Source organism: Bubalus bubalis, chromosome 2, assembly GCF_019923935.1.
Source record: "Bubalus bubalis isolate 160015118507 breed Murrah chromosome 2, NDDB_SH_1, whole genome shotgun sequence".
Lineage (NCBI taxonomy): Eukaryota > Metazoa > Chordata > Mammalia > Artiodactyla > Bovidae > Bubalus > Bubalus bubalis.
The window spans coordinates 123,965,797-124,254,154 of NC_059158.1; the positions used below are offsets into that span (position 1 = coordinate 123,965,797).

Sequence of the window (288,358 nt, forward strand, 5' to 3'; positions counted from 1 at the left end):
GGCCCCTTTAGCCTCCAGTAAGACTGACTCTCATTCTGGAATTCTCTCTGCTCAGGATGCCTCAGCATGAATGGCCCCACCAGTGTGAACCAGTTCAGCCAAATTGAGAAAGTAAGGAGCTTGGAAATCAGGACAAAAGGAGAGGATTTTGTAGACTTGGGACATTTACTCATTATTTAAAGGGCTGTGATGTGAAAGAGCAACTATCTTCTTGTGGGCGGATTTACCATGAAGATCATCAGGTTTAAGCTTTAGGGCTCCTGACTTGTATGGGCCCCTTCCAAGACCCTAATTCTCATTTTAAATCTTTAAATTTGTCTTATTTCACTTAAGCCACCCCCCCCCACCCCACCCCAACTGTATGGTTCTCAGAACTAACAAAACCTGGATCCACTCCTTTCTGTGGCTCCAGAGAGAAAACCAGGACCTAAAATACTGGTGGAAATCTAGAGTAAGGATGTTCATTAACTAGAGGAAAAATCTTTCCGTGGCCAGGACCATTCCACCAAGAGTGGGTTATTCTAGTTGGCACTTTCAACACCTTGCCCACAGTCATTCTTCCTAATAACACCCTGTCTTTCTTGCTAATAGATCTTTGACTTTTTAAAGAAGCTGATAATGAGCCCTTAATCTCAGAGACAGCAGGTTCTCACCTAAACCCCAAGTGTGAATTTTAATTGGTGTAAACCAGTGATGGTATCCCTTTCTCCTGCTATTTCAGGCAGTTAATCCCATTCAATGAGACAGGGTGTATTGGGACGTCCTTCCCTGAATTAAAGACACAGCTTTACTAGGAATTCCCTGGTGGTCCAATTTAGGACAATGAAGCAGGTTTATAAATATAAGACTCAACACTTTTACTCCTGTGGACCTGAGAGTTCAGGAAACTAAGATTCTGCAAACCATATGGTGCAACACCACTCTGCCCCCACAACCCCTGCCAAAAAAAAAAAGACAAGGCTACAGGAAGAGGAGATATTTTCCCCATTCCCTTTCATTTCTGAAACTCAGAAAGAAGAGCTGGAAACACTGCAGCCCTCCTGTGGTCAGTAGGCTAGAAGCATAAAAACCAGAATCAACATACTAAGGATGGCAGAACAGAAAAAGTAAGAGTTTAGGATTCTATAGGACTGTTGACCTGAACCACTATAGGCAGCCAACTACCTTTAGATTACTTGGGTTGAAAAAAAAAAAAAAAAAAACCTCATTTTTTTAAGCTACAGTTAATTGTGTTCTCTATTACTTGCAGCCAAGTGTATTTTTACTTAATTCAGTTGTGTTTAAGGAGACCACATTCTCTGTCTCAGGTAGGAGGCAGTTAGCGGGCTGCTGCTGTTGCTGATGCTATGTCGCTTCAGTCGTGTCCGACTGTGCGACCCCATAGATGGCAGCCCACCAGGCTCCCCCGTCCCTGGGATTCTCCAGGCAAGAACACTGGAGTGGGTTGCCATTTCCTTCTCCAATGCATGAAAGTGAAAAGTGAAAAGTGAAAGTGAAGTTGCTCAATAGGGTCCGACTCTTAGCGACCCCATGGACTGCAGCCTACCAGGCTCCTCTGCCCATGGGATTTTCCAGGCAAGAGTACTGGGTGGGTTGGCATTACCTTCGAGTTAGCGGGCTAATTCACCACAAAACAGGAATGTCGCAGAGGGTATCTATGATTGAAGAGAGGATTTGGTGAGGGGATGAATTGTTACAGGGAATAATCTTTCATGATCAGAGCACACCCTCCTATGACTTAGGTCCTTAGTTTTCATCCACCAAGATTTCATATTTCTTTCAACCTATAACAATCTTTCTCAGCCTATTTCTCTCACCCCAACGCCACCCTTGATGTGCATGCTGTATGCTAAATTGCTTCAGTCATGTCTGATTCTTTGCAGCCCCATGGACTGTAGCCCACCAGGCTCCTCTGTCCATGGGATTCTCCAGGCAAGAATACTGGAGTGTGTTGCCATGCCCTCCTCCAGGGGATCTTCCCAACCCAGCGATCGAACCTGAGTCTCTTATGTCTCCTGCATTGGCAGGCAGGTTCTTTACCACTAGCGCCACCTGGGAAGCCCACCACCTTTGACAGGGGACAGCAAAAATGATAAAGCGGAATGGGAGAAGAGGACCCTTTCTCTAAACTAGTGTGCTAGGCAACAATTTAGGACAATGAAGCAGGTTTATAAATATTGACAGAAATGTTTCCATTGTTTATCAGTAACAGAAAAAGTACAATACAGCTTTCACATATATAAACACTGATAATGCTTGGGTAGAGACAGCCCTGATAGACTGAGTGGATGGCACTCAAGACCAACAGTTTTCAAACAGTGTAATCTAATTCCTGGGTCTCAGGAAAGCTTTCCATGGGGTACATGGCCCAGATAGTTTTTTATAAAAACTTTTTACTATGGAAAAAAATGTAAACCTGTACATAAAAGGACAGAATATTTTAATAATTATATCACCCAGCTTCATGCCCTGGCCCTTTTTGGTTTCATCTATACATGAACCACTTCCCTCCCCCCATTGATTTCTGATGTACAGGGTACTGACTCAGTTATACATATATATATTAACTTCTTTCATTTTCTTTTCCATTATGGTTTATCACAGGATGTTGAATATAGTTCCCTGTACTAGTAGTAGGACCTTGCTGTTTATCCATTCTGTATATTACAGTTGGCCCCTGCTAATACCAAACTTCCAATCCATCCCTCTCCTACCCTCTCCTCCTAGGCACTCACAAGTTTGTTCTCTGTGTCTGTGAGTTTCTGTTTTGTAGATAAGTTCATTTGTATCATATTTTAGATTTCAAATATAAGTGACATCATATGGTATTTGTCTTTTTGACTTGCTTCACTTAATAATCTCTAGGTCCATCCATGGCATTATTTCATTCTTTTTAATGGCTACATCATTGCTTTTTTATTGAGCTAAAATTCAAAGATGACTTATTGATGAAGCTATTTTTAAAAAGTAGAGAAAGAAAGCTTCTCTACTTTAATACTGTAAATGGAAACAGTGACAGACTTTATTTTTTTGGGCTCCAAAAATCTCTGTGGACAGTGACTGCAGCCATGAAATTCAAAGATGCTTGCTCCTTGAAGAAAAGATATGACAAACCTAGACAGCATACTAAAAAGCAGAGACATCACATTGCCAACAAAGGTTCATATAGTCAAAGCTATGGTTTTTCCAGTAGTCACGTACAGATGTGAGAGTTGGACCATCGAGAAGGCTGAGCACCAAAGAATTGATGCTTTCAAATTGTGGTGTTGGAGAAGACTCTTGAGAGTCCCTTGGACAGCAAGGAGATCAAACCAGTTAATCCTAAAGGAAATCAACCTTGAATATTCATTGGAAGGACTGATGCTGAAGCTGAAGCTCCAATACTTTGGCTATCTGATGTGAAGAGCCGACTCATTGGAAAAGACCCTGGTGCTGGGAAAGACCGAGGGCAAGAGGAGAAGGGGTCAAGAGAGGATGAGATGGTTGGATGGCATCTCCAACTGGATGGACATGAGTTCCAGCAAACCCTGGGAGATAGTGAAGGAAAGGGAAGCCTGGTGTGCTGCAGTTCATGAGGTTGCAAAGAGTTGGACATGACAGAGCAACTGAACAACAGCAATAACAACTTTAATACTATTAGGAAAAAAAAAATAGAGGTGAAATCTTGTTCCTATCCCTGAAACTGACCTTGCCTTCTGACATGCTTTACCCAATAACAGAGAACAGAAGTGACTTTGTGTGATTCTGGGCGTTGCCCTTAGTAGGTCTTGGAGCTTCGGTTTTCACTCTGAGGGGCTTGAGTCATTTCAAATACCCTGCTGGAGATCCCAAGACAACCCAGTTGCTCCTAAGAGGCACCCCAGCTGAGATGCCACGCAGATGAGTGAAGCCCTTTGGGCAACTCCAGTTCCTGTTGAATTGCTCCAGCCCACAGCGCAGAGGGCAGAAGCCAGCTGTGCTTACCAAGCCCAGCTGTTCAGACTTGGGGTGGTGCAGGGTCAAACTAGCAGTGCCAGATCCTAGGAAAAGCCCTTCTTCCAGCCAGCAGGTCCTCCCCTGAACTCCTCGGAGCTCTGCCCAAGGTCTGGGGGCCCCTTCAGCTCAGTTCTGTCCTGTCTGACTTGCCTCTGTCCCAGGGCTCTTCCCTCTGCCCCTAACCCCTAGCCACCCTGCTTACCGAGCAAGCCATGCAGGGGCGCGCCTTCACCTCCTTCAGGCCCTCTCTCCAAGACTTTCCTCTTTCCCTACCAGTCTGTGTAAGATCACCAGCTCTGCCTCTGTCCCGGCTTCTAGTTTTCTCTGTGTCATTTAGCAATGCCTAACTCTAGTACCTGGGGCTTCCGCGGTGGCGCAGTGCTAAAGAATTCGCCTGCCCATGCAGGAGACACAGGAGACGCAGATTCAATCCCTGGGTCTGGAAGACCACAGGGAATTGGAAACGGCAATCTCTGGTGGCTCAGAGGTTAAAGCGTCTGCCTGCAATACTGGAGACCGGGGTTCGATCCTAGGGTCGGGAAGATCCCTTGGGGAAGGAAATGGTAACCCACTCCAGTATTCTTGCCTGGAGAATCCCTTGGAGGGAGGAACCTGGTGGACTGTATTCTTGCCTGGACAATCCCATGCATGGAGGAGCCTGGTGGGCTACAGTTACAGTCCGCGGAGTCGCAAAGAGTCGGACACGACTGAGCGACTTCACTTTTCACTTCCAAGTATTCTTGCCTGGAAAATTCCATGGACTGAGGAGCCTGGCGGGATACAGTCCATGGGGTCGCAAAGAGTCCGACGCGACCGAAGCGACTTAGCACGCACGCACGCATCCCTAGTGCCTAAGGAGAACCACGAATAGTGCTGAATTTTACTATCCGGTGACATTCACTTTCTCTTTTTCCTGCCAGCTCTGAAGGCCTACGAGGGCTCTTTATGCCCCGTTTATCCGTGGTATCGCCACTGTCCAGAATATACCCTGGCCCATCTCAGGCACTTCCCTGAATTCTCCGTACACAGAAAGGATGCAACATTCCCTGTTAAGCAGAAATATCCTATTTCCTGCCGCTCCCTTACTGTTCTTCTCGTCTCCAGAATACAGCCCGGCAAGTAAATATTTGCTGACTGAATTAATTTGTTGAAGGGCTGACAGCATGTCCTAGCGGTACCTGACGCCGGACTCCGTCTGCAGGGTTAGCCGCCTCTGTGACAGGACTAACGTGGGGGTGCCGCGGGCCGCACCCTCAGGGGACCCGGCTTTGGCAGCGCCCCTTTAAACCTGCGGTCAGCTCTCGAACCAGGTCGGCATCGCCGCTTTAACCCGAGCATCGCCCCGCCCCGCCATTTCCGGGGCGGTGTCATTGCCCATTTAAGAATGGCGTGCCCCGCCTCTAGGGCGGAGCTTAGGGGCTTTAAGGGAGGGGTGGTTGCGGCTGGGGTCCACCGGGATTAGTGCGGTGGGCTCGCCTCTGGCCGCCATTTCTCAGCGTTTCCCCGGAGCAGCCCCCTCGCCGCCTCGCGCGGCCCTCTCCCCTAGAGTGGCTTCGAGTGGTCGCTGCCAGGTAAGCGCGCCACCCGCCTGGCTCCTCACGCCCTCCTCGCCTGTACCGGGGCTCCGGCCTCGCCGGGGACCCTCAGGCCGCCCGGCGCTTCGAGGTCGGCAGCCGAACGTGTCCCGCGAGGGGCGGGCGGGCGGCGGCCGAGCGGCGGCCGAGGGGCCGGCGCGGAGGAAGGGAGGGAGGCCGGACGGGCGTCCACCTGCGGGCGGACGTGGCCGCTCCGGGACGTACCGAGGACTGGTAGCGAGCGCGCTGGGCTGACGCGCCCTGGAGGCAGACCGGCAGGTGTCCGGGGTGGGGGGTAGGGGTGTGGGGGCTCCGGGACCCGCTTTCCCCTGCGCCCCGCGGCCGGGCCCAATGCATGGCTCCTGGGGTCGGCTTCAGTAGTACCAGCCTTTATGGTTCTGCTGTCTGACCAGTAATAGCCGAGTCTTTTACACCTTTTGGCTACGTTTTAATATCGTGTGTTTGAATTTCAGAGTTAGGGAAAAGTTTCCTTTCATTCCATTTCTGTCCTGTAACAGGTTGCTGAATCTGACACAGTGGATTGTTTGTACATAAGCTAGTTCGCAGGTTTTCTTCTTTAGGTAAAGTTCACTAGGAAACCATATGTGTGATTAATTGTTGAATTAGTCCCTTGCAGATACTTTCTGTTTGGGGATGACTAGGATGAAGGGTGTTAATATCCTGATGGTGTTCGCTGTAGGTTGGCTTATAGCTTTGTCAGAAAGCAAGTACTGGAGACAGGGTTTTAGAACGACCCAGGGTGTTCTTATGGAGAAGGAAATGGCAACCCACTCCAGTATTCTTGCCTGGAGAATCCCAGGGACAGAGGAGCCTGGTGGGCTGCCGTCTCTGGGGTTGCACAGAGTCGGACACGACTGAAGCGACTTAGCAGCAGCAGGGTGTTCTTAACTTGCTGCAAGTAATATTTCCTTGGGGTGGGGGTAGCAATTGTTTATCAAAGGTTGCGTCCACCAGTCACAAGAGAGTGTATACGTGTCACGACAAACTTTTGAATTTTAGGTATGTATGAAAAAGTTAATTTAGGTGGTAAATGGATGACTTCGGTTTGCAGTTTCCCACTTAAACTCTTCCTAGTTCATAGCTGAAAAGTCAGGCGTAAGAGATTCAATACTATTTTAAAAAATGTGTGTGTGTGTGTGTGTGTGTGTGTGTGTGTGTGTATGTATACACCTACCATCCAAAAATTCCAGTGTGTCATTTCAGGCAAGTTCCTTATTGAGCGCCTGATACGCATATTGCAGTGCCTGCTGGGTCACCGTGGGGAACGAGTCAGACTAGGTCTCTCCTTGCGTCTTGGTGCGGCAAATACCCAGTAAAATACAAGTTGGTATGTTAAAGGTTACAAAGAGCACGCTAGGGGTACTAAAAGGAGACCCTGATTTAGAAAGCAGGGAATGATTTTCTGAGGAAAAGACATTTCAGCCAGAAATCTGAAGATGGCCATGTGAAGTGGGAGGCGGGGGTTAGGGTGCGGTGTGGGGGGGCGGTGTAGCGGGCGGAGTTGAAGGGGAAGGGGCATTCCAGAAAGCTGGAGCAGCTAAGGCGGAAAAAAGGGCCCCAGTCGAAAGACGCCTGGGCTGAGTGGAAGAGTTACTAGAGCGGAGCGAGCTGAGGGGAGTGGGCGCCGGAAGGGTCGGGGCGGAGGAGGAGCTGGAGCCGGGAGCAAGGCAGTTAAAGATTGTTAAGAGGAATCTGATTGGTGGTTGCTTAAATCCACTGCTGTGGCTTGGTGAAGGGTGCTGGGAGTGGGGGCGGGGTGGGGAAAAGTGAATGTGGCAAAGCTTTTAAAAACAATAAATTAAAAAAATAAACTTCCTAACATATTAATATATTCTTATTATAGAAAAGTTAAATACCTCTACACGACGCTTTCTAGAGATAGCCTCTTTTGTGTGTGTGTATATATAAAGTGTCTGTGTCAGCTGTATTTTATAAAAACAGCTGTGTTGTATGCCTTTGGATGAACCATTATTTAACTACTTGCGTGTTGGTAGAGGCATTTAACATTTCCTTAATTATGCCCTGAAAATTCTTGTTTCTGTGGCTTGAAGCGCATATGGGACATTTCTTTTTAGGATATCCTACCAGAAATAGAATTGCTGTGTGAAAGGGTGTGTGTGAACGTCATTGTTTTTCACATATCCTTTTCAATACTGGATATCTAGAGTCTTTTAAATGACAAGACAGTGTCTTACATTTTTAATTTGGATTTCCTTGGTTACTGCTGAGGTTGCACATCTTTCAAAGAGTATTTCTTTATTGCATGTCTTCTTTTAGAGCTTGTTTCTTCATATCGTGTCCATTTTCTCTCTTCTGGGTTGTTTGTCTTAACTATGTGCGATAGTTCTTTATTAACTGCATGTTAATCCTTCAAAATTTTTTTTTGCAGAAAACAATTTAACAGCCCATCACCCTAATATAATGTTTGTTTTTTCCTAGTACTTCTTTTACTTCTCTAGCACATCTGAAATTTGTTTTCATATAAGTGTTTTCATATTTTTTTAATTAAAAAACTTGTTTGTGGCATTGAGTTTCAAAATACATAGATATTAAATAAGAAAGAAGTTGTATTTTTCCTTAGCAAGTTAACTCTACTTGTATAATCAATCTTATTTTTATTTTATTTTTTTTTTTTTTTTGAATCTTATTTTTAAGATGTAGGATGAGGTGAAAGAAAACTTGTCTTATAATTCACTTCCTAGGAACCACAAAGTTGTAGTGCATTTTGAGCATTTGTTCCCTTAAAAAAGCTTTTTTATTATGGAAGAATTCAACATATACAGAAGTAGTCAGAAGAATATTAGTTTCTGTGTACCCATCAGCTTCAACAGTTGATGGCGTAACCTGGTCAGTTTGTCTCATCTCTTCCCACTTAACTCCCTTGTATTATTTTGATGTGAGTCCTAGAAATCATATGATTTCTTCTATAAATGTTTCAGTATGTATTTTTAAAAAATTAAGATTATTCTTAAAAAACGTATTTTTAATGCCACTATTTTATCCAAAAGAAAATTGGCAGTACTTTCTTGAGTATCATAAACAATCCACTTGGTGTTCAGATGTGTATGTATATAATTTGTGTCCTTAGAAAGTTCAGATGACAACTGTCATGGTTTTGCAAGATTATCTAATTACATAGGAGTATTCATACTTGTAAACTGAGGTTGTAATTCTCAATTTATAGCTACTGAATTGTTTTTAAAATGTTTTTAATTTAATATTTCAGCTTTTATTTTTATCATGTTTACAAATGCATTTGGTTTAAAACATCAGCTGGTTACGCAAGACTTCTTATAAGTTTTATATATATAATAGTAAATGTATGATTGAAAAAATATTTTAGTTTGAGATAATTTTAGACTTATGTCAAAGTTAGAGTAGTACAGAGTTCCCATGTATCTTTCACCTAGCTTCTCTCATTGACAACATCTTATAACTTAAGAAGAATCTAAAATAAGTCCACACTTTGTGATTATCTCTGAATCTGTAGTTTCCTTTGTATCTCTCTTTTTTTTAATTCGCTTGCTGTTTATTTCTTGAATATGCTGAATTAAGTTATAAAAAACAAATTCATCATGTATGTTTTATGATTGTATTTTTACTCAGCATCTTTTTAGCTGTGGTCTTTGATAATTTCTTTCTTATTTCTACAATGTGAGTTTTGCATAAAAGACCAAAATTTGGAGTCAGAAAATCAGAGTTTGAGCCCCTGTCTTCACTACTAAATAATGGACCTGGTCAATGGTTTAATTTCTGTGACTTTTAGTGTGCTTATCAAAATAAGACAATATTTTTAGGGAGTTTTTCTGAGTACCAATGGAGGTTGTTTACTCCAATCTCCAAAGTAAACATTTGATGCATTTGATGATGAAATGTACTAAGTGGCTAACTATTCAAAGTAGGAATTGTATCCTTCAGGAGCTTATGGTAAAGGAGACAGGCATGTAAATGAATAATTAAAATGGGATTAGTTAGACAAAAATATTTTCGTGGTTCAGTGAAGGTGTTATGGGAATGACTAACTCTTTAGATGTCAGAGAATATTGCTCAGGGGAGATACAGGTAGAGTTAAGTTAAAAGGAGCAAGTAGGGATCCTCTGACATAAGGGGGTTAGAAGCCTTAGGGTGACAAGTCTAGCCTTTTGTAGGCAGCTGAAATGAGACTGGCTAGCAAGGTCCAAAGGGAGCATTGTCCACGGGAAAAGAAGCCTGTGGAGGAGACTGGGCCCAGATGTTATGTATGAGTGCTTTGTAAACTGAAACACTATCCGAAATTTTAGCTATTTCTTTAAGGTATAAACAGATGAATGTACAAATGACAAGTATGGTGGCTTTGCCAGTTCACCTAATTATGCTGGAAGGTGGTTCAGCTGGTAAAGAATCCACCAGCAATGCAGGAGACCTGGGTTCGATCCCTGGGTTGGAAAGATCCTCTGAAGAAGGGGACGGCTACCCACTCCAGCATTCTGGCCTGTAGAATGTCATGGGGTCCATGGGGAGGCAGAGTCGGACATGACTGAATGCCTTTCACTTACATCCTTACTTGTAATGTGTGTACAGTAATCTTTATAGATACTTATGTTTTCATGTAATAGCATTTGTTTATTTTTAAATTAGCTTTTATTTTTATCAAGTTTATCTAGTGGTAAGAGTCATCTGATATGAAGTCTTCTTCCAAAAAAGAGCATTCTCCTGAATTTTTCTTCCTCCTTAAGGCAACCACTTTCATATTTTAAATAATAAGCTCATTGCTGCTTCTTGATTTTTAGTTTCACGTAGTTTCATGAACTACCTATTGAATTCCTACCAGGCAAGATGAGGATTAACTCTGTTTACCCTTACCTGTATTAGCCACCTCCTCTGAGTTATTGTTACTTTATACTTACGGTTACATCAGTATTAATGTTAATATATTATGACTTAATTATTAGCTGAGTCATAAAGTGCACTGTGATTATTTCCCTTTCTGCACAACTTGTTTTCTCTGTTATTTATTTCTTGGCTTAGTTACATGTACTTATTTTTCTCAAACTCTTCTTAGTTTTGGAAGCTAAACTTTAGATTAGCAAGGTAGTTTTTATGATGTTTTCATTTTATATGTGCTGTATTTAACCTCTTAATTATTTTGATTAACTTTAATGTTCTTAATGGAGATAAAGAAAGCATTAATTTGACATTGTAAAGAATTGTTTATATTATGTAGCGGCTTAAAGTCTGTAAATAATAGAATATGTGATAAAAACTTTCATTTGAATTATATTTGTATTTTAGCTAAAATAGGTTATCATTTTTGTGTTAGTACTATAAATGGTGAGAGAAGGAATGAAACTTCTTAGGATTGTTGTTACTATCAAAGGGCACCTTAGTGTATGGCATCGTATCCTAGTGTTTGTAAAGGTATATGACTGTTGTACACATAATTTATTGACCCGAAAGACCTGATGAACTTAATAAATGTTTACCCCTCTCTTGGCAGATTAGCTCCTTAAAACATAGTCCAGAAAGCTTAAAATTGCTGTGAGCTCAGTGCCGTGAGCTCTATTTTATGTTAAGGTCTTTAAAGTCGCCAGTTTTAATTTTTTTCAAATTTACTTGACCAGGTGTTTTTTTAATAACATATCTCTAATGTCCACAGAACGTTACTAAACTACGCCATTTGTCTGAGAGCAGACTGCGGGAGAATACTGACCCCTTTTTTCTCTTGATTTCGCAGTGACAAGATGTTGAGCTTCTTCCGCAGGACGCTCGGGCGCCGTTCGATGCGCAAACAGGCCGAGAAGGACCGGCTCCGTGAGGCCCAGCGCGCGGCCACGCACATCCCTGCGGCCGGGGACGCGCGGGCCGTGATCACCTGCCGGGTGTCCCTTCTGGATGGGACCGACGTCAGTGTGGACTTGCCGGTACGGAGGGCGGGCTGCCTTGTGTGTTCGTCCTGAGGTCACTTGCTTCTTCTGAGCTGGTACCTTCCCGGGGGCCGAGTTCATACCAGCTGGTGCGGTCAGGCGCCGAGGTGCACAGGTGCCTGGATCAGGTGGCCTGAGATACCTGGAGGGATAGTAAATGCTTCGCTGGAATTAGTGGCAGCTAACCTGAACTTTCAGATGTCAGGGCAGTGGCTGACTGAGTCCTCTGTGTGTGTTTGTGTGTTCTTTGGGATGGCGTTTCGCAGTGTGCTTTCTGGGGAGTTCTCACAGTCCTGGTTGAGCAGTTTTATTAAAGCAGTGAGACTGGGAAGAATAATGATACTTACAGGGGTCCCGTAAGACTCATAGTTCTCTGAACTTTTTTGTAATTTTCAAAACACTTTCCATTCCTTTCCTTTCCCAAGTACTTTCTCCACCCTTGGGTGTGCTTGTAGAAATTTTAATGGAATGAAGTGAGGAAAAGGACTTTGTTGATATCCCTCAGCTCTGACGGCCCATCTCTTTCTTCCTAAAGTAGTTTGCAGGATGGTTTTTCCATACACAGTAATCTTTATTTCAAGATTGGATGTTGTAATTATATTCAGATTTGGGTGGTTTTTTTTTTTTTTGCAGTTATGAGTAATCATAACTCAATGTGAAACAATCCAGTGTATTTGAAAGGACTTCACTTATTCCTAGCAGGTCTTTTTCTGAGGGAGGAGAGGTAGCTGTATGCTTTGGGGAGAAGTAGAGTTTCTTTCTGAACTGTTTGCTAATACCAAATCTTTTTCTCATGCCTTTGTCCTGTATAAAAAGATTTACATAACTAAGCTGTAAAATGTGTGATTTGAGGTGTCATTGAATGTTCTAGTATCTTCCCTCCCCATAGATTCTTTTTAGTACACACTCCTTCACCCAGAATGCAATTTTTAAAAAACCCTTTGTGCGAGGTGATGGCTTAAGTGCTGCTATAATATATAGTCCAATAAGTTCTGGAAGATCTTCAGCTCACAGAGTGAGAGGTTAAGGAATTGGATGACTTGTTTTAATGAATATTCTGATTAATTGAATAATTTAGAATGTACTAGTATATATCTTTTACGTTTTAAAAATAATGGCATATGATAAAATTACTCTTAAGACACAGGATATCTTGAAATGTTTTGAAGTCATGTTTATGAGTATTTATTATATTTATACATGGCTCAGTCACTCAGTCATCTCCTGACTTTTCAGCCCTGTGAACTGTAGCCCACCAGGCTTCTCTTGTCTGGAGTTTTCCAGGCAAGAATACTGGAGTGGGTTGCCATTTCCTACTCCAGGGGATTTTCCCGACCCAGAGATTGAACCCACATCTTTTATGTCCCCTGCATTGGCAATATTGTCCAGTATTTCAATATGTGATACTTTGTGAGGATAGTTTGCATATTCATTTATTTGACAAGTATCCTAAGAATTTTATATCCTAGTCTGTTAAAATATTCTTAGGTATGTGGCATAAAACTTGAGATTACTATATAAGAGAGTGGAAAGAAGACTATTACCCAGTGTTTGAAGTATGAAGTCTCAAGTTTGCTGATGGAGGAAAAGATACTAGGAAAGTAGAATTTGGAAAGGAGTTTTTTAAAAAGGCAGTGTATTGTGGAGGAGAAAACAGCACTAAGTTTTAAGGTGGTGGAATAAGTGGCTAGTGACTGGTATGGAATGGTTTCCTTTGCTTGGCGTGCTCAGTAAGGGCCTGTGATGCTTGATTAAGGCCCAAAATGTTAGCCAGCCTCTCTCATGCAGACAATTGTAGTGAAAGAGCCAAGAGTTTTAGATTTGACTCTCTGTGGAAGTAGAATAGTTGCCTTTTCAGCTCTGCAGTGCAGGTGAAACCCTAGAGTTAGTAAATTCTGGATGCTTGTGTGGATATAAAGTGGGCATATTCTCCCTCCCCCTTGCCACAGCTAAACCGCTTTGCTGAAGAAAAAGGCTAGAGGAATAGTGATTTCTGGGAAGAAGAGTCTTTATCTTTTTCTAATTTAGCTTTTCAACCATTAATTTTGGAAATTGAATGAAGCACATGCTTATTTCCCATTGGGGTTAGCATCAGTATTGATTGTGATCTATCAACACGGAACTCAGATGATTGCCCAGGCAATCTATAAGGGATTACCTGTAATTAAGTACAGAAATCTAGGTCTATTCAATTTTCAATTCAATTCAGTCGCTTAGTCATGTCCGACTCTTTGCGACCCCATGAACCGCAGCACGCCAGGCCTCCCTGTCCATCACCAACTCCCAGAGTCCACCCAAACCCATGTCCATTGAGTCAGTGATCTGTACACTTCAAATTAATATATACTGGTAGTAACGGTCATTTTCTTTCTTAGTTCTCCTTTCCTCTCAGAATTTGAGGAGGGATTTAAATAGCTTCTACTTTTCTTTTTGAAGGAACTAATGCCTTTTAGTAAATGATGAAGGCATCAGGTAGAAATTCCTAATTATCCCTGACTTTTAAACTTTCTCTTTGAAAATGCCACAGTATGTCCTTTGATTTATGAGGTTAGAATTGGTTAGTAAACAGCTTGTCTTGTAAAACTCTGCTTTTCCTGAGTTTTAAATTAATAGGAAATAGTTGATTAACCATTACATAATAATTTTTATATATCTACTGGTACAGATGCTGAAGTCTTTAAATTACATAGACCATTATATCTTAAAATAAATGAAAAATACCCCGTGTTCACTAATTGTTCACTAATGTTAACTAAGACTTAACATTATTATTATTTTTTTAATTGTTAATTCTAACTTTTAAAGACTTAACATTATTAAGATGGCAGTACCCCCAAAACTTTACAGATTCAATATAATCTCCAACAGAATATCAGCTGATTTATTTGTGGAGATAGACAAGCTGATTTTAAAATTCATGTGCAATTGCACAGGACCGGAATAGCCTAAACAATATTGAAGAAGAACAAAGTAGTAAGACTTATATGTCCCAATTTCAAGATGTACTATAAAGCAGTAGTAATCTAGATGGTGTGCTTTGCTGGTGCAAGGACCAATGGATCACAATAGACAATCCAGATATAAACCCACACATCTATGGTCAGTTGAATTTTGATAGGCTACCAGAGCCATTCAGTGCAGGGAAAAAGGAAAGTCTTTTCAACAGCCTTTTGTATGTGAGTAACACACACAAAAGAATGAAGGTGGACCCTTAACTCCTATATATACAAAAATTAACTCAGAATGGGTCAAAGTCCTAAACACAAGACTATAAAAGTCTTAGGGGGAAATATAGGAATAAATCTTCATGACCTTGGATTTCATACTAGTTTCTTGGATAATTACACCAAAAACATGAACAATAAGAGTAAATAAATTGAACTTTATCAGAATTATAACCTTTGTGCCTTAAAGGACACCATCAAGAGAGTGAAAAGACTGTTACATAATGAGAGGAAGTATTTGAAAATTATATATCTAATAAGTAGCTGGAATATGTGGAGAGTTGTTAGAACCCAATAATAAAAAGACAACCCAATTTAAAAATGGCCAAAGGATCTGAGTAAACCTTCCTCCAAATAGGATATATGCAAATGAACAAGCACATGAAATGCCCGACAACATTAGTTGTCAGAGAAATGCAAATAAAAACCATACTATTTCATACCAACTAGGAACGCTAGAATAAAAATGTCAGATAACATCAAGTGTTGGTGAGGAAGTAGAGAAATCTGAACCCTCTTATATGTTAACATTCAACAGGAATGTTAACGTGGTCCAGCTGCTCTGAAAAATAATCTGGCAGTTTCTCAAATGACTAAACGTAGTTACCATGTGATTCAGCAATTTCATTTCTAGGCATATGCCCAAGAGACTTGAAAACATGTTTACACAAAAACTTGTACACAGATATCCATAGCAGCAGCATTCTGGATAACCAAAAGGTAGAAACAACCAGCTACCTGTCAGCAGACCAGTGTATTAACAAAATATGTTACATCTGTAAATAGAATACTGCTGGACCACAAAGGAAATAGGACTGATAGCTTCTACATGGTACGTGCTACATAGGTGAACTTTGAAAACACTATGCTGGGTGAAAGAAGCCAGTGACAAAAGATCACACACTATGTGATTCCATTCATGTAAAGGTCCAGAATAGAGAAATCTAAAAGGGGGAAAAATTACATTAGAGGTTTCCTGGGGTAGAAGGGTGAGAGAATGGTGAAAAGGGTAGTTAGGCCCATAGCTGAAGGTTATGAGGTTTCTTTTTGAGGTGATGAAGATTTTCTAAAATTAGTTTGACTGTGTCTTTGAATTGTATACTTAAAAAAATATTTGTTAGGCTATGCCAGGTCTTAATACAGCATATGGGATCTAGTTCCCTGACCAGGTATTGAACCTAGGCCTCCTGCATTGGGAGCACAGCGTCTTAGCCACTGGACCACCAGGGAAGTCCTGAATTGTATAGTTTTAATGGGTAAATGATGTTGTTGTTCAGTTGCTAAGTCGTGTCTGACTTTTTGTGACCCCATGGATTGCAGCATTCCAGGCTTTCCTGTCCTTCACTATCTCCCAGAGTTTGCTCAAACTCATTCCATTGAGTCAGTGATGCCATCCACACATCTCAGCTTCTGTTGCCCCCTTCTCCGCCTTCCCTCAGTCTTTACTAGCATCAGGATCTTTTCTAGTGAGTCAGCTCTTCACATTAGGTGGCCAAAGTATTGGAACTTCAGTTTCAGCATCAGTCCTTCCAATGAATATATTCAGGGTTGATTTCCTTTAGGATTGACTGGTTTGATCACCTTGCTGTCCAAGGGACTCTGAAGAATCTTCTCCAGCACCATAGTTTGAAAGCATCAATTCTGCAGCACGCAGCCTTTTTTATGGTCCAGCTCTTACATCCGTACATGCCTACTTAGAAAAATCCATAGCTTTGACTATACGGACCTTTGTCAGCAAAGTAATGTCTCTGCTTTTTAATACACTGTCTAGGTTTATCATAGCTTGTCTTCTAAGGAGCAAGAGTTTTTGAATTTCATGGCTGTGGTCACCATCCTCAGTGATTTTGGAGCCCAAGAAAATAAGTCTCACTGCTTCCACTTTTTCCTCTCCTGTTTGCCATGAAGTGATGGAACCAGATGCCATGATCTTAGTTTTTTGGATGTTGAGTTTTAAGCCAGCTTTTTCACTCTTCCTCTTTCACATTCATCAAGAGGCTCTTTAGTTAGTATTCACTTTATGCCATTAGAATGGTATCATCTGCATATCTGAGGTTGTTGATATTTCTCCTGGCAATCTTGCTTCCAGCTTGTGATTCATCCACCACAGCATTTTGCATGATGCACTCTGCATGTAAGTTAAATAAGCGAGTTGACAATATAAAGCTTTGTCATAAATGATCTGGTATGTGATTTATATCTCAAAGCTGTTTAAGAAAAAAAACACATAGATTTTTTTTTTTGTATACTTATGTTTTATTCCACTTAAGGTTTTTCAGTAGTTAAGGAACATGATAAAGATGATACATGGCTTTGATTTAGAAGTGATATGGTTGATTTATTACAGGGAAGAGAAGCAAGAGACTAAAGTGTTAGTCACTCAGTCGTGTCTGACTCTTTGCAACCCCATAGCCTATAGCCTGCCTGACTCCTCTGTCCATGGAACTCTCCAGGCAAGAATACTGGAGTGGATAGCCATTCCCTTCTCCAGGGGATCTTCCAGACCCAGGGATTGAATCCGGGTCTCCTGCATTGCAGGCAGATTCTTTACTGTCTGAGCCACCAGGGAAGCCCCTGTACAGTAATAGAGACATAAGATAATGGGGCTGCAGACTAATTGTGGCTGTGAGTTTGCAGTGGAAGAAATGTGTTGTATGTGTATATGGGAGGAGGAGAATGAAGATTAGAAACGAGCAAAATATAATTCGAACTCTGGTGTAGAGGGTAATGTTGATGGTGTAGAAGATCGTAAAAGGGTAGTCGGGCTGTCCTGGAAATAAGGGGTGAAGTGGGGAAAAGAGCTTCAGTGGGATGTGTTTAGAAGCCATATTTTAGAAGGCTTAAAGGAATTATTGGGGACTGTCTTTTATTTTTTGGATGTTTTATAGTCCTTTGTACCTCTTGGGTGCTTAATAAATAAACATTATTTGTGTGTGAGGAAATGCATGAAGGGAAAATGAGGGGTTGGAGAATGGGGAAAAACCAGATTTGGCAGTAAAAGGAAGACAGGAAAACAACACGGTAAAAGGAAGACAGAACACAGCAGGTAGAGAATGGCTGCATGGGGAGATCTGGGTTTGTTTATGTGGATTTATATACACAGGTGGAAATGATAGGAGGAGTGTTCTAGGAGACTGATGGGTAGATGCTATCTTGATGCTCTTAGTCTTCATCAAAAAGAGGATGTGAAGTGAGCACTGGGTCTGAGTGAGGTGATGACCTAGATTAATTTGTTAGGGGAGAAAAGGATATAAGCAATGAGTACTGGTCTAGATTTAACTGAAAAATTGTAGTTTGCCAGAGCTGTGTGGATCTTTGTTTTCACTCTTTGTTTTCTGCTTGGTTCATATTCGGTAGCTGCAAGGTGAGAGAGTATATAAAAATGAACAGGATGTTGACCCTGGGATCAAGTATTTCACATCCATATTCTACACTCTACGGACACTACTGGACCTTCTTACTATTTGCCCAGGCATAGTAGACCACTTTGCAACCATGTGCCTTTGCACAAGTTTATACTAACTAGCACAGGAAGGAGGATTTAGTGTCTGGCTTTTTGAACAGTAACACAGATGTACTGATTCTTTTTTTTTTTTTAATTTAATTTAATTTTATTTTTAAACCTGAAACACTGTATTAGTTTTGCCAAACATCAAAAGGAATCCGCCACAGGTATACATACGCTCCCCATCCTGAACCCTCCTCCCTTCTCCCTCCCCACACCATCCCTCTGGGTCGTCCCAGTGCACCAGCCCCAAGCATCGATGTACTGATTCTTGAAATCAGAGTTCATTGGAGACCTAAAGTACATTCTAAGCAGAACTGCATTTTGCTAAGGCTCAGGTAAGACTTACTGGGGAAATTATAAACCGGTAAAATGCTCAAGTGATAGGAGCGAAGGCTGTAAGACTAAGCAAGAAACAGTTGTTGTTGTTGTCTAGTTGCTAAATCTTGTCCAACTCTTTTGGACCCCATGGACTGTAGCCTGCTAGGCTCCTCTGTCCATGGGATTTCCGTCTCCAGAGGGATCTTCATGATCCAGGGATCAAACGTGTGTCTCTTGCATTAACAGGCAGATTGTTTACCACTGAGCCACCTGGGTAGCTCAGGGAACAGTTAGGAAAAACTATTTTATGCCCTAGAATTTGCACCTTAATCTGTAGAGAAAGAGGAATAATTAAAGGGTTTTAAAGATGAGAGTGATGTTCTATTTTGCAGTTTTAGGAAGAATTACGTTGGCAGTTTCTGCCTCTTGATCTTCTGACTCTTGCCTGTCTTTGAGTGTCTCTGTTCTCAGCCTCACCATAGACTGTCAAGATTCCATATCTTTCTTCATTTTGTTTCTGCCTAAGGTGACAGAGTTGTGTTAACCCTTTACTACTTTTAGGCAGATTTAACTCACCTGCATTTCCTTGGCATTTTGTTTATACTGCAAGGATAACACTCATATTTATTGTGTTTAAACTAGTTGTGAATGATTTTATTCTTACTAAGAACCTTGTGATTGCTTGAGGATGAGAAATACAAGCATATTCAGCTATATATCTCTAGCGGCCAGTACGTAATAGATGTCTGTTCAGTAATTGTTAAATAGAATTGAATGATATACTATGTCAAAAATGTTATTTTCTGTAAACTAGTAAGTGCATAATGAAGTGAAAAATCTTTAAGAAAGTAAGGAATGAGAAAGAAACAAAAACACTAATTCAAAAAGATACATGCACCGCAGTGTTCATAGCAGCAATACTTACAGTAATAGGCAGGACATGCATGCAACCTAAATGTCCATTGACAGAGGACTGTATAAAGAAGATGTGGTACATATATACAATGGAGTATTACTCAGCCATAAGAAGGATGAAATTTTGCCATTTGCAACGACGCAAGTAGACTTGGAGTATATTATGCTAAGTAAGTCAGACAGAGAAAATCAAATACTGTATGATATCACTTATATGTGGAATCTAAAAAATAAAACAAACTGGTGAATACAACAAAAAAGAAGCAGACTCACAGATGTATAGAACAAACTGGTGGTTACCAGTGGGGAGAGGAAAGATGGGTAGGGCAGGCTTGGGGAGGGAACTATGAGGTACACATTACTCTGTATAAAATGAATCAGGATGTATTGTATAGCACAGGGCATACAGTCAGTAGTTTACGATAAGTGTTAAATATAACCTTTAAAGATTGTGAATCACTATTTTGTACTTCTGTAACTTATATAATATTGTACATCAACTATACTGCAATAAAAAAATTTTTTTAAAGACAGTATGTTAAAAAGAGACACAATGGGATAGATCCAATTGTTTTAGGAACTGTTTCCATGGTTGATAGTAACAGATTGATAGTTTTAAAAATTATGATTGAGTCAGGTGTTCACCTACCCAGGATATTATCAAGATCACATTTTCTGTCCAACTGCTGCTAAGCCTGGGCAGGAGAAGGTGCAGGGCTGCCCCTGCCTAGAAAAATCCTGTTGGAGGCTATGCTTCTGTGAACCAAAGGAGAAGGGACAGCGGTGAGCTTGTTGGCCCTGAACTGGAAGCCCTTTGTGTACAGAGGCCTGACCACTCTAGCTGAGTTCAGTAAGTTTCCAGTTGATTTAACCAAGACACGGCTCCAGATTCAAGACCAGAAGAATGATGCAAACCTCAAAGAAATCAAGTATTGAGCAGTGTTGAATGTGTTAGTGAGGATAGGCAGAGAGGAAGGCCTGAAAGCACTGTATTTGAGGAGTACCCTTCAGTGGTACACCAGGCTTCCTGTGGCGCCACCAAGATAGGCACCTACCAGAGCTTGAAGCGGCTATTTGTCAAGTGCCCAGAAGATGAAACCCGTCTTATAAATGTGGCCTGTGGAATTCTCTCTGGAGTCATATCCTCAACCGTTTCCATTCCAGCTAAAGTATTGAAAATTCAGATGGCAGCACAAAACAACACCCTTCAAGGAGGAAAAATAGGCAACTTCATTAACATTTACCAGCAAGAGGGAACAAGAGGACTGTGGAAGGGCATGTCCCTTATTGCTCAGAGGGCCACTGATGTTGGCTGCATGGAGCTGTGGGTTTACAACCTCACTGAGAAGCATCTGATTTTCTTGCGCCTGATGGGAGACATTGTGTAACCCATTTCCTCTCAAGCTTCAGCTCTGGATTGGCAGGGGCCCTGGCCTCAAACCCTATGTGGTGAGAACATGTACGATGAATTGGAGTCCTTCATGATGGCAGACGCCCTGGTTTCACAGGTACCCTGCATTGCTTATTATAGACATGGAAGAATGAAGGGGTTTTTTGCTCTGTGTAAAGGGTTTTGGTCAAGTTGGTTGAGACTTGGCCCTTGGAATATTATTTTCTTTGTGACGTACAAGCAGTTGAAGGTATTGAATTTGTGACAAGACTGCATGAGACATCCTTCTGAAAATGCTCACTTCTGAAATAGCAAAGCTTCCAGTCTTTCCTACTGCTTTACCCGCCACAGATGCTTAGGTGTGAGCAACAAGTGAGGACTGTGTTTGTGTGAATTGCTGTGTCTTGCTTGGCCTTGGGTGCTCTGCACCAGACATTTAATGGTATAAACTGTAACATCCAGACACTAGTTCTTACCATCCAAGTACCCTTCCACATCAAATATAACATGAAATGCATGTTTCTTGCTAAAGAAAACTTGCATGAAGGTCAAGAACTGTAGATCATTTCCTTTGGAGGGAGTAACTCCTGATGCATCTCAGATTGTAGCCGAGACTCCCAGATGTTCTAAAAAAGCTCATCCGAACCATGGAGTAGAGCCTCTGAGAAAGTGTCATTGTTCTGAACTTCTGGGGGGCTTTGGCTTTGTGTCTGCTGAAGAAGTTCACACATAGAGACCTGGTATACCTCAGGCATAAACAATGCAGGATATAGATCCCTGAAACATTGCAGTGCTTTGCAGTTTCTTATTTTGGCAGGGTCTTTCACTTATGGTAAGTGATTTTTAAACCTTTACCCCTTGAGGTTTGTGAGGAATTGTTGCAAAGTATTGATTTCTAAACTCAGGATGGTATAATATGTTAGCTTGGAAGGTGGCAAAGTCTGTTGGTGGGAGATGTTTTTAAGCAAGTTGGGTCCTTAGGTAATGTTCCTAATTTTATTTTTTTTCCTTATTTTAGATTTTAGCAAGTTTCTGTTTCCCAGTCTGTAAGATGAGGATGATAACCTCTACTGATATTGAGAATCAAGTGAAGAAAATAGTAGTTGCTACTACTTGACTTGTAGGATAAGTGTGTTTACATCATGCTTTCATAAAGCCATAATCCAAAAATAAATGGTCTGGTGTATTGAAGAGAATTATTTTATTATGAGTTTCTTCTGAATGAGTTCTTTGATAAAAGCCATGTGAAAGAAAGTGGTTAAGGTTTTATTATGTTTTCCTTAGCAAAAGGTTGCAAGTGAATCAAAGAGTTGGTTTTTCCAGATTTCCCAGGTTTCACTTTAGTTCTCATCCTGTTTATTAAAGTATTCCTTGTCTTGGACTTCCTAATCAGTTTGGATGGAAAATGATTGCTTGAAATTTGAAAAGCGATTTTTCGTGTACCTAGAGTTTGAGAAGAGGTATGTAGTATCTTCCTTCTTTTTCTGAAAATAGGATATCATTCTTTGCCGTGTTCATCTTACTCTTTTCAAAATAGTGACTTTGAGCGCCCCACGACCTTTACACTTCAAGAATACATCCCCAGGAAAGGAAATATTTAATATTTGCTTGGGTACCTTCGGTTCTACTCTTTGAGAGTAACTTAAATACATACTCACTGGGGCTCTAGGACAGACACTTCTGCAGTAAAGGCAGGTTCCCAGTCGGTCCAGTCCCTGGGCTGCTTCCTCCCTTGAAGTGACATGGAAGCCACACAGGTTTTTCTTGGAGATTGGACAATTTTCCTCACAATCACCTTGACCTTGTCTTCTTTGTTAATGCTGACTCTGAAAACAAGATTTTTGTGAAGAAGAATTTTAGTTCCAGTGGTAAGATTTAAGGCACGAAAGGAGGTCGGAGGAGCAAGTAGGTGTTGATTGCTTCAAGACTCAGGTGGAAGAACAGTTCTCCCTGCTGCTGCTGCTGCTAAGTTGCTTCAGTCGTGTCCGACTCTGTGTGACCCCATAGACGGCAGCCCACCAGGCTCACCCGTCCCTGGGATTCTCTAGGCAAGAACACTGGAGTGGGTTGCCATTTCCTTCTCCAGTACATGAAAGTAAAAAGTGAAAGTGAAGCCGCTCAGTCATGTCCGACTCTTCGTGACCCCATGGACTGCAGCCTACCAGGCTCCTCCTGCAGCCTACCAGGCTCCTCCGTCTATGGGATTTTCCAGGCAAGAGTACTGGAGTGGGGTGCCATTGCCTTCTCAGCCAGTTCTCCCTGACTAGCGCCAAATGTGATGAGGCCCTTTCAGGCCTCATCATCCCTTGTAATGAATCATATCTTTACAGAGGAATTTTTTTTTTCTTCTTACCAGAACAGTTCCACTGAGGTGAAAGGGTTTCTATAGAAAGGCTTTCACTTTTGCATTCCTTGAGTTTAAAGGATGACTATTTTATGAGATTTTTTAATGAGCCACTTTTTTTTCTTTTAATGTAGAAGACATTTTAAGTGTACGTATAATCCCTAGGACAGTAGAAGCAAGTCAATTTTGAAGACCATGTAAAGATTGGATACCATGCAATATTCATTATATCAGTTTGTTCAAATATGTACATGTTCGTGTATGTGTGTGTGTGTATGGTCAGTTGGTTCTGACTCTTTGCGACCCCAGGGGTTGTAGCCCGCCAGGTTCCTCTGTCCATGTTTACACCAGAATGAAAAGAAAGCTAAGCCTCACTGTAAAAGCAGATTTTTAAGATAAAAATATAGTATTTCTTTAGCGCAGATTTATTAAATACCTTATGGAACAGTCTTGTTTTGATTTTTTTTCTTTTGCTGCTTCCTGAAAAAGTAATGCAGTTGTTGAAGTTTCTAAGCCAAGAAAGAACATGAAGAACTGGGAGGCTCAGTCCCCTTGTTTCCAGGGCTGTGACTACAGGTCCCCACCTCCCCCCATTCCCTTGGGTAAATGTGGCCAAGGGATTTTTACCTTTTATAATCAAAATGAAGAAAGTGGATTTTTTTGTTTGCTTGTGGATTTGTTTAATCATTGATGCTAAGTATTGCCTGATTGAGATATAAGAAAGTTTCTGTTCTCTGTATTTGTTCATGTGTTGGAAATAGTGTATGTTATATAAAGACTATAAAACTTTTCATAAGCTTTTATATTTCGAGATATTCATTTAAACATAATTGGAATATGTGGGATAAACCTTGTATCATTATTTAATAAACTGGAATAATATTTAAAAGAAGACCACATTTCTAACTCATCAGTGATACATTTTTTTCCTGGGTTAGAATCAGAACTAGAACTTCTAGAACTGTCACCCAAAAAAGATGTCCTTTTCATTATAGGGGACTGGAATGCAAAAGTAGAAAGTCAAGAGATACCTAGAGTAACAGGCAAATTTGACCTTGGAATACAAAATGATGCAGAGCAAAGGCTAACAGAGTTTTGCCAAGAGAACACTTCTTGATGAAAAAGTTGTCTTAAAACTCAGCATTCAGAAAACTAAGATCATAGCATCCGGTCCCATCACTTCATGGCAAATAGTTGCTCAAACAGTGGAAACAGTGACAGACTTTATTTTTTTGGGCTCCAAAATCACTACAGATGGTGACTGCAGCCATGAAATTAAAAGACACATGCTCCTTGGAAGAAAAACTATGACCAACCTAGACAGCATATTAAAAAGCAGAGCCTTTACTTTTCCAGCAAAGGTCCATTTAGTCAAAGCTATGGTTTTTCCAGTAGTTGTGTATGGATGTGAGAGTTGGACTGTAAAGATAGCTGAGCACCGAAGAATTGATGTTTTTGAACTATGGTGTTGGAGAAGACTCTTGAGAGTCCCTTGGACTGCAAGGAGATCCAACCAGTCAATCCTAAAGGAAATCAGTCCTAAATTTTCATTGGAAGGGCTGATGCTGAAGCTGTAACTCCAATCCATTGGCCACCTGAAACAAAGAGCTGACTCATTTGAAAAGACCCTGATCCTGGGAAAGATTGAAAGCGGGAGGAGAAGGGGATGACATAGGATGAGATGATTGGATGGCATCACTGACTCGATGGACATGAGTTTGAGTATGCTTCGGGCGTTGGTGAGGGACAGGGAAGTCTGGTGTGCTGCAGTCATGGGGTCGCAAAGAGTTGGGACACGACTGAGTGACTGAACTGAACTGAGAATCAGAAATCTGAGATCAGCATACTGCAGTTAGCTTATTTACTTCTTGTCTGAGACTTAACTTTCATGAAACATTATGGTTCTTTTTTTAAAAAGTTACTTATTTATTTGGCTGCCTTGGGTCTTAGTTGTGGCGTGTGGAATCTTTCGTTGTGGTGCACAGACTGTCTCGTTGTGGCCAGCGGGCTCGGTAGTTGTGGCGCATGGACTTATGATCTGCGGCATGTGGTATCTTAGTTCCAGAAGCAGCAATTGAGTCCTTGTCCCCTGATTTGCACAGTGTATTCTTAACCAGTGGACCACCAGGGAAGTCGCAACAGTATAGTTCTTTTTCATGCTGACTAGACTGCAGATGAAAGTTTTAAAAATATTCATGCTATCCCTGAATTTCAGATTAAGATGTTTGGGAGGTTTTCATTTTGAGATGATGGATTTCTGTTGGATTAAGTGTTTTTAATGTCAGAAAGCTACAGATGCTTTGTGTTGACTATTGGTTGGCCCATAATTAGCCTTTGTTAAGGAGTTAATACATACCCTTCAAAAGATTTTTATTCTGAGAAGGCAGCCACCCAGCTGGCAGAAGCTCATTCTCTCTTTTCTCAAAACACAACCCCTGTTTCATGAGGCTGGCAGGTGATGCTTTGGCAGAATAAAAAGAGAGCCAAATAAGGGAGCCTGGCTCCCCTTTGGTCTTTGAAGCAAATAAAGAACGTCGATGGAATATGAAATTGGTTCTAGAAATGCACCTTAAAATGAAGATAATGAAAGTATGTAAGTTTGGTACCAGATAAGTAAATGCAGTGGGATGTTTCTGTGACTTCCTGATTTAACTTAGAAATACTTTGTATTCCTTTTAGGATCATTGCCATTTGCAAATTTTTTTTGCATAATTGGTATTTTCTATTTAAGTTTGTTAGCACTGCTCCGGGACTTAGTGATTGTAAGTATGATTTAAAATCAAAAGCTTTCTTTGTCATTTCCAGTAACAGTTATCGCTTCCCTTCCTTTGTCCATATTTCTCCTTTCCACCATGTTAGTACAACAAATATGTTCAAATATTTGAATTCATGTCTTAATCTTCACTTCCATTGTTATTCTTAATATTACATCTGCCTGCTGACTGTGTCCTCAAGAATAAATCATGATCAGATCAGATCAGATCAGATCATTTGCTCAGTCGTGTCTGACTCTTTGCGACCCCATGAATCACAGCACACCAGGCCTCCCTGTTCATCACCAACTCCCAGAGTTCACTGAGACTCACATCCATTGAGTCAGTGATGCCATCCAGCCACCTTATCCTCTGTCATCCCCTTCTCCTCCTGCCCCCAATCCCTCCCAGCAGCAGAGTCTTTTCCAATGAGTCAACTCTGCATATGAGGTGGCCAAAGTACTGGAGTTTCAGCTTTAGCATCATTCCTTCCAAAGAAATCCCAGGGCTGATCTCCTTCAGAATGGACTGGTTGGATCTCCTTGCAGTCCAAGGGACTCTCAACAGTCTTCTCCAACACCACAGTTCAGAAGCATCAATTCTTCGGCGCTCAGCCTTCTTCACAGTCCAACTCTCACATCCATACATGACCACAGGAAAAACCATAGCCTTGACTAGACGAACCTTTGTTGGCAAAGTAATGTCTCTGCTTTTGAATATGCTATCTAGGTTGGTCATAACTTTCCTTCCAAGATAGCACTCCCCAAAGTTCTCTAACTCTGTTAAGTCTTCACCTCTAAAATTTCTTAACCTAAATTCCCTATCCCTCTTCCATCAAACTCTTAGGGAGTGATATATTGTAATGAAAAGATATCCTTTTCAGTGTTATATTACCTTTTCCTTTGGAATGGGTGTGAATCACTGATGTGAAAAGTTGTTTGTTGAATGGGAAGTGATTGACTCTGGTTTTCTGATTCTTGGAACTGTCCTCTAGAACTCATCTACACCTCTACTAATTTCTCATAGCTAAATGGAGCTGACAGACTAGGGTTGAGCCCATTCTCTTGTTATACATAATCCAGAGAAGTTTATTAATCCTGATGACTATGGCCAAAATAAGGAGACAAATCTAAGATAAAGGACAAATTAGTGAGTTGGAAGATCATATTTAGAAACTCTTCTCATAAGAGGAAGGAATATAAGCAAAATAAGAAGCTTAAGAGAGAAGTTAAGAAATGGAAGATAAAAGAAGTTTCTTTTTCCCTAAGACTAGAACAAGGTTACCTGCTTTTAGCACTTTAATTCAGCATAATATTGGAAGTTCTAGCCAAAGCAGCTAGGCTAGGCAGAAAAAAGAAATGATAGGCATCTGAATTCTAAGGGAAGAAGTAGAATTACCTCTGTTCAAGATGACATGATCTTACAAGTGGAAAACCTTAAAGATTCCACAGTAAAACCATTAGAGTAATAAAAGAATTCGACAATGTTGCAGGATACAAAATCAAGCAACAAAAGTCAAGTGCCCTTCTATACACTAGTAATGAGCAATCCAAAAATAAAATTAAGACAATAATACCTTTACTGTAGCACCAAGGAGAAGAAAATACTTAGGAATAAATTTGACCAAGGAGGCAAAAAACATGTACACTGACAAGTTCAAAACATTACTAAGAGAAATGAAAAGAATATCTAAATACATGGAAAGATAGCCCATGTCTGTGGATTGAAAGATTTAATGTTATTAAGAGGACAGTGCTGTCCAAAATGATCTGTAGATTCAGTGCAATCCCTATTAAAATTCCAAGAATATTTTTTTAAGACATAGGACAGACTATTCTAAATTTATATGGAATCTCATGGGATTCCAAATATCCAGAAGAGTCTTGAAAAAGAAGGGAAAGATTGCCCTCGCATATCTTGATTTGAAAACTTAATATCAAGCTATAGTAATCAAAACAGTGTGGTTCTGGGATATGAACAGACATACAGATCAGTGGAGCAAATTGCAGGGTCTAGAAATAAACCTTCAAATATATGGCCAAATGATTTTCCACAAAGATGCTAACACCATTCAGTGGGCAAGAGTCTTTTTAGCAAGTGATGCTGGGAAAATTGAATAACCACATGCAAAAGAGTTAAATTGGATGCTTCTGTTATTGTTGTTGTTTAGTCCCTAAGTTGTGTCCAACTCTTTTGCAACCCTGTGGACTGTTGCCCGCCAGGCTCCTCTGTCCGTGGGATTTCCCAGGCAAGTATACTAGAGTGGGTTGCCATTTCCTTCTCTGGGGGCTCTTCCTGTCCCAGGGACCGAACCTACGTCCCCTGCATTGGCAGTTGGGTTCTTTACCACTGAGCCACTAGGGAAGCCCAAAATATTAACTCAGAATGGATCAAAGACAACTGTAGTATTGTGATTTACAATAAACATATATTTAATCTTCGTCCTGTTTCTGGCACAGAACTCCTAAAACTCTTGGAATTTTCTAAGTGATACGAGTCCGCAAAGTGTTTTTGATACGTTAATGCTGTGACTTGGAAAGCCCTTCAGTAACCAGCTGATGGTGGCTGGTTGCTAGGGGAACTAACCAGGTGATTAGAAGGTTGGAACTTTGGCACCCACTGCTACCCTAAGACCAGTTGGAAGGGAATAGGGGCCAGAAATTGTATTCAGTCACCAGTGACCAGTCATTTAATCCATCATGCCTAATTAATGAGGCCTTCATAAAAACCCCAAAGGACAAGTTTGGAGAACTTCTGGGTTGGTGAACCAGAACACTTCCACGTGCTTGGTCTCAAACTCCACTGGGACAGGAGCTCTTGTATTTGGTACCTTGACCTGTGTATCCTCTCATCTGGCTGTTAATTTGTCTCTGCTGATATCCTTTGTTAAATCTAGTGAGCAAACTGATTCCTAAACTCTGTGAACTATTCTAGCAAATTAATTGAAGCCAAGGAGGGGGTCTTGAGAACCCATTTAATAGCCAGTTGATCAGAAGCACCAGTAATAGACTGGACTGTGACTGGCATCTGAAGTAGGGGCAGTCTTGTGGGACTGAGCTTAACCCATGGAGTCTGATGCTGTCTCCAGTAAGTGTCAGAGTTGAGTGTGTCTGACATCCATTCTTCTTAATCTGCTTCTGTTAGGTCCATACCACTTCTGTCCTTTATCGAGCCCATCTTTGCATGAAATGTTCCCTTGGTATCTCTAATTTTCTTGAAGAGATTTCTAGTCTTTCCCATTCTGTTGTTTCCCTCTATTTCTTTGCATTGATCGCTGAGGAAGTCTTTATCTCGTCTTGCTGTTCTTTGGAACTCTGCATTCAGATGCTTGTGTCTTTCCTTTTCTCCTTTGCTTTTCACTTCTCTTCTTTTCACAGCTATTTGTAAGGCCTCCCCAGACAGCCATTTTGCTTTTTTGCATTTCTTTTCCATGGGGATGGTCTTGATCCCTGTCTCCTGTACAGTGTCATGAACCTCATTCCATAGTTCATCAGGCACTCTGTCTATCAGATCTAGGCCCTTAAATCTATTTCTCACTTCCACTGTATAAGCATAAGGGATTTGATTTAGGTCATACCTGAATGGTCTAGTGGTCTTCCCTACTTTGTTCAATTTAAGTCTGAATATGGCAATAAGGAGCTCATGATCTGAGCCACAGTCAGCTCCCAGTCTTGTTTTTGCTGACTCTATAGAGCTTCTCCATCTTTGGCTGCAAAGAATATAATCAATCTGATTTCATTGTTGACCATCTGGTGATGTCCATGTGTAGAGTCTTCTCTTGTGTTGTTGGAAGAGGGTGTTTGCTATGACCAGTGCGTTCTGTTGGCAAAATTCTATTAGCCTTTGCCCTGCTTCATTCTGTACTCCAAGGCCAAAGTTGCCTGTTACTACAGGTGTTTCTTGACTTCCTACTTTTACATTCCAGTCCCCTATAATGAAAAGGACATCTTTTGGGGGTGTTAGTTCTAAAAGATCTTGTAGGTTTTCATAGAATGGTTCAACTTCAGCTTCTTCAGCGTTACTGGTTGGGGCATAGACTTGGATTACTGTTGTATTGAATGATTTGCCTTGGAAATGAACAGAGATCATCTGTCGTTTTTGAGATTGCATCCAAGTACTGCATTTCGGACTCTTTTGTTGACCATGGTGGCTACTCCATTTCTTCTAAGGGATTCCTGCCCACAGTAGTAGATATAATGGTCATCTGATTTAAATTCACCCATTCCAGTCCATTTTAGTTCGCTGATTCCTAGAATGTCGACGTTCACTCTTGCCATCTCCTGATTGACCACTTCCAATTTGCCTTGATTCATGGACCTAACATTCCAGGTTCCTATACAATATTGCTCTTTACAGCATTGAACCTTGCTTCTATCACCAGTCATATCCACAACTGGGTATTGTTTTTGCTTTGGCTCCATCCCTTCATTCTTTCTGGAGTGATTTCTCCACTGATCTCCAGTAGCATATTGGGCACCTACTGACCTGGGGAGTTCCTCTTTCAGTATCCTATCATTTTGCCTTTTCATACTGTTCATGGGGTTCTCAAGGCAAGAATACTGAAGTGGTTTGCCACTCCGTTCTCCAGTGGACCACATTCTGTCAGACCTCTCCACCATGACCCACCCATCTTGGGTGGCCCCACAGGGCATGGCTTAGTTTCATTGAGTTGGACAAGGCTGTGGTCCTAGTGTGACTAGATTGACTAGTTTTCTGTGATTATGGTTTCAGTGTGTCTGCCCTCTGGTGCCCTCTTGCAACACCTACAGTCTTAACTTACTGGCGTTTCTCTTACCTTGGACATGGGATGTCTCTTCACGGCTGCTCCAGCAAAGGGCAGCCACTTTTCCTTACCTTGGACGAGGGGTATCTTCTCACCGCCACCTCTCCTGACCTTGAACATGGAGTAGCTCCTCTACTCATACTACTCTGAGGTGGGTCCCTCAACGCTGCTGCCACCATTGAACTCCTGGGTGCAGGGGGGTTGGACTGCTGGAGAGGCGGTTGGGGGGGGGGGATGCCCAAGTCGCGGTCTGCTCCCGGGCCTGATGCTGGGCACCCCGGGAGGCGCCGAACCCCAGGCCCGCCTCTGTGCAGTGGAGACAACACCTCCTCTCGGACCTCCTCAATCGCGTCACCTCCGTCCCAACCTAGCGTTCTGGACCTGGCACAAGCTTGGGGAAGAATACACAGAAGAACTGTACAAAAAAAGATCTTCACGACCCAGATAATCACGATGGTGTGATCACTCACCTAGCGCCAGACATCCTGGAATGTAAAGTCAAGTGGGCCTTAGAAAGCATCACTATGAACAAAGCTAGTGGAGGTGATGGAATTCCAGTTGAGCTATTCCAAATCCTGAAAGATGATGCTGTGAAAGTGCTGCACTCAATATGTCAGCAAATTTGGAAAACTCAGCAGTGGCCACAGGACTGGAAAAGGTCAGTTTTCATTCCAATCCCAAAGAAAGATGATGCCAAAGAATGTTCTAACTACTGCACAGTTGCACTCATCTCCCACACTAGTAAAGTAATGCTCAAAATTCTCCAAGCCAGGCTTCAGCAGTATGTGAACCGTGAACTTCCTGATGTTCAAGCTGGTTTTAGAAAAGGCAGAGGAACCAGAGATCAAATTGCCAACATCCGCTGGATCATGGAAAAGCAAGAGAGTTCCAGAAAAACATGTATTTCTGCTTTATTGACTATGCCAAAGCCTTTGACTGTGTGGACCACAATAAACTGTGGAAAATTCTGAAAGAAATGGGAATACCAGACCACCTGACCTGCCTCTTGAGAAACGTATATGCAGGTCAGGAAGCAACAGTTAGAACTGGACATGGAACAATAGACTGGTTCCACATAGGAAAAGGAGTACGTGAAGGCTGTATATTGTCACCCTGCTTATTTAACTTACATGCAGAGTCCATCATGAGAAACGCTGGGCTGGAAGAAGCACAAGCTGGAATCAAGATTGCCGGGAGAAATATCAATAACCTCAGATATGCAGATGACACCACCTTTATGGCAGAAAGTGAAGAGGAACTCAAAAGCCTCTTGATGAAAGTGAAAGTGGAGAGTGAAAAAGTTGGCTTAAAGCTGATCATTCAGAAAACGAAGATCATGGCGTCTGGTCCCATTACTTCATGGGAAATAGATGGGAAAACAGTGGAAACAGTGTCAGACTTTATCTTTTTGGGTTCCAGAATCACTGCAGATGGTGACTGCAGCCATGAAATTAAAAGATGCTTACTCCTTGGAAGAAAAGTTATGACCAACCTAGACAGCATATTGAAAAGCAGAGACATTACTCTGACAACAAAGGTCCATTTAGTCAAGGCTATGGTTTTTCCAGTGGTCATGTATGGATGTGAGAGTTGGACTGTGAAGAAGGCTGAGCGCCGAAGAATTGATGCTTTTGCACTGTGGTGTTGGAGAAGACTCTTGAGAGTCCCTTGGACTGCAAGGAGATCCAACCAGTCCATTCTGAAGGAGATCAGCCCTGGGATTTCTTTGGAAGGAATGATGCTAAAGCTGAAACTCCAGTACTTTGGCCACCTCACGCCAAGAGTTGACTCATTGGAAAAGACTCTGCTGCTGGGAGGGATTGGAGGCAGGAGGAAAAGGGGACTCAGAGGATGAGATGGCTGGATGGCATCACCGACTCGATGGACGTGAATTTGAGTGAACTCCGGGAGATTGTGATGGAAAGGGAGGCCTGGAGTGCTGCAGTTCATGGGGTCGCAAAGAGTTGGACATGACTGAGCGACTGAACTAAACTGAATTGAACTGACATCCATTCAGTCTTCTTAGAGAACGGAGTTAATTGCTTGGTTGTCATGAAGAAATCCACAGTAATCAGAATAGGTGTAGACCCAGAATGACTTTCAGGTGTGAGGGTTAAAACTGTAAAACTCTCAGAAGGAAACGTAGGGGAAAATCTCCATGACATTAGATCTGACAATGATTTTTTGAAATGACGATAAAATACAGGCAGCAGAAGAGAATATAAATAAGTTAGATTTCATCCTGAGAAACCTGTATCCAGGACAAGAAGCAGCAGTTAGAATTGGGTATAGAATATCAGACTGGTTCAGAATTGGGAAAGGAGTACGTCAAGGCTGTATATTTTGACCTTGCTTATTTAACATATATACAAAGTACATCATGAGAAATGCCATGCTGGTTGACTCACTAGCTGGAATCAAGATTGCTGGGAGAAATATCAACAACCTAAGATATGCAGATGACACCACACTTACGGAAGAAAGCAAAGAGGAACTAAAGAGCTCCTTGATGAAAGTGAAAGAACAGATTGAAGAAGTTGGCTTAAAATTCAACATTCAGAAAACTAAGATCATGGCATCCAGTCCCAGCACTTCATGGCAAATAGATGGGGAAACAATGGAAACAGTGACCGACTTTATTTTGGGGGGCTCGAAGATCACTGCAGATGGTGACTGCAGCCGTGAAATTAAAAGACACATGCTCCTTGGAAGAAAAGCTCTGACCAACCTAGACAACATATTAAAAAGCAGAGCCTTTACTTTGCCAGCAAAGGTCCGTCTAGTCAAAGCTATGGTTTTTCCAATAGTCATGTATGGATGTGAGAGTTGGACTATAAAGAAAGCTGAGCACTGAAGACTTGATGCTTTTGAACTGTGGTGTTGGAGAAGACTCTTGAGAGTCCCTTGGACTGCAAGGAGATCCAGTAAGTCCATCCTAAAGGAAATCAATCCTGAATATTTATTGGAAGGACTGATGCTGAAGCTGAAACTCCAATACTTTGGCCACCTGATGCAAAGAGCTGAGTCAGTAGAAAAAACACCCTGATGCTGGGAAAGATTGAAGGTGGGAGAAGGGGATGACAGAGGATGAAATGGTTGGATGGCATCACCAACTCAGTGGACATGAGTTTGAGTAAACTCTGGGAGTTGGTGATGGACAGGGCGGCCTGGCGTGCTGCAGTCCATGGGGTCACAAAGTGTTGGACACGACTGAGCAACTGAACTGAAGATACGCAGAAAATACCACTTTAATGGCAGAAAGTGAAGAGGAACTAAAGAGCCTCTTGATGAAGGTGAAAGAAGAGAGTGAAAAGGTAGGCTTAAAACTCAGCATTTAAAAAATGAAGGTCATGGCATCTGGTCTTATCACTTCATGGCAAATAGAAGGGGAAAAAGTGAAAACAGTGCGAGACTTTATTTTATTGGGCTCAAGAATTACTACCTTCAGTGACTGCAGCCACAAAATTTAAAGATGGTTGCTTCTTGGAAGGAAAGCTGTCACAAACCTAGACAGTTTATTAAAAAGCAGAAACATCATTTTGCCCGTGAAGTTATAGTCAGAGCTGTAGTTTTTCAAGTAGTTATGCACAGATGTGACAGTTGGACCATTAAGAAGGTGGAGTACTGAAAAATTGATGGTTTTGAACTGTGCTGCTGGATAAGACTGTTGAGAGTCCCTTGGTCAGCAAGGAGATCAAACCAGTCAATCCTAAAGGAAATCAGTCCTGAATATTCATTGGAAGGACTGATGCTGAAACTCCAGTAGTTTGGCCACCTGATTCAAAGAGCTGACTCATTGGAAAAGACTCTGGTGCTGGGAAAGATTGATTGCAGAAGGAGAAGGTGGCAACAGAGGATGTGATGGTTAGATGGTCTCACTGATTCAGTGGACATGATTTTGAGCAAACTCTGGAAGATGGTGAAGGACAGGGAAGCCTTGTGTGCTGCAGTCAATGAGGTTGCAAAGAGTGGGACATGACTTAGCTAAAGAACAGCAACATAAAAAATAAAAGTAGCTTACTTTAAAGGACATTCACTATCAAGTGAGTAAGAAGACAACTCAGAATGGTAGAAAAGATTTGCAAATTGTGTATCTCATACACAAAGATTAATATATAGAATAGATAAATACAACTCAGCAACAAAAAGCAAGTCACATCAAAAATGGGAAAAAGACTGGAATAGATATTTCTCCAAAGAAGATATGCAGATGTCCAGTAAGCACATGAAGCATGCTTAACATGACTAGGCATTTGGGAAATGTAAATCAAAATCACAACAGAGAGACTTTCCTGGTGGTCTAATGGTTAAGAATCCGGCTGGCAATGCAGGGGACACAGGTTCAATCCCTGATCCAGAAAGATCCCACATGCCATGGGACAGCTAAGCCTCTGCATCACAAATACTGAGCCAATGCCCTGAGCCCATGTTTGCACCCTAGAGCTTGTGCTCCACAACAAGAGAAGCCACTGCAGTGACAAGCCCACATAGTGCAACTAGAGAAAGTCTGAGCACAGGAACAAGACCCAGCACAGTCCCCTTCCCCCCCCAAAAAAAATTAATCATGTGAGATACCCTTTTACATTCATTGTGTTGGGTATTACCCAACAGAAAAAGAAAGTACATAAAATAACAAGTATTATTTAACAAATTGAAAGATAAAAACTATATGATTATCTGAATAGATGCAGAGAAAGCCTTTGACAAAATTCAACATCCATTTATGATTAAAAACTCTACAGAAAGCAGGCATAGAAGGAACATACCTCAACATAATAAAAGCCATATATGATAAACCCACAGCAAACATTATCCTCAATGGTGAAAAATTGAAAGCATTTCCCCTAAAGTCAGGAACAAGACAAGGGTGCCCACTCTCACCACCACTCTTCAACATAGTTTTGGAAGTTTTAGCCACAGCAGTCAGAGAAGAAAAAGAAAGAAAAGGAATCCAGATTGGAAAAGAAGTAGTAAAACTCTTACTGTTTGCATATGACATGATCCTCTACATAGAAAACCCTAAAGACTCCACCAGAAAATTACTAGAGCTAGTCAATGAATATAGCAAAGTTGCAGGATATAAAATTAACACACAGAAATCCCTTGCATTCCTATACACTAACAGTGAGAAAGCAGAGAAATTAAGGAAGCAATTCCATTCACCATTGCAATGAAAAGAATAAAATACTTAGGAATATATCTACCTAAAGAAACAAAAAACCTATATATAGAAAACTATAAAACACTGATGAAAGAAATCAAAGAGGACACAAATAGATGGAGAAATACACCATGTCCATGGATTGGAAGAATCAATATAGTGAAAATGAGTATACTACCCAAAGTAATTTGTAGATTCAATCCAATCCCTATCAAGCTACCAATAGTGTTTTTCAGAGAACTAGAACAAATTTCACAATTTGTATGGAAATACAAAAAACCTCGAATAGCCAAAGCAAATCTTGAGAAAGAAGAATGGAACTGGAGGAATCAACCAGCCTGACTTCAACCTCTACTACAAAGCTACAGTCATCAAGACAGTATGGTACTGGCACAAAGACAGAAACATAGATCAATGGATCAAAATAGAAAGCCCAGAGATGAATCCACGCACTTATGGACACCTTATCTTTGACAAAGGAGGCAAGAATATACAGTGGAGAAAAGATAATCTCTTTAACAAGTGGTGCTGGGAAAACTGGTCAACCACTTGTAGAAGAATGATACTAGAGCACTTTCTAACACCATGCACAAAAATAAACTCAAAATGGATTAAAGATCTAAATGTAAGACCAGAAACTATAAAACTCCTGGAGGAAAACACAGGCAAAACACTCTCTGACATAAATCATAGCAGGATCCTCTATGACCCACCTCCCAGAGTAATGGAAATAAAAGCAAAAATAAACAAATGGGACCCAACTAAAAAGCTTTCAATAAAGGGAACTATAAGCAAGGTGAAAAGGCAGCCTTCAGAATGGGAGAAAATAATAGAAAATGAAGCAACTGGCAAAGAATCTCAAAAAAATACAAGCAAGTCCTACAGCTCAATTCCAGAAAATTGAGCATGGTGTTCTGTCTTGGTGAAGGGATGGCACTTTATCAAATAGAAAGGAGATGTTGCAATAGAAAGTGTGGGAAAAGCAGTGGACAAATTGTTTAAGTCATCAAGTCATCAATTAAAAAGCAGAAACTGATGATTCAATAAAAAAGCCAGCTACATTTTTTTTAATAGGAAATAGTCTTAAATAATTTAAAGCTATATAAGAGAGGGACATGGATAGGACATATATAAAGATTGAGGATATGTAGGTTATATTTGTGGATAGTTAGAAGTTATTAAGAAGAGATGGCAAGAATACACAGAAGAACTGTACAAAAAAGATCTTCACGACCCAGATAATCACAATGGTGTGATCACTGACCTAGAGCCAGACATCCTGGAATGTGAAGTCAAGTGGGCCTTAGAAAGCATCACTACGAACAAAGCTAGTGGAGGTGATGGAATTCCAGTTGAGCTATTTCAAATCCTGAAAGATGATGCTGTGAAAGTGCTGCACTCAATATGTCAGCAAATTTGGAAAACTCAGCAGTGGCCACAGGACTGGAAAAGGTCAGTTTTCATTCCAATCCCAAAGAAAGACGATGCCAAAGAATGCTCCAACTGCCGCACAGTTGCACTCATCTCACACGCTAGTAAAGTAATGCTCAAAATTCTCCAAGCCAGGCTTCAGCAGTATGTGAACCGTGAACTTCCTGATGTTCAAGCTGGTTTTAGAAAAGGCAGAGGAGCCAGAGATCAAATTGCCAACATCCGCTGGATCATAGAAAAAGCAAGAGAGTTCCAGAAAAACATGTATTTCTGCTTTATTGACTATGCCAAAGCCTTTGACTGTGTGGATCACAATAAACTGTGGAAAATTCTGAAAGAGATGGGAATACCAGACCACCTGACCTGCCTCTTGAGAAATCTGTATGCAGGTCAGGAAGCAACAGTTAGAACTGGACATGGAACAACAGACTGGTTCCAAATAGGAAAAGGAGTTCGTCGAGGCTGTATATTGTCACCCTGTTTATTTAACTTATATGCAGAGCACGTCATGAGAAACGCTGGACTGGAAGAAACACAAGCTGGAATCAAGATTGCCGGGAGAAATATCAATAACCTCAGATATGCAGATGACACCAACCTTATGGCAGAAAGTGAAGAGGAACTCAAAAGCCTCTTGATAAAAGTGAAAGTGGAGAGTGAAAAAGTTGGCTTAAAGCTCAACATTCAGAAAACGAAGATCATGGCATCTGGTCCCACCACTTCATGGGAAATAGATGGTGAAACAGTGGAAACAGTGTCAGACTTTATTTTTCTGGGCTCCAAAATCACCACAGATGGTGACTGCAGCCATGAAATTAAAAGACGCTTACTCCTTGGAAGGAAAGTTATGACCTACCTAGATAGCATATTGAAAAGCAGAGACATTACTTTGGCAACAAAGGTTCGTCTAGTCAAGGCTATGGTTTTTCCAGTGGTCATGTATGGATGTGAGAGTTGGACTGTGACGAAGGCTGAGTGCTGAAGAATTGAGGCTTTTGCACTGTGGTGTTGGAGAAGACTCTTGAGAGTCCTTTGGACTGCAAGGAGATCCAACCAGTCCATTCTGAAGGAGATCAGCCCTGGGATTTCTTTGGAAGGAATGATGCTAAAGCTGAAACTCCAGTACTTTGGCCACCTCATACAAAGAGTTGACTCATTGGAAAAGACTCTGATGCTGGGAGGGATTGGGCTCAGTAGGAGAAGGGGACGAAAGAGGATGAGATGACTGGATGGCATCACTGACTCTATGGACGTGAGTCTCAGTGAACTTCTGGAGTTGGTGATGGACAGGGAGGCCTGGCGTGCTGCGATTCATGGGGTCGCAAAGAGTCTGACACGAATGAGCGACTGATCTGATCTGATCTGATCTGACCGATTAGAAATTACAGCTGAAAAACTGTGGACTGATCTGGTGGTCCAGTGGTTAAGTCTCCATGCTTCCAATGTAGGGGGCACAGGTTCCATCCCTGGTTGGGGAACTATGATCCCGCATGCCACATGGTACAGCCGAAAATAAAAACTTTAGTGATTAATTTAAAAATAGCAATATATACCTTTTGTAGGTTAACAAGTAACATTTTTATGAAGAGTCTTACTGAACAACATAGAAATTTAGTGAGAAGAGTGTTTGCAAATTTCTTTAATGCCTGATTTAATAGACTGTACTTAGAGTCTCTTACCTGCTGTTATAATACACTCTTTTGCAATATGTTCTGATTGAGGGTACATGAGGAGAATCCTGGGACCATGTGGATCTTTTGTGTGGGGATCCCTCAGAGTTCCTGAGATCATACTTTACAACCTGCTTTTTCCATGCAAGTTTCTTTATCACCTTGACTCCCTCCAGTTTGGTGACGTCTTGTTGATCTCAGTAGTTTACTGCTGTCTGCGTTCCCTCCCATCTTCCATTTCTGCTTTTGTTATTTCTCACTACATTCAAGTCCAGTTTAAGGCTGATCTTCATGTCTTCACTGACGATTCTAGTTTCAGTGACTCTTCTCTTTGGCAAATACAGTTAGTTTCACATGATTGGTGCTTAAGTGTTCTAAGTTTTTTTGTTTTCTCTTTCCAGCTACATTATAAAGCTCCTTTAAAATAGGGACCCTAAAAATTGAAAAGATAAAACAAGAGTTTCTCCTTACGTTAAGTGGTCGGTGTAGAAAGTAATACTTGTTCGTTGATAGGCAGTAGCACTGTCCAGGAAAGCAAATAATAGATCACAAACTCTTTTCTGGTCTTAAACGGCTTATTGGAAAACCATAGTGTCTTCCCCATTACCTGCTACATGGTTATGCTTTTGGTGTTGCAGTTAATATTTCTTTTAAGAGCTCTTTTGTAATTAAAACTATTTTGAATGCAGGCTTGTTGATCTTATAAGCCACTCACTGATTTATTTTCTTGCCATTTCAGAAAAAAGCCAAAGGACAAGAGCTATTTGATCAGATTATGTACCACTTGGACCTTATTGAAAGTGACTATTTTGGACTGAGATTTATGGATTCGGCACAAGTAGCGGTGAGTATCTGGTTTTTGGAGGTTCTAAAATGGGGACAGAAATGGAAAATGTCAGATGATGTTCTCAGTGCTAGAAGGTTACATATACTGAAATGTCGTCTTTTTTTCCTGTAATTTTCTCGGAATAACCCGAAGTGCTTATTTATTTATTTTTTTAAAAAAAGGTCTAACCCTAAGCCATATTCCCAGAGCATGATCTCTGCAAATGAGGCTTGGAAATCTCAACCACTGGATTGGTCTTGAGCAGACTAGAGTGAACGCTGTGTGAGGGGAGGGGGGTTTTTTGGGCTCTTGGGTGAATGATAGAAGTTCCTAGTTTGCAATTAAGGTGAATATTGAACTAAAATATTCCTAATATCCCTTCCAGCTCTGTGATTCTCTGTCTGTAAATAGATGCTCTTTGACCTGCATTTCAGGTGAGAGAACAGTGTATATAATAGGATAGGAAGTTGGGGGCTTTTCAAAGAATTTGTCCAGTATTTGAAAAAAAGTAGTGATTAAGATTGGAAGATGAATCAGTGGCCGCATCATCCACACTGAGCTGCAGAAGTGTTAATAATAATTTGGCAGTATTCTCTAATAACTGGGATTAGGCTTTTTCAGTCAGGGAGGTTATATTTTGCTTTACGAAGTTTTAATAGGAATATTATGTAGGATTGTTTGGAGTGGACAGAGATGAAAGTCAGAGTCAGTGCAAACATTTTGGGGATAAAAGTGATACTAGGGTCTAGAGTAGGGCATTTGCAGGGGTGGGGGGCAGAAGAGGGATATCAGGACATTGAGCCTTGTTTTCTGGACATCTGTGATGGTGTTTCTGTGTTTAGTGACACAATAACTGCAGAGTTTAGAACCACAGGAGCAAGATATATTCTATAAGAATCTCAAGTTCCTTGCGAGTGGGTCTGTGTGTGTGTGTGTGCGTGTGTGTGTGAGGGGGTGATATGGTGTGATTGATAAATTAACTGGAATACTTCTATTAGATACTTCACAAAACCCAAATTTCTTGGAGATGAACTCCTAGACTGGCTTTATAGAGCATCTTCAGTAAATGTACAGCTGTTAATAATGTCAGCTTCACTTGTTTTCTCTGATTTCCCCTGCAATTTAAAAAAAGCATGAGCATTTATTTACAGGGAATTGGTTAGGTAAATTTTGATACATCTTTACAATGGAATATCTGCAGCTCATTAAAAATGGTGATTTTTAAGTGTGCTAATTGACATGAATGATGTAAAAATTGAAAGGATTTATAAAATAACTTATAATAAAGCCCACTAGGCTTCTCTCTCTATAGAATTCTCCAGGTAAGAATACCAGAGTGGGTAGCCATTCCCTTCTCCAAGAGATCTTCCCAACCTAAGGATTGAACCTGGGTCTCCTAAATTGCAGGTGGATTCTACCACTTGAGCCACCAGGGAAGCATATAAAATAACTGAATTTTTCTATTTTTAAGGAATCCTGGGTTTATGTTCACACATAAACATGAAAAAATTTGAAAAACTATTTTCTCCAGTTTGAGCTCTGATCTCTGGATGGATGTTGTATAAGAGGCATTTCTCTTATTTCTTGTTAATCTTATTTCTTTTCTATTAGACGAAATCCACTAAGGGTAGGAAATGAATCTTAGTTACCTCTGCTATCCAGTATGTATTAAGTAATAAACTAGACTGTTTATTGAATTTAATTCTAATCTGCTACTTAGTTTGATACAGGCTTGGTTGACTATTGAGTTTAATATCATTAAACTCTCATCTCCAGAGAGTTTAAGTCTTACATTCAGATGAAACAACAAATGATTTTGGAGATAGATAGTTTGTACAGCTTCCTGTTTTTTTGAGGAGTCAATATTAGGTTTTAGGTACTTTCTTCCCGTTTCTTAACATATTTAAGTAATTATGAGAAGAAACAGATATGCAGCTGTTCCTGAATTGCATTATTTGTTCTTTGCTAATATCAGTCCTTACTGAATTACTAGATCCTGTAGTTTTTGCTCTCATTAGATTCACATGGTTATAACAAATGTCTGGTAAAGCCAGCATTAGAACTTGTAATCCCTACTCTTTTTAGTTTTTGTTTATGCCTCCCAGTGCACAGAAATCTAGGCATTAAGATTAAATTTAAATAGCATTACATTTTCCAGTCTCTACTCTGGCCAAATACTCGGTAAATTAAACTGTAAGAACAATAATTGGGAAATGAAAGCTATTAAAACTCAACTCTAGACAACACTTTAAATATTCTCAAAGTGTTGACTTACTTGATTCCGTAATGGTCTTAGGACATAAGTAAACATAGAGATAGATGATTGTCAGTTGTTTATAGTGTGGCCAGATTTAACCCCAAAAGTAAACAAAATTGATACTTGACAAACAATTCAGTTCATCAGTGAAGATAGTGAACTTGGTAGATCATGTGGCTTTTTTGGTGAGGATCATCTGTGTAAACTAAGTTAACCCGTGGTTTCCATAACTATTTATCATACTTACTTTGTTGACATAACTATGAAATCTAAAGGGAGTGAGAGTGAAAAAGAGCCAAGGAATTACATGCTACATTTTAACCTTGGATATGTGGCATGTCCATATTTGTAAAATTAATGTGTTAAAATTTAGTTTATTGATCATTTTAGATCAGCCCAAGATAGGTATGATTAGAATTATGCATTCATTAAGGAGATAGTCAAAGTGAATTGATGAGGTCATAGTTCACTTTTCTTCCTATGTAATCAGATGAGTTTGCTGTTTTTTAAGTTACTTACTTTTGGTTGCACTAACTCGTTTTAGTTGAAACAGTAGTGCATTTACAGAAAAGTTGCAAGAACAATATGAGTAATTATTTTTCTGCAATCATTTGAGAGTTGCAAGTATGATGTCCCATTTCCTTTGAATTTCCTACAGACAAGCATGTTCTCCTGCACAACTCAATATAGTCATCAAAATCAGGAAGTTATTGTGACATTACCACTATCTAATCTTCAGACCCCATTCAAATTATGCCTGAGAGTGTCATTTATAGGCATAGGTTCACTGTTACCAGTTGCTCCCCATTCCTCCTCCCCACAGCTCCTGGCAAATGCTAATCTTTCTGTTTGTGTGAATTTGCCAATGTTGAGACTTTCATAGAAATGGAATCATGTAATTTGTGGCCTTTTGAGTCTGAAAATGCACTTGGCATAATGTTTTCAAGGTTTATTCATATTGTAGCATATATCAGTACTTGATTCTTAACAGCTGAATAATATTCCACTGTATGGATATACCACATTTTTATTTGTTCACTGATACACATTTAGGTTTATTCATTTTGGGCTGTTATAAATAACACTGCTGTGAACATTTGCACACAAGTTTTTGCACTCAACATAACTCTTAAATTCTTTTGGATATGCATCTAGGAGTGGAACTACTGGATTATAAGGTAACTTTATGTAGAAGTTTTTGAAGAACTGCGAAATTGTTTTCAATAGTGACTGTACCATTCTGCCTTCCTATCAGCAGTGTATAAGGGTTCCAGTTTCTACATGTCCTCACCAACATGACATTCTCCCTTCTTTTTTTTAAAGATCCCCCCCCCCTTCGCCCCCCCCCCCCCAAAATGTATTTATTTGGCTGTTTTGGGTCTTATTTGCATCCTGTGATATTTGGACTCTCTACTTATGGCATGTGGGCTCCAGAGCTGCTCCATAACTTGTGAGATCCTAGTTCCTTCACCAGAGACTGGACCTGCATCCCCTGCATTGCAAGGCAGACTCTTAACCAGTGAAACACCAGTCAAGTCCCTCCCCTTCTTTTTGATTCTGATCATACCAGCTGGTATAGAGTAGTCTCACTGTAGTACTGATTTGCACTTCTCTGATAGAAAAGTTCTTCTCTGATAGCATCTGGTCATGTGCTTGTTGATCATGTGTATATCTTCTTTGGATAAATGTCTGTTCAGATTTTTTATCCACTTGAAATTTAGTTATTTCCTTCTTATTGAGTTGTAAGAGTTAAACTATTACCTAGTCCATAGTCACCAACATTTATACATATTTTCTTCTTTATCCATTTGGAGTTAATTTTGGTATAAGCTCTAAAGTAGGGGGGGGTCAAACTTCATTCTTTTACATGTGAATGCATGTGTATATCCAGTGATCCTAGAACCACTTGTTGAAAAGATGGTTTTTTCCCCATTGAATGGTCTTGGCACACTTATTGAAAGTCAGTTGAGCATAGATATTTGGGTTTTTTTCCTGGGTTCTGAGTTCTGTTACATTCATCTATATGTTGCTTCTTATACCAGCACCACATTGCCTTCATGTGGTGAAGTAAGTTTCAAACTTACTTACTTTGTAGTAAGTTTGAAAATTGGGAAATGTGAGTCCTTCAATTTCATTCGTCTGTTTTGAGATTGTTTTGGCTGTTCTGGGTCACTCATACTTCCCATATATATTTTGGATCAGCTTGTCTATTTCTGCAAAGAGGGCAGTTGGGAGTTTTGATGAGAATTGCACTGAATCTGTATATCTGTTTGGGAAGTATTGTCATCTTAACAACGTTAAGTCTTACACATGAATTATGTTTTTATATTTCTTAAACAATGCTTTATAGTTTGTTTACACATCTTTCATCTCCTTGGCTAAACTAACTCATAAACATTTTATTCCTTTGATGTTATTGTAATATGTAATTTTTTTAGTATCATTTTGGATTTAGTTTGGATTCTAGTATATAGAATTCATTTTTGTATATGTTTCTTATATCTTACAACCTTACTGAACTTGTTTATTAGTTTTTTTGTGTTTTATGTATAAGATCATGTTATCTACCAAAAAAGGATAGTTTTAACTTCTTCCTTTTTAGTCTGAATGCCTTTTATTCCTTTTTCTTTTCACTTAATCTCTTTTTCTTACCTAAGTGCCCTGGCTTGAACATTGAGTAAAACGTTGAATAGAAGTGTTAAGGGTGGTCATTGTTGTCTTATTCTTGATCTTATGGGAAGTGTTCAGTATTTCACCATCAAGTATGATGTTACCTGTGGGATTTTTCTAGATGCCCTTTATCATTTTATCATGAAATGGTGTTGGGTTTTGTTAAATGCTTTTTCTGCTGAGAGGATCATATGGTATATTTCCTGTATTCTGTTAATATGATATATTACATTGACTGTGTTTGATGGTATGTTGAATCATTGTTGCATTTCTGGGATAAATCGCACTCGTGGTGTAAAATTCTTTATATATGTTGCTTACTTTGATTTTGTGGAGGACTTTGATGTCCATATTCATAAGGGATATTGGTCTATAGTTTTTTTGTGTTTTTTTTCCCTTGTGATAACTTTGGTTTCAATAAGAGAAGTACTGGCATCAGAATGAGTTGGAAAGTCTTCTTTCTTCTATTTTTTTGAGGCTCTCCTGAAGGATTGGTATTAATTCTTCCTTCAACACTCGGTAGAATTCACCAGTGAAGCCCTGGGCTTTTCTAGAGCTTTTTGACTCTAGAAAACTCTAGCGACTCAGTCTCTTTACTTTTTACAGGTATATTCAGATTTTCTGTTTCTTCAGTTTTTAAACCAGGCAACTTTAGAGAGCCAAAGGTGGACTTAATGGATGAGAGGTTGGGATAATAGGAGTAAACCAGGATTATTCTGGCATACTAGGATTTCTTGTTAAATCACTAAGTCTTGTCCCACTCTTTGTGATCCCATGGACTGTAGCATGCTGGGTTTCCCTGTCCTTCACTATCTCCCAGAGTTTGCTCAAACTCATGTCCATTGAGTCAGTGATGCCATTCAACCATCTCATCTACTGTTGTCCCCTTCTCCTCCTGCCCTCAGTCTTTCCCAGCATCAGGGTCTTTCCCAATGAGTCGGCTCTTCACATCAGGTGACCAAGGTATTGGAGCTTCAACTTCAGCATTAATCCTTGCAGTGATTATTCTGGGTTGATTTCCTTTACGATTGGCTGGTTTGATCTCCTTGCTGTCCAAGGGACGCTCAAGAATCTTCTCCAGCACCACAATTTGAAAGCATCAATTCTTCAGCACTAAGCCTTCTTTAGGGTCCAACCTTAACATCCATACATGACTACTGGAAAAACCATAGCTTTGACTATATGGACCCTTGTCAGCAAAGTAATGTCTCTGCTTTTTAATACACTGTCTAGGTTTGTCATAGCTTTCCTTTCAGGGAGCAAGCATCTTTGAATTTTGTGGCTGCAGTCACTATCCGCAGTGATTTTTGAGCCCAAGAAAAAATCTGTCACTGTTTACACTTTTCCCCCATCTATTTGCCATGAAGTGATGGGACCAGATGTCATAATCTTTGTTTTTTGAATGTTGAGTTTTAAGCCAGCCTTTTCACTGTCCTCTTTACCTTCAAGAGGCTCGTTAGTTCCTCTTCACTTTTTGCCATTAGGGTGGTGTCATCTGTGTATCTGAAATTGTTGATATTTCTTCTGGCAATCTTGATTCCAGCTTGTGATTCATCCAGCCCAGCATTTCATGTGATGTATTCTGCATATAAACAAGGGAACGATATATATAGCCTTGACCTACTCCTTTCCCAATTTTGAGCCAGTCAGTTGTTCCATATAAGGTTCTGTTGCGTCTTGACCCCATACCAGTTTCTTGGGAGACAGGTAAGGCAGTCTGGTTGGTATTCCCATCTTTAAGAACTTTCCACAGTTTGTTGTGATGGAAGCACAAGCCAGAATCAAGATTGCCAGGAGAAATATCAATAACCTCAGATATGCAGATGACACCACCCTTATGGCAGAAAGTGAGGAGGAACTAAAGAGCCTCTTGATGAAAGTGAAAGAAGAGAGTGAAAAAGTTGGCTTAAAGCTCAACATTCAGAAAACTAAGATCATGGCATCCGGTCCCATCACTTCATGGCAAATAGATGGGGAAAGAGTGGAAACAGTGTCAGACTTTATCTTTTTGGGCTCCAAAATCACTGCAGATAGTGATTGCAGCCATGAAATTAAAAGATGCTTACTCCTTGGAAGGAAAGTTATGACCAACCTAGATAGCATATTGAAAAGCAGAGACATTATTTTGCCAACAAAGGTCTGTCTAGTCAAGGCTATGGTTTTTCCAGTAGTCATGTATGGATGTAAGAATTGGAGTATAAAGAAAGCTGAGCGCTGAAGAATTGATGCTTTTGAACTGTGGTGTTGGAGAAGACTCTTGAGAGTCCCTTGGACTGCAAGGAGATCCAACCAGTCCATCCTAAAGATCAGTCCTGGGTGTTCATTGGAAGGACTGATGTTGAAGCTGAAACTCCAATACTTTGGCCACCTGATGTGAAGAGCTGACTCATTTGAAAAGACCCTGATGCTGGGAAAGATTGAGGGCAGGAGGAGAAGGAGACGAGAGGATGAGATGGTTTTAAAAAATGATAATTTGGTAATTTTATTGTACAATAGAACTTTCCAATGTGTAAGTAATATATCTTAAGCCAGGCAAGAAAGTATTATTCTTTTGATACTAAGTGGTTTTAGGTCAGTACAGTCAGAATTTGCCAAATTTGAGAAAAATAACTGTAACAATTAATTGTTAATTAATTCAATTAGTGGTAACAATTTGCCAGAGAACATGTATGATTTATTTTGAAGGAATGATATTCAGTCTTGAAATGTCTACAGGAATCAGAAGAACAAAAGAGAAAGATGTCATGCATGTTAAAGAATGGGAGTTTTATTTACTTCTAAGAAGTATAGGTTTTCTTTTTTAGAATTGTGCTATATGCTTGATAGGTTTTCTTTTTTTTTCATTTAAAAAATTTTTAAAAACTTAACATTTTTAAATTGAGGGATAATTGCTTTACAGAATTTTTGTTGTTTTCTGTCAAACATCAACATAAATCAGCCACAGGTGTACGTATGTCCCCTCTCTCTTGAACCTCCCTCCCATCTCCCTCTGCATCCCACTCCTCTAGTTCGGGAGCGAGCTCCGCCCGTGGCAAAGGTCATGAGGAAGGAGGCTCGGCATACGCAAAGGCAGGATCGAGCCGCAGGAGTCCCCCTGGAAATTCTCGAGCATCTACCCCCAAAACCAGAGTCTGCCTACTTTCTGCTTTGTGCTCTCACCTACACCTCTGACTTTACGGGGGGGGCTGCTCCCCCACTACCTCTCTCTGAAAAAAGAGTTAGCTTACAGCTCCAGTTAATAATTCCTGGGTGTGACAGTGTTTTAACCTACAAACTCCTTTGGAAATCCTCTAGCCTGCCTGAATAGGTTTTTCCGGCCACATGTGATTGTTCAGAGCCTCCCAACTGTGAGAGGCAGGAGATGTTCTAAACTGTCTAAACACAGAGTCCTTTGAGTAGTTAAAAGATTGATTAGAAATTGTATTGGTGAAGGGTTTTTCACTTGTTGGGCCAGTGTTTGCTGCTAAGTCTCCATACTCCTTACCTGCTGTGTCCTTGGCAGTGTATTGATTGATATAATGGGTATATAGAAATGTAAGTAGTAACATTGGACCCTTGAGTTAATTCTTTTCTTGATTGAGCCCACCTCACCTTTGCCCTATAGGAATGCAGCTTTGTCTAATGCTTTTTTGGAGGCTGGTGCCTGACTTTGGAATAATCACCTTTAGAGAAAAATAAGTTTCTTAAAATGTTAACAGGCCTCCTGGCCAGAAGATGATGTAAATCACCTGAACTTTTGCATATGATAAGTTTGAAAGCCTGGCTTCGATTAGGACCAGGAACTGCTGTCCTTGCATGACTCCACCCCTTCCCCCATTATCCTCTATGCATAACTTTTAAGGTATAAAAACTACTTTGGAAAATAAAGTGCCGGCCTTGTTCACCGAAACTTGGTCTCCCCATGTCATTCTTTCTCTCACCTTCTGGCTGAATTATTCAGCCTCTTTTCTCCACTGAATTTCCTCACTGAGCTATCCTTATTTCAGCCTCTTTTCTCCACTGAATTTTCCTACTGAGGTATCCTCATTCTATTACTCTTTATATCCTTAATTAACGTTTAATTAAGCAATTGTTTTCTGATCCTCGCCGACGCCGTCCCCGCTTTGAATTCCCTTGATCCTCCAGGGCTGGACCCCGGCACTCTAGGTTGATACAGAGACCCTGTTTGAGTTTCCCAAGACATGTAGCAAATTCCCATTGGCTATTTTACATATGATAATGGAAGTTTCCATGATATTCTCTCCATATATCTTACCCTCTCCTCCCTTCTCCGCGTGTCCATAAGTCAGTTCTCTATGTCTGTTTCTCCTTTGCTGCCTTGGAAATTAATTGATCAGTATCATCTTTCTAGATCCCATATATATGCATTAGTATATGATATTTATCTTTCTCTTCTGATTTACTTCACTCTGTATAATAGGCTCTAGGTTCATTCACCTCATTCAGTTCAGTTTAGTTCAGTTGCTCAAGTCGTGTCTGACTCTTTGTGACCCAGTGGACTGCAGCATGCCAGGCCTCCCTGTCCATCACTAACTCCCGGAGCTTGCTCAAACTCATGTCCATCGAGTCAGTGATCCCATCCAACCATCTCATCTTCTGTTGTTCCCTTCTCATCCCACCTTCAATCTTTCCCAGCACCAGGGTTTTTTCCAATGAGTCACTTCTTCCCATCAGGTGGCCAGAGGATTGGAGTTTCAGCTTCAGCGTCAGTCCTTCCAGTGAATATTCAGGACTGATTTCCTTTTGAATGGACTGGTTGGATCTCCCTGCAGTCCAAGGGACTCTCAAGAGTCTTCTCCAACACCACAATTCAAAAGCATCGATACTTCGGTGCTCAACTGTCTTTATGGTCCAATCTTCAGATCCATATACAACTACTGGAAAAACCATAGCTTTGACTAGACAGACCTTTGCTGGCAAAGTAATGTCTCTGCTTTTTAATATGCTGTCTAGGTTGGTCATAGCTTTTCTTCCAAGTGTCTTTTAATTTCATGGCTGCAGTTACCATCTGCAGTGATTTTGGAGCCCTCCAAAATAAAGTCTGTCACTGTTTCCATTGTTTACCCATCTATTTGCCATGAAGTGATGGGACTGGGTGCCATGATCTTAGTTTTTTGAATGTTGAGTTTTAAGCCAACTTTTTCACTCTCCTTTCTCTTTCATTGAGAGGCTCTTTGGTTCTTCTTTGCTTTCTTCCATAAGGGCAGTGTCATCTGTATATCTGCGGTTACTGATATATTTCTCCCAGCAATCTTGATTCCAGCTTGTGCTTCATCCAGCCCAACATTTCGCATGATATACTCTACATATAAGTTAAATAAGCAGGGTGACACTGTATAGCCTTGACATACTCCTTTTCCTATTTGGAACCAGTTTGCTGTTCCATGTCCAATTCTAACTGATCATGATGGTCTCATCAGCAACGCAGAGCCAGACATCCTGGAATGTGAAGTCAAGTGGGCCTTAGGAAGCCTCACTATGAACAAAGCTAGTGGAGGTGATGGCATTCCAGTTGAGCTATTTCCGATGCTAAAATATAATGCTGTGAAAGTGCTGCACTCAGTATGCCAGCAATTTGGAAAACTCAGCAGTGGCCACAGGACTGGAAAAGGTCCGTTTTCACTCCAATCCCAAAGAAAGGCAATGCCAAAGAATGCTCAAACTACCGCGCAGTTGCACTCATCTCACATGCTAGTAAAGTAATGCTCAAAATTCTCCAAGCCAGGGTTCGGTAGTACGTGAATTGTGAACTTCCAGATGCTCAAGCTGGATTAAGAAAAGGCAGAGGAACCAGAGATCAAATTGCCAACATCTGCTGGATCATCGAAAAAGCAAGAGAGTTCTAGAAAAACGTCTACTTCTGCTTTACTGACTATGCTAAAGCCTTTGACTGTGTAGACCACAACAGACTCTGAAAAATTCTTAAAAGAGCTGAGAATACCAGACCACCTGACCTGCATTGTGAGAAATCTGTATGGAGGTCAAGAAGCAATAGTTAGAACTCGACATGGAACAACCAACTGATTCCATATAGGAAAAGGAATACATCAAGGTTGTATATTGTCCCCCTGCTTATTTAACTTATATGCAGAGTACATCATGTGAAATGCTGGGCTGGATGAAGCACAAGCTGGGATCAAGATTGTAGGGAGAAATATCAATAGCCTCAGATATGCAGGTGACACCACCTTTATGGCAGAGAGCGAAGAAGAATTAAAGCGCCTCTTGATGAAAATGAAGAGGGGAGTAAAAAAGTTGGCTTAAAACTCAACATTCAGAAAACGAAGATCATGGCGTCTGGTCCCATCACTTCATGGCAAATAGACGTGGAAACAATGATAGACTTAATTTTTGGGGGCTCCAGAATCACTGCAGATGGTGACTGAAGCCAGGAAATTAAAAGATGCTTGCTCCTTGGATGAAAAGTTATGGCCAACCTAGACAGCATATTAAAAAGCAGAGACATTAACTTTGCCAGCAAAGGTCTGCCTAGTCAAAGCTGTGATTTTTCTAGTAGTCATGTATAGATGTGATAGTTGGACTATAAAGAAAGCTGAGAACCGAAAAATTGATGGTTTTGAATTGTGTTGAAGACTCTTGAGAGTCCTTTGGAGTGCAGGGAGATCAAAGCAGTCTATCCTAAAGAAAATCAGTCTTGAATATTCATTGGAAAACTCGTGTGGAAGCTGAAACTCCAATCCTTTGGCCACCTGATGGTTAGAACTGACTCCTTAGAAAAGACCCTGATGCTGGGAAAGATTGAAGGCGGGAAGAGAAGGGGATGACAGAGGATGGGATGGTTGGATGGCATCACCAACTCAATGGACATGAGTTTGAGTAAATTCTGGGAGCTGGTGATAGACAGGGAGGCCTGGCATGCTGCAGTCCACTGGGTCACAAAGAGTCGGACATGACTGAGGGACTGAACTGAACTGTTGTTCCATGTCCAGTTGTTTCTTGACTTACATACAGATTTCTCAGGAGGCAGTTAAGGTGGGTCTGGTATTCCCATCTCTTGAAGAATTTTCCACAGTTTGTTGTGATCCACATAGTCAAAGGCTTTGGCGTCGTCAGTAAAGCAGACGTAGATGTTTTTCTATAGATGTTTTTCTGAAACTCGCTTGCTTTTTCGATGATCCAATGGATGTTGCAATTCTAATTCACCTCATAAGAACTGACTCAAATATGTTTTCCTTTTTATTGATATGTTTTCTTTTCCCATTTTTTGATAGATTCAGAGACAGAAAAACACCAACATGTTGATAAATTGTAGCTGACAAGTAGCCATCTGTTGATTTGTAGAGCAGTTGTGGTGAAGTAGGGAACATATCACTTTTCCCTCAAAAAAGGAATTGAAGGGGCAGTTACCACCTATCTCTAGCCATTTGTTGCCAAATAACTTTGCTGGATCTTCAAGTATTAATATTTTAAGAGAAGTTAGAGATTCATATTTTTAGAGTAAATCTTTCATTTTTAAAAAGCACTGGTTAAATTTTAAAAAACAATGTGACTGATGAAAGAAATCAAAAGAGGGCTAAATGAATGGAGAGGTATACTATGTGCATGGCTTAGAAGACTCGGCAAAGTAATCACTTCTTCCCTAGTTGATATTCAAGTTTAATGCCATTTGTGTCAAAATTTCAGAAAATCCTTTGTAGATACTGACAAAATTATTTGAAAACTTACATGAAAATGCACAGAATCTATAATACCTAAAAAACAATTTTGAAAAAGAAAAACAGTGGGAAGAATTCCTCTATTTAGCTTCAAGACGAATAACTGCTGTAAATAGGATTGTGTGGTATTGGTAGAACCACAGGCACATAGATCAATGAAACAAAATAGGGAGCTCTGCATGAGTATGGCCAGGCAACTGATTTTTAAGATACCCAGTGTAATTCAGTCAAAGGAGGGTAGTCTTAATAATTGTGCTGGAGCAATTGGATATCAAGCAAAAATATGAACCCTGACCTAAACCATATACCTGTATAGAAATTAACTCAAAAATAGTGTACATTAGTATAAGAAGTAAAACTATAAGCTTAGAAATATAAGAGAAGATCTTTGAGACCTGGGGCTTGGAGAAGAGTTACTAGGCATGATACCAAAAACATGATCATTTTTAATCAATAAAATGGATTTTATCAAAAGATTTTGCTTTTCCCCAAAGAGGATATATACAGATAGCAAATAAACACACGAAAGGATGTTCCTCATCCCTTGACATCAGGGAAATGTAAAGAAGACTTTGGTGAGATGTCATTACTATACATATGTGAGTACAGCTAAAATAAAAAATTATGATAACTCTAAATGCTTATGAAGATATGGAGAAACTGGATCTCTCAAACATTGGTTTTGGGAGTGGTACAGCCAGTATGAAAAATAGTCTGGCAACTTCTTAAAAAGATAAACTTACATATGACTCAGCAATTGTATGTGTGGTCACTTATTTCAGAGAAATGAAGACTTATTTCTTCACAAAAACCTGTGCATGATTGTTCATGACAGCTTTATTAGTAATAGCAAAAAACTTGAAAAAGCCAGTGTCCTACAGTAAATTAATGATTAAAGAAACTGTGACACATTCATATCTTGGAATACTACTTAGCAATAGAAAACAAGAAATCTGTTGACACACACAATTTGGATGTATTTCAAGGGCATTATGTGGAGTAAAAACAGTCAATCTCCAGAGGTCACATATCGTATACTTCGTGTATGTAACAGTCTCAACAAAATTAGAGATCAGGTTAATGCTCGCTGAGGTTTAGGGATGTTGGAGGTAGGAGGGATGTGTCTATAGAGTAGAAGTATGAGGGAGCTATTGGTGATAATGGAATATATCTTTATCTTGATTGTGGTATCAGGTCAGGAATGGAGATGTGTGATAAAGTGATGTAGAACTGTATAGGCACATTGTGCAGTGCCTGATTTTAGTAACTGATTTACTGTGGTTGTGTAAGGTGGAAGCGTTGGGGGAGAAAGGGGAGATAGGAGGACCTCTCGTTATTACAATTGCAGCTTTCTGTGAACATTTCAGTAAAAGAATGTAAAAAATATAGTGTGAACCAAACAAAACATGTCTCAGCAAAGATTTAAGCCTCTGATCTGTATATATGTTTGTGACCTCTGGTTGATGAAGTTTTTCAAACTTCATATTTGGAGCTTAGAATTTTAACTGGCCCAATCAAGTTTTTAAAGAAGAATGAATTAGGTAGATTTTAGACATTTATGTTCAGGAAAGGGAAACATAGGTAGTATTTCTCCTAATACTTGGAAAAAAAGGAAGAACACCACATCAGTAGTTATTTTTTGCCTTTTTCTTAAATCAGTTTAAGTATTGGTTTATTTATATATATATAACTTCACTTGGTCTCTGTGTAAAAATCCTAAGTAAAATAGCAGCGTACTATGTTTATTATTATATTTAACATTTTCCAATGTATTTATATTTAATATACATTATATATATTACTAATATGTATCATGTATTATTTATATTATTAAAAGTTTATACTATTGAATAAAATAAAATATACTATTAAAAGTATGAACAATACATAATGATCAGGTGGAGTGTATTTTCAGAAATGCAAAGATGATTCAGTATTAGTTGATATAATTCATCATGTATATCATGTATCATGTACATCATGTACATCATGTATATCATTGTATATCGTGGGATTGGTTCCTGTGTTTGCTATAAGACGTTGCTACTTTGTTGCTCAGTTGATGCTAGGTTCTGGCCATTGTACTTGCTCTCGGTGATAGACTGTAGTTTGTGTGATGTGTACCACTTCTGAACAGGAACCTGACACTTCATGTATGCTCATCTGCCTCTACCATATAGTTAAGTGAAACTGCATTTAACAAAGATGGACACTCAAATATCAACCACAAAAGAAAGATAAGTAACTCAGTGAGTTGAAGTTTAAGGCATTTTAGTTTACACAACACTCAGTGCAAATGGAAATGGAGGTGTTTGATCCAAAGTTGAGAGCTGGAGAACACTTGACTGGGGAGACATCAGGGAGGGGAGGTGTTCCACAAGTGCACCCTTGTTGGAGGCTGTGGCAGTGGATCCCTCCATGGTGGATCTCAGATCACTGAGCTAAGGGAAGACACAGTTCTTGTTCAGGGTTAGAATGCAACTCTTTCGAGCACTGCAGATGTCATGTGGTAAGCTCTGTCTGGCCTGCAGACGCTTGCTCATCTGAGATCAGGCAGATAATACTCTTCTCTCAAATTCTTATCAGATGGTTTTGGTGGCCTGTGAAGCCCCTTCTTCTTGGCACGTCATGGACTTTGACCTATGTGGAATTGACCTTCCTTCTCTTTGTGTTGTGGGGCTAGCTTAGCTTTGGAAGGTGTGCCCATCTCTAGGGATGGTGGTAGATGTTGGGCAGATAGGTGTCCCACCTGTGAGAACAGACCCGGTGGTTGCTCGAGGGCTCTACTATCTTTACAGTTTTGATGATTTAAATACAACAACTTTAGATTAATAGAGAAACAATAGACGCATTCCTACTCAAGACAATGTACCTACATGCTTAGTCCTGTCCAGCTCTGGCAACTCCATGGACTGTAGCCCAGCAGGCTCCTCTGTCCATGAGATTTCCAGGCAAGAATACTGGAGCAAATTGCCATTTCCTTCTCCAGGGGATCTTCCCAACCCAGGAATCAAACCTGTGTCTCCTGTGTTGCAAGTGGATTCTTTCCCCACTGAGCCATCAGGAAAGCCCCTATTAAAGACAGACAGGTGACAAAATGAAAGTGAAAGTGAAGTTGCTCAGTCGTGTCCGACTCTGCGACCTCATGGTCTGTAGCCTACCAGGCTCCTCTGTCCATGGGGTTTTCCAGGCAAGAGTTCTGGAGTGGTTTGCCATTTCCTTCTGCAGGGGATCTTCCCATCCCAGGGATTGAACCCAGGTCTCCCGCATTGTAGGCAGATGCTTTACTGTGTTAGTCACCAAGGAAGATCTTATTACCACTGCTATTAAATTATTTTAATAGAAGTAACAGCAAATGCAGTTGTAAACATTATAAACTTTGGAAAGGAGGTGGTGAAATGATCACTGTTGGCAGCGATTATTTGGATTGTTAGAACTTAAACAATAAAATTTAAAATAAATTTAAAAAATAAAAACTTAAAATCCAGCGATTGGATTGGATTGTTAGAACTTAATAAAATTCAATAAAGTAGTGGGGAGTAAAAAATACATAGAAATAACCTATATGTTATAAGTATACATATATATTCTATATTGTAAGAAACACACACACAGGCACATATATTTGCTAAACAAGGAGGAACTGTTTTTGTTAAAATAAGTGTATTTCCAAAATAGATTATGTGCTCTTCTTTCCATAGAGTGAATGTATAATCTGCTTAAGTCATCTACATTTCCATTATAAATTTGACTTTTAAGAATCCTAAGAAGGCATACTAATAATACACAGAGAGGTATTGTGGAAAATATATTTTAATGGCTCCTCTGAGCCTTCATTTGGAATTTCTTATAATACAGAATTTTTAAAAATAATTTTATTTTTGGCTGTGCTGGGTCTCCCTTGCTGTGTTGGCTTTTCTTAGTTGCTGTGAGCCAGGCTACTCTATTTTGCAGGCTTCTCATTGCAGTGGTGCCTCTTGTTGAGCACAGGTTGTAGGGCATGCGGGCTTTGGTGGTTGCAGCACGAGGCCTCAACAGTTGCGGTAACCAGGCTCTAGACTACATGTTCAACAGTTGTGGCATACAGGCTTAGTTGCTGTGTGGCATGTGGGATCTTCCCAGATCAGGGATTTTATGACTGAGCTACCAGGAAGCCCAGCACAGACTTTTAAGACCGAAAGAGTAATCACCCAGGTAGAATTTATGATGGAATCTAAAGCAAATTGAAGTGTTTTCAGTTAGTTGATCTTCTGTTTTCGTGGCATTGATTTTTAACATTTGTTGATTGGTTAAAGTGTTAAAATTTGCTTTAAAACAATAATTTAATGTAGAGCGTGAGCCAGGAGAAATATTTTTTGCAGAGGCAGTTGTTTGGAAAGACGGTTTACATTTCTCTGCCGCCAGCTCTTTGCCCTTGAGCAGCAGCAGTGGTGCATCTACCGCCAGCTATGTAGGCGTCAGAAGCCAAGAGTCATTCATTTGAAGAGCTGTAGGGCCTGGGGTGAGGGTGTATGTATGGTAGTGTTTTGGAAGCTTCCTAGGTGACTCTGTTTGATTTAGCTATGGCTGTTATGTTTGTAATTTCATATTATTTATTTTTTAAGATACACAAGTAAATAATTGTTCTTTTGTTCCTAGCTCAATAGGATGGAAATAAATGTAGCTTCCCATATTCTTTGAATTCTAAGTTTACCTACCACACTTTAGGAAATTAGGAGATTTATTTTGTTTTTAATGTACATGAGGAAGAAGAGCCATATTAGCTTCACTCTGTGCATCCAAAAGTCTATATCTGCATGTTCTTACCTTTATCTTCTGCTGTAGTTTAAACTTAACCCCTAAAGACCCTAATTCAAGGAAAATATTATCAGTGCCTGTCTCTGAGCTCTCAATTTTCCAGTCTCAGGGCTTGGAATGTGGAGGAGATGAAAGAAAACAGACTTGAAAATATGCAAACATGAACTCAGACCTTCCCCAGAGCATCACCAGGAACTCCCCCAGTTCCTGAATTTCACTTTAGAATGTGCTTGATGCTTTATCTGAGTTTTGGGTTGTGTTAAGGGAGTGCAGAGTGTAGAAGCTGTTAGATGCACATAGAAAGACTAAAATGCTTCCTTGGAAGAAAACTCTGATCCTTCGTCTCACCAGGAGAATTGTGTGTTTAATGTGCTTCTTAGACTTAGGGCACAAAGTAGAGACTACAGGTTTGCTTTTGAAACTAGCCATAAATGTTCTTAAACTGAAAAAATTTTGTTACAACCATTCAAGAAAGACTAGGTTGTTCTTGAAATAGTATTGGTCTAGCTTATGTTAATGTTTCCTTCTCAGTATCCCTTAAAATTTATTCTGTCAAAATTTGTGTTTAGCCTGTTGATTTTCAATCCATTGTTAATGTCTTTACTCTTTACTAACACACAGGTGTTTTTTTTTCCCTTTGAAGAAACTCTAGGAAATCAGAAACCAGTAATCTTGGGAGGTGGGGAGTGCATATGGTGATAGAAATTGGTATTGCAGGGGTTGGAGGGACTGTTGACTGTACACCTTTCAATATTACCAAAAAATTAACCTTATAAATATATTATTTATATACAATATTAAAATAAGGGGGGCCTAATTGTTGAGTAAAAATATGCTTGTTGTAGAATAAGTTGAAAATGTAAGAAAATACAAAGAAAAATTATAATCAACAATCTCAATGATCTAGATGTAACATCTCATAGATTACTTCGGTCTGAAAGAAAAGTTGTGTTTATATATACAGTGTTGGCTCTGGTGCTCAGTCACTCAATCATGTCCAACTCTTTGTGACCCCATGGACTGTAGCCCGCCAGGCTCCTCTGTCCATGAGATTTTACAGGCAAGAATACTGATGTGGGTTGCCATTTCCCCCTCCAGGGGATCTTCCCAAGCCAAGGGATCAAACGGGTTCTTTGCCACTAAGCCACTTGGGAAGCCCATATACAGTGGACCCATGACCAATGTTAGGGTTTGGGAAGCAGTTGAAAATCAGCGTATAACTTTGATAGTCTTCTCTGTGTCCAGGGTTCTAGATCTGTGAGTTCAACCCACCAAGGATTGTATGTATTGTGATTGATTGTACTGTGGTGCGTATCTAAAGAAAAAAGTCCACATATGAGTGGACCCATGAAAGTCAGCTCCTTGTTTAAGGATCACCTGTACAAATTTGTGCATTTTGACAAAACAGTTTATAATGTGTTGTTATTTGAATGAAAACAAAGTAATTAATAAAAACTAAAATTATTCAATTTTCCAGATTATTAACTATTTTGCTTTCATTCTTTTTCATTGCTGCATAGTTCTACATGTTGAAGTACTTGATTTCACCAGTTCACTATTGTTGGATATACAGATTGTCCTACTTTTCTTTGATTATAATTCCTTGTGAGTTAAACCATCAATAATGATTATTAGATGCATAATTGCTGAGTCAAAGTCACAGTTATTTTTTTTTAACCTTTTAATTTGCACTGGGGTATAGTCAATAACAATGTTGTAATGTTTTCAGGTGAACCATTCATATACATGTATCCATTCTCACCCTAACTCCTCTCCCATCCAGGCTGCCACATAACATTGAGCAGAGTTCCATGTGCTATACAGTAGGTCCCTGTTGGTTATCCATTTTGAATATAGCTGTATTTACATGTCTATCCCAGACTCCCTAACTATCCCTTCTCCCCATCCTTGCCCTCTTCTTCACATCACCAGTTAGGTCTCTAAGTCTGTGTTTTGTAAGTTCATTTGTATCTTTTCTGTTTAGGTTCCACATATGAGGGATGTCATATGACATTTCTCTTTCTCTGTCTCTGACTTAACGTCACTCCGTATAACAGTCTCTAGGTCCATCCAGCCACATAGTTATTTTTAAGGCGTAATCAGATTGCCTCCCAGAAGGTGTGTGCTCGTTTGTGCTCATTATGTGTATGAGCATCTCCGTCACTGTGGCTGCATGACATGCCCAGTTGACCAGCCACTCACTTACAAATTCATTGCAGTATAATAGACGGAACCTGAAGATAGACAACTCCCAGATTCCTGGTTGTGGGGAGAAAACAATATAGGGCATGTAAGTAAAATTGATCTCATACCCAGTATGTGATTGCCCTTAGGCTGTAGTAGGTATTTTGCACAATTTAAGTCTAGAGTATTTGAATATTAGGTTCTTGCACTTAGGCATGACGGGTGAGCTTTTCACTGTCCTAGTTGAACTCTTCTCAGCTGATAGATCGAATTGTATTCTGCCTACTGCTGGCCAAGCATTATAATGGAAGGATGTATAAAATTGAACATTTGCTAGATTAAAATATTCCTAAAAGTGGATGTCCACCTGAATTTATCAAAAGATGAGAGATGGTTGACTAAGTAGCTTGCACACTTGAATCCAGAGAAGATATTGCACCATATTTAACTGTCTCTCGAAATGTTTACTGACCATCTTGTGTTGACGTGTAGAGGTACTTTGCTGTCACACTAGCGGTTCTGTGAATTTCACTTTTGGATCTTGGCAGAGAAGGGGGAGAAGAGGCCAGGCAAATAATTGGCAAGAGAAGCAAATAGTTACAAGTCTGTTAACAATGAAGTCTTGTTTGCCCATGCTTGGCCTGTCTGGAGTTCTGAGACTGGATTCCTTAGCTCTGTGAACTGTAGCACAAGAGCACTCCTTTGGTTTAGGGTGCTTGCGACTGTAAGCATGCTGAAGAGAACACAGTCATGTGTATCTTAGTGGGATGAGTATATCCTGTCCCTGTTGCTGCTGCTAAGTCACTTCAGTCGTGTCCGACTCTGTGTGACCCCATAGACGGCAGCCCACCAGGCTCTCCTGCCCCTGGGATTCTCCAGGCAAGAACACTGGAGTGGGTTGTCATTTCCTTCTCCAATGCATGAAAGTGAAAAAGTGAAAGTGAAGTCTCTCAGTCGTGTCCGACTCTTAGCGACCCCATGAACTGCAGCCCACCAGGCTCCTCTATCCATGGGATTTTCCAGGCAAGAGTACTGGAGTGGGGTGCCATTGTCTTCTCCCCTGTCCCTGTTAGGACTTAGTATAAAGGCATTAATTGTAGGAAGTGGGCTAGGAATGGTTTATCAGTGCAAGTCTCTGGAATTGCTTCTTAGATCTGTTTGTGTTTGTGAAAAGGTTACAGAAATCAAGACTGTTACTTTTTTTTTTGGTAAAGCAAAGGAGCAAGGACTGCTTATTTAATAGAGTCTTGGTTGTGAGAAAGATCTAATTTTATAGTGTAAGCTCTTTCAAAGGCTACTACTTAGTGAAATTGTTATTTCACCTAACTTGGGGTTATGATCTGTTAATAAATCTCATAGTTTTATTACAGAATTGAACTAAGAATTAGAATATGATTATACATACTTCTAATTTTACCAGTTTTGAAAGGGTCCTCTTTTTTGGCAACAGTGAGAAAAACTAAGGGCAAAATTTAAAATAGCATGTTTATTACTAAGAGCAGATGAAATGTTTTTAAGAAGTCATGCATCTGGTTGTAGGTCTTTCTTTTGTTCATATGTGTCCTATGTTTCCGTGTTCTGGGTAGATTAGCATTCACCCGCACTCCAGTTTTTAGTCTCACTTGTGTTTTTCTCTTGTGAAATATTTCCTTCAGCAAAAGCATGATGAAAATTAACTTTTAGTAATTAAAATGTTAAATTTTCTCTCTGCTTAACAGCTAACTTTTTGTTTTTGTTTTCAGCATTGGTTGGATGGTACAAAAAGCATCAAAAAGCAAGTAAAAAGTAAGTGTTGAAAAAATTTTGAAAAAAGATGGAAACTGAATTATATATAATTGCATATTAGAAACTGGTTTCTCATAGTCGGGACATAAATCATGTTTCTGATGAGTTTCTTAGCATCTCCATTTTTCTAAAAATAATTTCAATCCGATATATCAACCCGCCCCTTAAATTATATAGGGTTGATGGTAATTAGATGCATGTAGTTTGTAGTTTGTTTCTAGAACAAAGGCTTGTAGTTTGGAAATGAGATTGAGTTCCCATGAGATGCTTAACTTCTGTTTAGTAGTTACTTACACTGGAATTTTTCTGTTTGCTATCTGCCCTGCTTTAGAAAGTATTTTGAGACTTTAAGGCTGTAACTTTATTTTTTTTGTTAAGACTAATGAAAAGAAGTTATTCCCATAAAATGTCAGTATTATTCCTAGTGATAGGGGAGAATACCAGTGTCCAGTCCATAGTCCCATCATGTTTTTTGTAGTACCAGATTTTAGGGCACCTCAACTTTTTTACAAAATATTGGGATCTCTGATAATATAGAGGTTAGTGAAGTGGTGAAGTGAATTGGAAAGGATGTGAGTGAATTTGCCAGGTGCAGTAAACAACAGGTGTTCTTTTTGCTCTCAAGAAATACAGCTCAGCAGCTTTGTAGGGCTGTTAGCATACACAGTCAAGACTTTTTTATTTGACATATTTGGCCAACTTTTGGAATTCTTCTGGAGCTGTCTGTTCTTGGGAGGACAGATGATGTGATAGTGCTACATGGTGGTTGGGACATTTAAAAAGTCTACTGATTGTGTTAGGCTTAAGCCTACAGTGTAACCTGAATTATTGCTGCAATAATCTGTTCTCTTTTGTCCACTTCAGTAGATGTTTGACAAGTTTACTGACTGAAAATCCTTACTATTTAAATACCTGTATTGAAAAAATTAACGCCCTCCCTTTTCTTTTAATGGCAGTTGGTTCACCCTATTGTCTGCATCTTCGAGTTAAGTTTTATTCCTCAGAACCAAATAACCTTCGTGAAGAGCTGACCCGGTAAGACCACTATCTAGAGTTACATACAAGAGTCAAGTTTCAGTTAGACTAGCCAAAGATGTTGGAAGATTACCTCAATAATTCCTTCAGTTTTACAGTTTATGAAATGGATACTTTGTCCTGGTAACAGGATACCTGACAAGGGAATTTCATTTTGAGACAGTGTTTTTTTAAGTGTAGGATGTTTTCCTTTATTTACCAATTTTGAAAATAAACAGTTGGTTCTCTAACATCCTGCAAAACTAACTAGCGAGTTCTGAAGTATCACTATCAACTCATGAATTTTAAACAGGGCAGTTGTGTTTTAATATATTATGTTTTTATGTTTATTGATATTCAAAATTATCTATTTTTGGCCACCACTGAGAGTTATTTCAGGTTGGCTCCTGACTTTCTTTTTTGACATACCATTGAGTAATGAAAATATTTAATCTTGATTTCTCTTGAATGGTCTTAAATAACTTTAAATAAGTTACAGAAACTGATTTTTGTCTTGCCTCCTTAGTATTTATCCATTGAGTCTATATTGCATTTCTATAACTCATGTACATGTACTACTTTTATTAAGTAAAAACTTGAATTGCTGAATCCCTTTAGAAGGGTTTCCTCTTGAACATTCTCCTGATGGATAAGAGTGTAGCTGTCATTTGTGTGTATGTAGCTGTATCCCTTTACATATGAGGTGGCTGTGTTGTCAGATCACAGAGCTCATTCTCAGAATTTGCTTTAAACCTTGGTCTTTTGAGAGTGTCCTGAACTCCAGTGCATCCTTCTGACGCTGAATGCCCCTTGTTTCATATTCTTTTTCCTTTATAGACTTTATTGTGGGTAAAGTTTTGTAATTAAGAATGTTTCTTCTCAAATTAGAAGGGCAGGATTATTTTTGACGGTAGATTATTCTGTTTAGTTAAATTTGTGCCTTTTATTTTTCTTAGGTATTTATTTGTTCTTCAGTTAAAACAAGATATTCTCAGTGGAAAGTGAGTATTAGTTTAAGGTAAACCATGTTTTCTTGAGTAGTTGAAAAAATAAGTTTATAGTTAAATATGAAAAAGAAGCAGTTAACATAAAGTATGTCTTATTTCCATTTATCATAAAACAGAGGTTGTGACATTGGCTTATTTAACACATTGATGTTTTGCTCTCAGATTAGAGTGTCCCTTTGATACAGCGGTTCAGTTGGCAGCTTATAACCTGCAAGGTAAGCAGTTTTTATGTTCGCTGTTAAGAGTGAAGGGTAATTCCTCTTTGTGTGTGTTTGAAGCCTCTCAGAAGATTCATACTGACATGCCAGAAGAGAAACACCTGTGTTTGTGTAATCTTGCATCAGTATCCAGCTCTGATTCCCTTGTTTCAGAGCATTGCCTTCTTTTCCTTCCCTTTAACTTTATTTGCTACCTTTCTGTCTAATAGTATTTTCAAGCAGAATTTGCAGTCTACTTGATAATTCAATACATGTTATGGTTGGACCCTCAGCACATTTTTTCTTTTTATAAAGAATGCAGGGATGTATGAGTAAATTGTTGCTGTAGCCACCTGGCTTGCTTTCTTTTGTCTTATTCTTAAGAATAAGTTCATGAAAAGAAATATTTAGCATGTATTTAAAAGTTCCTGATGGTTATTTTAAGAATTTTTTAAAAAGTGTTTTCCAGTCAATGAGATTAATGAAAAACTTACCCTTTTGTACCTTGTTACACTGATCAAATATTTGTTAAACTTAGGCATTTTCTTCTGAAAAAATGGACATTTTAGGAAAATAATAATTTGTCTTTGTTCATAAAATGGAAAGAAACATTTTGGCTGGACTATCTATATATATTAAAATAAAAATAATATTTAATAATTAAGACAATAATTTTATGCTTTTTTGGGGTGATTCTGTATTATCCCCAATCTCTCTAAATCAGTAGTACTTATTTTCCATTGTATGGGTAATAGACTATACTTTCATGTTTTATGATAAACCTAATCTGCTGATACTGTACTTCCATTTTGGAAATCATATTTTTCTGTTGATAGAGTAATTGGTGACTGAAGGAAATTTCTGGACTTCAGAAATTTGCTGCTAATGTAAAATGTAGTCTGTCTACAGACTAAAACTTGTTTTTTCATCTTCTGGAATGTTGAATGGATACTAGTTTGGAAGTGCTATACCTTTAGAACTGTAATGATCACAGTGCATAATTGCACGCATCTTTTCTTGAAAGCACATTTTTAATGTTCTACTAATTGCTGTGTGAGAATTCTGAAACTCTCAGATCTATAGAAAAGCTGTCATTTTCAAATCTGTGTTCCACCACTTATTGCTCTTTCATTCTGTGTCTCATTTTGTAAGTTTCATGACAGCCAAAATTTATACTTCTTGAAAATGGTCTTTGTGCATTTCTGTATGTTTAACAAAGCACTTATTTAAAGTAATGCTTACTAAATATTTACTGTCTGATTCATGCATATAGCTCTGTTATATTATCTCTTAACCCTACTTATATTTTTTCCTTAAATAAAATCTTTCTTACTTTCTCTTTTATCCATGGTTACCATTTTTTTTTTTGGTGGGGGGACAGGAAAGTAGGATTTACTGGTGGGCACAGGTAAGGAGGGGACAGCGCCAGGGCTCTCATGAGTTCAGGGCCCACCATTCGTCCAGGGAGCCACAATTAGGGATGTATTTGACCCACAGCCATCTGGGATGAGCTGTGTTTTCGAATTCGTCCATATTAAACTTAGTAAATCCCCCCTTCTTGGAGATGTGGATCTTTTAGAAGCCAGGAAACTTGAGCTTGCCTCTCAATAGGGCCTCAATCACAAGCCCCTTGTTCTGCAGCTTGACATTATGACTTGGCCAATGTGGACCCTAGCCTCTGTGCCCTGGGCTTTCCAAAGGTGCCCTGCATCCCTGTCTGGAGCTTATCAGCTCCAGTGTAGGACAGCATGGTGCAAGGGATGGAGCCCCACTCAGATGTGAAAACCATCTTTGCCACAGCTTTTCATCATGTACTTACTGGCACAAATACGGGCAGCCCTCAGGGCCTCAGAGTAGAGCTGCTCATACTCATCTGACACTATGGCTGCAGAGTGGGCGTGGTGCAGTTGTTTTTGTGATTCCTCGAAACTTCATCCTGTGTCTTATGCGTCTCATTGTCCTGTGTCTAAAAGTTTACCAAATCCTACTGATTATTAAGGTCCTTAAGAGTAAATTAACTGAAGTATTACTCCCTCTTCATAAAATGAGCTCCTTGCTTCTTGTTTATGACTTTTTTTTTTGCCCACACCTTGTGGCATGTGGAACTTTCCCAACCAAGGATCGAACCTGTGCCCCCTGCAGTGCAAGCGTGGAGTCTTTAAGGCCCACCATAGAAGCCCTCATTTATGATTTTCTGTTTTATCAGAATAATCTTTATCAGTTTTATCACACACTCAAGTTCAGTTTTTCATCACGATTTTAGTATATATCCTGAACAACATTATGTAGCAGATTTAGTTTGGGGCTTTTAAAGAACTTGTGTTCTACTTATGGTTGTTAGTGGGGAAAGAACGGGAGGAAGGGATAGTTAGGGAGTTTGGGATCCATATGTACACACTGCTATATTTAAAATGAAAAACCAACAAGGGTCTACTGAACAGCACAGGGACCTCTGCTCAGTGTCATGTGACAGCCTGGAGAGGAGGGGAGTTTAGGGGAGAATGGATACATGTATATGTATGGCTGAGTCACTCTGCTGTCTACCAGAAACTAGCACAACATTGTTAATTGGCTATACTCCAATATAAAACAAAAAGTTAAAAAAAGAAAAAACAAACTTATGTTCCAGACAGAAGAGCAATTTCTTCAAGTGAAGTGCAAGTGAGAATGTTTTCCAAGGTTGTTGTGAAGTTACATGACCGTATGTCTGCAATATGACTATTGTGTAAAGTAGATGCTTAGTAAAACGTAAGTTATTACCATTTTTAGGATTATCTCAAAGTAGGACTCGTACTTTTTCTCTCCATGGCCGAATTCTTTATCAAAATGGAAGTGTTTTAATTTAAGTAAAATATTTTTAAAGGAAAACGTTCTAAAGAACAGAAAATGAGAATCATCATTTTCCCTCCATTCCCAAACCCAGTTCAGAGGTAACCGCAGATGGACACATAAATGTGTGTGCACTATCCAGTAACTTTTCTTTTTTATTTCTTTGGGATTAATAATTTAAAATTCCAGGGGGACAGCAATTATATCTTACAGTGATGTTTAATGTCATGTTCTGTGCATAATAGCTTCTTAGTAGATGCTAGCTAATTGTTTTTTTAAAAGGATTGCTGAATATTTTTGTTTATACAAAATATACAGTCAAAATACAGTCAATATACAGTCAAAAGCTATTTCTCTGTGTAAGGCTAAAAGATTGTCAGAAGCTAAACATTGTACAGTATGACTCAATTAGGAGTAAGACATTTAATTGAAAATATACTACTAACCACAATTATATGATTTGTGCATACAGACAGATAAGTCACAAGTCTAAGCTGGATTTATTTTTGGTAATGGTCTGGGTGTTATGAATGCCTTGTAGTTTAAGAAAGTCTAATCTTCTATTAATAAGTGGGTATTGAAGAAGGATTCATCAGGAAGTAAACTTATTAACAAAACATGACCTTGTGAAACTTAACATTTGTAGCTGAACTTGGTGACTACGACCTTGCTGAGCACAGCCCTGAACTTGTGTCTGAGTTCCGGTTTGTGCCTATTCAGACAGAAGAGATGGAGCTCGCTATATTTGAAAAATGGAAAGAATACAGGTACTTTAACATCACCACAACAGTGATTTCACATTTGTTTTCTTCTAGTTCTCTTACTTAGCATAGAATTCATTGTATATTTATAATCATCTTAAAATTTATTATTTTTTAAATTTCAGAGGTCAGACCCCAGCACAAGCTGAAACCAATTATCTGAATAAAGCCAAGTGGTTAGAAATGTATGGGGTTGATATGCATGTGGTTAAGGTAAGCACTGTGTTGTGATGCTTTTTAAGAAAGTTATTCCTTCAAGACTCAAGGTAACTATGGAATCTCTTAGTATGAAGGAGAGTGTGTAATTTGCAGGGGCTCTACTGGGTACTTTGGATGTGTGGTTATGAAGATTGAGAGTAAATACTGAATGATGAGTCTCACACAAAAACTTGTTATAAGAAAGAAGACAGCCAAAATTTCCAAAAAGGTGTGTTTGTGGTTTTAAGTTGTCACTGTTGTTTTCTTTTAAAGTTTTTGAATCACTTTTTATTCTTTCACTTCATATTCATATCATCTTTTATCATGTAAGCTTGAGTAGGCTCTGTAAAAATGAAAATAATTTAGAATGTAAAGTTGAAGATTTGTAGCTTGAGGGGACTTTGATGCAAGCTGATGATTTTGATGAGGCAAGCTGTGCCTGCATACATACTAAGTCGATTCAGTCATGTCTGACTCTTTGTGACCCTATTGACTTTTAGCTTGAGGGATCCTCTGTCCATAGGATTCTCCAAGCAAGAATACTGGAGTGGGTTGCCATGCTCTTCTGCATTGCTAAGCTCTAGTCTAGTATAACTTACAGAGTGATTAGTTATTTTTAGTTTTAAAAGCTCAATTTTCCCAGAAATGCAGTTTTTTTCAAAATTTGTGACTAGATTTGGGAAGACTCTGGAAAGCTTTCTTCTGTGTGGCAGTATCACTACCTGTATGTCTTCCAGTGAACACATACATTAAAACTATAGTGTCTCAGTGAACTAAATTTGCATGAGTTTTCCTAAGAATGTTATTTTGGATGTTTTAATTGTTGAAAGCACCTTCCACATTAATATTAGCCTGTATGTAATTAATATAATTCAGTTTGAAAAGAAAAACAGTCCTTTGAAAATGTGAACCCTGCTTTATACAGATAAAGCTAACACATATTGCTCCCCTGAAATTAGGCCAGAGATGGGAATGACTACAGCTTGGGACTGACCCCAACAGGAGTCCTTGTTTTTGAAGGAGAGACCAAAATTGGCTTATTTTTTTGGTAAGCAGAGTTAATGTCAAAGATAATTACTGTTGTTTTGTTTTTTTAAATGAATAAAAACACTTATATGAAGTTAGAACATAAAATAGAATTTGAACATAGTTCTGACAAGCTTGTAAGTGAATTGCAACTCTCTCCTGTTATCCTCCTATTTATCTGTAATCCTGCTTCTCCAAGCCAGTGTTTAAAACTCTTAATTGCATTTTCCGTTAGTTTCAACATATGCCAAAATACGTACTTAACATAAATATTGTCTAGTTCTGTGTGTTAACTGTTCACATGGACACTCCCCCTGTCATGTGGTTATGAGGCTGTTTGTGTTTCTCGTTCCACGGTCCTTTTACTCCCTGCTCCTCACTGTATGCTGTGCTGTGCTTAGTCACTTAGTCATGTCTGACTCTTTGCGACCCCATGGACTGTAGCTTGCCACGCTTCTCTGTCCATGGGGATGTAGCCCCATGGACTGTAGCCCACTGGGCTCCTCTGTCCAGGCAAGAATACTGGAGTGGGTTGCCATGCCCTCCTCCAGGGGATCTTCCCAATCCAGGGATTGAACCCGGCTCTGCCACCGATTCTTCACCGCCTGAGCCACCAGGGAAGCCCAAGAATACTGGAGTGGGTAGCCTATCCTTTCTCCAGGAGAGCTTCCTGACCCAGGAATCGAACCTGGGTCTCCTGCATTGCACGCAGATTCTTCACCAGCTGAACTACCAGGAAATCCCACCCCTCACTGTATAGGAAGGAGATGCTAGTGCTTTTATCCTTCTTTGGAGCTATGCTTCTCTTTCTGAGTCCCAACTTCTGTCATCCGTATGTTGCAGTTATATTTGCATGTTACTTTTACATCAAGGGTAGATATTACTTGGATTTCATACCATGATTAAGTTCTTCAGGTTTTGTTTGGTTGTTTCTAAAAGCTGAAAATCAGGAAATAGTGTTTATATTATAATGTCTTTGTGGAACTGGTGTGAAGCTTAGTAGTACACTGGGGTTATATGTAGGGGCTGAAGAGGGCTCTTGTATATTATAATGTACTGGTTCGTCTGTTCCTCGGTTGTTTCCTCCTTCATAGCACGTCAGGACCCTTCACTTGAAGTCTGCCAGTGCCAAACTCAAATTCTTAAATACCCAGTTGCTTTAAATATAGGCCAGCAAGTAATAGTTTTAGCCTTTCAGAGCCTGCATGGTTTGCATGTCTCATTGCAAACTGCACTTCACATCTGTTAGCTGGCTATAGATAAGCAAATCCTGTATCTGTAAGAGCCCCCACACCTCTACTACCCTTTGGAGCTCTGTGGCTCAGAGGCCTCTCCTGGTAGACACAGAAGCCCCCTCCATGGCCTGCCTCCTTCCTCAAGGTTTCCTTACCCTCTTCTATCCTGCATGGGGGCCTGGGCTGCCTTCTTGGGAAGGTCTGCGGTGTGAAAGGATACTTCTCAGTAGAGCTCATCATGTGATACTGTTGTCTTTGCTCCTGTCTTTTTCTTGATCAGCTCTGAAATCCTTGAACTCAACTGGGAGTATGTTTCCTTTGTTATCCTAGAGCCTTAGCCTTTAGTCATCCCACACATCCCTTTAAGTGACCTGCCTTTGTCTTCTCCAGTTCAGTCCAGTCGCTCAGTCGTGTCCGACTATTTGCAACCCCATGGACTGCAGCACTCCAGGCCTCCCAGACCATCACCAGCTCCCAGAGTTCACTCAGACTCATGTCCATTGAGTCGGTGATGCCATCCAACCATCTTATCTTCTGTTATCCCCTTCTCCTCCCGTCTTCAATCTTTCCTAGCATCTTAAATTATTTCAAATTCTCCAGGGTTTCCTGAGATGGCTCTTTTCCAGTTGTAACTGTTGACTCTTCCAGGCTGCTCTATGTCTTGGGACTTGTTTTTCCTGTTTTCTCAGTTATGAATCTATGTTGTCTTTTTTTAAACTTTGAGGACATTTATTTGAAATCTGGCTGTTATTCTCATATTGTTATAGGCCCAAGATAACCAGATTGGATTTTAAGAAGAATAAACTAACGTTGGTGGTTGTAGAAGATGATGATCAGGTAGGAATTATATTGTATTACATATTTAACAGTGACTGTGTTATATGGTAACTTAATTCTCTAAAAGGGGAAACACACTGTTCTATAGTCATAGAACAGAAACTTAGTAAAATTAATAATGTAATTCCTCGCTTTATGTCACACCATCTTCAAACTGTAGTTTTCTGTCTTTAAGATTAAAGATTAAATAAAAGACTATTCTTGTTCCTTTGTTGATGAGTGTGTATCTCAAGTGTATAAAAAATTATATCTAAATGGCCTTGTGCCTTTAGTTCCTGATCAAAAAAGATTAATCAAAAAGATGTACCTAATATTTTTTAATAAAGCCTTCTATACTAAGGATTATCTGTTTTTCAGTTAAATCTAGTTCCTAATTGATAAACTCATAACAACATGAATGAATCTCAAATGAATTATGCTAAGGGTAAGTAGCCTGATTAAAAGATTATGACTATGATTCCATTCTGTGACAGTCTAGGAAAAGCAGCCCTTACAGGAATAGGGAATCACTCACTGATCCTTTGGGACTGGGTGTGTGAGGAGGCTTGACTGCAAAGAAACAGCACAAGGAATTTGGGGGTTCAGAGAACTATTCTGTGTCCTGATTTTGGTGGTGGTTGCATGACTCTGTACATTTTTAGAAACCACAGAATTGTGAGTAATTTTATTGCATGCCAAGTAATACATTGGAAATACATAGACAGATATAAATAAAAGCAAACAGGTCAAATGTTAAAAAGATGTGTATGCACAGTGAAGTGTGAGTAGGGCTACTTAGCAGAACCTGAAAAAAGGAGATCCTGAAAATTAGATAAAACAATTTCAAGTTTTTGGAAAGTTTTCAGTTGTATTACTGAGATACATGCAAAGGATTACCCTGTCACACAGCTTGGAGGAATATCAGAGACAGTAATCGAACATTTAAAAAAGAAATGTCTTGATGGCACAGATGATCATTATATTATTGACAAATGAGTTGAAAATGCTTCAGAAGAGTCAGGTTTCACATCTAAAGACAATCTAATTTACAAAATATTTTCCTTTTTATTTAAGCACAAATGTGATTAAATGATATTTGTATCTAAATCTAAAGGAATCACTCAGGAAGAATAAGATACAGTTCTGTATGATAAAAAATATGGTCATAGTTTAATTGGTGATACTTATTGGGCCATAAAATAATTGTACATCTTAGAATTGATGGAATTTCAGATTTAATCTAACACAGTATTAACTTCTTAGATATCTTTTTGAAGGTGTTTTATACATATAGACAAGCAAATGTGTATATCATTTCTGTGCAGAGGTTGCCATGCTTACGCACTGTTCTTCTGCTTATCCTTTTTAAACTTTATGTTCTAACTTGGAATGTTTTCTATATCAGTATGTAAAGTTGTTCTCCATTCTTATAAAAGCAAACTAAACTGCATAGTGTTCTAGTGTAGGCTGTACTCTAGTCAGTTACCATTAATTGACATTAATTGACATTGAATAAATATTAACTACATATAATTTATACATCGGCAAGTATCTATAGAATAATGTCCTTGAGGGGGATTTGTGGGATTGAATGGTTATGTGCATTTGTCCTGGATGTAGAGTGATCCTACCAACTTGCATAGTTTTCAGTGTTCAGGCTTACCTCTAGGAGGGAATTAATCGCATTTGTATCTGAAAGGTTAAAAAAAAATGGAATTTCATTGTAGGTTTAAATTTTATTTCTGGTTTTGTGAGTGATACTGAACATCTTGTCATACATTTGAATTACTTGATTTCCTTTTCTTCAAACTGTCTATTCCTTTGCCCATTTTTCTTTGGGTTATTGGCCTTTTTCTTACAGGTTTTGCCCTTTGTCACTGACATAAATAGTTTATCTAATAGTTGTTTGTCCTTTAACGGTTCTTATTGTGGGGTTTGTCATGTACTTTAAGACTTTTTAAATAGGCAAATATATTCATCTTTTATGGATCCTGGGTTTTATGTCACAGAAGTCTTTTCCCTGTCTTGAGAAAGACATTTTCTCATGTTTTGTTTTTTGTTTTATTTTTTCTTTGTGTAGTTTTTGTTGATACATTTCATTGAAATATAACATACATTCAGAAAAGTGTAAGAATAAATGTACAGCTTGTTGAGTTTTTATGTACACTTTTATGACCAGTACCAGGGTGAGAAAATAGAATTCCAGCAGAATAAGGGAATTTCCCTTGTGTGCCCCTCCAGGTCCAGTTGACCAAGGATAACTACTCACCTGACTTTTGACCTTGGTATAAATGTCCCTGACTGAGACTGTTCTCCTTGAGTCTTCCTTCTGTATTTCAGGGCTGTGATTGTGAGCTTTCAGCCCTGCTGTAGGAGGTGGCTGTAGTTGGCTCATTCCTACTGTTGTATAGTGTACAGTTATATGAATAGACCAGTATTTATCTATCCTGCTGCTAATGGACATTTGAGTTTTTTTTTAATTTTTGGCTGGTGTTAAGAGTGCTACCCTGAGCCCTGGGTGTGCGTGTGTTTGGCTTTTATGGAAACAGCTGGACTGTTGGCCAGTGTCTACACAAGTGAACTGCTCTCCCACCTGGAGTGTGTGAGAGTTTAATCTGCTCTTGTTTTGCTTGTGTTCAGTGTTCTCTTTCTCATTTCATCCATTCTGGTTGAGGAATCATTTTAGGGTTTTACTTGATGACAGTTTCAGTATAGCACTTACTTACATTTGTTGGATGTTTGGATATTCTTTTTTATGAAATGCCTGTTATCTGGGTGTCACTTCTTTGTGAGATACATATGTTGTAACTAGCTTCACCTTGGTTTGCCTTTTGACTCCTTTATTAGTATCTTTTCGATAAAAAAGATTGTAATGGAATGGAATGTAGTTTATACATTTTTTCCTTTGTGACTAGTGTATGTTTTGTGTCTTAAAGTATAAGGATCTCTGCCTGTATCAAGGTTATTAAGAAACTATGGATGAAGTTGATGAAGTATTTTAAATGACAAAATATTATTAAAAAATATACTGAGAAGTATAATTGAAACTGTTAACCATTTTACTCACTTTGATTTAACATTTTTGGCATTGCTGCTTCAGATCCCTTTTAGAACTAGATAAATTAATAAAAGTATATTTTATACAGCTAACGTCTAAGCCAAAGCTTGTCCCTTTCTTCTTCATTCTTTCAGGGTATCAATCTCATATTTTCTAACCTTTTGTAAATATAACCACATCATGACACATGGTAGAATGTTTTAGAAATCTGCATATATATGTATGTTACATATATTATATACATTAAGGTGGGTTTTTTTTGTTTGGTAACTTGCTCATTTTACCTAAGCATCTGTAGCCATGTAGTTCTAGTTCATTCACTTTAACCTATTTATCACATTCTGCAACTTGAATCACCAGTAGTGCAGTAGTTCATTTATCTTTTATTCATTTATCTATCTGTGTACTGTTTAAATAATGTTATTGTTTACTTGATTACATTTCTCATGTTTTGAACATTTAGGGTTTTATGCCAGTTTTTACTTTTATAAATGAGATTGAAGAAAATCTTGGGGTGTAAATTTTGGTTGTGAAAGTCTTCCCCTTGAGACACATTATAGCTTAGTTGTTACAAATGTAGGTGCTGGTGTCTCAATGGTTAGGTTCAAACTCTAGTTTCTTTTCTTACTAACTTTGTGATGTTGGGCTTAATTTCTTGATCCTCAGTTTTCTTATCTGTAAAATGGAGCTACTGATAGTATCTACTCATTGAGACAATTCATGTGAAATTCTTAGAAAAGTGGCTATGGATATTAACTAGTATAATTCGATTCCTGTGAGTATGGTTACTAGGACTAGGAATGTGGCCATTTTTAAGGCTGTTATGTATATTGCCATATCTTCTGTGAACCTTTTAATTATAATTATACATTCATTTATCCTGAAGTATGGCAGAGAAAGGTTCATTTAATATCTCTGAGAAATGAGATCGTGTAACTAGAGGAAACTCTTAGGAATAATTTTATATTGGCTGAGAAAATGGACAGCTTGATTTTAACTCTGCCTTTCTTTGTAGGTAGCTCTAGAGAGTGTCAGAGTTTCTGGGAGAAAACCAGATGCTTTATTAGTATTTGTTCCTTGATATTGCTGTGGTTGTATTTGTAGCTGAATAACAGGTGACAGGAGTATCTGAGTTAATAATTACCTCTGTTAACATCCGTTTCTTTTTCAGGGCAAGGAGCAGGAGCATACGTTTGTCTTTAGACTGGATCATCCCAAAGCATGCAAACATTTATGGAAATGTGCTGTGGAGCATCATGCCTTCTTCCGCCTGCGAGGCCCTGTACAAAAGAATTCTCATCGATCAGGATTTATTCGATTAGGATCACGGTTTAGATACAGGTGAATGTTTGTGGCTGTTTGCTGTATCTTTCATAGTTTCATAGAGGCCAGAAAATGTAGCCCGGTTCCTCATTTGCAGATGTGAAAACTAGAGCATAGAAAGATGAATCAGTTTGCCAGAGTTTTTCTTTGGCCAAAGTAGAAGAAAAAATGGTATATGTTGTTATTGGTTGTAATGTCCTGAAAAGATAAGAGAATATTGTAACAGTGTAATGGATTCCATATCCCTCTTGATGTTTTCTTTTTTTTTTTTTAAAGGAGTAATTTAACAGAATTTTTCCTATTAAAAACAGTTTAGTTATATAAAATACTGACCACAGTCCCTGTGTTGTATGCTATATCCTTGTAGCTTGTTTATTTTATGCAAAGTAGTTTGTACCTCTTAATCTTCTTCCTGTCTTTTGCCCACCTCCCTTCCCTCTCCCCACTAGTAACCACTAGTTTGTTCTCTGTGTCTGTGAGTCTGTTCTGTTCACTCGTTTACTTTTTAGATTCCATGTATAAGTGCTGTCATAGAGTATCGTTCTGACTTATTTCACGTAGCATAATACCCTTCAGGTCCACCCATGTTGCTACAAATGGCATTATTTCATTCTTCTTTACGGCTGAGTAATAGTCTATTGTGTACATCTACCACATCTTCCTTATCCTTTTATCTGTTGATGAACATTAATGTTTGCTTTGTGTATTAATTAACCCCTAGTTTAAATCCACTTAGTAGGAGTTTTAAGTAGTCTTTATCCAGCAGCTGGATACCATGTAGAAAATGGGTATGGTGTACTAGTGGGATATTAATCTGGATAATATTTCTGGTCCCTATAAACCTGACATTCCATTGTTCTTGCATACTCCATGATTGTTAGTCATAAGCTAGAAATGTTTTGGTTTACTCAGAGTAGCTTATTGTTGCTGAGTTTTCAGCATGTTTCAGTATGATTTAAAGAAGGAATGGATAACATCAGTAATGTGGCAAGTTGACTGTGTGTGGAATTCATGTAAGAGAGCTTCTATTTTACTTACATTAAAACGGGGGCATTTTGGAAAAATTTAAATGGCAATGAAGATAAGTATTAAATATTAAAATAGTTTTAATATTTCTGAAAAAGTCTTCTGAAAAGCATATCACAGTTAGAGAAAGTAATGGAAAATCTTGAGTTAATTGTACATCTTGCATTGAGAAGTGTGGGTGGGAAAGAGAGGCGTTCTATAAAAGCACAGATATTTCAAACTTACTTAATATATTATTAGGTGATGTGCATAATTAGGAAAAAACAACATAACTTGTGTTGCATCTTTCATACAAGCATGAAGAGTGAAAAGAATGGTGTGATAAAGAGAGTCATCAAGACTATTTTGATAAAGTTCAGGAGGGTTCTTTTAAGGAAAACCTCATTTTGTGTATCTGGTTACTGTAAGCCTGAAATTCTCTTGTTCCTGTTAAATGTCTCTTTTATTTTAGTGGGAAGACTGAGTATCAGACCACTAAGACCAATAAAGCAAGAAGATCAACATCCTTTGAAAGAAGGCCAAGCAAGCGGTATTCTCGACGAACTCTGCAAGTGAAAGGTGAAATGCAGCCCTGTTTCCAAGGACTGTTTCTTCCTGACAGTTTATCTTGTGCTGTATTATTGACTGGAGGGAAAGATGTCTCAGTCTTCTTACCTCTGTTACATCAGGAGTACTAAAGTACTCTTATTTAAATAATTGCATTTGCTTCTGGCATAATCAGTTTTTAAAAATACAAGGGGAAAAACTGCCCATACTGTTGCTGAGGTTAAGCTTGAAGCTAGTCACAGTTCCGGAGAAGGCAGTGGCACCCCACTCCAGTACTCCTGCCTGGAAAATCCCATGGATGGAGGAGCCAGGAAGGCCGGAGTCCATGGGGTCGCTGAGGGTCGGACACGACTGAGCGACTTCCCTTTCACTTTTCACTTTCCTGCATTGGAGAAGGAAATGGCACCCCACTCCAGTGTTCTTGCCTGGAGAATCCCAGGGACGGGGGAGCCTGGTGGGCTGCCGTCTATGGGGTCGCACAGAGTCAGACACGACTGAAGTGACTTAGCAACAGCAGTCACAGTTCAGACACTGTGCTAAGTTTGTGTTCAGTTTTTGTTCTTACTCTTTTAGTTCTTCTGTAGAACAACATCTTCCCTCCCTTTTTGACTTTCAGATCTCCCTTAAGTATTTTTTAAAACATTGGTATATAATGAATAAATTTTAAGTAAAGATTATTTTGTATTGTGTTATAATACTAAAGATTCTGTTAAGTGTAATTTTTATATTTAATCATCAGTGTACATTGTACATAGTCATTTCCAAATTCATAAATGTTCCTTATTGTTTGTTACTTTAATTATATAATACAAAGAGTGGTTTACTTTGACCAGTAAGCTACAACTTGTGATGGTTTCAAATCAGAGTTGAATTTTTAAAAATTATTTATTTGGCAGTGCTGGGTCTTAGTTGTGGCACTTGGGTCCTCGGTCCCTGTTGTGGCATGTGTGATTTTCAGTTGTGGCATGTGAGTTCTTAGTTGCAGCATGTGGGATCTAGTTCCCTAACTAGGGCTCAAACCCAGGCCCCTACATTGGGAACAGAGTCCCAGCCACTGGACCACCAGGGAAGTCCCCAGATTGCATTTTAAGTATGTCCAGTGTCAGAGTTATAAATAATTGCCATGATCTGATATTGGCAGTATCAGTTTTTTCAGAAAACTGACTTACAGTCATATGTTTTGATGTACCTATAAATTAAGTAATATGTAGCTATAAATGAAACCATTTCAGTTTGTTTAATATCCTTAATTACCTCATAGACTCCACTGATGATTTTTCGCTATCAGCTTATTCTGGAGGCTTGCAGATGATTCTTTTCTTTTTTTAATGTATACTTATTTTATTGCCTTATTTAAAAATTGGAAATAATTGTCATTACTCACTTTAATGGCATGAACCCTAGAACACTTTTGTGAAATGAAGATTTTTAAATATAGTGGAATGTAGCTTACAAAGCAGTTAGTCAGGGTTTACTTTTGTAGTCACTTCCCTTGGTGGTCCAGCAGTTAAGACTCCGTGCTTCCAGTGCAGGGGGCATGGGTTCAGTCACTGGTTGAAGAACTAAGATCCTGCATGCTGTGCTGTGGGACAAAAAGTTTAAAAAAAAAAAAAAATGGTAAAGCAGTTTATCATGTTGGAGGGAAACTAATGGGATGTTTTCTTTTTTCTGTCAGCAAGTACAGGAAAACCTGAAGAACTCAGGTGGGTAATGTCTTGCTCTTTAGGGGTTGATACTAGAACGTTTTAACATTTCTGTAGTTGCTGTCATTAATCCAACAAATATTTGTTGAAGGCCTGTCAGAGTGTTTCCTTGTCCCTGAGCATGGTAGACATGGCAGGGAACAAATGAATACATAGTGCCAGATAAAGTTGGCGCAACAAAAATAAAGCTATTTAAAGAAAAAGAGTGGGTTGGTTAGCTGTGCTATTCATATTGAGAATGACATACATTTGTTATTGGTGTGTGACTGAGGATATGCAGATGAATAAACTGTCACCCTTGCTCTCAGGGAGCTCAAAGAATGAAGGTTGATTTGTAGATAAGCAGTTCATTTTACTCCTGGGGTAAATCCCACTTGGTCATGGTGTATAATCTTTCTTTATGTTATATGTTGCTGGATTTGGTTCACTAGTTTTGTTGTGGATTTGTGTGTCTGTATCATCAAAGACACTGGTCTGTAGTTTTCTTGTACTGTCTTTATCTGGGTGGTTCTGGCTTCATAGAATGAGTTGGGGAATATTTCCTTCTAATTTTAGGGCAGAATTTGTAAAGAATTCTTTAAATATATGGTAGAATTCACCATTAAAACCATCTGGCCTGGGCTTTATTTATGTCACATTTTAAAATTTCCAGTTCAGTTTCTTGTTGTAGATGTATTCATATTTAATTTTTATCTTGAATCAGTTTAGGAGTTTGTGTTTTTCTGGAATTTTTCCATTTTACCTAAATAATCTAATTTATGGCATACAATTGTTCATATTTTTCTCTTTTCCATTTTATTTTTGTAAGCTTTGTGGTGATGTCCCCTCATTCAGGACTTCCCAGGTGGCACAGTGGTAAAGAACCTACCTGCTAATGCAGGAGACGCAAGAGACACGGGTTTAATTCCTGGGTGGGGAAGATCTCCTGGAGGAGGAAATGGCAACCTACTCCAGGATTCTTGCCTGAAAAATCCCATGGACAGAAGAGCCTGGCGAGCTACAGTCCTTGGGGTCAAAAAGAGCTGGACACGACTGAATGACTGAGCACACACACCCCTCATTAATTTCTGATTTCAGTTCTTTGAGTTTCGTTTTCCCTTGGTCACTCTAGATAAAGGTTTCTCAGTTTTGTTGGCCTGTTTGAAGAACCAGCTTTTGGTTTCATTTAGTTTCAGCCAGCTTTTGGTTTTGCTCTACATCCTATTTCGTTAACTTTCTCTCTGGTATATTATTTCATTCCTTCTGCTTGCTTTTTATTTAGTTTTCTTTTTCTGGTGTTTTTAGGTGGAATATCAGTTTATTGGGATTTGAGATCTTTATTGTTTTAATATAACATTTATAGCTGTGAATTTCTCTCCAAGCACTGCTTTAATCATATTTCATAAGTTTTGTTTTGTTGTATTTTCATTTTTATTCCTTCAAATTATTTTCTGATTTCTCTTGTGATAGCTTCTTTGGCCTATTGACTGCTCGGGAGGTATCTTGCTTAACATACACATTTGTATGTTAAATTTTCCTCTCTCTCTCTTTATTTTGTTCCGTTGTGGTTATAGAATGTACTTCACATGATTTTGATCCCTTTACAGTTGCCAAAGCCTATTTTATGGCCCAGCATGTAGTTTATCTTGAAAAATGGTTCATGTATGTGTACTTAAGAATACTGTTTATTCTGCTGTTGAGTGTCATGTCCTATAGATATGTTAGGTCTGCTTGATTGTTACTGTTGTTCACTTCCATTTCATCATTGATCTTGGGCTAGTCCTGTCCTTTATTAAATGTGGACTATTAAAGTCTCCAGTTAGTTGTCTGGTTCTTTCTTTGTGCTTCATGTATTTGGAACTTCCTAGGAGGTGCATATGTTGTTTATGATTATTTTATTCTTCCTCTCTTTTTCTAGTAACTGTTTTGCATTAAAGTCTACTTAGTCAGATATAAGTGTGGTCAGTCCAGTTCCCTTGTGGTTGCTTTTCCATGGCTTAGCTGTTTTTATCAAATTTGGAAAATTTTTACTTATTATTTCTCACATTTTTTCCCCTGCTCTTTCTCCTCTCCTTCCAGGACTCCCATTTCATGCACGTTGCTCTCCTGATGGGACCTGCAGACCTCCAAGTGTGTTTATGTTCCCTCATTCTTTTTCTTTCTGTCCCTCAGACTAGATCATCTCATTTGACCTACCTTCAAGCTACTGGTTCTCTTGTCTGCTAAAATCTGCTGTGTGTTCCTCTAGTGAACTTTTTGTTCCAGTTACGGTACATTTCAACTCCAGAATTTCTTTTTTTTTAAGATAATTTCTCTGTTTAAAATACTCTTTATTTGTGAACGCAGTGTTGTCATACTTTTATTTTTTCACATGTGGTTTCTTTACTTCTCAGGTATATTTAAAATAGCTGATTTACATTCTGGATACAGGGAGCAAATTGTCTTCTTGGCCTCACCCACCTGGAGTAAGGCTCCCACAACACTGAACACAGGAGAACCAGGAGGAGAGAAAACTGAGTTTCAGATTCCAGTCTCAGCTTTCAGACTGAGTAGATTGTCTTGAATAAATGTCTCCATTTGATGTATTCTTTTAATGATTTTTTTTTAAAACAATTTTCACCAGCCAAATATTTGTTTTGCTGGGAAGAGGATTTGCCCCATCTTCAGACCATGATTCTTGAAGTCTTGCTTCTGATGACTCAGTTAGTAGTAGTAGTGTAGTTTCATGTAATGCTTCTCAACCATTGGTGTGAAGCAGAGCCTCCTGGAATGCCTGGTAAACTATCAGATTCAAGACATACAAATCTGGTATCGTTCTCATTAAAAAAAAAAAAAACAAACAACAAATTTGTATAATCTCCTATGCGGCAGATGTATAACTAGAGCTCCTTCAGAAGGAGTTGTTTTGGGTGCTGAGTAGGATTGGTCTCACCTTGCCATGTCGTATTCAGTTTTGTTTTCATTTAGAAAACCAGTAAAGCCAGGCTATGATTAGTGACTCATCACAGAAGCACTCTGCTTTTTGAGTAAGGATTCCTCTAAAGTTCCTTTAGCTGTCAGTAAGCTGTTAACAATAAATAAATCAGTAGAGTAAGGAGAAAGGTGAGAAATTTTGTCTACTGTAAGTTTTTGAGAGTGAAAGTGTTAAGTTGCTTAGTCATGTCTGGCTCTTTGCAGTCCCATGGACTGTATCTCACCAGGCTCCTCTGTCCATGGGATTTTCCAGTCAAGAGTACTGGAGTGGGTTGCCATTTCCTTCTCCAGGGATCTTCCCAACCCAAGGATTGAACTCAAGTCTCCTTCATTGCAGGCAGATGCTTTACCATCTGAGCCACCAGAGAAGCCCTGTGAATTTTTAGTTAGGTAAAAACATTTTCTATGTTTTCTGAGCATGCACTTTAGTTTTTCTTGGGTTTATTTTTAAGCTATGCTTTTAAGAATGGTGGAGAAATGTTAAGAGGTGTTCTGTGTAAAGTATTTTATTTGTCTTTTGTTTGTTTAATTAATCATGTTTTGCTTCCCTGAAAAACAGGCTAGGACAGAATATTAGAACTTAAAGTGAAGAGGCTCTTGCATAAATGTAAAAGAAAGCATTCAAGCAGTGATATGTAGTTGAAAAATTAACTTATTTTATTTGCAGGAGTTTGTCCTCCTGTTAATTTTTCTGAAATATATATTTCTGACCAAAAAGTTAATATGACTATATAGTCTCTTTTCTAGAATTGAGATTGGTTTAACCTTAGTTAAATTTTACTGTGTCTTCCTGAGCAATGCTTTTGGCTCTGTAAAACAGAGCAAAAATGGGGTATTTAAACAGATACTTTATTACTTTTTAATTAGAATAAATTTTTAGGAATGAAATGTAGAGGAGGGCCACTCTCCTGAAAGTTACTGAGCCCTGCTCCTGACAGTGCTTGAGAGAGCCTGAGCTGGGACTGGCAGGAATGCCCTTTCATTCCTGCCCTTGGGTTTCTGTTTGCATGAGCAGCTTCTCCAGTGAACCATGGAAAACAGTACTGTTTGAAAAAGCACAACTATTTGACCTGAAAAACTGTGCTTGTTTGAATAACAGGTTTTTAAATTGGCTGAGGTTAGTTTCTAACTACTCCCTCATGGGTCTTGACAATGTAAACTATCTTAGGAACAGGTGACATTTTAAAGGACAGTTCACATTTCATTTATTAGTACTTCTTGCACAGACTTAGTGAACAGACTTGAAGACAGAAAAGAGGAAAAGAAGAAATGGTGGAAGAAATGATGCATAGAGAAGGCATTAGAGCAAAACATTTCTTTAAAAAGGAAGCTGCATTGGGTCAGTAACGAAAAGTAATCTGTTACTTTCATACTAGCGGAGGTGAAAGAATAGGTGCAGTGATGAGAAAACAGTGCTTCCTGTCTTCCATGTTGTTCTAAAACAGGGAGCGAGAGTCCTGTATCACTTACTATAAGTGCTTTTTTTCCTCTCATGATATTTCTTCATCTTTTACCTATCACCTCCTGGAGTTATTCCCAGTTCAAAGAAAAGCTTCAGAGTGTAACCAAAGGGCCACAGAGTAATGTGTCATTTCTGAACCATACAGATTGAGTGGGTTTTCATTAACGTGGAGATTAAGAGTTCTTAATATAATACAGTGTGTTTTGGGAATTACAGCAAGATTAGTAAAAGAAATTCTGCCTGACAGGTGTTTTGTTTCCCAGTGGCTCTGGCAACAGATTCTACACTAAACATATATATTTTTAAAGATTTTGTTTGTTTGTTTGTTTAGTTGTATTTGTCACTGTTCTTTGTGCTTTGCTAAGAGCTCCATGCAAATAAGGAAACTGCAGTTCAGAGAGCGAAGCTAGTGGTGCTGTTTGGATTTGAACCCAGGCAGTAGAGGTGCTTGTTCTGCTGACTTGACTTGTAATAGAGCTGTGGTTAGTAAAATATGAGATATAAAATGGTTACTCCTCCTCCCCCAGCCTTTTAGCAAGGCCTTTTCATCTTGAGTTCTTTCTTAATTGGTTTTCTTTCATCATCATTTACTTCTGTTTTGTTCTCCCTCTCTGAGAAGGCTCCTGGATCCTGTATTCAGAGTTTATTTTGTGTTTGTGAAGCTTTGCCCATTTCCTGTTGCTGGCATGACATCCTGGCTGGGTATGGTATTCTTTGAGGATTGCCATGGAGAACTCTGTGCTAGCCTGATACTGGCAGTGATGTGCTTTTACATCTCCTTAAATTCTTTGCTGAAGTGTTTCCTTGTCCTTGAAGGTCAGCAGTATAACAATAAGGAACTGAATGTATTTAATTCTGCATTTCATCTCCTTGGAATACAATGTTCTCGTTAAATCTATAGATTATTTTTCTCACTTTCAGAGAAGATTTTTTTTTTTTTTTTAAATGACACTGAATATATTTTCAGTTACCTTAGCTGAATTCCTTTTCTCGGGATACTAGTTATGCTCATTTTAGAAGGTCTGAAGTCAGTAAACTCTTTTATTTACTTTACTCTGTTGTGTCAGTATCTCATCTTTGGGTTCTTGTTGAATATTTGTTCTTTTTTTTGCCAGCTTTGAGGTTTGTTTCTGTTTATTATGTTGTATTATATGCTGAGTTTTTTTAAGTGCTTTTTTGGGGGTAGTGGGAAGGGAATGAGCACAGCCTAAACTAAAGATTTAAATGCATACTTACAAATCATTTGGAGGAGAAGGGTGTATAGAGAAACTTCTAAGTTTATAGTAAGGCCTATTGAGTTATAAAATGCTGAATGACCTTGGAAAATCTTTAGAGGGTAGGAATATACAGAAGAAGTGACAGGTAAGTTTGTGTGGGTGTTTGTACTTAATGCCTTAAGGAATCATTTGTGCAGCTGTCTTTATTTTGTTGTCTTTGACAGATGTTGTCCAGTGAATAAACAAGATTAATAGTGACTAATTAGATTAATAGTATATATCTAAAGCACAAGTAGAATACAGGTATATGGGAATATCATATGAGCAGAAAAGTGTTTGCCAGTAAAAGCAGATGTATTCTGGACATCATCCATTCTTAGTTTTGGGTGCTCATGGTAATTTTTTTCTTTTTTTTTTTCCCCATTACAGTGTTCACAACAATGTTTCAGCTCAGAGTAATGGTTCCCAACAGGTAAGAGAGTATTAAGCTTCTAAAACACTAGAACACTATCAATATGATAAACAGTAGTATTATTAACTCAGTTTTCATACTGGTGTAACCTCAGAAAAGTTTTGTGCATTTTCTTTTTATCTGTAAAATGGCTCAACAATATGAGACCTGTTACTTTATTCTCTTAAGATGTTAGAAAAGGTTTTAATGTTATAATAAAACATTTTCTGACCTTGTAAATCCTGTAAAATGAAAAAATACCAATATTCAGTTAGATTATTATCTGTCCCAAAGGTGGTATATAACTTTCAAGCATTTGTTTATTGCTATGTTTATTACTGTCGTATCTGTTCACTGTGTAGTTAGTATTCCATGTTAATATTCTACTTACTGGTGAAAAGATCTTTTCTAATTTTTGTCCAAAGGCTTGGGGTGTGAGGTCCACTGTGCCTGTGATTCCTTCTGGTCCTGTGGTAGTGGAGGTCGAGAATCTCCCAAGGAGTCCTGGAGCAGACCATCATGACAAGAAATGGTTCGTTTATTCATTAAACCAAAATAAAGTGTTGCTTGCCTAAGGGTGTTCTGAATCCCCAGCCATAATCTTAGACTACTTGAAATATGATTGAAAGCAAATTATTCATATTTGTAAGGTGACAAAAAAAGCATGTTGTTTTTGGGATGAGTAAGGGATGCAGATGAAGCAGGGTGACAGTGTCAGTGAAGCCTGTGAGATGGCTCTCCTGACTGGTTAGTGTGAGCTGGGAGTGGTGGTGCTTTTCTGTTGAAAAAGACTTTAGTGCTACTTGATAGGACCTTTTCCCAGATCCGTAAGGATCATGTCTTCATTCCATCTTATTCTACACAACATGATGCTATTGCTTTGGATGTGGTTTCTTTATTAAAGACTTGAGGAGATAAAGCCAAAACAGAAACATAATTATAGTCCAATAGAACAAAGCATGAAATATTCCATGGGGAAGGGGTGGAGAAATAATCTAATGATGGGAAGATACTTCCTTTATTTAGAGTCCCAGGGTCTTTTTTTTTTTTTTTTTTTTAGACTAATAGTGCACAAATACGGATACTTTGTGGCTTATGGGATTAATCCATGGGTTTCATCCCTTCCCAAATAAATGTATGTGGCCTGGGAGGCTCCTTGGGGATTATTTGATTGAGTGGTCATGTTGGGCATCATCTGTTCGAGTTTTGTCTGTTTATGATATGAACTTTGATAATTGATAGGATTTTTCTCTTTTTCTCTTGCTCTCAGTTTGTTTACCTGAAATCTAATGAGTTTCTGTTGGTGATCTCAAGGTTTGGGTCAGCTTTCTGTGCAACCAGCTCTTCCTTCATGGTGGTGGGTCAACAGTGGTTGGTGATTATTTTCAGTCTTTGCTATGTAATTGTTTTTCACTGTTATTTTGGCTTAACTAACAGCAAGGTGCTTTGCTTTTGATGATTGGGCATATTTTTGCTTCAGTTCCAAATAACTTGATAAGTTTCTAAGATCAAGGTGTTTTTGCCCTTGTGTTTTCCCATGACCCTCCCCCTCCCTTTCTACTTGAGAATATGCTAGGGGTACTTTGTGTGTGTGTGTGTGCATGTGGGCACACACTTAAAGGATAAACAGCGAGGCTTCTACATGTCAAATTTTAGTCTTTATTTTTTTAAGCCGTTAAAAACAGTTTCTTTAGTTTCTTACTGAAAACACAGCTCCAGTAAGAGGCTACGTTTTGTCTCCTTGTTACTGCCAAGTCTTTGGCAAAGAAACATAGTACTGAGATTTCAACTAAAAAAGAGCTCATTTAATACATGCTTACATTTTATGTTAATATGGAATGAGAGTCTGGTTTGTTTGTATCTGTATAGTGTTTAAATCTTTAGCTTCTCAATTTTAATTGGTACATATTTAAATCTATTTAATTTGATTTGTTAGGCATTACTCAGTTCCTTTGATGCAGCATTAAAAAAGAGAATGCTGAGTCTCTGAGTACTGAATTTCAAGAAAAATAAATTTGGAGCTGTATGTCCTTCTTTATATAACTGTATTGTGACCGCTTTTGTGGAAATGGAGCACAGTGGTGGCCCTCAGGCCCAGCATGCCTCAGTGTGTGTCAGCAAGACCTGGGACTAAGCATAGAGCTGGCCTGTCTTGGAGCTGATGGGTTCCCCAGCCTTAAGATGAATCTACATTTTAATTTCTCTTTCTGCATGCTCTGATTCTAATACTTTCACATGAATCTAAAACAGTCCTCCTTTAGAAAGTGATGTTAATAAAATTTGGAAATGCTCCCTGGGTTTGGACGGTTGGATGGAATAATGGACTATTCTATTTCTGGTAGATAACTTTTAACCGGTTTAAATGTACTCCTTGTTCACTTCTGTAGCTTTTTATGGCTGATATCTTCTAAATGACACCATTATTTGAGTGAATGATTTGGTATGTCAGTATAGAAGTACCCAATGTTTAAACTATCTTTTGAGAATTTATGTATTTAAAACCCATTATCTACTTATAAACAAAACTGAATACTATGTGGAAAATCTTGCATATGTAGGGGAGAATATAAACCAAATTTTCTAAATTTTTAGAGACCCTAGATTGAGGGCTGTGAGTTTTCTGGGTTAGATCTGATGAACAGCTTGTATTGCAGTTGAAGGAAAGATGATAATTTTATTGTTTAAAAAAAAAACAAAAAAGGCTTCCAAATTTGTTCTGAAAATCCTTTTAGCTAATTTATTTTCAGTTTCCTTAAGGAAGAAAGGTGAAGATGCATGCCTTAGTTGAATAGAATGTCTGTCCTTAGACATTTTTATAATTGGGGTGATTTTTTTCCCTTTGTAGTTACCTTAAATGTGTGCTGCCCTTTTGGTCATGCACAAAACTCTGGAAAATGTGTTCTTTCTACTGGAGGACTCTGATCATTTCTAATCAGAAACTGCTTCTTTGCATGTTTCACTCTCTTACTTTCATATATTGTTTATAGCAATTGTGATAAAAGGCATTAACACTTTCTTGGAGGGGCTTTTTCTCATCACATTATCTGTACCTGTTGAATTTCATTCACTGTAGAAGGAACAGTGTTTCTCCATTGTTAATTGGAAACATTGATGTCCAATTACACAGCCTCTGTGAGGGCAGATTTTTTTTTAATGTTCTTTCTGAATTTTGTTTCCTAGACTTCAGTTTTATGCCACTTGATTTGTGAAATAAGTTTTCACAATTGCCCTTTGCTGTATGTGGCTTTGTCCTTATGTAAAATTGTCCTTTCTGATACTTGAATGAAGTAGATTATAAGCATTTTTTCTTCTCATTAGGACCTCAGGCAACTTTTCTGCCTTTGATTTTGATAACAGTATCGGGGACAGATACAAAGTGTCTTGGTCTCTGTGAAATTCCTTCTTTATTTAATTCACCTGATTCTGATTACTTGTGCATATTTCCATATTGCCATTTTCCACTACGTGTAACTTTGTGGATTTCCCCATTTGTTGTTCTTGGATGTTCTCATTGCATGGAGTAGATGCTGGTAACTGCTCGTAGCAGTGGTGCATGCTGGTCACATGGCCTTCTTTATTACCTCTGACACCTTCATCTTCTCCTGTTGACTAACTGTGCTCCCCTCCCACCCCAACCATCCAGGCTCTCGGCTGCCGGTGATCGCTCTCAACGTGGTGGAAACCAGTGGGACACAAGGGCCTTGTCCCCACCCCATCCTGCACCTAGAAACTATCCTGCCTTTGTCCATGAGCACAATGTGAAGAATGCAGGAGCCCAGCAGAACGCTCATTTTCCTGGCCCTGCAGCCATGACTGACATATGAGTGTTGAGCCTCTTGGGCACTAGGACTTTGTTGTGCAAGTTGACGGCATATATTTCTAGAGTTTATAGAGGATCAATCACATTAAGAAAATATAGGAGAAGATATTTTACACTGAATCACTCGTTGGGTAGTGTTGTTTGTAATTGAAATCTTCTGTGAAAGGGAAAAGGATCTGAAGAAGCTATATGCCATCAGTGATAGTGACAAATATTTTTGTGTTGCAAAGGATATTTTGGAAAGATTTTTTGTGATTTTAACATGTTAACACATCACTTAGAAGATTTTTCAGGAGAAGATTTGTGTTTATGAATAAGCTGCCCATTACGACCCCAGCCTCCATGCAGTACCAGTAGATGGAAGTGAGAAGAATCAGTCCCACTGAAAATACACACAGAAGGGAGCATGTCCAGGACAGGTGGATCAGCCTGTGGTGATACTTTTATAGGCCACTCTTACACACTATTTTTAATACTTCTGAAGTGACCTAAGTCTTAATTTCAGTTGAGTGCCTGAGGTTCTATAATTTAATTACTGTAATATTAAATTTAAAACTTACTTTTTAATAAACACAAGTATTTTAAATTAACAGAAGGTCTAGAAATCACTATAATGTGCCTCATGTAAAGAGAGGAGTCTGAATGGTTACTTTTGCATGATTAATTGATTAATCAATGGTGAGCTGAATGGTTATATTACTACTGAATGGTTGTACAAATGGAACATGTATTTACTTTTGCCTTTTCACTTTTCTCTTTTATCTCATGCATCTGATAGATTTCTCAGGTTTGCAAACAGGTTCATAATCTGGCCTTGCACAACCTCTAAAATAAAATTCTGAAGCCAAAACTATATCACCTTTAATACTTAATGCATATCACTTTTAATCACTTTTTGTATATGTTATTATTTTTGGTCCTTTATGAACTTCAGAATGTAATTGTTTGTGCTCTTTGATTTAACTCATAGAGGCAAATTAACTGGAAGAAATATATTTCTGATGTAATGGGAAATGATATAAAGGGAAGAATTTCTTTTGTCTTTTTAGAGTTTAAAAAATTTTAACAAAATTTTTAAACGTTTAACCTGTGTATATATAGAGAGAGAGTCATTTTATAGTCTGAGAATTCATAATACATCAAGATAATGAAGATTTAATTAAAAATAGCATAACTTATGTACTATTCTGCTCACCTCAGTGGTCAGTCTTACTGTCTCTACTAGATGAAGGTAAAGTTGCAGAGGGCCTTATATTAGTGGGTTCTTGGTTGCAAATATAATACAGCTTGTCAGTATAAGACATAAATAATCAGAAGTAAGTAATATTTCGGGAATTTAATTTATAGGCAGGTTTCAATCTGTATTTATTAAGTCATATATAAGTATTCTTTAATGTATCTACATATGAGCAGATACATTTCTTAAATAGGCCAGCTGAAAACTCTGGAAGGCTGTCATCATAGCATGCTTAAACATGGCCACTAATGTGTACCCCTCATGGTTCTGCTAGATTTTACATAGCTCAGATTCTTATTGTCAGTGGTGATTCTTTTTTTTTTAAGGGAATTTGAATCATAACATTTTAAACACAGAAACTCTGATTTGTTCCATTTAAGAAAAGATTTCATGGGTATGAATATGATTAAAACCTTACTATTTTTATAATAGAAACCAGAAAGAGGCATAATATCAACACAGCTTTCTGGTCTCTTAGGAAGTCCTGAGGTTTGACTTCTCTCACTTTAAAATTAATCTTAAAGTCTGAACTCCTTATATAATGCCTCATATTCATCTTACCCAGAATCCTAACTTTGGGAAGTACAGAAGGATTGTGATTGAAGAATAAACTCTTCTGTTTATAGTAAAAGTGGTCACTTCTGTACTTAGAATTTAAGTTAACACTGTTACATTTAAAAAATGGAAGAATCACATGGTTTTCCTTTGTTTGAAAACATTGTTATAAAATAGCTCTTTGCAGCAGTGGGAGGATCATAATTGTAAATTCCTGCTGATAGAGACTGGGTTGGAGGGGTGACAGGGCAAGAAGGTAGCAAAGGGTAGGAGAGTGAAGGGCTAAGGCTGAACGGTCATAGAGTCAAACCTTTCTACTTCATACAAGTTCCTGTGCTCCAGGATCTCAGAGTGCAAATGTTGGGAATATTTCTTGCTGGTATTTTCAAGATGGATATATAAATTGTTTCCAAGGTATGAACAGTTCATTAGCAGCTTAACCTAAATTAAATAAATTGTCACCAACCTTTTTATACTCTGCATTTTATTCTGTCTAAAAGGTCAGTGATCCTACGTCGTTGATTGGGGACCTAATGCACTCCAGACGCACCTTACTTGGCTGTTTACTCTCATTTTGATCAGAGGGATCCATCAGCCCAGAACACCAAGATCATGTGATTCAACTTCAGGGCTTTGGCTAATTTTGTTTAACTGATTTTAACATCTTGAATTAAGTTGGTTTTGTGTCAGCTGCATTTTTATAGAAACAGCAAAGATAGCAAAGTGACCTTTACACTTTGATGCATGAAAATACATGTGCTTCTTAAGATCATTATTTCTTTCGATGGTAAAAGCACTTCTGAGGCATTGACCTATCTCTGAGTATAATCTGACATTTCTGATCTTGATAGGGTAATCATACATACACTTTTAGATGAATTTACAGAGAAAAACAAACTTTATCCTATTATATATGTCTGTATATTACAGAGAAAAACAAACTTTATCATATTATATATGTGTCTGTAATTTTACAGAGAAAAACTTTATCCTATTATATATATGTCTCTATTTTAAAAAGCCGCCTGTGTACAAATACTGTAATATCAGTATAATTTAGATCATTTTTAAGTGGGGGCTCTTTTATTTAAAGTGTTGACTTGGAAGCTATTGGTATTCATGACATTTGTATCATTCTTTATTGTTAAAATTGCTCAGGATGTAGAAGGTGCCTTGTAAACATGTCAGGGTTATACAGCTTATGTTTCTCCTGAATGGAGGACAGGGGGGCAGCTTATTTTTCATGGGATAAAACCATTAGCTGAGCCTTAATTATGGGAGTTTCTCTTACGTACTAGATTTTTGCATATTTGTTGATTTGCTAAAAAATAATTTTGTTTAGTAACCTGGGTTTATACTTTTCATGTGTCTTGATATCCCGTGTTTCATCTTTCTGTCTTGCCAAACAGGAAAATAGACGAAAGTGTAAGGAGCAGAAGGCTCTAGTATTTGGGGTTTGAGGAGGAAGAAGAGTATTATGAAATGACTGGCTTTATAGGCATAAGAAGACACTTTGATCCCCTCTGCTTTGATCCCCTTTCTGTACATATTCACAGACGTAAACTGAGAAGTGGGAAGACGGTTGTCCTGTGTTAAGGCCATGTGCTCTGATGGTGGAGTGGTCAGCACTTGAACCACAGTGCTCTGTCTTGGTTGGAGCAGACTCTTCACTTGTAAATCATCATTAACTGCTTTGAAAGACCATTATGTCTTGTGTGCTGAGCTTTGAATATTGAGTTTGCAAATATCACATTGCATTAATTTATTTTATATCCATAGTGTATAGGACTTATATGAATTTGGAGAAATAAAATCATCTTGTGCCAATGACATTTAATCTCTTTACCCCCACATACTTCTTAATTTTGATATACATCATACCACATTATCAGTTATACCTTGCTTCCAGAATTGCTGTGAATGCTTGCATGTGAGATGGTCTTATGTAAGGGACCGAATGTGAAGATACGTCTGTGGTGGGGAAGTCCCTCTCTCCATGCACCTCTGTCTCATGCATAAAATGTGATTTGTCAGGTCTTTTCTAGATGTTATGAATCATGTGAATTTAGGTATGGCGTTCTTCCTCAGCTTCTCCTTTTCAAGAACATAAATCTTTCTCCTGCTCTCTTCATATAATTTAACTTTTACTTTAGTCACATGAAATCATTGTGAGAATTCTGTCTTGCTCAGCTGACATTTACCTCGATGGTAAAGATACTAGGGCACAGGCATGTGGAAAATGTGTTATATGACTTCAATTCTTTCTTCAATTCTTGACCCCTGCTAATTTGTAACACACTAGCTCCTTTGAGCTCTTTGCGCTGGTGGGAGGATCATATGAGCCTCAGATAATGAGTGAAATTAGAGAAGAGAAAATTTCAAAAGAGATTGCAGAAAGGAAAAAAAGTTTAATGATATATTTTATTACTTATGCCCAAGTGGAAAAATAAGTGTTCCTTTTTTTCGTGAAGAAATTGTTGTCACAGACTTTTTGTTTTTAGAAGATTACATAAGCCTCTGTTCTCCTAACAGCAAGCCATGGCCTTAATTCTGGGTGATGGTGCTTGAGTGAACTTTTTCTGTTTTGTTCCTGACAGCTGGCCGGCATTTTGTTTACATTGGCATGGGAAGAGATACTTGACTCAGTGAACAACATTCTCTAAGGAGTGTGACTGGAGCCTCCCTTGGTGGTGTAACAAACCTATACCTCCTCCTCTTGAAAACAGGTTCAGCAGCTACAGACCTCATTTCTTGTTGTCAAAGGAATTCCTGTTTGTTTGTCTTTAACTAGTTTTAATATGTTAAAAACAAATAAGGTATATACCAGAGTATGATTAGGATTTGTAAGAAGTTGCAGATTTCTTAATAAAGGCTTGATCTACAGACACAACTGATTATTATTAATATATAATGGAAACTATTTAAATTATTAGGGATGGAACAAAAGAAAAGAACGAAAGGTGAGATGATTTAGGAAGACAGCTGCTACCTTGGTTTTTCTTGTGGAGCTAGTTAGAGGGGCATCCAGAGAACTGTGGACATACCCAGCATGTAAATACCATCAGAATCTATATTATTACACAGAAGAATTTCCTACAGCAAAGTTACAGTTGAAGCCCAGCCACTAGCTTCAGTGATTATTTAATTGCAGGCTTGCTAGTTTGGACTTCCCTTGTGGCTCAGCTAGTAAAGAATCTGCCTGCAATATGGGAAACCTGGGTTTGATCCCTGGGTTGGGAAGATTCCCCTGGAGAAGGGAAAGGCTACCCACTACAGTATTCTGGCCTGGAGAATTCCATGGACTATACAGTTAGAACTGGACATGGAACAACAGACTGGTTCCATATAGAAAAAGGAGTACGTCAAGGCTGTATATTGTCACCCTGCTTATTTAACTTATATGCACAGTACATCATGAGAAACGCTGGGCTGGAGGAAGCACAAGCTGGAATCAAGATTGTCGGGAGAAATATCAAGAACCTCAGATATGCAGGTGACACCACCCTTATTATGGCAGAAGGTGAAGAGGAACTAAAGAGCCTCTTGATGAAAGTGAAAGAAGAGAGTGATAAACTTGGCTTAAAGCTCAACACTCAGAAAACGAAGATCATGGCATCCGGTCCCATCACTTCATGGGAAATAGATGGGGAAAGAGTGGAAACAGTGGCTGACTTAATTTTTTTGGGCTCCAAAATCACTGCAGATGGTGACTGCAGCCATGAAATTAAAAGACGCTTACTCCTTGGAAGGAAAGTTATGACCAACCTAGACAGAATATTCAAAAGCAGAGACATTACTTTGCCAACAAAGGTCCGTCTACTCAAGGCTATGGTTTTTCCTGTGGTCATGTATGGGTGTGAGAGTTGGACTATAAAGAAAGCTGAGCACCAAAGAATTAATGCTTTTGAACTGTGGTGTTGGAGAAGACTCTTGAGAGTCCCTTGGACTGCAGGGAGATCCAACCAGTCCATCCTAGAGATCAGCCCTGGGTGTACATTGGTAGGACTGATGTTGAAGCTGAAACTCCAATACTTTGGGCACCTGATGCGAAGAGCTGACTCATTTGAAAAGACCCTGATGCTGGGAAAGATTGAGAGCAGGAGGAGAAGGGGACGACAGAGGATGAGATGGTTGGATGGCATCACAGACTCAATGGACATGGCTTTGGATGGACTCTGGGAGTTGGTGATGGACAGGGAGGCCTGGCATGCTGTGGTTCATGGGGTCACAAAGAGTCGGACATGACTGAGTGACTGAACTGATACAGTCCATGGGGTCGCAAAGTCGGACACCACTGAGCGACTCACTTCACTTCCGCTAGTTTAGAGATAAGACCCATTTTTAACAACTTTGTTAATTCTTTCTGGTTGGGGACCAACTTCTTCTAGCAGAGTCCTGGGAAGCCTTGGTACCAGAGGGTTTGCAGATTGATTCTGTGGCTGAAACGCCCGTTATGTTGGAGCAGTAGCACCAACCAGTGCTTGAATGGGTTGGAAAGACATGGACTGGCAGTTGAAGGAGTTTGGATTTGGTGAAGAAACCTGGGGCTAGGACTGCAAGGTTTTAAGTGAAAGATTTTGGGAATCTCGTATCATTGTCTTTTCTGATTCACCTCAGCATTTGCTGAATATCTACCAGAACACCACCTCCTTTCTCTTCCTCACACACACAGTCACTTTCCATGATCCTTCCCCTAATGTACTTGTGCTGTTTAGTTGCTTAGTTGTGCCCAACTCTTGTTTGACCCCATGGACTGTGTAGCCTGCCAGACTCCTTTGTCTGGGATTTCCCAGGCAAGAATACTGGAGTGGGTTGCCATGCCCTTCTCCAGGGTATCTTCCCAACGCAGGGATCAAACCCACGACTCCTGCATTGGCAGGTGGATTCTTTACCACTGAGCCACCAGGGAAGCCTCTTCCTCCCCCCCACCAATTGTACATGTCTAGCTAAATTCTGGGGCTGCTGCTGCTGCTGCTGCATCACTTGAGTCGTGTCCGACTCTGTGCGACCCCATAGACGGCAGCCCACCAGGCTCCCCTGTCCCTGGGATTCTCCAGGCAAGAACACTGGAGTGGGTTGCCATTTCCTTCTCCAAATAATCCTGGGTAAATCCATTTCTGTCCTCCGTGCATTTGGATGGGAAATGTGAAATGCCATATCATTAAATGGTCTCACTTTAAATGTTGGCTATTGAGCTCAAGTTTCAGACCTTGAATGCTGCTGAAATCCTGAATCTGTCGATTTTCCCACTTGGCGGCAGTAATGTCTCCTCTTGCAAACCTCCACCGTCTCCTTGCTTCTCACTCAGTCTCAGATCATGACCTTGCTTCCTGTTCACTGAGAAGACGAGCCATCAGAAGTGATCTCCTGTACATCTTGCAATCTGATGGTGGATTAATGTCTCTCTGTCAGAGCATCTGTTCTCAGTCTGCCCTCCTGTGTCCAGATGGACTGGCCCCAGTGAGGCCCAGTGCTGTTTCACATGCTCTCCTGGAGATGCTCCTCACACTGAGGCACAAGAAGTGCTGGCTTAGATCTCAGCACCTTGTCGTCATCTTGGCTCCTCCTGTTTCTCATCAGTCAATAAATTCTGCCAGTTCTGACTTTATATCCGGAGTTTGCTTGTCACTGTTTACTGCTCCTGCCCTGTTTCCATATAATTTGTCTTAACCTCGTCTCCCGTTGCCCTTGGCGCCTGTCTCATGCTCCCCATTAATTATAGTTTAGACTATATCACGTTCTGCTTCTGCTCAGACCTTCCACGGTCCTCATCTCAGACTAAAACCCAAAATCTACACGTTGACAAAAAAGTAATTTTTCCCGCTCCTTGACTTTGCTCACCTTCCTCAAAAGACTTGGTCAGAGACGTACTCTGCGTGTTCCATCTCTGGATTTCTGCACTTTATCTCTGCCTGGATATTCCTTCCTTGAATCTCCTGTGGTTCATTCTGACACCTTCAGGCTTCTTACCAGAGAACATTGCTGAACTCTAAAATAATAATGGGCCCCCAACCTTCTTGGCATTTTGTGTCCCTGTTATCTTGCTCATTTTTTTCTCTTTGTTTCATCTTACATATATGTTTTCTTTCTTTCTTTTTTGGGTATGTTTTCTTTTTTGTCATCTTTACATCCTTTAATAGAATGTCAGCTTTGTCAAGGGAATGTGTTTTGTGTACTCCCCCATGCCTGGAGCAGTCCTGGGCTCAGCACTCCGTAAACGGTAGTTGATGGTTTGTCACACTTGATGATGAAGGGATAGTCAAAATGATGTCCCTGGCTTCAAGATGTTTACACTCTAGTTATGGAGAAGAGCAGATTTACAAATAACGTACAAGTACAAAGTCATTAAGTAAGTGAGGTCATAAAAGGTAGATAAGTTGGAAGCTAAAGAAGGCTTCCTAACATTTACATCAGATTTTGAGGGACACACAGAAGCAGGAACACTTGGGGACCAGAGGACTGTAGCAAAAGAAAATTTCAAGGTAGCATAGGCAAGTTATGGGCTTCCCTGGTGGCTCAGATAGTAAAGAATCGGCCTGCAATGTGGGAGACCTGGTTTCTATCCCTGAGTTGGAGAAGATCCCCTGGAGAGGAGAATGGCTACCCACTCCAGTATTCTTGCCTGGAGAAGTCCATGGACAGAGAAGCCTGGCAGGCTACAATCCATGGGTTGCAAAGTGTTGGACATGACTAAGCAACTTTCACTTTCTTTCAGGGCAAGTTACAGTCGAGGAGTGATGAATGGGATTTGAGTAGTTAGTACAGATTTCATGAGGATGTTTAGCAATAATGACAAACTGACATTTGAGTGCTTCTGTGCCTGGCCTCGTTCTGGAGTTAACGGCAGTTATCATTTAACCCAGCCAGTCACTGAATTCTAATACAAATCTGTAAGACGTTTAGGCTAGTGAAGAAATCAGGCACAACGAGGGTGTGTAACTTCTCCAAAGCCATGTTGCTAGTAGAGGGTATGGCTGAGCTTCAGACTCAGCTTAGTCTCAGGGCCCAGACTGCTGTTTGCTATGCTGACTTGCTCCATCGCAGTGAAAAACTGTGAGGCCTGTATTTCTTTAGAAAGTGCGCTCTGGAGGCATTGTGAAGAGTGAATGTCAGTTGGTGGGAGATTGGGATAATTAAGTCATGCTGTATCCATACTGTAATTGTTAAGAAATGAGGAAAATCGACAGGAGCTGCTTATTGGAGTGTGTCAGTGCTACATTGTTGAGTTAACAAACTCGAGTGAAGTGACTCCTTGAGGTATGTCCCCACTTCTGTAAAAGCCACCAACCCATGTGTCTATTTGTAAGGTGCACAGAAAATGCACCTGGATAAAGAGTGAATTTTCAGAGAGTGGTGTGAAGGAGACATTGGTTTTCTTAGCTAGCATGTACTACTTTGAATAAGTAAGTACGGATTAAAATGACATGGGGAACAAGACAGATTGCTTCAGTGTATTCAGGTAAGTGTCCATGAAAAGGAAGGAGGTGGACAGATGTGATAATGCCCTTGTATATTCCTTTGTGTATGTTGAAGAATGGATGTGTGCAGCAATGTTGCCAGAAGCCGCAGAGTGAAAGTGTAACATCTCACTTGTCTTTACAGACTTAAGTGTATTCACAGAAGTGTTACAGCCATCACCACTTCTCAGATTCCAGAACGTTTTCATCATCTTCCAAGGAAACCCTCACCTGTTAGCAGTTACTGCCCACTCTCCTCTCCCCGAGGCCTGCAAGCACTAATCTACTCCTGTTTCTGGACTTGCTCATTCTGGGCATTTCCTATAAATAGACTCATACAATATGTGACCTCTTGTGTCTGGCTTCTTTCACTTAGCACGGTGTTTCTAAGACTCATCCATGTGGTAGCCTGTATCGGTATTTGATTCCTTTCAATGGCTCAGTAAATTCCCTTGTATAATATACAGCATTTTGTCCATCAGTTGGTGGACATTGGGTTTCTACTTTTTGGCAGCCGGGAACTTTAATGTACAGGTTTTTATTCTTTTTTTTAATAAACATGTATGTGCATTCCTTTCAGGCATGCACATACATAGGAGTGAAATTGCCCAGTAATATGGTAACTGTGTTTAATGTTTTGAACTGCCAAATTGTTTTCCAAAGCAAGTGTACCAGTTTACATGACATTTTCATTACAGCCATCCCAGTTGTTGTGAGGGTGTTGTATCTCCTTGTGACTTTGATTTGCATTTTCAGGAGGCTAATGATGTTGGAATTTTTATAAACATACTGGCCATTTGCATATTTCTTTGAAGATGTGTCTATTCACATCCTTGCCCATTTAAAAAATTGGCTATAATAATCTTACTTACCTATAGCTTCTGAAATTTTGTCTCCTTTTTTGTTTGTGGGTTTTTTTTTTTAATTTCCCTGGAGGCAAATCTGAGTATTAAGTTTTTTCAAAGAACTAACATTTGCTTGAATGTTCTGGTGCATTGTCTATGTTTGTCCCTATCTACGTGAGACAGAATGTATAGAGTGAAGATAATGCACAGTGACATTTACATTAAATAAGTCTTCAATGTATGAACAACTCTTTACCAGGACAATTAGTTGTTTCTCTGTTTTAGAATAAAAAGTAAGTTTTGTACTTGACATCTACAGAGGATGGGATGCTCAGGGATGAATTACTCACTTTTATATAATTACATTTAAAAAAATTCTCTGTTGAAACTTGCCTATTTGTAGATGATAATCCTATTTGTAAGTTGCAGTGGGACAGTTAAATTCATCTTTCTGGGTGAAGGGCAGTAAGAATATTCTGTTTGAATGACATGTGTATTTCCCTTGAGAAGAGAGACTGCAGTGAGCCTGTTTGGGTGGTTAGGGCTAAGCCCTGTAACAAGTTATCCAAAAATGAGATAAATCCTCACATGGTTTTTGCAGACAGGCTTCAGTCAGGAGAGGTGTTTTATCTGAAGTTACCCATTAAAATCTCAGTAACCCACACAAGCAGCCATGAGATAAATCACAGCCTGTACTCAAAGGCAGGGGTGTGGTGGTGAGTGAGGAAAGATTGTTTGCTCAGAATCTTTGTGACTCAGGTGTATCAACCACCGTTTTAGTGGAAGATAGGGGGCGGGGAATGAATTCTATTACCTTTTTGGCTTTGTTTTGAGACAAAGTTTGGAAAAGATTGAAAACGTTGCTGATGTCACTCACAATGGGTGTGCTGCTTTTAATCCATCTCCCCTTCTTTACACATTCTGTCCCCCTTAACCCCTCTTTTACCTTGAAATGAAATAGATTGGAAGTCAGAGGGGATGTGTGGAGTGTTGTTTTTGTATGTCTCCTGACCTGGTGATGGTGTGTTTATAGAACGTTGACAGACCTTGTTTTTTCTTTCCTTTTTCCTCCTTAGTGCTAACCATTTAAAGTTACACTATTTTATTTTGGACTTTTCTGTTCTGAATGGCTCCTAAATGAACATTTGAGATTTCATGAGGATTTTCATTATCATTAAACTATAGTTTGTGTCTTGGTACACATAGAAGTTAATAACTCAGTTATTCAGTGACTGGTTGTTGAGTACCTGCTGTATACAGTCACTGGCCTGTATTTTAGAAAACAGTAGTGAGCAAGAAAGACATCAATTCCTACTCACGACACTTAGATTCTAGTGAAGGAGACTGATAGTAGTTATACAAACAGATGAAGGTGCTGGGGTTTCAGTAGTGGTGAATGTTGTGAGGAAAATAAGATAATGTCAGTGTGAATGACTGTAGGGGGAGGGGCAGGCAGGCGTTCGAGGAGATCCTTCAGTTGACATGTGTAAGAGTCAGCCATCCAGAAGAGGAGGAATAACTTGGGCAGGATTATTCCTGGCACAGGGGCCTTTGAGTTGCCTTTTGAGGGTAGAAAGGAAAGTGGATGGAGCATAAGTGAGGAAGACGCTGGTGTGATAAAGGTTCTGAGGGTGCTAGGCAGGGGACCAGGCAGGTGGGGCCTTATTTATCAGGGATAATAATCGATCAATGGACATGAGTTTGAGTAAACTCAGGGAGTTGGTGATGGAGTCTTTTCCAGTGAGTCAACTCTTTGCATGAGGTGGCCAAAGTACTGGAGTTTCAGCTTTAGCATCATTCCTTCCAAAGAAATCCCAGGGCTGATCTCCCTCAGAATGCACTGGTTGGATCTCCTTGCAGTCCAAGGGACTCTCAAGTGTCTTTTCCAACACCACAGTTCAAAAGCATCAGTTCTTCAGCACTCAGCTTTCTTCACAGTCTAACTCTCGCATCCATACTTTGGCCACCTCATGGGAAGAGTTGACTCATTGGAAAAGACTCTGGGGGCAGGAGGAGAAGGGGACGACAGAGAATGAGATGGCTGGATGGCATCACTGACTTGATGGATGTGAGTCTGAGTGAACTCCAGGAGTTGGTGATGGACAGGGAGGCCTGGCGTGCTGCGATTCATGGGGTCGCAGAGAGTCGGACATGACTGAGTGAACTGAACTGAGGGAAGCCTGGCGTGCTGCAGTCCAACAAAGAGTTGGACACGACTGAGCAACTGGACTGAATTTGGATTTTATTCCATGTGCACTGGGGAGCCTGTGGTGGATTTTGAGTACGGGAGGGATGTGTTCTTATATGCTCTTTTTATTTTTCTTTTTTCTTATTTTTATGATATACTCTTAGAAGATGACTTTGTTGTAGGGAAATCTAAGGCAAGGCTAGATTTTTTTCCTGACCAGCCAAGAGTTAATTTCTGTAGATTTTTAGCCTTCCCACCCAAATTCTTCAGCAGGTATATTTTTTTTAGAGAGATAACATTATTTTCTGTGGTCTGTGTACAAAGCGCTTACCACGTGCATCCAGGGAATCGAGTGTAACACCCTGTTGTTAGCTAATACACACGGTCCCCATTCAGGCTTCCTCGGTGTCCTCACACTGTCTTTCAGAGCAACTTCTGTGGTCCAACTCAGGATTCTACATCAGTGTTGTTTTGATTCTTGCGCATTTTAATCTGCAGCAGTTCCTTGGCCTCTGTTTATCTTTTGTAACATTAGCATTCCTAAGTAGTACAAAGTTATTGTCTCATATAATGTCCCTAATTTGGACTTAACTGATTGTTTACTCACTATTCAAGTTAGGCATTTTTGGCAAGAAAATTTTGATGTGTCTGTATATGTCTTTCTCTCAGACACCATGCCTGTAGTGCATCATGTCACAGGGTACTTGACATCACTCTGTCCGTTACTAATAGCGTCACTTTACTTAGTTAAAGTATGTCTTTGCACTAAGGAAGGTCTTTTTTTTTTTTGATAATTTAAAAGTTATTAAATACCTTGTGTAAGGTTATTTTCCTTTGTAATTGAAAAAATGTCAGATACTTTGTGTAAATATTCTCTTTCCCAACAAACTTGCACCTAATGGTGAAAATGAGTTATTACAGTTGTTAGAAATGGCGACCTGCTAACCATCATTCTAAACCAGTTAGTTGGTACTCTACAGGAAGAACTTTTATCTCTCTACTTACACATGGATTCAAGGATACTATTATTTGGTTTTAATTCAGTTATCCACGAACATTGTTATTTCTTTTTTAAATTAATTTTTATTGGAGTAGAAGGCATGGCACCCCACTCCAGTACTCTTGCCTGGAAAATCCCACGGACGGAGGAGCCTGGTAGGCTGCAGTCCATGGGGTCACTAAGAGTTGGACACGACTCTGCGACTTCACTTTCACTTTTCACTTTCATGCATTGGAGAAGGAAATGGCAGCCCACTCGAGTGTTCTTGCCTGGAGAATCCCAGAGATGGGGGAGCCTGGTGGGCTGCCGTCTATGGGGTCGCACAGAGTCGGACACAACTGAAGTGACTTAGCAGAGTTGCTTTACAATGTTGTGTTTCTGCTGTACAGCAGAGTAAATCGGCTATGTGTATATGTATATTCCCTCTTTTTTGGATTTCCATATAGGTCACCAGAGACCATTCAGTAGAGTTCCTTGAGCTATATAGTAGGTTCTCATTAGTTATCCATTTTATAAATGCATGCTAAGTGGCTTCAGTCATGTCTGACTCTTTGTGACCCTGTGACCGTAGCCCGCCAGGCTCCTCTGTGCATGGATTTTCCAGGCAAAAATACTGGAGTGGCTTGCCATGCCCTCTTCCAGGGGCTCTTCCCCACCCAGGGACTGACATGTCTCTTTTGTCTCCTGCCTTGGCAGGTGAGTTGTTTACCACTAGCGCCACCTAGTGTCTATATTCCACTTACTGTTACTCCTTTTGAGAGTCAGAACTGTCCCAGGGATCTTCCCAACCCAGGGATTGAACCCAGGTCTCCAGCGTTGCAGGCAGATTCTTTACCAGCCGAGTCACCAGGGAAGCCTGTGAATACTGGGGTGAGTAGCTTATCATTTCTTTAGGGGATCTTCCCGACTCAGAAATTGAACCAGGGTCTCCTGCATTGCAGGCAGATTCTTTACCAACTGAGCTACCAGGGAAGTCCAAAGAACCGTCCCACATTTGGCCATTGAGACCCTATACACTGCATCCTGTACCTCTTAACATGTCCTCTCACTTTTTAACCACTTTCTTATTTTTCAGCGTAAGAATTTCCATATTCATCTTACACTCTCCTTGCCTTAGCCCTGAAATCAGCCATTTATTTAGGAGCCCCGATTCCTTTAAGTTAAAATGGTGTTTAGGAGCCAAGATCTGGGTACTGCTTATGTTTGTTGCTGCTATAAATGTCACTAACCAGTGGACAGTTAAAAAACTAATATGTAGGGCTTCCTAGGTGGCTCAGTGGTAAAGAATCTGCTTGCCAATGCAAGAGATGTGGGTTCAACACCTGGGTCGGGAAGATCCTCTGGAGAAGGAAAGGGCAACCAACTCCAGTATTTTTGCCTGGGAAGTTACAGTCTGTGGAGTTGCAAAGAGTCAGACACAACTTAGCAACTAAACAACAAACAACAAAATGTTGAAATCACAAATACATTCAGATACTCTTAACCCCAGTCTAGTACCTTGGGTTCTTCTCTGCCACCCAAGTTTCTCATTTCCATCTCCCTTCTCTTCTGGTGAAAAACCTGACTTACCATGGATACCTCTGTGTTCCCCCAGTCATGTTGTAGGTGCTACATAGTTTCAGAGTTGCTATATTCATATCACCATTAACAGCAAGCCTACTAAGTACAGTTCAGTATTTCTTCACAGTTCTTCCTCCCCAGGCTAAGAGTAAATAGTTCCAAGTATGATGCTTAAAATTCACTTGCATTAATTCCTTTTTTTCCTTTCTCCAATTATGGCATTCTTTCTTGGTAAACACATTTTCATTTTTCTAGATGATGCCATATTCCCCTTCATTGCAGATGAAGTATATATATTTTTTCTTACAGCTTTACTGATGTACTCTGACATATAGTAAAATACATTTATGTAAAGGATGAGATCACTGACTCAATGGACATGAGTTTGGGTAAACTCCAGGAGTTGGTGATGGACAGGGAGGCCTGGCATGCTGCAGTCTATGGGGTCGCAAAGAGTCAGACACGACTGAGCAACTGAACTGAACTGAAAGTGTTTGATAAGTTTTGGCACTTACACACCTGTGACACCAACACTATAATCAGGATTAATGATGGATATGGTCAGTGTAGTTTTAATTTAGATTTCTCTTTTTATGAGCATATTTTTATATGTTTACTAGTCTTGCATATTTTTTTGTGAATTGACTTTTTACCTGTAGTGTCCCTTTTTCTTTTCTATTTTTAACAAGTTTTTGATGAATATTAAGGATATTAACTTTATGTGGACAATGGCAACCTGGAAAATTTCGTGGCCAGAGGAGCATGGCAGGCTGCAGTCCATGGGGTTGCAAAGAGTTGGATATGTACGCTCGCACACACACACACATGATATCTGTAACTAACTCATGTAATACTAATTGCAAGTACATTTTCAATTTGTCATTTGTCTTTTTATTTTGTTTTAATAAGTTTTAAATTTTTATGTAAGCAAATCTGTCTCTCTTTCTTCAGTAGTTTCTGGATTTTAATAGGAAAGTTTTTCCCCCTGCCACATTTTGGAAGAATTCAGCCATTTTTGTTTCTAGCACCTCTATGCTTTCATTTTCTTAAAATATATATTTGAATCTCAGATCCACTTAGAACTGCCTTGTTACTAGGTGTGAATAATGAGTTTGTTTTATCCATTTCCAGATGACTTTGCAGTTATATCAACACTAGTTTTTTAAAAATTCATTATGGTGCTAGGATAACTGGATATCCACATACAAAGGAATGAAATTGGACCCCTACCTTACATCATATAGACAGTGAACTCCAAATGGATCATAAGCCTAAAGTTAATAGCTAGAACTATGAAAATCCTAGAGGAAAACATAGGACCAAATCTTTGTGACCATGGACTCAGCAATGGTGTTTTAGGTGTGATACCGAAAGCACATGTGACAAAACAAAAAATAGATAAATTGAAATTCATCAAACATGAAAACTTTTGTGTCTCAAAGGATGTCATCAGGAAAGTGAAAAACATCCTGAGGTATGATAGAAAATATTTGTAACTTTTATTGAGTTCTGTGGAGTGATTTGGCTTTTTTCTAGGCTTTCCCTACTCTTAGAGAGGGTTTGCCTTTCTTCAGTCTTTCTAATCAATGAACACTTGTCCATCTGCTCCACTACCTTCAAACTGTTTTCTCTCCCCTCCTGCGCCTTTTTTTGTTTGTTTGTTATGAGTGAATGTGATTTTATGACCTTATACTGTCATTTTTGAGTGGTTTTATGAGAAAGCAGGAGTAAATCTTGCATGTTCAGCGTGCAGCGCGTAATCTCCATGAATGTCTTTTGCAAAGTTCATAGTCATATCTCCTCTACTACTGCCCCTCTTTTGTTATCTCTTTTCCCTTCTGAAATGTGCATTAAATGTATATTTCAACTTTCAGTCTATGTTCGTTTATTTCCTGCCTCGTGTTTACCATGTCTTTTTATCTAGTGCCTTCTTGGTGGTTTTCTTAATTTTTATCTTTTAATTCAATAAGTTAACTCTGTTTAGTCTACTGTGTCCTGTCTATTGAATGTCGAATGACTCATTTAATTTCTCATTTCTCAGAATCTACTGTTAAAGTTTTATAAGCTCCTTCCTTGTTTTATTGATTCTTTCCTTGCTTTCTGGCTTTCAGCACATTTAATATGCTTACTTTAAACGCTCTTTTAGATCGTGTTATCCTTTCAGCTTCCTCAGCTCTAACTGCTCTTACTTCTCGGTTCCCTCTGTCTGTCTCAGTATCGTATTTCTTAACTTGCTTTGGAGGCGTTTGTCTGTGAGCTCATAGACTTGCCTTGTATTCTTTCAGTGTTGTGTTTTTTTCCCCCCTTCTTTCCCTTCTTCCCATGCTTATCCTCTCCTCTAAGGCACTTCTGAAATTGTCCAGCCTGACATTTTATATCCTCAGCTCCGAAGAAGTCTTACAGTAGGATCTTTCCGGGAAATTGCCTTCAGTCCCGAGTGAGCATACAGAGGTTTGATTGTCATTTGCACAGATACTTCTAATTCTTCCCTTTGTCGCAGGTAGGTACTTTCTGTTCATTTGAAACTGAACTAGAGCTTGTTCACCTCTCTTCCTGTCCAGAAGATCCAGTCCGCTGACTCTTCGGGTGAGTCTGATTCTTGTTCTCTGCCTCACAGGAGCTGTCGCAGGTTTTGTTTCCTCCAAGGAGTTGGGGTTTGACCCCAGTGCTTGTTTCCCCTCTCAGCTCCCTGAGTTCCTCCTGGCTCCAGCACCAGTTCATTACTAGGAGTTTATCACTGTTGTGTCTGGAAAGGACTGAATCCTCTGCTTTATTTGTGTGATTTTAATTACTGTGTTTACCTATTTTTCCAAAGTCAACTCCTCTCTTCCCTTTCTAGCCCATCATTTGTACATACAAAGACTATCTTATTTTCAATAACTGATGTATACTTTAAGCTATAGAAAGTTCAGTTCTAATCTTAAACCTAATTTAAAGATTTCTCCTTTGCCCATACATAGGGTAGTGGTGGTTTGTTCTTTTAGTCTTCACATTCTCCCACTTATTCTTAGTGGCACGTGCTTTCAGAGTTGAGGAAGAAGAAAGAGAAAAGGAGCAGGGTCTAATGTGGGTGATGCTGTTGTAATCCAGCCAGGTGTTGTGGCATGAACATAACCATGCTTTTGTGTGCTGCACTTCAGTGTTCTCTCAGAGGCCCTTATAGAACCCACCATCACTTCCCCAAAGAGGCAGTTTTCTTCATACTTCACTTTTTGCCACACTCTCTCTCCCATGTTGCTGGCTTTGGCTCTTAACTGTGAATATACTTCTTCTGCTTGGATCATCTTACTCTGAGACACCTGTCCCATAGGTAGAGTTCCAGTGAATGTGCTTCAAACTGGACTCACACGTGGCACAAGGGAAGCATACATTTTTTCTTTTCTCCTAAGTTTTTATTTTGGAAGACTTCAAGCCCACAGAAAAGTTGAAAGACTAGTGAATGGAATAGTTATATGCCCTTCCCCCTAAATTTTCTACTTGTTAATATTTTGCCTATTTGCTGACGCTGAGTTTTTCTAAACTGAAATAATTGAGGAGCACAACACAGACATTACAGTACTGTATCCATTAATATTTTTTTTTGCATGGTGGTGGTTTAGTCACTCTTGCGACCCCGTGGGCTATAGCCTGCAGACTCCTCCATCCATGGGATTTTCCAGGCAAGAATCCTGGAGTGGGTTGCGATTTCCTTCTTCAAGGGATCTTCCCTGACCCAGGGATCAAACCCACATCTTCTGCATTGGCAGGCAGATCCTTTACCTCTGAGCCACAAGGGAAGCCCTTTATTTCCAACAATCAAGGATAATCTTATATGTAATGTATTTATCACACAGAATTATTTTTTCCCCGCTGTGCTGGGTCTTCGTTGCAGCACATGGCCTTTTTCTGGTTACAGTGTGCAGGCTCAAAAGTTGTGGCGATCTTAAGTTCCCTGACCAGAAATCAAACCCATGTTCCCTACACTGGAAGGTGAATTCTTAACCATTGGACCACCAAGGAAGTACCTACACCCACAGATTTTAACATTATTGTGACTATTAAAGTCCATACTAAGGTTTTTCCAGTAATTTTGATGAATGCCCTTCATAGTTGTTTTTCTGCCTGACTCAGGATCCAGTGAGAATTTCAGTTAGTTTCTCATGTTTCATTGCTCATGAAAACTTCCTCAGCCTGCTTTGCATTTCATGACATTGACATTTTTTCAAACTTTTTGTTTTGTATTGGATTATTGCCAACAAAGGTCCATCTAGTCAAGGCTATGGTTTTTCCATTGGTCATATATGGATGTGAGAGTTGGACTGTGAAGAAAGCTGAGCGCCGAAGAATTGATGCTTTTGTTTGTTTTTTTTTTTTTTTTTTTTTTTTTAATTTTATTTTATTTTTAAACTTTACATAACTGTATTAGATTTGCCAAATATCAAAATTAATCCGCCACAGGTATACATGTGTTCCCCATCCTGAACCCTCCTCCCTCCTCCCTCCCCATTCCATCCCTCTGGGTCGTCCCAGTGCACCAGCCCCAAGCATCCAGTATCGTGCATCGAACCTGGACTGCCAACTCATTTCATACATGATATTTTACATGTTTCAATGCCATTCTCCCCAATCTTCCCACCCTCTCCCTCTCCCACAGAGTCCATAAGACTGTTCTATACATCAATGTCTCTTTTGCTGTCTCGTACACAATTGATGCTTTTGAACTGTGGTGTTGGAGAAGACTCGAGAGTCCCTTGGACTGCAAGGAGATCCAACCAGTCCATTCTAAAGGAGATCAGTCCTGTGTGTTCATTGGAAGGACTGATGCTAAAGCTGAAACTCCAATGCTTTGGCCACCTCATGTGAAGAGTTGACTCGTTGGAAAAGACCCTAATGCTGGGAGGGATTGGGGGCAGGAGGAGAAGGGGACGACAGAGGATGAGATGGCTAGATGGCATCACCGACTCAATGGACATGAGTTTGAATGAACTCCAGGAGTTGGTGATGGACAGGGAGGCCTGGCGAGCTGCAATTCATGGGGTCGCAAAGAGTCGGACAGGACTGAGCGACTGAACTGATAACCAATTAACAAATAACATTGATAACTTTTTTAAAGAGCCTATGCAGGTTTCTTTGTGGAATACCTTGCAACTTAGATTTGTGAGATTATCTTAGATTCAGGTTAAACATTTTTACTGATATTTCGATTAAGGCGATGTCCACCAGATTTCTCTATAAAAGTACCTTTTCCCCCTTTAATCTATGGAGTGTCATTTTAAAACTTAGAGTAGATATCCTATTCCCTGAAGTCTTTATCTGGTGGTTTTGCATCCATTGATAATTTTTACCTGAATCAATTATTGTTTTGGTATTTATAATATGTTGATTTTCAAGTTCTGTCCTTCTTTCTACAAGTACAAGGTGGCATTCCTCTGTAAAAGAGGGCTTCCTCTTTCCTCTCACCTTTAAAGGAAATAATTTGTTACTCATAGATTCTTGGATTTTTAAGAATGTATTATCATCTACTCCTGTTACTCATTTTGATGTGTGACTTACTGTAAATTTGGCCTCTGGGAATCTATACATTCTTGCCCTGTCCAGCACTGTAAATGTAGCTTGTCCAGCCGCTGGCCTTTCCCCCAGGTTATTAAGGTAAACTTCAGTCAGCTCATGGAGCTAGATTTCTCCATGCTAAGAGATGCACTTCCCTACATAGGAGATACGTTTTTGTATACTCCCAAACTTAGAGATTCATGCATCGTGTTTCCTAAGAGCTCTTTCAGCATCACACGTGATGTGGGGCTGCTGCTGCTAAGTCGCTTCAGTCGTGTCCAACTTTGTGCGACCCCATAGATGGCAGCCGGAGAAGGCAATGGCACCCCACTCCAGTACTCTTGCTTGGAAAGTCCCATGGACGGAGGAGCCTGGTAGGCTGCAGTCCATGGGGTCGCTAAGAGTCGGACACAACTGAGCGACTTCACTTTCACCTTTCACTTTCATGCATTGGAGAAGGAAATGGCACCCCACTCCAGTGTTCTTGCCTGGAGAATCCCAGGGACGGGGGAGCCTGGTGGGCTGCCGTCTATGGGGTCGCACAGAGTCGGACACGACTGAAGCGACTTAGCAGCAGCATAGATGGCAGCTCACCAGGCTCCCCCGTCCCTGGGATTCTCCAGGCAAGAACACTGGAGTGGGTTGCCATTTCCTTCTCCAATGCATGAAAGTGAAAAGTGAAAGTGAAGTCGCTCAGTCGTGTCCGACTCTTAGCGACCCCGTGGACTGCAGCCTACCAGGCTCCTCCCCCCATGGGATTTTCCAGGCAAGAGGGAGGGGGTTGCCATTGCCTTCTCTGTGATGTGGGGTTAGTAGTTGCTAATGCTTAGCTATTCCCTTTCCCCCTTGAAGTAAAATGGAATCGTCTGCTTTCACAGGTTCTTTCAGAGCCTCCATTTACTTCATGTGACTTTTCTCTGCTCTGATGTCCTGCCCTTGCAGAATGTCCCTTTGGATGTCTTGTCTTGTCTTTTATGGTGTGGATAGTACAATGTGCTCAGACTCTTTTTATAAGGTCTGCTCAAATCTTTGGAATGTGACATGTATTAAGTTTCCTAGGACTGCTGTTATAGCTGGATGACCACAGAATTTTGTCTCGTGATTCTAGAGGCCAGAAGTTCAAGAGATGAAGATGCAGGCCAGATGCTTCCTTCTGAGAATGGTGAGAAGATCTGCTCCAGCCTCTTTCCTGGCTGTTGGTGGTTTGCTGGCAGGGTGGATTGCAGAAGTACCACCTAGTCTCTGCCTTCATCATCACATGGCCTTCTTGGGTGTATATCTGTGTCCATACTTGCCCCTTCATAAGGACGTCTTTTCAAATGGGCTGAACTGAAGGATATTAGTCATGGTGCATGAAGTGCCTTCCCTCCCCTCCAGTATGATCTCAGTTCAGTTCAGTCACTCAGTCACGTTCAACTCTTTGCGACCCCATGGACTGCAGCACGCCAGGCTTCCCTGTCCATCACCAACTCCTGGAGCTTGCTCAAACTCATGTCCATTGAGTCAGTGATGCCATTCAACCATCTCGTCCTCTATTGTCCCCTTCTCCTCCTGCCTTCAATCTTTCCCAGCATCAGGGTCTTTTCAGATGAGTCAGTTCTTCATAACAGTCAGCCAAAGGATTGGAATTTCAGCTTCAGCATCAGTCCTTCCAATGAATATTCAGGACTGATTTCCTTTAGGATTGACTGGTTGGATCTCCTTGCAGTCCATGGGATTCTGAAGAGTCTTCTCCAACACCACAGTACAAAAGCATCAATTCTTCGGCACTCAGCTTTCTTTATAGTCCAACTCTCACATCCATACATGAATACTGGCTTTGACTAGATGGACAAAATAATGTTGGCAAAATAATGTCTCTGCTTTTTAATATGCTGTCTAGGTTGATCATAGCTTTTCTTCCAAGGAGCAAGCATCTTTTAATTTCATGGCTGAAGACACCATCTGCAGTGATTTTGGAGTCCCCCAAAAGAGTCTGGCACTGTTTCCATTGTTTTTCCATCTTTTTGCCATGAAGTGACATGACGATGCCATGATCTTAGTTTTGTGAATGTTGAGTTTTAAGCCAACTTTTTCACTCTCTTCTTTGACTTTCATCAAGAGATTCTTTAGTTCTTCTTCGCTTTTTGCCATAAGGATGGTGTCATCTGTGTATCTGAGGTGATTGATTTTTTTCCCGGAAGTCTTGTTTCCAGCTTGTGCTTCATCCAGCCTGGCATTTCACATGATGTACTCTGTATATATGAAGCTGAAACTCCAATATTTTGTCCACCTGATGCAAAGAGCTGACTCATTTGAAAAGACCCTGATGCTGAGAAAGATTGAAGGCAGGAGGAGAAGGGGACGACAGGATGAGATGGTTAGATGGCTTCACCGACTCAATGGACATGAGTTTGAGTAAACTCTGGAAGTTGGTGTTGGACAGGGAGGCCTGGTGTGCTGCAGTCTGTGGGGTCGCAAAGAGTTGGACACAGCTGAACGATTGAACTGAACTGAACTGTATATAAGTTAAATAAGCAGGATTACAACACAGAGCCTTGAGGTACTGCTTTCCCGATTTGGAACCAGTCTGTTGTTCCATGTCTATTTCTAACTGTTGCTTCTTGACCTATATATGGATTTCTCAGGAGGCAGATAAGGTGGTCTGGTATTCCCATCTCTCAAAGATTTTTCCACAGTTTGTTGTGATCCACACAGTCAGAGGCTTTGGCATAGTCAATAAAGCAGAAGTAGATGTTTTTCTGAAAGTCCCTTGCTTTTTCAATGATTCAGCAGATGTTGGCAATTTGATCTCTGCTTCCTTTGCCTTTTCTAAATCCACCTTGAATATCTGGAAGTTCACGGTTCACGTACTGTTGAAGCCTGTCTTGGAGAATTTTGAGCATTACTTTGCTAGCATGTGAGATGAGTGCAATTGTGTGGTAGTTTGAACATTCTTTGTCATTGCTTTTCTTTGGAATTAGAATGAAACCTGACCTTTTCCAGTCCTGTGACCACTGCTGAGTTTTCCAAATTTGCTGACATATTGAGTGCAGCACTTTTACAGCATCACCTTTTAGGATTTGAAATAGCTCAGCTGGAATTCTATCACTTCCACTAGCTTTGTTCATAATGATGCTTCCTAAGGCCCACTTGACTTGAGTATGATCTCATCTTGACCTAAGCAATGTATACCTGGAAATGTATTTCCAAGTAAAATCCCAATCCAAGGTCATGAGCATGAGGACTTGTGCATATGAATTTGGGGTGGGGCACAGTTTAACCCATAACATGCATACTTTTAAACCACTGTTCTTCAGAAATTCCAAAATAATTCAACATTCTTTTAGATATGAACTTCTATTTCATTTCTGATTGATGAAGCTTTTAATCTTATTTTTGAGTACTGTGGACTATTTGTGTCCCTCCAAAATTCATATGTTGAGATCTAGTCCCCAGTCTGATGGTATTTGGAAGTAAGACCTTTTGGGAAGTGACTTCATGAAGGTGGACTTAAGCCCTGGTGAATGGGATTAGTGCCCTTGTAAAAGAGACCCCAGAGTGCTCCCTCATTTCTTTCTGCCACATGAGGATGCAGCAAACAGATAGTCTCTGAACTAAAAAGAGGGCCCTCACCAAATACTGTATCTGCTGGTAAGACTTGGCAACAAGTCTAGAACTAGACTAGAACTGGGAGAAATAAAATTCTGTTGTTAATAAGCTACCCTGTCTATGGTATTTCTGTTAAAGTAGCCTGAACAGGCTAAGACATACAGGTGTAGTTAAAATAAAAAATTTCTATCATATGTCCATCTTAGAACCACAGGAAATGAACTACCAATTCTTACATTCTTTTGTCCAAAAATATTTGTATCCATATTTTCTAAAATTTATGGTAAAAATTTCAAAATTATATATAGGTCCAACATATGGTGAACCATGGCATTCTTATCAGTCATTCTCATCAGTCAGCTTCAACAAACTCCTGTATTCTGTCATTTTTGTTTCATCTCTTCCTCGTCACCACCATCATCTCTTCTCTTGATGTTGTTAACCTTATTTAAAAAGAAAAAAGCCTCTCAAGGTGCACTGATTCACATTTAGAAAGGATAACCATTGAAGCAGTACAAAAAAACTTGAAAATGAGCTGAATAGATGGTTTTACACTAATAGATTTTTACAACTGTTGAAAAGTGCCTGAAGTACCTTTACTCCCATGGTTTCCAAGTGAGTTCTAAGTGAGAAACCCTTCTAATTAAATTTATCTGGGAATTCCAAATAAAATCTCATAAAAAAGTTACCAGGGGGAAAGCAAAACTCTACCATCTGCTCCACTTTCTGTGTAGCTCATTTGAGTCTGAAATCCTTTGGGCTCTGTAGAACACACGTTGATGACCACAGTGAAGGAAGCTGTTTGAAACTGTACAGCCATGTGGTTGCAGAGATAGGACTGGGACACAGCAGTCTTGACTTGCAAAGAAGCTCTCTTTGTTCTTCCTATCTCTCTCATCAATTTTTGAAAGTTTTTTTTTTTTCTTATTTGTGTCCCAGGCCCAGGGTGATTAAAGCACAGCCTTCATTCCTCTAGGAAAGCAGGCAGCAGTGGCAGTTTGTTTCCTTCCGCCTCACTCAGTATTAGGTCAACAAAATAAAATGTCTGTATCGACCTTTGAACTTTGCCACAGCAGAAAAATTGAGAATCTTGTTCTTTAAAAAACTGTTAGAGGGCTTCCCTGATGGCTCAGTGGTAAAGAATCCACCTTCCAATGCAGGAGACATGGATTTGATCCCTGGTCTGAGGATCCCCACATTCCATGGAGCAACTAAGCCCGTGTTCCCCATCTGTGGAGGCTGTGCTCTAGAGCCTAGGAACCACAGCTACTGAAGCCCACTCGCCCTAGAGCCCACGCTCCACAATAAGAGAAGCCACCACAGGGAGAAGCAGGGTAGCCCCCACTCGCCATTATTAGAGAAAAGCCTGCACAGCAGCGAAGACCCAGCACAGCCAAATAAATAAATAAAATTATAAAAAACATAACTGTTAGAATACTTGCTTTTCTAGATGATTTTTTTTTTTTTTTTTTACTGTTTGGCTGTACTTCACAGCATGCAGGATCCTAGTTCCCTGACCAGGGATCGAACCTACACCCCGTGAAGTGGAGTCTTAACTGCTGGACTGCCAGGGAAGTCCATGAATTATTTTCGTATTTCATTTTCCTGTTGTTCATTTCATGGATAAAGATACATAGTTGATTTTTGTATATTGATCTTGTATCCTGCAACTTTGTTATTTCAAGTTGAACTAGATTATTTTTAGTTTTGAAATCCTAAATTTGACTAAGGTTTTTACATATTTAAAAATGTTTGTACACATTATAAAATTCATTTATTGGGACTTCCCTGGTGGTCCAGTGATTAAGGATCTGCCTGCCAAGGCAGGGAACACAAGTTTTGATTTCTGGTCCTCGAAGGTTCCACATGCCATGAGGCTACTAAGCCCATGCACCACAACTATTGAATCTGTGCCCTAGGGCTTGTGAACCGCAGCTATTCAAGCCTGAGCACAGCAGAGCCTGTACTCCACAATGTAAGCTGCTGCAATGAGGAGCCCAGGTACCTTAGCTGGAGAGTGACCCTCACTTTCTGTGATTAGAGAAAGGTCGAGAGCAACCACAAAGACCCAGCATGGCCAAAAAGTAAATAAAATTTAAAAGTTCATTTATGGTAAATGTACAAGCCCATGATTTTTAGAAATGTATAAAATTGTACAATCACTACAGTCTAGTTTTCGAACAAGTTCAGTCTTTATAAATTTTACTTTCCAAGACGTTTTGTATGAATGAAATTATACAGTATACAAGGTTTTATGTCTGGTTTTCTCCTAGAATAATTTTCAGATTTATCCATGTATTCTAGTGTGCTCCTTTCAGTTGCTGATTAATAATGCATTTTATGGATACATGGTGTTTTGTTTATACATTCACCAGTTATTGGAAATTTGCATTTTTTCCATGTTCTGGCTGTCAATAATGTTATAAGCATTCCTGTACATATCTTAGTGTGGACATAAAATGTCATTTCTCTTGAATAGACTCTGAGGAGGAAAATTGGTGATGGACAGGGAGGCCTGGCGTGCTATGATTCATGGGGTCGCAAAGAGTCGGACACGACTGAGCGACTGATCTGATCTGATCTGATCTGATGGTGAATTTATATTTTAACTTTTAAAGAAATTGACAAACGTTTTTCCGGAGAGGAAATGCTTGAATGTTCCAGGTCTTCACATCCTAGCCAACATTTGTTATTTTCTGTCTTTTTGATTACAGCTGTTTAAGAGAGTGAATAGTGGCGTTTCCTTGTTTTGATTTGCGTTTTCCGGAGGGCTACTGATGTTGAGCATCTTTTCATGTGCTTGTCAGCCATTAATCGATTGATTGTCTTTGCAGGAATGTCTATTTGAAACGTTTGCTCATTTTTATATGAGTTATTTATCTTTTTGATACTAAGAGTTCTTTGTATATGTTGGATACCAGTCTTATGAGAGACATGATTTGCAAAATTTTTCATTTCATCTGTGACTTCTCTCTTCATTTCAATCAAGAGTGTTTTTTTGAAGCTCAAGCATTACATTGTGATGAAGTCCAACTTCCCTTTTTTTTTTTTTTTTATGGGTGGTACCTTTGGTATCATATCGGAGAACATTTTGCCAAACCCAAATCACAAAGATCTTTTCCTCCTGTGTTTTTTCCAGATATTTATTGTTTCAGCTCTTAACATTTCAGTATGTTATCCATGTTGATTTAACTTTTGTGTCGTGTGAGGTAAGGGTCTAAATTCACATTTTTGCATGTATTTTTAGTTGTCTTGACGCCAGTTGTTGAATGCCTATTCTTTTATGTGTTGATTTGTCTTGGCAAAAATCAACCATAAGCATTATGAATTCCTAACTCTCAATTTCATTCTGTTGATTTACATATCTATTAAAAAATTTTTTTATTTATTTATTTTTGGCTGTGCTGGGTCTTCATTGCTGCACAGGCTTTCACTAGTTGTGGCGAGCTAGTTGTATTCTTTATTATGGTGCTTGGGTTTCTCATTATGGTGGCTTCTCTTGTTGTGGAGCATGGGTTCTAGGGCACGTGGGCTTCAGTAGTTGAGTACATGGGCCCAGTAGTTGTGGTTCCCGGGCTCTAGAACACAGGCTCAATAGTTGTGGTGCAGGGGCTGAGTTGCTCTGTGGCATGTGGGATCTTCTCAGACCAAGGATCAAACCCATGTCTCCTGTGTTGGCAGGTGGATTCTTCACCACTGAGCCACTAGGGAACCCCCTACATACCTATTTTTATGCCAATACCACACTGTCTTAATAACTGGTTTTATAGCAAGTTGCAGTATATATCCTCCAACTTTCTTCTTTTCCAGAATGCACTTGACTGTTCTAGCTTCTGAATTTTCATTTTTTTCATCTAATTCATGAACATAAAGTGTCTTTCTGTTTATTTAGATATCCTTTATTTATTATAGTTTTAAGTGTATAAGCTCTGCATGTGTGCTCAATCACTTCAGTCATGTCCAGCTTTTTTGACCTTATGGACTATAACCTGCCAGGTTCCTCTGTCTATGGAGTTTTCTAGGCAAGAATACTGGAGTGGGTTGCCATGCTTTTCTCCAGGGGATCTTTCCTACCCAGGGATTGAACCCAAGTCTCTTGTGTTTCCTGCATTGGCACAAGGGTTCTTTACCACAAGCCCCATGTGGGAAGCCCAACAAGCTCTGCATATCCTTTATTAAATTTATTCCTGTTTTTAATCTTTTGATGATAATTATTTTAATAACAGTAACAATTATTTTAATCTCAGTTTTCTATTGTTCATTGCTAGTGTATAGGCATAATTGAATTTTGCGTGTTGATCTTGTGTCCTGCCTCCTTGCTGAACTTGTTTATTACTTTCCAGGAGCATTTTTGTGGATTCCATTGACTTTTCTACATATAGGATTCTGTCATCTGCACATAAAAACCTCTTCCTTTGTATCTCTTTCTTTCTAGTTTGGGCCCTTAATTTACTCTGCCTTTTTTTCTTACTGCACCTTTTAAAACCTTCTGTGTATTGTTGAATAGAAGTGATAAGAGTGGAATCTTTGTCTTGTCTGACTTATAGGAGAAATAATTTGGTCATTCATCATTCAGTGTAATGTTGTGCTGTGCTGTGCTTAGTTGTGACCCCATAAACCGTAGCCCACCAGGCTTCTCTGTCCATGGAACTCTCCAGGCAAGAACACTGGGGTGGGTTGTCATGCCCTCATCCAGGGGATCTTCCCAACCCAGGGATCGAACCCAGGCCTCCCACATTGTAGGTGGATTCTTTACCGTCTGAGCCACCAGGGAAGCCCCAGTGTAATGTTAGCTGTTGATTTGTGTGTGTGTGTATTTCCTTTATCAGTTTGAAGATATTCTTATCTATTCTTAGTTTGTTGAGAGTTTTACCTTTAGTGTTGTTGGATTTTGTCACATGCTTTTTCTGTATCTATTGAGATGATCATGTGGTTTGTTTCTATTAATATGTAATATTACATTAATTGATTTTGGAATGTTAAACTAACTTTGCATTCCTGTGAAAAGTCCCAGTTGATCATGGTGGACAGTCCTTTTTCTTCCTTGCTTGATTTCTTGTTGTATGTTTGGTATTGCTCCACTGTCAGGATAATAATGGGCTCATAGAATGACTTGGAGAATGTTGCCTTTCCTCTGTTTGTAAAATAGTTTGTTGATGGTTGGAATTATTTCTTCTTTTAAATATTTGATAGAATTTTTCAGGAGGTTCTCTGGGTCTGAGCTTCTCTTTGTGAGAAGGTTTTTAATTACCAGTTAATGTCTATACTTTTCTGCACCTATTCAGACTTTCCATTTCCTGGAGTGAGCTGTGGTGGTATGTGACTTTCGAGGAATTTTTGCATATCATCGAAGTTGTTGAGTTTATTGGCGTACAATTCATAATATTCCCTTGTATCTTGTTAATGTTTGTAGTATCTGTAGTGATGTCACTCTTCCCATTCCTGATATTGTATATACATATTCTTATTTTTCTTTTTATCAGTCTAGCTACAAATTATTAATACATAAATAAATCAATTATTACATTGAGCTCAAAGAACTAGTTCTCAGTTTAATTCATTTTCTCTATTATTTTTCCTTTTATCTTTATTATTTCCTGCCTTCCTCTTCCTTTGCATTTAATATGCTCTTTTTCTAATTTATCAAGGTGTAAACTGAGGTCATTGATTTGAAAATTTTGTTCTAATGTAGATGTTTAATATTATAAGTATTCCTCTAATTATTATTTTAGTGGAATCCTACAAATATAGATGTGTTATGCTTTTGCTTTCCTTAATTTAAAATTCTTTTCTAATTTTCCTTTTCATATCTTTTTTGATCCAGTGGTTATTTAGAAGTACATTATATAGTTTCCAAATATTTGGCGATTTTCCAAGAACTTTTTGTTTTGATTTATAATTTATGTTCCAGTCAAAGAGCATACACACTTTGTATGATTTGAGTCCTTTTGAATTTAACTCTTGTTTTATGGCCCAGAGTATGACCTGTCTTAGTGATTATTCTGTATGCCCTTGAGAAGATCATGTGTTTTGATGTTTTGGGTAGAGTATTTTCTAAATGTCGGTCAAGTAAAGTTGGTGGTAAGTGATGTTCACGTCCACTGTATCCTTGCTGATTTTCTGTTCTATCACTTATTGAAAGAAGGGTGTTGAAATCTCCAACCATAATTGATTTGTTTGTTACTCTTTGCAGTTCTTTCAGTTTTGGCTCCATGCATTTTAAAATGCCACCATTAAGTTAATAAATATTTAGGATTTTTATGTTCTCTTGATTAAATGACCCCTTTATCCTTATGAAGTAATCACATTCATTTTAAGTACTATTCTTTGCTCTTAACTCTACTTTGATATCAATATGTTCACTGTAGCTTTCTTTTGACTAGTGTTAGCATAGTATATCTTTTTCTTTCCTTTTATTTTTTATCTTTGTTAATTTGCTTCTTCATAGTTAAATTGTTTCATGTAGGCACCACATAACTGGGTTTTGCTTTTTAAATTTTAACTGATAGTCTCTGCATTTGAAAATTGGTATGTTTCATCTTTGCACAGTGGCAGTATAGTCAGTGAGGTTTATCCATGGCACAGTTATTGTTAATTGAAAACTTTTCCCAATCCTCTGCTGTGATGACTTGAAATAGAGTTGACATTGGCAATTTTTTTAAAGTATTGAATTATTGACTATACTGGGTCTTAGCTGAGGCATGTTGGCTCTTTAATGGGCATGTGGGATCTTAGTTGTGGCATGTGGCATCTTAGGTCCCTGATCAGGGGTTGAGCCCAGCTACCCTGCCTTGGAAACTCAGAGTCTTAGCCACTGGACCACTTAGGGAAGTCCTGACATTGGCAATTTTTGACAGTCTCTGCAGAGATTGATTTTTTTTTAATGGTATGTTTATACTGTTTCCTTTTAATATGATTATTGGTATGATTGAGTCTGTCATCCTGCTGTTTGTTTTCTGTTTGTCCCATATGTTTCTTGTTTCCATCTTCTTCTTTTTTCATTAATTTTTTAAAAATTTCATTTATGTCCTTTTCTTATTCTTTAGCTATAACTCTTTGGTAGTTTTTTTTTTAACTTTAATGGTTACTTTAGCATTTATCAGTCAACGTTCCAGGAATATTACACTGTTTCATGTGTAGTATAACAACTTTACAGTAGCGTGCTTCTATTTCTCCTCTCCCAGCCTTTTTACTGTCATTTGTCAAACATTTTTCTTCTATGTGTGTTTTAGACCCTATAATACATTGTTCATTTTACTTCTGCCTGTATGTCTCCCTTCAATATTTTTTTAGTGCTGGTCTTTTGGTCATGAATTCCTGTTGTCTTTCTTCTTTTTTAAGATATAATTCACATTGTTTACCCATTCACAGCCAACAATTCAGTGCTTTTAGCACTGTCATAGAATTGCGCAACCTTTATTACAATTTTACTTTAGAATATTTTGCCCCTCACTAAAAAAACCCAAAAAAACCCCACTTAGTATTCTTGCCTGGGAAATCCTATGGATAGAGGAACCGGGCAGCCTATAGTCCACAGGGTTGCAAAAGAGTCGAACACAACTTGTTGACTAAAAAACAAAAAAGAAACCCCATATCCACTATCAGTTGTTCTTCTCCACACTCACTCACCCTTTTGGTAAGGGAGGGATCCTCTACCCTAAATACTGTTAAATGGCCCAACATACAATGCCCAGCCCTGACAGCAGTTTACTAAACACATATACTCATGGCTCTAAGGAGGACGAAACCTCACAACAATGGGGATGTATCATGTCTCTCTTGGGAGCAAAGTGAACAAATGTGGGCTTTTTTGGGAGGCAGGCTTTATAGGAATGTGAGAATGAGTTGACCCTTGTTTCACACCAGGGGATATGATTGGCTTATCTGAATAATTTCACAGGCTGGCAAAGAAATGAAACTTACTTGATTAAGAATCTGGTAGGATGCAGCTGTTACAGTTTTTTGGAACCTTTTTCACTGGGAGGGCATATCTGATGAGAGTTGGGAAGCTCATGGTTAGGCCTTGGGGGCCATGAGGCTCAGGGACATCAAGACAGCCTTCTTATGGAATCCTAATTTCAGACCTTAAACCACAGCAGTTAATCTCCATTCCTCTCTAGCTTCTGACAACCACTGATTTACTTTCTATGTTTGTGAACTTGTTTTTTCTAGACATTTCATATAAATGGCCTCATCTGATACGTGGTATTTTGTGTCTGACTTTTTTCCCTTAACATTGTATTTTCAAGGATCATAGCATGTTTCAGTACTTCACTCCTTTTCTTGCTGATTATTATGCCATTCCATGTTCTTGCCTGGAGAATCCCAGGGACGGGAAAGCCTGGTGGGCTGCTGTCTATGGGGTCACACAGAGTCGGACACGACTGAAGTGACTTAGCAGCAGCAGCAGCAGAGGAGGCTAGGAGAAGGCAATGGCAACCCACTCCAGTGCTCTTGCCTGGAGAATCCCATGGAAGGAGGAGCCTGGTGGGCTGCAGTCCATGGGGTCGCTAGGAGTCGAATACGACTGAGCGTCTTCACTTTCACTTTTCACTTTCGTGCATTGGAGAAGGAAATGGCAACCCACTCCAGTGTTCTTTCCTGGAGAATCCCAGGGATGGCAGAGCCTGATGGACTGCCATCTATGGGGTCGCACAGAGTCGGACACGACTGAAGTGACTTAGCAGCAGCAACAGCATGGACAGATCACGTTTTATTTATCCGTTCCTTAGTTAATGGGCATTTCCACTTTTGCCTATTATGAATAGTGACTCCATGAACATTTGGGTACACATCTCTGAGTGTATGTTTGTTTTCACTTTTCTTTGGTGTATATATAGGTTTTCCTTTGTTTTTGAAAGCTTTTTGGCTGGATATAAAATTTGGATTGGTAGGCTTTTATTCTTTACATGTCTTTGAGATACTCCTCCACTGTCCTAGTTTTCATTATTTCTGATAAGAAATCTGCTGTCCTCCTTATCTTATTCTTTTTGAATGTACAATGTTTTGGCTGCTTTTAAATTTTTCTTTTCATCATTGGTTTTAAGCAGTGTGGTTACAATGTGCTTTGGTGTAGTTTTCTTCATGTTTTTTGTGTTTAGAGTTTCCTGAAATTCTTGAATCTGTGGGTTTATAGTTTTCATCAGATTTATAAACATCAGTCATTTTTTTCTTCAAATACTTTTTCTCCCTTCCCCTTTTTGCCCCTCTCCCCACCACTCCAGGACTGTATCTAGTCAGTTATTCATGTAGTTGGTTGCTTGAAGTTGGCCCACAAAGAAGAACTGACATTTTCATTTGGGAGGGAATCCTTTTTCCCTGTGTGTTTTATTTTGGATAGTTTTTGTTGCTGTGCCTTTAAATTCAGTATCCTTTAAAAAATCTAATCTGCTGTCCACCTCACCCAATATATTTTCCATCTTAGATATTGTGGTTTTCATCTCTAGAAGCTTGGTTTGAGTCTTTTTTGTATGTTCAAATTTCTGCTTAGCTTTTTGAGCACATGAAATACAGCTATAATAACTGTTTTTAGTGTCTTTCTCTGCTAATCCTAACATGCTGATTTCTGTTGATTGATTTTTCTCTTTAGTATGGATGTCTTTTTCTGCCTCTTAGCATTTCTAATAATCTCTGACTAGATACCTGACATTTTGAAATTTACATTGTTGGATGCCAGATCATTTTGTATTCCTCTCAGTCTTGAGATTTGTTTTAGAATGCAGTTAAATTACTTGGAAACACTTTGATTCTTTCAGCTCTTTCTTTTATGATGTGTTAAGTGGATTTATCACAAGGCTGTCTGGATAAATTATTCTCTACTCCTGAGGCAGGATCTTTTTCATACTCAGTACCCTTGTTATGTGTTTTTATAGTCTGTAAAGAAGGACACTGTGGCCCAGCATGAGTGCCACTAATTCTTTCCAAAGCCACACAGAAGGAGGAAATCCTTTTGGATGGCTCTTTTCCCAGTCTCAGGAGTTTCCTTCCACATGTTCCCTGATCAGTACCCTACTGCATCTCGAGGGGAGCCTTCTGCAGACCTCCAGGATTCTCTCCTGCCTGGTACCCTGTCCAGTGAACTCCAGCTGTCCTGGTCTCCCTGGACTGTCAGCCACAGGACATCTCTGTGCCCCACCTCACTGCAATCTCTGTATTATGACATGGAGATTCTTTTAAAACAAGGACTCCTCGTTGTTTTCTGAATCTCAGAATTTCTGCCTTTTTGTTGTCTGATGTCTAATATCTTGAGAATTGTTTATTTTCCCCTTAGGTTATTTCAGTTGGGAAGCTAAATTCAGCCCCTTCTTCTCCAATTTGGATGGAAGAGAATCTGCCCAAAGGTTTTGACAGATGAATAAACCACTTGGCATATGAACTCTTACATGATTTTTTTTTTCTTAAATGACTTTTTTTCCAACAGATTTTTATTAGTGTTTTAAATTCTTTTCATGATAAATGTCTTGATCTAAGTATGTTTTCTGTTACCTTTACAGCTTGCCTCTGAAGATTGATTTGCTAGATAGTCCAGACTTACTGGAAACAACCATTAATGAGGTAGCTGGGGCACCTGACACCATGGACACCTCCCAAGCCCCAGGTGAAGTGAGCACAGCCACCAGGCAGGCTGAGTTAGAGGGACCTGAAGGTGAGCACAGGAGTAAGTAAATGTTCTGTGTGATATCAGTGACATTAGTTTATGTCTTTTGAAATGAGCTGTTTGTCAGTCACTTCAAGAGTATTTTATGCAGCAGCAGTTGAATTTGAAATTTTAATGTAGAATAGACATTAAACATAATTTAAACATAAAACATAATTTTAATTTAAACATTAAACATAATTTAGTGTTATGCCTTCTTGCCTTTTTGGCTTAAGGGTCCATTGAAATGTTTTAAGATCACATAATTGATACCATTAAACATTTGTGTCATTTATAAGTCATTAAACATTTTTGAATTTTCAAATTTGCTTTTTGTTTCTTGAGTGAAAATCAAGAGAAAAATGTTTCCTTAGAGATTATCTAGGGCACAGGATTGAACAAATGTTTGGACATTCCATTAGTGCATAGGAAATATTTTGTTATTAATGAGAGCTGCCCAGACCCACAAAAATAAATAATCAAGAAAGAATGCTGCTCTCCTTAACTTTTTAAAAGGTTAAAAGGAAATAAGAAATTGCACATATTTCTGTCTATTTGTGAGTTTGGTTTGATATTAAAACATAACTGTCTTTAAACAAAAGCTTTCTGTTGAATTTCAGTGTAAGTGTGATCATTTAAAAGCAGCTTATGTTTACATGGCTCTTGGCAATTTTGATTTCTTTTTCTAAAATTAAGCACCATCTTTTAAACAACTTATAGGAAATTGCCAGTGAGTATGCTATTCTCTCTGAAGAGTGTAAAATACAGCAATAGGATTTAGTAATTTAGAAAGATGTGATAAAAAATTTCACAGTGCTTCTGGTTCATAGAACATGCTGAATTACTGCTGGTAGTGGGCTTCCCTGGTGGCTCAGAGGTTAAAGCATCTGCCTGCAATGCGGGAGACCTGGGTTCTATCCCTGGGTCAGGAAGATCCCCTGGAGAAGGAAATGGCAACCCACTCCAGTATTCTTGCCTGGAGAATCCCATGGATGGAGGAGCCTGGTGGGCTACAGTCCATGGGGTCACGAAGAGTTGGACACGATTGAGCAACTTGACTTTCACTTTCAGTTGGTTTAAAAAATCTGTTCTTTTGTTCCTGAAGTAACCACTACAAATGCACTGTTAAACAAATGTTCTGGCATGTTATATATTATGTTTTTATTGACAGCTACCATATTTAAATTGTTTTTCTGAGTCTGAGGTCTGGGAAACATAAATTCAGTTCAGTTCAGTTCAGTTGCTCAGTCATGTCCAACTCTTTGCGACCCCATGAATCGTAGCACGCCAGGCCTCCCTGTCCATCACCAACTCCCAGAGTTCACTCAAACTCACGTCCATCGAGTTGGTGATGCCATCCAGCCATCTCATCCTCTGTCGTCCCCTTCTCCTCCTGCCCCCAATCCCTCCCAGCATCAGAGTCTTTTCCAATGAGTCAACTCTTCGCATGAGGTGGCCAAAGTACTGGAGTTTCCAGCTTTAGTATCAGTCCTTCCAAAGAATACCCAGGACTGATCTCCTTTAGAATGGACTGGTTGGATCTCCTTGCAGTCCAAGGGACTCTCAAGAGTCTTCTCCAATACCACAGTTCAAAAACATCAGTTCTTTGGCGCTCAGCTTTCTTTACAGTCCGACTCTCACATCCATACACGACCACTGGAAAAAAACCACAGCCTTGACTAGACGGACTTTTGTTGGCAAAGTAATGTCTCTGCTTTTGAATATGCTATCTAGGTTGGTCATAATTTTCCTTCCAAGGAGTAAGCGTCTTTTAATTTCATGGCTGCAGTCACCATCTGCAGTGATTTTGGAGCCCCAAAAAATAAAGTCTGACACTGTTTCCACTGTCTCCCCATCTATTTCCCATGAAGTGATGGGACCAGATGCCATGATCTTAGTTTTCTGAATGTTGAGCTTTAAGCCAACTTTTTCACTCTCCTCTTTTACTTTAATCAAGAGGCTTTTGAGTTCCTCTTCACTTTCTGCCATAAGGGTGGTGTCAAACATAAATTAGCTTTGATTTATTCATAATTTCAGAATGATGTTCTAATTTGATTTTTTAAAAGTAAGAGTTATCGGGTTAAGAAAACATTTCTGTTACTCAGAGCACCTTGTTTTATTATACTTTGCAAATATTGTGCTTTTTTGCAAAATGACAGTTTGTGGCAACCTTACATTGTCAGATAATGGGTAGCATTTTTTAGCAATAAAGTATTTTTTAAATAAAGTATGCACATTATTTTTTTAAACATAATGCTATTGCATGTTTAATAAGTAGACTACAATATAGTACAAACATAACTTACATGCACTGGGAAACCAGGCAATTCACATGACTCACTTCCCTGTGGTGATCCAGAGCTGAACCCACAGTATCTCCAACGAATGCCAATATTTCTCATGTACTTTTTTTGCAGCAATTGTTTTTGGTTATTTTCCAGTTTTCACAGCCTTGCTCTGGACTCTGTCTCTTGTTAGAAATAGTCACTCTTTGTCACTAGAAAGATGTGATATGTAACAGATAGAGGCCATCAGTGTTTAGATTCAGCCAGAAGCAAGATTAGCTTAATATGAAATATTTTCAGGATTAACATAAAAAGTCTCTTTTATAGAATGGCAACATTGATTCTATTTTCATTTTATGTCTGTCCATTGTATATATTAAAAGATGCTTAAATTAAAATTTTAATTTAATTAATTTGGAAGAAAAGCTGTGACAAACTGAGATAGCATATTAAAAAACTGAGACATTACTTTGCCGACAAAGGTCTGTCTGGTCAAAGCTATGAATTTTCCAGTAGTCATGTATAGATGCAAGAGTTGGACTGTAAAGAAGACTGAACACCAGAAAATTATGCTTTTGAGCTGTGGTGTTGGAGAAGACTCTTGAGAGTCCCTAGGACTGCAGGTAGATCAAATTAGTCAATCCTAAAGGAAATCAATCCTGACTATTCATTCATTGGAAGGACTGATGCTGAAGTTGAAGCTCCAACACTTTGGCCACCTGATGCAGAGTCAACTCATTAGAAAAGACTCTGATGCTGGGAAAGATTGAAGGCAGGAGGAGAAGGGGACAATAGAGGATGAGATGGTTCGATGGCAACACTGAGTCAATGAACATGAGTTTGAGCAAGCTCCGGAAGATGGTAAAGGACAGGGAAGCCTAGTGTGCTGCAGTTCATGGGGTTGCAAAGAGTTGGACACCACAAAGCAACTGAACAACAACAACAGTTGTCTGGATTTGAAAAGTGTTTAAAATTCTTTCAGCACTGCAGTAGTGTCGTATGAACAATCAACGTTTATTTAATACACACTTTCTAGGAGATTATATTGATTTTGAGGAATTTGGTAGAACAAACTAAGGATGCTTAGAAAAGACAAGACCAAATTAGACTTAATAGCTTCAAATATTCAGAAGCCTTTTATATCAGGGAATTTATTGTCACTTTCTTAGTGAATCTTGAATCAGCAGTTTGAAAATATAGCAAAGCCAAATTGAAATGAGTTTAAGAAAGAATCTTTTAAACTGTTCTTGCCATATATCAGAAATAGATATCTTACAGTGAGTGGGCCCCATTACAGAAACTATTCAAGCAGTGCTTAAATACTGTTGGAAGTTATGACAGAAGAAATTCTTGAATCATGTAGGGATTTCATTAGTAAGACTTATCCAGTTGAGACTCAGAACATTTGCTCAGTGTCAATCAATGAAGCTAGAGCATTTTGATATTAAGAATTAAGGTCTTATACCAAGATACGAATCTTGGTGTCCAATTTATTGTATATTTTCTTTTGGTGATGATGTCAAAACCCTGATTGACTTAGGTAAATAAATAATAAATAGTAACATAAGAAAGAAAAGCATTTAGCCTACAGTCTCAGGATATTTCTCAGCCAAACAGAAATAGCAGAATAAGCTTTATTTTAACCAGTTCTCCCTCACCAGCACAAGCCAGCAGTATTAATTTAACAGCATAAGCTAAAGTGTTGTGGTCCCAGCATCATCATGTTAAAATTTAGTGTCAAATCATTTGAAGCATAAGAAAAACAAGAGGTGGCAATTAAGTAAGAAAATGAATATGGAAGACTTTGTGATTAATGTTGAATTCGTGATTCTCAGTTTTGATTGTACATTAAAATCACCTAGAGGGTTTTAAAAACTACAAGTGCCACTCAAAGCTGGTGCACTGGGACAACCCTGAGGGATGGGATGGGGAGGGAAATGGAAGGGGAGGTTCAGGGTGGGGGACACATGTACATACCCATGGCTGATTCATGTCAATGTATGGCAAAAAACACTACAGTATTGTGAAATAATTAGCCTTCAATTAAAATAAATTAATTAAAAAAAATAAAAACTACTAGTGCCATAAAACTGCCTTCAGAAATCTGATATTGTTATTCTACGGTCTGCTCTGGGAATCAGTATATCTTAAAAGTTCCCAGTCTGATTCTAATGTGTAGCCAAGGGACAGATTTACAGAGTTAATTGATGAACACTTTAGAAGATCTCTCTGACTGAGCGGAAATGACTTCATAGTTTTCCCTCCTTTCTTTTCCTTGATTGCTTAGAAATTATTAAGCGTTCAGTAGCTTTTTCGGTTATGTGGACAATGTATAAATTCAAATTCCTACCAAATTGATTCCTGCACAATAAGAACACCTAACAGTTGTTAGTTGAAATAGAATTCATTGTATTTAATGTATCATCTTTTCAGTGGTTGGAGGATTTTACTTGTATTGTACAGTCTGGTTGCAGGTAGTGAAGATAAGATGCTTATCCTGCATCACACCTGACTGGTGTCACCAGTATGTGATAGGTTGAGTAAGTGAGTTAATAAAAGTGTGTTCTTCATCAGTTTAGTTTTAGGCCCCATACAGTCAGGAAACAAGGAGAAGAAACGGCTAGGTGCTAAGGTTTTGCAGGAGGAGCTTGGGTTGTGCTTAGGAAGGAAGGGTGGTGTCACAGGTGCTCTGTGCCTTTTCGCTGAATCTCTTAGCTGGTGAGCTTTCTTAACCCTTCGTGCCATGGAGAGTCTACATCGAGTGGCATTTTAGGAGCAGAGCAGATACAGGAAATGTTCCTGTTTAGGTTAACTCTTACTCAAATCAATGGTGAGTTTCCTGGTTATAGAAGGAATGTCTGGTCCAAGGTGATATGGATTATTACCTTTTATTGATGGTAACTGGTATTGAGGGGAGGCAGTGAAGAAAGCCTGAGTCTGTACACTTACAAGCTGTGACAGCATGGCAGACTAAGTGGCTATTTACCTTTTTTGTTTTCCTCCAGCATTCATAGATGCCTCAGAGAAGCTCAAACACCTTGAAATGGAAAACAGTCCTGTGCCAGCTCCTCACCCCAACGTGGATGTTAATATTAACAACCAGGTATTCAGAGATCTCCTTTGCATGCCTGTCATACAGCCCCAGACTTCCCAGAAATGTTTTCCATCCAAAGCTAATACTTTTTCATTTCTTTCACTGGGAAATCTATCTGTGCTGAAGTCTTAAAACTTGTTATATAATTTTAAAAGGTGAAATTTGTGGATATTTAGGAGGAAACTTGGACAGCAAAGTTAAGAATTATAAGGTCATCTCATGTTTTTTCTTTAGATTCAGCCCATCTCTTCTCTAATTATGTTCAGTGAGTCTTGATTTAGTTGAAAAAATTAATTGAAAGCCTTTTAAATTGTAAACAGATTTGTTTGGAAGGGAACTGCTCTGTAATAACCGAGGATGAGACGCTAAAGCATCATCCCTCATACCCTTCACCATCCTGTACTCTTGGAGTCTTTAGGCATGTGGTGGGGTGACATACCAGTTAAACCAAATAAACCTCAGTTAACTATTTGACTGTAATTAAATTTTTTTTATTATTTCTACATTAAATAACTTATAGCAGTAACTATAGTGGGAGTAGGATAAAAATAATTGTCCCTAATAATGGAAGAGTCAATTTTAGGTAATAATCTGGAGACAGCATTTTATTTTTTTCCTATATCTAGGCAATAGATAACAAAGACCTGCTGAATGAATTTTGTTTTGGCTTAATTTTAAAGAGGAAAAAGGAACATCTGACTTGCAGTTCTCTTTCATCCTTGGATAACTAGCTGGACTTCTTCAGAGACCAGTATGGAGCACAGAGTGACTTTCTTCTTTCCTTCATAGTCATTGTTATAACTGTCCTTTAGAATATGTCTTTTTTTTTTCCATCCTATTACATTTTTCATTGAAATGTCTTTTAGAAGCTGATTCAATTTCAGAAAGCCTTTCCGTTTTTGACCCCTCAGTAATTCTCAATTATATGGTCTCTTTCCTTCACATTGTCAGTTTTTCTACTGTCTTTGCAAGGTAGGGGAATGCAGGGTCAAAGTCAGAGGGTTAACTGAAAGCTTTCAATGAAAGCTTAGGTGGTTAACAGTTTGATAAAAATTTAGTGGAGGCCTGGAGTGATTCTGAAGAAGATTGAGGCCCAGTAAATCCTGACAGGGTGTTGAAGGGTAATTGTTGCACAGGAAATTCATTGAGCGGCTGCTTGTTTTTTGGCAACATTCACTGCATATTTACCAGAGGATCTATTAGATTAGTTATGAAACCTTGGAAGAGTAAAAATAAGTGTGGGTTCAAGACAGGAAAGGGAATATGAGAGAGGGTTAGGTGAAGGATGGTGTGCCATGAAGAAGTTTTGGGGGCTCACGTAGCTAGGAAGATAATAGCTAATATTTGGTGAGGGCTTACTCTATGCCAGGCAGAAATAATAAGAAAGAATTCAGTGCTGTACTGACAAATAAGAGATGTCAGACTACCCTACCTCAGCTCTTCAACTAGTGCTGTGTACAAGTTTGTCGACTGAAAAAAAAAAAGCACAACCTAAAAGTTGAGAGTTATATGTTATTTGACAGACTTTCTTAGGACTTCAAGCTTGGGAGACAATATCTCAAATAACCCTGAGAGACTGCTTCAAAGAGGGGAGGAGGAGCCCGGATTCATAGGAGTTTTTGCAACAAAGACCTGGTCATAATCATCAAAAGATTAGTATTAATAAAAGAAAACCAGCTATCTCAGATTAAGAAATTTAGTACTTTTCTATGTATTGATGTTCAGTGTCTTAAGTCATGTCTAACTCTTTGCCACCCCATGAATTGCAGCACACCAGTCTTCCTTGTTCTTCATTGCCTCCTGGAGTTTACTCAAACTAATGTCCATTGAGTTGGTGATGCCATCCAACCATCTCATCCTCTGTCGCCCCCTTCTCCTCTTGCCCTCAGGATCTTCTTTAGTGACTCAGCTCTTCACATCACGTGGCCAAAGTATTGGAGCTTCATCTTCATCAGTCCTTCCAATAGTATTCAGGGTTGATTTCCTTTAGGATTAACTGGTTTAATCTCCTTGCAGTCCAAGGGACTGTCAAGAGTCTTCTTTATCACTCAATTTGAAAGCATCAGTTCTTCAGCACTCAGCCTTCTTTAGGGTCCAACTCTTAGATCCATACATGACTAATGTAAAAACCACAGCTTTGTCTGTACACACCTTTGTTGGCAAAGTGATGTCTCTGCTTTTTAAAATGCTGTCTAGGCTTGTCATAGCTTTTCTTCTAGGGAGCAAGTGTCGTTTAATTTTGTGGCTGCAGTTAACATCCATAGTGATTTTGGAGCCCAAGAAAATAAAATCTGTCACTGTTTACTCTTTTCCCCATCTATTGGCATGAAGTGATAGGACTGGATGCCATGATCTTCGTTTTTTCAATGTTGAGTTTTAAGCCAGGTTTTTCACGCTCCTCTTTCACTTTCATCAAGAGGCTCTTTAGTTTCTCTTTGCTTTCTGCCATTAGAGTGGTATCATCTGCATATCTGAGGTTGTTGATATGATCCAGGCAATCTTGATTCCAGCTTGTGAATCATACAGCCCAGCATTTCGCATGATGTACTCTGCATATAAGTTAAATAAACAGGGTGACTATACACAGCCTTGACGTACTCCTTTCCCAATTTTGAACCAATTTGTTGACCCTATAGACTGTAGCCTGCCAGGCTCCTCTGTCCATGGAATTCTCAAGGCAAGAATATTGGAGTGGGTTACATTCCCTTCTCCAGGGGAATCTTCCCAACCCAAGGATCAAACCTGGATCTCCTGCATTGCAGGCCAGGGAAGCCCTTGGTTTACTGTGTATAGGAAGATGTGAGAGTCTGGGCTCACTGCAGTCATTCCTGTGATACGCACTTCAGCTCTCTGGGGCTAGCATTGTGAGTTTCCTCAGAAGCACCATCAGGGTGGCTGCAGAGGCTGACTACTACGTGGGCTTCACAGTGGGCTGGTTGGTTGTCTCCATCCTGAGTTCCTTCAGGGCTCACTGTCCAGTGGCTGAAATGTCCTGGCTTGATGGCTGCAGCATCCTTTGTTTACCGATACAGCAGCAGTTTCAAGTTGATTCATGTGTTTTCTTATATCTGATGGTGCTGGATCTTAGTTGCAGCACATGGAATCTTTTAGTTACAGCTTGTGGGATCTTTTTCCCTGACCAGGGATTGAACCAGGGCCCTCTGTATTGGGAGTAAGGAGTCTTAGCCCCTGGACCAGCATGGAAGTTCCCTTGATTCATGTTTTATTTATATGACACACTTTTAATCCACTCTGATTTCTCTACCTCTGCCACTAACTGTTAATGTTTGCTTAAGGAATGCAAATTAATCTTAATATCAGCTTTACTAAGTATAGTAATTTTAGGATGAAAAGCCTATTGTAAATAAAATATACTCTAAAGCAAAGTGTCAGATGTTGGATGTTTAGCTCTAAAAATTGGGTAACTGAGAAGCTCTTTAGGCTAATGGAATTTTCAGATGGCAATGAGTGGAAAGTACAGTGTGAAAGGCAAAATCAGGATCTATGAATACTTTGAAAGGCTGGAATCATGGATTGGATTTAAGACTGTATATCATGACAAGTCTGACACAAATGTAGGGGTTAGGATCAAGAGGTAGAATGTAATAAGTATGTGTAAAAAAAGTTTGTAAACAGTATGAAGTGTAACTGCTGAAACATATCCGTTGTATTAACTGAAAGGGCTTAAAAGGGGAGCTCCAACCATAGTATTAAAAAGGAAGAGAGATAAACATGACTTTGGAAAACTAAAGTGGTTTGAGAAGAGAAGGAGTACAGTGAAGAATCTTGAAGCACAGTTGTAATGAGGCTCAGCAGTCTCAGGAAAGAATACTTCAGTTATCTGAGGAGCTATGATATAACAGGAAGTAAAGTATTGATAACTGGTTTTTTAACAGTCTTGGAGAAGAGCTAAGGTCAGTGAGTGATGAAATTAGGCAGATTTCACCTCAGTGTAAGAAAACACATCCTAACACACCTGGGAATTGAACAGATAGCTAAGAAAGCAGCAGATTCCCTAATGTGGGAAGTTCCTCAGGCTAAGACTAAAGTCAGCCTTTGGATATTTTGGAGGTTGGATGTACTTGGAGGTTGGAGCATTCTTGCCACCTTGGGACACCCTGAATCTCGGGTTCATTGTTGGGATTCTTCCGCTTTCTGGGTGCCTCCTGGTATGGGGAATGTGTTCACAGTGTCTGCCTGATCTGTGTCTTTGGAGTCCTTTAGGGCTTATGCTGTGTCAAGACTTGAAGACTTTTCAGTTACCTTCCTCCTCTTAATTACTTGAGACAATTCCAGAATTCTCTTTATCTTCAGATTTGAAGAATAATTTTTTTTCTTGGTCCTTGATCAGAAAATTTTTAAAATGCTTAAAGTAACAAAATATAAGCTGCATTTGTTAGTGAGGATGGGGACGTGGTTAAGGCATGACCTTTAGCAGATAGTCTTTTTGGTGTAAAGGTTTAAAAGAAAGGCGTGATGACTATGTTCTCTTGACCACAAGTTGGCAGCCTCTTTCATTAAAGGTCGGTAAATATTTCAGTCATAGTAGCCATACAGTCTCTGTCATTGTACTCAACTGTGCCACCATGCCATGACCATGGCCATAGCCATGTGGGCCTGGGCATGGCCATGTTCCAGTAGAGTTTACTTACTAAAACAGATCGTGGGCCAGGTGTGACCTGTAGGTTGTCTTTCTCTTTTTGTTGGGAATGTAATACTACAGCAGATTGCTGCCACATGTGACTTGGAATAATCTTTGTCACTTTTAATCTTTTTTTTTTGTACACAAACCTTAAGAAGGTATAACCAAAAAGTATATCAAAAATAAAAATCTGCACTCTGAAGAAAACAAAGGAGAAAGATGCATTTATTACCTGGATTTTGACCCACGAACCTTAGAACTCAAGACTGTGAACGTAGTAAGTTCTGAGTTGCTGACAAATTTAAGTGGTTTTTATGGGATAAATACAGAAGTTATTTGTTGTTGTCGGCTGATTAGTTGCCTGGTGGTCTTCTTTCTTATTTAGATCAGAGCAGCTGAATCAGGGGAACAAGGAAGCATAGAGCTGCCATGAACAGACTTGCATGGGGGCTTGGCTGGTGTCCTGTGCCAACCTTTGGGAAGAGTTGTACGTCCCCATGAGGTTAGGTTAAGTGTCCTCTGTGTGCCTACATTGGCTGTCTTCATTCTGTCCCTGAAATAAGTGACTCCAAATGTTTCAGTTTGGTTCTATAAGTAGTTAACTTTCTTTTCCTCTACCCTCAATTTGGACACAAAAGTGTGGCAGTTGGTCTGATCTCCCTTTGGGAAATTGAGTCAGTCTTCAGATGTTAGCCATACAAAGGCCACACTTCTCCAGGGATCAGTGAGCTATTGCATATTATGTAAGGTAAGTAGAAATGATACTTCTACAAACACAAAGGCTAATACTCTCTAACAGTAATTGCTGTAGGGGGAAAAAATAATTTTTCCCTCTTCTCCTCTGAGTTGTTGGCTGAGACTTCTGTAACAAAAGACAGATTAACAAGAGAAAAACAGAAGTTTACTGTTATGTGTACTTCATGTACAGATGGGAGATACCAGGGGAGAATGAGTAACTCTCAGGCTTAGAATTCCAGCTAAATACCATCTTCAGCTAAAGTCAAACGAAAGAAAAGTGTAGGGGAGGGTTCAAGGAAAAGCAGGGTAAACAGAAGTAAGGCTTCTTATGCAGCTTTGAGTCCTTGCTATTCAATGATAAGAGTTTGAGTTGTTTGCAGGGATGAATGTTGGTCTTTCCTAGTATAAAGGAAGGAGGGACTCCTTTGTAAATTTCTGTGCTGCTTTTAGATAGATAGGAGAAGGACAAAGCTTTTCTTATATCTTCTGCTTCTCAGTTGCCTTCAGCTCAAAATAACATGCCACAAGGTGACATATTTGGGGATGACACATTCTGCTACCCTCACTGCCATGACTTTTTCAGCTGGAACAATAGTTGCTTGCTAAGTGGAACCAGAGATCAAATTGCCAACATCTGCTGGATCATGGAAAAAGCAAGAGAGTTCCAGAAAGACATCTATTTCTGCTTTATTGACTATGCCAAAGCCTTTGACTGTGTGGATCACAATAAACTGTGGGAAATTCTGAAAGAGATGGGAATACCAGACCACCTGACATGCCTCTTGAGAAATCTGTATGCAGGTCAGGAAGCAACAGTTAGAACTGGACATGGAACAACAGACTGGTTCCAAATAGGAAAAGGAGTACGTCAAGGCTGTATATTGTCACCCTGCTTATTTAACTTATATGCAGAGTACATCATGAGAAACGCTGGGCTGGAAGAAACACAAGCTGGAATCAAGATTGCCAGGAGAAATATCAATAAGCTCAGATATGCAGATGACACCACCCTTATGGCAGAAAGTGAAGAGGAACTCAAAAGCCTCTTGATGAAAGTGAAAGTGGAGAGTGAAAAAGTTGGCTTAAAGCTGAACATTCAGAAAACTAAGATTATGGCATCCGGTCCCATCACCTCATGGGAAATAGATGAGTAAACAGTGGAAACAGTGTCAGACTTTATTTTTTGGGGCTCCAAAATCACTGCAGATGGTGACTGCAGCCATGAAATTAAAAGACGCTTACTCCTTGGAAGGAAAGTTATGTCCAACCTAGATAGCATATTGAAAAGCAGAGACATTACTTTGCCAACAAAGGTCTGTCTTGTCAAGGCTATGGTTTTTCCAGTGGTCATGTATGGATGTGAGAGTTGGACTGTGAAGAAGGCTGAGCACCGAAGAATTGATGCTTTTGAAGTGTGGCGTTGGAGAAGACTGTTGAGAGTCCCTTGGACTGCAAGGAGATCCAACCAGTCCATTCTGAAGGAGATCAGCCCTGGGATTTCTTTGGAAGGAATGATGCTAAAGCTGAAACTCCAGTACTTTGGCCACCTCATGGGAAGAGTTGACTCATTGGAAAAGACCCTGATGCTGGGAGGGATTGGAGGCAGGAGGAGAAGGGGACGACAGAGGATGAGATGGCTGGATGGCATCACTGACTCTATGGACATGAGTCTGAGTGAACTCTGGGGGTTGATGATGGACAGGGAGGCCTGGCGTGCTGTGATTCATGGGGTTGCAAAGAGTCGGACACGACTGAGCAACTGAACTGAACTGAACTGAAGTCTCTTTGGTTGTGTCCGACTCTTTGCGACCCTAAGGACTGTAGCCCACCAGGCTTCTCTGTCCATGGCATTCTCCAGATGAGAATACTGGAGTGGGTTGCCATGCTCTCCTCAAGGGATCTTATTGACCCAGGGATTGAACCCACGTCTCTTGTGTCCCCTGCATTGGCAGGCAGGTTCTTTACCACTAGTGCCAACTGGAAAGCCTGAAACAATAGTTTCTAATATTATACTAATATTGGTGCAGGTGTTTTAAAAAATAATTTTTAAGTCTGAAAATCAGGCTATTTAACTGCTGGTATCTTAGAGTTTATTAGTTTATATAGTAGGCCAGCCCTAAAAATTCACATCCCCTTTGTCATGATGTCAGGGACTCTTCTGGATTCATGTAAATACATTCAGCAGTTTAAGGGGAAGAAACAGCTTATAAAGTTGTTAAAACCTTTGTGTATATTTAGTAAAAATTCAAGGTAAATTGTATTTATTCTTCTAAAGCAGGATTCTTGCAGATCTCAGATCTACCCAAGAATAATTATAAGAGGTGTCTTAAACCCTATGCCATTGAACACATATTCTTTTTTCTTTTATTTATTTTGGCTGCACTGGGTCTTAGTTGCAGAGAGTGAGGGGCTTCTTTCTGATTTCAGAGCACAAGCTCTAAAGTGCTCGTGTTCAGTAGTTGTGGTGCATGGGCTTAGCTGCTCTGTGGCATGTGGAATCTAGTTCCCTGATCAGGGATCGAACCCACATCTTCTGTATTGGACAAGGTGGATTCTTAATCCCTGGACCACCAAGGAAGCTCCTATTCTTGCTTTAATTCAGTTACATATTTTTTAGGAAAGTGGGTCCAAATTTTATTAAATTGTCAAAAAGAGTAAACCATACCAACGTTAAAATAACTGTTTGCATCTTCCAAAAGTTAGAACTAAAAAGAACTTCACTTTACTTAAAAGGCTTATATAATTTTTTTTTTAATTTTTTAAAATTTAATAATTTCAATTTTTCTGAGGCATTTAAAGAAGGAGCTCTCAGAAATAAGATCTCTCTGTGTTTAAAAAAAAGTACCGTTGTTCTTTTGAATTTTACTGCTTACACCAATTCTTTGCCTTATGTGTTTGACTGTATAAATGGCCTACCTATGTTTTCTAGCCAAGATTGTTTCAAGAGTGGTTTTGAGTCTGGATCTAATGGCATTCTGGTTCAGAACTTGAAACCAAGTCCCCCTAAAACTGACTTCCCCTGCTGAGTTTGTGATTAATCTATCTAAAAATTGATTCCCTTCCTAATATTACCCCTTTTCCCCTCAGAATTGGGAAGCATCAAATAAAAGGGAGAATTGGACCCCAAACAGGACCTGTGGAACCATCCCATGTACAAAAAGCCTCTCCACATCCCTGTTTCCTGTTTGTAGGAAAAAGGCGGTAGTCTCCTGGGCCTTCTCCATATTCCAAAGAGCAGAGTCTAGCAGTTAATGTTTAGGACAAGAGTATCACAGGACTCCTGGTTTGTTCTGAAGGGATGTGGATAACTGTCTGTGCCTGTCTTTGAGTTGTTCTGCAAAAACTAAGACCGCCCCACCCAGGTGGGGGATGATGACTACATGATGACCACAGGCAGGTAGTCCCCAGACTGGTTGGAGCCAGGAGGTTAAGGTTCTCAAGACATCACCCTATTAGCTCATCACCAACCAATCAGAGGGCTTCCCCAGTGGCTCAGACGGTAAAGAATCCGCCTGCAATGTGGGACACCTGGGTTCGATCCCTGGGTTGGGAAAATCCCCTGGAGGAGAGCATGGCAACCCACGCCAGTATTCTTGCCTGGAGAATCCCACAGACAGAGGAGACTGGTGGGCTACCATCCGTAGGGTTGCAAACAGTTGGACATGACTAAGCAACTAAGCACAACCAATCAGAAGAACGCCCACAGGCTGATCACACTTCCTGGACCCTGTCCCCTCACACCATCTTTAAAGACCTTTGCCAGAAAGCCATCAGGGAGTTCTGGTCTCTTGGTGCCCTGCAAACAAACCCCTAGTTTTCTGCAAACTCCTGCTGTCAGTTTGGCTTTCTGCACTGCAAGCACATGAGTCTTGGCTCGTTAACAAACTGAAGTAGACTTTGGATCCACTTTAACCTGACATTAGCTCCTAATTAAGCTGATTCTGACAGTGAGGACTGCTCTGCAGGAGAGTTTGAGCATCTGGTCTTGTTAGAACAGGTCTAACTTGGGATGTTTAGGAATCAGGGTGTCTTTTAAATTATTTTGGTCTTCTGTTTGCACATTTTGGCCATCCAAGGCAGATATATTAACAGCATAGTAACTGGATATTGTTGGATTTGCATCCTATAATAAAACTATATGAAAATATTTTATAGCTATTACACTGAACTTGTATTTCAGTAATCTTTCTTTTATATACATGGAAGGTAATTGTACAAAATACAGATTTTATTTATGTTTATTTCTGGGGTTTTTTTGGTCATGCCATGCAACTTGCAGGATCTTAGTTCCCCAGTCAAAGATTGAATCTGAGCCCTGGCTGAGAGTGCTGAGTGCTAACCACTGGACTGCCAGGGAATTCCCCACAAAATGTAGATTTTAAAAAGCAAGAAATTATAAAACTTCCATTATCCCAATCCTAAGAGATAAATACAGTTAACATTTTAAAGATACGTACTTCCAGCCATTGATATGTGATAAATATTTTTAAATTAAAAATGCAATAATATTGTTTTGTAGCTAATCAATTGTAATCTCTTTATTTCAATAACACATTATTGTTAATAGTTAAATGGCATGCATAGGTCAATGTTGTGTTTGCTCAGTCTCCTATTAGACATTTCACTAATTTTCACTGTCATAATCAGTGTTGTGATAAACAGTCTTATAAATAAATATCCTGCATTATCTTTGATTATTTTCCTAGAAAGTAGAAGTGTTAGGTTCAGGAATTCCCTGGTGGTCCAGTGGTTAGTATTCAGTTCTTTCACTGCTGAGGGCCCACGTTCAATCCCTGATCCAGGAGCTAAGATCCTTCAAAAACCACTCGGCATGACAGAAGTGTTAAGTTTCAGAAATAATTTTAAAGCCTTTGGTACTTTTGCAAAATTGCCTTCAGAAAGATGGTAACAGTCACAGGTACTTTTGTGATGTGTGCATTGAATCCTTGATTTTTAATATAGGCAAGAAGAGAAATATCTGCCTAGGTCTGTGGCAGGTTGCTTTGAGATGCTGTGACATGCAAATATAGATGTTGAGCAAATAATACAAAATCTGCAATGTAATGCTCTCTGAAAAGAAAATGTCAGTGCATTTGAACTAGCCATTCTTGTTGTTCAGTCGCTCAGTCATATCCAACTCTGCAACTCCATGGACTACAGCATGCCAGGCTTTCCTGTCCTTCACCATCTCCCAGAGCTTGCTCAGACTCATGTCCATTGAGTTGGTGATGCCATCCAACCATCTCGTCTTTTGTCCTCTATGGGCTTCCCTGGTGGCTCAGACAGTAAAGAATCTGCCTAGAATGTGGGAGACCTGGGTTTGATATCTGGGATGGGAAGATCCCTTGGAGGAGGAAGGGAGGAATCCTCTTGGACAGAGGATCCTGGCAGTATACAGTCCATAGGGTCACAAAGAGTCAGACACAACTGAGTGATTGAACTAGCTATGCTATGCTATTTTTCCTGCCTTCATCAGTCAGTTCAGTTGCTCAGTCATGTCCAATTGTTTGCGACCCCATGGACTGCAGCACACCGGTCTTCCCTGTCCACCACCAACTCCCAGAGCTTGCTCAAACTCCTGTCCATTGCGTAGGTGATGCCATCCAACCGTCTCATCCTGTCATCCCCTTCTCCTCCTGCCATCAGTCTTTCTCAGCATCAGGGTCTTTTCTAATGAGTCAGTTCTTCTCATCAGGTGACCAACGTATTGGAGCTTCAGCTTCAGCATCAGTCCTTCCAATGAATATTCAGGACTGATTTCCTTTAGGATTGACTTTGTATCTCCTTGCAATCCAAGGGACTCTCAAGAGTCTTCTCCAATACCAAAGTTCAAAGCATCAATTCTTCTGCGCTCAGCTTTCTTTATGGTCCAACTCTCACATCCATACATGACTACTAGAAAAACCATAGTTTGAGTATACGGAACTTTGTTGGTAAAGTAATGTCTCTGTTTTTAATATGCTATCTATGTTGGTCATAGCTTTTCTTCCAAGGAACATGCGTCTTTTAGTTTCATGACTGCAGTCACCGTCTGCAAGGATTTTGGAGCGTAAGAAAATAAAGTCTTTCACTGTTTCCATTGTTTCACCATCTATTTGCCAAGAAGTGATGGGATCTGATGCCATGATCTTAGTTTTCTATATGTTGAGTTTTAAGCCAGCTTTTTCACTCTCCTCTTTGACTTGCATCAAGAGGCCCTTTAGTTCCTCTTCGCTGTCTGCCATAAAGGTGGTGTCATCTGCATATCTAAGGTTATTAATATTTCTCCCAGCAGTCTTGATTCCAGCTTGTGAGTCATACAGCCCAGCATTTCACAGGATATACTCTGCGTGTTAAGTTAAATAAGCAGGGTGACAATATACAGCCTTCTTGTACTTGTTGCCCAATTTGGAAACAGTCTGTTGTTTCATGTCTGGTTCTAACTGTTGCTTCTTGACCTGCATACAAATTTCTCAGGAGGCAGGTTAAGTGGTCTTGTATTCCCATCTCTTTAACAGTTTTCCACTGTTTGTTGTGATCTACACAGTCAAAGGCTTTAGCATAGTCAGTGAAGCAGAATGTTTCATGTTCCAGATTTTTTTCTGGAATTCTCTTGCTGTTTCTGTGATCCAGCAGATGTTGGCAATTTAATCTCTGGTTCCTCTTCCTTTCCTAAATCCAGCTTGAAATCTGAAAGTTCTTGGTTCACATACTATTGAAACTTAACTTGGAAAATTTTCAGCATTACTTTGCTAACATGTGAAATGAGTGCAGTTGTGCAATAGGGTGAACATTCTTTGGCATTGCCTTTCTTTGGGATTGGAATGAAACCTGACCTTTTCCAGTCCTGTGACCACTGCTGAGTTTTTCAAATTGGCTGGCATGTTGAGTGCAACACTTTCATAACATCATCTTTTAGGATTTGAAATAGATCAGCTGGAATTCCATCACCTCCACTAGCTTTGTTTTTAGTGATGCTTCCTAAGGTCCACTTGACTTTGCACTCCAGGATGTCTGACTCTAGGTGAGTGATCACACCATCATGGTTATCTGGATCATTAAGATCTTTTTTGTATAGTTCTGTGTATTCTTGTCACCTCTTCTTAATATCTTCTGCTTCTGTTATGTCCATGGTGTTTCTGTCTTTCTGTGCCCATCTTTGCATGAAATGTTCCCTTGCGATCTCTAATTTTCTTGAAGATATCTCTAGTCTTTCCCATTGTATTGTTTTCCTGTATTTCTTTCCATTGATCATTGAGGAAGGCTTTCTTAGCTCTCCTTGCTATTCTTTGGAATTCTATATTCAGATAGATATATATTTCCTTTTCTCCTTTGCCTTTTGCTTCTCTTCTTTTCTCAGCTATTTTTAGGTCTCCTCAGACAATTATTTTGTCTTTTGCATTTCTTTTTCTTGGGGATGGTTTTGATCACCACCTCCTGTACCATGTTACAAACCTCCATCCATAGTTCTTCAAGCACTCTGTCAGATACAGTCCCTTGCATCTATTTGTCACTTCCACTGTATCATCATAAGAGATTTGATTTAGGTTTAGTGGTTTTCCCTACTTTCTTCAATAAGTCTGAATTTTGCAATAAGGAGTTCATGATCTGAGCCACAGTTGGCTCCTGGTCTTATTTTTTGCTGACTGTATAGAGCTTCTCCATCTATGGCTGCAAAGAATATAATCAATCTGATTTTGGTATTGACTATCTGGTGATATCTATTTGTAGAATCGTCTTTTGTGTTGTTGGAAGAGGGCATTTGCTATGACCAGTGCATCCTCTTGGCAAAACTCTGTTAGCCTTTGCCCTGCTTCATTTTGTACTCCACGGCCAAACTTGCCTGTTAGTCCAGGAATCTCTTGACTTCCTACTTTTGCATTTCATTCCCCTGTGATAAAAAGGACATCTTTTTTTGGTGTTAGTTCTAGAAGGTCTTCTAGGTCTACATAGAACCTATCAACTTCAGCTTTTTTGGCATTAGTGGTTGGGGCATAGACTTGGATTACAGTGATACTGAATGGTTTGCCTTGGAAATGAATACAGATCATTCTGTAATTTTTGAAATTGCACCCAAGTACTGCATTCCGGACTCTTGTTGACTATAAAGGCTACTCCATTTCTTCTAAGGGATTCTTGCCCACAGTAGTAGATATAATGGTCATCTGAATTAAATTCACCCATTCAGGTCCATTTTAGTTCACTGATTCCTAAAATGTCAATGTTCACTCTTGCCATCTCCTATTTGACCACTTCCAATAAACTTTAATGTGTGGACCTAACATTCCTGGCTCCTTATTGAGGTATAATTGACAAAATTTAAATACATTTAAAATGTACCATTTGATAAATTGATAGAAGTATACATTGTGAAATGATTCCTACAGTCAGATTGATAGTTAACACATCCTCACCTCACTTTCGGACACGAATGAGCGACTTCACTTTCACTTTTCACTTTCCTGCATTGGAGAAGGAAATGGCAACCCACTCCAGTGTTCTTGCCTGGAGAATCCCAGGGACGGCGGAGCCTGGTGGGCTGCCATCTGTGGGGTCGCACAGAGTCGGACATGACTGAAGCGACTTAGCAGCAGCAGCAGCACCTCACTTTAGTTAGTTTTCTTTTTTTTGTTTTTTTGTGAGACCGCTTGAGATCTACTCTCAGCACATTTCAAGTATAAAAAACAGTGTAATTAATTTTAGTCACCATCCTATACATTGGGTCCTCAGGATCGGATAAGTTTTACCAACCTCCCCCTATTTCTCCACCCCTAGTCTCTGGCAACTGTTCTACTCTCTGAGTTGGATTTTTTTTAAGAGTCCACATTTAAGTAATACCATGAAGTATTTGTTATTCTCTATCTGACTTAGTTCATTTAGCATAATTCCTTCTAGCTTTGTCTGTGTTGTTGAAAATGGCAGGATTTCCTTCTTTTTAAAGGTGGAGCAATATTTCATTGTGTATGTATATTTATGTGTGTGTGTCTGTGCATTTTACATCTTCTGTATCCTTTCATCTGTTGATGGACATTTAGGTTATTTCCATGTCTTGGCTGCTGTGCATAATGCTGCAGTGAACATGGGGGTGCAGATACCTGTTTGGGATCGTGAATTTATTTCCTTTGGATGTGTACCCAGAAGTGGCATTGCTGGGTCATATGGTGTGAACTAGTCATGACTGAAAAAGGATATAGGGTCTTCTTTCAATTACTGGGAACCATTCTGTAGACTTGGAAGATACAGTCTAGTACAAACTGGTGATTCTCAAACTTTTATATATATCAGAGTCACATGGGAAAGCTTGTTAAACATTCAGATTTGGGGATCCCACCCAGAGGCAGGTATGTGGAGACCACACTAAGAAAAACCAGATTAGAATAAGCACATAGTTAAATTTTTTCAAATCTGAACAAGTGATGCAATATATAATCCTGTATGTTGGCAGATGGCCAGTTTTACAGAACAAAAGCTATATCTGAGGCTAAGAAAATGTTTAGAATGAGTTTGTTATTTAGACCAGTGTTAAATGGTAACCATAGTAAGGACAGGGCTTCTTAGGTGTCACTAGTGGTAAAGAACCTGCCTGCCAGTGCAGGAGATGCAGGAGACACAGGTTCAGTCCCTGGGTTGGGAAGACCCACTCTGGTATTCCTACCTGGGAAATCCCACGGAGAGAGGAGCCTGGCAGGCTCTGGAGGATCCTCCTCACAGGATCGCAAGGAATTGGATGTGACTGAAGCGACTTAGCACAGCACATAGTAAGGATGATGGTGATGGTGATTGTTATTATTGATTGTCATTTATTTTAAATTAGGTAAAATATCGGCTGTAGTGTAGATAATTAAAATTATTATTTTCTCCCATTTCTTTTCATAATAATTTATGTTTTAATTATGATCTTCATTCAGTGGACTTGTGCTTTATTTTATCATTTTAGTAAGTTTTTACCTGAGAGTGGCCTCTTTGTGGCTAAATAACTTAAGTCTCAAGCACAGTCATCTACTCAGTAACAGCTCTAGGGATCAGCCTGTGTAGGGCCCGACCTAAAATCCAGTTGAAATTAATTACAGCAGATGGCACACATTCTTCATGTGTGGTTTAATTCAGGCATTTTTCCAGGGTGGTATTGTTAGTTATTCAGTTGGCTTAAAGACAACTTAAAGACAAAAGTTGGCTGGATGATTTTCAGGGGTCCCTACCTTATTTGTGATTACTGATCTTAGTTCAAAACCTCAAGTAAGAGCTGACTCCTGGAATAAGATGGCTGCCTGAAACATATGACTCCCTGGTTGTCTGACTAGGAACTTTCATCAGTCCTTTTCTGTTTCCATTTAGTTGAATCCTCAGAGTTGCTTACAGTGTGTTTTTAATATCCAGGAGGAAGTGGTGAAGTTAACCGAGAAATGTCTGAATAATGCCATCGACAGCCCAGCGCTGAATACCAGGAGAGTTCCTCCTGACTTGAAGAGTAATATTTTGAAGGCTCAAGTAGAAGCAGTGCAGAAGGTAAGCTGCCTTCACTAGGGTCCCACTGAGGTGGAAGGAGACCCTATGGAACAAAGAACACACACAGATGGTGGACATGAGTGAGCAGGCCAGAGAGGGTAAAACCAGGAAACATGCTCAAGGTGGCAAATGCCTTTCCATCTCTAAATTCTAGTCAGAGTAGATTAAGATGGGGCAGTCATGAAGTAAGAAGAATAAAGTTTTTTAAAAGTCAGATTCCTATAGAAGTGAGTCCCTAATCTTTTGTCACTTTTATAGCTGGAAACCCTAGAGTGATTTTAGGTCTTTATCAGTTCACTTTTCCTCCCACCCGTCTATCCCAATTCAGCAAAATTATTAGCTAAATAGCTCATTCAGCAAAGTTATTAGTCGTGTTATTAGCAACTGAGTGATGGTTGCAAGACGAAGAGTGGGTTGTGACATCTTGTGAAGGACGCAGTGTGTAGAGTCCAGCCCCCAAGAAGTTAATGGCATCCATGCTCTCAAAATCGGCTTTTCCTTGGCCCTCCCACCTGTCAGATTTACCCTCTGTGCTGAAATAGCGCAGAAGCCTGTCTTACTGCATCCTGTTGTCAACGAGGATTTCCCAGTACCTTGTTGAGAAGAGGCTCTTCACCCATCCTGTCCCAGGCACACAGGCCTTGAAGAGAACTGGAAGAACTTGAGGAATGTTGCTTGTGTGCTTTCTGTACCTTTCACCCAAATACAAACATAAAACATAATGTTTACATATAAAAATAATTATGAAATAGGTCAGTACAGGCTCTGGAATTAGACAGCTGGAGTTTGAATCCTGTTTCTTATCTACCACTTACTAGTTTTGTGACTTGGCAAATTAGTTTATTTCTCTGAGCCTCAGTTAAATTATGTTTAAAAGGGGGTAATGGTAATACATACCCTAAGATGGGTTGTAAGGATGAAATAAAATAAGAAACACAAAGGCCATGGAGTGACTCCTGGCAGGCACATAGTGAGTGTTTAGCAGCTGTTGATCCTGATGCTGACACTGCCTCTTGTGGCAGCAGAGGTGGTGGCAGCTGTCGTCCCCTGATGTTTCAGTTGTATTTCTGAGTCTAGACTCAAACGAGAGAGAAATAACTTCAATAGCTCTAAATGAAAGCGATTTTGTTTTATAGTTTAAAATCATCCTACCAGGGCCTTCACTGTCAAGATAACTGAACATTTAAGGAAGAAATAATAACAATTCTTCATAAGCTCTTGCAGGAAATAGAAGAGCAGGGAGCATGTCCCAGCTCACTTACAAGGCTGGTTTTACCCCGATACCAAAGCCAGAGAGAGATTGTACAGAAAAAAGCTGCTACAGACCTAAAGTCTTAAACAAAATAGAAGCAGATCTTACTCAACAATTAATAAGCAGGGTAGTAACCATGGCCAAGAGTTTATCTTGGGGGAAAAGGTGGTTTATCATTCAAAAACCACTATAGTTCAACATATTAAAAATTAAGGAAAATTGTCTCCATTTATATGGAAAAGACATTCCACAGAATTTAAGACCTGATCATGATAAATGTTCACAACAAAATAGGAATAGAATGGAACTTCAGCTTGATAAAGGGTGTCTATGCAAATAATGTACAGCTAGCCTCATACTTCATAGCTAAAGTTAACAACTGACCATCCCTGTGTGGGCAATAATGGACTGCCTGCAATGCACATGGCTGCTAAGAACATAAAATATTACAGGTACTTTAGAAAAGAATTTGGTAATATATTAAACATACACTTTTCATATGACCCAGCAGTCCCACTCCTAGGTATTTATCCAAGAGAACTGAAAACATAGGTTCATACAGATATTGGTACATGAATGCTTCTGGCATCTTTGTTTGTAATAGGTAAAAACTAGAAGCGATCCAAATGTCCATCAGCAAGGAAACAGATAAACGGGCTATATCTGTAAAGTGGAAAGCTACTCAGTACATAAAAAGGAATGTGTTGATGCATGCAACACCATGGGTGAACCTCAGAAACATCATGCCTCTCTAAAGAGGGCAGCACAGAAGACAGGTGTTACAAACTCATCTATATGAAGCTATACTGCTGCAGCTACTGAAGCCCACATACCTAGAGCCTGTGCTCCACAAGAGAAGCCACCACAATGAGAAGTCCATGCAGTGCAGCGAAGAGTAGCCCATGGTCAGCAGCTAGAGAAAACCTACATGCAGCAACAAAAGTCTGCAGGCCAAAAGAAACCAGTACAGATCACGGCTGGCTACGTGTATGCGTTTTTGATGGGATTGCATTGGAAACCTCAAGGGAACATTTAGGGGCAGGGGACATGTTATGTATGTTGATTGCAGTGTTGATTAGGTACTCCTGTATATTTTTCAGAATTCATCATCATACATTTAAAATGTGTGGCATTTTGCTATATGTAAATGATACCTCAATAAAATTAAGGGAAAAACTGACTTCTTCAGGAAGATTTTTTTAGAATTCTCTTCTGAAATATTCAGGGAAAAATAAAAGGCCAAATACATAGCTTAACATCTATTTCTTCTTTTGATAAATTTGAAAAACTCTAGCATTGAATCTTTTTGGATTCTGTGTATATTGACCAACATACAGGTGGTGTCTTAAATCACGGAGAGCTGTCTAGTAAAGTGTATGGATTTGCATAGCTATGTATTGAAATGGGCACTTGGTGTATGAGTTCAGGTGTGAATAGGACTGCACTGGGTGCAGTTAACTGATATTTCCATGGATGAGGTGTGATTACCCCTTTCTAGAACAGAAGCAAACTGGTATTTCTATTTTTACTACAAAGGAATATAAATTTCTTCTTACTTTAGTATCATCGATAGAGATTTAATTTTTGTGATTTCCTTTTCTTAGGTTACAAGAGAAGATCGCTTATTAAGTCATAAAAATGCCAGTGTTCAGGATGCTTCCACAGACAGGTAGAGTGTTGGGGAGATGGATACTGAATACTCTTCCTCTTAACCTTTCTTTGGGGGGTACTTTTTTTCCCCTCTTTTCAAGTCTGTGACTACATGGTTTCAGAATATCTATTTGAAAGATAGTTTGACTCACTCTTCTATCCATTAATACATAGCTTCTTAAGCCCTACTTGTAGATCATTTGAAGATACTCCTAATTAGTCTTTTTTCATTCTCATTCTTCTTCATCTGATTGAAACCTTTGAAGATATTTTTAATGTTGTAAGGTACCTGGTGAGGAGTATTTGCAATATCTCTCAGGTGTGGCGGCTGTCTTGGTACCATCCTGTCAACACAGTGGGTTGTTTCTATAAACTTTGTTTCTGCAGGCTCTCACGTGACGCACGCAGGTGTCTTTACAGCCCCCTCTGAGTTCTTTCTGCCTGTCTTTTCTTGTTGACTGTTAACACCATTTATTTATCTTACTAGATTTCTGCCCCCTGCTCTATGCCAGTTTGTTTCGTTCATCTCTGTGTATCCAGTGTTCTGTGCTTAGTTGGTGTTAAACATTGTTAAGTGAATATTCTGATTAATGCTGTTCAGTTCCAGGTGCTGTCATCAACATAACACTTAAGTGCATGTTTTGTATAGAGGACTTTACAGTTAGTACTCAGCAAACTTACTCACTGGTGATCAGGGTACAACTGGGATTCCAGCTTAACCTTTTAATTAATCCTAATGAATCAATTTTCCCACATCATTTAAAAGTTATTTATTTATTTAGTTTGCTGCATCGGGTCTTAGTTGCAGCATGAGGGGTCTTTGGTTAGGCGGGGTCTTTCAGTGCAGCACAGGGACTCACTAGTTGCGGTCTGTGGGCTTCAGTAGTTGCAGCACATGGGTTCAGTTGCCCTGTGGCATGTGGGGTCTTAGTTCCCTAACCAGTGATCAAACCTGAGTCCCCTTCCTTGCAAGGTGGACTCTTTACCACTGGACCACCAGGGAAGTCCCTTGCCCACAACATTTTTAATACTACTGTTATTACTGAAGCCTTTAAGAGGAACCTCATCATAAACTCATCATGAACTTTTTGCAAAGAGGGGAATAATGAAGATGTAACTACCCAGTTGTTTATCAGAAATTTCACCGAAGCTAGAAAGATGTTAGAATATCCAACTTCCAGATTTATTTTTCTTCATGGCTGTTGGTGTTTTGATCATCTATTTTCCTTCCAGCATTTGAGATGGATCCTTTAAAGCAGAAATCCCCAATCTTTTTGGTTCCAGGGACTGGTTCCATGGAAGACAATTTTTCCATGAACCAGGGGTAGGGGGGATGGTTTCGGGATGATTCAAGCACATTACATTTATTGTTCACTTTATTTCTATTATTATTACATCAGTTCTGCCTCAGATCATCAGGCATTAGATCCCAGAGGTTGGGGACCCCTGCTTTAAAGAATACTCACGTTCTTATATACTTTTATATATACTTGGGTCTGTTTCTGGGTCTTTTCCTTTTCAGTTACTCTGATTTTTCTTCTCCTTGCCATACTAGACTTTTTAAAAATTGCTGTACCCCTTTTCTAAAAGGTAATATTTCAGGCATACAGAAAGCTTTAGAGATTGCATAATACATATCTGTGCACCAGCTGTCAAGCTTTGTCACATTTTCCTATTTTGCTATAGTAGATTTAGATCATTTTTCTTTTATCTTTTTTATAAAGTTATTGTTCCCGTGCATTTATACTTTATAGGTGTGCAATTTAGTGCTTTTTAGTACTTTGACAGAGTTGTGCAACCCTTACCACTATTAATTCCATAATACTGTCATCATACCTAAAAGAAGCATTCTCCCTGTATGAGTCACTCTACTTCCTCGTCCAGCACCTGGCTACCACCCATCTGCTTTCTGCCTGTACTGGATTTTCCTGCTTTGGATGGTTCATGTAACGGGAATTGTACAAATATATACAAATATGTCTGACTTTTTTCATTTAGCATAATGTTTTCAAGGTGTACCCATGTAGCATGTTTTGGTACTTCATAGCTGAATAATAGTCGATTGTGTAGATATGCCATATTTTGTTTATCCATGTGTCGATGGATATTTCCGTTGTTTGTTGTTTAATCACTAAGTCATGTCCAAGTCTTTTTGCAACCCCATGGACTGTACCTTGCTGGGCTCCTCTGTGCATGGGATTTCCCAGGGTAGAATACTGGAGTGGGTTGCCGTTTCCTTCTCCAGGGGATCTTCCCGACCCAGGGATGGAAGCTGCCTCTCCTGCACTGGCAGGTGAATTCTTTACCACTGAGCCACCTGGGAAGCCCTTGTTATTTCTACTTTGTGGCTATTTTGAATAAGGTGGTTCTTGAACATTTACATACAAAAAATTTGTAGACTTGCTTTCAGTTTTCTTTAATATGTGCCCAGGAGGGTTGTTGCTCAGTCATGTGGTAACTATTTTTAGCTTACTGAAGACCTGCCAAACTATCTTCCAAGGCAGCTGTGGCATTTTCCAGTCCCATCTGCAATGTATGATCATTTCTGTTTCTCAGTATCCTCGCCAGTGTTTATTATTCTCCATTTTAAAAATTATACCCATCCCAGTGAGTATGAACCACAAAACCCTTTGTGGTTTTAATTTTCATTTACCTAAAGAGTAATGATGTTATTGTATGGCAGAAACCAATACAACATCGTAAAGCAATTATCCTCCAATTTAAAAAAAATAATGATATTGAACATTTTTTCTGCTTTGGAGAAATTCTGTTCAGATCATTTGTTTTTGTAGTAACAGCTTTATTAAGATACAATTCAAATACTATGCAATGCAGTTCACCCATTTACAGTGTACAATTCAGTGGTTTTTGTTTTGATATATCTGAATTTTAAAAAATTATCCATGGTTTCTTCATATTCTTTTTTAAAAATTGTATTTATTTTTTATTGAAGGATAATTGCTTTATAATATTGCTTTGGTTTCTGCCATACATCAACATAAATTAGCCATAGATGTACATATGTATCCTCCCTCTTGACCCTCCCTCCCACCTCCCCTACCCCTGTAGGTTGTTACAGTGCCCTGGTTTGAGTTCCCTGAGTCATACAGCAAATTTCCATTGGCTGTCTATTTTATATGATAGTGTATATGGTTCCATGCTATTGTCTCCATTTGTCTCACACTCTTCTTCCTCCCTGCCACTCATGTCCATAAGTCTGTTATCCATGTCTACATCTCTATTGCTGCCCTGCCAATAGGTTCATTGGTACCATCTTTCTAGATTCCATATATATGCATTAATATACGATATTTGTTTTTCTCTTTCTGACTTACTTCACTCTGTAATAGGCTCTAGGTTCATCCACCTGATTAGAATGGACTCAGATGTGTTCCTTTTACGGCTGAGTACTATTCCATTGTATTTATGTACCACAACTTCTTTATCCATTCATCTATTGCTGGACATCTGGGTTGCTTCCGTGTCCTGCTATTGTAAATAGTGCTGCAGTGAACATTGGGGGTACACATGTCTTTTTGAATTTTGGTTTCCTCAGGTATATGCCTAGAAGTGGTATTGCTGGGTCATATGGTAGTTTTATTCCTAGTTTTTTAAACAATCTCCATCACTTCATGGGAAATAGATGGGAAACAGTGGAAACAGTGTCAGACTTTATTTTTGGGGGCTCCAAAATCACTGCAGATGGTGACTGCAGCCATGAAATTAAAAGACGCTTACTCCTTGGAAGGAAAGTTATGACCAACCTTGATAGCATATTCAAAAGCAGAGACATTACTTTGCCAACAAAGGTCTGTCTAGTCAAGGCTCTGGTTTTTCCAGTGGTCACGTATGGATGTGAGAGTTGGACTGTGAAGAAAGCTGAGTGCTGAAGAATTGATGCTTTTTGAAGTGTGGTGTTGGAGAAGACTGTTGAGAGTCCCTTGGACTGCAAGGAGATCCAACCAGTCCATTCTGAAGGAGATCAGCCCTGGGATTTCTTTGGAAGGAATGATGCTAAAGCTGAAACTCCAGTACTTTGGCCACCTCATGGGAAGAGTTGACTCATTGGAAAAGACCCTGATGCTGGGAGGGATTGGAGGCAGGAGGAGAAGGGGACGACAGAGGATGAGATGGCTGGATGGCATCATTGACTCAATGGACGTGAGTCTGGGTGAACTCCAGGAGTTGGTGATGGACAGGGAGGCCTGGCGTGCTGCGATTCATGGGGTTGCAAAGAGTCGGACACAACTGAGCTACTGAACTGAACTGAACTGATACTGTCTTCTGTAGTGGCTGTATCAGTTTACGTTCCCACCAACATTGGAAGATTTATTTATTTATTTTTGGTCTTGTTGGGGGTCTTCATTGCTGCACCTGGGTTCTCTCTAATTGCAGTGAGTGGGGGCTGCTCTCTAGTTGTGGTGCACAGACTTCTCACTACAGTGGCTTTTTTTGTTGTAGAGCATGGGCTCAGTAGTTGTGACTCTCAGACTCTAGAACATAGGCTCAATGGTTGTGGCACATGGGCTTTGTTGCTCTGTGGCATGTGGGATCTTCCTGGATCAGGTATCAAACTGGTGTTCCCTACATTTCAAGGCAGATTCCTAACCACTGGACCACCAGAGAAGCCCACAGTTTCTTCATTTTAACTGCCACAGTATATTCATTCTTTTACTAAAGGACAAATGCTTGTTACAAATTAACATTGTACATGTTCTTCCGTATACACATATGTCATAAGAATTTTTTCATCTGCTTTCTGTGTTTTGTAGCAGTGTAAACTACATAGGACTAATCTCTCTCTTTTTTTATTTTTTCGGTTTGGCCTCCGGATTCTTATTCATTGATTTACAATATTATATTTGTTTTAGGTGTACAATGTAATGATTAAATATTTTTATGGATTATATTCTATTTTTACATTTATTATAAATTATTGGTTATATTTATATTCTTGTAACTTATGTATTTTATACATAGTTCAGTTGCTCAGTCATGTCCAACTCTGCAACCCCATGGACCACAGCACACCAGGCCTCCTGTCCATCACCAACTCCCAGAGTTTACCCAAACCATGTCCATTGAGTCGGTGGTGCCATCCAACGATCTCATCCTCTGTTGTCCCTTTCTCCTCCTGCCTTCAACCTTTCCCAGCATCAGGGTCTTTTCAAATGAGTCAGCTCTTCCCATCAGGTGGCCAAAGTATTGGAGTTTCAGCTTCAACATCAGTCCTTCCAGTGAACACCCGGGACTGATCTCCTTTAGGATGGACTGGTTGGATCTCCTTGCAGTCCAAGGGACTCTCAAGAGTCTTCTCCAACACTGCAGTTCAAAAGCATCAATTCTTTGGCACTCAGCTTTCTTTATAGCCCAACTCTCACATCCATACATGACTACTGGAAAAACCATAGCCTTGACTAGACGGACCTTTGTTGGCAAAGTAATGTCTCTGCTTTTTAATATGCTGTCTAGGTTGGTCATAACTTTCCTTCCAAAGAGTAAGCGTCTTTTATACATAGTAGTTTCTGTTTATTGATTTCCTAGCACTATCCACCCCCTCCTCACTTAGCTCATTTCACTGGTAACCTCTAGTTCTCTATATCTGCAAATTTGTTTCTGACTTACTTCACTTATATATTCATTTGTTTGTTTATTTTTTTAGATTTCGCATGTAAGTGATAAAATACAGTATTAGTCTTTCTCTGTCTGACCTATTTCACTAAACATAATACCCTCTAGGTGCATCCATGTTGTTGCAAATTTTCATTCTTTTTATAGCTGAGTAATATTCCATTACATATATACACACTACATTTTCTTTATCCATTCATCTTGATGAACACTTAGGTCACTTCTATATCTTAGTTATTGTAAATAACCCTGCTATAAACACTGGGGGAGGGCACATATCTTGTTAAATTAGTGGTTTTTTTTCTTCAGATATACACTCAGAATTGCTGGATCATGTAGTAGTTCAATTTTGGTTTTTTTGAGGAGCTGCTATACTGTTTTCCATAGTGGCTGCAACAGCTTCCATTCCCACCAACAGGGAATTTCCACCAACAGGGAATTCCCACATTCTTGTCAGTGTTTGTTCTTTATGTTCTTTTTGGTGATAGCCATGCTAACAGGTGTGCGGTGATGTCTCATTGTGGTTTTGGTTTGCATTTCCCTAATGAGCAGTGATGTTGAGCATCTTTTCATGTACCTGTTGTCTATTTGTATATATCTTCTTTGGAAAAATGTCTGTCACATCCTTTGCCCACTCCCCCCCACTGCTCACTTTTAATTGGTTTATTTATTTTTATTAAATATTGAGATGTTTGAACCATTTATGTGTTTTGAGTATTAACCCCATATTGGTCATATCATTTGTAGATATTTTTTTCATTCTGTTATCTTCATTTTGTCAGTGGTTTCCTTTGCACTACAAAAGCTTTTAAGTTTTATTATATCTCATTGTTTATATTGTTGCTTTTGTTTCCTTTGCTTTGAGACAGATCCAAAAAAAATATTGGTACATTTTATGTCAAAGAGCGTTCTGCCTGTATTTTCTACTAGTTTTATAGTTTCTGGTCTTACCTTTATTTTTTTAATCTGTTTTGGGTTTATTTTTGTATATGGTATGAGATGTTCTAATTTCATTTTTACATACAGCTGTCCAGGTTTCCAGCTGCTGTTATTGAAAAGACTGTCTCTTCCCTACTGTATGTTCTTACTTCCTTTATTTTGGTTTAATTGACCAAAAGTGCATGGCTTTATTTCTGGGCTCTCTATTCTGTTCCATTGATCTATGTGTCTGTTTTTATGCCAATACTATACTATTTTGATTACTGTAGCTTTATGGTATAGCTTGAAGTCAGGGAGTGTGATTCCTCTAGCTGTATTCTTTTTTTCTTGATTACTTTGGCGATTTGGAGTCCTTCATCTAAATTTCCATATAAATTTTATGCCCCAACCACTAATGCCAAAGAAGCTGAAGTTGAACAGTTCTGTGAGGACGTACAAGAGCTTCTAGAACTAAAACCAAAAAAAGATGTCCTTTTGATCACAGGGGAATGGAATGCAAAAGTAGGAAGTCAAGAGATTCCTGGAATAACAGGCAAATTTGGCCATGGAGTACAAAATGAAGCAGGGCAAAGACAAACAGTTTTGCAAAGTGAACACACTGGTCATAGCAAACACCCTCTTCCAACATCAGAAGAGATGCCTGTACACATGGACATCACCAGATGGTCAATACTGAAATCAGATTGATCATATTCTTTGCAGCTGAAGATGGAGAAGCACTATACAGTCAGCAAAAACAAGACTGGGAGCTGACTGTGGCTCAGATTATGAACTCCTTATTGCAAAATTCAGACTTAAATTGAAGAAAGTAGGGAAAACCACTAGACCATGCAGGTATGACCTAAATCAAATCCCTTATGATTATACCATGGAAGAGACAGATAGATTAAAGGGATTAGATCTGACAGAGTGCCTGATGAACTATGGACGGAGGTTCGTAACATTGTACAGGAGGCAGTGATCAAAACTATCCCCAAGAAGAAGAAATGCAAAAAGGCAAAATGGTTGTCTGAGGAGGCCTTACAAATAGCTAAGAAAAGAAGAGAAGCAAAAGGCAAAGGAGAAAATGAAAGATAAACCCATCTGAATGCAGAGTTCCAAAGAACAGCAAGGAGAGATAAGAAAGCCTTCATCAGTGATCAATGCAAAAAAATAGAGGAAAACAATAGAATGGAAAAGAGTAGAGATCTCTTCAAGAAAATTATAGATACCAAGGGAACATTTTATGCAAAGATGGGCACAATAAAGGACAGAAACAGTATGGGCATAACAGAAGCAGAAGATATTAAGAAGAGGTGATGAGAATATACAAAAGAACTATACAAAAAAGATCTTAATGACCCAGATAAACACAATGGTATGATCACTCACCTAGAGCCAGACATCCTGGAGTGCAAAGTCAAGTGGACGTTAGGAAACATGACTGTGAACAAAGCTGGTGGAGGTGATGGAATTCCAGCTGATCTATTTCAGATCCTAGAAGATAATGCTGTAAAAGTGCTGCACTCAATATGCCAGCAGATTTGGAAAACTCAGCAGTGGCCACAGGACTGGAAAAGGTCAGGTTTCATTCCAATCCCAAAGGCAATGCCAAAGAATGTTCAAACTACCACTCAATTGCACTAATTTCACATTCTTGCAAAGTAATGCTGAAAATTCTCCAAGCTAGGCTTCAACAGTCCTGAACCAAGAATTTCCAGATATTCAAGCTGAATTTAGAAAAGGCAGAGGAACCAGATCCAATGCCAGTACCCATTGGATCATATAAAAAGCAAAAGAATTCCAGAAAAACATCTACTTCTGCTTCATTGACTATGCTAAAGCCTTTGACTGTGTGGATCACAACAAACTGTGGAAAATTCTTAAAGAGATGGGAATACCAGACCACCTTACCTACCTCCTAAGAAACCTGTATACAGATCAAGAAGCAGCAGAACCAGACATGAAACAATGGACTGATTTCAAATTGGGAAAGGAGTACGTCAAGGCTGTTTATTGTCACCCTGCTTATTTAACTTATATGCAGAGTGCATCATGCCTAATGCCAGACTGAATGAAGCAGAAACTGGAATCAAGATTCCTGGGAGAAATACCAATAACCTCAGATACGCAGATGATACCACCTTTTTTAATGGCAGAAAACGAAAAGGAACTAAAAGAGCGTCTTGATGAAAGTGAAAGAGGAGAGTGAAAAAGCTGGCTTTAAACTCAACATTCAAAAAACTAAGATCACATGAAATTCCATCACTTCATGGCAAGTATATGGGGAAACAGTGGAAACAGTGAGAGGCTTTATTTTCTTGGGCTCCAAAATCACTGCAGATGGTGACTGCAGCCATGAAATTAAAAGACGCTTGCTCCTTGGAAGAAAAGCTATGACCAACATAGACAGCATATTAAAAAGCAGAGACATTACTTTACTGACAAGTTCCGTATACTCAAAGCTATGGTTTTTCCAGTAGTCATGTGTGGATGTGAGAGTTGGACCATAAAGAAAGCTGAGTGCCGAAGAATTGATGCTTTTGAACTGTGGTGTTGGAGAAGACTCTTGAGAGTCCCTAGGACTGCAAGGAGATCTAACCAGTCCATCCTAAAGGAGATCAGTCCTGAATATTCATTGGAAAGACTGATGCTGAAGCTGAAGCTCCAATACTTTGGTCACCTGATGAGAAGAACTGACTCATTAGAAAAGACCCTGATGCTGAGAAAGATTGAAGGCAGGAGGAGAAGGGGATGAAAGAGGACGAGATGGTTGGATGGCATCATGACTTGATGGACCTTAGTTTGAGCAAACTCAGGGAGATGGTGAAGGACAGGGAAGACTGGCGTAGTGCTACAGTCCATGGGGTCGCAAAGAGTCAGACTGAGCAACTGAACAACAACGACAGTGTTTCCATCTATTTTTTAGGATTACTTGTCCTAGTTCTGCGAAAAGGCCTGATAGGCATTTTGATAGGAATTGCATTAAATCTGTAGATAGCTTTGGATAGTGTGGACATTTGCTAATATTAATTCTTCTAAGACATGAACATGGGATATCTTTCCATTTCTTTGCATCATCTTCAGATTCTTTCATCAGTTTTCAGAATATAGTTTTCAAAATAAAGGTCTTTTACCTCCTTGATTAGGTTTATTCCTAGATATTTTATTATTATTAGTGCAATTTTAAATGGGATTATTTTCTTGATATCACTTTTTGATAGTTTGTGTGTTGAAAAGCAGGACTATTTTCTAATTGAAGAGTTCGTTTTTCTTCTTCCTGAGGAGGCTGCTTGTGACCCCAGTGTCACGTCTGTCAGTCCTCCATGATGTGAACATACCTTTCTCTTCCTAGTGCTGAATTAAATGAGAACACTGTGCCCGTCCGTGGAGACTCTCTGGCTCTGATGCGAACCACACCTGCAGAAAGTGGGTCTGCTCTAAAGGTAACAATCACTGCCACTTTTTAAGGTTTCTCCTCACATTCTGCTGAGTTGAATCTTGGTTGTACAGGACATCTGGTGAGTTCTGATGGACACCAGAACGTAAGCTGTGAAAAAAGCACTGAACCTCACTTCTCTAGGGAGAATCCTATTATCAAATCCAAGAGTAGCTCAGGGTTTCTTCTCCATTTTTGAGTTATTTGTTGTTGTTGTTTTTTTTTAGATGATCTCTTATTTTTGGTTTTTGTATGCTGACTCTACTTCTCTAATGTCTGAAACAGAACACTGCACATAGTAGGCAGCAAATAAGTATTGATTGATCAGAAGTAACATTCTGAGATTGTGTTGTGTTATAACCAGCTTATCTCAAATCCTACCTTTCTTGTATCCACTTGTCACACACCCATTGTTGTTTAGTTGCTAACTTGTGTCCGAGTCTTTTTGCAACCCCATGAACTCTCGCCCACCAGGCTCCTCTGTTGGTGGGATTTTTTAGGCAAGAAAACTGGAGTGCTTTCCCATTTCCTTCTCCAGGGGATCTTTCTGACCCAAGGATCAAAGCTGCGTCTCCTGCGTTGCAGGCGGATTCTTTACCACTGAGTTACCTGGGAAGCCCCACACACCCTTACCAGTTCAGAAATCATAGAAACCCAGTTCATTGCTCTGGGAATGTTTTAATTTGCAATTTAAACAACAAGTTATTTTTTTAAATGAACAGTTACCATTTGTTCTTGTATTGCATAAGCACATTTATCATAGAAATCTACCTAATATTTTATAAAAAGAAAAAAATTAGCAATTACCTGTATTCCCACTAGTCAAAAAAACTTTGATGTTTTAAAAAAGGAACCTAAAATATTTTCAATCTGGAGATTCCTTTCTGCTAATTAAAATCCTAAAATGATATATTAACATATTTGATCATTGAAAATCATTAGGTGGAACCTCAGATGTGTTTTGGAACAGAGAAGGACATTTGTCCCCCAGATTTATTGCATATTGTGTACCAGGATAGCATGCTAGGCTTTGAAAATTAAAAAACGACTGAAACATGACCTCTTCTTTCAAACTGCTTTATAGTACACTTGGAGAGAGGATTTTAATATGTTGTGGTGGAGATATGCACAGGCTCTTTCAGGGCTCACCAGGTCACACAGGGTAAGAAGCAGTGGGATAGGAGGAGGGAGCTATGAGAAGGGAGAGGACAGTTACTTCATATGTGGGATTAAAATTCAGTTAACACTGAACTGGCGATGTACCATGGCCTGAGGACAGACAGACAGAAATGTATAAATAAAGGGTACACCCTGGGTACTTAATGCTCTTATTTCCAGACTGGAGTTTCATCTTTTATCCTTTTAACATTCTTCCTATGCATCCCCCCAACACATACACACACACTGCTGTACAGAACTCTGTTTGTATAAGGTGCTTCAAATATTGATTAGACAAAAGTATCAAATAATGTTTATGGGGGAAATTTGCATTATACTCCTTTGTGAACATTAGAGCACCCACACGTGTGAATAAAGAAGCACTGGGACTTCAGGCCTCTCTTAACTTGCTGGCTCCTTGCTGGCTGAACCTTTTACCTCTATTCTCTAGTTCAAGAGCTGAGAGCCAGGACAGTCCTAAACCCTACCCAAGTCTTGTCTTACCAGAAGGAATAACTGTATGAAAATTCACAAAACTCTTTAGTGTTTTAAAGTTCTGACTGTAGGCTAGGTTCCCTCCAACACAAGTGAAATCACTGATAACTATGGCTCCTGAATGTCCCCATTTCTTTCAAGATTAACACCAACCAGGCATGGGTCCAAATTATACACTGCAAGGATATGGAAAAAGCCGTTTGGTGATTAATGGGTCATTTGACATCTGTGTATCTTGTCTTCCAAAGGATGCTACAGATGAACTGGATGCCTTGCTGTTGTCTCTAACTGAGAATCTCCTTGACTACACAACCACACCTCAGGTAAAGATGCTTTAAAACAGGAAGATGGAAACATATTTCTGTTTGAAATTGTCCCTGCTAGATTCCAATTTTTACCTTGTCTATAATTTAGTAAGACTTTTCATTTCATAAATTTATATTTCAGTAACCACGTAGCATTGCTTTTCTATACTAAGTTCTGCCAACTTGAATCTGTGTGTCATTACATAACCACATGTTAACTGTGAACCTATTTGTAACTAAACTGAAAGTCCCTCAGTTGTGTCTGACTCTTTGCAACCGCATGGACTGTAACCTGCCAGGCTCCTCTATCCATGGAATTCTCCAGGCAAGAATACTGGAATGGGTAGCCATTCCCTTCTCCAGGGGATCTTCCCAACCCAGGGATTGAACCCAGGTCTCCCACATTGCAGGTGGATTCTTTACCATCTGAGCCACTACTGAAGCCCAAGAATACTGAAGTGGGTAGCCTATCCCTCCTCCAGGGGATCCTGCCAACCCAGAAGTTAAACTGGGGTTTCCTACATTACTGGAGGGTTCTTTACCAGCCGAGCTACCAGGGAAGCTCTTTTTGTAACATCATCCTATTAAACAGCATGAGAGGAACATGTGGGGGTAAACCAGCTTCTAAAGAGTTCAGACAATAAAGAATTTTAATTTAAAAATAAAACATTTACAGAAAGATGGAATCATAAGAATGGTTGACATTAAACACATTGATCTTTATTTGAGTTTGGGAGGTACTGTGTTAAGTACTGTGTGTGCATGCTAAGTCATGTCCAACTGTGAGCATGATACAAATAAAAAACAGTCCCTTCCCTCCAGAGACATGGAGACTAGTTGGGATGGAAGGTACACAGAAGCCTCATTTAGTGCTTAATGACTCATGTACTAGGACTGCTGTGACATCACCTGAAGGCTTGGGAGTTCAGGTGGTACTCAGGTGTGTGTGTGCATCACTGGAGAGCGTAAGAAAGCACAGACCACTGGTCTCCACCCTCGGAGTTTCTGACATGGTATGTGTGGGGTAGAGCCTGAGAAGCTGCATTTCTGACCATTCCCGGGGGTTCAGATGTGGGCCAGTAACCACCAGCTGATATCAGTAAACACAGAGACTTTACCAGATGCACAAACAGAAAATACAAGCGATGTTGGCGGTATTGGGCCACAATAATCCTTTAACCAGATAAAAGAGGTAACTTCTAAGACTAATGAAAAAATAGCCTGAAGCTGAAGAAGGAATCCTTGGGGCCCAGCTCAGAACACTTATTGTGTGTCTATGCTTTCTCACAGGTGGGTGGGTGATACAGTGATGAAAATGAATTTCATTAAAAGCATTTTCTATCACTAGTATATTTTTACTTACCTGCAAATTTAAGTGTTCTCTTTGTTTTAAATAAAAATGTTGAATATGATGCATTTTAGATTCTGCATATAAGCTTTCCTACTATACTTACTAATTTATAGTTATTAGAACTGTAATACTCTTCTAATAAATTGAGCTTTTTAAGTGATTTTGATATGTGATGAGGCCAGTCCAGCACCATTATGCTGATATTTTGCTGTTTTTGATTGTTAGTTCTTTCAGATGGTTTTTAGAATAACTTTGTCAAGTTTCGCTCCCTTGAAAGCCTTTGAAGTTTTAATTATGATTGTATTGAATCCATAAATTAACTTGAGGAAAGAACTGATAATATTTGTGATTATCTTCTTGGCCAAGAGTATAATGTTTTTCTCATCCAAGATTTCCTGTTTCTCCTAAAAGTTATGTAGTTGTAGTCTCCCCAATATAAATTTTTTGTTTTCCTATTTTTGTTATTTCCAGACCCTTTATGGTTTTTTTGCTAGTAAGATTTTTTACCCATTAAAGAATTTAGGACTTAACAGAGAATAGTCTGAAATGTCCTCTGCAAGTCTTCTCTGTTCTATGTTAGGTTAAATCCTAAATGCTTAATAGTTTTGTTGATGTTGTGAATGGTATTTAATTTTTTACTATTGAATTCGTAAGTTGATTTTGTGTTTAGGAAACTTGCTGAGTTATTTGCAGTAGTCATTCTGCTGATTCTCTCAAATATTCTGTCAGTTTCTGGGGTGTGTTTAGTATCTCTGTCTGCAATTATTGGTTAATCCATTTCTTAACCTATTGTTGGATCTTTCGATTTTGTGTATATTTTGAAGATAGATGCATGTTTGTTGATTGTAATTATACTTTCTTGAGCTCCTTTTGACACTTTAAAGTGTCCTTCTTTGCCCCTTTTTTCCTCTCTTTATTTCTCTTTTGATTGATAAAAATTTGATAATGTAGCTTTAAGTTTGAATTGCCTTAAATAGATTTTTCTATTAATTTATTTTCAGTTATTTTGGATCTGTTTGTTTTAAGTGGACCTGTTGTGAACAGCATTTTGTTGGATCTTGTTTTTTATTTCGATCTTATTTGAAAGTCTCGATGTTTTGATTGAGTTTAAATCCACTTATATTTACTGTAATTATTGTTATTATAGGACGTCTTTGTGCCAAACCATTTTTTGTTTACTTTTACTGTACTTCTTTTCTCTCTGTTTGATTTTCTGTGGTTAAAAGTTCATTTCTTAATATTGGTGGGGAAGTCATATTTTATATATTTTTAAAGTATTTATTTTTTATTAATTTGGCTGTGCCTTGTCTTAGTTGTGGCATATGGGATCTAGTTTCCTGACCAGGGATAGAACCTGGGCCCCTTGCATTGGAAGCATGGAGTCTTAGCCACTGGACCACCAAGGGAAGTCCCTTTATTTTGTATCTTTATTCTTTTGGTAGTTACCTAGGTTACTAAGACCTGGACTTATATTAATTTTTTCTTATCAGAATGTCACCAGTGCAAGGGCTAGTCTGAGTTTCCATAAACAGGGAGAGTTGGGAGTTCATTAGATGACTGTTATACACATAAAAGTGAGATCTAAAAAATCGAACATTAAAAAGACTAACAAAGGCCCTATGAGTCAGTAGTAGTGTGGGTGTTTTTATTCTGTTTGCTGCATGCATAATTAGAAAATGGACTGTATAGAGACAGATTTTTTTTCTGTGTACTTTCTTTTTTCCTGTTCCATTTGAATTAGTCACAGTCCCCTGTTCAAGAAGGCTGTGATTATTTGTAATGAACTGAAATGAAATTTCAGAAAATAAATGTTAAATTGAACGCTGGGGATTGGGGAAATCCCTAGTGAATGACCTGAAAGTAGTAGTAGCATTCAGATTCCACCCCCCCACCCATGCATTTGATCGCAGAAGAAAGCAGTATAATTATAAAAATTCAATCTTCCCTAAAAATAAATACATGTCTATATACATTTTTTTCAGGTATCTTCAACATCAGTGATCACGCCCCGTTGGATTGTGCCAGTAAGTTAATGATATTTAGAATTTTTCTTTCTGTTCCCCTTACAGAATGAGGCCTGAAGGAGTACCAGGTTCTTTCTTTTCCTTGAAAACCTGGGGTCATCATCAAAGTTCTTTTAATTAAAGTTACCGGCTTCAAACTAGTGATTTAACTTTTCTGTTTGTAAATGTGTAAGGGTGCTAACAAAAATAAAAATAAAAATCTGATGTGAAGGATGGTAAAAGGAAACCAAAAAAAGAAAAACAAAAAACAAAGCAGCTGTGATCATAAACATCCTCCCCATTGCCATAATTATTGGAGAAGATGGCTTGGAGCTGAAGTGCTGGTTGTCAGGGAGGTGTGATCACCTCCTCTCAGACGTGTTGTGTGTCTTTCTCAGCAGAGCACTGTCCTTCCTAATGGGCTTGCAGGAAATGGGTTTTCCCTGACTGGAAAGGAAGGGCTGGGCAGCAGAGAGCTCATCTCTCCCCCAGCGCCATTCTTGGTGGACGCCGTGACCAGGTGAGGAATTCTTTCTCAGTTGCACTTCTTAGGCATCTGTTAGGAGGAAAGAAATAATAAAATTAATTGTATTTAAAGCAATAATGTCCATTTTTTACCTGAACTTAATTGAAACTGAATAAATCTCTTCCTCTGTTAATTGGAGTAGTGTTTTTTCTTTTTTCTTGTCAGTAGCAATTTTATACAAAATTATGAAGTAGATCTTATTTTTTTTTAATTGGAAGTCTTTGTTAGATAAAGAAGTTAAAAGGGCTATCTTTAAAATTTTATATTTCTTTGAAAATTGATTTGTCTTTTCCTATCATGCTTTACTGTTATGTTGTCCATCAATACAGAGGAAGAGGTGCAGATAAGGGTAGGGCAGGGGATTCCCAAGGTGAGGGCTCTGGTGTAGCTTTCACTGAAGCCTGCTTATTGCAAGCTTATTCTAGCATATTGCTTGCCACAAACAGAAACTGAACTCAGAGAGCTTTTATTCAGCATGTAATTCTTCAGCTTTTGTTAGGACCAAGAGTGTGCCTGTTTTGCAAAAGATTTTGCCTTCATTTCTTACCTCTGACTTTTTCATGGGTGTGTTTGCTGTTTCTCACATCTTCCTGGTGTTGAGAATGCAGATCAGTTGTAGTAGATGCTTTAGAAAAAAAAAATTTTCTCAGTATAAAGGAAAAGTTACTAGAGTTGGTTAACTTGAGAGAAATTCATAGTTCATTTTAAAATTGTTGTCTTACCTCTGTAGTCTTTAATATAATTGTTTACTCAACAAATACTGATTGAATATTAGGTACCAGGCATTACTTCTAACTGGCATTGAAGAGAGCTGTGAACAGGATGGATGTGGGACCTGTTTCCCTAAACATTTGTATGACTAGTAGTACCCACTGTTAAAGTTAGAGATTACCTGCAGAGAGCCAGGTAATAATTCTCTGTAATTGAGTTTACACAGTAAAATGTGAGTGCTTATAGAATTCCAAATGTTAAGTCACAGATGACATCAGGGCCTTGTCTCCATTCCTTCCCAAAGCAAATAATCATAAAGGAATTAGATTAAAAGTAACAGATAGTACACCTGAAGCTAGTATAATATGTTAGGATCTTAATGAGGAAAACATGACAGTAAGTCAGTGAAACACTAGAGTCCAGAAGCAAACCCACACAAATACAGTTCCCTGATTTATGAAAAATGATGGTGCAGTGCTGAAGGGAAAGAGTGGTCTCTCAGTCAGTCAGCCTGACAAGTTAAATATCCTTGTGGGAAAAAAATTAATCTTGACCCAGCCTCATACTGCTCACCAAAATCTATTGTAAGTACACTGAAAATCTGAAATGTCCATAAATAAAGGTTTTAGCAAAAAATATAAGTACACATCCTTGTGGCCTTGAAATAAGCAAAGATTTTTTAAACAAGTCATAAAATGCTATACTCATTCAGGAAAAAATTGACAACTTGGATTGTATCAAAAAAGCTTCTATTTATCAACAGATACAATTTCAAGCACTCAAAAAAGAAGCCACACAGTAGAGAAGACAGCTGCCCCTTCCCCCTCTCTCTGACTCTGTCTCTCTCAAAAAGGACTGATCCAGAATATATAAAGAACTCTTGTGAATCAAGAAAAATGCAGCTCAATAGAAAAATTGGCAAAAGAGTTGAAAAGCAGTTCACAAGAAGGATATCCAGATGGCCGATAAACCATTAGATGATGTACCTCTTGACAAGTCATTGAGAAATACAAATTCAAGCCACTGTGATACCACTCCATACACGTAAAATGGCTCAAGTGAAAGAGACACGTAATACCAAGTAGAGATGAAGTCATAGGGCAACAGAAACTCTAAATTTAAATAACTATGTTGCACATAGATTTGGCAGTATCTACGAAAGCTGAAAATACTCTTAGGTGCATACTCAATAGAAATACAGATATACACCCATTAAAGGTATGTACAAAAATGTTTATAGCAACTGTATTCATCATAGTCAAAATTGAAAACTTAAAAAACCCATTAGCAGTCAACTATATAAATACTAGACTAGAGCAATGAAAACTAACGAACCAACTGTGGCAGAGAATCACTGGTGAGTTGCTTATACTGAGTTATATTAAGTGTTTATTGCTGTGTAACATATTACCACACATTTAGCAGCTTAAAACAGCACAGGTTTCTGTAACCTCATCCCTGTGGGTCAGGAGTCTGGATACAACTTAGCTGTATCCTCTGCTGTAGACTCTCCCAGGTGCCAGTCGGGGAGTTGACCAGAACTGGGCTCTCAGCTGAAGGATCAGGTGGAGGAGGCTCTGCTGACAGGATTCAGTTCCTGAGGGACTGCAGGCCAAGGGCCTCCATTTTTAGCTGACTTGAAGCCACAGGCTGCCCTCAGGACTTGCCGTGGAGCCTTTATTTCTGCAGACCCAGCAAACCAGGAAGGCACTGGGACACTTGCCCGCCACCCACAAGTCCCCGTCTGTACTGTAATCCCAGGGGTGAGAACCGGTTACTTTTGTTCCAGTCTGTTGGTTAAAGCAAATCACAGGGCCTGCAACGCTCAGGGGAGGAAGTCACGTACGAGTGCTGGGAAGTTTGGTCTTATAGTGTCTGTACCACAATAATGGCGAGCAAAGTAAAGTTCAGAAAGAGGCCCAGCTCTCGAGGAACCAAGCAATGATTCCTCTCGAGGTAGCTAGTTTCAGAGCCCTAGTGATGTTCTGTTTCCTGATCTGTGTGCTGATGATACAGGTGTGGCTAGTGTGTGACGGTTCTTCATTCTACAAACTCCTGCTGCTTTGTGCACTTCAGCATGTGAATGTAATAATCAGTAACGTGTTTAAAAGAATGATGCTGGTGTTGCATCTTGCACTATGTAAATCTTACTTTAAAGGCTTAAAACAGGAGAGGAGACAACAGCAGTGGAGAGAACGAAAAAGTTTGGGGAGCAGTGAAAAGACAGAGGAGTGGTAAATAGATGGACAGGAGAAAACTGAGGTCTAAGCCTGAAATGGGGAGGGAGCGGAAATTGGAAAAGTAAGAAGCATGTTCTCACTGTAGCTCTGAGGAAAGTCTCAGGAGGTAAAGGGACCAAATATCATGAAGATGGTCCAGGCGGAGCTGAGAACCTGAGACTTGGTTGAAAGCATCTAGACCCATTTAGAATTTCCCCTCCCCACGCTGCTGACACTGCCCTGATTCTGGAGGCTCACCTCTGGAGGAGCTGAGCAGGCGAGGCCCTGGATTTGGGGACCCTGTTGGGAAGAAGGCCCCGAAGAGCTGAAGACAGAGGTTAACTCAGTGCCTGCATGCCAAGGTGTGAAACCCCAGCTGTCGTTCAGTTTCCAGCTTCCAGAATGCTGTGGGTCACATGTAAAAGTCTCAGATGAGAACTTACTTCAGAGGCTTATTACTCTAGAAAACCTGACTGACTCAGAGAGACTGATACTTTTAGATCCCAGGAAATCTGCCTAAAAACTCATCTTGGAAGCCTGTAGTTAATGGATTTTGCCCACACATACAGTTTCCAGACAGCATTCCAGTGCTTCATGCTCAAGTGTGAACAGACTGCTTCCCTCTTAAATATGAAGAGAGCCAAAGATTATCAGGTATGTGAGGAAAGACCAAAGCAGTTCAGCTTGAAAAGGCAACAAGGAGGAAATAAAGGAATATGAGTAACAAAAATTTTGTAAAATGATAGTGTGAGAAAGAAGATACTGTATTCACTCAACAATAGCAGGAGATTAAAAAAGAAGAGGAACAGAAAAGAAGAAAGTATTCCCAGAAATTACTAACCAAGTTAAAAATAAGATCCAAAGAATGCATGGTAGATAAGATTCAGGAAATCTCCAAAAAGGTAGAATAAAAAGCTGGAAATTGGGACAGAAGAGAAAATTCGAGGACTGGTCTAGGAAGTCCAATATGTGAATCACTGGAGAGCCAGAAGAAAGAACAGAGTAAATAAAAGTGACAAAAATATTTTAAAAAGGAATCAAGGTTTTTCCAGAACATAAGTACTTGAGTTTTAGATTAAAGGAGCTCAGTGGGTATCCAGTAACACAATGAAAATAGATGACACCATGGAACATTATGAGATTTCAGAATATCAAATTTAAGAGAGGATGTAGGTCTTCAGAGAGGGCAGGAGAAGAGTACTTAAAAAAGACTGATAATCAGATGATAGCAGACTTTACTGAAGCTAGGAGATAATAAATAGAGCAGTGCTTGCAGAATCTGGAGAAGAATCGTTTGCACCTCGTATTTTATACCCAAACTATCCATGCAGCATGAGATTGAAATGACATTTTCAGGAGTTCCCTGGTGGTTCAGTGGTTAGGCCTCGGTGGTTTCACTGCCGGGGCCTGAGTTCAGTCCCTAGTCAGGGAACTAAGCTCTCCCACATGCCACATGACATAGCCAAAAAAAAAAAAAAAGAAATTTTAAAACATAGAATTCTTCTAAATATATGCTTCTAAGGTGGTTTTTGTCAGGAAGCTAATTAACTGGAGGATGTGTTCCATCAAAGTAGAGTGATTATAATTCCTATACCCCAATATAAAATAAAAAGTTTAAAATTTGAAAATAAATAGAAGGTTTAAAAAAAACCAGGATGACTATCCCAGAAAGAAACCATGGGACCTTCAAGAAACAGTTGCAGGAATTTACCAGGAGGAAAGTGAAGCAAGCCTAGAAGGGATCCTGTGCAAATTTGAAGAGGACGTAGCATTCCAGGAAGGATATTGCCAATAGAAAATGACAAAACACAGAATTACCCACCCCTAAATTGCCCACCCCTAAATTAAAGAAAACTTACATGAGAGCAGAACCATGGTGTGTTTGCAAGGTTAAGGATAAATTGTTAGAAACTAAGTATTGGACACTGAGCAAGCAGTTACGGTGAAAAACACGGCAGTTACTCAGTCCAGGGAAAACAGATTACGTAAGGGAGGAAATACAATACACTTAGACTGAGTTGTGAAAATATCTATGTAATTACAGCAAGCGTTGAATGTCAACATGATCATAATTGTTCTAAAACTGTGTTGAAAAGATAGGAAGGGAGGACCGTGGGGCAGGGTGTCATTGTGGAACCGCATGCCTTAGGTGCGGCAGGTAGCAGCACCAGAGGGCAGCTTAGAGCACAGGCCCTGGGCTGCCCCGAGTCTCTGGTTCAGGGAGCCTGAAGCAGGGCCTGAGAACTTGCATTTCTGACAAGTTCCAGGGACCACACTTTATGAAGCCGAGATCCAAAACATGAAGGGAAACACCAGGAGAAACCAGTTGGCAGTGTTGTCTCTGTCAGGTAGAAATGGAGAAGGGGAATCCGCACAGGATCCCTTCTAGGCCTGCTTCACTCTGCTGATTGCTTTTTCATGTATATGTCTTGCTAGTGCTTCTGACATTAATCTCTGCCCTTGGTACTTTGATACTGTTTTCAGTTTTTATGAAACCGAAGTAGGTGCTGTTACGTCTCTGCACCTCCATCCATGATCTTCACCTCAGGCAGAGCCCACGCACTTTTAAGAAAATATTTACTGGCTGTACCGCATAGCAGGAGGGATCTTAGTTCCCCAGCCAGGAGTCAAACCTTCACCCCTTGCACTGGAAATGCAGAGTTTTAATTACTAGACCCCCAGGGAAGTCCCAAAGACCAAGTATTTTTACTCTTCCTTTAGCTCCAACAAGCAGAGGAGGTGGTCCCTGAGCTCAGACTGGGCAGCGGGCACCAGGCCATGAGCACAGGACCCCCTAACCCTGCTGCTTCTTGAGCGTGTGGCCATCCTGCTCACCACATTGTCCGTGTCGTCCATGTTCTAGTAACAGCCGTGACTCAGCAAGAAACTAGGTGTCTGTTCAGTGTATTTTATTCAAGGAAGTAGAGGAAATCAGTGTCTTTTAGAGTCCATTTCAAGATGAAAAAAGCATTGGTTATCTAGAAAATGACCTTGTGTGAAATTGCTGAATTAGGTTTACAAGGCAGTCCCCCTTGCTCTATGGGGCACTGGTGGGGAGATGCATGTTGCTCTCTTGTGGGAGGGTTGTCTTTTCATTTTTCAGAAACTGAATAACACATTCTTTCTTCCTGTCAGCTCTGCTCCAGCTTCAGCTGGAGAAGCCACCTTGAAGCAGAAGTGTTTGCTGACGACTGAGCTTTGAGGGATGGTCGCTCTGTGCCTGTGACCCAAGGCCGGGCCCCCAGCCGTCCATCCCAGAGTCCACTTCTGCTGGAGCCAGTTCTGCACTAGTGGGTAAAAAGCTCACCTGGTTTAGAGTTCAGTTCCGTGAAAAAGCAGCTACATTTCTGTCCACCTGGAAGGGCTAATTACACTACACTTTTGCCCAAGTGACGCAATACAGTCTTTTACTTTCCCTGATTCTGTTGAAGTTGTGAATTCCTAACAGTGGGACTGCCTTTCCCTGTGGATTCCTCCAAGCTTGTGGCTCCACCTAGTGGTTGTGACTATTCACAACGCCCCCTTGGGTGGGCTGTCCCTGGTGGTCATCATCAGCCTGGCAAAGGTTACTTCTCTCACTGGTATCAGGGTGAATGTCCTTGAATGCCTGCTTGAGAAATTGTACCTTTCTGTGCATTGCCTGGAAATCGGGGATTTAGATAGATTAATGACTATTAAAGAGAAGTTTTTAGAATACAGAGGATTTTCAGATGCTTCCCATACTTTTGACTTTTTGCTGGACTGGCTGTCTTAACACTTCAAGTTTACATAGACCTTGAGAAAAACTACAGAAAAGTCAGTTGCCTGGCATGTGTTTTCAGCCCAGCCTCCCTTCAGGAAGCATGTCTACATGGCCCTCACACACCTGTCACTTTCGGGTCTGGAAGGGGTGGGGAGGGTTGCAGAGACCCTGAGGCATTTCCTCCAGGCACCCAGACTTCTTCCTGGGCCGTGTGGGGCTGAAGACCATGTTGACTCGGGGACTGAAGGAGAGCACAGTAGTTTCTGGGCACCTCTTTGGATGAAGGCTCCATTTCTTTTTAATGTAAGCTGAATAAACTTAGATTTTGTAAACTGAAGGAAAAAATACCAGGATAGATAGGGAATCGGGTTAGGGGGATTCACATCTGAACCTAAATGCAGGTATTGAGAGAATGTTAGGGTTTTGTGTTAGTTTAAAGGGGTTCTTTCTAATTTCCTCATTACTTTGCATCTGTACAGAAAGTTCTGGATGTTAAGGTGGTATATGCTCATTATAGAAAATAGAGAAAAGAATTTCAACACCCAGAAAAATACTCTTTTAGCTTTTAAACTTTGGAATGTGTAAAGTAAACCTCAGTTGCTGTGGGGAATGAGGGTGATCTGGAAACCGTGTTGGGAAGTTGTCGTTAATCCCTGTTATCAAGGGCTGATGTTAAAGTATACCTCTTGGAATCTGGTTTTGGTTTCCTGCCCCGCAGAAACCAGAACTTAATTGAGTGTTAATGTCTGTTCTCCATAAAAAAAAAAAAAATGAAGTTTTAAGATCTTTAAAACTCCTTGGTCTAGACTGTCGTGGGTTCCCTGTAACATAGTCAGCTCAGGCAGTCACACACTTGTGTCTGCCTGGAGAGGGTTTTCTTCCTGTGCTGTTCCTGGGACCTGTAGAGGCTGGAAACTACTTCGCACCAAACAGTTTTGCTGAAGGAAAGGGAGTTGCCCTTCTGGTTGGCTACCTCCTGTAGCCCTTAGGCTGAGATTGTGGACTTGACTCAGGATGTGCCAGACTGGATATTATGTTTTCAGCACACTGACGACCCTGCAGGTAGAACGTTAAGATTGTGTTTCTGGTCACTGAGATGTTTTCTAGATTTTGGAACTAGTTTGTTGAAAATATTCCATTACCTTTGTGTCTTCTGGTACTGAGGAGACTTTCTTAAAATGCATTTGAATCTCAAGCTAAAAGGAAATTTTGTTTCAGGTCCTGACAAAGAGTGGTAAATATGGAAATTGATATGAATTAGCCCTGACAGAAAAGATGCCTGTCGAGTATACATCTCCTTTCCTGTCTGCCATCCCCAGGCAACTGTAAGGCTCACCCTGCTCTGCTCACCTGAGCCTGGGGTGTGGGGCAGGGGGGTAAGGGGAGGAGCAGCAGGTGTGAGTCAGTGAGGATGCTGGCAGAGAGCCGAGTGTGTGGAGAGTCTGGATGGACCAGTGGGCAGGTGGTTGCTTTGAAGTGGGCAGGGGGCAGTGGGGGTCCTGCTGAGGTGGCCCTGCTGACTGCTGGCCCTCAGGAACAGTTCCTGATGATGGAAGATCTTAGCATCCTTCTGTGCATTGGAACCAGCCCATCAACCGAGTGCAGCTCTGAAGTGATGGGCTACTGACTGGTCAAGTGGGAAGCTTTGCTATATCTAGAGTCTCCTCTGCATTAGTACTGTGTAGCTGCAAAGAGTACTGGCTGTGTCTACTCCCGTCAGGAGTTAAGGAGCACATGTCTGGAAAGAGCAGGAATGACAGTGTGTGGGAGCACTGTTGGCACCCCTGCGTTGGAGGGTGCTTGGAGAGGGTTCATAGTTGAGCTGATAGACCTGTTTGGTGGAAGTAACAGAAGCCTGCTTGAACCAGAGGCTCAGTTCTATGTCACTTTTTTCCCGTTTTCACTCTGGTGACTCCCTAGGAGCTAGGATGATGGTGCTTGTGGCTGTGAGCAGGTTTAGGGGGCTCAGGGTGGGTGGGTGGGAGCTACTTTTGTCCTCTTGCCATTGCCTGGTTGGTCTGTGAGGATCTTCAGTTTCTGGTGATTTGCAGAGTTCAGTTGGTGCTGAGCCTCTCGTCTCCTACCACCCGAGGATGGCAGTTGTCAGTGTTAAGAGCTAAGATGCAGATCGGCTCACACCCTGGCCCTCAGAGAAGGTAGGGGAATGGAGAGCTGGCCTGGGCGTGCGGGTGGGAATTAAAGTCAGGTAGGTAGGTTTCAGTTTTCTCCCGTAGACTCTTCTTGAGAACTTATGAAGTAGCACATGAAATCCTGTTTCTCAGGACCTTAAAAGGTCATAGCATCTGTGTGCACAGGAAGGGCTCATTGTTCTTGCATTCCTGCCTTTGTGGAAACCCTGCTGAACAAAGGAATGATTAGATTCCTTTGATCTTGATAAATTTAGAAATACCCTTAGGTGCTTTCCTAAAATGTTGATGTTGTTTTGAGAAATTTTTTATTAAACATATCTTATAGTCTCCTAAGGACTTCCTTGGTGGCTCAGATGGTAAAGCGTCTGTCTACAATGTGGGAGACCTGTGTTCAATCCCTGGGTTGGGAAGATCCCCTGGAGAAGGTCTTTACCTGTATCTACTTGTGTAGTCACAGATGTTCTGTGGACACTGGAGGGTGAAGCCCCAGGGTGCCCCCTGCTCCCTGACTGCTTGTTCCTCGTGCGTCTCATTTCTGGCCAACCCTGCCTCTGTCTCCTCTTGGACAAGCCCCTGCAGACTTAGACAAGTCACAGCAGAAACCCCCTCAGAGCAGATTATTTGGCAGTCATTTGCACAGAGGGAAATTCTCTTATTTTTCTGTAAGTCGGGCTCTTGAGAAGCCAAATTCTCAGCTTCTCATTGAGGGAAGGGACAGCAGGCAGAAGTGAGGCATGGACGTGGTGAAGACTCGGCTGCCTCCTGCCGCCCGAGTGGGCGCGGTGTAGATGGAGGTGAGTGCCCCAGCTTGGCTGCAGGCAGGGACCTCTTCCTGGCAGTTTCCGACAGATGGCTCCCAGGAGCCAGCGGGTGTTCAGGCGGGCTCCTCAGGTGCTCTGTCCCTGGAGGCCCTGGCGTTTCTCCATTGGCATCCTCACTCCCACGTGGACAAGACAGTCCTGGGCTCCCATCCCTGAGAGGCTGGGATAGCTCCCAGTTCTGATCCATCGTGCCCTCAGCATTTTGGTTGCTTAGAAACCTGTAATCTTCTAATGCATAATACACATTCCATATTATTTGTTCTTATTCCTCTCACAAATGTAAACCTATGGTTCCTGAATGTTCAGAAAAACATTGGGAGCTTTTCCTGTCTGTTAGCCTGCAGGATAAGGAGGTTTGTTTGGTTCACTGAAATTTGCCCTGAACTCTGCTGAATTCACATGCTGGCAGAGCTGTGATTGTCTCCAGCTCTGAGAGGTGGGATCTGCGAGTCACTTTATCACATTGATGGAGACAGTGACTCAGTCCCTTTCCAGGGTTTTTATTCATCAGAGAAGCGTTTGGGCACAGACCTCTGCTCTTTAATCTTCCCGTGTGGATATGATAGACGGTTACGAGGACCTCACTAACTATTTTGTGTTTACTTTTTATATGTATAAAGCTTTGAAGTAGCTTTGAAAGTGTAATTTATTTTTTTATCAAGTGCACTATTCCTGCAGTGTGTCCCACAGTTTTATATGACTTGTACTAGAAGCACTGCACTCACCTGTGAGTTGTTTGTACAGTAGATGACTGCTGTAGACCTGACCAATAAAGCTTTCGTGAAACACTTAGTTTTGTGAGCTATTCCGGTTTCTTGGACATGTGATGCACGCCTACTGAGCTCTGCTCTTGTCAGCAGAGCTGTTGGCAAGAGTCGAGCAGGAGCAGCACCACAGTGTGCGGTGTTCATGGTGTCAGTGGTGTAAATCTGGATGTTGAGGCATTTTGAAAGTTAAGAAACCCCATTGTCTATCCCCAGCACATCCTGGGAAGAGCAGCATGGTGCAGGAAGAACCCGCTCACTACCCGTCGGACCCGGTGGCAGCCATCCCGGTGCCACTGCCCCTGCACCCCCTCCCCTGCCCTGCAGGCCACACCAGGCCCAGGGAGGACACCTTTGAACTAAGAACTGGCTCAAACCCAGCCAGCTGGGTTGTCCCACGTGCCCCAAGCTGCAGGCCTTCCCACAAACCAAAGGCAGAAAGAAGTGGGCAGCTGGGGGAGACTGGACCTCCCAGGACTCTATCCAGGAGGGCACATCCACCCCCAGGTTCCAGGGTTGGGGGAGGGGGAACAGGTGAAGCCACGTCCCCAGAGACCTGGATGGTCTGCTGTCTCAGCAGCCCTGGTTTACCTGCCAGAGTCTCAGATTCCCCTCTCCCCCTAGCCCAAGAGTGAAGCCCATTCTGCCTAACCCAAGAGGCAGACAGGCAGGGCTTTGCTTTTTCAAGCCCAACATGCTTGGGTGGACGGACAGCACCCAGTGACTGACCATCTCTGAGGTGTTAGGCTATGTGTGCAAGGGTGTCACGTCCCCACCAGTAACAGTAAACCTCCTGCCACCCACTGACACAGGGAAGCCCTTTCAAATCTGCCAGTGGTGACCAGCACACACCATTGCTGCAGAACACACAGCAAGTAGCGGGGTCCAGGCATCAGACCCCGAGCCCTAAGTCTGGGACATCTGGTGTCCTGGGAGCAGGAAGCCTTTAAGAGCTGAGTGGGAAAGCTGGGTTTGGGGACCACTGTGCAGAAACCACAGGGCTGCTGGGTTGTTCTGGCATGTGTCCTGCTCATCACAAAGTTACGACAGCAGGGGTCTCGGAGGGCTTTTGCCCTGTCCACCTTGGACCCAGGGGTGCCAAGTGGCATGCCAAGCTGTCCCTCTATCCTGCCCCGCTGAGGGTGGGGACCAGGGAAGGTTCATGAGATACATTTTCTCTCCTCCCATTTGGCCACAGACCCAGAGGAGACTTGCAGGCCGGCTGCTGCCCCAGGCTTGGGCTGCAGTTGAGGGCGCAGAGCAGGGCCTAGGAGGCCCTGGAGGCAGGCAGCATCTAAGCCGAGATGGCCAAGGGCCCCGGGCAGGGAGAGGCCTGTCTGTGGTGACGCAGAGAGAAACTGCTCTGTGGTCACCCTTCTGAGAGGCAACCCAGCCTGTGGGTCAGCAGCATCCACAGGCAGCCAGGCCAGAGGCCCAGGTGGACCAGCATTGGAAAGAAGCTACAGGAGGCCCCCAGCCCATCTCCCACCATGGATGATGGAGCCATTGACGCCATATGCCCCAGGAGACACAGATGGGGTGTGGGTTTGGACAGATTGAGCTCTCTGCAAGGACTGGACGTGCCCACAGATGTTCTTGCAACAGGAAGAGTTTCACAACAGCTCAGGCTCAGTGTGGCCAGCAAAGGCTCACTGGCTGTGAACAGGAGGGCTGTATGGACTTTCAGAACCACAGGGGACCCAGAACTCATCCCATCCATCCTGAAGGAGCCATCGTTACACCACTTCCAAAGGTACACCAGAGCATTCGTGCCCTCACCTGCCACTGAGGATGCCTGGCCTGTGCAGCATCCCCACCAGCCACCCTCCTGCATCTGTTTTTAGTTGAAGTCCTGCCTCCCTGATGGTAGAAGTTTCTAGAGATTTGGTCATCCCCCTGTTCCTGGTACAGGGAGAAAGATGCCTTACAAGTGGAGATTTCCCTTAGAAATGTCCATATTCCTTACCAGAAGGTGACTCCTACTTGGTTTTCAGAGTTTCCCAAGTGTCTGCTGTGTCTTATAAAATAACCAAATAATTAATATGCCCAAAAGATGTATGTTGGGGTGGAAAATCCTGCTCTCCTACACCTTTTGCTATTGTGAATAACACTGCTGTGAACACTCATGTATGAGTGTCTGTTCAAGTCCATGCTTTCAAATCTCTGGACAATAAACCCAGAAGCAGAATTGCAGAACCATAATGTCATTCTTTTTGAGGAACCACTAAACTCATTTCCACGCTGCGTCATTTTACGTTCCATCAGCAATGCACAAGTGTTCTAGTTTCTCCACATCCTTACTGATACTGTTCTCTGTTTTAGTTTGTTAGTTTTTTATAATAGCTGTCCTAATGGGTATAATGGAGAAGGAGATGGCAACCACTCCAGTGTTCTTATCTGGAGAATCCCATGGACACAGGAGCCTGGTGGGCTACAGTCCATGGGGTTGCAAAGAGTCAGACACAAAAGTGATATCTGATTGTAATTCTAATTTTTATTTCCCTGTTTATTAGTGAGGCTGAGTATCTTTTCATATATTTGTTGAGCATTTGTGTGTATTCTTTGGAGAAATCTCTATTCAGATTCTTTGTTCATTATTGAATTGTTTTTGTTGAATTTTAGGAGTTCCTTATATATCCTGGATTTTAATCTCTTACCAGATACATGACTACAAATATTTTCTGTCATTCTGTGAAATGCATTTTTGCTATGTTGAGAATGTCCTACTATGTACAGATTTTTTAATTTTGGTGGTCTGATTTATCTTATTTTTTTCTTGTGTTGCCTGTGCTTTTTGAGTGTCATATCCAAGAAATCATTGTCAAATCCAGTGTCATGAAGATTTGCCCCTGTATTTTCTCCTAAGAGTTTCATAGTTTTTAGCTCTTTTATGTCTTGATTCATTTATGTTACACATTGTGTACAGTAACGATCCAACTTCATTCTTTTGCTGCGAATATCCAGAGATAATTTTACTTCTTCCCTTTGATTTTGGATGCCATTTTTTTTTTCTTGGCTAATTTCTTTGGCTAGAACTTCCAGTATTCAGTGGAAGTGGCCCCCAAAAAAGGGCATCTTTGTTTTTTCATGATCTGATTAGGTTTAGATGAAGTCATGAGAGTGGAGTCCCCGTGATGCGACAGATGCGGTTATAGAGAGAGGTAGAAACACAGACACCTATCTCTGCACATGTGCGCTGAGGAAGGAGGCCCTGGAGGCCCTTGCCTAGCATTCCGCTAGGCTGGAACACTGCTCCCAGCCTCCAGAACTGCAGGAAAGAAATGCTTGCTGTTTAAGCTGCCCAGGTTATGATCGTTTGTTACAGCAGCCTTAGGTGACAAGACAAAAAGCCTTCAGTTTTTCATTGAGCATCATGTCAGCTGTGGGCTTTATGAATATGGCCTTTATCACGTTGAAGCAGTTTCTTTCCATTCCTATTTTGCTGAATGTTTTTATCATGAAAAGGTATATTTTTTGTCAGATGCTTTTTCTGCATCGATTGAGATGAACACGTTTTTATTTTCTTTCATTTTGTTAATGTGGTGTCTTACATTCACTGATTTTCATATGTTGAATGTACACCTAAATCCCACTTGGTCATGATGTGTAATCCTTTCAGCATGCTGCTGAATTCAGTTTGCTGGTATTTTTAGTGGGATTTTTATATCAATATCCATAAAAGATATTTGTCTGTAATTTTCTTTACTTGTAGTGTCTTTGTCTGGCCTTAGGGTCCTGAGTTCTTAACTTCAACTTCCAAATCCCAGCTCCTTCATTCATGTGCTAATCCCTGAAACTCACATCATGGAGATGACAGCCTCTGAGCCAGCCCTCACTCACTGCAATTTGGGGCCCCCAGCCTATGGGGGCTCACGAAATAGGAAGATACTGAGAAAATAATTCAGTCTAGAGGTTTTCAAAGTTGAGTTCAGGAAACCTGGGGTTTGGGAAGTCAAAGCTACTTGTGTAATAATGTTGAAATACATTTTCCCTTTACCGTGTTGATATTTGCACTGATGGGGTAAAACCAGGCACTTTGGGAAGATCAAGGTTAATGACACCAAAGAGTATGAGAATTCCACTGCTGCTTGGTGGGGATTTGGGGGAGCCTGAAGTGAGGATGTGGGAACTGACATGGCTCTGAAAGACCATGGAATTTAAGTCCAAAGGAGTCAAGATAGCTGCTAGAAGAAATGTGTATAGTTTTCATCCTGTTCTCATGTTGCTTAAATGGCAAACAAAAGAGATTCCCTTGGCTTAACAAGCATCCTCATTCATCAGTTATTTCTTAGGGGATGTGGGCTTGGTGTGACAAGCACCATCCACTCCCCTGGGGGGAATGAGTCTTTCCTTGGCTTGTGCAGGTGTGTGCATGCCTGCCTGTGCGTGAGTACGGGTGTGGGGAGGGTAGGTGGGGTCTGACCCCTTGGAAGCCTGGTGCCTTGTGAAGAGAGCAGATGTGATCATGGTGGCGGAGGACAGTCTGTAAAGCAGCTGAGGATCCTGGGGGGCCAGAGGAAAAAACAATCTGGGCTGGGGAGGCACCACTTGGCTTTATTATAGCGGCAAGGTTACTGCCAAATGGTGGAAGCCACTCAGTTGTCCATCGGTGGATGAATGGATATACAAAATGTCTGTCTCTACAGCAGAAGAGCATTTACCCATAGAAAGAAATTAATTGTGTGCTGCAACATGGATAAACCTTGAAAACATCATGCTGTGTGAAAGAAACCAGGCACAACAAGTCACATGCTATACGATTCCACCAATATGAAAGGTACAGTTCAGGCAAATCCATACAGATAGAAAGCAGATCAGTGGTTGCCAGGAGTGGGATGTTGAGGGGAACATGCTTAATAGGTGTAGTGTCTCCTTTTGATACCAAAAGCTTGGCCTCTGCCAAACTGAGTCTCGAAGACAGAGTTTGGAGTGAAGTACAAAAAAATATACCTTTATTGTTTTGCTAGGCAAAGGGAGTCACGGCAGATTCATGCCCTCAAAACTGTGTGTCCCAACCTGAGGGGATTTGGTGAGGAGTTTTATAGCAGTAGTTCAAGGGCAGGGTTGCTGATAAGGATCAGGGTGTGCCAGGGCCTGCACTCCTTTAATCTGGCCTCATGTGGTCTCCTGATGAGCTTCTGTGATTCTTGAGGTTATTGAACTGTGACTTCTCTCTGGAATGAAGAATGCTTCATTAGGTAGTTAGCATCTTCCATCTGTTGGGGTTTTAGTTCTGCAGAAGAGCTGAGATATTACATGTATCTCTTGAGATGAAAGCAGGATCCTGTCCCAGGTCTGCCCTGTTGTCTCTTGGCCACTCCTCCCTTATCTCGGTATTTCCTCCCTTCCCTGATTGGCAACTGTTTGGACCTGCCCTTTGGAACTCAGGGAGTTCTTCAATTGAGGCTGGAACCTGTTCCCTAAAAGCAACAAACAGGGACACAGAAAGGCTTCCATCCCCGGGAGCCCCACAGGGTCCTACTCGGTTTCACTTTGGACTCTGAAAATGCTGGCACTAGACAGAGGTGACAACCGCACTGCATCGTGCATGTACTAAATTCTGATGAATTGTGCACTTTAAAATGCTTTATTCTATACTATGTGAGTTTCGTAAAACAAGGAACACCACCAGGAATAAAGACAGATAATACATAACGATAAAAGAGTAAAACTTCACCAAGGAAACTTAAGAATCTTAAATGACTATGCACTAAACAACAGAGCCTCAGAATACGTGAAGCAAAACTAATAGACGTGCAAAAACAAATATATAAATCCTCAATTATATCCAGAGATTTTAATACTTGTCTAATGTAAGTGCCTTACAATTCACTTTTTAAAATTTTAAGTGTCTGACATGAAGTTTTTCACTGCCATGGCATCCATTTCAAAGACACATTGCCAGCGACACAGATAAAGAACCAGGCCACCCCACCCATGGAGCTACCCTTCAGAAAGCCCTGGGTGATTCAGATAACTGGCCTTTGGGTGACACTCCTTTTCCCTTTTCATACTTTTATTCTTGCTCTTATGTTTTAAGTTCATCAGTAGGAATAAACGCATAAAACCCTAGCCCCTGCGCCCAACCTCAAATCTAAATGAATTTTAAAAGATTCAAGTCATACAAAGTATATTGTCTGACTATAATGGGATTAAGAGGGTTCCAGGGTGGCTCAATGGTAAAGAGTCCACCTGCCAGTGTAGGAGATGTTGGTTTGATCCCTGGGTCAGGAAGATCCCCTGGAGAAGGAATGGCAACCCACTTCAGTATCCTTGCCTGGAAAAACCATGGACAGAGGAGCCTGGCGGGCTACAGTCCATAGGGTTGCAAAGCACACACACACAATGTAAGCAGCTGAGCACACGCACATAATGGGATCAAACTAGAAACCAATGGCAGAAAGGTATCTAGAACATCCTCAGATATTTAGGAACTAAACAGCCCACTTCTAAGTGACTTAGTGGTGAAAAGAAATCAAAAGGGAAATTAAGTGTTTTTAACTGAATGAAAATAAAAACCTCAAAGCCTACTGGCTACAGCTAAATTAGTAAAAGAAAATTTATACCACTTAATGCTTACACCAGAAAAGTTCTCAAATCAATGACCGCAGATTACACCTTAAAAAGAGTAAGAGAAAGTAATTGAGTCCAAACTAAGCAGAAGAATGAGCATAATAAAAAGCAGTAATCAATGAAAATGAGAACCAAAAAATATAACAAGAGGAAATAAAAGTAACCAAAAAGTGGTTCCTTGAGAAGACCAATAAAATTAACAAATCTCTAATGAGTAAAACTAAGGGGAAAAGGGAGAAATAAAAAATTACAAGTAGAGAGGTTGAAACAGAGCAGGACCCTGTGGGGCTCACAGTACAAACCCTTTCTGTGTCCCCTGTTTCTTATTTATGCTTAGTCGTTCATTTGTGTCTGACTCTTTGCAACCCTGTGGACTATAGCCCCCCAGGCTTCTCTGTCCATGGGGATTCTCCAGGCAAAAATACTGGAGTGGGTTGCCATGCCATCCTCCAGGGGAATCTTCCCAACCCAGGGATCGAACCCAGGTCTCCCGTACTGCAGGCAGATTCTTTTTTTTTTTTTTTTTTTTTTTGCGTTTTAGCTTTTATTTATTTATTTATTTTTACCAACAACTTTCGGAGAAGGCAATGGCACCCCACTCCAGTACTCTTGCCTGGAAAATCGCATGGATGAAAGAGCCTGGTAGGCTGCAGTCCATGGGGTCGCTAGGAGTCAGACACGACTGAGCGACTTCCCTTTCACTTTTCACTTTCATGCATTGGAGAAGGAAATGGCAACCCACTCCAGTATTCTTGCCTGGAGAATCCCAGGGACGGGGGAGCCTGGTGGGCTGCCGTCTCTGGGGTCGCACAGAGTCGGACACGACTGAAGTGACTTAGCAGCATGAACAACTTTATCCCAGTCAAGTTGACAATTTAGAAGAAATGGACAAATTCTCTCAAAGACAAACTACCAAACTCATTCAAGATGTGAGTAGTCACATAGTTATAAAAGAAATTTCAGGGAAAAAAAAAAAAAACCTGAGAAAATAAATCTACAGTAATGTAATAATCTTAGGCTTGAGGTGAAATAAGCCTTACAGAAGTTGACTGCTGGTATTTCTCATTAACAGATAAGAAAACTAAGACCCATTAGTGCTGTGTCACATTCTCTGAGATTTCAGTTAGTAAAATATCTAAAATTCACATGTAGCTTTGTCAGTCAGCTCTTAAGCTCAGGCTTCATTGTCTTAAGCACAGGAATCAGCAGCCTTTTTTCTGAAAAGCGCCAGATATATATATTTTAAGCTTTGCCACCCATATTGCCTCTTGCAACTACGGTCAGTATAGGACAAAAGAGCTGTAGACAACATGTAAATGAACAAACAAAAGAAATTGCAGCTGTAGTTAAATATCTTCCCACAAAGAAAATCAGACCCAGATGGTCTCACTGGACAATGTTAACTAACATTTAAGGAAGACGTAACTCTCATTCTATACAGCTTTGCAACAAATGGGAAAGGGAATACCCCCAAATTATTCTTTAAGACCAGCATTTCCCTGTTATTAAAACTAGATAAAGACTTAACAAAAAGGAAACTACAAATCAACATCTTTTATAAGCATTGGTACAAAAATTCCTAACAAAACTTGCACAAATTGAATCCAATAATACATTTAAAAGAAGATGACATAATGACTAAGTAGGATTTATCCAGGAATGAAAATCCATCAGTGTAGTTCACCATTCACCCAGTTCAGGCCAGTGAGATGGGCGAAGTCTGCTGGAGGGCTCCTCAGAAGGGTTCCCTTGTTCCCAGCTGAGAGCTGGCGAGGAGATGCTGTTTCTCCGACCCAGTGTCTGAAACAGTGGCGGCCTCTGGGGATGAGGCTGAGGATGAAGCTACCACAGAGGCAGCAGCAGACACACAGCCTCGATGAAGTCATCAAGCTGCTGAATCAATGGGCCGAGAAGTCAGTCCTACCCCAGGACTTAGTCACTTTAGATAAGACACTTCGTATTGTTCTTGTTTGAAGGCAACACAAACACTGGAGACATATAACAAAAAGCTTGAAAATCCCAGTCTTTACTTGAGCTCAACAGAGACTTCACAAAAAGACCTGGAAGATGAGAAATCTATGTACTCAGATACGTCAGGCTGAGGCTCGCCAGAAAGATTGAGAAAATGGATGGAATCACATCCTATTTCAAGTAACTGTGACCAAAGCATCCTTCAGAAATCCATCAAAGAAAGAACAATTGTAGACAACACTGGAAGATGCTTTGAAGGACAGTCCCATCTTGAGGGAAGAATGGAGAGGAGGGGGCAGCTTGGGGTGGGATGTTAGGACAGAGACCTCCTAGAAGAGGAGCCCTTGTTCAAGTTCAACCTTTGTTTGAAAACTGTTGTGAAAAAGAAACAGGAAGACTTCCCTGGTGGTCCTGGTGGTCCACTGGTAAAGAATCTGCCTGCCAGTGCACGGTACACTGGTTTGATCCCTGGTCTGGGAAGATTCCACACAGCATGGGACAGCTGAGCCCATGCGCCACGACTAGAGAGTAGCCCCCACTCGCCACAACTAGAGAAAGCCCACACATAGCGATGAAGACCCCATGTGGCCAAAAATAATTAAAAAAAAACCCGAATAACTCATTTTTTTAAAATGAGAAAAGAAACAGGAAGTGGAAGGCACACTAAATTACCTGAAAAAGATAGAATAACTTATCATATCAAGATCATAGTAGAGATGTCCAAACTGAGAAACCCCTGCTGCAGTCAGAAAAGTCACAGTTAGAAAGAGGAGGCAGAAACCACGCCAGCAGAAACTTCAAGTCCTTCCTAGGCAAAGAGAAAAAGAGAGGCATTTTCACCAAGTAGCCAATCTTTCAAAAGCAGCTCTGTTTCTGCCCTCCCAGGGCACCTTCAGGGGAGCCAGGAATTGCACAAGTCATGATGGTAAATGTGGGGGGGTCTTTCAGAAGGGAGCTGTCCCAAGGAGGCTGGGGGAGCCCTGCAGGCTCAGAACTGAGGGGTGAGTTGGGGCTTTGTGCCGTCTTGCACTTCCCGCCAGCTCATCAGTTCATTACGGAGACCCAGACACAGTTCGAGAGGCCCTGCGGATGGTCTTGTTTCTCAGGTCTGTAGGAAAACCTCCCAGAAGGGGCTAACCTGTTCCCCAGCTGGAGAGGAGGGCAGGGCAGCCGGTGCCTGAGTGATAGGAGACCCATCCAGCCCTGAGTCCCAGCAGCAGCCAGAGTGGCTCGCTGCTTCTTCAGGGCTTCCCGCCTGGGCTTGTCTGCCCAGTGGTGTGGTCCCTTCATCCGCCTTGAGGTCCCCAACTTTCCCACACTGTGCTGGCCTTTGACCTGAGGCTGTCTGGCACATCAAAACAGCAGGATGGTGCCTGAGCCAGAGAGGTGCAGTGGGTCCCCATGAGGGTCGGGAGGACGCCAGGGTTGGTCTGGATCCATGCCCCACCCCTGCACTGAGGCTCTGTGGTCCTGGCCTCGCTGCTGGTGCTCTCTCAACCTGTGAGAGTGCCGCTGGGGTTGCTCCTAGGGGGTGGGGGGCACCAGGGCTTGGCCATGGCCAACAAGTGAATGGGCCCCCTGGGGGAGTGGCTGCTGTGTCTGGTCCAGTTCACTGGCCTCCAGCAGGCTGACACTACGGTCAGACCACAGCCCCCCACACACTCCCCCTACCCTGCCCCTCCAACATCTCCCTTTGGCTGAGGGGCCCTGTGTCCCTCCAGCAGAGGCTGCTCTGTCTAGGGAGATGGAAGGTCCAGGTCATGCCAAGAGGGCCCTGGGCTTAGCTCCACCACTGGAGCCTCGAAAAGACTTTCAGACTCTGATTGGTCTCTTGGGAGTTGAGATGATGAGGCCCAAAGATCTAGAAGCACATCTGCATGAGGTCAGTGCTGCCCTGTGACTCCATGGTTAAACACATGGTGAGGCTCCCAGGCTAGGCCTCGCGTGGATGTGTCATGGCTCCAGCTGGCCTTGATCCATCTCTTCCTAAGGTTTTGGGACCTTTGCTCTGCCCGCTCCAGCTGCCGAGCAACTTCTCTGCAAAGGGCGTTGGTGCTTCTCACTACCCTTGATCATCTCCTCCCCACCTCTCTTATCTGATTCTGCTTCTCACTTCTCATCCCCTCTGGACAGTCCAGGAGGTGACGGCTCAGGAGCTGGCGCCAGTGCCCTGGTTCACTCATCTGCTTATCCTTCAACTGGCAGTGTGCCAGGCCCATCAGCGATCTGGGACAACTGGCCAGCCCTCAAGGAGGCCCCGCCCCCACCCTTGAAGGGATCAGGTGTAGAAACAGATCCTGTTAATACAGCAAGATGAGCACTATGAAACGGGGAAGCCAGAGATACTCATCCATCCCAAGTGGGCAGGGGGCATCAAGGAGAGCTTCCTGGAGGAGGTGGTGCTGACTGGTACTGACTTTTACCATTAGCTGCAAACCAGTTTGTTGTTCAGTTGCTAAGTTGTGTATGACTCTTTGCGACCCTGTGGACTGTGGCACACCAGGCTCCTCTGTCCTCCACTATCTCCCGGAGTTTGCTCAAATTCAAGTCCATTGAGTCAGTGATGTTATCTAACCATAGTATCCTCTGCCGCCCCCTTCTCCTTTTGCCCTCAATCTTTCCCAGCATCAGGATCTTCCAAGCAAGTATACTGGAGTGGGCTGCCACTTCTCCAGGGGATCTTACTACCCCAGGGATTGAACCTATGTCTCCTGCTTGGCAGGCAGATTCTTTACCAGGGGAATTCTTGCGGACCAACAGCAAGACCCAAAACAAGAGAGTGTCCTGCTGTGAGGCCTCTGGTTTCAGGGCCTCAGGGCATGGCCAGATTCTAGAAGCTTCCAGCTTTAGCAAAAGATGAGGTGCTTTGGTCTACCCTCCTGGCCCTCTGAGAGGAGCAGTGGTGTGGGGGCTGCACTGCTCCCTCTGGGACCTCCCCGAGCTTCTGCAGACAAGCCAACCTGTCACCTGCCCACCTTCCCTGGTCCCACCATGGGCCCTGCCTTTCCACTGCTCCAGCCTGGTAACCAGGCTGAACTTACCTGGGTGGGATTTGAAGCAGGATCTGCTGACCCAAAATAGATCCTCTGGAGGGCAGGGCTGGGGCCTGAAGTTCCCATCATGGCCATGTTCCGCAAGTCTCACCTGCAGGGTCCTCAGGTAAAGCATGGCCTCTCTGTGAAGGGGACCCTTGTTGTTTGGAGCCACCTGGGAATTCCTCCCCCTCCTCCAGGGATATGAGCAGATACTGCTTGGATTTACAGGGAGAGCAGCTCTGCCCCTAACCTGGCTCCCACCCCCAGGCCAGAGAGAGAGGGAGGCTCCCCGACAGGTGAGGGAGAAGGTGAATCTTGTAGTTGAGGAAAGTCTCCCCAAACTGACAGAAATCTTGCCTCTTACAACTTAGACTCATGAGTTCCTGGAGGCGGGACTGCTCACTGTGACCTTCCTGTTGGTGGAGTCGTGCCCTCCTGAAAGATCTGGTCAAGTCCTAACCCCTGGTACCTGCATTGTGACTTTACTTGGGAGCAGGGTCCAGGTCTGTGAGGGTCCCTGGTGAAGGCACTTCTGTTCCTGAGGAATTTGGGAGCATCACCCACCTGGTTCCTCTATCTGGGAGCTCTCCAACCACATACCATTGGGGTTTGATGGAGGCTCCCTCATGTGGGTATGATCCTCATTGACTCCATCCCTAGCCCCTCTTCTCTCTCCAGTGGACGGGGATGGGCCTGAAAATTCCAAGCATGTAATCGTTTTGTCTTTCTGGTGACCAGCTCCACCCAGGAGCTAACCAGAGTAGCAAAAGATGCTACAGCAAACAACAATGCTCTTAGTATTGCTTTACTTAGTAATGCTCTTTACTGCTTAGGAATGTACAAGAGTCAGGAGCCCTGTATCAGGGACTTGGGACAGAGACCAGAGTGTATGTTTTCTGTGATCTCATATCACTGCACTTGGTAGACAGAAGGTACTCAGTAAGGTGCTCAGATCACTGCCTTTGGGCCTGTCGTGTTTAGTGGGTGCCTGGGACTGAACTGTCCCCCAAGCCTCACGCCCTGCTGGCCCAAATTCATAAATTGAAGCCCTACTTTCCAGTGTGATTACATTCAGAAATGGGGCCTCTGGGAGATGATTCAGTTTAGATGAGGTCATGAGGGTGGGGCCACATGATGGTATTAGTGCCTTTGTAAGAAGAAACACCAGAGATCTTGTTTCCTCTGCCTTGTCCACATGAAGTCACAGTGAGGTCACTGTGGGAAGAGGGCCATCTGCCAGCCAAGAGGAGCCTTCATCAGAATCTGACAGAGCAGGACCTGATCTTAGATGTCCAGCCTCCAGAATTGTGAGAAAATAGATTCAGTTCAGTCACTCAGTCGTGTCTGACTCTTTGCGACCCCATGAATTGCAGCACGCCAGGCCTCCCTGTCCATCACCAACTCCCAGAGTTCACCCAAACTCATGTCCATCAAGTTGGTGATGCCATCCAGCCATCTCATCCTCTGTCGTCCCCTTCTCCTCCTGCCCCCAATCCCTCCCAGCATCAGAGTCTTTTCCAATGACTCAACTCTTCGCATGAGGTGGCCAAAGTACTGGAGTTCCAGCTTTATCATCATTCCTTCCAAAGAAATCCCAGGGCTGACCTCCTTCAGAATGGACTGGTTGGATCTCCTTGCAGTCCAAGGGACTCTCAAGAGTCTTCCTCCAACACCACAGTTCAAAATCGTCAATTCTTCGGCACTCAGCTTTCTTCACAGTCCAACTCTCGCATCCATACATGACTACTGGAAAAACCATAGCCTTGACTAGATGGACCTTTGTTGGCCAAGTAATGTCTCTGCTTTTGAATGTGCTGCCTAGGTTGGTCATAAATTTCCTTCCAAGGAGTAAGCATCTTTTAATTTCATGGCTGCAGTCACCATCTGCAATGATTTTGGAGCCCCCAAAAAATAAAGTCTGACACTGTTTTAGTGTTGTGTAAGTCACCCAGTTTATAGTCTTCTTTCATGGTAGCCTGAGCTTAGACTGTATATTAGGCACATGGCTGTTGCTTGACCTTGTGTGCAGGGGCTGCTGTCCTTGTGATGGAGGGGCCTGTGCCTTTTTCCCTTCTGGGTCTTCCCCTCCCACAGACCCCCAGGGATGGTCCAGGTACTAGTGGAGTGCTGGGAGGCCTCCTGGGCCTGTTCTTATCTGCCAGGGGTCCTTAAGCAGGTCTATGGGTGGCAGGGTCTTGAGGATGTCCCAGGTAGGGCCCCCCGCAACCTGTGACTTCCGCCCAAAGCCTCTGGGAAGGAAGGTGGCCATTTAGAGACTGCCCTGCCTGGGTGTTCTGGCCCTCTTAACCTCCCTCGGCTAGGACTTGGGTCAAGGTGGCTGTGGCCCTGGTCTCCCAGCTTTTAGGGGTGTTTTTGATGCTTCACAGTCCTGTGATTATAGCATGCAACCCTGGCCTGGGGCTGAGACTGGCCTGGTCCTCAGGGTCAGCGGGAAGACCAGGCCCAGGTTTTCTGTCCAAGGGGACAAGAGCCAGGCAGGGACCAAGGAGAGGGGCAAGTCAGACCTTGAGTAGACAAGGGGCCGTAAGTGATGCTCAGAATATTTAACCACCAGGACAGCAGCTCCCCATGCCCCACAACATAAACCCAGACAGAGTCCTGTCATTAAACAAGCTGGGTAGTGGGAAGTGGGGTGGGTGGGCCACATCGGGTCACAAGTCAGCCACATCTGACTGGTCATATTTCCACTCGAGAGTTGCTCAGGTCAAGAAGATGTGAGAGGATTGTGCTGTGGAGCAGAGGAAGGAGGGCAGGAGGCACTTGTGGGGGTGGGAGGCCCTTGCCCGGGAGGGACAGCCCCTGTGGCCAGGCTACTGGGAGCAGCAGGGGTTGGCAGGGGACGAGATGGGATGGACCAAGTGGACCCACACTCTGCATACAGGGTGGTGGCAGGTGACGCACACAGGGGAAGGGCACCAGTGGGTGGAGTAGGGGACCTGGGGAGCCCGCAGCCCCCGCGGTAGAGGGAGGTGTTGAAACTCACTTCCCTTCTCAGGCCCTTCAGTGAATGATTTAGCCAACAGGACATCCTGAGAACACAGAGGTGGCCCATGAGCTCCAGGTGGATAATTGTCCATCACTGCTTCCTCCTGGTGGTCAAGGTCACCCTCCTCCAGCCAACACAGCCACCCTTGCAGTGGGGTGGAGGTGGGGAACTCTGGGCATAAGTGTGGCTGCCACAAAAAGGGAAGAGGATTATGGCCCGTTTCCAGGTATTCCCTCAGGACTCTCATAGTTTTAGGTGAAATTATTAATAAAGGAAAACCCAGCAAGACCAGCAAAGGGCTCAGGCCCCCTAGAACCAAGGTATGTGTCACCCCGCTGGGTTACATAACCCAGCCACCTGAGGTGCTGGCGGAGGCCAATGGGGCCGTGGAGGGTAGCAGAGGAGGGAGCATCCTGTAAGCTGGGGGGCAGACCAGTGCCTTTTACTGTCCCTTCCCCGCCATGGAATGGATTTTAATGTATCTCACCCAGTTTTCATTTTCCTTCCTCTCTCTTCTGCCCATAGGAATACAGGGCAGCAGTTCTCAAAAGTTTTTGGTCATGGGACCCCTTTAACACCCTTACACATTGTTAAGGACCCCAAGGTGCTTTTATGTGAGTAGTAGTAACGTTTACCATGATAGACAGGAAAAACGATGACTTTAGAAAATATTATTTTTTAAAAAGAAAAAGCCCGTTACATGTTAACTGTTTTTTAAAATGAAAAACAACAAGAAATCTGGTGAGTAGAGAAGTGGCATTGTTTTTGCAGTTTTGCGAACCTTTAGCATCTGGCTTAGTGGAAGGCGCTGCTGCGTCTCAGGTCTGTGTCCGCCTCTCACCTGCTGTGGTGTGTCGTCTCAGCTGAAGCATGAAGAGAATCTGCATCCTCCAGAAGTGTTGTGAGGAGGGGAGATGCTTGCAGGCCCCTGGGATCCTCGGACTGCATTTGGAGGCCTGCTCTGGTAGGCACTTTAATCCACACATTCTAAAATATACAGAGAACATGACAGGAAAGGAAGAGACGTCTCTAAACACCGTGGATTAAGAGGTGGATGAAGGAATTAACGCAGCATCTCTTTGTCGTCTCCCTTCTCCTTCGGGGAGGGGTGATCCCTGCTTGGTCTTGAGGCCACTTGTGTCCTGCTAGACGGGAGCCATATTTTGAAGCATAAGCTCATAAGAAGGACAAATGACTGATTTGGTTATTAGCTTTGGTCACCCAGTGTCTGAACACCCTTCTCTTCTGGCCAGATCCTCTACTGAGCATGTTTTGGCTGAGTATGGCCAGCCTCCTCCTCCCAGCTCCACAGGAACCAGGTCACCTCCCCTCTCAGTTCTACAGCCTGAAGGGCAAATGCACACCTGAGGATTGCCCATCACACCCACCCTCCGGTACTGGAGTCTTGAGTCTTGAGCTTTTGGCAGACGGTTGAGGAGGTACTCATAGCAGCAGGGGCCACACAGGTGGCATTTGTCATTCTGGTGGCAGCGTCTTGTGACAGATGGTGGGGTCACCAGCTGCAGCATCCTCACCAGATGGTCCCTGAGGTACAGACTTGCTGGGTTTCTGGCAGCACAACTTCCCTTGATCCACACATGCCTGCTGAGTTTGGTCCCAGACTTCCTGCCAGCATGTGAGCTTCCTGGATACTCCTATGGCTTCCTCCACCAGTCAGAGGCCTGGACAGGAGGGTCCACTCTGACCCTCACCTGCTGCCGAGGCCCACCTAGACTCCACTTCTTCCTTGTTTCCCAGCACCTCCTACCTGGCTGGTCCCCTGTGCTCAGGCTGGACCTTTCCAGAACACCCTGCAGGGTCCCCAGGGAAACCCTCTTGAGTCCAGCACTGTTATAAACCCATTGTGTGTGGAGCCCCTAGAACCCTCCACACTAGAGGAGTCTTCATGCAGGGTCTTTCTCATCTCACCTCAAATCCCCTCCTCCCTCCCAAGATTCCCTTCTATTATTACAATAGTAAACAGTGAACTTTAAAACATGACCAAATGTTTGTAAAACATTAGGGGGGAAATAACTCTACCACAAATTATGTGATTACAGCCTTCAAAACTATCTCACAACATTGGTGCAGACTGTGTCATCGTTCCTTCGGCTTGAACTGGCCACCCTGAGGTTGGGCTTTGGCCTTGTGTTTGGACCAACAGAACAGCATGTCATACACCATGTGTGAGTAGGGATTAGGGGTCTGCTTGTGGGATTGGCTTGGCCTTTTGTGCTTCTGCCATGAGAAAGGACATCTCCCAGGGACTGCTAATCCTGCTGCAGGACCTGGAATAGAATCAGGGATGCAGGATGCTTCATGGGACAGACCTGGACCATACTCGCAGCCTGGAGTGTAAGGCCCCAGGGTGAAAACACGTAATTGGTAGGGTGCTGAGATTTTTGAGGATGTTTCACAGTAAAAACTGACTAAGCATCTTACAGAACAAACTAGTTACAGAATTTAACACATGCTACATACTGCAGATAGTCAGAGTCGCACTGGCAATTAGGTAAATCCCCAGGCAGAGCTGAGACTGTATTCACTTTTACAGATGAAACAACTTTTCTACAACTGTCATTACCACTGTTTTTACTTAATATGGTCTTGAGGCAGGAAAGTGGCTTGACAGGGGAAGACCCAATGGGTGCGCAAGCGTGTCATCACATCTAGGCACTGGCTTTCCAACTCCAGGCCACCCTGGGATAGTGAGGAGATGGGTAGGGTGTGGGGGGTGACCCCCAGGTTAGGAGGGATTGTTTCAGGTGTCAACACATCCCTGGCCTCAAACTGTAACCAGGAGGGACGGGTTATCCCAATGCTGCCACTGAACCTGCCCTTTGATTCCTCAGGTAACCTTCTCCTTTCCTTCCAGGTCTTCCCAAAGTGTAAGCTAAGCCGTTTGAGGTATTATTTGGGAGTGGAAGGGGCTTCAGGGCAGGGCTCCAGAAAGAAATATGGGCTTGAGGTTCCAAGTGAAGTTCACCCTGAGCCAGCGGCATCCTCCCATGTGTGCTGGCCTAGCTTTTCCCGTAGGCAAGCTACAGTGGTGAGTAGGCTGGGGCCACCTTTGAACTGCTCTCCAATGGATCTGCACATACATGTCTGGCTCAGAGTAGGTCCTCAATACATATTTGTTGAGAAAGCGAATGAATCCTTGCTTAGGAAACATTACACCCACTGTTGCTCAGGCCACCTCCCACATCCTGATAGCTGGCAGGAGCCAACTGTGTATGGCTCTGACCTCAGTTCAGCCCTAGGTGACTAAACTGAGCTATGGCGCCCTTAGGCTACCAGGGACCCAAGTTCCAAAGGGCTGGCTTTTGCTGCAAGCTTGTCCTCTCACCAGGTAGACTGTTTACTTAAGTTCATATGGAGCCTGGTAATAATATCAGTACTCCTTTTACTTTTAACCTCTTTTTTTTTTAAAGGGTAACCTCCTTTTGAAAGTATTTATTTGTTCTTAGTCAGACGAACATTACTCTCCTAGGATATGCTTTTTGCCGTTCTGATTCCCTGGTACCACCAGTACCTAGAAAAACTACTTATTTAAAAAATAACCTGAGCTATTATTTCCCTGTCACTGCCCGATCAAGAAGGTTGGGCCTTAAAATAATATTTGAATCCGTTGGCCATTTCAGGTTACGGTTAACTTCTCTGGCTTTCCAATGACAAGTGCAAACACCATTGTATCACGGCCAACTAAGATTCTATGATTCTTAGAAATAGACAAACCATCTGCTTCTTTTGATTGTTCCTGAAGAGATGTTCTTGCCTGTGTGGAAGAATTCAAGGTGCTAAATAACGGTGTCACTTTAGGGTCTGATACCACACTGGGGCATGTCACCTGTTCCCAAAGGACAGTGGTCCCTTCCAAGAGAAACCTCCCAACTGTTAGAATCATCTAACACCTGACTAGTAAGATCCTCAGGATCTTCAATCCCTGTATTCATGCCTAGAACTGATAAGACCCCACACCATGTACATATTCATGTTTTAAGCAATTTTTAACATCTGCAGTAGATATATATATCTTCACAAACTTAAAAAAAAAATACTTTAACATAATACACTGCACAGAACTAGAATTCAACATAATATATATTACATTGCTAAAATAGTCATATAAATATGGGTGGACTCACTGCATTAGAAAAATTCACCTATTAGGCTATTAAAGACCAGTATCAGTAAAGCCGAAAGAAAAACCATTTTAACAGCGGAAACACTGAAAATAACAACTATGAGGTTTATATGCAAGTGGTGGGAAAGAGAATTCTTTACATTTGCTATTATGTCACAGCAGGCACAATCTGAAATACAATTTTATGTTAGCAGTGTATAAAAATATTTTTCTAAATACTTTCGATAGGTATAGTACCACTTTAAAAAACCCCAGGTAGTTATTCCATTTGAGGACCTACCAGAACAACTCAATCTACTGCTCTCAGCTAGCTCTGCAAGCAGGAGCCTAGAAAACAAGTTCCTCACACATGGAGGCACACTGCACGTGTGCACACACACACACCTACACAGTAAAAGAACCTCCTGCATCTCTGGTGAATACTGATGAGTCACTGATAGGCAGCAATTTCAAAGCATGAAATGATGTTTTGAAGCCTGTTTTCAGTTCCAGATTTGGCATGGATGGGCAAAGAGGCCAAAGTAATGTGGATTTTGTGTATATATGACTTCTCTTCCACTTGTGAGCACTCCCCAGAAGAGAGGTTTAATCAGGCATGTCAATATTTAACTTGGGGGGTGGGGGGACATATTTCCCAGGGCTCTGTGTTATCACCACCCTGGCCTTCTTTCCAAACATTGGAGCGATTTTAGGAGCTTCTGGAGCCGATGTTTCTTCAGCATCTTCACTATCTTCATGGTGTAGATCATAGGAAATGTTCCCATATTCTCTTAAAAATGGGAAAATTTCAAGCAGAAACTGACAGAAATCTCTGCGAATACCAAACCACCAATGGTTGCCCCCTTTTCGCCTAAACGTTGTGGCCATTAATGTGATTAATGAGAGCCAAAGGGGGACGAATATGGAGATGTAAGAGAACATGTTGTGTCCATCCAGCCTGTGCACCAGCAGAACCTCGAAAATGAGCAGCGGCACCACGATCGTTATCCAGCAGATGGCCATGGTCACGTGGGTTCTTCGCTGCTCAGCAACCACATCCAGCGAGCGCAGGAACAGGAGGGACCAGACGATGTAATAGAGGACAACCAGGCAAAGGAATGACATGAGGATCCACAGTGGCACGAACACCACCAGCCACGGCCAGTGGATGATCCGGTCCAGCCTCAGGGCGATGAAGATGAACTGCAGGATGTTGACGGAGCACAGGATCTCCAGCTCCAGGGACCGGTCGTGTCGGAAGCCCCAAACGCAGGCGGCCACGGACACGGGGGACACAAAGAAGAGCGGCATGAAGACCAGCAGCCAGAAGTGGGTCCCCCGCTCCACCCGATCGCAGACCAGGACCTCGAACATGAGCAGCAGCAGGTGGATGCCCACGGCGATCAGCATGGCCTTGAACTCCACACAGGCCTCTCCCTCCGTGCGGTAGCGCGGGTTTCGCGCCCAAACGCCCGCGCCAACAGAGGCGCCCGCGAGGACCAGAAGCTTCCACAACCAGATGGGGGCGAACACGGCCCAGTAGCTCCATTGGATGACGCCGTCCAGTCGGAGGGGCAGCAGCACTGAGAAGAGCAGCAGGCAAGCGTAGATGAGGAACTTACTCGGGTTGAAGTCCTGGAATAGGCCCCTGGGGTTCATGGCCAGACCGCTACCTGCCTTCCGGCGGGTGCCGCCTCTGCGCCGTTCCCGGACCCGCCGCCTCGCCGGCTAGCCCCGGCCGGCTCTTGGTGGGCAGCAGCCGGGCGCCGGCCGGGAGCGGCTTCCGGCCCGCGGCACCTAGAGGTCGAAACACGTGCGCGCGCGGTCACGTGGCCTGGCCGGAAGGGCGGTGGGCGGGGCGTCCGCGCTGGCGCTCTCCCCGCGACCCGAGATGCCGGGCGGTGCGGGGCGTCTGCGAGCGGAAGCAGCGCCAGCCCTGCCGCCCGCCTTCACTCTGTACCCATTTGGAAAGCAGCTACTGTGTGTGGCGCGGGAAGGGTAGGGGCAGAGGATTCTGGCCGGGTTCCTGGCGCGCTGGTGGCTCCCTGGCCGGTCCGTTGCTAGCGAGCTGGCGGCGACCTCAGGCGGCCGCTTCCTGGCGGCGTCGGGAGTAGGGAGGCGGGTGTGAGCTCACATCCTCCGGCCGGGCCGGGGGCGGGGCCGAGGAGCGGTAGGGGGTGGGGCTCAGCCTTGGGGGCGGGACCGGAGAGTGGTAGGCGCGGCCTGCCGCGGGTGCCCCACCTTCGCCTGCAGACTACCAGGGGGCTCAGACGACCAGGGGGATCAGACGACCACGGGGCTCAGGCGCCGGCGGTGAGGCTTGGGCGCCCCCTGCGCTGATGGCGGACGGCGTGGGAGCGAGCTGGGCGGGGTCCGGGGGAGTGTGGGAGTTTGTGAGCGAGGGCTTGGGTGCTGCTGACTGAATGCATAGGGCGGGTGTGTGCGCGCGCGGGAGGCGGTGGGCTTGTGCCTGTGCGGAGAGACGCTCGTGTGTGCGGTCAGCGCCCGGGTTGTGCCTGGAACGGGCGGCTTCCGGGGCTGGACCCCACCAGGCCGGCCGCCGGCCGTTCTCCGGCCGTCTGTGAAGTGGCCGAGGCAGAGTGCCGGGGTGTCTCAACCCCGAGGTGGAGGGTGGGCACTGGAAGGGCATTAGATCCCGCAGGATCCGTTGGCGAAGTTGCGACAACCAGGTGCTTCCTGCCGCTGGTCATCCGGCAACTTAGAGCAAAATGGAGATTCCGATTGAGTCCCTAGTTCTCGTTTGACTTGTCTGGTCCTGCCTTAGTCTGATTCTCACAGATACTGTTGGGGCCAGGGGCTGGAGCCAGAGGTCAAGAAATCTGGCTTCCAGTTCAAGTCCTGCCGCCCAGCCGCTCAGAAACCTGGGCAGGACGTGTGCTCTCTTGGCCTCAGGGTTCCTGGGCTGTAAGTTGGGGGCCGGCCGTGGTGGTATCCAGGAGCCCCTCTTGCCAGCTGCGCTGACGCTGGAGGCCCCTCCCTGCCTTCTCCAGGCTTTCTCTTAAGAGCCCGGGCCGCTCTCCCTTCCTGCCCTCCATCTCCCATAGAATCTGCCACACTCAAGTGCTGGGCTCTGAGCTCGTCAACGAGGCTCTGCTGGTGTGGGGTCTCCCAAGGAAGGGGTTCTGGAAATAAAAGTGGGGGCCATGGTCCAGACTCAGGAGCCAGCCTTCCCCAGTCCACCTCGAAGTTGGTGAAGTCTGGTGAAGGGTGGACAGTCCCATGTCTCAAAGCTCTCCCACAGTTTCACTGCCCTCCCCTCAGCCAGGCCAGTTGGGTGGTCCTCAGGAAAGGGACTCCAGCTGAGTGAGCCTTGATCTCAGACTCCAGTCTTCAGGGTCGCTTGTTTGTTAGGACCCCTTGGGAGTCACTGTGGGGAGACTGTTGACTATATGGGACACCACGTTCACCCTCCACCCCTTCCTCCCAGACTCCAATCCATCTGTTTTGCATCCTGGTTTTTCTTTTACTGTTTCCTTTCAAGGAGGAAAACAAATTTGTCAGCTAAAACGAAATTTAAAATTCAAAACCCCTCTGCCAGTCCAACTACAAAGTGGGCTAATAATAGCACTTAGGACCATTTTGAGGTTGAGATGAATCCATACATGGAAAAAACTTTGCGTTTAGAGAAATGCGAGCCACTAATATTTACCACACTGGGGCAAGTAAACCCTTTAGGGGTGGGACTGACTGGCAGCCCCCCAGGGAGGCGGTGGCCAGGCCAGGTCTTCTGGGCCCTGTTGGAATGGGCAGAAATCCTGTAGCCAGATGACCTCAGGGTCATCTGTCTTTATGATCTTTGTGGCAGAGGTTAGAGTTTGGAATATGTTGTCCCATACTTTACTGTCTTTGTGGCAGAGGTTGAAGTTTGGCGTATGTTGTCCCATCTCTGCAGCTCCTCAGGACAGGGACCTGGTTCTCTCCCTCTAGGAAAGGGGAATCATACGATGGCCGGTCACCATCCAATAAGTCCATGCTGCATCCTCCTGAGGGACTCAGAGCCTGCTTATGGGTTTGAGGTGGAGCCACAGGGAGAGGCTACTGTCTGCTGCCCCCGCAGCTGGCTTTCCTGTGCCCCTGGGCCTGGACCCTCAGTTCTGTACAAGACTCCTCTCCTTTGCTACTTTCCCTGATGTGGCTATGGTCTCAAGGACCTACCCCTGTCTTTACATTGACCTTTCAAGCTAACAGAGGTTGTTTGTTCTGTGCCAGGTGCTGACCACCTAGCCACCTTGAGGCCGGCATACACCCCAGAGCATAAGTGCTCTGGTCCCCCAGTGCAGGCCTGTCATGCTGATTCTGGGCAGCAGCCTCACAGCGTGTCTATGTCACATGATCTCACCCCTGCTCAGCATCCTCAGCTGGCCTGGGAGACCCCCCAAGCTTGCCCTGGCCCACCTGTGGTCCCCTGCCAGTCTCCCGCCCTCCCTCAGAACTTACCATGCTGATCTCTGCATTTTCTGTTCAGGGCCGGCCCACCACCCCAGCCTCCCTCCCTCCTGAACTACCAAGACCCAAGACAAGGCTTCAGTCCCAGGAAAACATTCTCAACTCCTGGTGGATTGATGACCCTTCTCTGACCTCCCTTCACTTCAGGGGCTTTGTTCCTGGGGGACTTCTTTCACTGGGTTGAGTCTGTTTGGCCATCTTTTTCTCCACGAGATTGGAGCTTGGACCCCCAGGCAGCATTTATGTTGCAGCTAGTGCTTGAGGGAAGTCGGTTGAGTGAATGAGTCCATTTGCACCTGCTCAGGATGGTGCTTCCCTGCCCCCTCGCTCTGAGCATGTGGGGTCAGCAGCCAGGCCCAGTCCCCAGGTCAGCATCATGGGCCCTGTACTGTCGTCCCTTCCCCCTTCTCCTGTCCCTTCTTTCCAACTTGGCATAACCGTAGCAGCTCACAACAGTGGTCAGGAGCCTGGGCACGGGGTGCTCAGCGGGTTCTTTGTTCAAGTCTCACAGGCCAGAATTGAGGGCCTCATTCCCTTCTGAAAGGCCCTGATGAGAATCAGCTTCGGGTTCATTTAGCTTCTCTGCATTCAGTTCCCTGGAGCTGTGGGACTGAGGCTCCCCTTTCCGTGCCAGCTGTCAGCCAGGGATGGCTCTTGGCCACCTGTTCCTGGTCAGTTGCCCCCTTCACGGCCACCAGCATTGGGTTGCATCATTCTTCCACTTTGAATTGCTGTGGCTCATTCTCCTACTGCATCTATGCTGCCTTTTCTGTTTTTAAGGACTCATGATCGCATTGGACCCTGCTGGACGGTCAGTTCCCCTGAGCAGCTGGACCAGGGCAGGAGTCTGGCCCCAGGAGACAGGGTCCCCCTCTGAATGTCCTCCTGGTAGTGACTTGGGCCAGAGAATGATCTGTACAGAAGGCCCAGGGACATTTTCCCTTTCAGACCCATTTGGGTTTGCTCACCTCAGCTTCTTCACGAGGAAGCCACAGCCCACATGGCCCTTTGTGTCACCCTTGGCGCCCCGGTGCTCTGTGGTCCCCTCCATCTCCCAGGCAACTTGTGAACCCTGGTGCTGTTGTCCCCAAGCTCCGTGACCTTGGCAAGTATTCCCACCTCCAGTCCCGGCAGTGAGATGGAGATGAACTCATAGAATTGTAAGTGTAAAGTGAAACAGTGTATAAAAACTCAGAACACACTCACTTATCCTGTCCTGTTGGTGACCTTGGTCTCTGTTTTGGCCGTAGAGGAGGCATTCTTCCTTCGAGAAGCCTGTCCTCCCTGCCGGGCGGTCAGTCTTGGAGCTCACACCACCAGGCATTGGGGCCCTATCCTTGCTTGCCTGGCTGTTCCTGGCGCCCTGAGGGCAGGGCCCCACTTTCATCTTTGTGTCCGCAGTTGCTAGCTCAGGCCTATATGCAGTAGACATGTCCAGGAAAGCACAGGCAGGCAAGCAGGATGCAGCTGATGTGGCAGCTTTCCCATGTGCTGAGCGATGGAGCAGAGCAGCTTGTCTAAAGCTCAGAGATGCTGCATTTACAGGGAGGAGTCTGGGCTCCCAGGAGTACACCCTGGAGCACCCCAGCCCTTCAGGTGCACTGGGCTCAATATTTCAAAGCTCTGTATCATCTGACGTTCATGGGGTGGCAGAGGCAGGACCCTCATTTCACAGATGGGGAAACTAGACACAGCTATAGTTTTCAGCTGCAGACTTTCCTGAGTCGTGCTGTTGGCCCAGCTGGTAGCCTGGCCGTGTGCAGCGGTTCAGTCCAGTGAGAATGGGCCCACTGAAGAGCCAGACTCTGATTGAGGCCCCTGGAGACTTAGGCTCATGTTTTAGCAGATTTTCCTCAACTTGTGTATCATTTAACAAATACATATCCAGCATCTGCCCCATAACCTGGGCCCCAACCTGATGTGGGATGAAGCTGTGCACAGCTCTGACCACTCCTTTGCTGCCCCCCTTCCCCGTTCAGGAATCACCTCCAAGAAGCCCTCCCTGATCACTCCCTCCCTATGTACATCACCCTGTTTTATTTCTCCTGTTTCCTCTATGGTCACTAAATACATGCTTGCTTTAGGAAAATTTGGAAAATGAGTTGTTTAGAGAGAGAGGGGAAAAGCTCTCATCTTACTACCTACACGGTCACCTCTGCAAAAGACATTTCATTATCCAAGTACCATTTTAGTCTGCATTTTTGCTTAACGTTAATCCTGCAACTCACTTATTTTCACATCTCTGAGTCGTGAACTGACTGCCCAATTGATGGTGTCTTACAAGCACTGTCAGCCTGTTTTGGAATCCAGCTCTTCCAAAAGGGGGTTCTGTTGGCTTCTGATGGTCGCCTGTGGGGCACTGTCAACTTGAAAGCACTTTGCATTAAATTTCACGTACATTCAGTTGCAACCCGTGGTGTTTTTAGGCCATGGTGTTAGTGCAAACTCAGACTCCAGCCTGCCTGAGTCCTGGCTTGTTCATGTTCTCAGGGCTAATTTTGTTCCCTCCCTACATCTGGCAGGGAATAGCCCTTTGGGGGGGGGGCCCAATTTTACTTAGATGCCTCTTACTAGCTGCCCCAGCCTGAGTTTCTTTTTCTTTCGTGATACATGAAACAGTTGTATGTCTTACAATCAATGATGTCTCCAAAGTGATGAAATAACATAAAGAGAACCATCTCGGGTCCCCATAAATTCATCGTGAGCGTCTTTTTAGTGGCCCCACGGGGTTGTCCCTAGCTTTCCTCACCTGTTCCCTTGCTGCATCTTGGGGTTCTTCCTGTTCTTTTCTAAGATAAAAGGCTCTGTTGTCTTTCTTACTCCACGTAGCTTCTTCTGCACTCAGTTTCTTACAGGTAATTCCCCAAAATCGAATTGCTGGATTGAAGGAATGAATATTCCTAAGGCTCTTGACATATAAAGTCTAGTGTTTTTAGAGGTTGAGTCTTCTTTCTTCTGGTTGTCTTTGCAGAAACAGAATCAGTACGAACCTGCCACTACTGAGAGCAGCTGGTCGAGTGCTTTCCGTCTGTAAAACTCCACAAAGGTGAAGGATAACGTTAATAAGGTAAAAAGGCCCCAGTCAAATGTAGACTCAGGTGTCTGGCTGCTTAAGATTGAAAGTCAGCTAAAAACCAGGACTGGTTTTGACGTGTGTGTGGAATCATTGGTTTAATTTGGGGTCAATCACAGTAACCTCCAAATATTAGGAACCCATAAACCGAGCCCTGGGATTATTTAATTTGTTGTTGTTATTGTTGAGTTGCTAAGTCGTGTCTGACTCTTTGTTACCCCATGGACTGCAGCATGCCAGGCTTCCCTGTCTTTCACCATTTCCCAGAGTTTGCTCAAACTCATGTTTATTGAATTGGTGATGCCATCCAACCATCTCCTCCTCTGTCACTGCCTTCTCCTCCTGCCCTAAATCTTTCCAGCATCAGGGTCTTTTCCAAATTCCAGTTTATTTTGAGGCATCCAAATATAGTTAAACTTCATTAATTCAAACCTTTTTTTGTAGTTGTGGGCAAGAAGCTTCCTGAACGATGAGATATTGTTCAAAAAATGGTAGGCCACTCAAAATCCATTGTTTGTACTTAAATCGGCACTACCAGAATATTTTCAACAGTTCACATGTGAAATCTAAGTCTTCTTCCCGTCTCATGTACAGTTAATTTACTCCCCCAAAAGTCTTCTATGGCATAGGGTTAATCCTCACTCCTCTTCTCTCCTGGCTTTGTCATAAATTGTGGGAGCATGTGTCATGGATGATGTGTTTACTGGGGCAGAAGCAAGACATTTGCTTTAACTCATGATTTCACTCTGGAGTACCTCTCATTCTTCTACTAACTGGTGCAAAGTAGCAAATGATAATAAACAAACCAACAAGTACAAGAAATGCCTCTGCCTATCACTCAGTGACCCCAGGAACTGTATGAGGTTCTTGCCTTTGGGGGACCATCAGTCTGGCCTGCCCGGTACATGGAGACAGTGGGTCACAGGGTGGAGTCTCCCTGCCACAAAGCTTTGGCAGCTTCTCATTTCTCAGGACTGAAGCCAAGCGCCTTCCCATGCCCTTTGAGGCCTGGTTGACCAGCCTCCCTCCTCCCATCTCTCTGGCCTCATTTGACTGCTGGCCCTGTGGCTGCCTCAGGGACATCATGGGTTTGCGTGTCTGCGCGTACCCCTCTGGGGGCAGCTGGGACCGAGCCTGGCTCTGCACTTGGGCTTCAGGCCATCCACTGTCACTCTGCCATGGGCACCTCCCAGGACGGTTGTGTGCTGGGCCCTATGGCCTTGACCCCAAGGACTGCTCACTTAGCCATGCAGTCACACGGCACAGACATGATACACGGAGCAACCCTGGAAGAGCCAGAGAGTGGACCAGAGGTCCCTGGGCTGAAGCTAATTAAATGGCAGCTGAAAATGAGAGAAAGAGAAGCGTTGGGAATAAGCTGTTGGGTGAAGATTGGGCTGGCTGAGAGATGGGGGAGGAGGAGGCTGGAACAGAGCCCTGAACTAGATGGATGCTGGAGGCCCCCAGTGGATTTAAGCATGAACCGCAGAAGCGACCATCTGGATTCAAAGCTCAGTTCTGTCATGTATGCAGATATGTGTCCTTGACCAGATGACCCAGCGTCTGTGAAACGGGGATGATGACTTTGCCCCTCATAGGATAAAGGTGGGCTGATAGAGATGCAGGGCTGGCACATTCGGGCAACAACCACCACGTGTGCGTGCCCGCTGCTCACCCCTCTCACCTGTGCTGAGGCTCAGAGAAGGGTGTCTTCGCAGGAAGCCAAGACAGAGTCACGCATGGGGAGGCACAGGTGACAACTAAAGGGGAATTTCTGTCGTGTAAATAAGCCCAGGTGACTGTACCTGATTCATTTCTCCACCTGGACCCAGGTCTGTTTTATCAGTTAAAGGGACCAGGACAGGGCGGGGGTCTCCCAATGCAGCGCTGCTGGCTAAACAAGCAGATCCCTCAACTCAACCCCACCACCCCAGATCAGAGTCCTTGCAGGTTGGGTTCAGAATCCAGAGTTTTTTAAAGCTCCCTGGATGATTCCAGTGTGCGGCAAGCTTTCAGAACCCCCAGCCAGCTGACCTCTGACAGGTTATCTTAGTCCTTGGTGGTAGGTTTAGTGCTGAGTCGTGTCTGACTCTTTGCGACCCCGTGGACTGTAGCCCACCAGGCTCCTCCGTCCATGGGAGTTTCCAGGTAAGGATACTCGAGTGGGTTACCATTTCCTTCTCCAGGGGATCTTCCCCTCCCAGGGGTTGAACCTGGGTCTCCTGCATTGCAGGCAGATTCTTTACCAACTGAGCCACCAGGGGTTGCTCCTTCGAGTCTGTGTTTCTGTCCCCATCAAATGCCCTGTGCTGCCATGGGAGCACCTGGTCCAGAACTCACCTGCTGTCATCAGAGATGGGGCGGGTCCCCTGGTCTGACTCAGGTAATGGCACAACAAGGCGGGTGGGGGGGGGCACTCAGTCTAGAACTAAGTCTGTAGCCGCCGCCCAGTGCCCTGCCCTGGCGGTCGTCTTCGAGGAGAGGAGAACAGCAAACGTCAGACCTGGGCTGCTTTCTCACCATGAATCAGCTGAATGTAAATGGAAAATGTGTTTTTGAGGCTGGGGATACATTACAGTAGCAGTCCCCCAAACTTTTTGGTGCAAGGGACTGGTTTCGCAGAAGACAACTTTTCCACGGATGGCTGGGGATAGGGCGAGATGGTTATAGAAGAATTCTCACACAGGTGTGGGGAGCAGCTGAAAATACAGGAGAAGCTTGGCTCGCTCGCCCACCATTCACCTGCTGTGAGGCTCAGGTCCTAACAGGCCATGGACTGGTACTGGGGTTGGGGATCCCTGCATTACAGGATGAAAACCAAGACCAAGCAATCCCTCCTTCTTTTATAGCAAAGAAGATGAAATTCTGCAGAGTTCCTGTTGGTTTTGGCTTTTTGTCTTGTAAGAACATAAAAATTATTTACCATCATTGAGGTTTTTTCTGAATTGCCGGAAATATCTATAAACTTTCCGGTGTTATCCAGGGAGCCCTCAAGGCGGTGAGTTACTGCTCACGTGATGAATTCCTATTGCAAATCAGCACTTGTAGATTTCCCCCATGAAGATAGATAATTTCTTGAACCCCAAGTGCTTTTACAGAGCAGAGGTTGGAGAAAAGAGGTTTTACTTTACAGTTTCTAAGTGGGTGATTTTTAAAACTCAGTGAAATGGTTTTACTGACTGTCAGGCCTGTCACAACGATGTATCAGCAAAAGGGAACATCACCAAGTACATGGTTGGGAGCTGGGGTGTGTGTGGGGCAGAGGTATGAAGAAGACCTAGGATTTTTTTTTTTAATGAAAAACAGATACACATTTAGAAGTAAATAGCAGGCGTTTTGGGCTGAGAGGGTCTCTGGAAGCAAGAGGCCAGAAAACCGTTTTCACTTTCACATACAATGACAGTGACCATGGCAGTGATAACAGTAAGAAGAACTTGCTTTATTCGCGTGGGGGAGGGGGAGGTTTGCCCACATTCCAAGGAGGACACTGACGCTCAGAGAGACCAAGTGCCTGACCAAGGTCACGGCCGGCTTGTGCACCCTGGGGTCACTGCACAGCGCTGCCTTATCTGCACGAAGTTCGGGGAGGAGACAGAACATCATTCTGGCTTGCGCTAAGTCGGATGTTGCTGTTGCTAAGTCACTTCAGTCGTGTCCGACTCTGTGTGACCCCATAGACGGCAGCCCACCAGGCTCCCCCGTCCCTGGGTGTTGGGGGCCAGAGTGAGGCACTCCGCCCATGGCAAAGGTCATGAGGAAGGAGGCTCGACATACGCAAAGGCAGGATCGAGCCTCAGGAGTCCCCCTGGAAATCCTCGAGCATCTACCCCCATGACCAGAGCCTGCCTACCTTACTACTTTGTGCTCTCACCTACACCTCTGACTTTACGGGGGGCTGTCCCCCACCACCTCTTTCGGAGAAGGAGTTAACCTAGAGCTCCAGTTGATAAAAACCCCTGGGTGTGACAAGAGTGTTTTAACCTACAAACTCCTCTGAAGGTTCTCTAGCCTGCCTGACAGGCTTGTCCGGCCACATGTGATTGCTCACAGCCTCCCAACCATGAGAGGCACGAGATGCTTTAAACCTTCTAAAAACAGGTTCCTTAGAAAAGTTAGAAAATTATTAGTATAAGTATAATGGGCTGATTAGAAATCATATTGGTGAAGGGTTTTTCATTTGTTGAGCTGATGTTTACTGCTAAGTCTCCACATCCCCTGCCCTTATACACATTAATGAATATATAGAAGAAATAAGTATTAACCTTTGATATAATCACGTTAGACCTTAGGCTAAGTAAATTCTTTCCTTAACTAAAACCCACTACACCCTCACCCTATAGGAATGTAACTTTATTTGGGTGGCGTCTGTTTTAAGAATAATCACCCCTGGAGAAATAAGTGTCCTGGTTGACTGACCGCTGTCACAAGGAGAGGGTCGTAAATTGTCAGCAGGCCCCCCGGCCAGAAGATGATGTAACACCCCTAAGACCTCTGTATATTTTGTATGAAGCACCTGACTTTGATAAAAGTCAGGACTGCTGACCCCACGTGACTTTTGCATAACATCTCAGTGTATAAAAGTAGACCATGGAAAATAAAGAATTGGGATCAGTTTCTCGAAAGACTGGTCTCCCCATGTCTCTCTCTCTCTCACTCTGGTTGAGTCTCCATCTGGAGCGCGGAACCCACCAAGCTTACTAATTTTGCCTGGGCTTCTAAGATCCGACCGGGGAGGCCTCAGTGTCTCCTCTCCTTCGGGAGAACGGAAGGACGCCTGCGGCCTACGTAAGTGGTGCAAGCTTCTTGTCGTGAAGTTTTATTGGTCCCCCGCGTAAACCAAGCTACTCAGCCTCTTTTCTCCACTGAATTTTCCTACTGAGCTATCCTCATTCTATTACTCTTTATATCCTTAATTAACGTTTAATTAAGCAGTTGTTCCCTGACCCTCGCCTACGCCGTCTCTCCTTCGAATACCCTGGATCAGCTGGGGCTAGACCCCGGCACCTGGGATCCTCCAGGCAAGAACACTGGAGTGGGTTGCCGTTTCCTTCAATGCATGAAAATGAAAAGTGAAAGGGAAGTCGCTCAGTCGTGTCTGACTCCTAGCGACCCCATGGACTGCAGTCTACCAGGCTCCTCTGTCCATGGGATTTTCCAGGCAAGAGTACTGAAGTGGGGTGCCATCGCCTTCTCCAAAGTCGATGAACTCCTAGGAAAAATCCTGGAGGGATTCTGCCAAACAGCTGGTGAGAAGTTGTTTTTAAAGAATCATTTCCTGAATGACCATGTCTCACCATTAAGAAAAAAAAGTGTGTATTGACCTTGGGAGAACAGAGAGGAATGGATAGGAACCCCTTTTGTGACATAATAACACAGACGGTGCTTCTGGGTGGGATTTTGAGAAGATGCTGGGAAGGGTGTTTGTCCCTCCCGCAAGGCCCGGGTTGCTGGGAGTCCTGCTCACCCATCTGGGTCACAGCTGCCAGGGAGGGGGGAAGGTGACACTCCTCCTTTTCTTGTGAGTTGACATTCCTGTTTCTATCCCAGGGAGCGCAGGTCCAGCCAGCAGACTGCCTGCTTCCCATGAGCAAAGCTTTGACCTCGGTGACGTCCTCACCTTTCAGTGGAGAGGTCTGCATGGATCACTCCTGCATTTCCACCTGAACACAGGGACCAGGGGAGATGCGGTGGGGGCAGCAGGGCTCAGACCCAGGCTGGGTTTGGCTTCTCAGCACACACAGCAGGCACTGACGTCAGGCTGTTCCCTCAGCAGAGCCGGTGAGGGGCATGGTCTGGGGCCCTGCTGCTTCCAGCTCCTTGGTCCACTGTCTTGTAGCCCATCAGCTTATCCTACCCCCGTCTCCTGGCCAAGCTGCTTCCTGGCCTTGTGCCCCTGGGGCAGCTTCTCTGTCTGGTTGGTGGTAGCGCTGTGAGCTCAAGGCTGAGTTTTCTCTGGGGCAGCCCTGGTCCAGATCCCACCTTTGCTGCTTACTGGGCACACAGCTCAGTCATGGTACCTCTTTTCTCTTTACTGTAAGATGAGGTGATGCAGGGACTCAGGAGGGCAGCCGCGGGACTGGCTGAAGGCAGGCTTGGGAAGCCCTGGGACAGTCCTGACGTGTGGGGAAGCCGTCCCAAGCTGTTAGCCACCCTCCTGTGTGGAAAGCAGTCTTGCTTCCTGTTATCTTCACGCAGTGAGTCCTTGCAACAGAGCCCAGGCAGGCCGCTGCCGGCTGCAGTGTTTCCTCACCAACCCGGTCCTTGTCTCTCTTGTTTGCAGCTTTGGAGAAGGGAGTAGGGTTTCACTGCCGCTTTGGTGGGACAGTTACTATTTGTGTGTGTGTACTTAGCTGTGTTCAACTCATTGCTGCCCCAAGGGCTGTAGCCCGCCAGGCTCCTCTGTCCGTGGAATTTTCCAGGCAGGAATACTGGAGTGGGTTGCCATTTCCCCGTCCAGGGAATCTTAGTTTTTGGGTCTGTGATAAGAACCTGATGACCATGGACGACAGGGGGCCTTGCTGTAGCAGTCGGTCCACGAGGGAGGTGGCAGGGCTCACACAGGAAACTGCTGCTCCTCAGAGCCAGGGCCTGTCTCTAGGTGGCAAAGGAGAGGGTGGAGACCTGTGGTACCAATGTTTGCACGCCTTGGGCTGGATTCAAGCTTTTTTTTTTTAATTTTATTGAAGTATAGTTGATTTACAATGTCACGTTAATTTCTACAGTACGGCAAAGTGACTCAGGTATGCACGTATGTACTTTCTTTTCCATATTCTTTTCCATTATGGCTCATCAGAGGATACTGAATATAGTTCCCTGTAGGAGCTATGCAGCACACGGCTCTATGGTAGATCCTTGTTGTTTGTCCATCCTGTAGATAATAGTTTGCATCTGCTCACCCCGAAGTCCCAGTCCATCCCTCCCCGCCCCTCTCCCTGGGCACCCAGAAATCTGTTCTCTACGTCTGTGATTCTGTGTATGTCTTATAGATAAGTTCATTTGTGTTATATTTTACATTTCACATACAAGCGATATCATGATATCTGTCTTTCTCTGACTTACTTTACTCGATAGGACAATCTCTGTGTCCATACCTGCTGCTGCAGGTGGCATTATTTTATCCTTTTCTATGGCTGAGTAGGATTCTCAAGCTTTTAGTTTGCACTAATCCCTCATTTGGACACAGCTGGACTCCTCTCTTAAGATAAATCATAGCAGACACTTATATGGCCTGTGCCAGTCCAGGCACATCGCACAGGTGGGCACAGGTATCTGACAGTTTCAGCTTTGGGGTCACGGCCTCCCCATCTAAGCCCTTATAGGACACTCAGGAGTGCTGACTCAGCATTTGGGTTGTGGAATCCAAAGCCCAATTGATGTGGGGCTTGAGGGGAAGTTGTCTTCCAGCGGTATGGCCAGACCTTTGTCTCTTGTGAGATGGAAGGTGCAGGGTGTATGCTGTAGCTATTGCTTGGGATCGGCTGCTGCCAAGCAGGCCGGGCCCCCCACCCCCGAGATGCCTTACCCCCACCCAGAGCAGCAGGGCTGAATCCGGGCGAGGAGCTCTCCAGGCAGCTGTGCCTCCTCTGTACGTTCCCCCAGACCCACATTTCCTGTGCCCCAAGCAACAGGCGCATCAGCCCAGGCAGTTCCAGGGCTGCTGTATCACGTGGTCAAGGTGAGGGCTGAGGTGTCAGCTAAGGTTAGAGCCAGGTGCCCGGGGAGCCTTGCCGGCAGAGGCAGCGGTGCTGGCTGCCCGGCCTCCGTGCAGACTCAGTGTCTGGGGCTGCCCTCTGATGGCCCTGGGACAAGTGCAGGGAGCATGACTTGGGATGCCCCCAAATTGTCTATGGGGGGCCTAGACAGGCCTCCTCTGTCTATGGTCATTTCCTTTGGCTGGGTTTGGCAACCATTTCAAGACAGGTGTCCTTCCTTGGTCACTGGGCTGACGGTCACTCTCCACGTGCAGTGGGGGCATGTACTCCCTGGCAGAGAGGTGGGGGTGCAGGGACTTCTGCTGCAACCAGTCAGGGGGCTGAGCTTGTTGAAGCCAGAGCTGGGTACAGATGGTGGGTGGGCCTCAGAGAAAGAGTCCACCAGGCCCACCCTGGCTCATGCCTGTGTACAGATAGGTACACCCCCCCACCCCCCCACATACACCCCTCATAGGAGCTCTGACTGCAGTCACAGAGACCAGAGCCGAAGATGAGAGAAGCTGAGTCAGAGGTTACTGAGCGTGGGAGGACTCCTGGGGGAGGCAGAGATGGGCTGTGGAAGGGTGGTGATAGTGGCTTTGCCTTCCAGAGCCATCTCTGGAGGCTGCGATGTTCGGGTTTCTCCTGCTGGCCCCGCAGCCCCCTGGGCAGGGCTTGCCATGTGGGGTTGTCAGCAAGAGCTCCCCAACTCTGAAACCACCTCCCACCGCCCCAACATTGCCCCATGTCCACAGCGCGCCGTCCTTGCCCTGCTGGACTTGCTAAAGCCATTCCAGTTCCTCTGAGACAGCCCTGTTCAGCCTTGCCCGCCCCTTCCTGGGCTTCCCCACCCCCAGCCTTTGTTTCTCTTAGCACCCCGGCCTCCAGTGCCCTCCTCCTCCTCTCCCACTCTTGTGTTTGGCAGGATCCTCTTTGCTTTTTCTAGCCTGGTTCTGCAAAGCTCCACCTGCCATGGGACACACCTGGCCGCCTGCTTCATTCTGCTGCATTTTCACTTCGCTCTGAAGTTCTCTGAAACCCGCTCCTCATTCAAGGCCTTGGTTTCCTGCTCTGTAAGATGGGACAGTACCATGTCGGGGATCGAGTATGAAGATTGTTTGCCATGACCTTCGTGGAAGCGCCAGCACACAATAGGTGCTAAATAAAGCCATCAGTCTTTCCTGCTCTACACCAGGCGTGAGGCCACTCAGGTGGAAGACACTGGAGGAGGGGGCACCTCACCTCTCCCAGGACTGAGGAGTAGATAGTGGGGAGCTCCAGGGGAGGGAAGGGAGGCGGAGGGGGGTGAATGACAGGGGTGCCCCTCCGGGTGCTGGGTGCCATCAGGGAGCAGGAGGAGGCTGGGATCTGGGACTTGCCTGGGAGACAAGGAGATCATGGAAGTTGTTGAGGGGACAAGGCCAGGCCTTGATTGTGGAGGGGCAGGAGGGAGTGGAAGGAGGGCAAAGGGGAAGAGACGGGAGGCTTTGGGAGAGACTCTGGTCCAGGCTTTCCTGCCCCTGTCACCCATCCTGGGATGAAAAGGGGAGCATTTGGAGCCCTCTCCGGAGATGTTTTGTACTCAAACTGGGGAAGGAAAATGGAAGGACCCCAGCTTCCCTTCCCCTGTGCCTGCCCACTTGCTTGGGTTGAACTCCAGTCCTACCCCAACACCCTCTGTGTCTGTCTACTGGGCGCCGGCTGCTTTCTGGACTTCGCTTTTCTGCCTGCTTTCCCTGCTCTCTCAGCTTCCAGTGGGCAGAGCTTTGAGCACCAGTCACGTGGGGAAAGGGGAGGGGGCAGAGCAGGTGGTGCCTTCCCTGGGTCCCTATCCCTAGGCTCCCCCCGGCCCCAGGGGCCTGAATTCCCGGCACAATGCCCAGCCACTGGCATGTGGTCGGCATAGCATCATGAAATGACTACTTATTGGATGCTGGAGTCTCCGGGTGTTCAGTGAGTGTCCGATCATGTCTGCCCCTGCCCCTCATATGTTTGGGGTCCAGGATTTGGTGGGGGCAGGAGCGACAAGCCTGGTGGAGGTGACTGTCTCCACTCCCATCACGTTATCTTTGGGCATCTCAGCACATTCTGGGAGGCCACGTGCTAATGGGTGTGTGGCCCAGGTGACGTATGTCTAAAGGTGGAGGGGCTGAGGGGGTGACCACAGAGGCAGCCGTGTCTGGTCCATGTCTGAAATGTGCTGGCCTCCTCCAGGAAATGGTTCACTTTTCTTCTCACCGAGTTTGGCAGCCTTTGGGGAATTTTGGGAGGGAGGGGGGACCCTGGAAGGAAACCACCGTGGGACCCTTTGTTTCCTTAGAAGCCCGAACACAAAGAAAGGATGAAGTGGAGGTGGGGCTGCAGAGGGCTTGTTTTTTCCCTTTGGAACCGGCCAGCCCGAGTCAGAGGAGGAGGGTGTTATCCTTTCAAACTAGCGCTTTGCTCCTTCTGATGGTCTGAACGTGGAGGAGGATTTCGGCAGCTGGGGGTAAGAGTGGGCAGAGGGCAGTTTCTGTGTGAAACAGAGGCAGGCGGGTGGGTGCAGCGAGTGCCAGGCTGCATGGTGCCCCTGGGATTTAGGTGTTGGTCTTCTCATAGGGAGAAGCCCAGAGAGATGAAGGGGCTTTCGTGGTGTCACACAGCAGGTATTGGTAGGGCTGGGATTTGAACCCAGGTCTCCATGGCTCCAAAGTCCTGCTGAAGCATCCCCCTTAATGTAAAGAACAGCAGGATATACACAGCCCCCCTTCCCAGTCTTCTGGATCATTCCAGGCCCTTCCCTCCAATAGTGTTTACCTTGACCGCATGCCAGCCATGGTCGTGCCTTCTGCCCTGTGTGCTGCTGGGTTAGTGAGGGGGTGGCTTCCAGGCATCGAGTGTGAGTGCTGGGGACTTGGGGAAATGGTGTCCTTATGGTGGAACTTCCATCTGCTACTCTGACTGCTTTTGGGTGGGACAATGAGGGCTTAGCTCCAAGGGGAGTGAGAAGACCCCTCTGGGGAACTAGGAGTAAAGTCAGTGGTCCTCGCAGGGAGAGAAAAAGTCTGTTTGCCTCCCAGGGACCCAGAGTACCAGGGGAGGAAGCTCAGGACAGATTGACAGGACTAACAGCCACAACTTCCTGCTGGGAGCAGGTCCAGAAATAGGGGGAACTGGCTCCCCTCAAGCCCCTAGGACAACGACTATGAAAAAGCAGAAAGTAAGGGTGGGCGAGGCTGTGGAGAGAGTGGAACCTTCCCACACTGTTTGCAGGAATGTGAAATGGTGCACTCACTGTGGAAAAGAGCATGGGGTCCCTCAAGAAGTTAAAAAGTACCGTATGATTGCAATTTCACTTCTGGATGTGAAACCTAAAGATTTGGAAGCAGGGTCTCAAAGAGATATTTGAAAGCTGTGTCCACAGCAGCAGCATCCATAATAAGCAAAAGGCGGAAGCACCCCCAAGTGTCCACTGTTGGATGAATGAAATAACTATATACATATATATGTATATGGTTATTATATGTATGTAATAGAATACTACTCAGTCTTAGAAAGGAAATTCTGACACATGCTACTACATGGATGAACCTTGAGGATGTTAAAGGAAGTGAAAGAAGCCAGTTACAAAAGACTGACACTGTGTGATTCCATTTACACAAGACCCCTTATAGGAGTCAGATCCATAGAGGCATAGCTCCCCCTGGAGCTAAGCCCTAAGAGGGGTGGGAGCCAGGGGCTGGTGGGGAGGAGGGTCCTGGGAGTTCCTGTTAATGGGAAGAGTTTTGGTCGTGCAGGATGGAAAGGGTTCTGGAGATGGATGGCGGTGACGGCTGTACAAGAATGTAAATGTGCTTAGTGCCACTGAACTGTGCATTTAAAAATGGTTGAGATGGTGAATTTTATAGCGTGTATTTTGTTTTTCTTAATGTTTTGTCTTTTTTTTGTATGTTTTGTCTTTTTTTTTTTTTTGGCTGTGTGGCGTCTGAGATCTTAGTTCACCAACCAGAGAGCAAACCCATACCTGCTGCATGGGAAGGCAGAGACTTAACCACTGGGCCACTAGGAAAGTCCCCTATAGTGTGTATTTTACCACAGTTAAAAAATAATAAACTAATTCAAAACAAAATATAGGAAATGGATGTGAACCAAGGCCTCCTACAGGCCAGATTGGCAGCGAGCTCTCTGCATTGTGTTATTTAACTCTCCCCTCTACCCCATATCTTGTGTTACTTGTGTTAGCTGACTCTCCTGCAGACAGGAAAACTGAGGCTCAGAGCCCTGACACATCTTGCTTGAGGTCCCTCTGCGGCAGGCCAGGATTTAAGTCAGCCTTACGTTCTGACTGAGAGCTGGCTTCAGCGCATCACGCTGGGCTGTAGCACCAGGCACTCAGTCTTCTGGGGTCTAATGATTTCAGTTGGGGCTTCTCCAACCTAAAGGACAGCAGAAGAGTACAAGGAGCCATGCAGTTGGTGGTGAAAATGTGTGCACAGATCAGAGAGGCCTGAATCCAGGAGAGTTAGTCTTAGAGGAGGGGCTGGGATTGGATAAGACCTGGAGGGTGCCTCCCTGCACCCACCTTCCCGAGGGGTAGGGCTGCCACACACCATCTCACTGAACCCCGCTATCCTTGCTGGGGGGGATTCTTGCATGCCCTGGGAGGGAGTCACTCTGTCCAGGCCTGCCACTCTGGCCTCCCTTCTCAGCAAACCTTGCAGCCGGGGCTTTGACAACATTGGTGGGTGTGGACCATTGAGATCTGCCCACCCAGAGACCCCTGGGCTTGGGTAGCATTGTCACATTTTGCAAGTAAAAATACAAGATGTGTAGCTGATTTTGAATTTCACCAATGAATAATTTGTAGTATAGATATGCTCCCAATATTGCATCTCTAGTTGATGTTGCAGCCTCAGTAGTCTTGGGACTTTGTCCACTGAGGGAGGGGCAAGTGAACGGATGCTCTGGGTGTTCCAGATCAGGGGCCTGCTGCCAGGTCATCAAAGCCTGGGCCCAGCCTGTCACAGCTCTGCTGAGACATATGTGGTGGCCTTGGGTCAAGCCACCACCCCATGTGAGTTGACAAGGCCGACAGCAGGGGCCCTAATCACCAGGTATGAGTAAGATGGGCCATAGGCCGTGCTGCTGTGTGTGCCATGCAGGGCCTGCAGTGGAGGACTGCCACTGTTGAAATGTTGGGGGTCTGTGTTCCCGATCTGGCATGCTGGTCGCTGCATGTGCCTTCTCTGTCATGTGTCTTCTCTGTCTCCTGCCTGTAATCTCAACACCTCCAGACAACCCTCTGGCTGCCCTTCTCTTGTGTCCACCACCTCACACCTGCCTCATCAGGGTGTCTCCAGTTCAGTGAATGGCACTCTCTCATTGTGTAGCCTCCTAATAGTATTCCTCCAATTCCTCCATCCCCTCATCCACACACTCAGCCATCTGCCCACCTGTCCATCCACCCAATCAACTGTTTGTTCATCCATCCATCTACCCATCCACCCATCCATCCATCCTCCCACCCATCTATCCACCTATCCATCCACCCAGCCACCCATTCATTCATCCATCCTCCCATCCATCCACTCACCCATCCATCTGTCCACCCACTCATCTACCCATCCCTCCATTCACCCAACCATCCTCCCATCCATCCATCCATCCATCTGCTCATCTACCCACACATCTATCCATCCATCCATCTACCCATCCACCCGTTCATCCACCCATCCTGCCATCCATCCACCCATCCTCCCATCCATCCACCCACCCACACACCCAGCCATCTGCCCATCTGTCCATCCACCCAATCAATTATTTGTTCATCCATCTGTCTACCCATCCATCCACTCATCCATCCATCCTCCCACCCATCTACGCACCTATCCATCCACTCAGCCACCCATTCATTCATCCATCCTCCCATCCGTCCACTCACCCATCCATCTGTCCACCCACTCATCTATCCATCCTTCCATCCACCCATCCATCCTCGCATCCATCCATCCATCCATCCATCCATCTACTCATCTACCCATCCATCTACTCATCTGCCCATCCACCTATCTTCCCATCCATCCCTCCATCCACCCATCCATCCTCCCATCCATCCATTCATCCATCTACTCATCTACCCATCCATCTACTCATCTACCTGCCCATCTATCCCCACCCATCTACCCATCCACCCGTTCATCCACCCATCCATCCACCCACCCACACACCCAGCCATCTGCCCACCTGTCTATCCACTCAATCAACTGTCTGTTCATCCATCCATCTACCCATCCACCCATTCATCCACTCATCCATCCATCTACTTATCCATTCATCTACCCATCCATCTATTCACCATCCAGCCATCTACTCATATACCCATCCATCTATCCATCCACGCATCCTCCCATCCATCTACCCACCCACACATCCATCCATCTTCCTATCCATCCATTCATTAGTTAACTAGCATTTCATTGTAGCAGGCACTTTTATGTTTAACATCTCAGCTGTAGGAGGGACTAAAGGAATTAATATTTAAATGTGAGGGGCTGATAACAGCCATCAGACCTCCAGTGAACCAAAGGACCTGATCTCCCACATTTCAGCACCAGGTCATCTGGGGAGAGATTGTCTAGCCTTGCGTTTAGATGGCAGCCACTCCTATAACAAAGCTCCTAGAGAAGACTTCAGGCTGTGATGAAATGGGAGCAGAACATTGTGGGGCCAGGAGTCTTGGGAGGCCTCAGCAGCAGGGAGCTGAGCTGGCTCTGCCAAAGGAGTGGTGTCCACCTTGTGTGGACACCCCCGTGGGAGGGGTGAGAGCAGAGGACGTGAGAGACACTGTTCCCTGATAGCTGGTGTCTGGCAGAGCTCTGGCCCATAGCCAGATGCTCGGCAGACTTGAGACTGTCACCAGACAGAGGAAACCGAGATCCAGAGAGGGGAGGTGACTTGGCCAAGGTCACACAGCCTTGCTGCCATGTGTGTGGACTTGTCAGGCACAGCTGGTTTGAACTCTGAACCTCACTGACCTACCTGTGAATAGGAAATCTCACCTCCCTCTTGGAGTGTGCTCCATGAAAGATGCCAAAGGGCGTTGTGAACCACTCAGCCCCGGACCTGGTGATGTGCTCGCCTGAAGGGCTGAAGGGCAGGGCAGGCCCCAGTCTCAGTTGAGAGGCTCCCCATGGCCTCAAATCCACCCCTGTGGCTTCCTGAGCTCTGGGCCTCATCTCCTGCCTGTCTAAGGTGAAGGCAGTGGCCCAAGGGGCAGAGGGCAGGAATCTGGCCCCAGGCTGCTTGGCCCTTCTTGTGTGCAGGGAGTCTGCACAGCCCCCTAGGTTGCTTCCTACAGATTCTGGCCCGAGTGTCACCCATTGTGGCTGGATTTGCCTCCTGCGTGGGTTTTGGAAGGAGGTCCCAGGAGTGTGACTCTTGCCATCTTCTTCTCGCCATCCCACTGGGGGCCCAGCCTCCCTGGGAGCCTGGAGCTTTATAGCCCTGGGGCCATACTCACCTCATTGCCGCTTTCATTGTGTTCCTGTCTACCCAGTTTCTTCTTGGCCATTGTAAAGAATTAAAACTCCCCAGAAAAATGGATGCTAGAAAAGGGACTTGTTCCCCAAGCCCCAGCCCAGAGATGTTGTTTTTTTGGCCATGCTGAGACCAGGGCCCAAACCCAGGTTCCCTGCAGCAGACATTGTCATATTTTGATGGTCTTGCTTCTGGAGGAGAGACTCGGGGCTGGGGGTGATTCTGCTGATAATAGTTAGCTTTCTTTCAAAAGCAAGAGTCTCCCGGCTCAGGGGTCCCTTATCCCCTGCTAGTCACCCCACATCCTTCAGACCTCTGACCTGGTAGCCTTGTCCTGCTTTCTGGAACAGCTGCAGGGAAGAGATGGGGCGATCCATAAAAAAGAAAAGCACGTTAAAAAAGCCTTGTTCCATGAAAAAGTCATGGCGAGGGGGTGGGGGGTTGGCATTTATGGGTGGGAGGGGCAGGGTGACAGTGGCTGCAAGAGCAGGTGGACTGTGCGGCCTCCCCAGCTGCTGGGGCAGGGGCTGAAATGCAGTTCCGCCCCTCTCCCGGGAGCAGGCAGGTGGTGACGAAAAGGCCTGGGCTTCCCTGGACCACACTGCTGGGGCAGCGGTTGCGGGGTAGGAGTAGAGAGGAGGGGGGCCCCTCACCAGGATTGCTGTGATTGCACTAGGGCAAGAACAGAGCCAGTCAAGGCCAAACACCAAGCCTGGCTCTTCCCTTTGGTCCTGTGGGCCCCTGAGGCCCAAGGTCCTCATCTATAAAGTGAGGAATAGCAGCCCCATAGGCCACAGCAAAGGGCATGAGAGAGCAAAGGACAGGCTCTGCAGCGCAGGCCCCTGGAAGGCATTGAGCTGCTAGGGAGGAAGGCCTTTCCTTGCCCCTTCTAGGTTCTGGTTGGTCTAAGAGTTGACTAGACATGGAGAGATGAGCAAGAGAAATGAAATTTAATTACGTACATACAGGGCCTCTCTAAGCACATGGAGCCCCAGAACAAGTTAGGTAGTTGAGGGTTAGCCTTTCTAGAGGAGAAGGGGTAGGGTGGGGACTTCAGAGAGGAGGAAGGTATAGTTTCTAGGAAGATGAAACGAGCAAATGTTTGGTAAACAAATGTCTGCTGGGCTGTGCAGTAACAGAGAGATGCAGAAGTCCTCTGTTCTATTATGTTTTTCTATAGCGGTGGGTCATCCTGCAACAGGTCCTCCTCCATCTGAGTTTTTTTTGGCCATGCTGAGTCTTCATTGCTGCAGGTGGGCTTTCTATAGTTGTGGTGCCTGGAGGCTATTCTCGAGTTGCGGTGCACAGGCTTCTCACTGTGGTGGTTCACAGGCTCTAGGACACGTGGGGTTCAGTAGTTGCACCGCGTAGTAGGCGCTCAGTAGTTGTGGCTCAGTAGTTGCGGTTCACGGGCTCTAGAGCACAGGCTTGGTAATTGTGGTGCACGGGCTTAGTTGCCCAGTAGCGTGTGGGATCTTCCTGGGCCAGGGATCGAACCACTGTCCCCTGCATTGCAAGGCAGATTCTTAACCACTGAACTGCCAGGGAAGCCCTGTCTAAGTTCTTTTAAGCAGTTAGGGGGAGGGTCAGAGTCTTTGGGCCTTGATTGTTTTTAGCTCAAAATAATCTTCAAGCCAAAGAGACACATTTGGGGTTGGCAAAGTTTGCTCCCCTACACAGCTGACATCACTTATTTCCTCATCCCTCTTCCTAACTCAGGTTTTGGTGTCCTCGTGTCCTTGTCTGCATGCCTAGCTGCCCAGAGCTGGCTAGCTCCATGGGTCTCATGCAGATCAGGAGAATGTCTGGGCTGGGAGAGAGGCAGGGCATGTTCATCCTGTGAGAGGGGGCTGGCTTCCTGGGAGACCATGGCGGATCGAGCTCAGCACAGGATGCAGGCACTTGGATCTCATTTTCTCTCACCCTTGTGGGCCTAGCAGCACTCACTCTCCAGGGGTTTTTCTCTGGTTACCTGGAGGTCAGTACTGGATCTTGGCAGTGGTTTTCTGTGCAGTTTCAGAAGCACAGAGCACGTGTCCACAAAGTTGGAAGCAGAGAGCGTGAGCTGGCATGTGGTGGGGTTTAGTCATAATGATGAAGACATTACTTAATGACAAGACAAACTTGTCTTCACTTCTAGGGAGCTAGCTCGTGGTAAGCTGTGATGGCAGAAAGATAAGTGCAACTGATTCAACTATTCAAAATAGCAAGGAATCAGTTTTTTCTAACATGTTTCCCATGTGGATTAATTTCTCCTGGAAGATGAAAACATCTCCCCTAGCTAATTCCCTGCAGAGCAATTCCTGGGACACCTGGTTAGTTCCTGCAACTGGGCTGGAGCTGTAGAGACCACATAGGAAAGTGGTAATGGGGAAAGAGAGGTTCTAGATAAAATATTTGGCAAAAGTGGTAGAGATCACACCTGAGAAGTCTTTTTCAATGACAGGAACTAAATTGAACGCGAAAGTCAAGATTTTGAATATATTTGGGAACAAGCAAGCGCCAGGGACTTTTGTTGGTAGCTGCCAGCAGAAGGCTACAAGGGCAAGAAGGCTTGGGACTACTCCCCAGGCTTTGGAAAAGGATCCCAAAAATGCATTACTGGCACCTTGAATGAGAACCCAGAAGCTTAAATCTTTTCCCAGGGAGGGGTAAGTCATTCCATCCTCGTTGTGTAAACTAAAGATCTCTGGTCCTCCCCTAAGACTAAGACTTCAGCTTTTGGTTTTAGACCAAGCAAACCCCCAGGAAAGAGTGGGTACCCGCGGAGCAGTCTTTGGTCATTTATTCCTGCATGCAAATGAGCCCCTGAGACCTGTTCCTGAGAAGAGGATGAGATAGCAGGAAGCGCAGGGCATTGAGAGCTGAGGAAACAGAGAGAGGAAAGATGATGTGAATGCTGGAGATGAACCCTTGTTTGATTTTGCTTTTACAGTAGATTCTTCCTGTAACCTTCAGTAGGTGAGAATGGCTCTTCACCATCTACAGCTCAGTGGTTCCCCTCTTTTTCTAGTGGAAGTGGTCACCAAGTATCAAGGGCCCACCAGGATGCTGTCAGACTCTTTCTAATACCATCTATTTATGTAACACGGCAGCTCATGGGAGTAAGTCTTCTGCTGGCTTATATTCTAGGAAATAGGCCGGCTGCTCGATCCACAGCCTCCCTCCTTCTGCCTGGCTTTTGAGCACCCGTCTCCCTGGGGTCAAGACGTCTCTGGGGGTCCCAACTTCCAGCCTTGCCTCTGCTTTTTCTGGGAGTTGGCAGGAGGATCTTCTTTTTAGTCTTCAGTGCTTTTGCCCCCTTCCTCCTTCGGTCTCCCCAAGTCTCCTGAGGGCAGATTTCTCTTCCCACCTCTGGCCCTGTGGACCTCACTTTGTTTGGACCCCTGTAACAGCCTTCTAACCCCCATGCCCACATCTGCTCCTTATAGCCCATCCTCTACACAGTAGTGAGAGTGGTCTCTCCAGAATCTAAATCAAAGCATGTCACCCTCTGGGCTTGAAACCCCTCAGTGGCTTCGTGTTGCAGTTGGAATAAATTCAGTCTCGTGTAACCTGGCGCCCCTGCCTCCCTCTGCCCTCTCACGTGGTCTCACTTCCCTCCTGGCCCACGGCTTTCTCTCCACCCTCCCGTCTGTTGTCAAAAGGACCACACTTTTTTCTGCCTTAGGAGTTTGTGTAGCTTATTACTCTCAAAACAGTTTCTCCTTCCCCTCACTCCCAACCTTTCCTGGGATTGATTTCTTTGCATCCTTCAGGTCCTAGCTAAAATGTCACCTCCTGAGAGGAACTTTTCTTGATCACTCACTCTAAATTAGCGTTATTTAATTATCTAACTTGGCTTAGTATTTGGTTATCTAATTTAAATCAGAACTCTCTGGGATTCTCCAGTCGCTTGTCTGTTTACTGGTTCTCTCATCTGAGTCGTTCGCCAGTACACCCCAGCTTGGCACACATCAAGGCCTGGCATCAGTCAGAGGAGGCTAAGCTTTGCAGCCAACAAACACCCAGCAGCTCTCAGTGCCTTCAAGCCACAAAGGTTTATTTCTCAGCCACGCTAAATGTTCATTGCAGGTTGGGGTTGGGGGTCAGGGGGTGGGGCAGGGGCTGCTCTCATTGCAGGGGCCTGGGCTGATGGAGCAGCCATACTCCCAGACATTCCCAACGGCCATAGAGATGGGTCTCTCACTGAGAAATTCTCCAACTCAAATGATCTGTGTGCCACTTTCACTTCCAAATCACTGCGGAGAACTCGGGACATAGTGTCACTCAAGCACAGGGAGTTGGAAGGTCAAGCCTCCCCAGCACCTGGGAAGGAGAAGTGCAAATATACGTCAGACGGTGCTCAAGACTCACACAACACTCAACTGATGCTTTTGGGTGGGGGGTGTGGGGGGTGGGAGAGCATCTAGAATGTTCTTTCTGTAGCTGAGAGTGACCTTTAGGGTCCTACTGGGGATCTTGTATCCCTGCTGTTCAGGCCCCTGGCGTGTGGGGAGGCAGGGTTCCCTCAGGAGAAGCTCAGCAGACAAGGGAATCCCCTGAGACCTGACAGGAATAGTCTCAGAGCTTCCAAGGCAGGTTACCTCTCAGAGCTCATCCCCGGTGGGACGTGTTCCCCGGCTGTGTCCTCTGTGAGACAGCTCTTCCTAAAGGGTCCTATAATAGCCTTGAGTGTACATCTTGGGGGAGAAGGCAATGGCAACCCACTCCAGTACTCTTGCCTGGAAAATCCCATGGACGGAGGAGCCTGGTAGGCTGCAGTCCATGGGGTCGCTATGAGTTGGACACTACTGAGCGACTTCATTTTCACTTTTCACTTTCATGCACTGGAGAAGGAAATGGCAACCCACTCCAATGTTCTTGCCTGGAGAATCCCAGGGACGGGGGAGCCTGGTGGGCTGCCATCTATGGGGTCACACAGAGTCAGACATGACTGAAATGACTTAGTAGTAGTACATCTTGGCCTTTGGTGGCCATCACGGTTGAAGCTAATGTTTGTTAAACACTCATCAAGTCCCTGGCACTGCACTGAGAGCTGTACAAGTAATCACATTTATATCCTCACGTCTGCAGGGTGCAGAGGCTAACTTCCTAATTACGTCACTGCTAATTCTGTGATAGAGCTTTCCTCTGAATCTATGCTTCCTGATTCTAAACCTGTGCACTTAGTCATTACTTTATAGGAAAAGTTTGCATCTCATTCCCCTTCTAGGTTATAAATACTAGACAGCTTCTGTTTTTAAAAAGTTTTTATTTTAAAATTTATTTTATTGAAGGATAGTTGATTTACAACGTTGTTTTAATTTCTACGTACAGCAAACTGACTCAGTTATGCAGGTATATACATTTTTTTTGGTATTCTTTTCCATTATGGTTTATCACACGATATTGACTATAGTTCCCTTGCTATACAGCAGGACCTTTGCTGTTTATCCATTCTGTATATAATTCTTTGCATCTGCTAACCCCAAACTCCCACTCCATCCCCTTGGCAACCACAAGTCTGTTCTCTATGTCTGTTTCTGTTCAATTGTGTCACAAATTTAGATTCCACATATAAAAGTGATATCATATGGCATTTGTCTTTGACTTACTTCACTTAGTATTATCATCTTTATCCTTTTTGAGAAGTCTCCTACCTTATCCCTCATAGCATCCAGCAGAATTTCTGTCATATAATGAGCAGGCAATATAAGACTTTATGGAGAAGGAAATGGCAACCCACTCCAGTATTCTTGCCTGGAGAATTCCATGGACAGAAGAGCCTGGTGGGCTACAGTCCATGGGGGTCACAAAGAGTCGGACACGACTGAGCAACACACACACACATATAAGACTAATGTGTATGAGAAGGACAAAACAGACTACTTAAGATAGTAGGGTAACACTAGGATATTCTCGTGACGTTTTGTTGTTGTTGTTAAGCCCCTAAAAGACTAAGTAAAAGCTTCTGTGCTTTTTGCTTCAGCTCTTGGTAGACTGCCTGAATCTGTTTGTTGCTTATACATAGCAATTTAATCACAGCACAAAGCCTCTCGTAATACACACAGCACCCTGATGTATTATTATCAGTAAGGAAAGAATTAATTATACCGATGCTAGCTACTGTGTATATCAAATTGAACAAGAGATAGTTTCCATCCCTAGAGATTATGGATCAGATAGTCGCTCAGTCGTATCCGACTCTTTGCGACCCCATGAATCGCAGCACGCCAGGCCTCCCTGTCCATCACCAGCTCCCGGAGTTCACTCAAACTCACGTCCATCGAGTCAGTGATGCCATCCAGCCATCTCATCCTCTGTCGTCCCCTTCTCCTCTTGCCCCCAATCCCTCCCAGCATCAGAGTCTTTTCCACCTCTTCGCATGAGGTGGCCAAAGTACTGGAGTTTCACCTTTAGCATCATTCCTTCCAAAGAAATCCCAGGGCTGATCTCCTTCAGAATGGACTGGTTGGATCTCCTTGCAGTCCAAGGGACTCTCAAGAGTCTTCTCCAACACCACAGTTCAAAAGCATCAATTCTTCGGCGCTCAGCCTTCTTCACAGTCCAACTCTCACATCCATACATGACCACAGGAAAAACCATAGCCTTGATTAGACGAACCTTTAAGCGGTCATTTAAACTATTAATTGCCATAGGGTGTGTGATGGACATTCCGTGAGGTTTTTGTGGGACCAGTGGGGCCAAAAATCCTACGGAGGCAAGTGGAGTGAGGGTAGGACTCAGCTCTAGGAATGGGCGGTTAGGAAAATCAACCCAAACCCTATTTGGATCGAAAGAACAAGTTCCCCGGCTTTGGAGGACCTTAACGGGACATACTGTGGGTGGAAAACCTATCGGCCCACTGAACTTGCTGAATCAAGGCTACGGCTGGGGTGAGGATTCCAGCCTCTGTACGTCACCTGGGCCAAGTTATTGCTGGCACCGACAGCCGCATTACTGCTAATGGGGTGTTATCAGACTGGCGAGTCCCGGCGGCAGGCGGAGGTCCCGCCTCGGGATGCCCTGGTCCGCGCGTCCCGCGCCGCTGCATCGTGATTTACTTTGGTTTCTCTATATCAGGCCTGACCTTCCCTTATGCTTTCCAGGGCTCTGGCCTCGCCCTGACCTAAACCCACGGCGGGAACACCCTGGCCACCACACCCAGCGTCCCCAGACCTGCTGGGATTCCTTCACCTCAGCAGCGGTCACGTGCAGCGCGTCCGCCCCGGACAGGAAGAAGCGGAGGTGGGCGTGGCCAGGGTGTCGAGCCCGCCCTTCCCGCCCTAGGCTTGCAAGTTCCGCTTCAGATTGGCTACGACGTTCGCGAGGGGCGCGGCCTCCGGGGGGGCGGGCAGGAGCGGAAGGCAGGGCGCGCTCTGGAGGGGCGGGGTTGCCTAGGCGACGCCGGGCTCGCGCGGCTCAGGGGTGGGGAAGCCGGCAGGCTGCTCAATGACAAATCGGCGGGGCACGGCTGGGGTCCGGCCCCCAGAGGAGGCGAAGAAGCGGGCGGAGCCGGTTTAAGGGCAGGGGCGGGTGCGGACGGCCAGGCGGCGCGGGACGGGTCCCAGGTAAGGGTGTCCGCGCTCCAGGGGGCCCCCCCTCAGGCGAAGTGGGGCGCGCGCGGGGAGCGGGTGCGCGTCCCGGGCCAGTGGCCTCTACTCCCAGTTCCGCGCAGGTCTGTGGCCCAAGGGCGACCTGGCGGTGGCGGCCCTACTCGGACGAGGATTGGGGTGGGTATCCTCCCAGACCCGCTTGGGGCCGAGGAAAAAGGGGCGGCGCCCCGCCTTTCCCCCCCTCCCCCCAACCCCCGAGCCTGCCGCTTCTTCCCTTTTCCTGCAAGTGGCCTCTGCCTCCATTTCCTGCCCTTCGGGCCTCCTGCCAAGGATGGTCCACTTCCTCAGGCCCTTAGTCGCTGCTGTCGTCTGGGCGAGTCTGTGAATGTTGCAAAAACTTGTTAGTGCTTTAGGAACTTGGCCGTGGACTGACCCGGGGCCGCTCTTCGGAAGTCGTGTGGTCTCTTTGCGGACTTGGTTTGGTCCTGTGTTGCAGACGAGCTTGAGTTTGCCCCGACCCGTGGCTCCTTCCCGAGAGGGGCCGGCGTTGGGCGGCTTCTCCTCGGGCGCACCTGAACCTGCCCGCGCTTCTCTTCTCGCCCCAGGTAGGTCTAGGAGGTCATCCGTGGTAGATTCAGACGGCTAGGGGCAGCAACAGCTGCGCCCAGGCTCGTATCCGTGTTCGTTTTCAGGTAAATCTAGAAACGATGAACTTCGTTGCTTTCAGGTGATTCTTGTGGAGAGAAGCTCTCCTGTCTGGCGGACTCATTTAGAATTGCCAGTGAGGGAGACTTGGCTGATTGCTCTTATTGGAGTTATCTGTGACTTGGTTTCAACTTTCGTAGAACAGGGAACTTTCTACTTTGTCCTGGTCTCCTAACCTTATTTGGGGCGGGGCGGGGGGGAGGATTAGGTTTTGAGGATGGGTAGTGGGTACTAATGATCGGAGGGGATAGGGTATCTTTTCAGTGGGTTAATGACCCATGTTATAAGCACGACAGTAAGATTCTTGGATGTAAGAATTCAAACAATTTAAGGCAATGGTCCTTCAACCTGGAGCAGTATCATTGGAATATCAGATATGGGCTGAGCATGAAAGGTAGCATTGAAAATTGGGAAGAACAGGAGGGTCCAGATTCTGAAACTTGATTCGCTGTGTGATCTTGAGCAGGGCTTTGCCCTTCTCTGTGCTGCAGAGTCCACAGCTGTGAAAAGGTGATAATAGCTGACCTACTTGTTAGTATTAAACAAAGTAAGGAATGTTTGAGGTGCTGTTTGAGGTGCTATTTGTGGTAGTGGGGGTAGATGGTTGTTGGGGTGGGAAAAAGGCCACGGACACACATCTCTTCTGTGTGGTTTCAGTTGGGACAGGTAGTCTGTCTTCTGACCCCATCTGGGTCTTTCCTTCCTTTCTATTCATGTTATTTTCCCCTGGAAACAGTGGGTATTCTGATCTGAGATATGAGCAAGATTTCCCAACTATGCCAAAGGAGTAGAACCTTTCCCAAGATTTAGTGTGAAAAAGAGTGGAGGGGTAAGTTAATTAGACACTGTGTGTGTGTGTGTGTGTGTGTGTGTGTGGTGGGAGATATAGGACTGGACATCTAAAGATAGGAAAAGAGAATTAGAGCTGTAAATTTGGTTTCAGTGAGTCTTGGTAGAAGGTGGAAGAAATGTAAAAGTTCTGATTTCTTGCCTTAATTCAAGGTTCTTGCCTTGGCCCAAGATTAGCTTGAGATGCTGGAAATTTTTAAATCACCCAGTTGAGACAATTCTTTGTGCTACATCACCCCATCCCACAATACTTCTTTGCATTCAGTTACTAAATTCTTATCCACTTAGTGGATTTGTGGATGTTAAAAACGTAATTGGAGCTCTTTTCTGAAAGCTAAATGTGGAGACAGTGTAACAACCTAGAAGGACAGTACTGAGTAGCCCAGGCAGCTGTAACTTGTCTCAGGGTGATAGCAAGAGGCCCACTTTTCACTGGCTCCAATTACAGATCGCCCTTGATTTAGGGTGAGGTATGTCCTGGTAAACGCATCATAGGTTACAAATATCGTAAGTCAAAGATATATTTATACACTTCTGAACCTCATCGCTTATTCTGGTCCACCTTAGACCTGCTCAGAGCACTCCTCAGCCTCCATTTGGAAAAAAATAACCTAACACAAAGCCTGTCTTGTAGTGTTGAATATCTCGTGTAACCTATTGAATTCTGTATTCAGAGTGGAAGGCAGACTGGCTTTGTGGGTTTGGAGGGTATGGACTGTTCTGTATCAGTTGTTCACCCTCATGATCCTATGTTGAATGGGGCTGTGGCCCATCATCACAGGAGAGGGTCTTTTTTTTTTTTATTGCAGTATAGTTGGTTTACAATGTTGTGTTGGTTTCAGGTATACAGCACAGTGATACATATGTATATACACACATAAAAAATATATACACATATATACATGCATATATGGAGAAGGGAATGGCTACCCACTCCAGTATTCTTGCCTAAGAATTCTATGGACAGAGGAGCCTGGTAGGCTACAGACTATGGGATTGCAAGAGTTGGACACAACTGAGCGGCTAACACACACATATACTTACATATATATATATATATATATATATATATACACTCATCTTCAGATTTTTCCCATTAAAAGTTATTGCAAGATATTGGATATGTAAGTACCCTATGGTATACAGTAGGAGCTTGTTGTTTATCTGCTTTATATATAGTCGCGTATATATGTTAATCCCAACCTCCTAATTTGTCTCCCCTTCCCCTCCCTCCCCTACCTCACCCTCCCTTTTGGTAACCATAAGTTTGTTTTCTATGTCTGTGGGTCTGTTTTGAATATAAGTTCATTTGTATTATTCTTTAAGATCCCCCCATAACTGATATCATGTGGTATTTGTCTTTTTCTGTCTGTCTTACTTCACTTAGTATGATAATCTCTAGGTTTGTCCATGTTGCTGCAAATGATGTTATTTCATTCTTTTTATGGCAGAGTAGTATTCCCCTGTATATATGTGCCACATCTGCTTTATCCATTCATTTTCCCATGGACATATAGCTTGTTTCCGTGCCTTGGCTATTGTTAATAGTGCTGCTGTGAACATAGGAGTGCCTGTATCTTTTTGAATTAGTTTTCTCTGGATATATGCCCAGGAGTGGGATTGCTGGATCATATGGTAGTTCTATTTTTAGCTTTTTAAGGAACCTCCATACAGTTTTCCATAGTGACTGCACCAATGTATGTGTATTCCCACCAACAGTGTAAGAGGGTTCCCTTTTCTCCACACCCTCTCCGGCATTTTATTATTTGTAGACTTTTAAATGATGGCCATTCTGACTGGTGTGAGATGATTGTAGCTTTGATTTGCATTTCTCTAATAATTAGCAATGTTGAGCATCTTTTCATGTGCTGGTTGGCCATCTGTATATCTTTTGGGGAGATATGTCTATATAGGTTGTCTGCACACAAGAGAGTATCTTACTGTATATTGCTAGCCCAGAAAAAGATCAAAATTCAAAATTTGAAGTATGGTTTCTACTGAACATATATTGCTTTTATACTGTCATAAAGTTGAGAAATCGTAGGTTACCTCCTAAGTTGGGGGCTGCCTGTACCTCTCAACAAACAGCCCATTGGATGTTTTTCTAAAGTGAATGCAAGTTGCTGAAGAGTCTGAGTGAAGGAGAACTGAGAAAGTACCAGAGAAAATGAAGCTGTTCTCACCATACCGGGAAGCCTGGGGGGAGGTGAGGAGGAGGAAGGAAACTGGTATTCATTAAGCATTAGCTGTCTGCTCACACAGACCCCCTGATCTGACTAATGGCAGCTGAGTATCTGGTCTTGGACACTTGACCATGAGCTGTCTCCTTTTGCTCCTCATTTTTTGGTTCCTGTGAATACAAATATGGGTGCGTATGTACATATTCTTGGATGGTCCAAAAAGTAGAGGGGCAAAGAAGGCAAGAGGACGTGGGAGCTTTTGGGTGGGTGAGAGTAGGAAGAATGGAAGAGAATGTGAATGCTGCTTGTCAAAGAGGGTGGGTGCTTGTGGTTACCATAGCAACTACAGAATGCAAGCCAGGTCTCAATTTCATGTTTATGTTACCCTTAAAAAAAAAAAAAGCAAGTGCTTGTCGTTTTCCTGGGTGTTCTCTGTTACTGCTATAGACAAATCTTTGAGTTTTTGCCATTAGAAAAATTGAAACCTAAATGCAGAAACAGGTGTTATTAATTGATAATTGTTAGGGACTTCCTTGGTGGTCCAGTGGTTAAGACTTATCCTTCCAATGCAGCTCCCCTGGTTGGGGAGCTAAGATCTCACATGCTGCGTGGTCAAAAAGCCAAAACATAAAGTAGAAGCAATCTTGTAATAAATTCAATAAAGACTTTAAAATGGTCCACATTAAAAAAAAAAACTTAAAAAAATAGGTAATTGCTAGTACGTTGTTGTTCTTTGTTGCTTTTGTCAGTGCCTTGTGGGCAATTTTAATATAGTATGTTTTAGGCCCACTGATTGGGAATTGACATACAGAATATTAAGTTTGATCTGATCCAAATTAAAATATTGATACTCCAAGCTATGTAATTTTGCTTGGTATATGAGTTGAAGGAAATAGAGTAGTTTGGCCTTGTGTAACTGCCTACCTCTAAAGTTTATCTTTTGAATGAATTTTCTAGTGCTGTGTAATAAATTGCCCCAAATTTAGCAGCTTGAAACAACAGACATTCATAATTATACAGTTTCTGGAATCTGGGAACAGCCTGGCTGGGTGCTTTTGTTCCGAGTCTCTGCCGAGGTTGTGGTCACTGCCCCAGGGTGGGGCACTCACATGGCTGTTGGGTGGAGGCCTCAGTCCTTACCACGTGGCCGCCCTACAGGACTCTTCACAACTTGGGAGCTTGCTCACTTTCTCCTGAGAGCAGGTGATCTGAGAGGGAAAGGGAGGATGATCAGGCTGGAAAGTGTGGTAACCTGGTACCTAATCTGGAAGTATACCATCGCTTCTGCCAGCCACAGACCAGCCCGGTGCATTGTGGGAGTGGACTGCCCTTTGGAAGCTTAAGGACCATTAGCATTCTTGGACACCAGCTACAATGGTTTCTTTTTGAAGGTTTTGTTTCATGTGCTTCCTGAAGTCTGTACCACAGGAGATTAAAATGCAGCTGGATTACTATTCTAGAACTTTTAATGTTATACTTGAAACTTTATGTTCTTTCTTCTTGTCCTTCATAGTCAGATGCTAGGATTGATTAGCCAAATATTCAGTAGCTTTGGAAATTAGAAATTAAAATCTTGCTAGTTCCTAAACCAAATGGAACAGCTGAGGTTCTTTTTTTTTTTTAACCCTAAAACAAATTGGTTAAAAATGATTGCCAAAATGATCTCCTTGATGAACAGCATAAAATTAGTCATTAATCATCTGTGTATTTTTTAAACATAAAACTCACTGGCAAAGTAGCTGAAAAAGTCTCAGAGAACTTGGGTGATTGTGTACAAGGCTGTTTATTAAACACTTCTTCCTACCCTTACATATGTGTGAAACTTTCCACAATAAAAAGTTGTTTTTTTTTTTAAAGGGGGGAGGGAAGAGGCAAAATCACAAGAAAAAGTGCTTATAGAGCCCTGACACTAAGACTGATAAATAAACTATGGCATTCCAGGGTTAAAAAAAAAAAAAAAGCCACTCTTCCAATTACCTTAAATCTTTGGACAGTATTTGCCTAGCAATTCTTCATTTCTCTCTGAAACCCTGTGGTTGCTCTGCTGAATTGTGTTCAGCTCATTGTGACCCCAGGGACTGTAGCCAGCTAGGTTCTTCTGTCTATGGAATTTTCCAGGCAAGAATACTGGAGCAGGTTGCCATTTCCTCCTCTGGGGAATTTTTCCCTACCCAGGGATTGAACTCGTGTCTCCTTCGATTCCTGCATTCACAGGTGGATTCTTTACCTACTGAGCCATTTGGGAAGCCTAACACATTTTAATTATCCACCTGGAAAGAAGGGCCTCATTCCTTTAGTTTCTCAGTGAAATCTTTCTGGAGTGTCTGTATGTGGAGACAAGGATTTAGGGACCCCGATCCAGAAGCCTGAGTCAATGATCTGCAGATTTTTCCTGTCTTTAAAAATTCTATGATTCTAATGCTTTCATGTGACAAATATCCTTTGACTCAAGCATATTTATAACAAGAAGCTTCATAAATCATGTTAAACTGTAATTTCAGAAAATGAAGTCCTCTGAGAATTGCTTTTGTTCATTCCAACCTAGTTCAAGGCTGTTAAGAGTCACCAGGAGGCAGACTGGAGAAGTCAGCACAATTTGCCTTTCCTTTATTCCTGTTTTTGGCCCCTTTCCCATCCGCTGCCCTAATTTATGAGCTAGTATCTTCATCTCCTCTTATCCTGCCTCTCCCATCATCCCCCTCCTTCCTCCCACCCCCTTCCGCTAGTAAAAACAGGAAAAGATCTGTGGCCAGTCATTTACTGTGCATGAGTTGATCCCATCATAGGGATGGATGGATTTCAGCCAGAGGGGTACCTCTGCTCACCCTCGCATATTAAACCTTTTAAAAATCTCAAGTTGTATATATTCATTCATTAACTGTGCCATTTTTTAACTCCTAAAAGGGTTCTACACCCAATTCCAATGTGGGTTGTGTGTGGGGTCACATCACTGAGGAATTCTCTGACCCCAGCAGGGTGTCCTGCAGATCAACTCACCCGTGACACTCGCTACCCAGAGGCAGCATCAGACACCACAAGTCAAGGACTCAGTCCCACAGGACGGGCCCCATTTCATAGTCACAGGTCCAGGCTGTGTATCTGCCCAACCGCCTACAACTTGGAGGTACCCACAACACCCTGACTGGATTTCACATGCCAGTCACAAGCCCAGTCATCATCTGTACGCCTGACCCACTGGCTTTTGACTACAGGGTCTCAAAACCCTCTGCTTGGGTTTGGTTAATTTGCTGAAGTGGCCCACAGAACTCAGCAGACCCGGTTAATCACTAAATTACCACTTTATCACAGAGGATATTAGCAAGTATGAATCAGCATCCAAGTGAAGAGGTTCACAGGACAGGGTCCTCGTGGAGTTTGGAGGCTCCCATGGTCACTTGCTCCGCTACCTGGAAATTCCCCTGACCTCACCTTTTGGGTTTTTATCAAGGTCCTGTTCCATAAGCATGGCTCATCACATCATCAACTGCTGGTGGTAGATTCAGCCTCCAACCCCCGCCTCCCCAGAAATCAGCGGGTGGGGCTGAAGGTTCCAACCATCTTTGCAAGGTCAGTTCCCCTGGTGTCCTGAGGTGGAGCACCAAAATCAGCTTGTAGGTGTGCCCCAGTTGTGGTCCTAAGGGACTTGTTGGTGAACAATGAGGTGATCATTTCACCTTTATACCTCTGAGTTGGTTTCAGGAACTGAGGACAGGACCAGACATAACAACAGATGCTCCCCCTGCTCTCATCACTCAGGAAATTCCAAGAGTCAGAGCGGTGAGCCAGAAACTGTGGACAAAGACCAGCTGCACATGAGCATGGGTTTCCCTGGTGGCTCGTTGGCAAAGAATCTGCCTGCAGTGCAGGAGACCCAGCTTTGATCCTGGGTCAGGGAGATCCCCTGGAGGAGGGAATGGCAACCCACTCCAGTATTCGTCCCTAGAAAAACTCGGCGCCTAGCGAGCTACAATCCATGGGGTCGCAAAGAGTTGGATACCACTGAGTGACTAACACTTTCACACATGAGCACTTTAACTAGGTTATCTGAAGGACCAAATATATATCCTTTATGCTATGCTATGCTATACTATGTCACTTCAGTTGTGTCCGACTCTGTATGACCCCATAGACGGTAGCCTACCAGGCTCCCCCGTCCCTGGGATTCTCCAGGCAAGAACTCTGGAGTGGGTTGCCATTTCCTTCTCCAATGCATGAAAGTGAAAAGTGAAAGTGAAGTCGCTCAGTTGTGTCCGACTCTTAACGACCCCATGGACTGCAGCCCACCAGGCTCCTCTGTCCATGGAATTTTCCAGGCAAGAGTACTGGAGTGGGGTGCCATTGCCTTCTCCGATATCCTTTATAACTCACATATCATAACCTCCTAAGTAGTTCTAAAGTCTGGTCACCTTTCCTGTGTCTACTGTCGTTCCCTCAGGTCAGGCCTTCTGGCCCCACCCTGCCCCTCCTCATCAACTCTGGGCCCCTCTGCTTTTCTACACTATAGCTACAAGGACCTCAACAGGCAAGTCTAATCGTGTCACCCATTTGCTTGTAACACTTGGAAGGCTTTTCTGTGCTCTCCGCAGAAGGTCTAACATCTCTAAACTGCTGAGCCCCTGGTCCCGCTTTCCTGTGCAGCTTCATCTCATGCCGGGCTCTGCCTTTCCCTTTCTGCTCCAGGTAGCCCTGAGGGCCTTTCTTCAGTTTCCTGACAGTACTGTGTGTCTTCTTGCTTCTGGTCCCCTTAAAAGCAGGATGAGAAGTGTAGAGTATGTGAGAGGGATCCTGCAGGGCAGCACTTGGCAGACCCTGCAAACTGGAAGAAGGCACACCGGCCGGAAGGTGCCTCCCGGTCTTGGGGGCCTGGTGGGTGGAGAGTTTGGATTTCATTCACACTGAGCCATTAAAGGGCTGTGGACACACAGCAGGGACTGCATGAAGATGTTGCAGAGGGCTGAAGTGGCGATGAGAGGTCAACTGGGAGGTGGTGACTGGTCAGTAGTTGGTGGGCGGGCCGGGCTGTGGCAGAGGAGGTAGAGGAAGCAGGTGGCTTTGGAGGTGGAGTCAGTAGAACTGGTCATGAATTCAATTGGGGAAGGAGCAAGGGGAATCAAAGGTGACTCTCATATATTTGGCTTTAATGATGAGACCTGGATATGATTGGATATGGGGAATGGAGGAGGAGTAGGTTTTAACATGGCAGGGAAGCAAGAGTTGTACTTTGAGAAAGTTTGAGATTCTTGTGAGACACCCTCCCTGGGAGAGGCAGCACAAGGCAGAGGGGAGTGAGTGAGTCTGGAGGTCAGGAGCGCACTCCGGCCCGTGTTCTGAGAGTGTGGGGCTGCCAATGAAGCTGCTGAGACAAATGGGATCCCTGAGGGGAGAGTCTAAGAGAGGTGAGGGGGAGCCTGAGCTCTGGGGGCAACTAACACTAGGAAGCCAGGTAGGGAAGGAACGCCTGGTAGGAGCCTCTGCCGGTGCCACTGCTGCCAGAGGAACAGCAGGTGCCATGAGAGGTGCAGGGTGCAGAGGCCTGAGGGAGACGGAGAGGGACCTATGGGTGGTCCACTAGGGGCCTTCCCCTTCTGGGCACAGTTTTGTTCCAGTTGCTACAGCTCATTTTAAAAGAACTGGAGAGGATTGGTGAGGAGGAAGGAATGCTTTGATTGGAGTTTGCAATGTGGAGTTTATTGGTGACCTTGATGGGACGGGTCTCCTTGAAGCTCTGCTGGGGTGGATTAGAAGGGATTTCATACATGAAGGTGTGAGGGAAGAAACACTGGACTCTGCTATTCAGAGTGGGGTCTGGGGCTGGAGCAGTGTCTCGGGGGGCGAGCAGTACAGAAGCCTGGGCTCCACCCCAGACCTGCTGCATCCGATGTGCCTTTGAACAAGATTTCCTGGTAATTTGCCTGGGAGGCACCGGTCCAGATAACCAGGCCTACAGAGAACTTGTGTCACTGCCTAGAGGGACAGATGGGGACCAAGGGGTGTGTTTAGGATGCAGGTTAAACAGAATGTGTGTGTGTGCTGTTGGAGAGGACCCCATAGGGAGTAAAGGCTGATTAATGATGCAGAAGAAAGAGGATGACCGCAGAATGACGTTCTTGGGCATGGGGGTGGGGCAGCACAGTGTCCAAAATCTGTGCAAGGCTGGCCTCTGCTGAGAGCAGGAGATGAGGAGGGGGCAGGCACAGGTACTGGTAGATTTGGAGGTGAGCAGTGGCCTCTGTCTGAGGAGATACAGTAAGGTCACTGGTGGAAAGCTAGCATGGGAGGGCCTGGGGAGCCTCGCAGGGAGATTTCTGGGAGTGTAGAGTGAATGCTGGCTCCTGGTGTGTGATCATAAACACACTGAAGGTGATGCTTCCTAAGCCTGGCTGAGTGACTTTCTTTCCCGCTCCAGCAACATTTGCACACCAGGCGCAGGTGCTGGGAAGGGTCGGGAGCTGGGGGAGGGAGGAGACCATATTTGCAGGAGGGACTTGGCACCTCAAGCCGGGGAAAGAGGAGAATGGGCCCATGGTGGAGTGGGGCACCTGGGGAAGCTGCAGGAGTCCAGCGCGCCCGAGTTCAGAGATGGAGGTGGCTGCCGGCAGGCACATGAGCCGGTGAGCTAGTAGGTAGAGGCTGGGGCGGGACGGTTAGAGGAGAGGACACTGACGATGGCGATGCCCGGCCATGGGGTAGCTTTGGCTCCTTGGCTAATTTCTCTCTCAAGATTTTTCTAGGATATCAGAGGGATATTCAGAAAGCAAAGTGCTTACTGAGAGCCAGGTATCATGATAGGTGTTTTCTCGTTTTTTTTTTTTTTTTTTAATTTTTTTTTTTTCTCGTTTTTTTCATAATGACCCTGAGGATACAGATCTCCTGTGTATTTTATGCATCAGACTGAGGCTGAAAAAGGCAACTTAACCAAGGTCATTAACTCCCTTGGGGCAGGCTTCAGACTTCAAGCTGAGCAGTTTTTTCTCCGGATCCACACTGCAGTTGGTATACAGCTACAACAACAACAAACAACAAAAAGACAATTTTGGTAAAATATACATAAAATTTACCATTTTAATAATTTTTACGTGTATAGTTCAGTGGCATTAAGTACATCATATTGTTGTACAGTCATCAACAGTATTCTGTCTCCTAAAATTTCTGTCATCCCTTTCTGAAACTTCAGTCACTCAGTCGTGTCCGACTCCTTGCAACCCCATGGACCGCAGCACGCCAGGCCTCCCTGTCCATCACCAACTCCCGGAGTCCACCCAAACTCATGTCCATTGAATCAGTGATGCCATCCAACCATCTCATCCTCTGTCGTCCCCTTCTCCTCCCGCCTTCAGTCTTTCCCAGCATCAGGGTCTTTTCTAATGAGTCGGTTCTTCGCATCAGGTAGCCAAAGTATTGGATTTTCAGCTTCAACATCAGTCCTTCTAAGAACACTCAGGACTTATCTCCTTTAGGATGGACTGGTTGGATCTCCTTGCAGTCCAAGGGACTCTCAAGGGTCTTCTCCAACACCACAGTTCCAAAGCATCAATTCTTCAGCGCTCAGCTTTCTTTATAGTCCAACTCTCACATCCATACATGACTACTGGAAAAACCATAGCCTTGACTTGGTGCCCATTAAACACTCGCCCCATCCTCCCCGGCCCCCAGTCTGGCCCCCACTAGTTTACTTTTCATTACTATGAACCTGACTATCCCAGGGACTGTACATTTCCTCCCAGGTGTTTGTTTCAGAGCTTGTACTCTCGTTGCCTGTGCATTTCTGCCGCTCATTGAGCTTTCTGATTCATCGATTCCAGGATTTCACACCATGTTTGCAGGTCTCTTTTGCCCCACCCCAGTCCACTAAAGAAGCCACACAGTGTTGGGCTCAGAGTGGGGACCCTGAGGCAGGACAGTGGGCAGCTATTCCCAGCCCTGCACTGACCAGTTAAGAGACCTTCCAGGTCACACAGCTCTGCTTTTGTGCATGTGATGTGCCAGTAGATGATGCAGAAGTGGAAACTGTGGTAGCACACCTCTCAACAGGGTCTTACTGGGATACATCATTCAGGACAGGGCCATGTATGCTAGTTCCGGACTTGACATTCAGCCATCAGGAAGTGAAGTAGCTTTCCTGACTCCCTTGCAGGTAGAAGGAATTTAAGTCTGTCTAAATAGGTGGCCTTCATCAAGGCCTGTGAGATCCCCAGATTCTACTGGGAGTGAGGGTCTTGTAGGAGAGGTCTTTACTTCAGAAGTGATTACACATTCTTTAAAAAAAATCAGAGCTTGAAAATTACCTCCTCTTGTTCCTTGCTTTGCTTGTAGTTCACGAATGTCACCCTTTAAGCGAGTTAACTTTTCAGATCTTACTAGTTACCACTTGTCCTTTTGAGGACTCTCAACCTAGAGGGAGAACTTGCTCTTTTTTAATCAAGGACTGAGCATCTGAGCATCTCCTAAGTGTCAGGCACACGGCAGCTCTCAGTGTAGTGGGAGGGACAGACCTCATTCAGGAGGAAAACACTGTTCATCTCAGTGCAGCTGTGGGTAGTGGTGGTGGGTATGGGAGCCCACATGGACTGGACGGGTCAGCTACACTGGGGTGTGGGGCCCAAGGAGGTGGTGGAGGAGATATTCAGGTGGACCTTTCATCAAGAGGAAGGAATAACCTGTGCCTAGAGGTATAGACCAGAGGCTTCCAAGGAGCAACTCAGAGCTTTCGGTGGTTTTGTTTTAGTCAATTGAGTTTGTTTTTATTTAGTTTTGTTTGTTTGCCACTCCCCCTCCCCCCACCTTAGGCAGGAAAACAGATTAGAGATATGCTTTAGGCAACAGAAACACCTAAAAGAAATTTCCTTAGGCACAGGGGAGCACTAATTTGTTTTGCAGACCTAATTTCAGGAAAAAAAAAAAAAAAAATGCAAAAAATTGGAAAGGAACTTTGATCATTTAATTCAGCTTCCGTATTTTCATAGGAATGGAAACTGAGTCTATCTGTATGAGAAGATAAAAATATTCTGCTCCCTGGCGCTGACGGCTGTAGCAGCCACACACAGGGAGGGACACTCGAGTTTCCTTCTCTGAGTCAGTCCATGTGGGAAAGGCTGAGACTACAGAAAGACTCAGACTTCAGTTGTTTCCGGCCAGGATGATCACTCCTGGAATCCCTGTATCATGAAAAGCAATAAGACAGTACACACTTACCAAATGGAGAGGTCCAGTCTGAGCACCTTCATTTGCTAGAAAGATTTACTGGAGGCTGAGCAGTGGCCCTCATGAATCTGTGGTTGTAGAGACCCTTGGCTGGGTGACCAGCAGCCCCTGGAGCTCAGAGCAACTGTTCTGCTGTTCCTGTCACCTGACCATCCAGGTTCAGTTGTCCCCTGCAGGGGCCCTGGCTCCCTTTTAAGAGGCAAAGTCACACAAGAGATGGCCAGTCAGAAAGGCCACTGCCAATCAGAGAGCAATCAAGTGACCATAAATCCTCATTTAAAGCAGTGGGTGAAATGATGAGATTCCTATAAAAACTAGGTGCTCTAATTTTTAGAGTATCTCTGGTGTAATTGTAGGGAGTTTGCATATTGGATTGAAACACCCAGCCACTGAGGCTACAGTTTTTTTGTTTATGTGTAGACTTGTCAAATAAATACTTACTTTACCTGGTGATGATAATCTCTTTTGTGGGTATCTCATCACTAATAACAACAGCCTCAGAATAAGTTCAAAGAAGACTGAAATAACAACCTTAAGAGATTAAAAATTTTTAGTGGCAACTTCTCAAACCCGAGACAATATATTAATATTATTCATTTGTCAACCTTTGTTTTTAAAATAAGGAAGTAGTGGCTTACAGTTTTTAGGCTTTTGACTATAAGTACTAGAAATAATGGTACTTATAGTCATAATAAATCTATGAGTTTGAGTGAATTCCGGGAGTTGGTGATGGACAGGGAGGCCTGGCGTGCTGTGATTCATGGGGTCGCAAAGAGTCGGACACGACTGAGCAACTGAACTGAACTGACTGACCAGAAGTAAGATGTGGATGAATCCCCAAATGTCATATATATGTCATGTGCTAGATTTCATGAGGAGAAGGCAATGGCACCCCACTCCAGTTCTCTTACCTGGGAAGTCCCATGGATGGAGGAGCCTGGTAGGCTGCAGTCCATAGATCGAAGAGTCAGACACAGCTGAGCAACTTCACTTTCACTTTTCGCTTTTATGCACTGGAGAAGGAAATGGCAACCCACTCCAGTATTCTTGCCTGGAGAATCCCAGGGACGGAGGAGCCTGGTGGGCTGCCATCTATGGGGTTGCACAGAGTCGGACATGACTGACGTGAATTAGCAGCAGCAGATTTCATGATGACCATAATTATGTAGTGTGAGTTGCTCAGTCATGTTCGACTCTTTGCAGTGCCATGGACTATAACCCACCAGGCTCCTCTGTCCATGGAGATTTTCCAGGCAAGAATACTGGAATGGGTTGCCATTTCCTTCTCCCATGATGACCGTAGTTTGGGTAAAATTCGTGTTACTTAGGTTGCAGCATGCTTTATTTGATGATAAAGGGAAATATCCCTACAGTGGCAGGATATGAGAGGGAAAAGGCAGCCCTGGGGCTGGCCTCATGGAGTTTCACCTGTAGTGGGATAAACAGCAAAAGACAAGGAAGTAGAAAAAAAAAAAAAGGAACTGCAGGCTGCAGTCAGGGCAGGGGGTGGGGGATGTGAGGTCCGGGAGGCCTCTCTGAGCACATGAGGTGTCTGTGGAAAACCACAGGAGGAGGCATCGGGTCTGAGCATTGATGGCGAGGGATCTGGGGCTGGGGGCGGGTGCGATGGTTGGGGGGACCAGCAACAGAGAAAGTTTGGATCCCAGAGTTCCTGTCTGGGTCCCTGGAGTGAGCTCTGTTCCTGAACATCAGCTGTGTGAGCCAATCCAGGACTTTTTTGCTTAAGTTGCTTTCATCTGGGGGCATCTTTCATGTGGACAAGAGTCCTGATATACATGGGCACAGTGCTGGGATTCCCTGGAAGCTCCTTCAGCAGAACTGATGTTGGAGTTCGAGCTTTATTCCTTCAGGAGGAAGTGTTCTTACGCATTTTCCCCTGGCCCTGCCCGGATCTCAGTTTCTGGGCTTGAGTTGTTTGTACACTTGCAAGCTCTGTGTGCTGTCACCTGGAGCCTTGGGCAGGAAGGGACAGAAATGTCAGGTAAGCAGCATCTGCCACAGGGGGTTTTTTTCCCTTCTAATTGAGGTATAATTGATTTACATTGTCATGTTAGTTTCAGGTATACAACAAAGTGATTCAGGTGTATGTGTGTGTGTTCTTTTGAAGATTCTTTTCCATTATAGATTATTGCAGGATATTGAGTAGAGTTCCCTGTGCTGGAGCTTGTTCAGTAGAGTTCCCTTGTGCTGGAACAGTAGGTCCTTGTTCGTTATCCATTTTATATATAGTAGAGTATATATGTTAACCCCAAACTCCTAACTTACGCCTCCCCCGCTTTGCCAAAGGAGGATATACTGGGAGTGTATGCCATCGACTCAGAGAGAAAATGAAGCCACAGGAAGGAGCAGAGGATGTGCAGGGCTCAGGCATGGCTGGAACCACCACCCCAGATGTTGCTGGGCCTGGCCAGTGTTTCTCGCTATGTGCGGCTCTGTCCCTCTTTCTTGCTGTAGATCAGCTTCTCCTACTTGGCAAAAAGGACAGCTGTCAGTTTGTGAAACTGAGTGCCCTGCATACATGCTTTGTTTGCTCACAGTGCTTTTAAAAACAGATTTGAGTTACTAACGTTGAGAAAAGGGAGATTGCATATAAAAACCCAGATTTCTGGTGCCTCATAAAAAATCAGATGACTGACATTCCCAAATCCCAGCTGGGAGACTGCCCTCCTTTTGGAAGGAGCAGTGCACGGTTTGAAGGGCCTCAGTGGTTCCTGCTTCTCTCTCAGCTCTGCCCCAGGGCTTCTCTCCCAGGTGCAGCCAACCATGGACCCAGCCCTCTCAGCCTCCCACCCAAGCTTGGGTCAGGTGCCCTCCTTAGAATCTGCATCTCTCCCGGGATGGGGCCAGACACTAACATGAATCTCTCATCTGCCTCAGCCCTGTCGTCCTCCTGTAACAGCCTTGAGGCTGGCGGAGGGGAGCCATCTCTGGAAAAGGATGCTAGGCAGACAGTACTTTAATTGTGTATGTTGTATGTTATGTAGTGAAATCTTTTAAAAATTCACTTTACCACATGTACTTTGAAGTACACACATACATATGTACACATATGTGTACATAATAGATACACACATATTCCTTTTATTCTTTTCCATTATTATTTATCTCAGAAGATGGGATATAGTTCCCTGTGCTATATAGTAGGACTTGATTGTTTTTCCATTTCCTATGTAATAGTCTGCATCTACTAACCCCAAACTTCTAGTCCCTCTCCCCACCATGTGGCCACAGTCTGTTCTCTATGCCTGGGAGTCTGTTTCTGCTTTGTAGTTACGTTCATTTATGCCATATTTTAGATTCCATGTATAAGTGATATTATACGGTATTTGTCTTTTTCATTTAGTATGATAATCTCTACTTGCATCCATGTTGCTGCAAATGGTGTTATTTTGTCTTTTTATGGCTGAGTAGTATTCCATTGTATATATGTACCATCTTCTTTGTCCATTCATCTGCTAATGGACATTTAGGTTGCTTCTGTGTCTTGGCTATCATGAACAGTGCTGCTATGAAGATAGGGGGGTGCATGTATTATTTCAAATTAAAGTTTTGTTGGGATATATGTCCAGAACTGGAATTGCTAGATCATATGGTAGTTCTGTTTGTAGATTTTTAAGGAACCTCCATACTAGCTGCATCTATTTGCATCCCCACCAACAGTACAGGAGACCTGGGTTCGATCCCTGGGTTGGGACGATCCCCTGGAGAAGGAAATGGCTAACTGACTCCAGTATCCTTGCCTGGAAAATCTCATGGACACAGGAGCCCGGTGGGCTGCAGTCCATGGGGTTGCAAAGAGTCGGGCATGACTGAGCAACTAACAGTACAGGAGGCTTCCCTTTTCTGTACACCCTCTCTAGCATTTATTGTTCATAGGGTTTTTGATGATGGTTGTTTTGACCTGTGTAAGGTGGTATCTCGGGAGAAGGCAATGGCACCCCACTCCAGTACTCTTGCCTAGAAAATCCCATGGACGGAGGAGCCTGGTGGGCTGCAGTCCATGGGGTCGAGAAGAGTCGGACACGACCGAGCGACTTCACTTTTACTTTTCACTTTCCTGCATTGGAGAAGGAAATGGCAACCCACTCCAGTGTTCTTGCCTAGAGAATCCCAGGAACGGGGGAGCCTCGTGGGCTGCCGTCTATGGGGTTGCACAGAGTCGGACACGACTGAAGTGACTTAGCAGTAGCAGCTGCAAGGTGGTATCACTGTAGTTTTGATTAGCATTTTTCTAATAATTAGTGACACTGAGCATCTTTTCATGTGCCTTCTGTATGTCTTCTTTGCAGAAATGTCTATTAAGATATTTTGCACATTTTTTGATCATGTTGGTTGTTGTTGAGTTGTATGAGCTGTTTGAATATTTTGGAGATTACGCAAAGGGCCTGTTATTCTTAATGTGTTATTGTAAGCGGTCCTCTGCTTTTTTATTTTGGAGGAGAGTTGGGAGAGCTTTGGAGAAGTTTAGTGATTTATGGCAAGAAATAAAATAGCATGTGAAAGTACACACCCACTGTTTTACTGGGTGATTAAATGTGTGGTTTGACAACATTGCATCTGGAGACATGCAGTCTTGCCGTAGACATGTTCTCCCACCACACACGTCATATGGAAGATTTGAGTGTGTAAGCAAATCTGTGAAATACTGCCCTAAATTGAATGTCTAGGTTTCACTGAGAGAAGATGAAGCAACTTGTACTTTTTCCCCCCTCCGTATAAAGATTGATAAGCAGACCATCATTAAGAAACTAAAGTAATAATTTAGTCCTGGGAGTGTATCCATCAAAAATTGAAACACAAATTGGTATTTATGATGTAACATGGCATATCCATTTGTTTTTATGGATGATTTAAGGTAGGATTCCAAAATATTGCTATAAATACCCTAATAATGTTCCAAACCTGATTTAGTAAAAATTAAAATTTAGGTATTGATAGAATCTGATAAAGTATTAGCAGACATGTTTCCTGTTTGTAGAGTTTCCGTCTGCTCCTCCTCCTCTTGGCTCTGCTGGGTCTTCAGGGGCTTCTCTTCTATGGCCTGTGGCTGCCTAGTTGTGGTGCGTGGGCTTAGTTGTCCCACAGCATGTGAGATCTTACGTTCCCCAACCAGGGATTGAACCCATGTACCCTGCATTAGAAGGCAGATTCTCAACCACTGGACCACCAGGGAAGTCTCTTCTACTCTATTCTAATTGTGAAAATTCAAGAATGAATTTTCAAATCAGAATCACTTTGTTTCTTTAAATTTATTTCATTATTTGGAAGTGAGCATTTGTTCTAAACCTTCATGATTTTGCCCTATCCTTGGTAAAATTCTACACTTTCCCAAGACAGTCTTTTAAAAACTTTCTTTCTTGTTTACTCAGGGATCCTCTATTTCTATAGGCTTTACAACTGCAGAGTGAATATATGGAAATGATTATAGTACTTGAATTTGAAGAACAGAAGTTCAATAGAAAAGTCTATGGTGAATAAGGTTCTCTGGTTAGGTGGTGAATATGAAGAGGAAAAGAATTCATTTGATGGGATGAATGAAAAATAAAGAGATCATCTCTAGGGATGACATCAAAGAACTGAGTGATGGTATTTCTCATCTCCACCAGGATACTAGAAAAATAAGGAAAATAATTTTGAATCAGTTTGTGAAAAGTGAATCAATTTTCTTAAGATAGCAATGAACTATGGCCCTTGAAAAAACAAAGGTGGTAGCATACTGTTAACTGAGATTGTCGCCTAACAGTTACTAGAAAGCAGGAATTCCAGATTGGTTCCACCCAGGTGAGTATTCTAGTTGTTTAAAAATTTAAGGTGACAAATTGGCTCCAATCTTAGTTCATTCAGTTAATATTTAAATATGCTTTCTGTGATAGGTAATGGGTGACATTGCAGTAAACAAAATACAGACTGTATTCTCAAAGAACTCAGTCTAATGGGATGGTTTTCAATCTACTCGTGAATTGGAATCACCTGGACACAACCTAGGTTTCCGTGTGCCTAATTTGGAATCTCTAGGGGAGTGGGACCCAGGCACCTATATTTTTGTCCTCATTATTTTAAAAAGCTGTTTAGTGTGGAAATTTTCAAATTTAAACAAAAGGGCAAAGACTAATAAAACGAACTGCCTTGTGTTTATCAATCAGCTTCAACAGTTTCTGACCAATTTATGGCTAATCTTATTTCCTCTACGTCCCTACTCACTCTCTTCCCCTTGATAACTTTGAAACAAATTCCATATTCATTTAGCTTCATTTGTAATGAAGTTAAATGTAGTCACTTGAAAAAAAATTTTTTTAACAATAATTCCTTAGTATTACCCAATCCAGCCAAATGTTCAGAATTCTCTAGTCTTCTTATGTATGTGTTTGTGTGTTCAACTTGGGATCCAAATAAGGTCCATATATTTTAATCAGTTGATATGACTCTTAGGTCTCATAATTTACAGGTTCCCTCTTCATCTTTTTTTCTTGAACTTTGTTGACGGAACTGGGTGGCTTATTGTGCAGAGCTTCTGCAGCTTCCGTGTTGCTGACGGTGTGTCTGGTATATTCAGCATATTCCTCTGTGTCCTGCACTTCAGTAATTCAGTAGTTAGATTTAGAAGTTTTTGTTGTGTTTTTTTTTTTTTGAAAGACTACATCTTTCATGGTTTTGTGTCTTTCTCAAGATGTCAAGTTGTATCTTTTTTGTAATGTTAGCAGCCACTGATGCTCAACTTCTTTTCCTCTTTTTGGCTGCATCACACAGCCTGTGAGATTTTAATTCCCTTTTCAGGGATCAAACCTGCACTCTTGTCAGTGAAAGCGCAGAGTCCTAACCACTGGACCGTCAGGGAATTCCCCTGATACCTTGATTTCTTAACTCACGAGGAGTTGCAAAGTGGTGATATCCCAAATTTTATTGTTCTTGATTAGTTAGAATATTTTGTTAAGGGAATCTTTGCTTCACAGTTGGCATGAGAGAAGCAAGATACATTTTAAATTCTTTTCCTTTACCAGTTTTTAAAATAATGATTTATTAGTCCTCCAAAGGTGATGAATAAGGTGCTTTTTGGTATAATATCATTGTGAACAAGCTAGATATGTTTCAATCTATTGGAGTTATTATCTTTCTGATCTATAATTATTCATCTTTGACTCGTCTCTTCAGGTTGGCTGCTGAGCATGTTTGTGTACATGTGCATATGTGTGCATTTAAAAATTATGATTTTTGTAGCTAACAGCATTTATTGCTAAACTATAATAAAAACCTCTGGGGAGGGCTGCTGCTTTAATTGCTCACCTTCTAAAATCACTGTTCACAATGTAACATTCGAGCCAATGTTTCCTTGAAGGTAGATGAGAAATGTACTTTTACTACAGAAAATTGTTTAAAATGTGTCCTCATTTTTATTTTTTAGAGCTCTTCTCTCATCGTTCATTCATTCTTTATTCATTCTCTGGGCATCTCTAGGTCTCTGATTCTCTGTAGGCCCTGGAGACACGCACATGAAGAAGACACTACCTACCTCTCTGTCCAGGGAATGTGTGTGAGACTGTTTACAAATCAGAAGTCTGTGTCATATCATTAAAAAGACAGTGATGTAGGGACTCAGTGCTGTCAATTTCTATTCTCACGAATACCCACATACACAGTCATTTTGTCACAATGATGTAATATTTTGTGTTAGATGTAATAATAGATGTTAGATGCTGAGAAATAGGATTTTCAGTGCTGATGGAAATGATATTGCCTGCGTAGATGGTGGGAGAAGGCAATGGCACCCCACTCCAGTACTCTTGCCTGGAAAATCCCATGGATGGAGGAGCCTGGTAGGCTGCAGTCCATGGGGTCGCTAAGAGTCGGACACGACTGAGCGACTTCACTTTCACTTTTCACTTCATGCATTGGAGAAGGAAATGGCAACCCACTCCAGTGTTCTTGCCTGGAGAATCCCAGGGACAGTGGAGCCTGATGGGCTGCTGTCTATGGGGTCGCACAGAGTCGGACACGACTGAAGCGACTTAGCAGCAGCAGCATAGATGGCATCACTGCACTCTTCTTTTTTCGTATTCAGTGTTTACTGTCCCTGCAATCCATCTGTCTCCTGGGGTCTTTCATATCTGAGAATGCTGTTTTGGGGGGAGGGTCCTTCGTGACCTAATTTAGATCGGGTTGTTCCTAGTTTGGATTGTAACAGGAAGTGGAATGAACAGTTGGGAGTTGTCTTGACACTTAGAATAGTGCTGCTTACTAAAGTGCAGAGTCTGATTCATAAGTAATCTGTGGAGACACTTTAAGACCGTGCAAATATCCTGTTCCTCATCTCAATCTCCCCTTTAGAGTTAGCATCTACTAACCATTCTTGCCTGAATCAGTCTTTACTCTGATAGCTGCAAAATGTTGATTTTTTGTTTTTTTCACTTTCCCACCCCTGTGTTTATTTGCCTGCTGTTGGCATTCTTCCCTAAGGGGAAGCCCACCTGTCTCCCTTGTTTAATATTTTTTATAGGTATGGATTCGTGATTCCTCATTTTTTAGTGTCTGCTTTCCTTACTGCCCGTAATTATTTTGGTGCTTAAAGTGTCCCAAGTTTAGGATTCTCTCCCATTTTGATTATTTCAAGGATTAAAAACATGAATAATATTCTGAGAGACTGAAATATTATGATGATGGCCTGTTAGTAATATCCAGGTTACTATCTGAAGGAAAAGTGCTAAATGCAGTTCTTGGCATGTGTCAAGTGTTGGATCACTCCCTGTGTGTGTTTGTGCACCGTCTTACCCAGGACACTTGAATTTTATGACTGAGGAGTAAATTTGTTCCTGCATTTTTAAATTCTCATTTGATTTTTATGACAACCCTATGATACAGACAAGGTACTATATTTTTCATTTTGACTCCACCTACCAGTTTGTTTTCTTCCAGCCTAGGAAAGACTCATGACCATGTTAGCCCAGGGGACTGGGGCACAGTAGAAACCACCCCCTCCTCATAACACACATTTGCATGGTTTATGTTTGCATATCATGATTTACTTTCAGAATTTTACTTCTCAGATAAATATGTGTTCTTGTATTTGAATCAACACTAAGTGGTAGGGAGCCCAATCTAATACTAGTGAACCCTATAGAACATTACACAGGACAAGCATCGCCCAGCTCTCTGCTTCCCTGCCAAGCCATCTAAATGAAGCTGTCTTGATTTTCTGTGTGGGAGGGTACATGTTCATTCTTACTAACCCGAAGCCTTCCAGCGAGTTGGGTTGGGGGACCCACCCTGCAGTGGCTCACTGTTTCTGTGGGATATGTTTCTAAAGACAGTGTTTTAGGTTCATTTGTAGATGAACAGGGCTTCGCAGGTGGCACTAGTGATAAAGAATCTGCCTGCCAATGTAGGAGGCAAAAGAGTTGCAGGTTCGGTCCCTGGGCTGGGAAGATGCCCTGGAGGGGAGCATGGCAACTCCACTCTAGCATTCTTGCCTGGAGAATCCCAAGGACAGAGGAGCCTGACGGGCTACAGTCCATAGGGTCACAAAGAGTCAGACACAACTGAAGCGACAGCAGACACGCATGTAAATGAACAGTCTGGCTTTTGAGACCCAACACCTGGCACTTTCCTGCCTCACACCTGTGCTTCACTGTCACGTGGCATCAGGACCCGCCAAGACGCTTCCCGCCGCCATTGCTCGGCATGTGCCCTCTGTTCCAAGTGGAAAGCATCCTTCTCTCACGCCCACTGCTGAATGAACTCAGACTCAATGTTGAACATTTCCCTACTTCTTTTCCCAGAGTTCATTACACTTTCCATCAGACCTTGGCCCATCGTTATCACTGCATGTGGGCAGTTCTGCTTCCATGCTCTGTTTATATGTCTTTCCTTAGATTGAGTTTTCTAAGGGCAGAGATGCACAACTTAGCACAGAGTCGTGTTTACAAGTTTTTCGGACAAAAAATGAAGCCTACTTTAGAGCTTTCCTGTTGGTGGATAGAGACATAGTAAAGGGTGTCTGCTGGTGTGTTTCTCAAGTCCCCAGTAAAAGACCTCCTACTCTAAGGTGTGAACTTGCTAGGACTTGGTGTTATGGGCCCTGAAGGAAGTCTGTGTTGTGGCTTTTGGGTATTGGTGACGAATTCAAACAGTTCATGAAAAGAGATTAAGAGTTCTGGGAGAGGTATAATTGCTTTGTAAAAAATAGATGTCTGCTGGTTAGGGATGGCAGGTACTGATGTCTGCAGCTTCCATGGAAACACGTGAGAAAGTCCAGTGGATTGATGGATGGGGAGAGGGATGCCCAGTGACTGGGTCTGCGATAAAGCAAAAGTAGCAACATGTTGACTGTAGAATCCAGGTGATAAGAATATGGGTTCCCCATGCAACTCTTTCTACTTTTCTAAAAATTTGGAACTTTTCATAATAAAATGCTGGGGGAAAGGACTGCTGTGTTATTTTTTAAGAACACATTTATTGGTGAAGCTTATCTGTTATAAACATGAAATCATCAATGGGATCTTCCTGAGCCTCACTGCCGTGTTTTCTTCGTGGTATTTCTCCTCCTTTGTAGCCACTTTCTTCAGGGCTCAGTTCTCCTGCAGGACTGAGGAGACGTCCCCTGACCTTCTGCTCTGGTTTGGAAGTCCCTGCTCTATACTTCTGTAGCCTCTGTGGCCACTTCCTTCAGGGCTCAGTTCTCCTGCAGGACTGAGGAGACGTCCCCTGACCTTCTGCTCTGGTTTGGAAGTCCCTGCTCTATACTTCTGAAGCCTCTGTGGCCACTTCCTTCAGGGCTCAGTTCTCCTGCAGGACTGAGGGTCATGTCCCCTGACCTTCTTCTCTGGTTTGGAAGTCCCTCCTCTGTACTTCTGCCATAGAATCTGTCAGCCCACACTAGAATCATTCACTCAGCTTCCGTAACTAATCACTAGACTTCGAGTTTCTTGAGTGCAAAGAGTCCTTCTGAAATGCTTTCGGTACAAGTAACAATAAAGAGACTCAGAATGACTTACGCAAATAGGGGTTTATCATCTCCAGGGACAGGAGTCTGGAGGGTTGGCATCTGCCATTTCCAGGTCAGGTCCAGGGCCGGGACACGGCTGATCCTCCTGCCCTCTCCCTCTTCATGTCAGCTGCTCACAGGTCATACAGATTGTATAGCCACCATGATTATTTCAGTTCTTGAGCTCTGAGCACAGACACTTTGGCAATATCTGTGGATTTCTCAAACCAGTCCTCAGTCCATTTATTATGGTTTCTTCTAGAGAAACTGACTTTGCATTTTGAAAATAACAGCTCAGAATTAGATGTCTACATGTGTTTGAAAGCACCTTTGCCTCTAATCTGGAAAAGGATTTCTCTATTTTCATACAACTATAATAATTCATGGAAGCAAGGTTCCTTCAGAGAAATAATGTGGCAGGCTGGTGTTCTGGAGTTTCCAGCCTCAGGCATTGGCCTCAACTCTGTAGTGAGCAATGGTCGTGGCCCAGAAATTCGGTCAAAAGCAGTTTTACCACCTGAGCCTTTGGGGAGGCCTGCTCCTCAACCCACTTACCCTATTTTAGTCACAGTTCAAATGTGCTTAATTATCTAGTTAATTGCTTAGAACACTTATTAAAAAGCACATAATTGGAAAGTGAAGAGGAACTTTTTAAAAAGCCTCTTGAAGAAAGTGAAAGAGGAGAGTGAAAAAGTTGGCTTAAAGCTCAACATTCAGAAAACTAAGATCATGGCATCTGGTCCCATCACTTCATGGGAAATAGTTGGGGAAACAGTGGAAACAGTGTCAGACTTTATTTTTGGGGGCTCCAAAATCACTGCAGATGGTGATTGCAGCCATGAAATTAAAAGATACTTACTCCTTGGAAGGAAAGTTATGACCAACCTAGATAGTGTATTCAAAAGCAGAGACATTACTTTGCCAATAAAGGTCTGTCTAGTCAAGGCTATGGTTTTTCCAGTGGTCATGTATGGATGTGAGAGTTGGACTGTGAAGAAAGCAGAGCACCAAAGAATTGATGCTTTTGAAGTGTGGTGTTAGAGAAGACTCTTGAGAGTCCCTTGACTTCAAGGAGATCCAACCAGTCCATTCTAAAGGAGATCAGTCCTGGGTGTTCTTTGGAAGGACTGATGCTAAAGCTGAAACTCCAATACTTTGGCCACCTCATGCAAAGAGTTGACTCATTGGAAAAGACTCTGACGCTAGGAGGGATTGGGGGCAGGAGGAGAAGGGGACGACAGAGGATGAGATGGTTGGATGGCAACACCGACTCGATGGACATGAGTTTGAGTGAACTCCGGGAGTTGGTGATGGACAGGGAGGCCTGGCGTGCTGCGATTCATGGGGTCACAAAGAGTCGGACATGACTGAGTAACTGAACTGAACTGAACTTAGATGGCAGTCCAGTAGCTAAGACTCCATGCTCCCAACATTGGGGGCCCAGGTTCGATTCCTGGTCCAGGGAACTAGATTCCCATATGCCACAAGAAGACCTGGAGCAGCCAAATAAATAATATTTTTTTAAAAAAGAAAAGGAGGAGTGGACTGAGGATCCAGCCTGAGGGGATCAAGTAGACATGTGATCCCACCTGGAGCAGCCCAAGGTTGGTCACACAGCTGGTTTCCATAGAGATGGTGATCTTTAAATCATCCAGAAAAGGTATGATTATGTTCATTCTTCTCTGTTTAAGAAGACAGGTAGATATGATACATGAAAAATAAAATGAAAACCTACATATATATGTTCTTAGAAAGATTTTAAATATAGGAATTAAAGTATAAGATTATATACGGGTATATGGATTAAAGTATAAGTATATATTGATTAAAATACAAGCAGGAAATAATAATAATAGCGAATATCTCTGGATGACAGGATGTTTTTCTTTTTTAAAGATAGTTTTGCGTATTTTCTAGACTTTCTACTGAGCATTGAAGGGGGTGAGGGTATGCCTCCCCCAGAGATGCCACTTTGACATACTTATTTGAGCTGAAGGCAATTGAAAAGTGACAGACACAAAGAAAAATTCTCTGCCTTCCCCTCTGTACCAGGAAGGGCGGGGTGGTTCCTGATCAGCCAGAGGTGGCACCACTTAGAGCTGGCACCATGCGTTCGGCCCCCATGTATTTACCTTCCCCCGGTTTCCCGCTCCTAGAAGCGCAAGGCCCCTGACGCTTGTCTGTCGCTTCCCTGCAATACTCACTGTTTTTAGGTTCGGATGCTCTGCGAGCCCAAGTTCTAAGTGTCCCTTGGAGTCACCACCACTGAGCTCTGCTGTGTGTATGCAAGATGCACCTGTCTGGTTTTTCCTCCTGAATCTGTCTTTCGTCATTCTGATTTTCAGGCCCTAGCCAGTGAACTAAGATGGGTTTGCTTTCCCCCCACTACATTTTTATTACTTTCTGTGGTAAATACTTTTAAAAAATACCATAGACATTCAGAATGATTCTTTTCAACTCTTGGCCTTTTGATAATGCAGTCCTCCTTACATTTTGGTTTTGTCTTTGTGAAAAATCATCAAATACCACTCTTTATAATGGCTGTCTGCAAAGTCCTGCCTGTCACAGATGCCAGCTCTCCTGGGTGGTTAGTTTCTTAACTGTCTCATAGGATGGAGCTGTGGGCTGTGGAGATCTGGCCTTTGGTTGTAGGGATCCTGAGCTGTCTTCACTGCATGCTGTCCCTGCTCCTCAGGGGTTGTGTTTAGCCCCCTGACCAGCCTGGGGTTACTTTTTCTTTTACTTTCTGGCATTGGAGCTGTGGTTATTGAGTGTCAGGGCACCCTTTCCTCGGCCAGGGCTCAGGCAGACATACTTCTTGTCATCCTCCCCTCTTGGTGCTGTAGGGGAACAGAATTTACTGCCCCCAGATATGTCTCTGGCATACTAATGGTTGTTTTCCAGGAAACAACAGACATGGAAAAAATTCCAAAAACCATATAGGAGCTAAACTTCTGTAGGAAACATTGACGCTTATCAGGTACAGCTCCGTTTGTAAGGGCGTCTCTGTCGCTGTACCAGGAAGAGGATGATGATGGAATCTCTAGAATGTCTTATCAGTGAAGCAGGCAGGATTTCAGCCTGCATGACAACCTTACCTTGTTTACTGGGCTTCCCTGGTAACCGCCTGAGCTGACTCTCCCCACCCTCAACATCCTCCTTGGCCATTTGAACAAGTGATTCAGTCTGTGTGGGTCTCTCCTCGGTCTATGTGTTACTAAACTTTGGTGGACTGTCTCTGTTAATCTGTCTCACATCAGGTTAATTCTCAGACCAGTCAAAAGAACCTAGAAGGGTAGAGGGAACTTCTTCCATTGCTTCAAGGGTCTTGGCATCTCAATTCCCAACTGAGAAGAGTCTCAGTTCTAACTTCCCCCTGGCGTGGGCATCTGGTCTCCCAGCCCTGTGTGGTGGTAGTTGTTGTTCAGTCACTACGTTGTGTCTGACTCTGTGACCCCATGGACTGCAGCACGCCAGGCTCCCCCGTCCTTCACTGTCTCCCAGAGTTCGTGCAAACTCATGGTACATTGAGTTGGTGATGATATCCAACCATCTCGTCCTCTCTTGCCCCCTTCTCCTGCCTTCAATCTTTCCCAGCATCAGGGTCTTTTCCAGTGAATCAGCTCTTCCCATCAGATGGCCAAAGTATTAGAACTTCAGTATCAGTCCTTCCAATGAGTGTTCAGGGTTGATTTCCATTAGGGTTGACTAATTTGATCCCCTTGCTGTCCAGGCAGCTCTCAAGAATCTTCTCCAGCACCACAGTTCAAAAGCATCAATTCTTCAGGGCTCAGCTCCCTTTATGGTCCAAACTCTCACATCCATACATGACTACTGGAAAAACCATAGCTTTGACTATACAGAAAAGAGCAGCAGCCATCCAGAACTGTGGAAATATCAGCTCTTACTGCTCTAATTTTTTTCTCCCCAACTTGGGGGGATTTCTTACTTTGTACTGAGCTCACCTGTGCATTTAATAGAAGTTCTCAACCTTGGCATCTACTGTCATTGCCTGGGAAGTACTTAGATGTTCCCAGGTAGCCCAGACCAAAATCACAATCTCCCAGGATGTTTGTAAAGCTCCCCAGGGATTCCCTTTTGCCACCGAGGATAGGAACCACCGATTTAACATGATGTTTTATGTTACCCAATGATATGTGTGTTTAAACATATTTTATTATTTTTCTACTGGGAGTATTTTCAAACTACTTTGTCAGAAGTAGGTTTCCATCATGTCTAATTAGAAAAAAGAACTCTCTTACAATGAGATAGGAAGGAAGCCAGCTGTTAAGTTCCTCTTACATGCTAGGCTCAGTGCTTTGGTCTTTCACATGTGTTATTTCATTTAATTCTCAGAAAAATCCAGTAGGGTGGGTGATGGTTTACTTGTGTTTGCAGATAATAAAACTGGCTTGGAGAAAGTGAGTAACAAGCATCTAGGTCCACATCTCACAAATGACAGAACCAGACAGGGGCCCATGACCTGGCCCATGACCTGCCCAAGCCCACCCTTTTTCCTTATGCCTTGGCAGATGTGAAAGAGATTTTCCATACAGATCTTTCAAAATAAAAATCGGCACTTGGTTTATGTAGATTATATGGCAACCCTATTTTAGTTTTTAAAGGAGCCTTCATTCTGTTTTCCATAGTGGCTGCCCCTTTTCACCACAGCTTTTATTGTTTGTAGATTTTCTGATGATGGCCATTCTGACCAGTGTGAGATGGTATCTCATTGTAGTTTTGACTTGCAGTTCTTTAATAATTAGTGATATTGAGCATTTTTTCCTTTGCCTGTTGGCTGTCTGTATGTCTTCTTTGAAGAAATGTCGCTTTAGGTCTTCTGCCCATTTTTTGGTTGGGTTTTTTTTTTTAAGATGTATTTATTTTTGGCTGTGCTGGGTCTTTGTTGTTGGATGCAGGCTTCCTCTCGGGCTAGTTGTGGCGAGCAGGGTCTGTTCTCTAGTTGTGTGCAGGCTTCTCACTGCGGTGTCGTCTCTGGTTGTGCAGCACGGGCTCTAGGCTCTTGGGTTTCAGTAGTTGTGGCACATGGGCTCAGTTGTCCCACGATATGTGGGATCTTCCCAGACCAGGAATTGAACCTGTGTCCCCTGCCTTGGCAGGCAGATTCTGAACCACTGGACCACCAGGGAAGTCCAGTTGGGTTGTTTTTTGATTTGAGTTGTGTGAGCTGTTTCTATGTTTTGGAAATGAATTCCTTGTTGATTGCATCATTTGCAAATATTTTCTCCTATTTTCAATGTATTCTGTAGGTTGTTTTTGTTTATGATTTTCCTTTGCTGTGCAGAAGCTTTTAAGTTTAACTAGATCCCAAGTTTCAGGTATGTGTTAAATGTACTTATTCAGAATACTTTCTCTTTCCACACCACCAAGGTTGTTCTGTTCTACATACTTCATCTCACTTCTGATGAGGCTAAACTGATTTTGAGTAATAGACAGTTGTTTTAGAAAAGTTTAACTCACTTTAGTTCATCAGTGTAAATCAATGTGGAGTAAAAAATTGAGTTTTCCTCATTTTAACTGCCCTGTATCGTGAAGGGATGCTGATTGTTAAAAGCAGGTTTACTCGCCCTTTTCAGAGCCCCTCCTAGTCCCTGGGGCAGGCTGTGTGCATGTGTGTGTTGGAGGTGGGGGCAGGGGCGTGAGGATACAGAGAACAAGGCCGAGGCCCGTGAGCAGTTCCCAGGGCACAGATGTGCGGGGTCACTGTCTGGCCCCTCCACGGGTCTGATGGTGGCTCTCCTCCCTGCCTCTCTGGTGATGGGGCGTCAGATGGGCATGCTCGTTTCTCCTCTGTGTCTCGCCTTCGCTCTGCTCCTGGTCCATGACTCCGGAGTGGTTGGGGCTTTATCTCTGCCTGGAGCCTGGATAAGTGACTTCTCTGTTGGAACATCTGGGTTAGGCTTTTACGGAGCATAGCGTTTTCATTTGATTTCCTTCGGGTGGAAACCAAACTGCCTCTGAGTCTCTGTTTCTTTCCTTGCCAGCTCTTCCACTGGGTCCTCCAGCCACATCTCGCAGAAAACCAGCAGTATGGCTGCAAACAAGAGTAAGAGCCAGAGCTCCCTGGCCCTTCACAAGGTGATCATGGTTGGCAGCGGAGGGGTTGGCAAGTCGGCCCTGACTCTGCAGTTCATGTACGATGAGGTAAGACACGCCAGCACATGCTGCCTCCCCGTCGGGTCTGCTGTTGCCCCGTCCCTCGTGTGCCTGTTCCCCAGTGCGCTTTAGAGTCATGGGGTAAATTAGTTACAGTGGCTTCTGAACAGCTTTCCAGCAGGTTCTAACCAGGGTAAGCTCTGCACTGCTGATGTTAGGTGATCATTTCAGCTCTGGCACAGGGTGTTTGGGGTCCCTGCTCCCATTATTCCCATGATTGAATTACGGCAGGAGCATAGGGGGTGCCTTTGCACAGGTGTATCTGAAGAGGGAGCCAGGTGCTTACCTTGGTGACCGTTGATCTGGGGGCATACTGACAGCGAGAGAGGAGTTGCCGTAAGGACTCATCTTTTCTCAAGGACAGACATCACGTGTGCTCTAGTTGTCCCATCGGTCAGGGTAAAGTTCCAAGTTTCCATCGCTTTCTGAGTGTCACAGCGCTGGCGCAAGTCCAGTGTGATGACACAGGCTTGATTCCTGTGGCAAGTGTCCCTGCTTGACAGCCACTTGCTGGTCCTGCGGCAGAGCCCCCAGGCCAGAGTTTGAGCCTCGAGGCCTCTTGCCGGCAGTGCGTTCACATGACCCATGCTTTCCAGAGTTTGTAAGAGAAGATGCCGTCACCACAGTCAGTTAAGATCATCCTCTCTTTTCACTAGACTTTGACCCCCTGTCCAGCCGCCTCCTAGCTAGTGTGGGGTTGGATGGCCATGACATTTTGGGATATGGCTGAGGGAAGTGAGATTAAGGATACACCTAGCAGGGGACCAATGATGCACATTTGTGTGGTTTGTAATCACTGGGCATGTGGTTGGGTTATCACCAGCTGTCCCAGTGTCTGCTGCCCACCAGGATTATTCCTACCGCCCACCTGACTCAACCTGGCATGGTGATGGGAGGTGCAGGGCCAGGGGTATGTCCTGGCACAAGTGTGTCCAAGGCAGCAGGCACGGAAAGTGTGTGGGAAGCAGAGGAGGGGTGGGCTCGAAACATGGAGTCAGAAACTGGTCTGGAAGATTCTTCCAGATCTTACAGCCTCTTACAGGGAAGATGGATAGAGGTTGCTGAAATTTGCCAAGAGTCCTCAAACCTTCATTACTAGCAATGTCACGTAGTTGTGAAGTTGTAAACGATCATCAAAGAGAAACTTAGACCAACTATGCTAGAAGAAAGACTACATGAGTTTTTAATGCTCTATAGGAAATATTTCAGGATCACTGGCATATGACAAGATAGTTCAAGCATATACAGCAAGTGTATACAACATAGGACGGTATTCTAGAGGTGTGCCAGGCAGTTAATTAACAAGACTTATTGTGCTGGATTTGGGGAGTCAATGGTATTTGTAGTGTTGCTGTGTAATAAATTACCATACGTTCAGCAGCTGCAAACTACACACAGCCGTCACTTCCAGTTTCCAGGGGTCAGGGGTATAGCCTGGCTGAGCTGAGGGCACTGCCTAGGGTCTCAGGCTGCAGGGAGGGTATCCAGCTTCCTGCCAGCTTGCTGGCTGTTGGCAGATGCAGGATGGCACCCTTGGCTCCTGGAGGTTGCGCCTAGTTCTCTGTTGTGTGGTCCGTTCCGCAGACAACTCTTCCCCAGCCAGCAGGCAAATCTCTGGTGGTTTAGACAGATCCTCCTACATAGAAATGTAGTCATGAGGTCATTTCATCACAGCTGCCATATCCTATTGGTTTGAAGCCAGTCGGGGTCCCCTACAGTCAAGGGGAGGATGTCACACAAAGGACTCCCGAGGGTGGGTTCACCAGAGTATTTTTACATTTAATAAAATGTATAATGAATTGTGATTCCTTTTCTCCTTCGAGATAATCATTTTTGTATTTAATATTATATGTGTGATTTTGTATTTGTTTCTTTAAAGAGTGCCCTTCAGTGAATAAGCTTCAGACAAAAACCTCCATCACCTCCTGAATCATACTCCCCTGTACCTTATCATGAGAAACTTTTTGTTTGTATGTTTTTGCACAACCAATTTCTTTTTTTTAAATTGAAGTATAGTTTATTTATAATGTTGTGTTGGTTTCTGCTGTACAGCAGAGTGATTCAGTTATACATATATTCTTTTTCATATTATTTCCCATTATGGTTTATCACAGGATATTGAATATAGTTCCCTGTGCTGCTATACAGTAGGACCTTGTTTTTTATCCATCCTGTATATAATAGTTTGCATCTGCTAATCCCAAACTCCCAGCCTATCCCTCCCCAAGCCTGCCTCCCCCATGAAAATCACAGGTCTGTTCTATTTTTGTGAGTCTGTTTCTGTCTCACAGAAGAGTTCATTTGTGTCATATTTTAGATTCCATGTAAGAGTGATATCATATGGTCTTCCATCTTTCTCCTTCTGACTTCACTTAGTGTGATAATTTCTAAGTCCCTCCATGTTGCTGCAAATGGCATTATTTCATCCTTTTCTATGGCTGAGTAATAGTCCACTCTATATGTGTATCACATCCTCTGTACCCATTCATCAGCTGATGGACATTTAGGTTGCTTCCACATCTTGGCTGTTGTGAATAGTGCTGCTGTGAACATAGGGGTGCATGTGTCTTTTTGAAGTATTGTCTTGTCTGGATACATGCCCAGAAGTGAGACTGCCTGATCATGTGGCAGTTCTATTTTTAGTTTCCAGAAAAACTTCCATAGTGTTCCCCATAGTGGTTGCACCAATTTACATTCCCCCCACCAACAGTGTAGGAGGGTTCTCTTTTCTCCACACCCTCTCTAGCATTTGTATACTTTTGTTTCTGACACTTGCTTTTATTTATTATATACTAGAGGCCAAAGTGGGGAAATCTAGCACAATCTCTTTAATTTACCCACAACATTTTTGCATGAGAGAGGCAAATCCCAGGATCTCCTATGGAAGTCTTTCTTTGTTTTTGCTTAAAAATGTACTTTGCTTCCTAAAGACTTATTTTTTCTCATGTAACAGAGGCTAGGGAAGAAGAGATGGTGAGGAGAGGAATTAAGATTCCTTAAGGACAAGGGGTTAGAGGAGCAGCTATTAATGGAGATGAAGGAGGGGATTCTGTGCCCCCTCCTACTCCGAATAATGGGCGGTGTCTGAAGTTGTTTGCACCCACTGGGTAGAGGGTGGGACTGCTGCCAAACACGCACAGGAGACCCCACTCGGGGAATCATCCAGCCTAAATGGTCAGTCAGGCTGCTGTCAGGTGGCCTGGCCAGAGACAGCTTAGTGCGGGGAGGTACTTTACCACATGGGTGACTGAGGGGCCCTGGATGCTGGGTTCTTTACAACGGAGCCACCTTTTAAATCTTCAGCCTAATGTACATGAAGACTTTCAGCTATTTGCTTTGTTGATAAGTGAGGTTGGCAATGGGGAGATTTTGGTGGCAACTGCTTTGAGACTTCTGGCAGTGGCTGGTAGTCAGCTGAGTGGTGGCTCAGGACGAAGGGTCTGTGTGAGGCTGGCCTTAGGCTTGGTGTCTTGGCATCTGAGACGGAACCCCAGCAGCCTGGCAAAACCAGCAGGGTGACTCCTGTTAACAGAAATGTCAACGTCAAGGCTCTGAGCTCATGTTCTCATAATGAGCGCTGTTCCCTGGCACTGAGGCACCTCCATGCAGCCACATGGGGACATTTGGACTCCAGTGTCAGAGGACTCAGTGGAACTCCTGCTGCATTTATCCTTGAAAGTTCAGAAATAAGCAACTGAGGTGCTTTACAGTGGTGTTGAGTTCACACTGGGTGTTGGGGTGGTTTTTTTTAGGGAGTCATATATTTGTCTCTTTGGAAAGACGTGAACAGGAGGATACTGCTATGAAGCATGGGCAAATTTTCATATTTTCTCTATTTTAAGATTGTTATATGAGTGTAAGAGAAATTAATACTAAAACTTTTAGTATCTTTACTTTTAGAATTAAAATCATTTGAATTAATAGCTGTTGATTGATAACACAAGGCTCTTTTTCAGTGTTCTACAAAGGGGTCCGTAAGTTCATGTTGATATTTTCAATTTCATTTTTTAATTACTTCAGCTGCTTCAGGTCTGAGTTGTGGCATGTGGGCTCTAGAGCTTGGGCTCAGTAGTTGTGGCACACAAGCCTAGTTGCTCTGCGGCTTGTAGGGTCTTCCTGGACCGGGGATCAAACCCGTGTCCTCTGCGTTGGCAGGAGGGTTCTTAACCACTGGACCACCAGGGAAGTCCCTCAGTTTGATTTTTAAATTTTTAAAAAATTATAGCTTGATGAAGAATTCGTGTACCATGAAACTCACCCTTTTAAACTGAACCATTGAGTGATTTTTAGGGTATTCACACGGTGTGCAGCCATCACCATGATGTAATTGTGGAACATATTTTTCACCTCAAAAAGCACCCCCTGCACAGTAGCAGCCATTCCTCCTTATGGCCCCCCACCCCGAGCCTGGCAGCGACTTTCTGTTCCTGTGGAGGTGCCCTTCAGGACGTTCTGAATACATGGAATTAGTATGTGACCTGTATGTCTGGTTTCTTTCACTGAGCATCACCTTTTGAAAGCTCATCCAGTGTTACAGTTGTATCAGTGTTGCATTTCTTTTTAAAAAAATTGCAGTATAATTCACATACCATAAAATTGACCCTTTTAAGTGTACAATTCAGTGGTTTTTTTAGTATATTTACAAAACTGCAACCATTACCACTTATGTAATTCCAGAAAGTTCCCATTCCCCTCAAAGAAACCTAATACCCACTGGCAGTCACCTCCACCCCTCCCACAGCCCTGGCCACCATGAATCTGCTTTCTGTTTCCACAGACTTGTCTGTTCTACTCTTTTCATGTAAATAGGCTCATATATGATCTTTTGTGTCTGGCTTCTTTTACCTACCAAAATTTGTCAGGGTTCATCCAGGCTTTAGCATGAATCTGTTTCCTTCCTTTTTACAACTGAATAATATTCCATTGTCTGGATATGCCATATTTTGATATTCATTTGTCAGTTGATATTTGGTTATTTCTACCTTTGGCTATTATGGGTAATGCTGCTGTGAACAGGTTTTTGTGTGGACACCTCACATTCTCTTGGGTGTGTACCTTGGTGTGAAATTTGCTGGATTATATGGTAACTCTGTTTAACTTTTTGGGAACTGCAAAACCGTTCTATACACAGCCACCCATTTTACAATTTATGAGAGTTATAATTTCTCTATGTTCCCACCAATGCTTGTTATTGTCCATCTTTTTGATTACAGCATCTTCAGGTCAGTCGCTCAGTCATGTCTGACTCTTTGCGACCCCATGAATAGCAGCACGCCAGGCCTCCCTGTCCATCACCAACTCCCGGAGTTCACTCAGACTCATGTCCATCGAGTCAGTGATGCCATCCAGCCATCTCATTCTCTGTCATCCCCTTCTCCTCCTGCCCCCAATCCCTCCCAGCATCAGGGTCTTTTCCAGTGAGTCAACTCTTCGCATGAGGTGGCCAAAGTATTAGTGGGTATGAAGTAGTAGCTCATGGTTTTGATTTGCGTTTTCCTAATGACTAGTCAGGCTGAGCATCTTTTCATGTGCTTTTTGGCCATTTGTATATCTTCTTTGGATAACGTGTGTTCAGATCCTTTGTCTATTTTTTTTTTCATTTCATTTGGTGTTTTCTTCCTTTGCCCATTTAAAAATCGGTATTTAACTTTAAAAATTGTTTTCTTATTAAGAGTTATTTATATATTCTGAATACTAGCTCCTTATTAGATACAGCCTTTACAGATATTTTCTGCCGTTCTGTGGGTTGTATTTTGACTTTGGTGGTGTCTTTCAAAGCACAAAATTTAAAAATTTTGATAAAGTCCAATTTATCTATTTTCCCTTTTGCTGCTTGTGCTTTTGGTGTCGTATCTAAGAAGGCATTGCTAAATTCAAAGTTATGAAGATTTCTACTTTCTGTTTTCTTCTAAGAGTTTATAGTTTAAGCTCTTGTATTTAAGTCTTTGCTCCATTTTGAGTTAATTTTTGTATGTGATGTGAAATAAGGGTCCCAAGTTCATTTTTTCACATGTGGATATCCAGTTATACCAGCATTAAGTCAATTTTAATAGTACATTGCTGTCATTAAAATTATCCCCTGAATATCCTGACTTATAACATTAAAATACTTATTTTATGAATGATGCAATATAAAGAAAATAGCTCTGTATCATAATTACTAAATAATGTAACCACTGAGGGAAGTTTAACATTTCTTTGAAATTTTTTTGTCTTTAGTCTCTTTTAGTGGGTTGTATTCTATCCAGATATTCTGTTTTAAAGTCTCTTGAATTAATTTATTTCTCAGCTGGGCTACATTACCAATTTAATATTCATTTACATTCGTTTGTTTCAGTTTTCCTGTTTAACAGCTTTTATTTTGCTTTGTCCTCCCAGGGTGTTTCTTCTCTGTTTTTAATAGCTGCATAGTATTCCATTATGTAGATCCCTGGCCTGGGCAGTGGGGTGGTTTTTAACCTTCTGTTGTTACGTGTGGTACCACAGTGAATAACCTTGTGTGTTTCTGTGCATGTGTGTCTGTAAATTAGATTCCTAGAAGGAGGACGAACCTTCTCCAGCTTGATTAGGTGTTGCCATATTTGTCTCCATACAGACTATATTGTTGTCTCCTCCCACTAGCAATGTGCAAGAGGGCCTTTTCCCCAGAGTGTTGTCAGACTTTGGGATTTTTTGCCAGTCTGGTAGGTGAAAAATGGTATCTCTATGTAGTTACCATTTTTATTTTATTAGTGGATATGAACATCTTTTCCTGTGTTTAGCATCACACATATTTATTTTTGTGTATTATTTGTCTGTTGCCACTTTTCCCCATCAGCTTGGTCTTTTGTCTCTCCCTGTTTCTAGTTAATATATAGCTCTTTGTGATATGGCTTTAAATACTTTTTCCCTGTTTGTCGTTTGTCTTTGTTTATAGTGTGTTGTGCCATACAGAAGTTTAAAAATTTTTTATGTAGTCTAATTTATCAATTTTTTCTTACATGGCTTCTGGATTTTGAGTCATAGTTAAAAAGGCCTTCCCCACTTCAAGGTAATAAAGGGATTTCACCCATGTTTTCTTCTAGTTCTTGAGTGTTTTGTTGTTAACATTTAATCTTGACCCATTTGGAGTTTATCTTGTTGTACAGTTATTTAAGCCTCTTGGTGCCTCTTGACCAATTACTTTTCAGATGAGTTTTATAGTTCTGTTGATTATGAATAAGAGCTTCCATTTCTTACCCTCACCAGTGTTTAATTATAATTGTATACTGACAAGAATATTGCCAAGCATTCTGCTCTCTGCTTGGTGTCCTCATCTGTAAAATGGGAATATCTGCTCTTACTGTTTTTAAACAAAAAATTTAAATGGTAGAATTGAAAGGAGCAAAGAACAGAAGTACTACATAAGGGATTATCTTTATTTTATAGTGCCTTACACATGGTGTGATAATTATCCACACTCAGTACTCAGTTGATAATAAGCAAAGTGCCCATATATTGAAATTTATTTTTTTGGCAGCTTTTCTTCTCTCTTAGAACTTTGTTAATTACTGATCGTGTTGTCTGTTTGCTTAGTTCGTGGAGGACTACGAACCTACCAAGGCTGACAGTTACAGGAAGAAAGTGGTCCTCGATGGGGAAGAGGTGCAGATAGACATCCTGGACACGGCGGGACAGGAGGACTATGCGGCCATCCGTGACAACTACTTCCGGAGCGGGGAGGGCTTCCTGCTCGTGTTCTCCATCACCGAGCACGAGTCATTCACAGCAACTGCCGAATTCAGGTGCGTTTGAGGAGAAATAGCCTCCAGCAGGCCCTGTGCCCTCGGTCGTGTCTCAGCCTTGGAAGGAGTTTGGGGTTAAGCATACACCTCCAGGGTTGAGCCTTCTTATCAGGAAGAAATCTGTCTAAAGAACTTTCTGGGGCTTTATGGATCTTGGCACATTATAGCTCATCGTTTGTTATATTCTCTTTGGGCTTCCTCGGTTTATAATTTCCAAATATAAATGATCTTAATGAGGGATCTGTTGTCCCTAAAGAGGACAAAGCCATTCTATATAGTCAGGAACCTGTTATTTTTGTTTTCATGTAAATCCTGAGAGTCAGGGGTTGGTAAGCGTTAACGATCTTTACCTCTTTTCATAGTTTTGCTAAAAAGTGAATAGTTCTGCTCTACTTTGAGGTTTCTGAGACCTCCGATGTCAGGAGATGGACGCCAGGGTCAGAGTGACTGAGTGCTGCTCCCATGGGACACGGAACCCATGCAGTGGGAAGTGCCGGCTTTGGGTCACACAGAGCCAGGCCTGAGTGCTGCTCCCACGGGACATGGAACCCATGGAGTGGGAAGTGCCGGCTTTGGGTCACACAGAGCCAGGCCTGAGTGCTGCTCCCACGGGACACGGAACCCATGGAGTGGGAAGCGCCGGCTTTGGGTCACACAGAGCCAGGCCTGAGCCCCTGCCCTGTCACAGTCTTGTGACCCAGGGCAAGTGTACTTAGTGTTCTGTTTCTTGTCCTGAAAATCTCTTACTGATGAGATGAAATGCTGTGTTAGGCTAAATTTCCCAAGCAGAACCATCGTTGTGTGGTGGCCCGTATCTCCTCACCATATGGGCACGTGGGGAGTGCTCACTGCCATCACTTATTTGAAATCATGAAATTCATTGTTAGAAAGAAATGGTGAGTGTGCGGGCTCAGTGCTCCAGGGATTCTGGCAGGTAAGATCTCTCTCTGCCCCATCCCCTTGCCATCTTTTATACACCTGTGGTTTTTCATCCCCCATCCTTAGAAGCAGACCTGTCCAGATGACTGTTCATATTTTTGGTTGCCAGGCATGGTTTGCAGGATATCTTAGTTCCCTGGCCAGGGACTGAACCCACAGTCCCTTGGCAGTGAGAGTGCCAAGTCTTAACCACTGGATGGCCAGGGGATTCTCAGATGACTTTTTATTCTAAGAACCAAATCTAGAGGGGAAAAAGAAAATAGTGATTTGTTTTTTTCACTCTTTAGCAAGTTCTGGTCAGAAATGAAGGCCATCAGCCAAAGATGAAACTGAGGAAGCCAAAAATGCCCTCAAGGTGTGGAAGGAACATCAGTGAGCTGGGAGGGAGGCCTTGGGGACCCTTGCAGAGCAAGGGGAAAGGAGGCAGGTAGAGCCTCACTTTGTCATCCTCATGGTCTCTAGTCTCCCGAGGGTGAATATCAGCAGTTCTCGGCAACTAGGGTGTTTTGTGTTGTGAGCAGTTAAATGGCTAGGATTCCCTGGGAGAAATCCTGTGAATTTGGAGCTCTTTCTGACGTAGCCAGAGGTTTCCGAAAGTAGCCCCCATGTTCACAGCTAGGCCTGCCTCCGCACAGTCCTGCTGCGATGCCTCCTTGAGGCAGAGCGGGGCAGCGCACACACCAGCTTGTCTCTCGCCCTGTCCTGAGTCTTTGCTTTCCCGTCGACCCCAAGACTCCCCAGGAAGGGATGTGCTGACAGTAGAGGTCACCTCCGAGAGTAACAGGGCCACCATGTCCTGTCCCCGGGTCACCACGGGCACCTCCTCCTGGGAGAAAGGCTTTGTTTGGAAAGAAGGGAAAGGACAAGTTAGTGCTTGCGGCTTGAACTCTGGGCAGTTAAAAGAAAAGCCCTAAAGTTGCCCAGGTTCCCACGGTGCACAGGATGCGTGTGGGCTATCTGAGCCCTTATGGTTAAACGCAGGCACTTCGCGCCTGTTAGCAGTTTAAAAACAGCACTTCTGCATTTATCTTCCAAATGGAAAAGCCCCAACATAAATAAAACATGAATATACTATCTTTTCCTTGAAACTTTTCCTGGACATAATCCATAAACTAGAGAAGTAGTTTTGTTACATCAGAACTTGGTGCTCATTTATCAATGAGATAATTAGTCACGCCTTTGTAAACCTAATGAGCCAGAAAGCAGTCAGGTTTTATTGTTCATCATGTATACTGACCACATAACTTCTAAACACAGCATGCTCTTTGACGCCTGTGAAATGCAGGATGTGGCAAAACTACTTAGAGGCAATTTTCAAGCATCTACTTATTGTTTTTTCTTTTTCATTTTTCTTAAAGGGAAGGATATACATATCAGGAGTTTGGAATCCACACTACTGTATATAAATTAAACAACAAGGACCTACTGTATAGCACAGGAAACTATATTTAACATTTTGTAATAACCTATAAGGGAAAAGAATATGAAAAGGAATATATATACAGCTGAATCACTTGATCATACAACTAAAAGTAACACAACACTGTAAATCAACTGGTGCGTCAACAAAAAAATGTGATATCTGGTACTTAAATTGACTGTATGGAAAAAAATTTAAGTATTTTTATTATTATGAAATGTCACCCTATATTATATAAAAATCAATACAGATCTCCACAAAATGTTTTTGAAGGGGTCTTTTATAGAAGTAGACATGTTCCCCCTGGATCAAAATAATGGAAGTGGAATATTTACTTTTTTAAAATATGTGGTTTTTTTTTTTATTTAATTTTATTTTTTAACCTTACAATATTGTATTGGTTTTGCCATATATCAATATGAATCTGCCACAGGTATACACGTGTTCCCCATCCTGAACTCTCCTCCCTCCCCGTACCATCCCTCTGGGTCGTCCCAGTGCACCAGCCCCAAGCATCCAGTATCTTGCATCGAACCTGGACTGGTGACTCATTTTCATATATGATATTATACATGTTTCAATGTCATTCTCCCAAATCATCCCACCCTCTCCCTCTCCCACAGAGTCCAAAAGACTGTTCTATACATCAGTGTCTCTTGCTGTCTCGTATACAGGGTTATTGTTACCATCTTTCTAAATTCCATATATATGCATTAGTATACTGTATTGGTGTTTTTCTTTCTGGCTTACTTCACTCTGTATAATGGGCTCCAGTTTCATCCACCTCATTAGAACTGATTCAAATGTATTCTTTTTAATGGCTGAGTAATACTCCATTGTGTATATGTACCACAGCTTTCTTATCCATTCATCTGCTGATGGACATCTAGGTTGCTTCCATGTCCTGGCTATTATAAACAGTGCTGCGATGAACATTGGGGTACACGTGTCTCTTTCCCTTCTGGTTTCCTCAGTGTGTATGCCCAGCAGTGGGATTGCTGGGTCATAAGGCAATTCTATTTCCAGTTTTTTAAGGCATCTCCACAGTGTTCTCCATAGTGGCTATACTAGTTTGCATTCCCACCAACAGTGTAAGAGGGTTCCCTTTTCTCCACACCCTCTCCAGCATTTATTGCTTGTAGACTTTTGGGTCGCAGCCATTCTGACTGGCGTGAAATGGTACCTCATAGTGGTTTTGATTTGCATTTCTCTGATAATGAGTGATGTTGAGCATCTTTTCATGTGTTTGTTAGCCATCTGTATGTCTTCTTTGGAGAAATGTCTATTTAGTTCTTTGGCCCATATTTTTATTGGGTCATTTATTTTTCTGGAATTGAGCTGTAGGAGTTGCTTGTATATTTTTGAGATTAGTTGTTTGTCTGTTGCTTCATTTGCTATTGTTTTCTCCCATTCTGAAAGCTGTCTTTTCACCTTGCTTATAGTTTCCTTTGTTGTGCAGAAGCTTTTAAGTTTAATTAGGTCCCATTTGTTTATTTTTGCTTTTATTTCCAATATTCTGGGAGGTGGGTCATAGAGGATCCTGCTGTGATGTATGTTGGAGAGTGTTTTGCCTATGTTCTCCTCTAGGAGTTTTATAATTCAAGGTTTTTTGTATTTCCATACAAATTATGAAATTATTTGTTCTATCTCTGTGAAGAATACCGTTGGTAGCTTGATAGGGATTGCATTGAATCTGTAAATTGCTTTGGGTAGTATACTCATTTTCACTATATTGATTCTTCCAATCCATGAACATGGTATATTTCTCCATCTATTAGTGTCCTCTTTGATTTCTTTCACCAGTGTTTTATAGTTTTCTATATATAGGTCTTTAGTTTCTTTAGGTAGATATATTCCTAAGTATTTTATTCTTTTCATTGCAATGGTGAGTGGAATTGTTTCCTTAATTTCTCTATTTTCTCTAGCAATCAGAATCCAACAACACATTAAAAAGATCATACACCATGACCAAGTGGGCTTTAGGATTCTTCAATATCCGCAAATCAATCAATGTAATGCACCACATTAACAAATTGAAAAATAAAAACCATATGATTATCTCAATAGATGCAGAGAAAGCCTTTGACAAAATTCAACATCCATTTATGATAAAAACTCTCCAGAAAGCAGGAATAAAAGGAACATACCTCAACATAATAAAAACTATATATGACAAACCCACAGCAAACATTATACTCAATGGTGAAAAATTGAAAACATTTTCCCTAAAGTCAGGAACAAGACAAGGGTGCCCACTTTCACCATTACTATTCAACATAGTTTTGGAAGTTTTGGCCACAGCAATCAGAGCAGAAAAAGAAATAAAAGGAATCCAAATTGGAAAAGAAGAAGTAAAACTCTCACTGTTTGCAGATGACATGATCCTCTACACAGAAAACCCTAAAGACTCCACCAGAAAATTACTAGAACTAAGCAATGAATATAGTAAAGTTGCAGGATATAAAATCAACACATAGAAATATGTGATTTAAAAAAAATAATTTTAGAAAGCTGCTTATTTTTAGTAGAGGTCAAGTCTGATGTGCTACAGTACAGGTAACAGTTACTTTAGAGAAGATGTTTTTGAAGTACTTTTCCGTAGGCCTTGGAGTATTTAATTTTCTCCCACCACTTTGTAGTAGAAAAATTACGCACATTGAAGTAGGGTTCCTGCCTCACAGAACTAGGGGGAAAGGCAGGGGGGCCACAGATGCAGATTAGAGTTGAAGCACGAGTTTTACAAACCATACTTACTGTTACTACTTGAGCATCTCTCTGGTGTTTCTTTGCTTTTCTGTAATATTCTATTTCACTGAGGTAGAAAGAATTACCAGTTGTACTTGCTACACTGATTTCATGGTCTGCTAATAGACTGTTCCCTTCTGTATTCCTGTGGCTCAGACAGTAAAGAATCTGCCTGCAATGCTGGAGACCCGGGTTCGATCCCTGGGTTGGAATTAAGGGAATTTCAACTGGGTTGGGAAGATCCCCTGCAGAAGGAAATGGCTACCAACTCCAGTATTCTTGCTTGGAGAATCCCATGGACAGAGGAGCCTGGAGAGCAACAGTCCATGGGATCACAGCGAGTCGGACATGACTTTACAACTTACCACTTGAACTTTCTATATTCTTACAAAGAAATGACTTTTTTTCTCCCAACGTAATTATTAAGCATTTTGTATATGAAGATATTTCTTTTATCTGATTTCTATCGCAGAGGGTCCCAAGTTTTCCCTTTTTTGGTTTTGTTTTTGCAGAAGCATAAAGTGGGGATGCTGTTGAAGTGCAAAATCCTGAGCTCCTACCCAGACAATTTACTTATGGGCCCAGGAACCTGCATTTGTAATGCACACCCCGAGTAACTCTAGTGTTGCAAACTGAAACCAGACTTGAGGAACTCCAGTTAACCACAGGGTGGAGGGGGTGCTTCTTCAGGAGGGGCTGTAAGTGGCAGTTCCCTCAGCCATGCCCGCTGTCTTGCCTGGGTTGGCAGAACTGGGCTCTTCATCCAGCCTTCTTAGCTGCTTTCTTCTTGATCCACCACCACAGGGAACAGATCCTCCGCGTTAAAGCTGAAGAAGATAAAATCCCACTGCTCGTCGTGGGGAATAAGTCTGACCTGGAGGAGCGGAGGCAGGTGCTAGTGGAGGAGGCCAGGGCCAAGGCCGAGGAGTGGGGCGTGCAGTACGTGGAGACCTCGGCCAAGACACGGGCCAACGTGGACAAGGTGGGTCGGCCCCTGCCCGCCATCTGCTGCTCGTGGGGGAGCTGCTCTGGGGAGACCGGGGTGGCGGGGTGGAGAACGGATCCTAGCATCAGGACGAGAAGCACAGGGATGGTCCGACCCACACGCCAGCCTTTGTCAGGTGCGTGCCTTTGGCCAAATGGAAGCCCAGCGGGTGAGGCCGTGGCTGTGGAGGCCCTGTCCTTGCACGCTCTGGGGGCAGGGCTGGCTGTGTCAGGTGCCCTCTTGGTTTTGTTCTTATTGACGGATTGGGTGGGCTTCCCTGGTAGCTCAGTTGGTAAAGAATCCACCTGCAATACAGGAGACCCCGGTTCAATTTCTAGGCCGGGAATATCTGGAGAAGCGACAGGCTACCCATTCCAGTATTCTTGGGCTTCCCTTGTGGCTCAGCTGATAAAGAATCCACCTGCAATGTGGGATACCTGGGTTCGATCCCTGGGTTGGGAAGATCCGTTGGAGAAGGGAAAGGCTACCCACTCCAGTATTCTGGCCTGGAGAATTCCATGGACTTTACAAGTCCATGGGGTTGCAAAGAGTTGGACACCACCGAGTGACTTTCACTTTTCACTTTCACGAATTGGGTAGATTTGTCCTTTTCACCTTCCTATCCCCCTGTAGAGCCCAGGAGTCCTGTCTTTATAACTTAGTCCCTGCCTTGTAGTTTCTCCCAGGAATTGGCTCTCTAGGGAGCTCTCTCTTCCTCAGCCCCAGAGTACTTTCTCATTCAAACGCCTGTAGCTAAGGAAAGGATGACCTTGACAGTGATAAATACCAACAGTTGAAAACCCACCTTCCAGCGATGCAAGGCCTTTTAAATGTATTATTGTATTTTTTTTTGGCCATGCTGGGTCTTCACTGCTGTGTGGGCTTTTCTCTAGATGCAAGGAGTAGGGGCTACTCTTGATTGCAGTGCATGGGCTCTATGGTGTGTGGGCTCAATAGTTGCGGTTCCCAGGCTATAGGGCACAGGCTCAATAGTTGTGGTGCACACAGGCTCAGTTGCTCTTTGGCATATGGGATCTTCCCAGATCAGGGATCGAACCCATGTCTCCTGCATTGGGGGGTAGATTCTTTACCACTGAGCCACAAGGGAAGCCCTTTAATACGTTATTGACTAGAGACATATTACAGCAACAGGTGTTAGTTTCTACAAAGATCTGTTTGTCAATAATGTGTTTTTTGGGAAAAAAAAGTTCACAGTGGTTACCCTAGAGCATCTAAAGCTGAGACTTTCTGTCTGCCGTCACCCTGTTCCTCAGCTCTGACATCATGACCTGGCTCCCGTAAAACCTGCACATATGACTTTGCAGCCAAGTAGCGGACACATCTGCTCCATCTGCACAGCATCTGAATCCCCCCACTTCCTTCTCACTTCTCCTTTGCTTCTTTCCTAAAGAGCAAGACATCTGATACCAAGCGCTTATTGTAGCCAGCTGGAAGATTTAGGATGTTGGTGTCAGGAGGGCTTCACTCTGGAAGCCTCTCCAACGACATAAATCTGTTTAGTTGTGTCTGGAGTGTGAAGCAGGTTCCTTCGGCAGCTCCTTTTTCTCTGTTAGCTCTTACATTGATTCTTGTGTGTTTCCAAATCTTTCCATTTTTATCAAATAGTTTTCTAGCCATAGAATTACAACACACAGGAAATCCAGTCACATACTTCATTTTTTAAAAATCAAGATGACTTGCTGGGCATGGAACTGTGGACATGGGGAGCAGGGGCTGTCACAGAGCGGCTTGTCATCTCCCCTTCCTGCCCCGACCTGCTGGACCTGCCAAACAGGAACCGGCAGAACCTGATGGCCAACAGGCAGCATTGTACTCACTTGTCAACAGTTCACAGGAAAGGGGATTGTTGAGAAGACTGGCCAGTGAACAGCTTGGTCAACATTTGACGCTGGACATGCACCCTTCCCCCTTCTGCCTTTTGCTGTTAGAAAATCCAGCAATATTTGAAGCTGTTCTCAGTCACTGTTGGGCTTCCCTGGTAAAGAGTCCACCTGCAGTGCAGGAGACCTGGGTTTGACCCCTGGGTTGGGAAGATTGCCCTGGAGAAGGAGATGGCTACCCACTTTAGTATTCTTGCCTGGAGAATCCCATGGACAGAGGAGCCTGGCAGGCTACAGTCCATGGGGTTACAAAGAGTCAGACAAGACTGAGCAACTGACACTTCAGCCACTATTGGGCGGAGCAGGGGGTGTGCTTTCCTGAGAAACTGTAGGGAAGGAAGGGATACTTAGGTTAGCCTGATCCAGTTTGGGGGATCCTTCACTACACCCTGAGCTGGTGGTGAGTGCCTGTGGAGCCTTCACTCAGAAAGCTTGATCTCACTTGCCCTAGGAAAGTAACAGGAGCCTGTTCTGTGCAAGTGTCCAAAGGTGAAAGCCTACTCTGAGTCTCACATTTGGCATCTTCTCCATTAGAAATCATGAACCTTTCTTTGTAGGAGGTGTATAATCAGTACCCAGGCATGGCTGCTGGGAGCCGAGGGCAAAAACCTTGTGATGAGTGACAGTCCATATCTAAGTAATACACTGGCATTCACAATAGGTCTCATCAGCTCCTGAAGAAGCCCCTTTAGCTGACATCAGGGAGTGGAGGCGCAGGTGTGGGGAGGAGGGGACAGGTTGCTCTTTCTGCTTCTCCCCGACCCCTGCGAACGCAAGTCTGCTGCTTGGGGCTCGTGATGAGGTTCCTGCCTTTAGGGTTCATTGTTTCAGGAGTGGGTACTCATGCCTTCCTTCCGTCTCCTGGTGCTTGGGAGGTACTGGGAAGTTTGAGGACTGTTATCACTCTCAGTGTCTGTAAGTTTGACAAACTGCTGTGGCTCAGTCCGTTGATGTTTTATCCCTCATCATACTTATCCCGAGAACAGCTTTTATCATTCTCCAGTAAGCCACTGGATGCAAGAACAGCGTGATGCTTCTGTCCGTGTGATGTGAGCAGAGATATCTCCTTTGTAGAACCAGAAAATGCTTTTAATGTTAATTGTTCTCCTTTGCTTTAAACCTTTTGTTTTTGATGGCCCGTGGTTTCTAAAAATACATTTGGCTTGATGCTTTAAAATGTGACCACATATCCTGCTTGGTCAAACTGCTTCATTACATCATGAAATGGCTTTTTCCTCCCCACCCCAGGTGTTCTTTGACCTCATGAGAGAGATCAGGACAAAGAAGATGTCAGAAAACAAAGATAAGAATGGCAAGAAAAGCAGCAAGAACAAGAAAAGTTTTAAAGAAAGATGTTGCTTACTGTGAAGGCCCAGGTGCTGGACCAAGTGGGTCGCCACTGAGGACCGAGGGCGGGTTCCTTGAGACAAGACTTCCGTTGACCTCTCAGCCTGTTCCTGTGCTCCCCAACCTCCTTCACACACACTTCTGTAAATGGGGAAAAATATCTGTGACTCGTTGGCTGGCAGAAGAAATAAGTCCTTGACCCTGCCGTGGGATGGCTCCTTTGTCAGGAGGTTGCAGAGATTGATCTCTCTTTTCCTCCCTAAAGTTAACCATGAATGTAGTGCAGGGGTTAGCCAAGTGTAATTAAAAAGACTGTCCTTGTTTCTTCTTTTTTCCCCCAGTTTGATGACATTAGTATCTCCTTCTTTGAAATAAAAATGTCTTATTAGCTCTTGAGAGGCAAGGAGTGGGGTGAGACTCCCCCTGCTCTTGTCAGCTCCACAGTAGTTCTCAGAAACACCCATTAGGTTCTAATTATGCTGGAAAATTCAGAGACTTTTTGGATAAGTCTTCTGGCCATACCCTGTGGGCTGGAAGCAGAGCTAAAAAAAAAAAAAAAAAGAAATTTTTGAGTTGGGCCAAGCAGGTCAATACCAAGCTCGGAAATCCTTCTCAATATGAAAGTTGCATTCTTCAGAGTTAAGTATCAGCCAGTCACAGTCTGTGCTGGTTCTTCTTCTGCAGCATCCTGATTTTTGTGAAGGAGCTTCTTTTTAATAAAGGAAGATTCAAGATCAGTATACTTTATAATAAATGAAGATACAAGATCAATATACTTTATAAATGATACTTTTCTAATAAGAATTAAAAAAATCCTTTGGCCAAATCCTCTCCTCATTGCCAGTCGTGAGGTCCCGCCCCTGCTCCTCTACCCGTAACCAGCACACTCCATCCTGACCATCTCCTTGCTGCAGAGGCTGAGAGGACCTTTTCTCTTGTTTTCTTTCAGTGTATCCTCAGTTCTTCTAAAGTACGTGATGAGTTAAAACTGTGTTCTGAACTCCTGAAGCCAGAGCTGTGCCACACACCTGGCTACCTCTCGTACAATTGCTCAGTAAATGCTGAATTTAAAATCAGAAGAAGTGGAACAGGATGAGAAAAGCCAGTGCCCCTTCACATCTGAGAGCTGGTTGCTGTATCTAATATAAATTTGTTTCTGAGACAACCATCTAGTTAAAAAAAAAAAAAGATTTTTATGGATGACATATCATTCATCTTTTTTGTGTCAATATTTTAAATTCAGCAATCAGAATGTTTTTCACCAGGAAAAGATGACTGATAAAAACCTAGTACTCAGCATATTTTCCCCCATTTTTCAGAAGTGACATTTCACATAGGTGCCAAAAGTGAATTGGGGCGGGGAGAATGGGAACCTTTGGAATTTATGGTTATTACAGAAATTGTAGAAATTATGATCTGACTGGAAAACAACCTTGTTATCACCTCCCAAAGAATCATGGGCTTTTTTCAATAAAAAAAAGCAGAAATTCAGAGTTTTTCAGAATTGAAGCCTTTTTATTTTATCCTTTTGTCATACATGTGAAATATAAGTATTAAACAAATTGACCACAAATTATTCATCATTGTTCTTATTAGATGTTCTACAAACTTTATTTCAATTATTTTTTTGAATTGTGCTGTGGGAAATAAATTTTTTTATATAAACAGTAATTTTAACAATCTTTCCTTTGGGAGAGATGACTCTTCCTAAAATTTAAAAAAGTTGAAGTTAATCACATTGTTGAATTTTTTTACACCATCTTTTTCTTTTCATCATAGTTTGTCACCTTTTGACATCAGTTCCAGTCGAGAGTAGGAAGATTTGGAACATGTACAAATTAATTGTGGTATGAATTGTTGCATCCTATGGAAATTATTCTTGGTGTATGCCAATAGTATATTTATGAAATTATGTTTAATGGGACAGCAATCAGAAATGGATCTTCCCAACACAATAATTTTTATAGATGAGATTCTCATAGAAAGTAATGTTATTTATAAATTTGAAACATAGTCCTTGCTAAATGACTAGATACTGTATCTGTAGCCTAACATCATTTTCCTGAAATCTTCCTTCTAGACATATCTGAACACCTACTTGGTGTCAGGCTCTGTCCCAGGTGCTGAGATACTGTGTTGAACAAGATAGGCCAGAGCTTGATTCTCCTGGAGCTTAAGCTTTAGTGAGGAAAGAGACAAATAAGTGAAACCATCATAGCTCTGATGACCATAAAACTGGGTAAAAGGAAATGTTCCTGGGCCATAGAGCTGATTTCAGTTGGGATGGTCAACAACTTTGTGCAATGTCACTACATTCATTCAGAGACCTGAATGAGCCACCTAAGCTCCGAGGCTCGGGTGCAGCTGGTCCAGAGGTCATAAGCTCAGGAAAAAGCTCCAAAGACCAGCAGATGGCCACAGTGTGATGAGTGGCAGAGTAGCAGAAAAAGGTGTAACAGGCTATAGTTCCATAAAGTAATGTAGAGGGAAAATACCCACACACATCAGTTTCCTACAAGTGTCCTAGTTCATCAAATATCATATACCACTGATTTTAAGACATCACCATAATCTATATACCACTAAGAAAAAGCCTGCCAATTGTGTGAATCCATCCTGATTTCAGTGATATGAATACATGGGGGGAAAAGGATGCTTTAGATTAGGTGAAAAGGATATGTAAATTTACACTGAGGTATAAAATTCACCTCTATTGGTCTAAACACGGTATTATAATACTATAGAAGCTTAACCATGGATAAGTATTAACAGCGGGGAAGCACCCAAAGTTGAGGTGGGACCCAGAACAGCACCAACAACAGTGCACCTTGTGAGCCTGCACAACTCGTGAAAGGGGACACGGGGCACGCTCGCAGGTGAGCAGCTCCCGTGGAGGAACACTCAGTGGCTCCTCTCCCAGCGGGAGCTCTCCAGTCCCACTTACCTCCCATCACAGCGCAGAAACCAGTCTGGGGGCTTCTACTCCAACAACTAGAGAGTAGAAGCAGATCCTGCCACTGGCAGGGCTATGACAACCACAGAGCCAAGAGAAGGCCCTGCTAACCACAAGCGTCGTACCTTCCAAGAGGTGGCAGGCATTCACACTAAACCAGCCCTGGTGCCAAAAGTGCTAAACCCACACAAGCCACACAGGCACTTGTGTAGGGCAGATAAATACCCTTCCAAGACCATGGTAACTGCTTCTCCTAAAATTATGGAGTAAGAGAAATGTAAGTAAAATGGGGAAGTAGAGGAAACATTCCTAGTTAAAAGATCAAGAAAACTCGCCTGAAAAAACAATGAAACATCTCTTCAGTCTATTGGACACTGAGTTCAAAAAAGAGGTAATGAAAATACTGAAGGGATTAAGAAAGGTAATCAATAGAAATGCATATTATTGTAAAAAAAGAACTAGAAACTACAAGAGGGAGTCAAGAAAAACTAGAAATTTACTGAAATGAAAACTGAGCTAAAGGCTATGAATAGCAGATTGAATAATGCAGAAAAAGTAATAAGTGCTCTGAAAGATAGAGTAATGGAAATTACCCAATCATAACAGCAGGCAGAAAGCCAATCTTAAAAAATTAATATAAGAGACCTATGTGCCAATATATGTGTATTATGGATTCCAGAAGGAGAAAAAAAGGGATAGAAATGTTTTTAAAGAAATGGCTGAAAATGTCCCAAACCTAAAGAAGGAAACAGATATCCAGGTACAGAAAGCACTGTCTGTCTGTGCTCAGTCTCTCAGTTGTGTCCAACTCTTTCTGACCCCATTGACTGAAGTCTGCCAGGGTCCTCTGTCAATGGAACTCTCCAGATAAGAATACTGGAGTAAGTTGCCATTCTCTTCTCCAGGGCATCTTCCCAACCCAGGGATTGAATGTGCAAAGCACAGAGGGCCCCAAACAAGATGAACCCAAACATGCCTACACCAAGACAGATTATAATTAAAATGGATTCTAAAGGAAGCAAAAGAAAAACAAACGGTTAATTACCAGGAAGTGCCCATAAGGCTGTCAGCTGATTTCTCTACAGAAATGTTGCAGGCAAAGAGGGAATTGCAAAATATATTCAAAGACTTGAAACAGAAAAATGTGCAGCCTAGGATACTCTACCCAGCAAGATTATCATTTGGAAGAAGAGAGAAAGAACTTCTCAGAAGGCAAAAACTAAAAAGAATACAGTAATATTAAAATATTCCCCAAGGAAATATTGGAAGGTCTTTTTAAATAGAAAAGATGCAAGAAGCTATAGGAAAGAGGAACTCACAATTGAAAAATAAATTACTTAAATAAGCCAGTATACAGATTAAAAGGAAAAAAATCAGAATTCTAGTGAAAGCAATGATAAGCACAATGAATAGTAAAACGATAAATATGAAGATGTAAGGGAAGACATCAAATCATAAAATGTGGAGGAGGAGAGTAAGAAAATTTGTAGATTTTTAAAAAAAAATATGTTTTAGTCTATACGACTATCAATCTAAATCAAGTGGATATAGGAAGGAGTTAACATGCTTGAAAGACAGCATAACCACAAATGAAAAACATATAATCGATTCATAAACACCAAGAAGAACACAAACATAAAAAAAATCAACAAACATAACATCAAACCACAAAAGGAAAAAAGAAGAAACAAAAGATATATAGAATCCGTTGGAAAACAAGGTTGAAATGGCAATAAACAATGTATTTATCAATAATTACCTTAAATGTCAATGGATTAAATGTACCAATCAAGAGACACACAGTGGCAGAATGGATAATAAAACAAGAATCTACAATATGCTGCCTACAAGAGGTTCACTTTAGGGCAAAAGACACACAGACTGAAAGTGAGGGGATGGAAAAAGGATATCTCAGCAAAGGGAAATGATAAGAAAGCAGTGCCACACACTCATATCAGACTAACACAAATGCCGTAAAGAAGGAAACTATATAATGATAAAAAGATCGGTACAAGAAGAGGATGTTATATGTGTCAATGTATACGCATCCAATATAGGAGCACCCAAAGACATAAATGCTAACAGACTTATATAAAGGAAGAAACTGACAGGAATACAACAACAGGAGACTTGTACCTCCCACTCATACCAGTGGAGGGATCCTCTAGACAGAATATCAATAAGCAACAGAGATCCAAAATGATACACTAGAACAGTTAGATTTTTTACATTTTTCAGGACATTACATCCAAAAGAAAAATATATACTTTTCAAGTGCACATGGGAAATTCTCTAGAATTGACTACATACTAGGGCACCATGTAGAAATTAATTCAAGTATACTTTCTGACCCCAATGGGGAAACGATAAATCAACCTCAGAAAAAGAAATGAGAAGAAATGACTACAGGAGACTAAACGACATGCTACTAGGAAAACCAGTGCGTTGATGAGAAAATCAAAGAGGAAATTAAAAATACCTTGAGACAATGAAAACAACCATGCAAAATCTACGGGATGCAGCAAAAGCAGTTCTTAAAGGGAAGTTTATAGCCAAATAAGCCTTCTCTAAGAAACAAGAAAAACCTCAAACTTACCTCCCACCTAAAAGAATTAGAAAAAGGAGAACAAACAGAACTTAAAGTCAGCAGAAGGAAGGAAATAACCAAGATCAGAGAGGAAATGAATAGAGATTTTGAAAACAAAAGAAAAAACTCAATAAAACAACCAAGAGCTGGTTCTTTGATAGGGTAAACAAAATAGACAAACCTCTGGCCAGGTTCACCAAGAAGAAAAGAGACAGAACCCAAGTAAACAAAATAAGAAATGAAAAATGAGTAATACCAACTGATAGTGTAAATATACAAAAAAATAGAATAATATGAACAACTAAATACCAACAAATTTGACAACCTAGAAGAAATGGACAAGTTTATAGAAACTGCCCATGTAAACTGAATCAAGAAATAGATAATTTGAACAGACTGATCACTAGAAGTGAAGTAGAATCTGTAATTACAAAAAAAAAAAAAAAAAGGCAGCATAAAACCATCTCCTTACAAACAAAAGTCCAGGACAAGATGGCTTCATAGGTGAATTCTACTAAACATACAGAGACTAATTTATACTGATCCTTCTCAAACTCTTCCAAAAGACTGAAGAGGAAGGAATACTCCCAAAGACCTTCTATGAAGCCACCATCACCCTCAATAACCAAACCAAAGATACCAGCAAAAAAGAAAATTACAGGCCATATATTATCTTTAGTTTATACAGATGCAAAAATTCTTAAGAAAATGTTAGCAAATTCAACAATGCATTGAAAAGACCATATACCATGACCAAGTAGGATTCATTTCAGGATCATAAGGATGGTTCAACATACGCAAATCAATCAATGTGATACACCACATCAACAAAAGACAAAAACCACACAATCATCTCAATACATGCAGAAGCAGCACTGGACAAAATTCAACATCCATTCATGATAAAAACTCTAACCAAAGTGGGAATAGAGGGAATATATATCTCAACATAATAAAAGCCAGCTATGACAAACCCACAGTCAATATAATACTCAATGGTCAAAAGCCTTCCCAATAAAATCTGGAATATGACAAGGATGTCCACTCTCATCACATCTCTTCAATGTATCACTGGAAGTTCTAGCCACAAACAAGGAAAAGAGATAAAAGGTATCCAAATTGGAAAAGAAGATGTAAAACTGTCACTGTATGCAGATGACATGATACTATATTTAGAAAACACTAAAGAAACCAGAGATCAAACTGCCAACACCTGTTTGATCATTGAAAAAGCATGGGAGTTCCAGAAAAACATCTACTTTTGCTTTATTGACTATGCCAAAACCTCTGTGTGGATCACAACAAACTATGGAAAATTCTTATAGAGATGGGAATACCAGACCACCTGACCTGCCTCCTGAGAAATCTGTATGCAGGTCAAGAAGCAACAGTTAGAACCGGACAAGGAACAATGGACTGGTTCCAAACTGGGAAAGGAGTATGTCAAGGCTGTGTATTGTCACTCTGCTTATTTAACTTATATGCAGAGTACATCATGTGGAATGCCAGGCTGGATGAAGCACAAGCTGGAATCAAGATTGCCAGGAGAAATATTAATAACCTCAGATATGCAGATGATACCACCATTATGGCAGAAAGTGAAGAACTGAAGAGCCTCTTGATGAAAGTGAAAGAGGAGAGTGAAAAGTTGGCTTAAAGCTCAACATTCAGAAAACCAAGATCATGGCATCTGGTCCCATCACTTCATGGCAGATAGATGGGGCAACAATGAAAACAGTGCGAGACTTTATTTTTTGGGCCTCCAAAATCACTGCAGATGGTGACTGTAGCCATGAAATTAAGAGGCTTGCTCCTTGGAAGAAAAGCTATGACCAACCTAGACAGCATATTAAAAAGCATAGACATTACTTTGCCAACAAAGGTCCATCTAGTCAAAGCTATGGTTTTTCCAATAGTCATGTATGGATGTGAGAGTTGGACTATAAAGAAAGCTGAGCGCCGAAGAATTGATGCTTTTGAACTGTGGTGTTGGAGAAGACTCTTGAGAGTCCCTTGGACTGCAAGGAGATCCAACCAGTCCATCCTAAAGGAAATCAGTCCTGAATATTCATTGGAAGGACTGATGCTGAAACTGAAACTCCCAATACTTTGGCTACCTGATGCGAAGAACTGACTCATTTGAAAAGACCCTGATGCTAGGAAAGATTGAAGGAGGGAGGAGAAGCGGACGACAGAGGATGAGATGGTTGGATGGCATCACCAACTAGATGGATATGAGTTTGAGCAAGCTCTGGGAGTTGGTGATGGACAGGGAGGCCTGGCATGCTGCAGTCCATGGGGTCGCAAAGAGTCAGACACGACTGAGCAACTGAACTGAACTGAACTGAATGTGCCCAGTGTGTAGCAGCCATAAAAGGGGAAATCAACAGTAACACAATAATAGTGGGGGACTTTAGCATCCCACTTACACCAATGGACAGATCATCCAGACAGAGAATTAATAAGGAAATCTAAGCTTTACACGACACATTAGACCAGACAGATCTAATTGATATTTAGAAGATATTGCATCCAAAAGCAGCAGTATACACTTTCTTCTCAAGTACACATGGACAATTCTCCAAGATAGATCACATCTTGGGTTACAAATCAAGCCTTGGTAAGTTTAAGAAAACTGAAATTGTATCAAGCATCTTTTCCAACCACAACACTATGAGATTAGAAATCATTTACACGAAAAAGCCTGTGAAAGTCACAAACATATGGTGCCTAAACAATATGCTACTAATAACCAAGAGGGGAAGACTTCCCTCGTGGTCTAATGGTTAAAAATCCATCTTCCAATGCAGGGGACACGGATTTGATCTGTGTTCAGGGAACCAAGATCCCACATACTGTGAAGCAACTAAGCCTGCACACTGCAATTAGAGCCCGCACACCGCAGCTGCTGCGCCCACATGCTCCAGAGCTCATGCTCCACAACCGCAGAAAGCCAGCACATCACAACAGTCTACACACTGCAGTGGAGACCCGCCACGGACAAAAAGAAGTGATGCTTTGGAACTGTGGTGCTGGAGAAGACTCTTGAGAGTCCCTTGGACTGCAAGGAGATCCAACCAGTCCATTCTGAAGGAGATCAGCCCTGGGATTTCTTAGGAAGGACTGATGCTAAAGCTGAAACTCCAGTACTTTGGCCACCTCATGCGAAGAGTTGACTCATTGGAAAAGACTCTGATGCTGGGAGGGATTGGGGGCAGGAGGAGAAGGGGACGACAGAGGATGAGATGGCTGGATGGCATCACTGACTCGATGGACGTGAGTCTGAGTGAACTCCAGGAGTTGGTGATGGACAGGGAGGCCTGGCGTGCTGCGATTCATGGGGTCGCAAAGAGTCGGACACGACTGAACTGAACTGAACCAAGAGATCACTGAAGAAATCAAAGAGCAAGTAAAAGAATACAAAGAAACAAATGACAACAAAAACACAACAGAAAACCTATGGGATACAGTAAAAGCAGTTCCAAGAGGGAAGTTTATAGGAATACAATCCTACCTCCAGAAACAAGAAAAATCTCAAATAAACAACCTAACCTTACACCTCAAGCAACTAGAGAAAGAAGAACAAACAAAACCTAAAATTAGTAAAAGGAAAGAAATCATAAATATCAGAATAGAAGTAAAGAAAATAGAAAAGATTGCAAAGATTAATGAAACTAAAAGCTGGTTCTTGAGAAGATAAAATTGATAAACCTTTAGCCAGATTCATCAAGAAAAATGGGAGAGGATTTAGGTCAATAAAATTAGAAAGGAGGAGAAATTATAACTGACACCACAGAAATACAATGGATCATAAGAGACTACCACAAGCAGCTATATGTCAATAAAATGGACAACCTGGAAGAAATGGACAAATTCTTAGAAAAGTACAAATTTCCAAGACTGAACCAGGAAGAAACAGAAAATATAAGCAGACCAATCACAAGTAATGAAATTCAAATTGTGATTAAAAACTTCAAAGAAACAAAAGTCCAGGGCCAGATGGCTTCAGGGGAAAATTCTATCAAACATTTAGGAAAGACTTAACACCTATCCTTCTTAAACTCTTCCAAAAATTACAGAGAAAGGAACATTCCAAACCTCATTCTATAAGGCCACCATTACCCTGATCCCAAAACTAGACAAAGATATCACACAAAAAAGAAAATTACAGACCAATAATCACTGATGAATACAGAAGCAAAAATCCTCAACAAAATACTGGCAAGAAGAATCCAACAATATGTTAAAAGGATCATATACCATGATCGAGTAGGATTTATCCCAGGGATGCAAGGCTTTTTCAGTATATGCAAATCGATCATAATAACAAATTGAAGAATAAAAACCATATGGTCATCTAAATAGATGCATAAAAAGCTTTTGACAGAATTCAACATCATTTATGATAAAACTCTATACAGAAAGTGGGCATGGAGGGAACTTATGGCAACATAATAAACGCCATATATGACAAACCCAGAGCAAACATCATTCTCAATGGTGAAAAACAGAAAGTATTTCTCTAAGATGAGGAACAAGGTAAGGATATGCCCACTCTTGCCACTATTATTCAACATAGTTTTGGAAGTCCCAGCCATGGCAATCAGAGAAGAAAAAGAAATAAAAGGAATCAAAATTGGAAAAGACGTAAAACTGTTTGCAGATGACATGATACTATACATAGAAAATCCTAAAGATGCTACCAGAACACTACTAGAGCTGATCAATGGATTTGGTAAAATTGCAGGATACAAAATTAATACACAGAAATCTCTTGCATTCCTATACAGTAACAATGAAAGATCAGAAAGAGAAACAACCCCACTTACCATCACATCAAAAAGAATAAAATACCTGGGAATAAACTTACCTAAAGAGAGAAAAGACCTGTATCCTGAAAACTATAAGACACTGATGAAAAAAATCAAAGATGACACAAATAGATGGAGAGATATACTATGCTCTTGGATTAAAAAAATCAATATCGTCAAAATGACTGTACTGCCCAAGACAATCTATAGATTCAGTGCTGCTGCTGCTGCTGCTGCTAAGTCGCTTCAGTCGTGTCCGACTCTGTGCAACCCCATAGATGGCAGCCCACCAGGCTCCCCCGTCCCTGGGATTCTCCAGGCAAGAACACCGGAGTGGGTTGCCATTTCCTTCTCCAATGCATGAAGGTGAAAAGAGAAAGTGAAGTTGCTCAGTTGTGTCTGACTCTTAACGACTCCATGGACCGCAGCCTACCAGGCTCCTCTGCCCATGGGATTTTCCAGGCAAGAGTACTGGAGTAGGGTGCCATTGCCTTCTCCGAGATTCAGTACAATCCCTATGAAATTACTAATGGAATTTTTCACAGAAATAGAACAAAAGATTTTAAAATATGTATGGAGACATAAAAGACCCCAAATAGCCAAAGCAATCTTGAGAAAGAAAAACAGAGCTGGAGGAATCAGGCTCCCTGGCTTCAGACTATACTACACAGCTACAGTGCCAGTATGGTACTGGCACAAAAATAAGAAATATAGATCAATGTAACAAATGAAAGCCCAGAAATAAACCAATGCACCTATAATCAATTAATCTACAACAAAGGAGGCAGGAATATACAATGAAGAAAACACAGTCTTTTCAATAAGTGGGGCAAGGAAAACTGGGCAGCTATATGTCTGAAATGAGAACATTTTGTTACACCACACACAAAAATAAACTCAAAATGGACTAAAGTCCTAAATGTAAGACTGGATACTATAAAACGTCTAGAGAATAACAGAAGCAGGACACTTTGTGACATAAATCACACCAAAGTATTTTTATATCTGTCTCCTAGAGTAATGTAAACAAAATAAACAAATGAGACCCAATTAAACTTAAAAGCTTTTGAACAGCAAAGGAAACCATAATCAAAAGAAAAGACAACCCACAAATGGAAGAAAATATTTGCAAAGAATGTGACTGACAAGGGATTAATCACCAAAATACACAAACAGCATCAACAGCGCAATGTAAAAAAAAACCCAATCAAAAAATGGGCAGATCTAAACAGTTCTCCAAAAAAGACATTCAGATGGCCAACAGGCACATGAAAAGATGCTCACCATCACTAATTATTAGAGAAATGCAAATCAAAATTGCAATGAGCTATCACCTCATACCAGTCGGAGTACCCATCATCAAAAATGTATAAATAACAAATGCTGGGGAAGCTATGGAGAAAAGAGAACCCTTCTACACTGTTTGTGGGAATGTTGATACAGCCCCAATGAAGAACAATACAGAGGTTCCTTATAAAACTAAGAACAGAGCTGTGATCCAGCAATCCCACTCCTGGACACATTATCTGCAGTAAATCATGATTCAAAAAGAGACATGCACGCCAAGGTTCACTGCAGCACCACTTACATCAGTCAAGACGTGGAAGCCACCTAAATGTCCATCAACAGAAAAATGGATAAAGAAGATGCAGTAATATCTACACAATAGAACACACTCAGCCATGAAAAGAATGAAATAATGCCATTTGCAGCAACATGGATTGACCTAGACCTTATAATACCAAGTGAAGTAAGCCAGACTGAGAGAAACAAATACTATACGATATCACTTATATGTGAAACAAACAAAGATACAAATGAACTTATTTCCAAAACAGAAAGAGGCTCAAAGACACCAAAAATGAACCTATGGTTACCAAATGGGAAAGCAGGGGAAGGTTAAATTAGGAGGTTGGGAAGAACATATACACACTACAATTAATGCATAGAAAATAAACAAGAAACTACTGTATAGCGCAGGGAACTATACTCATTTGGTAACAACTTATTATGGGAAAATCTGAAAAAGAATATATATACATATTTTATATTTCAGTGTGCTGTACCCGAAACTAGCATGTTGTTGTAAATCAACTGTTCTTCAATTAAAATAAAAAGCAATTAGAGACAGTTTAGACAATTTAAAAAGTTGATTTTTCTTTTGCAGCCTAGCCCTAACATGCCTCCGGTGACCAGGAGAAGTGGACACAGAATGGATTCTGTTAATTTTCACACCATTTTACAACTGGACCTATTTTGTAAGCAGTGTCCAAAATGGAGAGAGGTCCCATATGTGCAGGCTTGTATGAGGCTTTATCAAGAATCTGGTCTGAGGGATTCTTGTCGTGTGTGTATGTAGCCTCTATTCCTGTGATGCCCCCAAAAGATTCGGAGCCACACCTTCCCATGGACCCCCTCTTTCAAGTGCTACTGAGCCTCCTTCTCAGGCCCTCATTTCTTCTGTTTCACCATCTTCTTTAGCCCATGGGCCCCCACCTTACCCTGTCCAATGGAGCTCCAATTGGATTCAAAGTTAGACTGACTTTTGCCCCACAGGCCTTCACTCACTCTGGAATTAGCTTATGTGATTGAAGGGGTTACTAAATGCATTTCCCCTTCTCAATGGGGGACTTAGGAGTCTGTAAGGAGAGGTTTGGCAGGTTCTTGGAGAACACTGCCAAGTTTAGGGACTAATGGATCAGGCCGGGGTTGGCAGTCTCTCTCACCTGGCAGGACACAATGGTTTTTCTGGCCCACTGTTCCATCCTGGATGAAAAGAAGCATATACTGAGAAAGGCCAGGGACCACATAGATGGCCTACTGGCTCCCAATCCACACCACCAAATTTATAAGGCGGGTGGGGATACAATCCCAGAACACGACCCACGACTTCACGTCTGGGACCGTGAAGATCATGTAGGCCAGGCTAGGATGTGACACTGTATTACTTGTCTGTAAGAAGGAATGAAAAGGTGTATGGTGAAGCCTGTAAATGATAAGGTCCAAGAAAGGTGAGTCTGGCAGTCATCATGAACCGGGTGACAGGCATTCAGGAAGTCCACCAATATAGACCCTGAGTCTGCAGAAGTGAGGTCTCTGTTGGCCCTGCATTTTCTCATCTAGGCCACCCCTTATACCAGGGGAAAGTTACTAAAGCTCGAGGCTGAGCCCCCAAACCGCTGTCAACGTTGGTAGAGGAGGCCTTCAAGGCCTAGAAGGCCAACTGGAAACTATCACTTGCCATCTGCCTCTAGAAGGATGGAGCTACTGCAGCTGCTGCTCTTCACACACCCTGAAAGGGGTTCAGGCTGGAGACCAGGAAAGAGGCACTGTGCTCTGGGAAAAACTGGCAGAAGACGTCTTCAGATAGTTAAGATATTTTCAGGAGAAGATCTCATAAGCCCAGTTCTTTTATAAAAGTTGTATTTACTTAATTTGGCTGCACTGGGTCTCTGTGGCTGCATGCAGGCTTTCTCCAGTTGTGACGAGTTGGGGCTACTCTCCAGTTGCAGCGCAGGGGCCTCTCTTACTGTGGAGCGTGAGCTTTAGGGTGCACGGGCTTCAGTAGTTGTGGCACATGGGCTTAGTTGCCCCATGACGTGTAGGATCTTCCCAGACCATGGATCGAACCGATGCCCCCTGCATTGCAAGGTTTGGATTCTTAACCACTGGAATACCAGGAAAGCCCAAGCCCAATTCCTGTATCTCCTCATATCTAGAAAAACACTAAAATCATAAATGGTGACACCTGTTCCTTGTGACTAGCAGCAACCTTCTGCAAAAATGGTATGTGCTTGATTGCATGAACTCCCCCTTCACTGAAATCACATATATACTGACCTTCCCCTACCTCTTTGGAGCAGTTTCTCAGAGCTCTCCGAAATGCTGTCTCCTGGGCTGTAGTCCTCATTTTGCCCAGAAATAAAACTTAACTCAGAACTCTCATATTGTGCTTTTCCCCCTCTGAGTTGATAGTTTTGGTGACCACAAAGGGACCCAGAGCAGACTTCTCTCCTCTGTCTGAACTCTACAAGGATCTGGAGCCTTGGCACCAGCAGAGGCCCCCTGCATTGTCCACCTCCTCAGGGAGTCCAAATGAATTTCAGTAAGACTCTCCTGGTTCTTGGATCTCCCATACTGGTTGACGATCCTGATTTTTGTTTGGCAGTGTACAACAGTTACGTAACCTCCCAGTTAAAAGGTAGTGGGGAGCCTGGTTGAAAGATACCAGGGAATACCCAAGTAGTCAAAGGTACTGGGGGAGCCTGCTTGAAAAATACTGGAGTTTGCTCAGTTATAGGAGACTGAGTGGTCTGTGCTGAGTGGTTAGGTTAAGAGGCTGATCTGATACTTTGCCTCAATTGCCTTATTAGAATTTGTCAGGATAAAAGTGAAGATATTACCTGAGAACTTCTGCTCCAAAGGAAAGAGACAGAACTCCTCCAGGCTGGAGGAGGAGCCTCCAGCTGTAAGGACTCCTTACAGCTATCTTAGGCAACTAAGAAATTTACAGGAATTGTGGAGGCAGAGTCTTTGCTTATCCGGGGGTCATTATAAGAATGGGTCAGTCATGATTCAAGCACCTGCAGTGCTCTTAGACTGCTAAAGGGAGAAACTGAAACAGCTAGAGCACTGGAGAGATTCTAGGGTGATGCCTAGAGGAATTAAGCTCACAAGCTATGGTCTTCCCAGTGGCCATGTCCAGTTGTGAGAGCTGGACCACAAAGAAGGCAGAGTGCCAAAGAATTGATGCCTTCGAACTGTGATGCTGGAGAAGACTCCTGAAAATCCTCTGGACAGCAAGGAGATCAAACCAGTCAATCTTAAGGGAGATCAACTCTGAACATTCATTGGAAGGACTGATGCTGGTGCTCCAGTATTTGGGTCATCCAATGCAAACAGATTAACTCACTGGAAAAGTCCCTGATGCTGGGAAAGATAAAAGGCAGGAGGAGAAGAGAGCGTCAGAGGATGAGATGGCTGGATGGCATCACCGATACACTGAACATGAACTTGGGTGAACTCCAGGAGATGGTGTATAATTTGTTCAAACAAAACCAACCTGAACTTCTTGGCTGGGATGTAGAACATTCTGAAGCCATGGAGACCTTTAAAAAACTTCTGGCCAAGGCCCCAGTCCTGGGGCATCCAAATTATGATCTACCCTTCACCCTCTTTATTCCTAAAAAAAAGAGGGACTTACTAAGAGGACTAACCCAGCAACATGGTGGTTACTATCGACCAATAGAATATTATAGCCAATGGCTAGAGTTGGTAGCTAGGGCCCTTCCCCCTGCCTCTGGGCTGTCATAGGAGATAGTCAGGAGTCACCCTCTTACTATCGCTGTTCCTCACTCTGTGGAAGCCTTACTAAACTCTCATCACACACACCCATTATTCAGCAAGTTGATTAACTTCCCATGAGATTGTATTGTTCTCACTGAATATAACTCTTCATGGATACAAGCTTAATCCAGCCACCTTGCTACCAGAGAAATCAGATGTCAGTGATGAAAAACATGATTGTATTGATTTTTAAAAAATATTTATTTGGCTGCTCTGGGTCTTAGTTGCAGCATGGGGATCTTTAGTTGTGGCATGTGAACTCTTAGTCACAGCATGTGGGATCTAGTTCCTTGACCAGGGATTGAACCCAGGCCTCCTGCAGTGGGAACACAGAGTCTTAGCCACTGGACCAGAAGGGAAGTCCCCAATTGTATTAACTGACACACTCTTATCTCCCAGGATCCATCTTCAATAAAGCCCTGTGGATAATCCTGCTTTTATAATATTTACTGATGGTTTGTATTTGTAGAGATCTCCTAGAAAGTAGCAGGATGGTTATGCTGTCATTTCTCCATTATCAGTCCTTGAGAAAGTTTCCTTACCTAATGCTCTTTTGCCCAACAGGCTGAATTAATAGCACTAACAAGAGCCTGCCAGTGCCAAAAGGGAAATCCACTAAGAGTTATACCCATAGCCGCTGCGCTTTTGGGGAAGCACTTGATTTTGGCGTGCTTTGGAAACAAAGAGGATTTTTAACATCCTCAGGGCAGCCTGTTAGAAACCGAAGACAAGATGCAGAATTACTGGATGCAATTCTGCTACCAAGTGCTTTGGCTATTATTAAGGTATCAGGCCACTGAGACTACAGAAACAAAAGGGAACTCTTTAGCTGATCCCACCACCAAGACAGCAGCTCTGCAGAATGGTAACAGTCAACTAACAGCTGTTTTTTTTCAGTCTCTCAGTAACCTTACTGACACCCTGTTAAATTTTTAGGAAATGGCACCAAATGGAGAAAAAGATGTGGAAACAAAAAGGAGGAAGATTTGATTCCAACAAAGGGCTCTGGGTAGGCCCAAATAGAAAGCCTATGCTTCCGTTTGGAGCTCAATACCCCCATTTTACAATATATTCATGAGTTAACTCACTGGAACCCAGATAAGATGATACCATGGGGTAAACAATATTTCTGGAAGCTTTCCTTCATCAAAGCTCAGATAATTTATTCTAAATGCACGACATGTCTAAAATACAACCCAGGAAAGCCATTACATAGTTTTCAGGCCACCTTTTGAACTTTGGCAGACCGATTTTATCCAAATGCCCCCCACTCAAGGTTACCAGAATGTACTTGTCATGGTCTGCATGTTTTCACATCGGGTTGAGGCGCTCCCATGCAGAAGAGCCACTGTGCTAGTCGTTAGGCAAATTAATATTAGAGAGGGTAATTCCCATTTGGAGAGTTCTTACAATAAATGCATAGTGATAGGGGAACCAATTTTACTGGAAGAATTGTCAGGAAATTTGCTAAATCTAGCCAATTACGCAGCATTCCTATTCTGCTTACCATCCCCTGTCCTCTGGGCTATTAGAAAGAACAAATGGAACAATTAAAAGTCATTTGGCTATAAAACTGTAGATGCTTATTCCTTACCCTGGCCAAAGGCCCTTCCACTGGTCCTCCTCAACCTAAGAAATATCATTTGTCTCGCAAGCGAGACCAGTGAGACTGGATGAAGGACTGTATGAACCTGTATTATTAAAAGGGGACATGTTACAAATGTAAAAACTCAAACTCTTAAAAGAACATTCTAAGTTTGTTTCTGAAGCTCATAAAAGTAATCTATCTTTGGATGAAGATCATATACTCCATGATCTACAACCTGAAGATTATGTATATCAGAAAAGACGTCAATTAAAGGAACCAAACAACCCAGGTGGAAAGGCCCTTATCGGGAGCTCTTAACTAGTTCATGTGCAGCAAAACTAAAGGGAACCGACTCTTAGATTCATATTTCCCACTTAAAAAGGGGCCCTGCACTGGACTGGTTTACAGAAAGACTGCTGACCTCAAACTTACTTTAAAACAACAGTCAAACAGAGGAGAAACTACACACCTACTGGACGAGAAGATGATGAAATCAGGAGTTGACAACCTGAGATCCTGGATCTGATCCATATGATCGTTAAGTGTTTCCCTGACTTCTTGGACCTTTGCATACAAATAAATTTTTTTTTTTTTTATCATTAGCAGGATCCTGTTAACTTTAAAAATCAATCCAGCTATTGGATTTGTGGCCAATTACCTATGTCTAGTAACTCTGGGTTACCTTGGTGGATTTCTCCTCTCCCAGGCTCTGATTGGATGGCCCTTAGGAAATTTATTTTAGAAGAAAGAAAATCCAGTCCTGTTCTGGCTACTAATATTACTAGGTGAGATTTCTTCACCTGGCCAATTAATAATATCTGCTCTGACTCTGACCATAAGTATGAATTTTCTTTTAGGACCACTCAAGTTCAATCAGAAAAATGACCTAAATCTCAATAAAAAAACCATAACCTCCCATTTATTAGAAGGAAACCTCCCACAATTATGGGATAGATTTATGTGGTTAACACCAGGGTATGGTCTATAAGGCTCCTCTATCTTGGAACAGTTAAATCATACTAAGGATGATCAGCCTAGTAACATTAGAAAATCAGGGTGGGTGCCTTATGAACAATGCCTACATATTATTACCCTTAGAGATAAGGACTGGTACAGTACAGATTGAGTCAGATGACCAGAGATTCAGTGGGCTGCACCTAAAGAAAGTCGGTAGATTTGTGGTACTAATATGTGGTCTTGGTTTGGACAGGTATCCCAGGATGGATAAGAAGATGTATCCTAGGATCCTCTTTGATTCAAAGTCATAGTGTAACAATTCAGAGGTGGTCCCAGCCAATTTACCATTGGTACGAGCCTGATGGGTGAAGAGATCTGTATTCTGCTAATATGATAATTTAACAGCTATTTTTGTGCCTTCAATAGGATTGATAGATGTGTGTTCAGTCATATCTGACTCTTTGCAACTCCATGGACTAAATAGCCCACCAGGATCCTCTGTCCATGGAATTTTCCAGGCAAGAATACTAGAGCGAATTGCCATTTCCTTCTTCAGGGGATCTTCCCTGACACAGAGATCGAATCCACATCTCTTGCATCTCCTGCATTGGCAGGCAAATTCTTTACTACTAGTGCCACCTGGGAAGCCAAGCAGTCATGTGAAAACCTTAACAAAATTTACTCAAGAGGCTTTACATGATAGTAATCAGAGTATTAACCTACTGAATTCTGAGGTCTCCACTGTTTTTCTCCAAACAGTGCTACAAAATCGCATGGCCCTTGACATCCTTACATTTCAGGGAGACACCTATGCCATAATTCATACTGAATGCTGTGTTTTCATACCGGATGAATCCTCTAATGTAACATGTTTAATGAACAATATGAAAAATCAGATTTCTGCCTTAAGTGACCCACTCCCTAGTCCTGATGACTTCTTAAAAAACTGGTTTGGTAAAGGAAGCTCTTGGCTTAAATATTACAACTCTAGTAATGATATTAGATGTATCATTTGTATTTTGACTGTTTTACAAGATTATTGTTTCTTGCATTACCAAATGTGTGATTGAGGCTCCAATAAAAATAATGATGACAGGTTACTTGAAGCTGTTGACCAGATATACAGTTCTATATG

The 288,358-nt window shown here is 42.3% G+C and overlaps 3 protein-coding genes, 1 non-coding gene and 1 pseudogene across 13 annotated transcripts; 4 read left to right on the forward strand and 1 right to left on the reverse strand.

Moving 5' to 3' along the window:
• The first annotated feature begins 5,381 nt into the window (after positions 1 to 5,381).
• EPB41L5 (erythrocyte membrane protein band 4.1 like 5) lies at positions 5,382 to 172,808 on the forward strand. 5 transcript variants are annotated; one of them, XM_006057177.4, is made up of 25 exons: positions 5,382 to 5,546; positions 11,284 to 11,470; positions 39,707 to 39,811; positions 61,120 to 61,162; positions 62,119 to 62,197; positions 63,133 to 63,177; positions 63,346 to 63,398; positions 66,856 to 66,976; positions 67,096 to 67,183; positions 68,128 to 68,216; positions 70,197 to 70,266; positions 74,475 to 74,644; positions 76,104 to 76,210; positions 77,874 to 77,901; positions 83,962 to 84,004; positions 84,409 to 84,515; positions 122,259 to 122,422; positions 127,692 to 127,789; positions 143,517 to 143,645; positions 146,502 to 146,566; positions 156,452 to 156,542; positions 158,437 to 158,511; positions 161,827 to 161,868; positions 162,246 to 162,367; positions 168,439 to 172,808. In XM_006057177.4, the coding sequence occupies exons 2-25, from the start codon at positions 11,291 to 11,293 to the stop codon at positions 168,503 to 168,505; spliced, it is 2,181 nt and encodes a 726-aa protein (XP_006057239.1). In that variant the 5' UTR covers positions 5,382 to 5,546; positions 11,284 to 11,290; the 3' UTR covers positions 168,506 to 172,808. The 5 variants fall into 5 exon arrangements, with proteins under 5 accessions (XP_006057239.1, XP_006057241.1, XP_006057242.1 ...); XM_006057179.4 differs by having other exon boundaries at positions 162,249 to 162,367; XM_006057180.4 differs by having other exon boundaries at positions 122,259 to 122,410.
• On the forward strand, positions 20,344 to 21,837 carry LOC112582997 (annotated as a pseudogene).
• On the forward strand, positions 118,303 to 118,440 carry LOC112583143. Its single transcript, XR_003107487.1, has one exon. It is a non-coding gene; the product is annotated as a U4 spliceosomal RNA (small nuclear RNA).
• An 18,641-nt stretch (positions 172,809 to 191,449) lies between the features above and the next one.
• Positions 191,450 to 193,585, reverse strand: TMEM185B (transmembrane protein 185B). Its single transcript, XM_044936459.1, has one exon. It carries the CDS (start codon positions 193,146 to 193,148, stop codon positions 192,096 to 192,098), a length of 1,053 nt encoding a protein of 350 aa, XP_044792394.1. The 5' UTR covers positions 193,149 to 193,585; the 3' UTR covers positions 191,450 to 192,095.
• Positions 193,586 to 193,688: 103 nt separating this feature from the next.
• RALB (RAS like proto-oncogene B) lies at positions 193,689 to 270,472 on the forward strand. Of its 6 annotated transcripts, XM_006057185.4 has the most exons (6): positions 193,689 to 193,802; positions 198,928 to 199,023; positions 251,710 to 251,869; positions 259,436 to 259,644; positions 265,553 to 265,730; positions 268,883 to 270,472. In XM_006057185.4, the coding sequence occupies exons 3-6, from the start codon at positions 251,756 to 251,758 to the stop codon at positions 269,000 to 269,002; spliced, it is 621 nt and encodes a 206-aa protein (XP_006057247.1). In that variant the 5' UTR covers positions 193,689 to 193,802; positions 198,928 to 199,023; positions 251,710 to 251,755; the 3' UTR covers positions 269,003 to 270,472. The 6 variants fall into 6 exon arrangements, with proteins under 6 accessions (XP_006057247.1, XP_006057248.1, XP_044792403.1 ...); XM_006057186.4 differs by lacking the exons at positions 193,689 to 193,802; positions 198,928 to 199,023 and adding an exon at positions 209,186 to 209,208; XM_044936468.2 differs by lacking the exons at positions 193,689 to 193,802; positions 198,928 to 199,023 and adding an exon at positions 216,751 to 216,886.
• Positions 270,473 to 288,358: the final 17,886 nt, after the last annotated feature.

Bases quoted from the DNA above. Each gene is read 5' to 3' on its own strand.
- EPB41L5 (XM_006057177.4), top strand. From the start codon at position 11,291: ATGTTGAGCTTCTTCCGCAGGACGCTCGGGCGCCGTTCGATGCGCAAA. The intron at 11,471-39,706 runs GTACGGAGGGCG...TTGCCATTTCAG, and splicing joins ACGTCAGTGTGGACTTGCCG to AAAAAAGCCAAAGGACAAGA. The intron at 84,516-122,258 runs GTTCGTTTATTC...TTACCTTTACAG, and splicing joins GACCATCATGACAAGAAATG to CTTGCCTCTGAAGATTGATT.
- TMEM185B (XM_044936459.1), bottom strand. From the start codon at position 193,148: ATGAACCCCAGGGGCCTATTCCAGGACTTCAACCCGAGTAAGTTCCTC.
- RALB (XM_044936468.2), top strand. From the start codon at position 216,849: ATGAGAACCCAGAAGCTTAAATCTTTTCCCAGGGAGGG. The intron at 251,870-259,435 runs GTAAGACACGCC...CTGTTTGCTTAG, and splicing joins TGCAGTTCATGTACGATGAG to TTCGTGGAGGACTACGAACC. The intron at 265,731-268,882 runs GTGGGTCGGCCC...TCCCCACCCCAG, and splicing joins CACGGGCCAACGTGGACAAG to GTGTTCTTTGACCTCATGAG.